The following is a 282,010-nucleotide window of genomic DNA, read 5'->3' on the forward strand; positions in this document are numbered from 1 at the left end:
CATAACATCATTTTTGAAATTGATGAAAAGAATGGTAATGAACCTGTATTTCTCTACAATCTCAAAGTTTAATTGAAATAAACCGGATTTTCTACCATGTACATCAATACATTATAATTAAATTAAATTAAATCAATGACCATATATTATATATCTTACAACGTAAACGTGATGCCTAGTGACTTATTACTGATCAATGTATTTTATAGGAGTGACACGCCTGATTTGGCATGTGGAGCAGGATCTTCTTACCCTTCTGGAGCACTTGAGATAACTTTTGGTTTTTGATGAGTTAGTGTTTTTTTTTATTCATTAGTGTTATTTGTAGTGTTCATAGTTTTTTTTTCTATTTGTCACATTGCCTTCGACTTGTAAGGTATATGCGTCCTTCTTGCAATTTCTTCCTCTTTTGTTAAATGATAAAATGAAAAATTTTCATTAGTTCCACAATATCAATTGTAGTTTATACCCTGTAACATTTCAAACAACAATTACGGATACTTAAAGACCAAAGTAACAGTCCCAAGGCGGATATCTGAAAATAATACAAACAAATATTAATTAATACAAAACTGAAATCTGGAGAATTTTAAAATTAAATGTTCAATGGTTATTTGGCACAAACTATTTACCAATCAAAATACCCGCAAATAATGGGGATAGCATGTTGCTTTACTGTCACATTTAAACATGATTTTGCCATGGGTGTATTTATAAAAAGAACCTCATATACCATCAAAATACAATACCAAACCAAGCGAGATCATTATATAAAAAAAATCATGAGTTTTGCTTTTTTGACGTTTGATACGGTGTTTTTTGTCCGAGATTTGTTTTTTTTTTTGTTTTTTTCCGACGTTGCTTTATGTCAGATAATCGAAAACCCACATTTTACTATATATACCTTGCATATTCCTTAAAGCAATTGTATTACCTCTTTTCAAAAATGGTAAATTATTTATTTCCTGATATTGGCAACATTCAATGTGTTATCCAAGCAAAGAAAAGCAAAATGATTCCTATTTGCAGATGGGGTTATATGGGCAAATGCAAAAGATTCATTAGAAGACATATTCTTGACCAATATTATATTATTTGCTGTTTAAAATCCCTTAACCTATAAACGATAAATTTATTCATTTTTCACATATAGATAGTAATACCTCAGGAATATTCGTTTCTTTAATGTAACAATAAACGCAACAAAACATGTTAAAATAGCTCTATCTAACAAAGTAATGGTACACTCGTGTGACTATGCCTTTAATGCAAGAATTTAACTGAATAATGTTCAAAATGATTACGACTCACAACAATAAAATGCTTCTTCCTTGATAATTTCTATTTAATCATTAAACAAATGCAGTGTACTTTACATGTATTCCCAAATGTTACACTCAAGCTGAGTCATATTGCGTATTTTTGTTAAATTACATGATGAAAAGTGCACAAACAATCAATTCAACGTGTTAAATGTGTTTCATTTGTTTTCAATTAAAAGAATTCGAGATGAAATATTTTACTGAAATATTCTCTCATTTTCATAGCTTAGAAATATATATTCACTTTTGATCATAATCAAAGCACAATAAGCCATTCTAATTGGTTAATAGTGTCTATAAACTATGAGTTGTGTATTATATTTTTTTATTATAACATTTACGTTTTTGTTACGCTAAACACCTTTGATACTAATAGTTAAACGTTCGTTAAAATGCGTATATATCACTATAAATGTATCATGTTTCGCATGGACAGCAACCAGTTTTGTCTGGTTTAGAGTCAGTTTGCATTTTGGCATATGGAAAAAAGTAAAATAACAAAAATACCGAACTCCAAGGAAAATTCCAAACAGAAAGTCCTTTCACAAATGGCAAAATCAAATGCTTAAACAAATCAAACTAATGGAAAAAAACTGTCATATTCCTGACTTATACCTTAGCTGTATTTGGCAAAACAATTTTTGGTCCTCAATGCTCTTCAACTTCGTACTTTATTAGGCCTTTTTAACCTTTTTTGATTCGAGCGTCACTGATGAGTCTTTTGTAGACGAAACGCGCGTCTGGCGTAAATACAAAATTTCAATCCTGGTATCTATGAAGAGTTTATATAAGGCATTTCCTTAGGTAGAAAATAGTGGATTAAAACTGGTTTTATAGCTAGCTAATAAAATTGAGAATGGAAATGGGGAATGTGTCAAAGAGACAACAACCCGATTAAAGAGCAGACAACAGCTGAAGGCCACAAAAATAAACATAGCACAATAATACAATGGCGGAATGAATAAATACCTAGCTACGCCAAAAGTATATACCAAGAATGGACTAAACAGTAAAGGTTTAGATATACAAAGACAAATAAAAAGAACAATATAACACGTAATTAAGATGAAAAACAACGTCAGTACCTAGAATTTATACTTCAATAACATTATGTTTAATTTGTGAAGTTGATACGGAATATTTATCAGCAAGGTCTTGGTATCTTCTGATGAACCTTTTTTGAGAAAAAGGTACGAAACGTTCTTTGACATAACTCTGTTTCATCAACTTTCTGCTCAGGCACTGGTATGGTTTTGTAAAGTCTGAGTAGCAGCTATTAGGTCTTGAATACCGTATGAGTTGGGAGATGTATATCCCATATACAGGTAAAGTTGGTATATTGCTGCTAAGGTGGGTGGGGAAAATTATAATTTCAAAACTAAAATCGTCTCGTTTGTCATAGATTCTAGCACTGATATGACCAATTATGTCAAATTCGAGGTATAAGTCTATAAAGTAGACGGAGGAAGCCGTGTCTGTTGTTTCTTTAATTTCTAGTTCTGGAGGATATATTATTGGAATCCAATCAGAAAATTTTGGATTGTTAATTGAAAGAACATCATCAATATATCTTAATGTAAAATTAAATGATCTGGTTTTTTTATCTTCTACTTTTTCATAAGTGTCTGAAGGAACTCCAACTCATAGAGTATATTTCCTCTTGTATTAGTATGTTGTTTCTAAGAACACTTATGTGATTGAGGTATCCAAAACAGTGAAGAAAGAACCAATTCTTCATGTTTGGGTCATATTACAAAGCAACAAAGAGCAGGTTTATGACTATTCATGATTTTATTTCTTGGTCAGTGTCGAGGGTAATATAGGTTGAGTTTCCAAGTGAAATGTCAATACGTAATTCTTCTATCAAGCAGTTTGTGAAAAAATAACATATCTGTAATGGAGGTAATCAAATTGCAAGATAATCTTTTATTTCCATTGATTCTAAATAAGATATTGTGTGGTTTTTTGAAATACATCTTTCGTAGTGGTTATAGGTGATAAATACCATAAACCGTCATAATAAGTGTAACGTCTTCACGTTGAAAAGCCGTTAAACATAGTTTGTCACTACAATAACGGTAACGGATTGGATAATAAATAAAACACGAAGGTAATGGTACTATCATTCTTTAGAATTAATCAAATAGAAATATATGTATGAGCAAAATATTATTTTTCTGTGTGCTTTTGTTTTGGAGATGTGGTCATTTTCATATAATTTTAAGAACAGTTTCATCCTATTTTTTGTGGTTTGTATACAAATGTACATCTATTTGGAAAGAGTTTTTTTTTCGTTGATAAATGTATATTTCTTTCGACTTTCATTTCAAAGTTAACCTAATGATTTTGCTAGCATAATTTTATAAAAAAAATTATTTGTGACATCATCCATGTACTGTGTCTTGACATTAACATAAGTATCTAGGTACTTGATTTTATCTTAGTGGATACGAATTAAGATATATGGCATTTCTTGTACGTTTGTTTTTTTGCAAATATTGTCCATGTGTTTAATAATAATCAACAATAAATGATGGTAGTATATATGAACATGATGAAGGCGGTCTTTGATTTCTGTCCGCTGAATTATGCTGCAGGTAAGATATAATGCAGGGAGATACTTAAAATTTACCGTTTCAGAATCTAATGGACTATAGGTCATTTTGTTGTTCGTACCCCAGAATGAAAATAACGTCACGTCATTGGTTGAGTTTCAATTGTTTAGGACGTTTTCAACCAATCACGACGCTTTGGTGAACACTTTTAAAAATATTACCCAAAATGCATTAGATTCTGAAACGTCAAATTGGTAAGAACTGTTTCTTTCAGGCATCATTTGCATACATATCTAATTAAATAAAATTGTAGAATTAAGTTGTTATTTAAATTTAAATTATTTAAGTTATTTAAATTGTCTAATTGTGAAATAAATTCAATTTGAGACACAATGGATTAGCTTTAGTATGTTTATAAGATACTATGAGCCACATAATCGTGTATCATGCAAAACGAAAACGGTTTAATACGTTTTTTTATTATTATTATATATATATATATCATGATCTGAAGATTAATCAATGAGACTTTGTACTTGTTTAAACCTTTGTGTATTACAAACAAATACAATGTATGTCTTTTCTCAATACAATTTTTATTAAAAGTCGGACACTTTCTTTGTTTTTGATATACATATTGGATTTAGGTGAAAAATGCTATGGTCAATTTTGAGTTCTTGTCTTTCTTTTTTGCTTATGTACTTTGTCTATATGCCATTTTGTGTGTCTTTGTTGAACAGTTATTTGTGTTATAGTGATTAAGATTATATTGCAATGTTGACTGCTGTACCCCAATTTTTGACGTTTTTACCTATTATGTCTGTTTGTTTTGCTCACACATTGTTGTCAATATGAAGGAATTTATATGAATGTCATGCAAGTGAGAGGTTTAACTAGCTATAAAACCAGGTATCTAGCTAGGTATTTATTCATTCGGCCATTGTATTATTGTGCTATGGTCATTTTTGTATTCTTGTCTTCCGTTTTGCTTATGCACTTTGTCTATATAGTGTCTATATGCCATTTTGTTTTTCTTTGTTAAAATATTTATTTGTGTTATAGTGATTAGGATTATAACACATCGTAAACTGCTGTACCCCGATTTTTGACGTTATTATCTAATATGTCTGTTTGTTTTACTCACACATTGTTGTCAATATAAAGGAATTTTATATGACTGTCATACAAGTGAGAGGTTTAGCTAGCTATAAAACCAGGTTTAATCCAACTATTTTCTACATAAGGAAATGCCTGTATCAAGTCAGGAATATGACAGTTGTTTGCCATTCGTTAGATGTGTTTGAACTTTTGATTTTCCCATTTTATAAGGACTTTCCGTTTTGAATTTCCCCTGGAGTTCGGTATTTTTGTTATTCTACTTTTTATGCCATACACCCGTCGTAATAAGCGTAACGTCGTCACGTTGAAAAAAACATTAAACGTAGTATTTCACTACCAACAGGGTAAAAAGTAAAATAACAAAAATACCGTAATCCAAGGAAAATTCAAATCGGAAAGTCCTTTATAAAATGGCAACATCAAAAGCTCAAACACATCAAACGCATTGGATCGGATAATGCGTCAAATACGAAATTAATGGTCCTATCATTATTTTGAATCAAGGAAATACATGTATAAGCAATATGTTAATTTTGAAGAAAAATCTATGCATCTGTTTTGGAGACGTTATGATTTTAAAATTATTTTAACTACGTTTTGGGGAAAATGTATGTGATTGTCTATCGATTTTGAAAGAGTTAATATACTATTTATAAAAATCACAGAAAATGTATTACATTTTGTATTTTCTTTCATTTTGAGGTTAACATAATATATCTGTATGCATATTTTGACTAAAATTATGTGACCTTAATACATCTAGTTAGGTGCAAAATACGACAGATGGTTTGTACATTCTTTCACAAATAATGTGCATAAGTGCGTAAGTGAAACAGTTATCGACAATAAAGAATGATAGTATATTGGATCTTAGCAGTTTTGATTTGCTATCAGCTTAATTATGCTGAAGGTAAGATTTGGTAGAGGGGGATGCTTAAAATTGCATGGTTAGAATTGTTTGTTTTATAAAATCATTTGCGCTTAAGCGTAACTATTAAAGGCATGTTGCGGTGTTCGTCTCTGAACAATTTTTTGTCGTTTGTCAATTCATCAAATTTTTGAAAGTAAAATCCCTTCAAGTGTTTTTTCTTGGTTTTTCAATTGTATTTAAGAGATTAGAACATCGGAAAAGTACCGATATCTGAGTTTGGATTCACAATCGGGTAATGTATGTAATACAGATGTCGGTCTTGCTCATGTGATTCCTTTAGTGTTTTGTTCTTATCTAGATTTGTATATTGAAATGTATTTACAAATTTTGAACATTGGTGTGTTCTTGTTGCTTAATTATAATCGAATATACACCTAGTTTAGAGTGCATTGGCTTTCCTGTACTCAGTCTAATGTTTTTGGTAATACTATGTTCTTGTATGTACCTTTTGTTAGCCCTGAACGATTTTTAAAAAGGGGAGGCTTCAGAAAGATTAACATGTCCTCGTGGGTGAATGTCATATGTCATAATGTTCTTTTGTAATGATATATTTCTTTTTATTTAAAACAACAATTAATGACGATTTTCCCTTAAATTTTGCAAAGGAGTTTAGAAAAAGAACGATTACATTTCAAACAAATCAGTATACAAAAAATCGTCTCAATAGGCATACCTATGTAATTTCGTACTTGATTAAATAAACGTGTATAACAAACACAATATACATGATATATGTCTTCAGTAGGGTTGTTAGGTGAAACAATATCATAGAACGCCATAATAAGAGTGACGTCGTCACGTATTCGTCTAAAGCCTGTTTTAAGATTACAGATACCTAAATGGATGATCTCACGGAATTTTATGACCTATAACTTTCATTCTCATAAAACAGAAATGTTAGGGGCAATAACATATCAATTTTCAAGATAACAAGAGGGAACGTTATTGAGAAAAGTCAATTTAAAGTCCAACTTTTCAATATTTTTTGTACATCTTTCTACAGAACATTCAAAATGACATTTAATACGAAAATATTAAAGTTACTTATTTATTTTTTTCAATATTCATATGCAGCTCAACATGCTCTAATTGCTTGCAAAATTTCATAAAAAATCCGTGAGATTGCTGATTTACATGTTATCTTAACGCAGTAATATAAAACTTTTTAAAAACTGTCTCTGACCATCAATATGGCACCAGTTTGAATAAAAGAAAACAAAAGTTTATAGATGTTCCAACCTCATAAATCAATTTAGCAGATACACATCAAGATAAAGAGCAAACACTGAGGGAATTGCAGGAACCTCAATTGGAACGAATGCGGATACGTCTACAGGATAAGCGTCGCCTGCTTTAAATACCTTAACCCGTTATGCGAATGTTCACTCTGTTAAAATGTCACTATCAGGAATAGGATACAATTGTTGCATTTACATTTAAGACGACTATTATGGTAAAAAGTAGAAAATCGATGAATATTAATAACCGAACATTTCGAAAATGTGTGCCTAATATGGTGAAGGCAGTCTATACTTTGGGGGTAGAAAACCTTAAGTTTTTGAATATATGGATTTCATGCGATTCAGTTTTTGATTTTTAGCTTGAGTCAGTGCTTATCAACTTCGTACTTTATTTGGCTTTTAAACGTTTTGATTCGAACATCACTGATATTTTTTTGCAGACGAAACGCGTGTCAGGCGTAACGTATTATAAGTCTGGTATAATAAATTATTTTTGAACGACTCCTTTTTATCTACCTAAAGAAATTGACAAATGGGTTTCATGCGATTCCCTCATTTTTATTTTTATCTTCATTTATCTTCCTTTCTTCTTTGTCGATTTCTGAGATTTGAACATCGGTAAACTACTGTTGCCTAAGTTTACTTTAATGGAAGATGCTATTTGTAGGCTTCAATAAAGTAAACGCCAACAGAAGACCACATATTGTACTAGTTGTTTCTGATGATCAAGGTTAGTGAATTAGCGATGTTTCTGGTTTGCATATTCACATATCTGGATTAGGATTGTTAATTCTCTTTTAAGGTTAGATTAATTTATCTCCTTTAATAGTATGTGTTTCTTTACAAATTATTGTGCTCATATTACTAATATGTGTGAGCAAAAGTATGTATTGTTGCAACTAAATTTAGTATTATTATTACCCAATAAGCGGGAACAATGTCCATAACAAGTTCAACCTTTTTAAAAAGGTATCGAGTGCTTCTCATTATAATGAATTACGTCAACATGCAATAACATGCAATAAGTGTTAATTAATTGGTCTTGAAGAACCATACTGCAATTTTATTCCTTACCTACCGTATATTGATATCCAACTGTCAAGATGGCGTGAATATCGAATGAAACTAATAGCTCCACACCGTAATGCAAAGCAAATACAAATTGATCATTTAATTATCCGAATCACTTCAACATTATCAATTAATCAAAATTAACTGCCTGAGCAAAACTATTAATTAATCGGGTATCGCATCGGATCTGGAATACCCATACGTATTTGATGTCTTCTCCTGTCCGGGAAATGTTCCCTATTTCATATCTCATTCTAGCCAAAAGAATCTTTCAAAATCATAAGGTAACCAATGAGAACCGATTTTTGTTACGTAATTTCAAGATTGTGTGAATATCGTATGAAACTAATAGCTTCACACCGTGATGCGAAGCAAATACTAAATCGCAGGTAATGTTCAGATGATATTCTATCTTATACAAAACATGTTTGCTCAACTGTCTCAGATAGTTGCAACAATAGTTTTATTGCTCCTATTTATAAACTGGAATGTTAGTCAGAAAATTTATTATTACAATTAGAAAATATAAGAATATAATAATTAGAAGTACAGCTTTGGACTTTAAAATAGATAAGAGAATAAATTTAAAGAGGCTGCTAAAGAATTGTCATCAACTCAACATTTTCCAAAAGAGAGAATGCAATACTCTGACTTAGAGGGGTATAAAGAGGGGGTCTATAACATTTGTTTCAGCGTGAAATAATGTTGTCCACTATCAAATCTCGCTTTTTTGTGTTTGGTTTTGTTTAACTCTTTTGTTTGAATAAGTTGTGCTGAGAAGAACTTGCGACATTTTGAATCAATTTGAGACGTAATCAATCTGCTTTTGAATAGTTTGGCCACCAGCAACACTAATGAGACATTGATTGTCGAAATGTGTATCTAATGCAGTCAAATTTGTACCGTTTCTGTTATTGCATTCTTTCCGACGAACATCAGCTACTTTTAAATTCTTAGAATAAGATTTATTTTGTTATTGCCATATACGTACCTTTTGCATTGTCACAGTAAAGAGGTAAAAAATAAAATTACAAAAATACCGAACTCTGAGGAAAATTCTAAACGGGAAGTCACTAAGTAAATGGCAATTTCAAAAGCTCAAACACATCAAACGAATGGATAACAACTGTCATATTCCTGAATTGGTACAGGCATTTTCTTATGTAGAAAATGGTGGATTAAACCTGGTTTTGTAGCTAGCTAAACCTCTCACTTGTATGACAGTCGCATAAAATTCCATTATATTGACAACGATGTGTGAACAAAACAAACCGACATAATAGGTAAAAATGTCAAAAATAAACTACACAGCTGGCCTACCAATCTCTTCAATAAATATATTTGTTTTTATGTTACATTTGTATATTGTAATTTTGTTTAACATAATGAAGACAGTCATGATAAGCCTGTTATATTGTTTTTTTAATCATTTAGGATGGAATGATGTCAGTTGGCACAATCCTGAAGTTTTAACTCCAAATATGGACAACCTAGCAAAACGAGGTGTTAGATTAGAAAATCATTATGTTCATCCACAGTGTTCACCGTAAGTATTTACCAATTAAAACTCAAGTAATTAAGTTTGTTTGAACCAAATTGTCAGAAAATACAAATATATTGCATTTTGAAGATATGGTATTCGAATTGGATATGTATTTCGTAATTCTGCCAGCTGAACACAAACATTATATGATTCCTTCATGTGAAAAGTTTCTAGAATATATTTTCAAGCTTGAAACATCCTTTCAATAAGTTTAATGTGATCGTCTTGCAGAACAAAGTAGTGATATATATCGCGCACTTCTTAACTGAAAATATATCTCAGTTAAAGTCATACCGAAAGAAGGTATACATGTACAACCATAGTAAAATATTTAAGGTTTATATTCAATCATTCAGTCGTTGGTTTACATTCTTGATTTTGAAAACATAGAAGAATTGCCGTGTTGATTCTGGTTTAACAGACTACTAGGAAAGCACCAAAAATAGTCCCGTTACATTTGAATCAACTGGAAGACCAATATCAATTCGAAACAGCATCATTTTACAAACAAAATTTTCGATTGCTTTGCACTGTTTGATACTTTGGTTTGGAGAAGATTAAGTTGTTTTTTGTGATTCGTGCCCATCTGATGAGTCATAACTCGTCCGTCAAAGATACCCGGCTTATAATATAATATGATTTCCAACTGACTTTTAAAGTATTTTATAACGTTGTGTTGTTACTAAACCCTATTGTCTCCGATTTTGTCGAGGGTTGGGCACTCATGAACAAATTTAACCTTGCAAAATTCTGAATGTGCCTGTTCCCAGTGAGGAGCAGCCTGTAAGATACGTGCACAGTAATATGTATGAAATCAGTTACTGTGTGTGTTACATTTTAATGTTGTGTTTTTGTTGTGTCGTTGTTCTCCTCTTATATTTGATGCGTTTCCCTCAGTTTTAGTTTGTAACCCGGATTTGTTTTTATCTCTATCGATTTATGAGTTTCGAAAAGCGGTATACTACTGTTGCCTTTATTTACTGTAAACAAAGTACTAGATAGTATATTTGTACGTATTTAAAGGGTAAACGTAAAAATCCTCATTAATACCGCATCACAGCAGCATTAACCTGCAGCCTCTACATCACTTACTTTTACTCTGATCATAAACTAAAATAAAAACTGAAAGATTAGCAATATATCCAGAGAGTGCGAGACCGGATGCGTCGATAGGGATGGCGTTTCCTGCTGTGCTTGCAATTCCAACCATGCAAATCGGCACTGAGATAAAATGTTGCAATCGGTAAAATACAGAAAAAACTACTATACTGTGATCGTAAGACATATAAGACCTAAAAACATGTCGCCAGTGTAGCTTACACTGTTGTTATCAAAAAAATTGGCCTCCGCTCTTTATTTGTCGGCCTTCAACTGGCTTTTATTTCTAGAAAGTTACGTCTTTAACTCTTCAAAACAACGTGACCAGCACAATGTACAAAGTTTTATATAGCTATATAACAGAATACAAATAAAAATTTAGCTAGCTGTATAAAATGAAATATTTACGATCCCAGATCTCCTCTGTGTGATGTCTTATATTCCGGCATTAGATTGTAATCTGTTTCGAGTTTCACTATCAATATTCGGTTGATAAGGTCGCAAAATCCCTCTGTTTGGAGTCACACATTCAGACGATAGGATTTCACATATCTGTTTGGAGTAGCATTTTTCCATATTATGGCAATACGATCTAAGATCGCTTCTGTGTGGATACATCCTATCCACTTTCCAACGATAGGATCTAAAATCTCCTCTGTATGGAGTTACCCTATCCACTTTCCAACGATAGGATCTAAGATTTCCTCTGTGTGGAGTCACCCTATCCACTTTCAACGATAGGATCTAAAATCTCTTCTGTGTGGATACACCCTATCCACTTTCCAACGATAGGATTTAAGATCTCCTCTGTGTGGAGTGACCCTTTCCACTTTCCAACGATAGGATCTAAGATCGCTTCTGTGTGGATACATCCTCTCCACTTTCGAACGATAGGATTTAAGATCTCCTCTGTATGGATTCATCCTATCCACTTTCCAACGATAGGATCTAATATCTCCTCTGTGTGGATTCACCCTATCCACTTTCCAACGATAAGATCTAAGATCTCTTCTGTGTGGATACACCCTATCCATTTTCCAACGATAGGATCTAAGATCTCCTCTGTGTGGATACACCATATCCACTTTCCAACGATAGGATCTAAGATCTCTTCTGTGTGGATACACTCTATCCACTTTCCAACGACCGTATCTAAGATCTCTTCTGTGTGGATACACCCTATCCACCTTCAAACGATATGATCTAAGATCTCTTCTGTGTGGAGTCACCATATCCACTTTCCAACGATAGGATCTAAGATCTCCTCTGCTTGGAGTCACCCTATCCACTTTCCAACGACAGGATCTAAGATCTCCTCTGTGTGGAGTCCCCCTATCCACTTTCCAACAATAGGATCTAAGATCTCTTCTGTGTGGATAAACCCTATCCACTTTCCAACGATAGGATCTAAGATCTCCTCTGCTTGGAGTGACCCTATCCACTTTCCAACGACAGGATCTAAGATTGCCTCTGTGTGGAGTCCCCTTATCCACTTTCCAACAATAGGATCTAAGATCTCTTCTGTGTGGATAAACCCTATCCACTTTCCAACGATAGGATCTAAGATCTCCTCTGCTTGGAGTCACCCTATCCACTTTCCATCGACAGGATCTAAGATTGCCTCTGTGTGGAGTCCCCCTATCCACTTTCCAACGATAGGATCTAAGATCTCCTCTGTATAGAGTTACCCTATCCACTTTCCAACGATAGGATCTAAGATTTCCTCTGTGTGGAGTCACCACATCCACTTTTCAACGATAGGATCTAAGAACGCTTCTGTGTGGATACAACCTATCCACTTTCCAACGATAGGATCTAAGATCTCCTCTGTGTGGAGTGACCGTATCCACTTTCCAACAATAGGATCTAAGATCGCTTCTGTGTGGATACACCCTATCCACTTTCCAACGATAGGATCTAAGATCTCCTCTGTATGGAGTCATCCTATCCACTTTCCAACGATAGAATCTAATATATCCTCTGTGTGGATAAACCCTATCCACTTTCCAACGATAGGATCTAAGATCTCCTCTGTGTGGAGTCACCCTATCCACTTTCCAATGATAGGATCTAAGATTTCTTCTGTGTGAGTACACCATATCTACTTTCCAACGATAGGATCTAAGATCTCCTCTGAGTGGAGTCATCCGATCCACTTTCCAACAATACGATCTAAGATCTCCTTTGTGTGGAGTCACCCTGTCCACTTTCCAACGATATGATCTAAGATTTCCTCTGTGTGGAGTCACCCTATCCACTTTCCAACGATAGGATCTAAGAACTCTTATGTGTGGAGTCAACCTTTCCATTTCCCAACGATAGAATCTAAGACCTCTCCTGTGTGAATACACCCTATCCACTTTCCAACGATTGGATCTAAGTTTTCCTCTGTATGGAGTCACCCTATAGACTTTTCAACGATAGGATCTAAGATCTCCTCTGTGTGGAGTCATCCTATCCACTTTCCAACGATAGATTCTAAGATATCTTCTGTATGGATACACTCTTTCCACTTTCCAACGATAGGATCTAAGATCTCCTCTGTGTGGATTCACCCTATTCACTTTCCAACGATAGGATCTAAGATCACCTCTGTGTGGAGTCACCCTATCAACTTTCCAACGATAGGATCTAAGATTTTTTCTGTGTGGAGTCACCTTATCTACTTTCAAACGATAGGATATAAGATCTCCTCTGTGTGGAGTCACCCTATCCACTTTCTGAATAACCTTTGGTTATTTGGTGTACTTTGTTACTACTGTCATACTATCCACATTCTGATAATGAGATCTAATGGTTTTAAGTGATTTTAAACTTACCCGGTTAATGGTATATTTTTATGGTGTGTCTGTTGTAATATATCCAGTGAAACATATCATATATACCTTGATTATTATTTCATCAATTTATCAAACAGATCCCATGGTGCACTCCTAACAGGGAAGTATTCTCAAAGACTTGGATTACAGGTATTTTAACAAGCTTGTTTTGACGATTTCAAATATGAACATGAAAAATGGTTTTAAGGCTGTTCGCTGATAATGTTTGATTTTTTGTCAGATATTCGGAATCCTCTGGTTTTATCTTGTTGCGCAATAGAAAATTAAATCTAGTATAGCAGTCTTTGTATAGTGGTATACTATTCAATGTAATTTGAATAGACATTAGAGTGTAAAGATTATGCATTTTTATATCTGTAGGTATGTTAAGTCAGTCACAATTTTCGGCAAGTCTGCTTCACTTTATTTTGGAGATATTCTCCTGGTGTGTTTATTTATCTTAACTGATTATAAGATATACTAATCCCGATAGCCAAATATACAGTATTCTTGTTAGATTACAATTGATAACACCATCTTGAAAATCGAATTCATAGGCGCATTTCCTATGTCATCAAGAGCTAATGCTCCACTTGTTCATGTCTAAACAGAAAAGCCAATGATACCGATATCCGTGTTTCTTGAATAACCGTCAGGTACGATCGGGCAACAAATGAAAATACATTATAAATTTCTGCGTCAAAAGCCTTTTCTAACTTTCATTTGGAACACTCAACCTTAACATTTAAACGCCAGGAATGTGTAAATACTATAAATACATAAACAATTAATTGTAAAATTGCAGTAACATTATTTTATGCAATCATGCAAGTGTCCAGAAAAGTCTTCTTAAAGATTTTTGCAAGGAAAATTACAAAATATCAGATGCTTTGTAACAAAAATATTTAGCTGACAAATGCTTCTGATAATGCTGTTGTGATGTAAAGGCTGTGAAATGTATTCAGTAGTCAATGTGAAGGTTTGTGCAAATTAGAGCAGCTACATCTATGATGGTATTGTAATAGTATAAGGTGACTGGAATATGTTCAATATACAATAGATTTAAGATGATACTGTACTGATGTTTGGTGGCTGTGAAATATTCAGCATTCAATAAATCTATGATGATACTGTACTGATGTTCGATGCTGTTTAATATTCAGTGTGCAATTAGTTAATGATGATACTGTACTGATGTAAAGTGGCTGTGACATATTCAGCATTCAATTAGTTTCTGACACTCTAAACGTCCAGCAGCAAAATTCCATTATATTGACAACGATGCGTGAACAAAATGTCACAAATAGGGGTACAACAACAACATGAACCCCATTAAAAACTGGGGGTGATTTCAGGTGCTTCGGAATGGTAAGCAGATCCTGCTCCACATGTGGCACCGGTCGTGTTGTTCATGTTATTACACATTCGTGAAAAGGGAACGGGATTGTAGTTACGACATAATGAATATATCTGAAATCATCTGTATAAAGAATATTCCATAACGGTCAACCAACTCATGATGGCGTTCGTAAAATTTACGAAGTGATAATTTCAACTTCACCATTTGGAACTCTTGGTTTAAAAATGTAAAGGTCACAATTAGGAAGCTGGAATCATCTCTTTTGTCGTAAAATTTTGTTTTTAACCGACCCTCATAGTCAATTTCTAGATATAAGTCCTAATCAAATGGCAAAATCAAACTCAAGACCTCCCGCACTCGAAAAGAACACACTACCACGATACCACCGATGCGTTTACACTCTATGATCATATCATTGTGTTGCCTGGTTACTGTCTCATAGATTTGTACTCCCTATGATTGTATGATTGTATTATTTGGTTACTGTCTCAGATACGTTTAGAACCTACAACCATTGTTTTGTCTTCTTCAGTTTGCTGCAATTCTCCCAAACGAGGCTAAATTCCTGCCAGAATCTGCTACATTGTTACCAGAAAAGTTGAAAAAACTGGGATATGCTACACATATGGCAGGGAAGTATGTTATAAACTTGGAACAAAGTAAACACTAATGCGCATTTAAGCATCCAGACTTATGTCAAACCTCGCGTCCATCAACTAAGAAGCTAATGTTTTTATTTTTTTTCCATTTTGTATTTTAATTTACAGTTCATAAAATTTAACAATCTGGCACTTTAACTTAAAATGCTTTGGATGTTTTGTTTGAAATCTTTTGGGTTATGATTTCTTTAAATATTTTTGTTGTTGTTTTGATTTCCAGAGTTTTGGTCCCGAGTGTAACTAATCAAGTGTATCATAAAAGTATCGATTGCATTTTTTTGCAGCTTTTTTAATGCATAGCTAACCCACATTTCAGCATATAAGTACATCTCATATATCCTAGTGAACTTGAAATTAAGGATACTTCTGATACTAGAAGGACTGCTCCATACCTTGATCTTTTCCTCAATATTGACACAGATAGACGACTTCACACAAAAATCTATGACAAACGAGACGACTTCAACTTTCCAATTATCAATTTCCCATTTCTCAGCAGTAACATATCCTCTGCCCCTTCGTATGGTGTTTACATATCTCAGTTGATACGTTATGCCCGTGCATGTTCACACTATACAGACTTACAGACTTTATATACAGGAGTGTGCTCCTTACGCAGAAACTGCTCAAACAAAGTTATGAGGAGGAAAGATTAAAAATGACACTTCGTAAATTTTATGGACACCATCACGAATTGGTTGATCCATACGATGTGTCTTTGTCCAAACTAACTAAGGACATTTTTACCACGTCTTAGATTGTGGTTTGCCATTACGTCGTCTGATCTTTTAAGTACCGAACGTGACCTATTCCCGATTGTGACTGTTTTGCTGAGTATGAATTCGCATTGCTATAAGACGTGTCACGGTATTTTTCTGTCTAAAATTCTTGTATTTAGTTTCGATGTTATATTTGTTATTGTCAAATGTCTTATCGTTTGTAGTTGTAATTCTTACCTTTTTCTGTTCTATTCGTGTGTGAGGGTAAGGATAATTTATCGCCCAGTTCATTTATAGATTTCAGTTTATGTCAACTATACTTACACTATGTATTTGGTTTTCAGTTTGATTTAGAAGAAATACCGACGTAGCTAGATAATACAATTAATTATGTAATTACTATTATTAAGTATTGTTATTTTCATTGTTATTAAATACATGTAATATCAGTATTACAAACCTAATCTTGAATTCTATCCTATTTTTTGGAATTGTTAAGAAATGTGATGTCACTTTTGTGCGTCGATCAATTCGGCTAACATACAATGCGTTGTTCGGCTTTACTGTTTTTATGTGCTGATCTAGGTTGTTTTACGTATTCGTTTTGATTTAGTTAGTCACCACTTCGGTGTTAACATGTATATCTATTATATGGTCATTTTTATAAATTTACTGTTTGCAAAAATATGAATTATTTCAATACTAAGGATTTTCTTATCGCAGGTAGATAACCGTAGCCATATTTGGCACAACTTTTTGGAATTTTGGGACATCAATGCTCGTCATCTTTGTTTGGCTTTCTTTGCTATTTTGACCTAAGCGTTACTGGTGAGTCTTGTGTAGACGAAACACGCGTCTGGCGTATTTAATTAAGACTGGTACCTTTAATAACTATTAGCTTGTCGTAATGTTCTATCGTATTGTTTATTTGTGTGTTTCTCTGTCCTGTATGTTCTTCCATTTATTTGTATTGTAGTCCTGTCATGTAATGTTGCCATTTTAGTGTTATATTTAACATTGCCATTAAACCGAGAGGTTTGGCTAGCCACAAAGCCAGGTTCAACCCACCATTTTTTCTTAAAATGTCCTGTACCAAGTCAGGAAAATGGCTATTGTTATCTTATAGTTCGTTTCTGTGTGTGTTGCATTTTAGTGTTTCTGTTGTGTCATTTTTCTCCTCTTATAGTTGATGTGTCTCCCTAAGTTTTAGTTTGTAACCCGGATTTGTTTTTTCTCAATCGATTTATGAATTTCGAACAGCGGTATACTACTGTTGCCTTTATTTAATGTAGATTTGTTCCGCACTGAGACAGAATGACTATTTGATTCTCGTTTAGGGTTGCCCTTTCTGATAAAACAATAAATGATGTCATAAGGGAATGTGATGTTAATGAGATATGTTTGATAGCCTCTGTTATATTGATATATTGTATACACATTAATTAATAGTTACCATACGACGACATTGAATTACTATAAGTTTGTGTTGTTGATGTGCTGTCTCATTGCCGTATACCAAATAGATAATTTCATTCATTGCCATATGTGGTTTATTGGTACAGTAGTTAAGCGTTTTATCGTATGTATTGTATGTCAAAGGGGAAATATAATATAAAGTTTGCGGGTGATAATTATATTCCAGTTAATATTTAAAACAATCATATTAAAATAAATATCTGTTTATAGCTGGCATCTTGGAGATTGTAAGAAGAATCTTCTTCCAACCTCTAGAGGGTTTGACTCGTTTACTGGACTTTTAAGAGGAGCTGAAAATTACTTCACAAGACGAGCGCGTAAGCTAACCCACAATTTGATTTAGAGACGTACCTTCCCATTTCTCAGAAGTAATATACTATCCGTTCCATAGTACAGATCTCAATTGACACGTTATCCTCGTGCAAGTTCACACTATACAATCTTTATTAGTTGGGGTGTGATCCTTACACAGAACTCGAATAATAAAAAAATGACACAACATAAGTTATACGGTTAATCTCGCGGATTTCTTGACAGATACGATATTTATGTGTCTCACCTCGCTAGCAAATAGTTTTTGCATTCTCAGATCTTAAGGATGTACTTAGGTGAGATTTAGGAATTTTTGTCAGATGTTCGGACTCATTGTTTTTTTTTCCTACGATACAGGGAAAATATTTTGCACCATAACACCCATTTTTCTTTTCATATAAGACTTCAATAGCTCATAAAAGGCCATCTACCAATATTTAAGCAGATTCTAGATTGCTTTTCTTTCGATTTGAAACCCAAGTAATACCAATGCAAATGTAAGGTAAAAGTCCGAGTCAGCTTTTTCCCACCATTTTTAAAAAATCAAATATTTCGAAAAGGAGCTCCATAACCTATCAATATTTTTAGCTTATTTTGTTTTTTAACTTATGCTCTTCTGACTGACGGTATCAATTTTAAATTCTAGATTCTTTTAATTTCACCTAAGTACAGCCTTACGATACCACAATTGTCGTCTTATCTGTAATTTTATAGGATTGAGTCCTATTTTTGAATGTGACGTTATGACTGACAGTTGACGAAACCTGTCTCGCTCCTTCTGGTATTTAGTCGTTGTTTGCTGCCTTGCTTTGTCCTTTTTATCGAATAATGACAATTGAACATCTGTAACCTACTGTTTTTTTACATTTGAAAACTACTGTTAAAAAAGCAATATAGAAAAGGCGCTATACAGGTTCGTTTGGGTTATTTTAGTCTCGCTTAGGCAGTACTAGTTAACACATATTATAATCATAAAAGAGAGGCGACAGATACATTTGTACCATACGGATATTCAAACTCAGATAATAAGTCTAAATAAACTGACAACACCATGGCTAAAAAGGAAAGAGACAAAGAGACAAACAATAGTACACAAAACACAACATAAAAAGCTAAAGACTGAGCAACACGAACTCCACCAAATACTTGGGGTGATCTCATTTGCACCGGAAGGGTAAGCAGATCCTGCTCCACATATTCACCCGTCGTGTTGCTTATGTTAGTACAAACCCGGTGATAAAACATATATAATTCCATTTCAGTTGGAGCTCATGATTTCTGGGAAAATGAGACAGTTTATACCCCACCAGATGGTTCATATAATACTGTACGTATATTGGAATATTGATAAGATATTTTATCAATTTACTGTACAAGTATATTTCATAAATTGTACTGTACAGGGATATTTCTTCAATTGTGATGCACAGTGATATTTCATCAATTGTACTGTTCAGGTATATTTCATCAATAGTATTGTAAAGTGATTCATCTTCGCTATCCAAGAGTTACGATCCAACCCGCTCCTCTTCGCCTTTGGCAGACGAAAACTCTTTGAAACAAAAGTTCCACGTGTGTTATATATAAGTTTGGTATGGTCAAGACGTTTTGTTAAGTAGCATATGTATAAGAGAGTTTTCTCTCCTCAAACAGTTATTGGGTATTGAGTATTCCGACATACAGATTTCGTTTATATTATATATATAATTGGAAGCAATACACAGTTAGAAAAAAACCTTAAAATTGACATTCATAACTTTAACCACCCTCTTTCCTATGCTTTCTAACAAATTTGGCTTACTGTTTGTGTCATGTATGTGCATATGTATGGAGACATAGATTTGATTTCCAATAGTTAAAATGGTGAAATAAAATCTCATTTTGATGTGACCCTGGCAACAGTCTGCATTAATTTGATATAAAAAGGGAGTGAAAATGTTACAAATCTGCCCAATCTTTGGTCCAAAGTAGAATTTCAATCCATTGGTCGATATCTTTTCTGAAACCATTGACATGTATCTATCAAGAGATCAAATAAAATTAAATTGAAAAGTTCAAGTGTAAATTATTTTTTTGAAATATTGCAAAAACTTCGGTGCCGATGTGAAAATACGGACTGTCAAACAGAAAATGTCCTATAAAACATGCAAAAAACAATCTTGATGTTCATATAAACCAACGTTGAAGGTTATGTTAGTCTTCATGTCTTCAGCTATCTAAAAATTTATTTTATTGCACAATTACTTTAATATTTGAAAAATTCGCCAAAGTAAACGCGAAACCAAATTTCTTACTGTGTATGGCTAACTTTACAGGTTTTTTTCTATCATTGTGACCACAGACATTTACATGTAATTTTGAAATAATCTAAATATTAAACTATTGAAAAGTAGTCATGGTGTTGTCAGTTTATTTTTGACTTATGGGTTTTAATGTCCCTTTGGTATCTTTCGCCTCTTTTGAGATGTAGTTATATATCATTTAATCCAGACTGAAGCATACAATATTTACTAAGAGATCTACCGTTTCGTTGACGAGAAAAATTGTAAAATGCATTCATTCTATTTTGGTTTACAAACTAAATGCGGAACGACACTAGCTCTAAACACGTGGTTATAATTTTACATATTCTCTCGTCGAAGTCATGATAGGATAGTTAGTTCTACGTCTATTCCCGATCAATAGTCATTTAGATGTGATAAATCTACCTTAGTATCGCATAATTTTTATTAACAGCACAGTTATCCAAAATTAAGACAAAGAAATTATATTGATAGCACAGTTAGCCAATGTCGATTCAACTTCATTCGATCACAATCATCGCAAAATTTCCGTTCAGTTAAACACAAAAATAAAAAAATAACCAACAAACCCAGATGTTGACCCAATAAGCCGAAATTTGAGCCTGGAAGCCACAATTTCCTAAGATAGCACGGAACAAAAATATTCCTTTCTAGTCCATCAGTGACGTAACATTTGTATGACAACCACAGAGCTTCTCTGTCACATGTTGGGAGAATAATTATGAACTTAGGAAAAAATTTGATTAAAATATTCAACTTGGGTAAATAAAATTCAAATTCAAGATAATGGTGATGTATATATTTTTTTACGTCCAGCAATTTAAAAAAAAAACAAAGATATTTAAAACTACTGATATAATCATGACAAAAAAAGAACATTTTTAGTTTACAAAATCTTAAATCACTTGTATAGTAATGTATGATTTACTAGCATTTAACTACTAGTTTGTCAGATTTAAGGTTTTGGTTTGTGACCCGGATTTGTTTCAGTTAAATCGATTTATGACTATTGAACAGCGGTATACTACTGTTGCCTTTATTAAGCAGTATCATCATCATACTACATGCATTTCATAATTATATTTTAGGATTTGTTTACACAACGAGCTGTAGAGATAATAGGAAAAAACAACCCCAAAACGTCGCCGTTGTTTTTATACGTGCCGTATACAACTCCACACTCTCCCCTCCAAGTACGTATAGTTTGAAAATGTTATTCACCAAAATTTAGGTTTTTTTCTGATATTCTTTAAAAAAAAAACTAAAGCAATTTGATTATATCGCAATTTTCAAAAGAGCAAGCACATTTTTGTGGATACAACATTATGATGGATGTTTATCTGAATGATATATCCATAATTCATTTATTCATAAAGTCGTCTACATACGTTTAAACCTTTCTAACTATCCGTCTATACATTTAAGAATTATTAAGAAAGTGAGGTGAGGATGCCTGATACAAATATGTGCCGGGAAAAAGGAGCAAAGGTGGTTCCGATAGCAATGCCAACCGGATATAGACAAACAACTCAATCAAACGTAACAAATCTGTTATAAGTTCATAATTTATGCATCTCTTAGAGTGATATATTACATAGTTTGACCTTTACCTCTTTAAAAGAGATATGTGTATCTACGTTTTTCTCCTGAAAAATTGTGATCTCCACAAACACTAACGATTGGGTTGATATCATTTAATGTAGATAAGTAAATATACAGGACATTATTCTTGTAAACTCGTAGCAGATCAAAAAATGAATGAGAATTGACAGCTATTTATGAATATATGTAGGTACCACAAAAGTTTATTGACATGTATCCGAACGTAAACAATCCTGCACGGCGAACATATCTTGGTAGGTAATTATGAAAGAGAAGTGAAAAAACATGTCAATTATGAATTTATCTAGTCTCAAGTTGTTTTAGTAGTAAAGAATAAGACATACAATGAATGATTTTTTTCGGTAAATATTTTTAGTCTAAATTTGTCGAAAAAAATTGTATCAGAAGGTGAGAAATAGTCTGTTTCCGCATGTTCTATTAAAAATTGGGAAAATAAATAAAATGAACATTGAGTTTTACAGAAACATTCTTGTTCCTGGATACTATTGTAAAAAAAAATCTGTATTAAAGTCGAAAAATATTGTTTGTTCCGAATCGGTATCACTAATATTTTTTGCTGTGCATGTACTGATTTTGTGTCATGGATGGATACCCCAAATCCTTGGTTATTTGTATTATAATAACATTATGGATCGATGTAATTGATGATTAACTGTCTGTCATTATGCAATGTTCACTTCCCAGCGCTTCAGTATGAGAAATAAGTTAAATGATAAATTTCTATTGTATTTTATACCAATTTAAGGCATGGTGTCTTCCCTTGACGAAGGTGTAGGTACTTTCGTCGATGCGTTAGAGAAAAGCGGCCATATGGATAACACAGTCTTTATTTTCATGAGTGACGTATGTTTTAACTTAAATCTGGAAATTTTGTTGATATCAAAATAACATAATATACTTATAAGAAGAGTTTTCAAAGTTTGTTATGTACGTAATATTATTTGTTGAATCCACAATTATCACACACAGCACCACTGTGTAAAACAACAAAGCTATGGTGATATTTATAAACAACAGTGGTGCTGTGTGTGATAATTGTGGATTCAACAAATAATATTACGTACATAACAAACTTTGAAAACTCTTCTTATAAGTATATTATGTTATTTTGATATCAACAAAATTTCCAGATTTAAGTTAAAACATACGTCACTCATGAAAATAAAGACTGTGTTATCCATATGGCCGCTTTTCTCTAACGCATCGACGAAAGTACCTTCACCTTCGTCAAGGGAAGACACCATGCCTTAAATTGGTATAAAATACAATAGAAATTTATCATTTAACTTATTTCCCATACTGAAGCGCTGGGAAGTGAACATTGCATAATGACAGACAGTTAATCATCAATTACATCGATCCATAATGTTATTATAATACAAAAAACCAAGGATTTGGGGTATCCATCCATGACACAAAATCAGTACATGCACAGCAAAAAATATTAGTGATACCGATTCGGAACAAACAATATTTTTCGACTTTAATACAGATTTTTTTTTACAATAGTATCCAGGAACAAGAATGTTTCTGTAAAACTCAATGTTCATTTTATTTATTTTCCCAATTTTTAATAGAACATGCGGAAATAGACTATTTCTCACCTTCTGATACAATTTTTTTCGACAAATTTAGACTAAAAATATTTACCGAAAAAAATCATTCATTGTATGTCTTATTCTTTACTACTAAAACAACTTGAGACTAGATAAATTCATAATTGACATGTTTTTTCACTTCTCTTTCATAATTACCTACCAAGATATGTTCGCCGTGCAGGATTGTTTACGTTCGGATACATGTCAATAAACTTTTGTGGTACCTACATATATTCATAAATAGCTGTCAATTCTCATTCATTTTTTGATCTGCTACGAGTTTACAAGAATAATGTCCTGTATATTTACTTATCTACATTAAATGATATCAACCCAATCGTTAGTGTTTGTGGAGATCACAATTTTTCAAGAGAAAAACGTAGATACACATATCTCTTTTAAAGAGGTAAAGGTCAAACTATGTAATATATCACTCTAAGAGATGCATAAATTATGAACTTATAACAGATTTGTTACGTTTGATTGAGTTGTTTGTCTATATCCGGTTGGCATTGCTATCGGAACCACCTTTGCTCCTTTTTCCCGGCACATATTTGTATCAGGCATCCTCACCTCACTTTCTTAATAATTCTTAAATGTATAGACGGATAGTTTAGAAAGGTTTAAACGTATGTAGACGACTTTATGAATAAATGAATTATGGATATATTATTCAGATAAACATCCATCATAATGTTGTATCCACAAAAATGTGCTTGCTCTTTTGAAAATTGCGATATAATCAAATTGCTTTAGTTTTTTTTTTAAAGAATATCAGAAAAAAACCTAAATTTTGGTGAATAACATTTTCAAACTATACGTACTTGGAGGGGAGAGTGTGGAGTTGTATACGGCACGTATAAAAACAACGGCGACGTTTTGGGGTTGTTTTTTCCTATTATCTCTACAGCTCGTTGTGTAAACAAATCCTGAAATATAATTATGAAATGCATGTAGTATGATGATGATACTGCTTAATAAAGGCAACAGTAGTATACCGCTGTTCAATAGTCATAAATCGATTTAACTGAAACAAATCCGGGTCACAAACCAAAACCTTAAATCTGACAAACTAGTAGTTATATGCTAGTAAATCATACATTACTATACAAGTGATTTAAGATTTTGTAAACTAAAAATGTTCTTTTTTTGTCATGTTTATATCAGTAGTTTTAAATATCTTTGTTTTTTTTTAAATTGCTGGACGTAAAAAAATATATACATCACCATTATCTTGAATTTGAATTTTATTTACCCAAGTTGAATATTTTAATCAAATTTTTTCCTAAGTTCATAATTATTCTCCCAACATGTTACAGAGAAGCTCTGTGGTTGTCATACAAATGTTACGTCACTGATGGACTAGAAAGGAATATTTTTGTTCCGTGCTATCTTAGGAAATTGTGGCTTCCAGGCTCAAATTTCGGCTTATTGGGTCAACATCTGGGTTTGTTGGTTATTTTTTTATTTTTGTGTTTAACTGAACGGAAATTGCACCTTTTCACAAAGTGGGGAGAAAAAACGACTCACAGACGATTAGCAAAGGTGCCTTTTTGTGGGGGGGCATATTGGTCACATATGCGTCGGGAAAAGCCCGAGAGTATTCACAGTCTTATAAGGAGTTTTTCTAACAAGTATACAAGTGTTTATGCAAATTAAAAGGGTTGCTATTTCTTTATTTGCATAAATGGAAATGTGGGATATACACAGCAACCGGCCAATTAACGACAATCAAAACCAAAGACATATAGATAACACGTGACTAATGCAGGATGGACAAGTATTTTTTTTACTGCTAATCTGTTACAGTAGTTTTAGTAAAGATTCGTTGGTCTCTTGAATATGAAAGTTAATAAGTATATTTAGTATAGCAAGTATTAAATCTATCAAATTATAACATCACATGTTAACAACAATAGTCAAATTTAAGCTATAACAGCAACATAGTTCAGTCTCCTAGTACGTATTTGTTGGTCTTGAAAAAACTCAAACCATGATGACATAAGGAGATGTGATATGATTGCCAATTAAACAATTTTCCATCAAAGACCAAATGACGTACATGTTAGCTTGCTATATTTGTGATCTCCCAATTACCATCCCACTATGAACTGCTTATACAAAAAGATATTTTGTCACCAAATGATTTATAATAATTTATAAAATAGAACATCATTATATATGCTAATATAAATTGTGTTCCCTTGGCTAAATGGGATCATATTGTTTTACCAGTATCCTTTCGACAGTCCATCCCGCACTTGGTATACTAGTATAGGTTTATACGGCTGGTTTCGTAGGATTATGTACAGTTTTTAAGCTTAAACTTTTAAATGATGTACCTGGTGTTAGTACATACACTAAAGATTCGCATCGTGTCAATTTTTTTCTTTTTTTTTTATGACAGGTTGCTAAATTTGGCATTTTGAAATATATTGCGCCGATTTATTTTTTACCTGTATTGAGGGTGCATATATATTCTCAGGATAATTTTTTCTTTAATAATTTTTCACGAACGACAGAATGTTGAACTTGGTGTATTTGAGTGAAATTTTGCATACAGTTTGCAAGGTTTGTCCGACTAACTACGCACACAACCCACACGTTTACATCATACAGAGTATCCTATATTTAGATTGTGTATTGTATAAGGATGTTGATTTTATTTTTTATTTTCACAACTAACAGAATGTTTAACCTTTCTTGACTGCTGCACCAAATGGGTTTTTCAGACACAACAACTCAAATTGCACTTTATCGTCCTGTAAATGCATGAAATATTTGCCACCGGACGTTGAGCAACCATCAATCAATCAATTCAAATTGTACCTCAATATCACTGTTTACAAAATTGCGTTATTCTGTAATGTCACACGTTTTCTGTCAAATTCTAAGCGTATCGGTCAACTTTGAAGCAATGTATATAAAAAAACAAGGATGATGACATATGTGTTTCGATATATATAAAAATTGCGGTTTTTATCCAACGCAATCATAGGTTTGAACGTTGTTTTCAATTTAGACTTGTTTATATATATACACATATATATATATATATATAAAAGAGGATGTGGTATGATTGCCAATGATTCTTCTCTCCACAAGAGACCAAATGACACTGAAATTTGCATCTATAGGTCACTGTACTGCCTTCAACAATGAGCAAAGTCCATACCGCATAAGCAGATATAAAAGGCCCCGAAATTACATATGTAAAACAATTCAAACGAGAAAACTAACGACCTAATTTATGTACAAAATAATGAACGAAAAACAAATATGTTACATAGCAACAAACTGAGTTACAGGCTACTTGACTCGGGACAGGAACATACAGAATGTGGCGAGGTTAAACTCGTTTAAAGGCGCCAACCCTCCCCCTAACCTGGGACATAAATGGACCCCTGTTGTGTTCACTTATCGCTACACTAACGGTGCTAAGCTTAAGATGGAATGGCGGACCAGTTTAACCTGGGACAGTGGTGTAACAGTACAACATAAGAATAAACTGTAGAAATCAGTTAAAAAAGGCTTAACTCATCAGATGGATATAAATAGAATACATATAACAAAATTAGAGTGGACGTGGAAGTGTACTTATACATCCCAACAACCAAAAGACTTTAAGTACAGATCTTAAAGTACTCGCAGTTACTGACAGCTAGTTGAAAGCTAATAACAACTAATACAAAAATCATGCATCTTAGATGCATGGATTCAGTAAACATCAGAGAAGAGATCAAGAATCGATTTTGTAGACCCGATTTTTTTTATTAAAACGAAATTATTAAAATACATGTATAATAAATGGTATTACCAATATGCCAAAACCAATCCCAAAGCAGCTATATTTGTCATACCATAGCTTGACCAGTAAAGCTATGGCAATATTTGTCCATATGATCTGCACCTTTCAAATATATCAGCAAATTAAAAGCAAATATAACTATTTACCATACATTTCTAGCTGTCTTAAATATCTTTCTTTATAATATCTTTGTATACATATTCAAAGTTACATATGCCCAATATATTTACACATACATTTCTAGCTGTCTGAAATATCTTTCTTTATCATTTCTTTGCATATGTATTCAAAGATACATATGCCCAATATATTTACACATGTCATTGATATTATTATTTGACCACATTTCTTAATTAAACAAATTGTCTGCAAATCTATGTATTTACCATACATTTAGGAATATGTTCAAAGGCTTTTGATATGTTCTGATTTGACATACATTTCAGTCGACTATAAAGACTTACAAATATATTCCTTTACAATACATTTGACAGGTCTCTGCATATTAAAGGAAATGATACTTTACACCCCTCTATAAAGTTCTCGTTTTGAATTGGTTTACATACCAGGCAAATGTAGATGCACCTTACACTTTATAACCCCTATAAAATTATTTGAATGATGATGCTTTGCTTCCTAGACAAAGAAACACATTTGCGGATAAATTTACATCATAGAAAAATACATGACAAAGATTTCCATTTGCAGAGGTATACAAATACATAAGTTTGCGAAAGTTTTGCAAATTCTAAACTTTAAAATGGTTTGATTAGGTGTTAATATATTTTATAAACCGCGGTCTCTCATAACCTCCCATAGGAGGGTATAGCACAAGAAATGTTGATATTTACTACATGTAAAGTCAAGATAAACTAAATGCAGCGGTTTGTAAATATATGTAAATGTCGGTCTCTGAACACATTAACATAACATTTGCATACCTCTTCAAATCCGGTATCTCGTGTAGTGGAAGATGTTGTATTTTACCAGAATTGCATTTTCTCCAGTTACTGAAGTAGTCAAAAGGACGATGTCTACATAACATAATCATGTGTTTTGCATCCCATTATTTCTCACCTAAATCGACAGCGATTTTCATGTTGAATTCTGTTGTTGTCTGCTGTCATCTGTCATTCGTCTGCTTCTCATCTGCTTACTTCCGGTACATAATTTACAAAACTGACCCAGATTTTTGACAACAAATAACGGCGATTTTAATTTTTTTTCGCTGTGGCCGCATTCAAGTTACAGAATGAGACTTCGCCAATATCTTCCAAATAAAATTCGAAAGCTCTCCATCAAATATAATTCTGTAACTTGCATGCGGCCAAATCCAATCCGTTTGAAATCATGGTAAAATTGCACAGGTAACTTCGAGTTATCTCGCTTGGAACAGGTTTGCATATCACGATTCACGCAATTTTTGACGAGAGGAATATTTAATCTAAAACTTTGAAACATTGTTTTTATTCATAACGCTTATTAATTTTGAAGGAATAATCGGGCCTACAGAGCCCTCTAATGACACTTCTCCTTTATAAAATTTTTCAGGAGGAGACCGAACGGAAAACTATAATTTTTTAAAGGACACGAAATTGTTATACCACTTGCGACCTGGTAGTAGATCAAATGGGAGTAGACCAACTGGGTGTTACCATTTTCAGTACCTGCTGATACCTAAAGTTATCTAATCAACATAAAAATAATTTTATGGTACATGTACTGTATTGTACTGAAAACTAAATTGTTTAAAACCGTGGGCTATGAAGTAATAAAAATCTTCAGAAATAGAAGTAGGAGGTAAACAAATAAATTTAATGCTTTTATTAACATAAAATCTCCATAACTGTCTGAACCAAGTATAATGAACAGTACTTGTAGTATAAGCAATATATCACTGTTCCAAAGTTCATCACAGCTTGATTTTTGACCGTATACTTCTGCGTTATCCTTATAAACAACTGATCTGAAGAAAAATCAAACTACAATCGGGTGCAGACCAAGCATAACATGAGGTAAACGCGCGTTAACTCCAATTTTCGCGTTTACTAGTGAACGCGCGTTTACTATAATTACGTGAACATGGTCACAAAAATGTTCGAATCTTATGAATTTAATGCAAGATAAAATCAGTACTTTAGAAATCATTGAAACATTTTGATGATACCGAAATACAATCAATGAATTTATTATAACTTCAGTTTGGATATGCGAGTTTCGTCCCATTTACAATGTTTACGATGTGATCATTTGCAATTAACTACATTAGAAGGCTTTGTATTTGACTTGGAAGGCCAAAATGAAATTTACAGAATTTAAGTCAAAATAAAAATTGATCCAATATTTTGAAATTTGAATTGAATGCAAGACATAAATAGCAGTGCTGTAATTATTCAGTATATCAGATGAAATTAGAGTAATGATACCAAGAATGCCATGAATACATAAAATTGCGTCTGTTTGGGGTTATGAGTTTCGTCCGGTTTACACTGGTTGGAATGTGATTATTTGCAATGGGCATCATCAGTAGGCTTCGCATATGATAAGGTGACTTACCGAAACACTACTCGAATAGAAAAGAGTAAATAGCACTGTTTTATATAGTTATATATATAGGCATACATGTTTAAACAAAGGAAATATAATTGATAAAAAACTAAGAAATCAAATTGTAAAGATAGCTATTGCGGGACCAGCATTTAAAATGTTCCATTTAGGTATAAGCAATTTGATGTAATATATTAATATAACATGCACTTTTGGTTTTAACATTTTGTACTTTCAATTTTGATGATTACTACTCTAAAGTTATAATTGTTGCATACATACTGCATAGTAAAAGCACCAACATAAAAATAATATAAATGAGATTCAATCTAAAAATATGCAAAAACTATGGATGAATAAAAGTAGATGTAAACAAGTAGTATATATTTGTAAAAATGTTATATACATAATGTTGATGAAAGGGTAACTTCACTTAAACAGGTTTGCAGAAAATTATAAGCCAATGAGCTCCCTTTAGAGTGAGTTCCAGGATGTTGACATAGACGGCGTCAACTACTGTTGATCAGCACCAGTGAAGACTTAAAATTGTAATTATCTTTATAAGTCTATACCAAAACAATATCATAATAAATAAACTTAAATACAAATTTAACCATTTACAAATGACAATATACCAGATATATAAGGAAATTCCTTTTTTGACTTAAACTGAATCACTCCCTTTTGGGCCGGTCACCTGTGATGGAAATCAAAATATCTTTATTTGACAAATATGGGAAATAGCAAATTACAGGTATACCTCAAAATTTAAATATATATTACTTGTACTACTTTAACACAGATTTGCAACATTTCCATTGTGATTACTAGGTTCCAAATTTGAGGGCTCTTACGTGTGTAAAAATGCTCAAAATGATCTTAAATTAACAGCATTCCTGTTTCAAAGGATGCTGAATACATTAAAGAAGGAAAATCCTTAGCGACTACATTTTTTCCTATCGAATTCTAAGTGCATACGTTCATATTATAAACTGATATATTTTTAGTTATGAACATTCGGTTTTTCAATCAGTTAAAGGAATGGTCGTACACCTGTCTAGTTTTTAAAGTTTACAAATGTCTTGTAGATTAATATTGGTTATCTATATCGTTAGATTGCTGTCTTTTTGACGTGAATCTAACAGGTTCTATTCCAATATCCATGTATTTTGCGGTAGTTGTGTCTGCTTTTGATTTTAATTTAACATTTAAGCTTCGGATGTTTATCTTATAGTCTACTATTATTATTGTGTCGGGTATGTAAAATTGGCACACCATTCTGTTCTACCATTCCAATACAATACATTTTTTACAGTTGGAATAACTAGTGTATTTCAGAGTAAACATCTCGACCACAGCGGCTTATTGATTAATCTAGTTATGTAACCAACTATGACAAATGCACTTTTTTGTAGAAAGATGCAAACAGACCAATCTCAGTTTGACGACTATTGAGTGAAGAATAATGATACATGTGGTCTTTATTTTTACCATTTTACATTAAAAAAAGAACTGTATTGGTAACTAAAAGCAAATGCGTTTCATTTGCGTATTATGATTGCTGTATTTAAAGCATGCATGACCTGTCATTTCTCTTCTGTCACAAATGCACACTTTGTTTGCAGAGTATAAACATAAAGGATTATTTCAGCTTCAAGGATTATTTCACTGGTCAGGTTATAATTTTTATTTGATTAAGAAGATGTTGTCGTTTGATGCTCCATATACACTGAAAAATGTTTATTTTATATACTTATACATTTACAGCCTGACACTTCACTCGGTTGCACATAATTCAAATAGCAATACTACGCAAATTGTAAATGACCGAATTAAGAGACGTTTTGATAATACTTCACTTATGATCACGAGGAAAAAGACTGATCGCATCATATAACGTAGATTTAAATTTTGAAGTTCATTGTTTGTGTTTTAAACAGAAATATTTTATATCAATTTTTACAACGTGATATGACCCATCCACATTTCATGTTCTTCAATGTAATGAATAAAGGCAACAGTAGTATACCGCTGTTCGAAAACTCATAAATCGATAGAGATAAAAACAAATCCGGGTTACAAACTAAAACTGAGGGAAACGCATCAAATATAAGAGGAGAATAACGACACAACAAAAACACAACATTAAAATGTAACACACACAGAAACGAACTATAATATAACAATGGCCATTTTCCTGACTTGGTACAGGACATTTTAAGAAAAAAATGGTGGGTTGAACCTGGTTTTGTGGCATGCCAAACCTCCCGCTTTTATGGCAACGTCAAACACAACACCAAAACGACAACATCACATGACAGGACCACAATACAAATAAATGGGAGAACATATAGGACAAAGAAACACACGAATAATAGCTAACAAAAGGTACTAGGCTTAAAATTCAATACACTAGACGTGCGTCTCGTCCACACCAGACCAACCAGTGACGCTCAGATGAAAAAAGTTTGAAAGCCAAAACAAGTACAAAGCTGAAGAGCACCGAGGACCAAAACTTCCAAAAAGTTGCGCCTAACACGGCCAGGGTTTTCTGCCTGGGACAAGAACATCCTTATTATTTAGAATAATGACACTTGAAATCAATTACAGACAAATGTCACAAGAAAGAAATTACAAATATAGAGTTAAATAGTTATTGAAATCTTTGTTTGCACATTATCGGTAATATTTGTAATTTTCTACATGTAACAAAATGTATGTTTGTATTTTTTAAGTTACACTAAAAAGAGTATTAAGAAAAACCTTCTGTCTCGTCGCCGTTTCTATTATGTCATTATATTGCCTTTATGATGCTCATTTTTTGGTTCCTACAAGTTATCAGAACTTATCAACGAAACCATGCATATATTTAATGCTCCAGACGTGCGTTTCGTCTACATAGAACTCCTAAGTAGTGCTCAAATCAAATCAGTTGGAAGACAAAATCATTAACGACGTTGAAGACCATTGCAAACCAAACTTTCCAATTTCTCAGCACTAACATACCGACTGCTTCATCGTTTGGCGTTTGCACACATCAGTTATTACGTTAATCTCGTCCATTTTAACACTTTACCTCATTAAAGGGATTGTACTTCTTTCATAAAAACTGAGCGAACAGAGTTGTGAGGAATATTGATTACAATTGACACACTACATACATTTCACGGTCACCATCATCAATTGATCGACCGATGCATGTGTCGGGGTCTCAACTCACTAGCGACATGTTTTTGTGGTCTCGTATCTTCAGATTCATATTGTACCAGAAATGTCGTGTGATCTGTAATTTTCCCGATGGTGCCCAATGCCCGATTGCGACATTTTGAGCAAGTATTGATTTGCATGGCCAGTGATACTTACAAAGCAGGAGACGCTTACCGTGTCGACGCATCCGGCCTCGTTCTTTTTGAAATTCATGCGATTATATCAGTCTTTGCTTGTTCCCTGCTTTTGTGTTTTCTTAATCGGTATATGAGATAATAAGTGTTTTAATAACTAGTTATCTACACGACGTATCTTCTGCCTCGTGTGGTTTTTTTTCTTGATTTAAATAACTTGTTTGCGAGTTAAGCAATTAATCAGTAAGATTTTATCACATATCCTGTACCAAGTCAGGAAAATGGCCATTGTGATATTATAGTTCGTTTCTGTGTGTATTATATTTTTGTTGTGTCGTTGTTCTCCTCTTATATTTGATGCGTTTCCCTCAGGTTTAGTTTGTAACCCGGATTTGTTTTTATCTCTATCGATTTATGAGTTTTTGAACAGCGGTTTACTACTGTTGCCTTTATGGATCATTATGTAAAAAAAAAAAAGAAAAAAAAAGAACAGAACGAAAAAAAAGGAGTTTCATAACGTAATAGCTAATAGAGCATAGTTTATCATAAAATTCTTTCAAACAAGAGGAAAATTCAATTAAAACTGTTTGGCATTTTGCACGACAGATCGTCTACCTCTCCTTTCATAATGGATAATAATTGCAACTAACCTATCAATACACTTACAAATGTAACATAATAAGAACATAATGTCTCTATGAATACTTGGAATCAGGAAAAATACAACATTAAGGTAGATGGGGGGGGGGGGGGGTTCTAAAATAAAATCCATAGGTCTTTTTAATAACTTGTGTCAAAATGTAGTTTATAAAGGCAACAGTAGTATACCGCTGTTCAATAGTCATAAATCGATTTAACTGAAACAAATCCGGGTCACAAACCAAAACCGAGGGAACACATCAATTATAAGAGGAAAACAACGGAACAACAGAAACACATAACTGCTACAAAAACAAACGCCAACATACATAGAAACGGATTTTTTAAAAAAAAGGATCAGCGGGCTTTTTTCACGATATAGGTTGTGCAAAATTGTCAGATTTTGTATAGATTATGCATGGAAAACCCAATTTTGTGTGATAAAAAGAAAACTACACCATATAATTGTGATAAAATATGAGAAGATATCTCTAATAATATGTTTTCAGATAAAAAAAAGAAAAAATGGGGTCACCGGACTCATTTTCTCGCTACATAATAAAATAGGTAAATTCACAACACATTCTATTATAAAAGTAACTCTTATCTGAGTTATCTCCCCTTATGTGGCAAAGTTGAAAAATAATGAATCCAAAAAAAATATTCAGTTTTTTTGTAAAATACAGCCGAAAAATATGATAAAACACATAATTTCTATATTAATATGAAAAGTCTTACACATGAATTACATACTACTCTCGAAATTTGCACATTTCATTAAAGATTTAGACCGATTGTTATCTGCTTTTTCAAAATCCAAGATGGAGGAAGACACCCCAGCTACCTTAAGACGATTCTCAGTATTGAACTTTGTTAAACTTATGAAAGTTAATGATTCAACACTTTTAAGTTTGATAGTGATTTATATTTTTTATTCATTTACAGAAAACTATAAATATATTGTATTGTTAATGCTGTAAAGAGATATGTTTTCGTATATAATCACGCCATCAGTATAATATACTCGTCCTTGGTAATAGTAAATTGCAGGTGTGTTGTATTTAATAACGCACTTGATAAATGTTTCGATCAAAATTTAGAACCTTAGCACAGATAACATATTTTCACATTCAATTTAAAATGGAAATCCCGTGTTCTATTAAGTTGCATCTTTGTTAAATGAAACAGTTAGCTAATATAACCTTCTCAGATTCAGAATGGTGCGGGGTATAACTAAATCACACTTATTTGCAATTCATGCTCTGTTTATGCATACTTAGGAATATGACAGTTGTTTTCCCCCCGTTTGATGTGTTTGAGGTTTTGATTTTGCCATTTGATAAAGGACTTTCCGTTTTTAATATTCATAGGAGTTCGGTATTTTTGTTATTTTACTTTTTTAAACAACATTTCAACACAAAAGAATATCAGACCTACACTAGATTTACGTATCATTGTGATACAGCTGTGTCGATAATCTTCTTTTGTTAAATCAGATTTTATTATTAGGCACGTTTTGAATAGAAACATGATTATGTCTTCATGATAGATACTTTTTTAAAAGCGAAAAAAAACACTTTATATATCCAATGCGTCCTTATCTTTACCAGGAATGCTCAAAGCAGCAAAAACAAAACAACAACGTTACGATCTATATATCCAAAAGGGACCTAACTGCTGTTATTCTGCGGTTTACATGTTGTAACGACTGTTATATTATTCATTTGTGCATTTCTCTGTGATGAGTGTTCTTGGGTTTGTCATGTTTGTTTGTGCTGTATTTCTGTCACGTAGTGTTGTCATTCTAGCGATGTTTTTTAACATTGCCATATAAGCGGGAGGTTTGGCTAGCCATCAAACCAGATTCAACCCACCATTTTTTCTTAAAATGTCCTGTACCAAGTCAGGAATATGGCAGTTGTTATCAAATAGTTCGTTTTTATGTATGTTGGCGAATGTTTTTGTTGCACTTCAGTTCTTGTGTTGTTCCTTTGTTTTCCTCTTATTGTTGATGTGTTTCCCTCGGTTTTAGTTTGTAACCCGGATTTGTTTTCTCTCAATCGATGTATGACTTTTGAACAGCGGTATACTATTGATGCCTTTATCTAACAATAAATAGTCTTTCACACATTGTGTAAAAAGATAAAACTATGTAGTAACTATGAAGACAATTTTAATTAAACGTAAAAGGTGTTTACAGTATTCACTGATGTTTTCATTTGGAGTGTTACATAATATATTTGTTTTTAATTTAAATATCATAAATTTAATATCATATGTTTTAATAAAAGAACGTGTTTCTCGGACATTGTACCTCAGACATGTTAAAGAGCGGGTATTGGAAAGTTAAAAGTGCGAGATTAAACACACTTGGGTAGTTGTCTCATCGGAAATCGTACCGCATCTCTTTGTACACATATTGGATAAATGAAATTTAAAGACTTTGATTTTTTGTTTTTTTTTGTTGTTTTTTTTTTTTTTTTTGGGGGGGGGGGGGGGTGATACAATGCTGATACAGAGCATGAATTGCAAATAAGTGTGATTTTGTTATACCCCTCACTATTCTTAATCTGAGAAAAAATTAACAAAGATGCAACTTAATAGAACACGGGATTTCTATTTTAAATTGAATGTTAAAATATGTCATCTGTGCTAACGTTCTAAATTTTGATCGAAACAATTATCAAATGCGTCATTAAATACAAAATACCTGCAATGAATATTTACCAAGGACGAGTATAGTATACTGATGGCGTGATTATATACAAAAACATAATATCACTTTACAGCATTAACAATACAATACATTTATATTTCTCTTTAAATGGACAAAAAAACATAAATCACCATCAAACTTAAAAGTGTCAAATCATTATTTTTCATTAGTAAAACAAAGTACAATTATGAGAATCGTCTTAATGTTGTATTTTCCCTGATTCCAAGTATTCATAGAGAAAGTCTGTCCTGATTATGTTACATTTGAAAGTGCATTGATAGGTTAGTTGCAATTATTATCCATTGTGAAAGGAGAGGTAGACGATCTGTCGTGCAAAATGCAAGACAGTTTTAATTGAATTTTCCTCTTGTTTGAAAGCATTTTATGATATACTATACTCTATTAGCTATTAAATTATGAAACTCCTTTCTTTCGTCCTGTTTTTTTTATAATTTTTTTTACATAACGATCCATATGTGATAAAATCTTGCTGGTAAATTGCTTAACTCGCATACAAGTTATTTGAATCAAGAAAATCGGATGCGTCGACACGATAAGCGTCTCCTGCTATGTAAGTATCACCGGCCAGGCAAACCAATAGTCGACCAAATTGGCACAATCGGACATAGGGCACCATCGGTAAAAAGTACAGACCACACGACTTTTCTTGTACAATATGTGTCTGAAGATATGAGACCGCAAAAAAATGTCGCTTGTGAGTTGAAACACCAACACATCTCATCGTCAATCAATTGATGTTATTATACTTCATGTCAAAGTTCCAGATTTTCATTGGTTAATACAGGGGAGATAATTTACTCTTTCACCATGGCAAATACTTTATTGCCCTTCACGGAGAAGCTTGATCGAGTGTGTGATTTATTAATTACGAATGGTTGGTATGTACAAGACGACATAGTATATTACTGTGAATTTAAACTTTAATAGACAGTAATAACAGAACATTCAGTATAATAAATTAAATAAAACATATCTAAGAGGGTGATAGAGCAGATTGTTACCCTACGAAAAGACATTGTCAACCTTGGTTTTGCCTCAGTTGACAATGTTTTCCGGGGTAACAATCAGCTCTATCACCCTCTCAGCTATGTGTTATTTATATAATGGTGACCGTGAAACTTATGTAGTGTGTCGATTGTAATCAATATTCCTCATTACTCTGTTCGCGCAGTTTTTGTGAAAGAAGTACAAACTCATTAATGAGGTAAAGTATTGAAATGAATGAGATTAACGTGTTAACTGAGATATGCAAACGCCATACGATGAAGAGGGGCAACAGATACCAGAGGGACATTCAAACTCATATGTCGAAAATAAACAGACAACGCCATGACTAAAAAAGAAAAAAAGACCAATAGACAAACAATAGTACAAAAAACACAAAATAGAAAACTAAAGACTGAGCAACACGAATACTACCAAAATCTGGGGGTGATCTCAGGTGTTCCGGAAGGGTAAGCAGATCCTGCTCCACATGTGTCACCCGTCGTGTTGCTCATGTTATTACAAACCCGGTAATAAGTCTAATTCGGTAGGTCACCTGAGGGAAAAGGTTACGGGATTGTAGTTACGACATTAGGAACATATCCGTTATCATCTGTGAAACGGATATTCCATAACAGTCAACCAACTCGTGATGGCGTCCGTAAAACTTACGAAGGGATGACATCAACTTCATCACTGGGACCTCTTGGTTTAATAGCTTCCTTGTGAGCAGCAACCCTCTATCTAGGAAATCATGATAGGAAATAAAAGCCCTGGAATATCGTATCAACTGGGAGATATATACTCCGTATGCAGGCGCTGCTGGAATGTTGCTACATAGAAATGGAAAGTTCACAATTGGGAAGCTGAAATCATCTCTTTTGTCGTAAAGTTTTGTTTTCAGCTGACCCTCATTGTCAATTTCTAGATGTAAGTCAAGATATGAGGCAGACTTAATTGTATATGTTGTATCCTTTATCTCAAGTTCGATGGGATAGATTCGTTCTACACAGTCACCAAATTTTGAGTTATTTAGTGAGAGAACATGCCTCAATCAAATGTTATGAAACTTATACACAATGCTTATTACCACAAAATACAGATCAAGTTTGAATTTTGGTGGCGTCACTTTTACTGTTCTAGAGTTATGCCTCTTTATAAATGGAAAAATTGCTGAATTTTTCGTTTCCGTTCTCTAACTACAGTTTGCTTCAACCAAATGTTATGAAACTTAAACACAATTCTTATTACCACAAAACTCAAATCAAGTACAAAATTAGGTAGCATCACTTTAACCGTTCTTCAGTTATGCCCCCTTATAACTTTATATGATATGCAAGCGGGGGCATCACCTGTGTCCCATGGACACATTCCCCATTTATTTTATTCATGATAAAGGACTTTCCGTTTTTAATATTCATAGGAGTTTGGTATTTTTGTTATTTTACTTTTTTAAACAACATTTCAACACAAAAGTATATCAGACCTATACTAGATTTACGTATCATTGTGAAACAGCTGTGTCGATAATCTTCTTTTGTTAAATCAGATTTTATTATTAGGCACGTTTTGAATAGAAACATGATTATGTCTTCATGATAGATACTTTTTTAAAAGCGAAAAAAACACTTTATATATCCAATGCGTCCTTATCTTTACCAGGAATGCTCAAAGCAGCAAAAACAAAACAACAACGTTACGATCTATATATCCAAAAGGGACCTAACTGCTGTTATTCTGCGGTTTACATGTTGTAACGACTGTTATATTATTCATTTGTGCATTTCTCTGTGATGAGTGTTCTTGGGTTTGTCATGTTTGTTTGTGCTGTATTTCTGTCAATTAGTGTTGTCATTCTAGCGATGTTTTTTAACATTGCCATATAAGCGGGAGGTTTGGCTAGCCATCAAACCAGATTCAACCCACCATTTTTTCTTAAAATGTCCTGTACCAAGTCAGGAATATGGCAGTTGTTATCAAATAGTTCGTTTTTATGTATGTTGGCGTATGTTTTTGTTGCACTTCAGTGCTTGTGTTGTTCCTTTGTTTTCCTCTTATTGTTGATGTGTTTCCCTCGGTTTTAGTTTGTAACCCGGATTTGTTTTCTCTCAATCGATTTATGACTTTTGAACAGCGGTATACTACTGATGCCTTTATCTAACAATAAATATTCTTTCACACATTGTGTAAAAAGATAAAACTATGTATTAACTATGAAGACAATTTTAATTAAACGTAAAAGGTGTTTACAGTATTCACTGATGTTTTCATTTGGAGTGTTACATAATATATTTGTTTTTAATTTAAATATCATAAATTTAATATCATATGTTTTAATAAAAGAACGTGTTTCTCGGACATTGTACCTTAGACATGTTAAAGAGCGGGTATTGGAAAGTTAAAAGTGCGAGATTAAACACACTTGGGTAGTTGTCTCATCGGCAATCGTACCGCATCTCTTTGTACACATATTGGATAAATGAAATTTAAAGACTTTGATTTTTTGTTTTTTTTGTTTTTTTTTTTTTTGGGGGGGGGGGGGGGGGTGATACAATGCTGATACAGAGCATGAATTGCAAATAAGTGTGATTTTGTTATACCCCTCACTATTCTTAATCTGAGAAAAATTTAACAAAGATGCAACTTAATAGAACACGGGATTTCTATTTTAAATTGAATGTGAAAATATGTCATCTGTGCTAACGTTCTAAATTTTGATCGAAACAATTATCAAATGCGTCATTAAATACAAAATACCTGCAATGAATATTTACCAAGGACGAGTATAGTATACTGATGGCGTGATTATATACGAAAACATAATATCACTTTACAGCATTAACAATACAATACATTTATATTTCTCTTTAAATGGACAAAAAAACATAAATCACCATCAAACTTAAAAGTGTCAAATCAATATTTTTCATAAGTTAAACAAAGTACAATTATGAGAATCGTCTTAATGTTGTATTTTCCCTGATTCCAAGTATTCATAGAGAAAGTCTGTTCTTATTATGTCCCAGCAAACACACAACATTTTAAAAACATTTTTTAAATGTCATATGGACGTCTCTCACAAAATATTTCAATAAGATATCATTTAAACATAAAAAAAATGTTTATTTTATTTTTTATGAAATGTTTTATTTCTAACATTTAAGTAAAATGTTTTTACAACATTAACAAAATATTATTTGCTAATATCTTTTATTCATGTTCTCAAACATTGTTCTAAAATATCCCGTAGATATTTTATAATATAAAAAAAATAATATTTTCTTCAATTGGTATTTTATATTTTAACAACATTTAGAGTAAATATGTTTTCTATCAAATATTCTGACATACACATTACTTAATAGTCTTACTGATATTTTATTCAACATTTTACGGATATGAAAATAACATTTTATTTAAACTTTATTCAAAACCCCACAAACAACGTTTTGTGGAATTAGCTCGTTTTTTCAGGATAAGATATAGTACTACATTTCATCAATATCATGACAAGCAAGATACTATGGATCCTTAATTGATATCTTGAAGATCCTTGAAGTCAGATTTTATTCCTTCTTATATTAAAATTCAAAAGAGTCAACATTAAATTAAGCTATAATGTATTAATAAACAATCACCGTTCTTTAATGTTTATTCATTTCGTTCGTGTATATTTTAGAAATTAAGAAATGAAAACTGTAACTGTACTAAGTTCAATTTTCGTATCGTTTATATGCCTTACGGAAAACCGACCTTTTCCGGAATCGACTTTTGATTTATCACCGGAAATGATTTTGAAATTTGAATTTCGAAACGAAGACAGGATATCAACAAAGAGAGCCAAGAAAATTGTTTGTTACGCGATATATACTCACTTGGTAAGAATGATTAATCTGTTAAGATGAAACTTGTGCATTCATTGTGTGTGTTCAATCATAATCGGAACCAAATTACATCTGTTTCTGGAGGTGCGGATCAAGGTTTTGAAAAAAGGGGGCCCCTGCCCAAGGCAAGCAAACGTTTGGAGTGATACTTGTAAATAGTCTATACATTTATCTTATAAGTAGCTCCATAAGGGGGTCGGGGCCCCTAAATCCGCCACTGTTCAAGCATCTACGTACACCAATTATGAATTTGTTCATTGATATAAAAAAATTATAAGGATATGTGGCTTGTGTGTTTGATTGCCAATACACCTTATCGCTATTTGTCCGCCATTACTGGCCATGGACATCACAAAAGTTCCTGTAAAATGTTGACGTCATATTAGAAAATATTTGACACCACAATTGAAAGTAATACACCTTATCGCTATTTGTCCGCCATTACTGGACATCACACAACTGTCACAAGTTCCCTTAAAATTTTGACATCATCATAAAAAATATCTGATGCCACAATAGAAAAGTGATTGTTGTTTGACGTCAAAAGTTCAAGCAGGATAGATTCTCGGGTCAAGGGGGAATAGCGATAATGTGTATTATTGTATGACGTATGCTGACGTAAAAAGTTCAAGCGGGACAGATTTCCAAATACTGAAATAGCGATAAGGTGTATGAGACAGCTATCCACTAGAATTTAAATGACTTGGATAAAAGAAATTATAAGTCACTGTACGGCTTTCAAAACTGAGAAAACCAATGCCATATAGTCCACTTTGAAGCCTTGACAAACAAATATTAAATTTTTCTCAACACAATTGAAACAAAACAACTAACTGCCTACATTAAATACATACATGTATTATGAAAAAGAAATTTGACAGACTTAAACCAACAACAACTATTGCAATAAGCATGACTCAATACCTTGTTTCCGAGGCACACAAACAAGTTACAATAACACTAATATAAGCACCATTTGAATATGGAGATTTTTTTTCTAGTAAAATCAGTGTATGTATGTATTTGCAAAACAGTAAATTAAATTTCCCTTAACAGCTTAATGAACATTACAAAGACTATGTAAGACTTCAGCACAAGCAAGATAATATAAACTGTTGCTTAAAATTATATTTATTGCTTCATACACACAATGTACATACAATGTATCGTTTATTTTTTAACAGGAGCTAAAAGAAAAGCCACAAAGGACAAGTTCAATATGCAGGTTTACAATTTGGAAGTGGCGCAGGTTCTTTGAAATGTCTACAACCTTTCAGGAGAATTTTTTTTTGAAGTAAGATTTTCATACAGAATTACTGTTATTCCATATTTAATTCAAATATTTAGCATAAACAATGCATTACATTCAAGATTAAGGGCATACAATAAAGCAGTTTATTTAAATCAATCTTTTAGTCCAACAGTGTGCTTTCATAAACATATTTGCTTTCCTTTGACAGTATTTCAAATACATACATGTATAAACAACTCATTTAATGACATCTGTGTGTTTCTCGGAAGTTAAGTTATATTATTATCATCATTGCGAAAACAATGCGTAACACTTCGATAAGTTATTATGTGCCTATACAATGCATTTAATGAAAACTAAAAAAAAACAAGAAAAATAACAGCCTGATTTATACAAAACAATAAAAGAAAAAAAATATGATAGACAACAATCAACGAGTATAATGAAATAAGACTCTGGACTGGACACATATCTAGTCTAAAGTTTTTTATGTGTTTTTTGTTAATAACTAAATGAAGTTCAGCGTGGCATATTGCTCTCTCTTAACACGGTCAGCCATTTATCGTCCCCTTCCGACAGACTATCATCGTTATTTGTTTCAAAACTTTAAAGGGGAGGGGATGTATATCCTTCAGGCAACGTGAATCGTTCTATAATAAAGGAATGTGCAAGAAGTTCATATATGAATGTAAGATTAATTTTTTTTTCAGAAGCATGGCACAGCAAGAAAAAGATATAAGACACTACAAGACATTCCAAGTGATTTTGAATAAGACATTTGATTGACTTTTTCAATGTATTCTTAAATAAATCAAATAGTTGATGTAAAATGGTGTTTTGTTCTCATCTGTTCAGCCAATTATCAATGATTATTGAATTAAGATGTAACCCTATTAGAAGTGTATCGTTTTAGTTTAGAAAGAGAAGTTGTATTGAAAAATCTGAATTTGGGACACAAGTTTTAGTCAATGTAACTTGAACTTAAAAATGTGTATAATGTTTGCATAATGTCCAATGGCATATATGTCATGCATGTTCAGGTTGACATATGCATGATGTGTATAAGATAGGTAATAAAAGTTGAGTGAAAAACTAAACATTATACCATTGTGGTTGGAATGTGGGCTTTCTTGCACTGTCTGTCGTCTGTCCACCTATATTTGTCGGATTTTGTCCAACAAATATTTTCATCAAGTGCTGTTTTTCCCAAAACTGCAGATAAAGATGAGTTCATATTTAATGAGCTGCTTGATAGTGATGAACTGTGATGTGTGAACATTTTTGTATCTGGCACCTGTTTCCTGTTTGCTTATACTTTGTATTTCAAAATGTTGAATGTTCTCAAATTTTTCATTACTTTAATTAGTAATGCTGATGAACAGAATGACTTCATATTTGGTAAGTGGCTTGACCATGATGAGTTGTGTCTGCCATTTTGGATGTGTCAAAATTTGTAGATACTTCTTGTTTTTAGAGACTTTGAATTGTGAATTTCATATGCTTAGGAAAACAACTGATTTATTCTTGTTTGTATATAGAATTAATCACTGTGTATAAATTAATTTAACTAATAATTTGTTATTTAAAAAAGCAGGAAACTCAATTAAAAGTACAGACATTTTTTTATTGATATGATCTAGATATCAACCAAAAACATTTTGAAAACATTTTTTAGGCACAGTCTCGCTTGCAAGAAAACATCCAAAAAACATTTTTATAACATTATTTGATGTTCATGATATTTTTCAAACGTTCAGAAAATATTTCTAGAAAATATTTTTTAAAAGATTATCAAAATGTTTTATACGCCATTGTTTTTCACATTATCATGATATTTCTTTACAACATTTTAATTATATTATGCAAATATTTTAGAAAATATATTAGAAAACGTTTTAGCGATATATATTCTACCATACATTTAATGTTTTTCTCACGTTTTTTTGTGATATTTTCATGACATTAGGCACAACATTTCAAAAACATTTTAAAGATGTTTTTGTGTTTGCTGGGGTTACATTTGAAAGTGCATTGATAGGTTAGTTGCAATTATTATCCATTGTGAAAGGAGAGGAAGACGATCTGTCGTGCAAAATGCAAGACAGTTTTAATTGAATTTTCCTCTTGTTTGAAAGCATTTTATGATATACTATACTCTATTAGCTATTAAATTATGAAACTCCTTTCTTTCGTCCTGTTTTTTTTTTTAAATTTTTACATAACGATCAACATGTGATAAAATCTTGCTGGTAAATTGCTTAACTCGCATACAAGTTATTTGAATCAAGAAAATCGGATGCGTCGACACGATAAGCGTCTCCTGCTATGTAAGTATCACCGGCCAGGCATACCAATAGTCGACCAAATTGGCACAATCGGACATAGGGCACCATCGGTAAAAAGTACAGACCACACGACTTTTCTTGTACAATATGTGTCTAAGAGGGTGATAGAGCAGATTGTTACCCTACGAAAAGACATTGTCAACCTTGGTTTTGCCTCAGTTGACAATGTTTTCCGGGGTAACAATCAGCTCTATCACCCTCTCAGCTATGTGTTATTTATATAATGGTGACCGTGAAACTTATGTAGTGTGTCGATTGTAATCAATATTCCTCATTACTCTGTTCGCGCAGTTTTTGTGAAAGAAGTACAAACTCATTAATGAGGTAAAGCATTAAAATGAATGAGATTAACGTGTTAACTGAGATATGCAAACGCCATACGATGAAGAGGGGCAACAGATACCAGAGGGACATTCAAACTCATATGTCGAAAATAAACAGACAACGCCATGGCTAAAAAAGAAAAAAAGACCAATAGACAAACAATAGTACAAAAAACACAACATAGAAAACTAAAGACTGAGCAACACGAATACTACCAAAATCTGGGGGTGATCTCAGGTGTTCCGGAAGGGTAAGCAGATCCTGCTCCACATGTGTCACCCGTCGTGTTGCTCATGTTATTACAAACCCGGTAATAAGTCTAATTCGGTAGGTCACATGCGGGAAAAGGGTAAGGGATTGTAGTTACGACATTAGGAACATATCCGTTATTATCTGTGAAACGGATATTCCATAACAGTCAACCAACTCGTGATGGCGTCCGTAAAACTTACGAAGGGATGACATCAACTTCATCACTGGGACCTCTTGGTTTAATAGCTTCCTTGTGAGCAGCAACCCTCTATCTAGGAAATCATGATAGAAAATAAAAGCCCTGGAATATCGTATCAACTGGGAGATATATACTCCGTATGCAGGCGCTGCTGGAATGTTGCTACATAGAAATGGAAAGTTCACAATTGGGAAGCTGAAATCATCTCTTTTGTCGTAAAGTTTTGTTTTCAGCTGACCCTCATTGTCAATTTCTAGATGTAAGTCAAGATATGAGATAGACTTAATTGTATATGTTGTATCCTTTATCTCAAGTTCGATGGGATAGATTCGTTCAACACAGTCACCAAATTTTGAATTATTTAGTGAGAGAACATGCCTCAATCAAATGTTATGAAACTTATACACAATGCTTATTACCACAAAATACAGATCAAGTTTGAATTTTGGTGGCGTCACTTTTACTGTTCTAGAGTTATGCCTCTTTATAAATAGAAAAATTGCTGAATTTTTCGTTTCCGTTCTCTAACTACAGTTTGCTTCAACCAAATGTTATGAAACTTATACACAATACTTATTACCACAAAACTCAAATCAAGTACAAAATTAGATAGCATCACTTTTACCGTTCTTCAGTTATGTCCCTTCATAACTTTATATGAAATGCAAGCGGGGGCATCACCTGTGTCCCATGGACACATTCCCCATTTATTTTATTCATGGTATATTTTACACTCAAAAGCTGAAATTGTTGAAGTCAAGGGTCTTAATTTGGGGTGAAATCGGGATAACTGCTGTCGACACCGTCCATCGTGTTAATGTGCAAACCCGAATAACGTAAGTCACACTGTCTGGTACATGTAGCAATATTTTGTATCACCAATTTATCTATTTACGGGACATGAAAAGAAGACTCCAACTCAAGACATGATCTATTTCTGTTGTATGAGGACATCAAAGAACTGAAAGAGCTTATTTTCTATTTAAGTCTGTTTTATTTGGTTTGCTTTATGTTTGCTTTATAATATTTGCTGTAAATCTTTAACAGTTCAGATTAAAACCACATGATCATGAATATGCAAGATTATCAACTCACTTCAAATGTGTCATTTTGTTTATTTTCATGGTCTCCATGAAGGGTGTACAACTTTTCGAACGGAGGGGGGGGAAGGGAATTAACCAAATTAAAGTATACGAGTTAATTTATGGCTATATACAAATAAGAAGATCTGGTATGATTATCTATGAGACAACTATCCACCAAAGTTCAAATAAAGTGGATTTTAGCAATTATAGGCAAACATACGGACTTCAACAATGAGAAAACCCTTACAGTATAGTCGACTACCAAAGGCGCTGAAATATTAATTAAAACAAGAGCTTGTAAGGAAATTATCCCATTTCGTGTACTGTAGCATCTTTATCTGTGTTTTTTTTTAATTTATCAGTGTGAATGGTTTCCTCATTCAATGCTTCCTTTGAAGGATATTTTCTTCCAGCCTATGAACTTATTTTGATTATCATCTCTGTGGGGCTAATTTTCCAGTCTACTGAATACTATTTGGTTGTTATTTTTGTGAGGAAATTTCCCCAGTCTGCGTATTTCTTGTTGGTTATCAACTTTAAGAGAACATTTCCCCATTTTATTGATTTCTTTTTGGTTATCATCTTTTTGGGAAAATTTCAACTTTCTATTGATTTCTTGTTCGTTATCAACTTTGTGGGGAAATTTTCTTATTCTATTGATTTGTTTTTAGTTATCATCTTTTTGGGGAAATTTCCCCATTCTATTGATTTCTTTTTGTCTATCAACTTTGTGGGGGAAATATCCCCATTCTATTGATATCCTTATGGTTATCATCTTTTTGGAGAAATTTTCCCATACTGTTAATTTCTTTTTGGTTATCATCTTTTTTGGGACATTTCTCCCGTCTATTGATTTCTTTTTGGTTATCATCTTTTTGGGGAAATTCCCCAGTCTATTGATTTCTTATTGTTTATCGTCTTTTTTGAGGAAATTTGGTTATCATCTTTTGGGGAAATTTCCCCATTCTATTGATATCTTTTTGGTTATCAACTTTTTGGGGAAATTTCCCAAGTCTATTGATTTCTTTTTGGCTATCATCTTTTTGGGTAAATTTCCCAAGTCTATTGATTTCTTGATGGTTATCATCTTTTTTGGGGACATTTCCCAAGTCTATTGATTTCTTTTTGGTTATCATCTTTTTTGGGGAAATTTCCCCAGTCTATTGATATCTGTTTGTTTATCAACTTTGTGGATAATTTCCCCAATACTTATTAACAAATAATTTTACGTTCTTTTACAGCTAAAGTATAAAGTGTTCATATGTGGAGGATTTTTCTCCAACTTTGTTTTTGATGCCACCATCAAATAAATTTGTTACACTCATGCCAGTAAAATGTTTGATTCAATATATTGGTAACGCAAATGGGAAACATCGAAAAAAGAGAATAAAATAGAAATTCTCTTTTTAAAATAGAATGCGTTATATTAAATACTCATCATTAATAATTACGTCAAAATGGGCATTGTTCTTTTTTAGATGTAAGTCAGAATATGTAGCAAATTTTATTGTATATATTTTTGGTTCGATAAGATAATAACTGTTAACCTCTGTTGAATAATAAAAAGTTAAAGTCAATTTTGATTAAAGGAGTTGCAACATTACTGTACGCAATAAAACATTTAAATGCAAAATGTATCGTGTAATCGATACAAAAGCAGAAGCACTGGCTAGAAGGCAAATTATATTTATGGCGAATGATATGTCACCAGAAGGGATACCATCCCCGTTGTATTATTTCATTCATTGAAATCTACACAACACGAGTTTCGATTAATAACTTAATTAGGTTTGCATCAGACCTACAAATTGCAATTTTGTAACTATAGACAATGCAATTTTTCATAGGAACTCCTTTTATGGTTTAAACTGTAGCACTTTTACTATGAAATTTCGTAAAAAACGAGAATGGAAAGCTCATATGCACTACTATTTTTTTCAATGGTCAAAATATAGGGCTGTGCGGCATATTTTTAACATTTATATGCCCCGAACGTCTGAAAGTTTTAAATTCTACAAACATTCTGTACTACCTTTCCCTTTACTTGGGTCTTTCTCATATTTCAATTTGGCCGCTACTCATGTATATTTATACTGGTAACATTCCCAAGTTATGTCTTTACGAGATGAAACATAGAGATCATATTTGGGAACCAGTAGGTAAACAAAACAAAATTTATATGAATATCATATATCTCCCCAAAAGAGGCGTGATTGTGATTCAGCTGTATTTACAAAGTGCAACCTTCAGTTCTAAAGCCAAAGATATAAATCTTTTGAAAACATAAAAACTGTAAGGAAATAGAAAGATAAACTTTCTATTTAGATAGTGTCAAACACCGAAGATATTTCAAAAGAAAACACAAAATATAAATTGACTTATTAATTGAAAAAAATGTTAACTACATCTGAGAAATTACCAGGCGAAAAGTAAATCAAAAAGATATCAAGGCAAATCTAGTAATAGTCAATATTAGTAAACCCATGTTTAAACTTCGTAAATCCAACTCTAATATACAAATCAAGATGGAAAGTATGAGGATATTGCGTGAACTCTATTCATAACGAAACTGGTGTGTAAGAGTTTATCGGACTTCTTCAGTTATTTCAGAACACTACCGTTGCCGTTGATTTATGTAACTGCATGTAAATCGATTACTAGCTCTTCAGAATAATCAATGTAACTTTGTACTTTATCAAACCTTCTTGTGTTAAATATACAACATATCTCTTTTGTCAATACAATGTTTATTAAAAAGTCAGTCACAAACTTTATTTTTTTTATAAACATTTTAAATAAAGATGGTAAATGAAAAAATACCATACAACTTTATTATGACCATAAAATCGCAACCTTGTTAATCCATTAAACTTCGTCTCTCGCTTCCATTACTCTAACACTAATAAATCATCAAAAATAAAGTCATTGATTCAATGGAACGGAAATGTATGTATACCTTACAGATTTTTTTCTAAATTTAGACATTAATAAAATGCCTGAAATTATTAGTTTGAACGAACATTTGAGAATTGAGCATTTTATAGACTGACTATTTTTTTCAGGCATTTAACAAAATGAAAGGCGTTAAACGAAAAGTTAGTTGGTTCATTTTTTTTTATATTTTAGATCTGGTACATTATTTGTCAAATATAGTGTTAAATCGTTATCGACGAAAAAAGGGTTGTATATATGAAAGATATCTACGCAGTTTTGTTTTGCTATCACTTTTATTATGCTGAAGGTAAGATTTCACAGGGGGGAATACATTTGAAAAGATTGTATGTTTTATAACATTACATGCACTCCTCAGAAGTTGTTAAGAGAACATAGTTGTGCTCTACGTTGAGCAATACCTTGTCGTGTGTCGCTTCATAAGATTCGATTTGTTAAATATGAACGGAAAATCCCTTGAGGTAATTTGTCTTAGTTTGTTTATTCCAAATGGATGTATGAGCTGAAGGCATCGAAAAACTTCTGACATTTTGAGTTTGGATTCACAGTGTGGGTGATGCATGTGTTGTAGGAGACGCTCACCATATACGCATCAGGTCTTGCTCCGTTTGGAATTCAAATTCCTTTTTGTATTTCGATTTTTATCTTGATTTGTTTATTAAAATCGATTTTCAACTTTTGAACATTGCCTCATGCTTATCTCTTAAATTCCTAAGTTAATTGGCGTTCCTATACGTATTTATTTTTACGGATTTTGATAGCCTGTCAGGAATTTTGAAAAGGCCCGCTTGAGAATTAAATACTTAACTCGTCACAATATTTCTTGTTATACTATTTTTCATAAAAAAAAATGGCACTGTGAGACCTCTGTACATATTGAAAACACAGTTTTACAATAAACTCATCTTTACCGTATATGTATTTACATATAAACTAACTCTGTGATAAATGTCATGACAGTGAAAGATCAGGTAAGTGTATCTAACGCAGAGGTTCTTTTCCGTTGATTTTTTTTTATAGTAAAGTGACACTTTAAGTTCCCCGAAAATGAAACTTTTGTTTAGATATCCTTTTGATTGTATTAATATTTATGCCTGGCCTAACTGTAACCCAAATTTTATAGATATTTAAAGATCAAGAAGGTCTCATTGTCATTTGGGCGGTCCCGATTAGTGTTTTACAAATATTTTGAAAATAAAAGCGTTTTCAAAATGTCCATTAATGGTTTTCCATACTAGTAGTTAGATTTTGTTTTCACATGTTCATAAATTGTCAATGTTTTCGTGTATAAATGTCAGGCGTAGTCATGTTATTAAATAATAGGCTTTATTCACTTTTATCGTTTAAGATTGATGAACTATAACGATGGAATTATGTTCTGAATAAGGGGTTATATCTGAGACAACAAGAATTTTTGATTATTTGTAGGACAAAGATTTCTATCTTTCTTTTAACATAATTATCGTTTTAAGAATTCTATTAAATGTCTCGTTTTTATTATTTTTGACTGACAAATTTAAAATTTCGAACCCACTACTGGCGTCCAGATGGATTTGATTGATTGAATTTTGGTGTTTTAACGCCACGTTTAAGCACCGCTTTTGGGCTATTTCGTGGCGGCCAGTTTTTATTAGTGGAGGAAGCCGGAGAAAACCACCGACCTTCGATATGAAAACTGACAATCCTAGTCAATTAAGATTGGAGTCGAGTGCACCCGCACGAGCGGGGTTCGAACTCACAACCTCAGTGTTGACTGGCTAGTGTTACAGTAGTAACTACTAAGACCACTCGGCCACCGAGGCCCCGCGTCCAGTTGGATAATGAATATGTAATAATGAATAACGAACCGGCAACTTACTTCACAAACATGTACATTATACATATATTTTGACAGTTTACCGCATGACATTCTTTTAAGTAAATTATCTGCCTACGGTCTTTCTTCAAAATCAGTGAAATTACTTGAAAATTATCTTACAGATCGTAGGCAACAAATCAAACTTCAGGGAGTACTCAGCAGTTGGGCTGACATCCAGAAAGGGGTACCCCAAGGCTCAATCCTTGGACCTCTATTATTTAATATTTTTATAAATGACATATTCAATATTTTTTTAAACATGGTACCCTGTATAATTATGCTGATGTCGTATGCTGACAACAATTTTGAAAATTTATTATTTACACTTAAAAGAGAAAGTGCTGTTTTAATTGATTGGTTTAGATTAAATTGTATGCAGGCAAATCCTGATAAATTCCAAGCCATTGCAGTTGGAAATTAAACATTTGCAAAAAAGCCTGTTTTTAATATACAGTCAGCAAAAATATCTTGTGATGAGATTGTCAAACGTTTAGGTATTGATATTGACTATCAACTTAATTTTAATCACCACATTGAAAATATTTGTCGTAAAGCATCTCAACAACTGAATGTTTTAAAGCGCATTGACCTTACTAAATTAAATAAATTGACCATTTTCCACTCATTTATTTTATATAATTTTAATTTTTGTCCTTTGGCATGGCATTTTTGCAACAAAAATAATACCACTAAATTAGAAAAAAATCAGGAAAGGGCTTTACGATTTATATATGAAGGCTATACTAGTTCATATGATGAACTACTTTTACGAGCAAAGGTTCCATCACTGAAAATAAGACGTATGCGTAACATAGCTATTGAATGTTTTAAAATTTTATATAAATTGTCACCACCATGTTTACAGGATTTAGTTGTATTGAAAGATAGTAAATATAATTTTAGATATTCTAATATTGTAGATATACCTAGGGTTCGAACATCAACCTATGGTAAGAACTCTTTTAAATATGCAGCTGCTGTTTTTATGGAATGATCTACCTGATGATTTTAGAAAAATTGCTAATTTTAGTCAGTTAAAAAATAACAAAGTCATGGAAATGGAAATGACTGTAAGTGCACAGTTTGTGCAGATTATTAATTAATATATGCAAAATTTTTTACCATTTAGATCATACCCTTTTTTTTAATATTTTATGCTATGCATTTAACCAGCTTTTAATCATAAAATTGAGAATGGAAATGGGGAATGTGTCAAAGAGACAACAACCCGACCATAGAGCAGACAACAGCCGAAGGCCACCAATGGGTCTTCAATGCAGCGAGAAAATCACGCACCCGGAGGCGTCCTTCAGCTGGCCCCTAAACAAATATGTATACTAGTTCAGTGATAATGGACGCCATACTAAACTCCAAATTATACACAAGAAACTAAAATTAAAAATGATACAAGACTAACAAAGTCCAGAGGCTCCTGACTTGGGACAGGCGCAAAAATGCGGCGGGGTTAAACATTTTTTTTTTAGATCTCAACCCTCCCCCTATACCTCTAGCCAATGTAGAAAAAACAAACGTACAACAGTACGCACAGTAAAACTCAGTTTAAGAGAAGTCCGAGTCCGATGTCAGAATAGGAAACAAAAGAAATAAAACAAAATGACAATAATACACAAATAACAACAGACTACTAGCAGCTCCAGACCTCAATTAAACTGATTGAAAGATTATGTCTTCATCATATGAATATCAGGCACAATCCCTCCTGTTAGGGGTTTAGTATTATACCATCATAAAATATATGAGAAGAACATAACCCGTGTCATGCCAACAACTGGTTTTAGAATAAATATGTTTAATTCCGATGCAAAGACCCTATAAGTGAATCAATATTAAAGCCAAAATATGCAATCTTTAATGACCTAGTTAACACTTATATGCTTTTAGCTTTAACACCTAGCTTATCATGCTTATGGTCTGCTTATTACCACCATGCTTTAATCTTCATTTTGTGCTTTGTAATTAATTGCATGTGCATTATGTGTTGTATTGTTATAAATGTCTTGTATGTCGGTTAAAAGCTCATTAGTGCTTATGTTGTCTCTGTTTGTATACTTTGCCGACTCTAAATAAAGCTTATTTATTATTTATTATTATACCAAACAATTGCGTTATAAGCGTAACGTCGTCAAGTTGAAAAGCCGTTTAACGTAGTTTAAACACGAAGTTGGTTGTCCTATTATTATTTTCAATCAATCAAATATTCGTATAAGCAACATATTAATGTCTCAGAAAAATCTATGGTAGTATTTTAGAGATATGATGATTTTCAAATAGTTTTAACAACGTTTTTCGCCTAATTGTGTGCTTTCCGTATTAACTTTACAAATAATACATGATGGTCTTGAAGTATTGATTAAAGGTACTGATTCAAACGTTGTTTATGATCTTAATTACGTGTTATAGTGTTCTTTTTATTTGTCTTTGTATATTTTTAAACTTTACTGTTTAGTAAATTTTTGGTAATATGCTTTTGGCGTTGCTCGGAATTTATACATCCCGCCTTTGTGTTGTTGTGCTATGATCATTTTTTGTATTCTTGTCTTTCATTTTTGTTTATGCGCCCTTGTCTATAGAGTGTATATATGCCATTTTGTTTTCTTTGTTGACATAGTTGTTTGTTTTTATAGTGATTAAGATTATAACACAATGTTGACTGCTGTACCCCATATTTTTTGACATGTTTTCTTATTATTTCTGTTTGGTTTGCTCACACATTATTTTCAACATAATGGAATTTTATGTGACTGTCATACATGTTATAGAGGTTTAGCTACCTATAAAACCTGGTTTAGTCCACCATTTTCTACATAAGGAAATGCTTGTACCAAGTCAGGAATATGACAGTTGTTTTCCATTCGTTTGATGTGTTTGAGTTTTTATTTTGCCATTTTATAAGGGACTTTCCGTTTTGAATTTTCCTTGGAGTTTGGTATTTTTGTTTTTTTACTTTTTTTATATACAAATAAAACATCTATTTTGAGTTTATTCAATAATATTTAAGAAAATAAAAGAAAAAATGTATTATTTTCTTTCGACTTTCCTTTCACAGTAAACTAACTATAATATTGTAAACATGTGTGACATGATTCATGCACACTAGCTTAACTTGTATAACTATTGTTTGGCATTTAATTTAACCTTCTCGGATACAAATTAGGGCAGATAGCATTTCTTGTACGTTTTTTGTCAAATATTGTTCATGTGTCAAATAGTTATCGACGATAAAGGATGGTAGTATATTGGAAAGAAATCTTAGCAGTTTTGGTTTCCTATCAGCTTTATTGTGTTGAAGGTATGACTTGATACAGGGAGATACTTAAAATTTGTTAGAACTGTACTTCTTGGACATCATTTGCATATACGCAAAATCGTTATGGGAATATAGTTGTGCTCGTCTTTGATCATTATTTTGTAATCTGTCCATTCAGCAAAGTAAGTTTGATTGATATGAATGTAAAATCCTCTCAGATGTTTTCTCTTGGTTTGTATATTTCAAATGGATTTATGAGTTTAGAACATCGATAAATACTGCCATTTTGAGTTTAGACTCTTATTTGGAGTAAAATATATATTGCAGCAGGCGCTTACCATTGCAATATACCCGTTCTCGCTCCTCGTGGAGTTCACTGATGAAAATAATGAAATAGTATATTGATTAGTACTGAAACTGAAAATATTATTTCTACTATTTTAAATGCATACGCAAAAAACAGAATTGATAGGAAAACAATTTCTAACAAGTAACAATATCATAAAAAAAACAAGCGCTTAGCGATCTCAACAGTGGATGGTAATGCGAATGGCCTTCTTTAAATAAACGAATAAAAACACAAAAATCTTCTGAATTCCGAAAGATAGGTAAACAATTAAATACAATTTACCTAGGGTATCTAATGAAGATTGGTAGAACAGAATCGTGTGTCAAGAAAACGGATAACGGTATTATACGTTTATTTTGTATTTAATGTAGTCTTCCCATATCTGGGATGCGTCAGCCATGAAGATATCAGACGACTATATCTCATTTACATTGAAGTAATAAATAATTATTTAATCTTTTTCTCTTGTTCAAAAAGAGCAAGTAGTTTTGATAAAACAGGAAATGTGTCATTATCTCAAATTTTTCAGATGCAGTAACATTTTCACGTGATGTTTTGTAGTTATGGATTTGGAATGAAATCTAAATTGCTTCTATATTCCTGCCATCAAATTGATACCTTATCACTGCTTTTGTATGGAAATATGAATCGCTGTATAATCTTGCCGGTTTTTTTTTTGTTTGATTGCCAAAACCTGAACTTTATGCTGATAAATGAAAACACTTCTATGTAGATATAAATACCAATCACTATTCAATGCATGTTGGCAAGTAAATTCAAACGCGATTCAATTTCATGAAAAGAAAAAAAAACACCAAAAAAATATAGATTAAGTAAAATTTCCTCAATACATTACTATCAAAAACATGTTCACCGACTTCGTTTTTGATATGCATCTTACAGAGTTCTATTAGGTGAAACAATAGCACGAGACAGATTGTCACGCTGGCAAGTTCCTCAGAGGAATCAGTCCGTAGCGATTCACTCAAGGAACATCGCTGAAAAGTAGTTCGTATACATCGTGTGTGATAGATTCCTCTAAGGCATCATTGAATAAAAGTAATATATAAAGGTATCATGTCTAAGGTATGACATATTCCACTAATGCAGTTATCATACAATACTACATATCAGAATCCTCAAAGACATCACTGTATAAAGTTATCATACAAGACTATATATATAAGACAGATTCCAATAAGGCCTCATTGTATTAAGGAATATTTATGACAGATTCCCCAAAGGCATCATTATGTAAAGATATATTCCCCAAAGGCATCAGTATGTAAGCAGCATTGTGTAAAGGTATCATGTATTACAGATTTCTCTGAGGCCACACCAAATAAATTACTTGTTCTTTGGAATCGCTCGCCCCTAAAAATTCTGAGAGTAGATGAAAATGATTTCGTCATATTTTAAATGTGTAACTTAGTGGTAGTAACTTACCATTCGTTTGATGTGTTTGAGCTTTTGATTTTGCCATTTGATTAGGACTTTTATCTAGAAATTGACTATGAGGGTTGGTTGAAAACAAAACTTTACGACATAAGAGATGATTTCAGCTTCCCAATTGTGACCTTTTCATTTTTAAACCAAAAGTTCCAAATCGTGAAGTTGATATCATCACTTCGTAAATTTTACGGACGCCATCACGAGTTGGTTGACCGTTATGGAATATCCGTTATACAGATGGTATCGGATATGTTCCTCATGTCGTAACTACAATCCCGTTCCCTTTACACGAATGTGACCTACCGAATTAGACTATTTACCGGCTTTGTAATAATATTAGCAACACGACGGGCGCCACATGTGGAGCAGGGTTTGTGTTGTTGGTGTACCCCTATTTGTGACATTTTGTTCACGCATTGATGTCAATATAATGGAATTTGATGCGACTGTCGTACAAGTGAGAGGTTTAACGCTATAAAACCAGGTTCAATCCACCATTTTCTACATTTGAAAATGCCTGTACCAAGTCAGGACAGTTGTTGTCCATTCATTTGATGTGTTTTATCATTTGATTTTGCCATTTGATAAGGAACTTTCCGTTTTGACTTTTCCTCGGAGTTCGGTATTTTTGTGATTTTACTTTTTACATATGGTTATAAAACAATGATACCAATATAACAACTCTTTACAAATCCACCACTAAATATTAACCAAAGTAAATGGAAAACACCTTTTCTACAATTTTCACGCTATTCTGCAGATTTGACTTGAAATTGAATCGAACGTCTGTATGAATCAAACCCGTTTCAATATCTGTTTCAAACAAAAGATGTTAAAAATTGTCTAAATATGGGACCAGTTTGAAATACAGATGTTCAAATGTCATAAATCAATTAAGAAAATACCAACTTCAATTAGAACGAACCCGGATGCGTCAACAGGGTACGCGTCTTTTGCTACAATTGTATTTAATACATCAACCGACATGCAAATATACAATCAGTCAAAATGTCACAATCAGGAATAGAACACAATCGTTACATTGACAGATTAGACGACTATTTTTGGTATCTAAAGATCTAAGACCGCCAAAACATGTCGCTAGTGAGTTGAGACACCGGCATATCGTAATGGTCCACCGCGTCGTGTTGATGGCCTTAAAACTTAAACAGTGTCAATTTGCTTTATTGTCCGTTTATAAATTAAGAAATTATTAAAACTATGGTTTCAACTCCCTCAGGTAAAGTTGACATTTAATAGATTTGGCTGTTATTTTTAGGTCCTTTTTTGTCATATAGCTCTTCAGCTGTTTCGGTTCCTATGCATTCTAGACTTTCAGATATTTGGCTTTGATCGTTTCTGATGAAGGTATTTCCAGAAAAGTGCTTCGGACGCATAAAATGTTTGTTTTCATTTCTTTCCGTCGTATTTCTTCATAACTCTGTTTGAACAGTTATTAGCCAGTTAATTTAGTCCGTATATAATAAAGATACATGAGCATAAAATCTCAATTGAGATGTGAGAGGGTATGTTACTGCTGGAAAATTGGAATTTTACAATCGGAAAGTTGAAATCATCACTTTTGTCAGAGATTATAGTTTGAAGTCGTCCATTTGTGTCAAAATTAAGATATGAATCGAACCTTCTACTGGGATAAATGAGATAAATGCGCGCACTTAAATATGGGTTATTGAGTGACATGACATGATCAATATATCTAATATTGCAATTAAAGAACTTTGCAGTATTATTTCTTTTTGTCTTTGAGAAGGTTTATGTATGAATTCTGCTTCACTTTAGTACAAATACAAGTCGGCAAGTAGGGTTGAACAATTAGAACCCATTTGAGTACCGACTGTATGTTGAAATATCAATTCACCAAACTCAACAAATATGTGATACAGATACACTGATTCGAATGCAATGCACATGTTACTGCAAAATGACGTAAAACCTAATCAAAGATACCAGGCTTCTAATTTGTTACGCCAGATGCGCGTTTCATCTACATAAGACTTTTCAGTGGCGCTAAAATTAGGTGAAAAGCCAAATAAAAAACGAAATTGATGAGCATTAATAACCGAACATTCCGAAAAGTTCTGCCTAATACGGCGAAGGCAATCTATACCTGGGGATAGAAAAACCTTAGTGTTTTGAATATTTCAACATTTTATAAACAGTCAATTTATGGAAAATGAACATATCAATAATAGTTCATGTCAGCACAAAACTGATGACTAGTGGGCTGGTGATAACCTCGGGGACGAAGCGTTTACCAACAGTGACATAAACCCAGTTGTACAAACTAATCAAAGATACCAGTCTTATAATTTGGTACGCCAGACGCGCTTTTCTTCTACATAAGACTCTTAAGTGGCAAAGCCAAAACAGTCGTAAATCCAAATCAAATACGAAATTGATGAGCATTTATAACCGCAAATTCAAAAGTTATGTTTAATACAGCGAAGGCAATTCATACCTTGGAGGATAGAAAAAGCTCAGTTTATTTTAGAATTCAACATTTTATATATTTTATTTTTCTATTAGAGTTCAGACGATTCGGTTTTTGCTTTTCACCTTGAGTCGATTTTCTTCATCTTTGTACGTTATTTGGCCTTTTTCCTTTTTATATTTGAGCGTCACTGATGAGTCTTTTGTAGACGAAACGTGCGTTTGGCGTACAAAATTATTTGCCTGGTTTCTTTGTTGTTTTCTTTTAAAGACACCTTTTCCTCTTCCTACATAAATGTACTATATGAGTTTACGCGATTCCTCCAGTTTTCGTTTGTTATCTTAATTTGTATTCTTTGTCGATTAATGAGATTATAAACATCTGTAAACTACTGTTGCCAAAATTTATTTACGGATCATATTTTTAGGCTACTGCAAAAGGAAAACCACCAGAAGACCACATATTGTACTTATTGTTTCTGATGATCAAGGTTAGTGAAATAACGATGTATCCGTGTTGCATAGTCACATATCTGGCATATCTGGCATATCTGGCAGAGCCTCGCATTTTTAATATCGTTATTATGTCAAGCCAAAACATTTGTATTGTCTATGTATGTCAGGGTGTAATGAGATTGATCAGTGCTCATATCTTGCTCTTTTTGTGTTTAGTTTTGTTTATCTCGTTCGTTTTTAATTAAGTAGTAAAGAGAAGAACTTAATATACTGTGTTTCTGTGTTACATTTGTATCTTGTAATTTTGTTTTACATAATGGAGACAGTCATGATAAAACCATTGTTTAAAACATTATTTAGGTTGGAATGATGTCAGCTGGCACAATCCTGAGGTTTTAACTCCACATATGGACAAACTTGCAAAACAAGGTGTTAAACTAGAAAATCATTATGCTCATCCAGTGTGTTCACCGTAAGTATTTACCAATTCAAACTTTCGTAATTAGCTTTTTTGGGGACAAAATTCTATGAAAATACAAACATATTGCATTTATTAAATCATAGTATCAGAAGTGGATTTGTATGCTTCATTCTGCCAGCTGAACACAAAGGTATATGATTCCGTCATATGAAACATTTCCAGAAAATAAATTTTCGCTTCAAAAAATTCTTTTAAAAGCTCAATTTGATCTTTTTGCAGAACAAAATAGTGATATATTGTGCATATTTTTGTTTGTTATACTAAAAAGATTCCTCAGTTCGAGGTACATCGAAACAAAGTCTACATGTCATATTAAAACAAGTACCTAATGGTTTACTTTTACAAATTGTGACTTGAATGGAGAGTCGTCTCATTGGCACTCATACCCAATCTTCTTATACCTAAGTACCTATCCGTTGATACTTAAGTCTGGGAGAACTGGATGTATCAATTAGTTTAAAATAGCTTTCAATAACTGCAGGCACTGTTAGATCGGAATATTGTGTTTTTTGTCTTTAAGTAAGTTTTTTTGTGATTCGTGCCCATCTGATGAGTCAAAACTCGTCAAAGATACCAGACTTATACTTTGATATGATTTCAAACTGATTTTTTACATTTTTATACGACCGCAAATTATTTGCGTTCGTATTATGTTATAGCGATGTCTGTGTTGTCGTCCGAAGACATTTGTTGTCCGAAGACATTTGTTGTCCGAAGACATTTGTCGTCTAAAGACATTTTGGTTTCAAGACAATAACTTTCGTATAAGTGTATGGATCTTTATGAAATTGTAGCACAAGGTTTCATACCACAATACGTAGGATAGGATTGATTTTGGGGGTTATTGTTCTAGCTGTTTAGGAATTAAGGGCCAAAAAGGGTAAAAAACAAGCAGGACAATAACTTGTGTATAAGTGTATGGATCTCTTTGAATTTTTAGCACAAGGTTCCGTACCTCAAAAGAAAGGTTGGGACTGATTTTGGGGGTCATGGCCAAAACCGTTTAGTAATAAGGGGTCGAAAAGAGGAAAAAAAAAAGGATTTTCAAGTTTCTGGACAATAACTTAAGTATAAGTCTATGGATCGCTATGAAATTGTTCTTTAAGGTTCCATACCATAAAAGGAAGGTTGGGATTGATTTTGAGGGTTATGACCCCAACGGTGTAGGAAAAAAAAGGCCAAAAACAATACTTTTGTAATACTTTGTATAAATTGCTTATTTCTTGACCAATTTCAATGGGGTTTAGTTCAAAGTCTTGAATTCTTGGGGTTCTTTAATATGCTGAATCTAACCGTGTATTTAGAATTTGGATTTTGGGCCCTGTTTTTGAAGTGGTCCATATTAAGCTCTAAAGGGTTCAAAATAAAACTTTGTTTGATTTCAACAAAAATTGAATTATTGGTGTTCTTTGATATGCCGAATCTAACTGTGTAATTGGATTTTTATTTTGTTGTGCCTGTCTTAAAATTGGTTTACATTAAGGTCCAAAGGGTAAAAAATTAAACGTTGTTTGATTTTTACAAAAATTGTATTCTAGGGGTTCTTTGATATGCTGAAACTAAACATGTATTAAGATTTTTGATTCTGGGCCCAGTTTTCAAGTAGGTCAAGATTGGGGTCCAAAATTTAACTTTGTTTGATTTCAACAAAAATTGAATATATGAGGTTCTTTAATGTCCTGAATCTAACCGTTTAGATTTTGGATTTTGCGCCCAGCTTTCAAGTTGGTCCAAATCGGGGTCCAAAATTGAACTTTTTTTTTTTATTTCAACAAAAAATGTAACATATTGGGTACTTTGATACGCCGAATCTAACCGTGTATTTAGATTTTGTATCTTGGGCTCTGTTATCAAATTGGTCAACATTGAGGTCCGCAGGGTCCAAAATTGAACTTTTTTGATTTCAACAAAAATTAAATTATTGGGGTTCTTTGATAGGCTGATTCTAACCATGTATTTAGATTATGGATATTGGACCATAATGGATAAATGTCCAATTTCAAGTCTTTAAGTTCTTAGACCACATTCATTTTGTGTCAGCAACTATGCTATGTCAAATATATAATCACAATCCACATTCAGAGCTTTATTGCATAGTCATGGTCAAAAAAAGATAAAGCATCAAATCTAATTTCAGAGAACAAATTATGTATAAATATAGTTTGAAATTTACTCTTCATTATTAGATATTTTGAATATAATTAAAGGTAAGTTTTATAGATTTTTTATTCTTTGACTTTGTATTCAATCTTACATCTAAACCGTCAGAATGAAACTTTCATATCTTCTCTCAATTATAAAATGGTTAAGTAGAGCTGTAAATCTGTCATCTCGTGCTGATAAAGGGAGAGATAATATTACTTAACAAACAGATGTTTAAAACAAAAAACTGAGTTTGTTAACATGTAGAGATGATTATGTTCAAAACAATTGAATATATGGGGTTACACTTTCCACACTCAGGTGATCGAATCTCTGATATTTAATTGTTAGTTTTGAATGGTTTAATGTGGCATAAAACGTTTTTGGTCTTCAGTAAATCTTTATGATTTTAATGCTTTAATATAAGCTATTCAACATTTTATTTGTACCTTAATTACTATTTCATCAATTTCTCCAACAGATCCCGTGGTGCAATTCTGACAGGAAAGTACTCTCACAGACTTGGATTACAGGTACTTTGACAAGCTTTTTTCGACAATTTGATTTTCTTTGAAAATAGCACTAGTAACGGGTTTTACTACTGAAACAGTCATTTTAAACTGAACAACTCTTTAATGCCTGAAATTACCGCAAGGAAAAATGTCAAGATCTTTTTCAGTTGTTCAGTACATGCTCAGTACACTCACTATCGCGATCGATTAAGTACCAGTCAGTACTGGTTCAGGTAATTAAGAAAAAACGCCTAGCATTGAATGAAGTACTGTCAAGTACATTTTAGTACACGTCAGTTCATCGATAAAATCGTTGTCCAGTACTTTTCAGTGTATTAAAATTACATGAGGATTGCTTCCCTTTGATTAGCAGAGGAATCGAAATTAAAAAAAAAAAACGCGAGAAAAAAATAATGAATAACAATAATTCTGATGATTATTCTTTAATGGTTACGCAAATATAAAATATTGATGACTGTAAACTGAGACTACTAGTACTATACAGCTGTGTAAATCGATTTCAGGAGTAGTTTATACGTAAAGATTAGAATGGTGAAAAGTCCCGATAGCTTTCGAAAATAATTACGTTATGATTTCGCGCCATTTGTTTGTTGATGTTCGATTGAAGTAACGTAAGTATATATTTTGAAGACATTTTGACTGTTTCGATTGATAAACATATACATTCCGTAATTCACAAAAGTGTTTGTTTGATTTGTGAACTACTTGAATGATCATTAACTGTTGATATCGACGACTTTCATAAAAGGGGGGGATGGTTATACAGCTGTTCATTGAAATTCCCGTTCTTCGACATTTACATTTAAAACAAAATAATCTAAAACGAGCAGCTGATCATGTTATAAAATTTAGCCTTAGCATCAAAATAATCATGGACATCAGGGGTGGATCCAGCCATTTTTAAAAGAGGGGGTCGAAACCCAGGATAAAAGGAGGGGAGCGGGATCTAACCATATGCCCCAATTCAAAAGTATAATATTGATCGTCAAAAAAAGGGAACCCACCCCCTGGATTTGCCACTGGACAGCTCAATAGGGTAACATTATTGACAAGCATGACAAATGAGCTGCCTGTTGGACCAAGACTAATATAATTAGTGTTGAAGTCTTAGACCGGATAGATATAATTTAACATGGTTTTATGGCAGTTAAGCTGCCTTATGCTAGCACCCTAGATTTGTGTTCCTCCCAACGTATGCTGAAAAAAGTACCATTGTTGTTATCTAGCAGGCTAATATGTTATTTATAACTAATTGGACACTTTTTTCATACTTTAAATTCTGGAATACAAAAAATATGAACAGAATAACCTTAAATGATCGTCGAACGACGTAAAATATTTGAAGTTACACATAGGAAATAGTGCTCAATAGAAATCCGTATGTAGTTTATTATCCCCTGTGCTTTTGGCTAAGATGTCAAAGAACAATTGTATGAAATATTTCATCGCCGAAAATCTCTAATTACAAGTTGTTTACATTTCCCAAATGGCAAAAGGCGCGGGAATATTGTTTGGCGTCACGTATAGTAGTCTAAGTTGACGTTAATTTTAACTGTTACAAAATGTGGTAAGTATACATTGATTCTAATGTTATAAAGCCCGGTTAAAAGTAAGTATTGTTAATCATGATATTCTTTTTGTTTAAGAAGATTGTGATTATTTAATTGATTTCAAATAAATGTATGCACATTTAAATTCCTTTCTTTTATTATATTATCCCGTAACACTGACCTTGCCAAATAAAGTTATTGTTATTTTATGAATGAAATAGAACCGGAAATCGACGTTGATTAGTCGATATATTTTAAGGAATGCGGAATGCGGGACAACTCGTCCAAGAGACCGAGTCCACTTCCGCCGCTTTAAAGATGAACTTGTCCGCAGCGGTTCTACAAAACCGCTTGTCAGATTTACTTAGGGTTTCATAAAATGTTAGACTAACATCTCTAGGGGAGCCATCAATCTTTCATTTGTGCATTGTGGTCTATTTAGGGGTATTTTGAGGGGCATAAAGAAGGAAGGGGTTTACTATAGAACCCAATGGGATTTTAATATTTTTAATTTCCAAAGACAATAACTTGAAAACAGTAAGTGATAGACTCACACGGTCTTTAGTAATGATAACAGGACAATAAAACAAATCAAATAAAATATAGGATGAGTTCATGGGTGTCACCCCATCCACCCTTCAATTTGAGAATGTGCTTTTATCTTGTAAACAGTAGCGATCCCCACCCCTTAACCATATATATACTTGTATGGGACAATACAACTAATGAAATGAAAATAATTTGGGGGACTCCACGGCGTCACCCCCACCCCTTCTGTTTGAGAACTTGTAAACGGTCGAGATCCCAACCCCTAAACCATATATATTGATGTATGGGTCAATATAACAAATCAAATGAAATATAGGGGGAGTCCTTGGTAGTCAACCCCACTCCCTCCTGTTTGAGAACTTGTAAACGGTCGAGATCCCCATCCCTGAACCATATATATTTTTGTATGGGACAATAAAACAAATCAAATTAAATATAGGGGGAGTCCCTGGGGGTCACCCCACCCCCTTCTGTTTGAGAACTTGTAAACGGTTGAGATCCCCACCCCTTCACCATATATATTCTTGTATGGGACAATAAAACAAATCAAATGAAATATAGGGGGAGTCCACGGGGGTCACCCCCACCCCTCTTCTTTTTTGAAAACTTGCAAACGGTCGAGATCCCCTACCCAAAACCATATATATTTTTGTATGGGACATTAGAACAAATCCAATGAAATAGAGGGCGAGTCTCCTCGGGATCAACCCCCCCCCCCCCCCCCCACCTTTTGAGAACTTGTAAACAGTCGCGATCCCCACCCCTTAACCATATATATACTTGTATGGGACAATAAAACTAATGAAATTAAAATAATTTGGGGAGTCCTCGGCGTCATCCCCACCCCTTCTGTTTGAGAACTTGTAAACGGTCGAGATCACCACCCCTAAACCATATATATTGATGTATGGGTCAATATAACAAATCAAATGAAATATAGGGGGAGTCCTTGGTGGTCAACCCCACTCCCTCCTGTTTGAGAACTTGTAAACGGTCGAGATCCCCATCTCTGAACCATATATATTTTTGTATGGGACAATGAAACAAATCAAATTAAATATAGGGGGAGTCTCTGGGGGTCACCCCACCCCCCTTCTGTTTGAGAACTTGTAAACGGTTGAGATCCCCACCCCTACACCATATATATTCTTGTATGGGACAATAAAACAAATCAAATGAAATATAGGGGGAGTCAACGGGGGTCACCCCCACCCCTCTTCTTTTTTGAAAACTTGCAAACGGTCGAGATCCCCACCCCAAAACCATATATATTCTTGTATGGGACATTAGAACAAATCAAAAGAAATAGAGGGCGAGTCTCCTCATGATCAACCCCCCCACCTTTTGAGAACTTGTAAACAGTCGCGATCCCCACCCCTTAACCATATATATACTTGTATGGGACAATAAAACTAATGAAATTAAAATAACTTGGGGAGTCTTCGGCGTCATCCCCACCCCTTCTGTTTGAGAACTTGTAAACGGTCGAGATCCCCACCCCTAAACCATATATATTGATGTATGGGTCAATAAAACAAATCAAATAAAATATAGGATGAGTTCATGGGTGTCACCCCATTCACCCTTCAATTTGAGAATGTGCTTTTATCTTGTAAACAGTCGCGATCCCCACCCCTTAACCATATATATACTTGTATGGGACAATACAACTAATGAAATGAAAATAATTTGGGGGACTCCCCGGCGACACCCCCACCCCTTCTGTTTGAGAACTTGTAAACGGTCGAGATCCCCACCCCTAAACCATATATATTGATGTATGGGTCAATATAACAAATCAAATGAAATATAGGGGGAGTCCCTGGGGGTCACCCCCACCCCTTCTGTTTGAGAACTTGTAAACTGTTGAGATCCCCACCCCTACACCATATATATTCTTGTATGGGACAATAAAACAAATCAAATAAAATATAGGGGAGTCCACGGGGGTCACCCCCACCCCTCTTCTTTTTTTAAAACTTGCAAACGGTCGAGATCCCCACCCCGAAACCATATATATTCTTGTATGGGACATAAGAACAAATCAAAAGAAATAGAGGGCGAGTCTCCTCGGGATCACCCCCCCCCCCCTTTTTGAGAACTTGTAAACAGTCTTGATCCCCACCCCTTAACCATATATATACTTGTATGGGACAATAAAACTAATGAAATTAAAATAATTTGGGGAGTCCTCGGCGTCATCCCCACCCCTTCTGTTTGAGAACTTGTAAACGGTCGAGATCTGTATGGGTCAATATAACAAATCAAATGAAATATAGGGGAGTCCTTGGTAGTCAACCCCACACCCTCCTGTTTGAGAACTTGTAAACGGTCGAGATCCCCATCCCTGAACCATATATATTTTTGTATGGGACAATAAACAAATCAAATTAAATATAGGGGGAGTCTCTGGGGGTCACCCCACCCCCTTCTGTTTGAGAACTTGTAAACGGTTGAGATCCCCACCCCTACACCATATATATTCTTGTATGGGACAATAAAACAAATCAAATGAAATATAGGGGGAGTCCACGGGGGTCACCCCCACCCCTCATCTTTTTTGAAAACTTGCAAACGGTCGAGATCCCGAACCCAAAACCATATATATTCTTGTATGGGACATTAGAACAAATCAAATGAAATAGAGGGCGAGTCTCCTCGGGATCAACCCCCCAACCTTTTGAGAACTTGTAAACAGTCGCGATCCCCACCCCTTAACCATATATATACTTGTATGGGACAATAAAACTAATGAAATGAAAATAATTTGGGGAGTCCTCGGCGTCATCCCCACCCCTTCTGTTTGAGAACTTGTAAACGGTCGAGATCTGTATGGGTCAATATAACAAATCAAATGAAATATAGGGGAGTCCTTGGTAGTCAACCCCACACCCTACTGTTTGAGAACTTGTAAACGGTCGAGATCCCCATCCCTGAACCATATATATTTTTGTATGGGACAATAAAACAAATCAAATTAAATATAGGGGGAGTCTCTGGGGGTCACCCCACCCCCTTCTGTTTGAGAACTTGTAAACGGTTGAGATCCCCACCCCTACACCATATATATTCTTGTATGGGACAATAAAACAAATCAAATGAAATATAGGGGGACTCCACGGGGGTCACCCCCACCCCTCTTCTTTTTTGAAAACTTGCAAACGGTCGAGATCCCGAACCCAAAACCATATATATTCTTATATGGGACATTAGAACAAATCAAATGAAATAGAGGGCGAGTCTCCTCGGGATCAACCCCCCCCCCCCCCCCCCACCTTTTGAGAACTTGTAAACAGTCGCGATCCCCACCCCTTAACCATATATATACTTGTATGGGACAATAAAACTAATGAAATGAAAATAATTTGGGGAGTCCTCGGCGTCATCCCCACCCCTTCTGTTTGAGAACTTGTAAACGGTCGAGATCCCCACTCCTAAATCATATATATTGATGTATGGGTCAATATAACAAATCAAATGAAATATAGGGGAAGTTCCTGGGGGTCACCCCCACCCCCTTCTGTTTGAGAACTCGTAAACGGTTGAGATCCCCATCCCTACACCATATATATTCTTGTATGGGACAATAAAACAAATCAAATGAAATATAGGGGGAGTCCACGGGGGTCACCCCACCCCTCTTCTTTTTTGAAAACTTGCAAACGGTCGAGATCCCCACCCCGAAACCATATATATTCTTGTATGGGACATTAGAACAAATCAAAAGAAATAGAGGGCGAGTCTCCTCGGGATCAACCCCCCCCCCCCCCCCCCCACCTTTTGAGAACTTGTATACAGTCGCGATCCCCACCCCTTAACCATATATATACTTGTATGGGACAATAAAACTAATGAAATTAAAATAATTTGGGGAGTCCTTGGCGTCATCTCCACCCCTTCTGTTTGAGAACTTGTAAACGGTCGAGATCCCCACCCCTAAACCATATATATTGATGTATGGGTCAATATAACAAATCAAATGAAATATAGGGGGAGTCATTGGTGGTCAACCCCACTCCCTCCTGTTTGAGAACTTGTAAACGGTCGAGATCCCCATCCCTGAACCATATATATTTTTGTATGGGACAATAAAACAAATCAAATTAAATATATGGGGAGTCCCTGGGGGTCACCCCACCCCCTTCTGTTTGAGAACTTGTAAACGGTTGAGATCCCCATCCCTACACCATATATATTCTTGTATGGGACAATAAAACAAATCAAATGAAATATAGGGGGAGTCCACGGGGATCACCCCCACCCCTCTTCTTTTTTGAAAACTTGCAAACGGTCGAGATTCTCACCCCGAAACCATATATATTCTTGTATGGGACATTAGAACAAATCAAATGAAATAGAGGGCGAGTTTCCTCGGGATCAACCCCCCACCTTTTGAGAACTTGTAAACGGTCGAGATCCCCACCCCTTAACCATATATATTCCTGCTCGTCATTTCAAGAAGATTTTAATGGCATACAGGGTCAATCTCCTAGGCGTCACATATGCATATCACTTTACTAGACCAGACCAATTTGTACTGGACTTTGCCCAATGTCAGGCAACCATGGGAATGACGAATAAAGGGAGCTTTGTTTGGGAGACTTCGTAACAGCATCCTGTTACAATTATTTCTTGTTTATTATAAAATTTAATTGATGCAAAAAATAAGTCTAGGTTGAATTTACTTTAATTATTTTTTTTAGTTATTTCTGGGCCTATAAAAATTTTCATTTATGGCTCATTTTAAAGGAAACATATTTAAAATAAATTAAACAATAACTTTTGAAAATGGTAGGATTGGATAGCGGAAACGTTAAGGTACAAACTTTTTTTGATACTTGAAATAGCTGTGATAAATAATTAAACCAATTCTTACCCAATATTCATCTTAACTTCTGCCACGTTTGCCTTGGTTTTTTTTTTCAATTGACTGCCTATAGCGCTCTTGGTGCTTTGATTATGGAGAAGGTAAAGCATTTGCTTGAAATGGTTTTTCAACATTTCATTTGTACAACCAGAAGTCAAAGTTTTATCTTTATACACCAGTATCAAGTTATATTTTAGGAAGGAGTTATATTACAGAACAGCTGCCCCGCACAATAGCTTCCTACTGTGACATATTTACATAAGCATTGTGACATATGAAATTTACTAGAAAATGCACACAAACTCTAAAGTTGTCTATTTTGAGGTTAAAAAAGGCACTTAGTTATATAAAAGTGTCACATGTGTCTCGTTCGGTTTGAAAATTTCCCATTAAAAGATATGTTTTTCCTATACAGTTTAACTGAATTCAAAGATGAAATGTGGTAGTTAAAAATATAGAAATTTACCATTGGTAAAACATTATTTTGTCATATCCCATGATATTTCTTAACAATTTCTCTTTCTGACAGGTACATGTCTAAAACTGCTAAAACGGGTGTATTACATTTGCATGGATTTGGAGATTAACAGACGTTGCATTTGCGCACACAAAAAATATCACATGTGTGCAACTTAAACCTATATATAGATATACCAGTATATTTAAAATGGTATTAAATACTCCAATCTTAATTGTCTAGGACTGTCAGTTTTACTAGCGAAGCTAGGTTTAGTGGTTCTCTCATCGCACTCCAACTTCCTCCACCAATATACACAGACCTCCAGGAAATAGCACAATTATAGTCATGATAGTGCTGAAAGTGCGTTTAACACCAATCAATCAAAATATATAATGCTTTTCGGAACTTGTTTATCTATTTTCTGGTTAATCTATAAAAAATAAAGTGTTTTCAATACTCATGATACTTTTTTAATTTTTTAATTTGCTTGGGAAAACAACCAACTATGATACACAGAAGAAGAAAAGGCTGTATAGTTTTTTGAAGAATTTAGCGTCACACCTAATTCTTTATATGTTTTTGAATTTATGAATTTTCAGTTAAGTTGTACTTTACATCAATCTGTTGACTAGCTAGTAAATGATCAGTGTAAACGATAGTCTCATGCAAAGGCATACCACATCTCTTTTTTTTTTTTAATAGTGCACCTGAGATAAATTATGATTAATTAAAAAATAATCTTAAAGCTCAAGCTTTGCAATTATCAAAGTTAAAAAGGGGCATAACTCCAAAACGATAAATGACTCGCTGCCTAACATTGATCTCTGTGTGTTGTAGTTCTTAGCATTGTGTATGAATTTCATAAAATTTGGACGAGGAAAACTTTAGTAAGAGTGTGGAAACGAAAATGGGATGGACGGTAGGACATACAAGTGTTACACTTAATGCCCCCATTGCCTATGGCGGTGGCATAGAAATAAATATGCATAAAGGAAGATGTATATGTTTTGACATCTTTTTGGCATATTACTCATACGCTTTATATTTGAGTATATATGAGACTATGCGAAGAATTAAAATTATTTCCTAAAGGATATAGTTTACAGCAAAATGGATATAAAGGCTAAGATATTAAGAAAATAAGACAGTGGAATTTATTTGTATGCCCCTGTCACTAGGCGAAAGGGGTATTAAGTGTTAACATGGTTACCCTTGGTCGTAACATTTGAAGAAAACTGCAATTTTTAAGATTTGCTAAAAACCACAGTTCAACATGTTCGGATTTTTGGATATTTTTTTTTAAAGACAACCCCTGTAAATCAGTGGTGTGTGTTGGTTGATGGCTGTCATGTGTTTTCCCTAAAATAAATTAAAGATAAGGCCTTTAGTTTTCTCATTTAACATATATTTAAACTGTTTCAAATTTTTCATTTTGGACATTTTATAACTGACTATACATTATGGGAGTTTTCATTGTTGAAGGCCAGACGGTGACCTTTTATTGCTTATATTTTTGTCATTTGAACTCTGGTGTATGGTTGTCTCATTGACAATCATGCCACATCTCCCGATTTTCAAATAATTTAGAACATAACTAATGGCATTAGTATTTTCTTATGAAAATGTCAGAATTTTGCATGCTGGGCCTTTTATTCTCACCACCTAATACTGTATGGGTTATGGTCATTGTTGATTATTGTTCAGTGCTTATAGTTTTTAACATCCTCCTCCTTTTGTCTCGGGTGGATAGTTTCTCATTTACAATCATACAACATCTCCTTATCTATATATCCATGTTTATTACCAGAATGCAGGACAGAAAGCCCATAGACAAAAGGGTACAGGAAAAGTGATCGTAAAGTTTTGAGATAAATTTGTCTTTGATTTACAATATTTATATGTTTTAAGTTATATTTCGTATTTTCTTGAACCATTATATGTAAAACAACTTTCATATCAACTTAATTGTCATAAAATTCATAATTATCTGAAAAATAAGCTAATACAACATAAAGTACAATGTCTGTTTCAATAATTAATTTAAAAGTTAATTTGTTCCTCAAAAATATTTTTATTTATAAAACAATAAAATCAATGATAATCATATTTATATATCATTATTTGTATTAATTATTCTGCTCTTCACGGGCGTCGTGATTGAGTCATGACAAATAAAACTATTCTTATTCTTATTCGTATTCTTATTCTTATTCTTATTAATACATGTACACATATACATGATATATTATATATTTACGGAAAATAAATTCATGACCACACAAATGTGAAATTATAATATATATATATATACATGTACATACTATACATGCTATAGGTAATAAACAGATGTCAACAAAACAGTAAATTGCCTTGAGGGGGAATTTCAAAGGGTCATACATGTAGGTATCATGCACGACTTATTGTTAATTGCACCCTTTATCCTGTACCTTTTCTCGTACTCGTAATTTTACTGGATATTCAAAACAATTTGAAAAAGAAGTATGAAGCAACATGCTATATTGTATTCTGTAATTAGGAATTGCATTTCTAAAGGTTATATTGGGTATTTATTGATCAACTTCAACATTGGTAAAAACTGCAAAACATTAATTATTACAAAATGTAATGAGGAAAGAAATTAAAACTCAAATGTCAAATAAAACCCAGGGTTTACTGCTAAATTTTAAAAGGAAATGATAGATATTTTAGTTGGCTGACTTGAGGTAAAGTTTACCTAAACAAGTACTTGTACTAGGCCAAGATCATAAAATTAACCCGTAGTCTAAAGCAGAAGATCAATGAATTTATTGCAAATATGTTGATGTCATATTTATTTTTTGTTTTATTTGCTCCTCATTCTCATAAAAAAGAAAACTGTTTTTTTTTTTGGAAGGAAGCAAGCTAATCTACATCCCTTCTTCATGCAAACACTTTCTTTACGTCAGTAACGCTTTAACAAAATAAAGTTAAATATCTTATGTTTTGTTCTTGTTGCTACATGTATATATGTACGCTTGAAGGTTTTCTCTTACCTTAATAAAAGCTGTTGTAATTGTGATTTTCTTCTTGGAATATAATTCTAGATTATTTACAATATTTGTTACACAATACATATACACTAAAGAAACAAATTCATTATCAATATATACATATATTATTTTTTTTTTTTGTAGATGATTCCAAGCTAGAAAAATGAAGCAGTCAACAAATAATAAATGTGCAGTGGCAGTGCACTTCTGATTTGTAGGAAATATAAATGTCAATCGCTAATAGTTGCAAGTTATGAAAGAGAGGATGAATTCATAATTTTGTGTAAGTTATTCATTGTTTTTGGAAAAATGAATAGCTCAAACAGCATTGTACAGTACCAAGAAGTGATTTTGGGATTACACTGGACAAGAAGCAAATAATGCATTGAATAAATAGCAAATTTGTTATTTGTTAGAACGATCATACAACTGGATGGCTGTTAATAACTTGGATAATTATTCATTTCAAATAGCAACTTGAAATTATTAGAATTCAAAGTCTTAGTGCATATATTTGTAGTGCATAGATTTGTTTGTTACTTCAAACTTATCTAATGTATTGCACTCCCTTTTTGAAGAACGAAAGAAACTCTTAGAAAATATCAATGTAGTTTGAAAAATAGAAATAAAAACATATATATATGTAATAAAATCGATCAGGAGTTGTCTTCCATAGACCAAGGACTATAAAATTATGTAATTTCTCCAGGTCACAGTGGCACCCAAAATAACTTTATGTTTTGTTAATAACATGGTTTATAATCATGTTACTTTGTGTGAATGTGTATTCAAGTTTTTAGTTTAAATATACTTTAATCATTCTAATCCTTCTAATCATTTACTGTACTTTATTTTGTAATTCATTTGATTGTATAGCTCAAATTTTAGCTTCCAAAACGGACCGGTCATATTTTCCGGACAAGTCCGTGAAATTATATAAATGACTTGTTGTGCCAAGGCTGAAACGGTCATTTTAATATAGTTCAGAAAAAAATTGAAGTTTATGCGATCTTTTTGATCTGACCTTTTGCCTTAAACAGCCACACATTTCCGGTCATATAAGTGACATGATTAATAATTACTATCAAAATAAACCCTACTATAATACCCTCTAATTACAATCAAGGTTAATTAGTTCTCTGACAGCTAATTTTACCTGTCCAGGCGACAGGTAAACTATTTTGTACCGGACATTGATCAGTCTAGTATTAAAAGTTATTTTCTTAAATTTCAGCAGTTTGTATCTAATTAATTTAGTCAAAAAGATTCAGATTACCAGAAAACGTATATATGATTTGATGAAAATTTAAAAAGGTAGTAATAAAGGTTTTAAGTGAAAAATCGTCAGAACCACGTTGTTTGAACTAGTATACTAGTGCGCATGTGCGCAGGTGTGAGATTAAATAATGCATCCAAATTTTCAAAAATGCTAAAAATATCATTGATAACTATGTCTAACGTTCTTGTCGGGTCTTTTCCTGTAGAAAAAAACGTGGAAAGAGCTACTTAAACCCAATCGTGCTTTGAAATGTTCACGGATTTTACGTATCCGGCTCTGGTCCGTGTTTTACCATTGTCAAGTCAACATCCGGTAATAGGATAATTTCTTTTTTTAAACGAACGTGAAGTTATTGACAGCGTAATTTTGCACAAATAAAGAGTCTTAGACAGATATAAATACGCTGATGTTGCACACTGCGAATGGTGCACTGTTAATTTAACAGTTAGCGCCAGAAGATCGAATTTATATCAAAAATCAAATCAAATACCATTTTTGTGTCAATCATAATTCATATGATCCCCAACTGATTACTATGGTTGCCTTTTGTAACTAAGTCTTAAGGGATCAAAATCGGGATAAGACAAAAATTTCCGGCTGGCTCAAATATTTTTTGGAAGCCTTGTTCAACTTAATAAAATTATCTTATCTTATCTTATCTTACATGTATCTGAAATTGATTAGTGACTTGGATAAATATTCGTATGAAATAGCAATAAGAATAACAAGATTTCATAGATTCAGTGAATATTTATATTATAGTACACCTTAATTTTCTGGATATGTTGCAACTGTTTACCACCAATTGACTGCTTACTCTGCTTAAAGTCTAAATGTGAACCGATACATGTATTTCTGATAATCCTAATTACAAATGGACTGTTTATAATCAAACTGGCATTTTAATCTGGTCTGAAGCATATTAAACAATACTTCAAAGTATTATTTTATTTATTTGACCATTGATCACAGCTGCTTTTGCAGAACTGAAACCCAACAACCTCGTTTATGTACAATTCTTATGAAAAGCAAATATGATATTGCAACAAACAACCGCTGAAACTTTGCCTACCAATTTTAATATGGGTGATTGTAAGTTAGATTCTTATTCTAGACTAAAAATTAGTATTTGCTACTCCTCAGTATACACGGTATACATGACAAAACACATAGAATTCAGGAAAAGAGTTGAATATCTTTCAGCAAACTCTTTCTTTTTTGAGGCAGCATGTTTAAAATCTAGTTAAACCTAGATCGGTCTACTACAAACTAAAGCAGGTTTCATACATATGTGTATTAAAATGGTGTCGATCATGATATGCATAGCATTTGCCATTGATGTAAAGCTACCTTCATTCATTGTACTAGAAAGAAAGAAAAAAACATGTGAATACCAGTGTTGTCCAAATGTACTATATTGTATAGTTTATTTGCGTAATTCTCTGTCCGTAATGTTGTACTGTATTCATGTCATGTAATGGTGTCATTTTAGTGTTATATTTTACATTGTCATAAAAGTGCGAGGTTTGGCTAGCCACAAAACCAGGTTCAACCCACCTTTTTTTTCTTAAAATGTCCTGTACCAAGTCAGGAAAATGGCCATTGTTATATTATAGTTCGTTTCTCTGTGTGTTACATTTTAATGTTGTGTTTCTGTTGTGTCGTAGTTCTCCTCTTATATTTAATGTGTTTCCCTCAGTTTTAGTTTGTAACCCGGATTTGTTTTTTCTCAATCGATTTATGAATTTCGAACAGCGGTATACTACTGTTGCCTTTATTTAACATGGTTAATAGAGGTCACCAGCTGGGGTCCAAGTCACATTTAAAAACGTTCATTTAAGGCTATGATACAATACCAGCAATTCTGAGATGGTAATAGTATGTCCAAAGCTTTCTTGTAATCTGGATGCAAGGGAGCTTCTTATCATGTTAATTTCTGTATTTATTAAATTTTTACTGAATTTAATTTCTAGCCGTTATTCTTTATACTTTGGCACCCCATTATTTTCTATTCTTTTTTGCCATTATCCTCCATTGATTTAACCCATCCAGACCTACATTACGGTGGATTCTTATGATTTTGCAAATTCACTTCAGGAAAAATTGTCTTCTTGTGGATATTTTATTTATTGGGTTTGTCAAAGTCTAAATACAATTCTTTAGAAAATGTGTACTTCATTGAACATTCAATTTCGTGGTTTATGTATTACCACGAAATCCAAATTGGGGCAATATTAAAATATTAAAATACACCTGTGACGTATTTCTTTTGTTCAAACTCTCCATTATTTTTCAGGAATGGAGAGTTATTTTCTATTGTTCGTCTTCATTCATCCGGACGTTTTGCCCTTTGGATATTTCCATGGGCACTTTCTTAAAAAGTGTTCACCCATGGGAATAATTCTAAAGGATGTAACGCGATATTGAATGAAGATGAAATCTTACTAAAACGACTGATACTGGATTTTTTTTAAATTGGGATCGTAGTAATACAATGAACACTAAATATCTCATTATCAACAAACAGCTTTTATTTGCGAGTCGTAATTTCATCGTGTAAAATAAGTATCGTATTCACTAAAATTCAACAATATAATCAAGAATTTGTTTTCCGATGCAAACCTTGGCTGAATTTTTGTCACGGATAGTATCCAAGTGAGTAAAAACGAATATTTTCCATTGAGTCCCATTCCTCTTCTGTGCATCTACAAAATATCAAATGTGTTAACTGCGTGTGAGTTAGTGAATTGTATTGTCATATTGAACACATTCACATTATTCAATAATGAAAGTAAGAGAAAAATATATTTCACATAAAGATTTGATTTTAATTTTACCGTTTAAGATATCATTTCCTTGAAATATTTTGATTTTGTACAGCAAAAATCGTTTGTTGCATTTTTATATATATATATAAATTAAAAACACAAAAATTACTCGGATAGTTTCTACAATAATATTGTGGTTTAATAGAATAAATAATCCAAGACACTGAAATGGTTAAAATGGCGTATTCGGTATTTTATTTGATTGTACGTTGTTATAATATAAATATAGTACTAATGAATAAAATTTGAGGGGGTATGGATAACATTTGAATAAGGCTTGTGTTAAATATTGCGCGGGGTTATTATTCAATTTTCAACAGAAACGCGTAATATAATAATATAATCGAATTCATTCACTGTTGTTATATGTCCAATGGCAAATATAACAGTTATATCGGGAGTGCAAATAAACGGCGTTAATCTTGAAATAAATGTTTAAATGAAATTAAAAGGTAGTTGTCCACTTAGTTAAATACATACAAAACGGAACTTCCAGAAATGTTTTTTATCATGCGGATTTTTGTTTCTAAAACTTTTTTGCTTCCTTTCTGATAATAGGGAAGAATGAAACATACTTTCAGTTTGCTTGTATTGCTATTTTAAAAATATGCATATAAGTTTTGTTCGTTGTAATTAGCAAAGGGAAAGACAAAATGTTGGGTTGTGCATGAAATACTGTTTTTCTTGTTTCATTTTATTTCATTGAATAAAATGGTTTAAAAAATAGAATCACATTTTGTTTTCGATATGACTTAAAATCGAGCACACCGTTATTAGTTAAATAACCTATACTAGAGTGTAACATACCTGGAAATTCATTATAGTTGTACCATTTCACTTTTCTCAGACGATTCTACATCCAATATTTATCAAACGAAAAACACACATAATTCATTATAATATATGCATAAATACTAGTTTTTTTTTACTCTCCCGAAATACCACTTAAAGACACAAATAAATATCCTTTCAATCCCACTACAAAAAAGACGTGCGTATCCAATGACTTTAAACATAAATCTGAAAAAATGTATTCAAGATGTTTTTATAGTAATTATTCTACTGTTCATATATACTTCGTTAAGTGAGTAGATGGTCAGCTTGATCTTAAATTTTGCCTGCGGATTCTTGGGTACAATACGGGGAAAATAAAAGAAAACCATTACAAAATTGAATAAAATTCTTTAAAATGTTATAATCTGAAGATTCGTTTTTAATACTTAAGGTGTATTTTAAGTTAGCGAAAGTCCAAATAACTGTTCATTCCTGGGAAATAAATGGCGTCGGCCCTACGGGCCTCCGCTCCATTATTTCCCAGGAATGAACAGTTATTTGGACTTTCTCTATAACATAGTGAATCCAAAGTAGCAGACATTTCCAGGCCTTTTACAGCTGACTATGCGGTATTGGCTGTGCTCATTGTTGAAGGCCGTATGCGGTGACCTATAGTTCTTAATTTCTGTGTCATTTTGGTCTATTGTGGAGTGTTGTCTCATTGGCATACCACATCTTCTTGTTTATATCCACCCATCAACCAAAAAATAACATATGTCTTAATGGCAACATCTACTTGGAAAAAGGTTTTCTGGAAATTATCAGTAGAGAAAAAAAGATAAGATGTGGTTAAGTTGCCAATGAGACAAAAACCCACCAGAAACTAGATGACGTAAAAGTTATCAACAGGCAACTCTATATATAGGTCACCGTACGGCCTTCAGCATTGAAAACTTAGAATGTATATATAAATCCTTGGCAGAACCCAAACAGCGTATTATCTCCAAAGAAAATTTGATCACGAAGATTGGACCTCTCCGACTGTGATTTGTTAAAAAGAAAAACAATTTCATCTCGATTATGATTCATTACATGCATGGTGTATCTTATTTTAGTCCAATAGACATTCACACGATACACAGACCTTTCAATATGCATTTGTAGCGAGTGAATAAAATTTCCGTTTTCGCCACTCGCAGAGCATTCTCCCGAGGAGATTGATATAGGCAGTGTCTGCGTGACCCCACATGCGGGCACGCGTAGCCAAATTTGCCTCCGTAGGCTTTGCGCACCCGCATCAGGTTTTATAATTTAATTGATGCGATCGGGAATAAAATGTGGAATAAACGCGGAAATTATCACAATTATTGAATAAATCGATTACTCACAGAGATGAGAAACGTTCCTGGTAGTTTTTAAAAAAGTTTTCCTTAAATATTAACTACAATTATTGATATAATTAAGGATTTCTATAGTCTTACTATACAAATCCTTGATATAATAGAATAAACGATAACAAAAACGAATAAATGATAATCAATGATGTGATTTCCGAGTATTATCACTCAACGGATAATCCAATATTACAAACACAATTATCTATAGCTAATTACTTACCAAATATCCTCTGATATGTCTGGTTAAGTATATCTCGTGCGTTATTACTCCCACCAATCTCCAACTCTCGTTACCTGGTATCTATCAAAGATCTTATCCAGAGCTGGGTAGTTTACAATGGCTGATACCGGTATATCTAACTACATTACTGTATACATAGTTATGTAACGTCCATTATACCATATTACACAACACTCCCCCCTCCCTCCCCCACTTTGATAGGAGTGAGTTTACTTCCTATTCGAATATTCACTATCACTTTTCAGTCCACCCCGTCTGGTCGCACCACGGGGATAAGAAATTTAAATATATCCAAGGTTGACATTTCAACGACACACATATACTTTTCAAAATCCGTCGTCGCTCTGCGGAGTTATTTTAAAACAAGCATATCATTCCTTGATATATATATATTATTCACAATCTGTTCACATCTGATGCATTATTTCCAATCAAAATTTACAACTGATTTGCTTTATTATCTATGTCCACATGAATCTGCTCTATTCACATGTACATTTCTGATTAAACCTGTCTCCTGCAGGCTGCTAAACTAATAAAAATATTGAATCAAATATAGTTCACTCTATCCATAGAGACTTTTGCCATTCTCCATAGTGATGGCAAATATTTCAGCCACAGGTTGGCTCCTAATGCCTGCTAAAATTATGGCTACTTATCCTATTCGACGCGGATTGTTAATCCGAAAATTTGAATTTGTAGTGAAATACGGCGAATCAGACTCTATTAACAACCTATGGTTCGTAACTTGTCGAACTGCTTGGAGCTGGTCCAAATGAAAATCTTTAACTTTTAAAGAAAAACAAAAGAATGTATTTGGAAACGCTCTTCTCCACGAGTCTATCTGCTCTTTACTCCCATGGTAACAATGTAAATGAATTTTTTGCTCTGGTTCACAATGACTCTGTATTATTTCCAATGCCCTAGTGTAAACCTCTCCGGACATCGTTTCATGAACCTGTCCTCTTAAGTAATAGGATTGGTAGTCCTGTCCAACCCAATTTCTCTTAACGTTGATACACGCATATCAGATAGGGATTCCTGCATTGCACCAAACTGCTCATTGGTGAAGTAAGGTGCAGCTTTTGGATGCAATCCAATTGCTACTTTCCACTTTGCCAAGTCTGGCAACACTGTGGGGTAGGTATCAGGGTCACAGTACACAAGTACTCCACCGACTACATCTACCGGAACTTCTGGTGGCGGAATCAGAGGCTGTTGTAGGAATTCCTCTACCGTTAAACTGAATAAGCCTTTCAGAAGAATACTAGCTCTGTCCAGATGGAAATGACTGTCAAAAGCTTGAGATACAAGTGTTACTTTCTGAATACCATGGATAGTATTGTTGTTGTCATCCGATGTAGGAATTACCTGTACGACAGCGTGTACAGGGATGTCGGTCTTTCTAGTTTTGTTTTCGGGTATTAAACGAGAAGAATCCCGAGATTGCCTTTTCCTGTTTAAAATCTCCCTGGCATCCAAGGTATTTGCAGGTCGGCTCCGCAAGTCACTTAAAGTTTTTGACACTGTCGCAGCTGTTGGTCTGACTGGTGTAGGTACACGGGCTTTGCCCGACTGACTTGATGTGTGTGGGATCTGTTGTAGGATTTCGGCCCTGAAGCAGTAACGCTTTGCTCCGCTATTCGTTTCGGAGGTGACGGTTGTCTTCTTGGCAAGACATAATCGGATCCCATATGTTGGTATTAGACAAACGGACTGTTTGTCACCCTGTTGTTGAGTTACTGGCTTAGTGTCCGACAACTTGATAAATCTGTTTCCGGCGCTGTCTGCCGATACTACCATTGTTTCTTTAGTATTTGATGCGTCAACACTACGTTACCTGTCACGTTGAGCTGTCTGGATTTCTACCACTGGTGCAGGCTCTTGAGGAACCTGAATGTCTGTCCAATCAATGTATTTATATCATGTAAGTCCAGAACATCCTCTTCAGGAACATCTGAAGGTTCTGTCTTGATATCACTATCCTGTTGTACGTGATCCTCACGTGCTTCTCCCCGCTGTTACCCCGAGGGGAAAGGCAATGGTGTTCCTTCATAAGCCTCTGAAGGCGTTGGCCAACTATTTTCATCCTCTTTTCTTGGCCTTTTACTCATTTTAACTCCAAATATACACAATCTGAAAACACAATAAACTATTTATAACATATGCTAAAAACTGTATATCATACTATATTGCCTTAAAATAAAAATTTACCTTGCGGTACCAGAGTCCTGGCACCATGGGCATCTGAACTTTACCATGTAGTCAGCCAGCTCTGGAGTCTTATCACATACTCATCTTGTGATTAATTCGTTTTAGCACCAGGTACGCTGTATAATAAATCAACATGCTGGTTGACCTCTCTCCCAAGCATCAACATGTTTGGCGTGAAACCAGTACTTCTGTTAACCGACGATCGAACAGCCCCTGCCAACTGTGCCAAATGTTCATCCCAATTGTCTTGTTGTTTAGAAACGAAGCAACGGACGGCGTCCATTAAGGTTCTGTTACAACGTTCTGCTTGTCCGTTTGATGATGGTCTGTACGGAGTAGTTCTCGCTTTGTGCATTTGCAAGATTTCACAGATGGATTTGAAAAGTTTACTTTCAAATTGCGTCCTTGGTCTGTAAAAACTTGAAATGGAAAACCAAATCGAGAAAAAACTCGTTCACAGCAGCTTTTGCCGTATGTTCTGCAGTCTGCGCTGGTAACGGAATACATTCCATCCATTTGGAAAACTGATCAACCATAACTAGGACATGTGCATTCCCAAATTTCGTCTCTGGCAGTGGTCCCAGAAAATCCAAGTGGACACGCTCCATCGGTGCACTTGCGTGAAACTGCGTTAGTACTGCATGCTTTGACAAAGTCTCTGATTCGTTGTGTCATACCATACCATTGATATTTTTCCTTGATTTTCAATGTGGTCCTATTTATACCTTGGTGACCTGCAGCAGGAATATCATGACATAATGATATCACTTGTTCAAAAAGATCTCTTGGTACAACAAGTCTTGGTTTATTGTCCTTCTTGTCCAAATTTCTCAATATTCCATTATCATCTAAGTAGAACATATCTTTGTTTATCCAATATTTCTTAGCTATCGGACTGCATCTGAATATTGTAGCCTCTGATGGCTCTGTGTTGTCCCTGAACCATACCAGTATTAACTCCAAATCTGGGTCTTTAGACTGGTAATCTCGTAATTGCTCTGGTGAATAAGTACTAGCTTCTATACCTGTCTCAGTAATGGCATTTACATTTGGAAGGTCCAAATATGTCGTGTAAACTGACATACCAAGTGGTGTAGTGACTATTTCAACTGAACTGTGACTAACATTTTGGTTAGGGCTTACTGTTTCTTGGTTGGTACTGTCACATGATTCTTGTCGGTCCTGAGATGTACCTAAATTTTCGGTAACGTGACTTGTCACGTTCTGGTTCCCCTCTTGTGATGTTGAACTATCTGGATCTAAGAATATATCTGGTCTAGCATTGTCCTTTATAATTACATTTGTATGTTGTGCATTGTCCTGTTTCAGTAAACTGTTCTCATAAATCAAAGATCTCGGCAGTACTGTACTGTGTGGTACTGTTTGGTCTGGTTGCACATAAGTTTTACAGTCATGATGTGAAGCCAACGGAATAACGTTATCTACGTCTTCTTGAAAACCAAGCCAACTTTGGTGAGCACGAGCACAATAATCGCATGCTCTACATGGTAGATTGTGTTTTAGCACGTACCCAGCTGCTAATCTATTCTGTGTACAGGGTAAATCTGGCAGACGTGATAATGCGTCCGCATTTTGGTGTCTTTTTCCTGGCCTGTGCTTCACTGTCATGTGATACTGGCTTAGTTCCTCTAACCATCGAGCTAGTTGTCCTTGTGGCTCTTTAAAGTGCAATAACCATGTTAAACTACTATGGTCTGTACGGACTATAAACTCTCTCTCGGAAAGGTAATGTTTATAACGTCTGGTGAATTTCACTACTGCAAGCAATTCTTTTCTTGTCGTGCAATATCGTTTTTGCTCATGGGTTGATGAAAAACTTTCGTAGGCAATGGTACGTTCTACACCATCTTGTACTTGTATTAACTCTGCACCAATTGCGAAATTGGAAGCATCTGTGTCCAAAATAAACGGATCTTTATTGTTGGGTAATGCCAATAATGGAGTTGTTGTCAATGCCTCTACAAGTCTGTCAAAAGCCTCTTGCTCTGAATCTCCCCATTTGTACGGTTTTTTACCGGTCAATTGATACAAAGGGTATGATAGATCCGCAAAATTCTTAATGAGAGTTCTAATTAGCAAAGCCAAGAAATTGTTCAACCTCTCTTGTTGTAGTAGGTTTTTTCCATTTTTTAACAACTTCAACATATTCTGTGCCAAATGCCATACCATCTCTATTGATTGTTCTGCCTAAAAAGTCTATTTCCTGTTTGAAGAAATCACATTTCCTGGGTTTCAATTTTAGCCCATACTCTCGGAAACGGTCAAAAACTGACCTCAAATTCTGTAAATGGTCTTCAAATGTCTTTCCCATTACTAGAATATCATCCAGGAAGGCGAGGACAACATTCCATGTTAAACATCGGAGAACGAGATCCATTACTCGTGAATATGTTCCTGGGGCATTGCAAAGGCCAAAACTCATTCGGACAAAGTGGAATATTCCATATTTAGTGATGAAGGCAGTCTTTTCCTTGTCTGAGTCCTTGACTTTAATCTGATAATATGCACTATTAGCGTCCTTTTTTGAAAACCATTCGTTTTCGGCCAAAGTGTCCAAACATTCGTCTATCAAGGGAAGCGGGTAGACATCTTTTGTCGTCACGGAATTTAATTTCCGGTAATCAATGCACCAGCGCAAGTTGCCATCGCGCTTGCGCACAAGTACTGGGGTAGATGCCAATTCTGATATAGATGGTTCTATTATACCTGTATCTAACATTTTCTTTAAATGGTTTTCTTCTTTGTGTGCAAAACGCATTGGTGTTCGTCATATTCGTTGTTTGATAGGGCGCGCATCACCTCTTTCAATCTCGTGTTCAATGTGGTTAAATGTTCCTAAGTCAAAATCATCTAGTGCAAAAACATTAGCAAATTCATGAAGTAAATTTGCAACTTTTGACTTTTGGTCTTCAGCAAGTGTACTGGATTTATCCAATATGTTCTATAACTGTTCCGGTAGTATATTATTATCTCTGGCTATTCCAGTTGTTGCTACTGACGGGGCGTGCCCAATTTCAACATCATCAGCTTCAATTGCTTCACCTAATAGAGTTCCCTTTTGCAAAATTATCTTGTTGTTCGTTACATTAAGTAAACTGACACATGGCAAAGAACTAGCGTTGTAATAACCACGTGGGATAAACAAATCTATTTTTTTATTTGGTTCAACTAAAAGATCAGTTAACTCGGCTGACAAATCAGACTCTAATTGTACAACTGAATTTGGAGGTATGACTGTTCTATATTGAACGGTAATTTTTGCTACTCTTGCTATCGCATTCACAGGCGGTACCAGTCCAACATGTCTATGTACCATAGGTAGTGCTTCTCCATTGATGAACAAAATTAATTTTCTGCAGTCTAAAATTACTTTTGCTTTGACTAGAAAATCAAGTCCTAATAGCATGTCATTATCAATAAGCGCAACATAAATGTCTTTCACCAATTTGTAATTCTACTGGTCCCACTTCAAACGCATCCATGTGCATATCCCGCCTTGCTGCATGCATTGTTGTTTTTCTTTTCATGGGTGGTTTTTTGCTAAGAGATTCATAAACTTTGTCAGAAATTATTGTTACTTCTGCTGCGGTATCTACTACCGAAATTACAGACTGTCCCTGTACTTTCAAAGTGAATCGAAGCATAGACGCTGAGCCTAACTGGCAAATAGTTCCTCCTAAGTGCACAGGTTCTTGCATCTGAAGGTCAATTACTTTCTGTAAATTATTATCAGGCTCCTTAAAAATATCAGTTGTGTCTACTGGTGGATTAGACAGAGTAGCTGTAGATGTAGACATGTCACATGTTTTCAACGGGGTTATCCCCAAAACAGGTGTCTTGTTTATTTCATTTGAAATAGTGTTTAACGTTAGGCTGTTAGATCAGCGTTCCGCCCCTTAGCCCGACTCTTTCTGGTTTAAAGGATCTGTATAACTATTTCCTGTCGTTGAACGTAATTCAGGACAATCTCGTTGTAAGTGTCCAAACTGATGACAGAAATAGCAGGCCATATTTGCTAATTTTTCAGGCGGAATAGGTCTCCAGCGCCTTCTAAATGGTGATTGTTGTTCACTGTCTTGCGTGTTGTCCCTGTTACGCCATTGTTGGCGATTACCTTGATTTCTGGGATTTTGCTGTCTAAACGGTTGAGCTGCTGGCTGGGCTTCATTTTGTATAGAAAACTGTTTTGCCTGCTGTTGTTTATAAAGCTGCTGTTTCAGGTCTCCAATTTCCTGCTTATGAAAAGCTTCCATAGCAGTCATCTTTTCTAACAATGTTTCCATTTGTTTAGACAATTCAGACTTTGTATCTGTCTTAACAATTGCGTGAACAGCTAGGTCGCTATCATAATCGTAACTTGGCTCATCCTCATTTGGAGTTGGGTCTCGTCTACTGGTTGGTTTACCAAATATTGCTGTGTGATTATGTTGGATCCATTTTATCTGATCGATTTCTGCTTCTACAGATGTTGGTCTGGCTGTGGCTCCATGTTGACCAGCTTCTTTATCTGAGCATCCCTGGCATATTTTCCAGATAGCTTGTGTATACATGTAACTGTCAGGACGATTTCGGAATGCTTTACAGGCTAACGGGAGAACTTGGTCTGCCCAATCTTCCAATTTCTCATTTTTATTTTGACTTGCACTCATAAACTGAACACGTAAATCTTGAAAATTAAACCTTTTCTCTAATCTGTGAAATAAATCAAAATAATCCACACTTTGGTCTCTATCAATTAAATTAGTATAGTAATCACCTGCTTTACCATGTAAACACCAACAACGTTGGTCTTTTCGTTCCGTGGTGGTCCACGATAAACGATTAGCATACCTTTGAAACTTGGTGTAAAAAGTTTTCCAGCTTGATGATCCATCATACCTCAGTCCTTTTTGGTATTTCTAGGTTCTTTGATTTAGGTTTCGCTGTAGGCATTGATTGCAGTGACTCCCCATAACTTAAATATGGTCTTGGAGGGTACACATTTCTGTTTATAGTAGAAGAGTATGTTGGATTCGGTGTCCTCAAGGAATAAACTGGTTCCCTAAATATTTCTGGTGAAGGTTTTCTGTGACGGATTATAGTTGATAGTGTATGTGATTCTAACTGTTGACGACGTCTTGGCACTGGAACCGGCCTTTCTAACCTAGGTTTGTGCTCATTGGTCCCTTGCTGTCATACCAATTGTGATGTCTGCTGTTGTGTATTTTGGTTACGTGAATAATCACGTTTTTCAATGTCCTCCTCAACATTTAATCTGGTACGTGGTTTAGTGTACCGTAATTCATCTGTTCTTTGAATGTTGTCTGGCTTAGACTGTCGATCACTTGGAAAATCTTGAACTTTATCCTGGTCATCATACTTGGTTTGTAGTAATGGTTTTCTTTCATCAGGTCTTGACAATTTTGTTGAATACCGGTGGTCCCCATACTGCGAAGTGTAATCTAATGGCTTGCTCGTTGCTGAACTGGGACGTGATAACTCACGTTTGACTTCCTCAGGCTCAGGTTTAAGCAAACATTCATCAGAAGGTGTGTCAGAATCTGAAAAGTCATTGATTTCTGCTTCTCGTTTTGCATATTCCGAACGAAATCCAGATGTTTAAACTTCACCATAGTCAACATATTCTTGTAAATCATTACTGGACTGTGTCCGTAATTTGTATTCTTGTTGCTGTGCAACTGGTGCAAAATCTATCAAATCCATCAAAGTTTCAGTAAGTCGAAGTCTTGGTATTTCAGAAAGATGCTCAGGCTGAATATTACCATATGTTTCTCTCAAAGACATAATCTTGTCAGCTGTGACATTTCCAACACCAGGTAACAACAATAATTCTTCATAAGAACAGCTATTAATCTTTGAACGCTCCTATTGAAAAGCTAAGTCCGCCATTATGTTAAAATAACAAAAATACAGTGCACTTAAACTACTGGTTGTTGGCCAGAAAAAAAAATTAATGTGAATGCTATGTGGCTAATCCACTGAAAAAAAACGGCTAATTTGCTCTGAAAATGGTTAATTCTGCTAATTTGCACTAACAATGGTAATTTGACTAATTTGCACGTAAAACGGCTACTTTTTCGAGTATTAGCCCAACGTAAACAAATTAGAAAAAGTAAACTTTGTAATAACGCGTTTAATAATGCTTATATTATCTCCGTGTTCAAACACGTCATAATATACCAAATAAAGCAAAATTATAACTTCGCAACTACTCGTGACGTAATCACTTCTGTGTCTCGATAAATTCGTCTTTTTAACACAGGAAACCTTGCTCGCCAAGCGCCAGTGATGTGATTTCCGAGTATTATCACTCAACAGATAATCCAATATTACAAACACAATTATCTATAGCTACTAACATACCAAATATCCTCTGATATGTCTCTGGTTAAGTATATCTCGTGCGTTATTACTCCCGCCAATCTCCAACTCTCGTTACCTGGTATCTATCCGAGATCTAATCCTGAGCTGGGTAGTTTACAATGGCTCATACCGGGAACCGGGCTACGCGGTATATCTAACTACCGTACTGTATACATAGTAATGTCACGTCCATTATACCATATTACACAACATCAAGTTAAAAAGCGTTATAAACAAGTGAGAAAAACAAAACAAAATGAAATCAGTATAAGTTCTTAAAATAAATGGTCATAAATATATAAATCAAATAGATTATCTATACCACAGCGTGGGAATGGAACTGTACGGTTTTTTAATATTTTGATCATTCGGGAGACTGTCAAGCGAGGCTCCGACATTCGAAAAATAACAAGTTGCTATATGTAACCGACTTGACCGGTCTACCGACGAAGAACACCTGCAAAATACAATTTATGTACCACCAAACATTTTTGGTGTTATTTTAGCATGTGAGCATATATTTTCTAATCATATACAAATATGTTGTTAATATCTGTTTCCTTGTCAACACAGGAACATATATATTGACCGGTACGTCTAAACACTTCTAAGGACTCCTTAGTGCACTGAGGACTAAAAGGGGTGCTGTTACATGTACATTGTTTTCATATTATGGTAGAAATTGATATTTAATACATAAATTTCAAATTTTTAGAAAAAGAACCACAAACATATGAGAAATTGAACAATATTTAGGCACGTGCCGGTTTTTTTTATATTGCCGAAAATCAGTGAACCGATTGACACGAGCCAACTTTCATAACAACTGATTAAACAATTATAATCTTTTTTTTATTTCAAATAATTAACAATTGTAAAGACTAGTGCTAAATATGTATAATCAAATGTTTTGTTCTTATTTACAAGGCCATATTTACAGAGAAAAGAAGGACAAATCATTTTGCTTTTGTTTTATTTCTCTTCCGGTAAAGTTTTTGCGGACATGGTTTTGATGTGCGCCAACTAATATGAAATAATCATTGTTACTTCCGAGACTATAGTTGCCGAAATGTATTTAAAGACCAGGACCCGATTTCATATGGAAATTGCAAGAAACAATAATATCGTTTAAATACAAATATGATTTTGATTTTGACACCTTCATAAAATTTCACATTTGTTCTGGTTCAATAATCAAAATTTACATAAATACCGTTACAGATCCGGACACACGCAAAACTGCTCCTTTCAAATTTGATTTTACAACTTCATAAGAGAAGAAAGGCGAAGAATACCAAAGGGGGAATTCAAACTCATACATGTAAGTCGAAAATAAACTGACAACGCCATGGCTATAAAAAAGGAAAAAGACAACACAAATAACAGTACCGAATTTGTGTGACAATTTAAAAGTTTCCAGACAAGGTAAAATTGTCCGTTTGCTGTTGAACAGGATGAATAATATATCGGTATAAGCTGGTTCGGCATTTCTGTGGGTTACACGTCAGTATGACAGCAACCGAACGACAAAAAAAAAGAAAAAAAAAGACATCTTAAGAGCAGTTAGTAGTATTCAACAAAAGACCGGAGTATATAAACAGGATAAAGTATATAGTAAGCTTTAAATCGTCCAAAGTTTATAAAAAAAAATTAAAACAACATGTTAATAATTTCATGTGTGATAATGTCATTATCAAATTGTGAATAAGTTAAATAAAAACAATCAAAAATCTGAGACGACGGTCAATTCTGTCTTTGAAACAGGTTTACGTATTAGATACAATACAAAAGTAACAAAGAAACAGGCCGGTAACAACCGTTGCCGGATAGTTTTTCTGCACGAGTAGTCAGGTAAAGGTCCGAGGCGAAAGCCGAGGACCTTGGCCTGACTTCAAGTGCAGAAGAACTAAACGGCAGTTTGTTTCCGGACTGTTTTTTGTTTCTGACTTGTACGACGTTTCAAAAAAGAAGTAGTACATTTTGCATTTAGAAGAGGTAGCAAAATTAAAACAGATTAGAAACTTAAATGGCCATATACCATTTAATGTAAGTTACAGTTTAAACAAACTTTTTTTCACTTCCCTTCAGCCGAGAGTTTTTTCTCAAGAAATTCAAGAATCTAATAATTTTATAAAAAAGAACCATGTCAAGTAAAAGATAAATGTCGTTCACATTTGAGACTTTTTAAAATGCAACATCGCAAGTAAGTAATGTATGAAAAAGATTTCAGAGGTAAGCAAGCTAACATTTGATTTTTATTTAGGGAAAACGGGAAAAGGGGGGGGGGGGTTAAAATAAATTTAAAATAAACAGGCTTGATCCTTTTTTTGTTGAAAAAATGCAGGATGTGCCATTCCATTCCCCATTCCTCCTTAAAAAATAATAAAAATCGCAAGTTTGCTTTCAAATATATGAATTCAATACATATGAATGCAATAACAATATAAATGTATAAGAATGAATTTCCTATTTTATTAGTGAATGATTAGAAAATGGATTTTGTCTTGTTTTTAGATGTATATAGGCATATATTTTGGATTTGTTTTTAATTATTTTCTTGCTTACAGTTTTTTATATGTCTCTAATAGTGTTTATCAGGATTAAACACGTGTCACAAAATGATCCAATCGCAGCTTATCGTCCAAAATTGGAGCCATAAGTTGAATGATTTTCTTCAAAATGTTATGCCTATTTGAACATGTATTACACGGACACTTTTTATTTATAGGATCAATCGTGCATTGGTGAGTTGATAGGGATTTTATCTTTTGGTTAGATTTTATTTTTTTATATATATTTCCTGTCTTTTTTATTGAAATATAAACGTCGGTACCAGCATTTCTTTACTTTCAGCATTGTCCAGAATACTATTTATGTCCATGTATTGAAAAACAAATACCTTTACGGACTGACCATTTAGCTTCAAAAGGGGGATATGTTTATTCAGAGTAAGTAAATTATTTAGTTTTTTCAACACTATCACCCAAATATTTTTTCGAAATTAGCACTATTATATACGGTATCAGAAAATCAGGATTTTTTTGTCATCTGCTTGACCACAATACATTTTTTCTCATAAAATTGTGGATCAGAATATTGTTTTAGGAAAAATCCATTACCCCCCCCCCCCCACTTTTTGAAGTTAAATGGTCAATCCTTTAGTGTAGTGATATGAATAGTAATATACTGCAATTGTTTGAAAAAAATATAGTTATTGATGCCAAAGTAAATATTTTAAATTTTAATAAAAAAGACAGGAAATGTATCGGTGAAACAAAAAATTCAAATCTAATTGAAATTTAAAGTGCCCATGAACCCACTGATCATGCAGGAGTGATTCTATTCATAAAAAATGACCGTGTATCATCTAAAAAGTGTCCGTGTAACACCCGTTAATGTACTTTTTTCTATAGCTCTGCTGGGGGCAAAGTCGTACAAGTCTATCATAATCACTCACAAGAGTTTTTGTGTCGGACATATATTTGTATCCATCTACGCACGGTATAACATCAAAGTACTGAAGTACTGACATCAGATGGCCGCAAGTTCTGGTGGATAGTCACAGGCAATTGCCTCAGAAAAAAAAACCATCTCTATTCCTGAAAGTTAGGTTAAGGTACATAGATTTATTTTTTTTTTCTGAGACAAGTTCCTGTGTGGATAATGAATAAATGACAGAGAATTCAACCTCGCCGTAATAATTATTATATTGTAGTGATATAATCATGGGACATTAATTTGTTATCAGTATAATCTGGTTTGTTGTTATATATTATATTAATATCTGTACAACAGTTATATATATAGCAGATCATCTTAATAACTCTTTCGGCAAATTTTCATCCATTTATACCATCATTCTATTCTACTATTCTAATGATAGTGCAGTGCAAGTGAATGGTGGACACGCTTCTGTAATAATTCGTTTTTCTAATAGGTTTGATTTGAGTAGGCATTCATATTTCTCCCGCTAATGAATATGTAGTGATGAAAAAAATATATAACAAAAGATAAGAGATATTCATCCGCAAACACAATTTTTCGGTACGTGAGCATAGATATTTATGATATTTTTACTTATATATATATATATATATATATATATATTTCTCACGACAAAACATTTTCATATTATTTTTTTATGTTCTTAAAAAATATTTTCATGAGTATTTATTGAAGAAATGCATTTAAAACAAGCGACAAGGATTGTTATTTTGCACTCGATAATATCCGCGTATTTATACGAAATACTTTCGGTTATCAGCATAAAACGCAAGTCACGTGGGTCGAAATGTCTGCGGCAACATAACACCGGAATGCCCTTAAGGTCATCCGCTGTAAAAATAAGGAGATGTGGTATGATTGCAAATGAGACACCTATCCTTCTAAATTCATTGGAAGTGGATGTAAGCAATTATAGGCAACCGTGTGGCCTTAAACGACGAGAAAAATCCATATAAAAGGCCTCGAAATGAAAAATATGACTGATAATTCAATTGAGAAAACTAACGGCCTAATAATGAACGAAAAACAAAATTGTAACACAGCAACAAACGACAACCACTGAACTACAGGCTCCTCACTTGGGACAGGCACATACAGAATGTGGCGGGGTAAAACATGTTTGAAGGCGCCAGCACCTCCCCCCTTTTTTTACCTGGGACAGTGGTGTAATAGTACAACATAAGTACAAACTATAAAATTCTGTTGAAAAAGGCTTAACTCATCAGATCGGTACAAAGTAGAAAAAACATCTAACAAAAACGCATACTAGACGTGACATGGTATTTATACATCCCCCACAAAGTCTCAGCTACTGACAGCTTGTTCAAAGTCAATACCAACTAATAATAAAAAAACAATGTATATAAGACTAAAATGACCACTCGTGTTAAAATCCTGGACAAGTCTACCTTTTTATTCATAACAAATTCCTTTTTCTATTTGTGTGTTTAAAAAAAAGGGGGTTCATATATTTGATACACTTGATTTTTTGTCAACAGGATAACATGCCCTGATACATTTAACCTGATGCAACAGTCATCTAAATTAAGTGCATGTATGGACACACACAACCCCTTGCAAGAACATTTTTCAGGGGTCCTTATATGATATGTTATGATATGTTGCAGGCACTCACTGCCCACATAATACTTTGACGGGTGACGGTTAAAATATTTGCTCTTCATCACGGTTGACTTACTTTGCAAAACCTCATTTTTATTGTTTTTGATCACTGAAATGTTTATCACTGGACATTCAAAAAACCACAATGATTGAATTCGTTCCAGTTAATTTTTAATATGAATATTGCGGATGGTAAAAATTTAATTCTATCGATTGAAGAAAAATAGTAGACAAAAAAAGCATATGTTAAAATTTACCTTTACTAACCGAACCACAGATTGTGAAAGAAAGTGACGCGTCATAAAGTCGACATTTCAAGTTAAATTCTTTGTTACTGTATTTTCTGATTTTTTCGCACCAGGCTAACATCAAATGTTTTATTTTTTTGTCGCGATTTTTTTTTATGATTTTAAAATTAAAAATTAATGGCAAATACTTTCAACCTGACTAGTTTTTTTTTCTTTCTCCCTGATCAAAATGTTTTTTTTTCAGAAAAAAATAAACATAACCCCCTTTAATGGCCAGTCCCTATGAACAAATTACACGCGAATGGGACCTGTTTCAAATTTGAATGATTAAATTGGTAACAGATATTATAAATACATTTACATGTATATCTAATTATAAAGATTAATAAAGTTGAATAACGACAGCTAACAACCTAAAATACAAATGCATATTAACCAGTAAAATGCAATTTATTGTATAATAAAAACATATAATTCGAGTGTTTCATACCGATTAAACAATCTTTAATTTTAGTGGCCGAATAAGGTTGATTCCATGACCAGGTGTTCAGTGTTCGGTGACCCGTATCGGTTCACTTTATTGCGTGAACCCCTGAGGGTTCACGCATATTTATTAGTTAGACATATAGTCTATGGAGGAATATTCGGAAGCTAATTATTGTTCATTCGGAACACCTATTCATCTTATCTGTATTAGCTTCCTGCAATTAAGAGCACCTCCATACGGTGTATCTAAGATATTTAAAACATGGCAATAAAGAATTTTCACAGATCGCTAATTCACTTATCTGATATATGATAATAAACAATCTATAGATCCTTTTCAAACATGTATATTTATTGTAAAGCTACATTTTATACATTGCAAGGGTTTACTGACTTGAGCAAAGTTGACAGTTGTACCCTTTGATACACAAGTGAAAATTAATTGGTCAAGATTTAATTATAACGACCTATGGTATCAAACATCTGTGTCTAGATATTCACTGAGAGATATTTTAAAATAGTGCTGTGGTTTCTACATAATGAGTTATAGCTAGTGGGCTTTGGGATTTGATTTGTAACAATAAAATCATTATGCACACTTGTCATTTTGACAAATCAAATAAAAAAAATCTGTTTCAAATGAAAATAAAACAATTAATATAAAGACTGTTCGTTAATATACATTTTTACAACTTTTACTGTTTCCTTTTTACAGTATTCTCTATCAATTAAGTTATCTTGTAAGTTAATTAAATGCAGAAAGTCTTGACTCGTTCAAGAGACTACTGCATGCACATTAAATTTCAAGTCCCATGTTTTTATTTGCACCATGTATAAATATTATGTACAGCACAAATTATTTCCTTTCTGTTAAAATCATTTTTGGACTTGTTAAGTATGCAAGCGCACACCAAACAGTGACAGGATAGTCAACCAAATGACGTTGGTCACTTAGTGGTAGAAGTAGAAATTTCTTATATTATTCACACACTGTAATGCTCTTAAATTTATGTGTATTTTAGATGTGCACTAGTGATTGGTAAATATTGATACGTTTCTGTGTTTTTAATATATGTGACTTAACATCAAGAATTCCATTATTATGGAATCATTCACTTTTGTACACTTCGGTATCTAAATAGAGGGTGGTATAAGGGAGGGTCTGAACACGGAAACACGTGAAATAACAAATCGCAAAAATGTTGCACGAAATAAAAACACTCTGGAAAAACGAAGCCAAGGAATAAAATCGTAAATATTAAGGAAAAAAGTACCAAAAGTTATTACTCAGCCATTCTTGGAGATCATGCAGTCATTATAAATGGACATGGCGACCCTGCATGTGGTCACCTTTTAGCGTCCGTTAGTTGCATCCGATTTATCATAGCAATACAATAGGCTATTAATAAATATCTCGGGACCAGTTAATTAGTTTATAATTTAAAACAATATTTGGGCTGACTTTGAATTAGTCCCGGTTTAGTTTTTAATCAAATGAGGGACAAGCACGAGAAAATAAGAATACCGACACGAAACACGGAAAATAATTAAGGGAAAACACGAAGCACGCACATCGAACCAAACACGAGAAAACGAGAAATAAAACGTCGAAACACGGAAACACGTGAAATAAAAAGGCCGAAAACGTTGCACGAAAATAACCCTTTACCACCCTCTAAATAGGACATACTAGATGTCGACACCTCATATCAGGGAGCTGCCATTTGATTTTTAGGGGGCTAGGATGAAAAAAATTTTCCTGCATTTTTTTTAGTTGTAATCTCTATCCTGCTTTTTTATTTTTCATTCTATTCGGTCCTGCCTTTTTTTTTTTTAGTTTATCCTGACTTTTTTTTACATAAATTGTCATCCTGCCTTTTTTTTTTTGCAGAGTGTCTCATCCTGCCTTTTTTTTAACTCAAAACTCCTGTCCTGCCTATTTTTTTTTCAAATTTCATCCATAGATCTGTGCTTAGTGTCTATTTGTTGTTGGGATATACAAGTACCCGGCCACGTCCACTCTGTGTAGTATTTCTGTTGTATCCATCTGATGAGTTAAGCCTTTTTCAACTGATTTTTATAGTTCGTTCTTATGTTGTACTGTTACACCACTGTCCCAGGTTAGAGGAATGTTGGGATCCCGCTAACATGTTTAACCCCGCCACATTCTGTATGTATGTGCCTGTCCCAAGTCAGGAGCCTGTAATTCAGTGGTTGTCGTTTGTTGATGTGCTACATATTTGTTTTTCGTTCATTTTTTGTACATAAATTAGGCCGTTAGTTTTCTCGTTTGAATTGTTTTACATTTGTCATTTCGGGGCCTTTATAGCTGACTATGCGGTATGTGCTTTGCTCATTGTTGAAGGCCGTACGGTGACCTATAGTTGTTAATTTCTGTGTCATTTGGTCTCTTGTGGAGAGTTGTCTCATTGGCAATCATACCACGTCTTCTTTTTTCTATTTATAATTAAATCAAGAAAGTATCTCTCGCGGGAGAGTTACACTAATTGATGATTGGTCGGTAACGAACATTAATGTGTCCTGCTAGCTGATCAGTTCGCAATGCCTCATTACTTATTTCTAGATTAATTTTATGAATTTTTGGAAGAAGGTACATGTGTCCTCCATGTTTTGAATTATTATAATTCTTTAAGAAATTATACGTCTGGGAATCTTTTATTTTCTCTCCTTGCTTTAAATTTAACACTTCTCTCAACATGCCAAAACTGTAATGATTTACAATAAAAAGAAAATATTATCCTCCACACACATGGCCAAGATAGCACTGATATATAATTTCTTATTCAGTTGAATTAATAGTTAGAATAAAAAAGTTCTAAGGTTCATCACGTATTGTCTTTTTTTTTTAAAAAGCAACTTGTACATGTATCAGAAAAATAAACAAAAAAGCTAATTGCCAATCCAATCAACTAGGATGTCCACCTCAGCTTTAAATCACGTTTTTCAATCAGCTGAAAGTTACCCGAGTGTATATTTAATTTCTAACTTTTAAATTTAAAAAAAATCATGTATATGCACAAGCGTTATATGTTTTCACATTTTATTTCTACAAATTACCAAATTATTATAACTCTCTTCTCGAATGTACTTTTTAGGATTATGATACAATGTAATGAAAGGGGGTTGAAATAGTCAGTTTAAAAACGTGCTGTCGTGTTACCATTTAAAATACAAATTACAAGAACTGCTCATAAGTTTCATACATAGGCTTTCCTTAAAAATTATAAAATATTAGATCATAATAACTTGTATGTATACCTACGGAAGATTTGCTCGTACTGTCACGGCAAAGGCTGCATGACTGCATTCTCTTTATACGACACGTTGATGTCATATTTTTTTCAAGTTTGCCAAATTGAAATTATCCCACACCAAATTTACAATTTTTATACATTGAATTTCCTAGATTAATTCATATAATGCACAGTCCTTGCTGAGCGAACATGTTCAAGTTGAGTTAGAGATTATAAATAAACATTATTTTTTTCAAAAAAAAAACAAAAAAAAATAATTTTTTGAAAAAAAATCTTTTCAGCTGTTAAATTAAAAAAATCACAGTATCACAGCTTCACGTGTATATATAGATATATACTAACCTTGAGCTTCAAAACATAATGTCATTTCATGAAAATGATCGATTGATAATTACTTAACGTCCAGTGGCAAATATTACATGCATGTTCAGAACATATTTTTATAAAAAAAAAATTGGCGTTGATGGCAGATCTTTCATTGTTTCCGTTAAATTAATTCTCAACTGTTATACACTATATGGGTAAACCTGTCTGCTGTTATTGACTGTATATTGGTTTTTTTTTCATTTATCATTAAAAAAAAGAAAGAAAAAACACGAGAAAACAAATAGAGAACGAAGCCGATCCCCAAATGATACATGTAATTTAAAAAAACATTAAAAGCTATCATACATGTTCTTTTTTATTGGGGGGGGGGGGGGGGGGGGTGGGGGGGGGGGTGCATTTTTAATTTAATTATTTTGAATATTTGAAATACGCAATACATGGTATCTGTTGCTAAGGTTTAAATATTTACTCACGGATTTGACAACTATTTTTTGACATTTTATTTGAAAATCGTCGTTTTTTAGCGACTTAATATACAGCAACGGATGGAGACTTAAGGAGACTATCATGTTTTAGGCTGTATAAACAATATTCTTTAACTGATATAAATTTCCATGTTATTTATTTGCTAACTAACGAAATACTAACAAAAAATTGTGTGTAGTATTTTTACAGACCTCGAATAAGAATTCATGTCATTACGGAACATATTCTTTATATAAACAAATACATTAGTTTTTTTTTTTTGTAAAAGTTATTTTCGATCATCAATATTTCCTTCCATGCGAAAACTTGCTATATTTTTTATGATTGCAATAGAGTATATTTGATATTAAAACATGAACAAAATACATTGCAAATTGAATGATATGCAATTAACTTTATTCTCATAAAACTACATTTTATAGATAAAATTGATATTTACAATAACAAAGTTTAATTGTCCAATTTAATCAATTGAGTATAAATTGTTCAAAGGTTACAATTTGAAGAATTTGTCAAAAGCCACTTTCGGCCGTTAAAGCTAGGTAAATTTGTACGCAATTCCGAGAACATATTTCATTTTAGTTTTATTTGTGTTCATTCAACTGTCACATATATTTTATTTTTGACAATGAAATAAAGCAAACAAATTTTCACGGAAGGAAATGAATATAATTGAGAAATCAGGGTATTCAAAACAAGCTCGAATAAAGGGAGACAAACCTTGTGAATCTGCACAAACAATTTTATGTCCAAATTGATAGATTTACCTGGAACTGAACGCTACTGAAAATTCCCAAACAACTATTTTATCGATGAACTGACGTGTACTAAAATGTACTTGACAGTACTTGATTCGACTCTAGGCGTTTTTTTTTTTTTTTTTATTATTACCTGAACCAGTACTGACTGGTACTTAATCGATCGCGATAGCTAGTGTACTGAACATGTACTGAACAACTGAAAACGATATTGATATTTTTCCTTGCGGTAATTTCAGGCATTTAAGAGTTGTTCAGTTTAAAATGACCGTTTCAGTAGTAAAACCCGTTACTAGTGTAGATTTCAATAACATATGCATACATACTTTCAAAATTAAAAAACCACTCTCTCACTTTTATTGTAACGTTTATAAAATACTTTTTAGGACACCGATAGTTTGTTATAGATTTTAGAATAGTACCAAACTCGGTAGCCAAAGATACATTATTTTTTTCTAGTTTCGATTGATAAAAGCTTCTTAAAATCGATTGCTTTGAAGCAGGTTCTCTGACAACTACCTTTGATACGTGCTAGACTTTTTAATGCATAAAAAGAAAGCTTATGATATTAATTTTCGCGTTTCTGGAATAACCGTAATGGTACAAACAGGGCCATAAATGAAAAACGTTATGTATTTCCTGCGTCCGAAGCTCTTTTCTTGTCTTCACTGTGAACGCTCAAAAGTAAATATTCAAAAGCAAGGATTTTGTTAATACGTAGAAACGTTTAAAAACCAGAACAGGCAAATTCATCGAAGATTAAATTTGCCCGAGAGACTGAGCTGGTGATACCCTTGCGGACTAACAATTAAAAAGCAGTGATATCAAACCTATGATCATATCCTTGTGTTGTTTCCCTATTGTCTCATAGACGTTTACACCCTATGATCATATCATTGTGTTGTTTGGTTACTGTCTCATAGACGTTTACACACTTTGAACATATCATTGTGTTGTTTCCCTATTGTCTCATAGACGTTTACACCCTATGATCATATCATTGTGTTGTTTGGTTATTGTCTATTAGACGTTTACACCCTATGGTCATATCATCGTGTTGTTTCCCTATTGTCTCATAGACGTTTACACCCTATGATCATATCATTGTGTTGTTTCCCTATTGCCTAAAAGACGTTTACACCCTATGATCATATCATTGTGTTGTTTGGTTACTGTCTCATAGACTATCACCCTGTGATCATATCATTGTGATGTTCGTTTGTTTACTGAGTTATAGACGTTTACACCCTATGATTATACCATTGTGTTGTTTGTTTACTGTCTCAGACTATCACCCTGTGATCATATCATTGTGTTGTTTGTCTACTGTCTCATAGTCTATCAACCAATGATCATATTATTGTGTTGTTTGTTTACTGTAATATAGACTATCACCCTGTGATCAAATCATTGTGTTGTTTGTCTACTGTCTCATAGATTATCACCCTGTGATCATATCATTGTGTTGTTTGTTTATTGTCTCGTAGACTATCACCCTCTGATCATATTATTGTGTTGTTTGTTTACTGTAATATAGACTATCACCCTGTGATCATATCATTGTGTTGTTTGTCTACTGTCTCATAGACTATCACCCTGTGATCATATCATTGTGTTGTTTGTCTACTGTCTCATAGACTATCACCCAATGATCGTATCATTGTGTTGCTGTTAATTGTCTCAAAGACTATCACCCAATGATCATATCATTGTGTTGTTTGCAGGCATGGGGTAATGCAAATTTGTAATTGTAATGCATGGTAATGCATTACATTTTTCCAAGTAATTGCATGTAATGTGTAATGCAGCAATTTTTGCATTACATGTAATTGTAATTTAATGCATTACTTGAGAAAAAAGTTGTGTAATTTCATGCATTACATTGCATTACATGGCATTACTTGTTTCATATACTAATTATCTTTCACAGATTGTTGGAGATTCAGCTTAATCAGAATTTCAGATTTCTGGATTAATTTAGAACATAATCATTTGGATATTGTTTTTTTTTTTCTTATCTGAAAAACATTACTGTAAATGTGTTTTATTGTTGTTAAAACATCAATGGAGACCTTGTCATGATTAAATAACAGAAAATTGACCATTGTCATAAACACTAATTAGTTTATTTGACAATCAATCTTTTCACCATTTTGACACTTGGTCATAAATAAAGCTCTTTCTTTATTATATAATTAGGAAAGAAATTCTCAGTAAATATTTTTGATTGGAATTAATAAAACAAATGTATATTTATAAAATTGAAGTTTACATTAGTTAAAATAAATATTAAACTTCATCTCAGTAATTTCTGTTTAGAGAAAACACAGAGATGTATACCTTCAACCCTTATGATATTAATATGTTATAGTTGTATTGAACAGACTTTTTACTTGTTGCTTAAATTTAATATGTATACAGAACAGTTATGCTAGAATCTTTTGTGACTTCATGTTGTTTTTCAAAATGTTGGATTTTTTTTCACTTTATAATAACATTTCCAAATGTAATGTGTAATTCAATGCATTACTTTGCAAAAGTAATTGTAATATAATGCATTACTTTAATAAATCCATGTAATTGTAATTTAATGCATTCTTTTGTCAAAGTAATTGTAATATAATGCATTACATTGCAATGTAATTCGCCCCATGCCTGGTTGTTTGTTAACCGTCTCATAGACTATCACCCTGTGATCATATCATGGTGTTGTTTGTTAACTGTCTCATAGATTATCACCCTGTGATCATATCATTGTGTTGTTTGTCTACTGTCTCATAGACTATCACCCTGAGATCAAATCATTGATTTGTTTATTTATTGTCTCATAGACTATCACCCTGTGATCATATAATGGTGTTGTTTGTTAACTGTCTCATAGATTATCACCCTGTGATCATATCATTGTGTTGTTTGTCTACTGTCTCATAGACTATCACCCTGTGATCAAATCATTGATTTGTTTGTTTATTGTCTCATAGACTATCACCCTGTGATCATATCATTGTGTTGTTTGTTAACTGTCTCATAGATTATCACCCTGTGATCATATCATTGTGTTGTTTGTTTACTGTCCAATACACTATCACCCTGTGATCATATCATTGTGTTGTTTGTTTGTTGTCTCATAGACTATCACCTTGTGATCATATCATTGTGTTGTTTGTTTACTGTCTAATACACTACCACCCTGTGATAATATCATTGTGTTGTTTGTTAACTGTCTAATACACTATCACCCTGTGATCATATCATTGTGTTGTTTGTTAACTGTCTCATAGATTATCACCCTGTGATCATATCATTAGGTTGTTTGTTAACTGTCTAATACACTATCACCCTGTGATCATATCATTGTGTTGTTTGTTAACTGTCTCATAGATTATCACCCTGTGATCATATCATTAGGTTGTTTGTTAACTGTCTAATACACTATCACCCTGTGATCATATCATTGTGTTGTTTGTTAATTGTCTCATAGATTATCACCTTGTGATCATATCATTGTGTTGTTTGTTTACTGTCTAATACACTATCACCCTGTGATCATAAAATTGTGTTGTTTGTTAACTGTCTAATACACTATCACCCTGTGATCATATCATTGTGTTGTTTGTTTATTGTCTCATAGACTATAACCCTGTGATCATATCATTGTGTTGTTTGTTTACTGTCTCATAGACTATCACCCTGTGATCATATCATTGTGTTGTTTACTTCAGTTTGGTTCAATCATCCCAAATGAGGCTAAATTCCTGCCAGAATCTGCTACATTGCTACCAGAAATGTTAAAGGAAATCGGTTATACTACTCACATGACAGGAAAGTATGTTTTAAGTTAGTTACAAAATAAACACAATTGCCAATGTAAACATCCAGACTTCTGTCAAAGTGCTCATGTACTTAGTAGCTAGTGCTCCAGTATTTTTCATGATTCAAATTTTCTGTTTTTCCTTTAATTTTCATTTCATAAAATTCAACAAGTTTGCACGTTAACTTAAGCTTTAGTTTTGGTTGTTCTGGCTGCACGTTAACTTAAGCTTTAGTTTTGGTTGTTCTGGCTGCACGTTAACTTAAGCTTTAGTTTTGGTTGTTCTGGCTGCACGTTAACTTAAGCTTTAGTTTTGGTTGTTCTGGTTGATTTCTTCAAACAGTTTTTTTTTTTTTTTTTTTTTTTGGTTTGGCTTTCCAGATAATTGCTCTCTAGTGTATCTAGTGAAAGTTATTATAAAAATGCAAGGACATCGTTTGCACTTTGCTTAGTGAATAATTATGGTCGGTCTATTCTGCACTGAGACAGAGTGAGTATTTAAGCATCGTTAAGGGTTGTTTTTTCGTATAAAACAATATATGGCGCCATTTAGAGAATTTAATACTGATGAAATAAGTTTGATAGCTAGCCTGTGTTCAATTACGAAAATTTAAAACTTGACATATTATATCATGTATATATACACTTAGCAATTGTTGGAGAGCATACGATGACCTCTAAATTATTATTATTTTGTGTCGTTTAAGTGCTTTTTCATTGGCGTATACCAAATGTATCATTCCATTCTTGTCATATGCAGTTTATAGGTACAGTAGTTTATTATTCATTGTATGTATCATATGTTATATAGAGGGGAAACAATAAAGCAATAAATCATGATAAAATAAAAATATTTTATAGGTGGCATCTTGGAGATTGTAATAAGAATCTTCTTCCAACCTCTAGAGGGTTCGACTCGTTTACTGGTCTTTTAAGAGGTGCTGGAGATTACTTCACAAGACAACTTTGTATGTGAACCTACACTTCAGTTTAGTATAATTAATAATATGATTACAGGTTTTCCTCATTTTATTGATGTGTTTGCATAATTTTTCTATTTGTGATGTCTGTTACATTTGACTTTTGTGTTTTGCTGAAATAAATGTATACGTACGAACATTTAAAATTATAGTATACAGTTAAATTGATAGATATTTACGCATCTCATTTTAAGAGAAGTTGCTTAAATTCAAATCTGCGGAAAGAACACTGACATCATCAAATCGGTTATGTGAGTTTGAAAGAGTCTTTAAATGATATAACCGATAAAGTGTTGATCGAGGCAAGTTAAGCTATTGCGGATATAACGCCATAGGCAAATGAAGAACTCAGACATGTTGTTATAAAAGATCAAAGAAATTATGCCACTATTTATCATTTGAAAACGACCGTTAAAAATAGAAAAATATTAGTCTTGCTAAAGCAGTATAAGCTAACGTGCATAATAATCATAAAACGTGTATAATTCCATTTCAGTTGGTGTTTACGATTTCTGGGAAAATGAGACAGTTTATAGACCACAAGAGGGCTCATATAATACAGTACGTATATTGGAATATTGATATTATATTCCATCAATTGTACTGTTCAGTGATATTTCATTAATTGTACTGTACAGTGACATTTCATCAATTGTACTGTACAGTGATATTTCATCAATTATACTGCACAGTGATATTTCATCAATTGTACTGTACAGTGGTAGTCATCAATTGTTCTGTACAGTGGTAGTCATCAATTGTACTGTTCAGTGATATTTCATCAATTGTACTGTACGTTGGTAGTCATCAATTGTTCTGTACAGTGGTAGTCATCAATTGTTCTGTACAGTGGTAGTCATCAATTGTACTGTTCAGTGATAGTCATCAATTGTTCTGTACAGTGGTAGTCATCAATTGTTCTGTACAGTGGTAGTCATCAATTGTTCTGTACAGTGGTAGTCATCAATTGTACTGTTCAGTGATATTTCATCAATTGTACTGTACAGTGACATTTCATCAATTGTTCTGTACAGTGGTAGTCATCAATTGTTCTGTACAGTGGTAGTCATCAATTGTTCTGTACAGTGGTAGTCATCAATTGTACTGTACAGTGGTAGTCATCAATTGTTCTGTACAGTGGTAGTCATCAATTGTTCTGTACAGTGGTAGTCATCAATTGTTCTGTTCAGTGATATTTCATCAATTGTACTGTACAGTGACATTTCATCAATTGTACTGTGCAGTGATATTTCATCAAATGTACTGTACAATTTTTGTCTGAATTTGCATGAATTTTTACTCGACATTCTTTCTTTGTCTGAAATATTTTTAAAAAAAAGTGACAAATTCTGAATTTGTCTAATATAGTTCTTGATTTTACTTGACATATGTCTTGACAGTATTAACATTGTCCAAAAATTTCTCGACACTTTCCTTATCATCTGATAAGTCTCTTGATTAGTCTCGACCAATTCTTCACTGTCTTAAATTTGTCTCGATCAGTGTTGACATATTTTTGACATTCTTAATAATGTCTTAATATGTCTTGACACATTCTTGACAGTCTTAAAGATGTCTTGACTCAATCTCATAAGTATAAATTTCGCCTGAATTGTGTATAGACACATTTCTGACAGTTTAAATTTTAAACACTTTCTTTTGCTGTTTTTTACTGTATCGCTAAACTAAACTTAGAAGAATTAGGATACAATAATACATTGCTAATTATAAAAAGCCACATTTTGGTACAATAATTGTTTATTTATCATATTAACATTGAATATTATGCATGAAAAATGAAAGATGTCTACAGTATGATTGGTTTCAATCATTTTAGCAATTATTTATAAGATTTATAAATTACATTTGTAATTATTTACAAACCCACATTTAAATTGGTTTATATCAACATACTCACATTTGTATTTGTTCTTATTTTCATACCCATATTTGTATTTATAAAAATATTTTTATACCAAAATTTTTAATTATAAAAATATTTACATGCCCAACTTTTGTTTATTCTATAAAGAGAATTAAAGATAAAGATATATCATGTATATTGGTCATGATTTGTAAAGCTCAGAATTGTCACGTAAATTTAAAACACAATTCAAAATGTCCAGAATATGTCAAGCCATACTAAGAAAAAAAAAGAATGTCGAGAACATGTCGAGAAATTTCAAGACAGTATTCAAATGTCGAGAATTTGTCAAGAAATTTTAAGACCATATTCAGAATGTCGAGAATTTGTAGAGTAAATTGCATACAAATTTAATATAAATCAGAAATTGTCAAGAAAAATTTAGACACAAGTCATAATTTTGGAGAATGTCGAGTAATTGTTCATGCAAATTGAGACAAAAATTGGTCTTTTTAGACTTTTGTACATTTGTAGTGACTGTACAGTGATATTTCATCAATTGTACTGTACAGTGATATTTCATCAATTTGTAGTGACTGTACAGTGATATTTCATCAATTGTACTGTACAGTGATATTTCATCAAATGTACTGTACAGTAATATTTTATCAATTGTACTGTACAGTGATATTTCATAAATTGACTGTACAGTGATATTTCATCAATTGTACTGTACAGTAATATTTTATCAATTGTACTGTACAGTGATATTTCATCAATTGTACTGTACAGTGATATTTCATCAATTGCACTGTACAGTGATATTTTAATCAATTGTACTGTACAGTGATATTTCATCAATTGTACTGCACAAGTATATTTCATCAATTGTACTGTACAGTGATATTTCATCAATTGTACTGTACAGTGATATTTCATCATTTGTACTGTACAGTGATATTTCATCAATTGACTGTACAGTGATATTTAATAAATTGTACTGTACAGTGATATTTCATAAATTGTACTGTACAGTGATATTTCATAAATTGTACTGTACAGTGATAGTTAATCAATTGTACTGTATAGTAGTGATCGTCATCATTTGTACAGTACAGTGATATTTCTTCAGTTGTACAGTACACTAATATTTCATCAATTGTGCTGGACAGTGATTATACAATATTCGGTTATAACCGTATATAATCGATTGTTCTCTCCTTTTTATGTCTGTAGTCGTTATCTATTTATTTATTTATTTATTTACAAGTTTGATCGTTTATATAAATATACATTGTTAATTTCCATTGTGTAGTGCAATGTAGGCGTACATATAATAATAATTTTGCAGCTGATATAATAGTTTTAGGTAAATAAATTGAAGAAAAACTACGGTTTCTTATTGGTGCATTCTAATAAAATTCGGATCTATCATAACTTTCATTCGTATACACCTCTATGTCTTGCATTGTTCTGGACATAATATTCAATTTCATGTATGATAATATAGTATCAACATATGCTAATCTTACTTCAAGCATACGGATTCATTTCATCTCTATGGGTAGCAGATTCTGCTGAACAAATTTTATTGGTTTTAAAAAATATCGGATGCCTATATAATTCTTTCATTGCCTTTTGTAGTTGAGAGGTTGTTTTATTCAATTAACAACTTTTATTTTTGTATACAGGATATTTTAAAAATGTGTTGGCGGATTATACAAAATAAATGGAGAATGTGTCCCCATGGACACAGATGATGCCCCTGCTTGGATACATTAAAAAGGGACATAACTCAAGAACAATAAAAGTGACGCTACCCAAATTTGTACTTGATCTTAGTTTTGTGGTAATAAGTATTGTGTATAGGTTTCATGTTTGGTTGGGGCAAACTTAAGTTACAGAACGGAAACTAAAAATTTTACAATTTTTCGATTTATAAAGGGGCATCACTCAAAAATGGTTAAAGTGACACTACCCAAATTCAACTTGATCTGTGTTTTATCAGTGGAAGGCAAAATTAAACATTGCATTGTATAAAGCATTGATTGTACTTGATTCAATCATAATCATGGACAAAGGAAGATAACTCCAATTTTAATAAAATGCTCTGCTGGGCGCAGCTTGATACGACCGCAGAGGTCGAACCCTGAACAGTTGGGGCAAGTATGGACACAACATTCAAGCTTGATACAGCACTGAATTTGGATTGTAATTAAATATTTGACACAGCATAGGTTTCTGACACAGAATGAATGTGGTCTAAGAACTTAAAAAATTTTAATTTACCTATTCAAACCATATCATTATTATTTGCTTTTATATATAAATCAGAAGTAACCAATTTAAAATGGAAAATTTTAAAGAAAAAAAAGGAAAAAAAATCCCTCCTCCAAATGTTTTGAACCTCCTTATGATTCATCACCCCTAACTCAATCCCGGCCTTCCCTTTGTGGTATGGTACCTTGCAGTACAATTTTAGAGAGATCCATACACTTGAACACAAGTTATTGTCTGGAAACTAGAAAAATGCTTGTTTTCTGGCCCCTTTTTGGCCCCATTTTACTAAACTTTAGGGCAATTACCCCCAAACTCAAACCCAGCTTTCCCTTTGTGATATGGAACCTTGTAGTACAATATCATAAAGATCCATACACTTACACACAAGTTATTGTCCTGAAACTAGAAAAATGCTTGTTTTTGTGCCCCTTTTTGGCCCCTAATTCCTAAAATTTGGAGGCAATTACCCCCAAAATCAATCCCAGCCTTCCCTTTGTAGTATGGTACCTTGCAGTACAATTTCAGAGAGATCCATACACTAGAACACAAGTAATTGTCTGGAAACTAGAAAAATGCTTATTTTTGGCCCCTTTTTCCTAAACGTTTTGGGCAATTACCCCCAAACTCAATTCCAGCTTTCCCTTTGTGATATGGAACCTTGTAGTACAATTTCATAAAGATCCATACACTTACACACAAGTTATTGTCATGAAACTAGAAAAATGCTTGTTTTTTGCCCCTTTTTTGGCCCCCAATTCCAAAAATTTGGAGGCAATTACCCCCAAAATCAATCCCAGCATTCCCTTTGTGATATGGAACCTTGTGGATCAATGTCAGAGAGATCCATACACTAACACACAAGTTATGTCTGGAAGTTACAAAAATGCTTATTTTTGGCCCCTAATTCCTTAACTGTTGGTACCATAACCCCCAAAATCAATCCCAACCTTCCTTTTGTGGTATTGAACCTTATGGTAAAATTTCATAGAGATTCATTCACTTAAACAAAAGTTAGAGTGCGAAAACCAATGTGTCTTGGGACGATGACGATGACGCCAACGTCATACCAATATACGACAGCAAAATTTTTTTGCGGTCGTATAAAAATTACTTGAACAATAGCATCATTGATATTTTTTGAAAAAAATGAAAAATTGCTATTGTAAAGGGGCATTACTCTAGAACAGTAAAAGTGACGCCACCATAATTCAAACTTGATCTGTGTATTGTGGTGATAAGCATTGTGTATAAGTTTCATAACATTTGGTTGAGGCAAACTTAAGTCAGAGAACGGAAATGAAAATTTTTGCAATTTTTCTTTTATAAAGGGGCATAACTCTAGAAAGGTTAAAGTGACGCCACTAAAATTCAAACTTGATCTGTGTTTTGTGGTAATAAGCATTGTATATAAGTTTGTTTGAGGCAAACTTAAGTTAGAGAACGGAAACCAAATTTGGGACGTACGGACGTATGTACGTACAGACGGACAAGGGTAAAACTAAATGCCCCCTCCGCTTTGGCGGGGGCATAAATATATGGAAATAGCATCTTCACCTTTGCAGGATGCTGATATGGCTTTATAAAGTTCCATATTGAACACACCATCATTTGGATGCTGGCATCTAACATATATATAGACTTTAATATACCTTTTGTTTGGATGCTGGCATCCCAATTACATGTATATGCATGCAGACTCAACTTTCTCTTTGGATGCTGCCATCCCATGAGAAAAATTGGATGTTCATCCTTAATCTCAGGGATGCTGGAATCCCAGTTGTAAGTAAAAGTTGTCTCAACACATTATAAATTGAATGCTGACAGTCATTTCCTTTGGATGCTGGCATCTGTTTCTGTGAAAGCCGGTGGCCGTTTTGTTTAAAGGCTGACATCTTTGCATTATATGTTTCTTTATATATATGACCAGGTGACTTAAGTTTAATCGCTCAATTGAAAAGTCTTTTATCTTTTAAAAAAAAATTCACATATTTTGGTGTTTGTTTATTATTTATGGTACATATAAAAAATATATAGGAAAAGCGCATAAATCTAAAACTGGTGACTTTAATTGTGATGAATTACAAAAATACAAATAAAACGAAACAGAAATATACAATATTATATTGTATTAAAGAGTGTTTGGGGTTACTGAAAGTGAGCTTAACCTCATAGTCTGCTGAAATGATATCATAGACATACACTCTACTATTCAGATTGGTGACTGCACTTTATTAAGGTGCTTCATATGTAAGCCTGCGTTATAATTTTGTGTCTATGACAAACCCCCATTTTTAATTAAACTATATATTGGCATTAAATATATAAGATATCATAAGGAGATTTGTCTTCCCTAGTTGCCTGCATACAATAATACAGTACTGGTTTAATAACAATGCAAAATCTTTTAAATTTTTATTTAAATTATCAGTACTGGTCTCTTTCATCTGTACGTACTGGATATTGTCAATATCACTGGACTTGCTATATGCACATCATGTCATGATCTGTTTCCATTTCACAAGGAGATCTGTTTTCCCCAGTTGCCTACATACAATAATACATGTCATGCATGTACCACTTTGATAACAATGCAAAATCTTTTAAATTTTAATTTTAATTATACGTACTGGATATTGCCAATATCACTGGACTTGCTGTATGCAACTTCCCATGCGTAGGCACATCATGTCATGATCTACTTTCATTTCAATCACAAAACTTACATTTTCAGTATTACGATCATTGTTAAGCTTTTTTCTGTATTCAATATTTATCAATCATCTAATAAAATTGGTTACATGAACTAGAGCTTTCTAACTTTCTTTTATCATTTATTACTTATCTGAAATCAGCTGGAATCGCAAATGATCATAATGATCTGGTGCTGTTTGGATGCTTTGTCGCCTAAATTCAACCTGTCCAGTAACTATAAAGTGTTACGATACATAATACACAACACATGAATAGTAACCGGAAAGGTACAGCCACTGCTTAAAAAACACTGAAACGAAAAATGAAAACAGTATAGTTTTTAATACAGATAAATATTCTGACCAATATAAATGTTTAAAGAAATTGCTTAAAATAAGATTCCTGTTGCTTACGTCTTTCATCCACGACAATTTGGGCACATATTTGTCTCTAAGGCAATTATACCACATCTCCTTAGTTTTACATTCACAGTAAAATATAAACTGGCCTCAAGCAATCAATGATTCTATATTCTTCATATAAAATCTTGCAAATATATGAAAGATTGTCAAAATAAGTTTTTGTTGTAACATCGACACAATACTTTTAAAGTAGATATGCATGTAGAATATAGTGTTAAAAATATATTGCTTTCCTCCCAATGTTCAGAATGACTACTCATGATCATTGAGATGGGAGCCATCTCTGTGGGCCCCGCTGTGAACAATGTGTGGTAAAAAATTTGAATCTTTATCATTGGACATGGGGTTGTCAACTGAAACCGAAGTTTATGACCTTGACCTTTGACCTAGGAAGTTGAACATAAATAATGACACACCCTCTGGTGTTGGTTTATATACATGTCAAGTATATATATATATAAACTTTGAAATCATAACGGTTCTCACGATATAGAGCGGACATGATCTTTACCATAGGACATGGGGTTGTCAACTAAAACCAAAGTTTTTGACCTTGACCTTTGACCTAGGAAGTTGTACATACATTATGACACACCCTCTGGTGTTGGTTAATATACAAGTCAAGTATAAACTTTGAAATCATAACGGTTCTCAAAATATAGAGCGGACACGATCTTTACCATAGGACATGGGGTTGTCAACTAAAACCAAAGTTTTTGACCTTGGCCTTTGACCTAGGAAGTTGTACATACATTATGACACACCCTCTGGTGTTGGTTAATACACATGCCAAGTATAAACTTTGAAATCATAACGGTTCTCAAGATTTTGAGCGGACACGATCTTTACCATAGGACATGGGGTTGTCAACTAAAACCAAAGTTTTTGACCTTGACCTTTGACCAAGGAAGTTGTACATACATTATGACACACCCTCTGGTGTTGGTTAATATACATGTCAAGTATAAACTTTGAAATCATAACGGTTCTCTAGATATAGAGCGGACACAATTTGTTAAGGACGGACGGACAGACTGATCACTATAGGGCGTCCGCCATTCGGCGGGGCCCTAATGAAAAGATGACGCAAAGGCATACATATATATATATATATAGGACTAGCTTGACCCATAAAAACATGTAGCAAATTAATTTCTTCAAGTACAAAAATATATGTATTAGAGTAAATTGTATTTTAAGTCGATAAATCTATATGTGCTCCTTTCTTAAACATTATTTACATAGTATTCATAGTGACATTCACCCTTTAATATTCATACATGACAATGCAGTAAGGGTTTTGCTCATTGTTGAAGACCGTACGCGGTACCCTATAGTTGTTAACTTCAATGACATATGGTCTCGGGCTGGTGGAGAGTTGTCTCATTGGCAATCATACCACATCTTCTTATTATTATATATGCTGTAGCTCTGGTTCCTTAACTGATTTGGGTCCTTTTCAACATTTGTATTAGCTGTGGAGTCGCAGTCGCGGATCCAGGGGGGTGGGTGGAACCCCCCCCCCCCTTTTTTTTTTGACGATCAATGCATTTGAATGGGGACATTTAGTTGGAACCCCCCCTTTATCCAGGGTTGGGAACCCCCCTTTTAAAAATGGCTGGATCCACCCCTGAATCATGACACATATGATTCTTGTGATTTGATTCGACCCTCAGTTTTAATGATATGAACTATTAAATCAACCAACTTGCTAGATGAGCACAGTATTATCAGACTTTAAGGTAAGCCTCTATAGAAACTGGTGAAAATGAATGTTATGTCAGATAAATCCCCCCCCCCCCCTCCCCCACAAAGAATTTCAAATACTTGTTCCCTTCAGACCTGTGCAATTAAGATGCGAACAACATATTCAACTTTCTGGTAAACTGGATAGACCTTATCGCTATTTGTCTGTCATTTCTGGACATCACAAAGGTTCCCGTAAAATTTTGACTTCACAATACAAAATGTGTGACGCCACAAAGGAAAAGTGATTGTTGTATAACGTCAATACTTCAAGTGTAGCAGATTATCAGGTCAAGTGTTCTGATATTCAATTAGCGATATGGTCTATTGTCTCCTGGTACGAGGAAAATTCTCCCTTACAAACCTGAAAACCAGTAATTCATGGAATTTCTTTTGGTTTATATGGCTTTTTTTGGTGAGGCATTTTTTTCAGGGCGAATTCAGTCTTTGAAAAGCTTCTTGACTTTCTAGACCGAAAATCAATCTTAAATCAAATTTCTTATACTTTACATTGCCTGTATTAAAATTGTAACTTGTAAGGCCTCTTACCAGTGATGAAATTTACTGGTGTAGGCTAGGTTATATGGCTAGTGGTGAACAAATTAATTTACCTGACTGATTTTTATATTGGCCATGGCAGTAGGGCTTGTGGTTAATCGTAATTAGAGACATAGTCTTGGTGGGGTGTCATGTGCATCAGATTTTTGTCAAATCTATTTATTTCTCTGCGGAACAGCTTAATCCCGCATTGCATGATACATGTAGGATACATATTTTTAAAATAAATGAAAAAGGAAATGGATGTCCCAGATGCTCACCGCTACTACAAAAGGATCGAAGTGCTATATGCACATATCATTGGCCAAATGAAGGACATGTCCGAATCAGTGTTTTTAAAACTTCTCAGAAAAATATTGACGGAAATGAGGAATGAGTAGTGAAAAATAAATGAAAACGGAACGGCTCTGATTCTAAAAACGGATGTTAGATATACTGCACATGTATATTTGGGTTAAGATGCATACGATGTTATATTTTTGTCCAGTTTCCCCATGTTAAAAAATTAAAATGAGAAGGCATTTACCTTACAGCTTCATTTTCCAGCGATGCTGGAATGTATAAATGATATAAAACAAGGTAAGCGTCTTGGACCTACTTTATCTCTTTATTCGGATACTTGCGGATATCTTCTCAAAGTTCAACAGGAATATTAGAAAAGAACCCGGATAGAACCAAGAAGTTGGGTTTCTATAACCAAACAACCCGGATGTTGAACCAGTTACCATGTCCTAATTTGGTGTAGATAAAACTTCTAGAAAAATATAGACGGAAATAAGGGATGAGTGGTAAAAAATAAATGAAACTGACAGTTTCTTTCCGACTGATTTAAAAAGAAAAGGATGTGCGATATACTGTATATCTAGGTTTATGGAAATATCATAAGATTCTATATTTTTGTCTAGTTTCCAATGTCAAAATAATTTAAATACAAAGATATTTACCTCAAAGCTTCATTTTCCGGCGATGCTGAAATGTTTAATGTTATAAAACTAACACCTCGTTCATATAAGATGTGAATACATGAAAGCTGAACTGATAATCTGTCCTGCTTGAACTATTGATGTCATGCAACAATCATTTTTCAATTGTGGCATCAGATATTTTGTATTGTGACATCAAAATTTTACAGGAGCCTGGGTGATGTCCAGTAATGGCAGACAAATAAAAATAAGGTGTATAGGAAAACATGACCTAATACCTCGTTCATATAAGATGCAAATACATGGAAGCTGAATGAATGAATGTGTTCAATAAGAAAATAATAGTTAAAATGTCAAAATCACAAAACAGCCGTTGGACTTTTGAGCAAATTTGGAGGGAAATGGGGAGTAGAGGGGGTCAAATAGTGTTCAAGGGAAGCAAATGCTCTTTAAATTTTGCGTGTTTCAAAAATTGAGGAAAAATTATAGGGAAGTTGGGTCATCTTTTCAGACTTAAGTTAAATAATGACTAATGTACTTACCTTAATTCTTATTCTATCCGGGATATATAAAAAAATCACAACTCAAAATAGGAACAATAACACTATGTCTACTTTACTTTGACTACTGATCTGCAAACCTACAAACAGACACAAAAATATCATAAAATAGTGAAATATAAGATTGATTGCACTTTGTATGGATAGTTCCCACACGTGTTACATGGGGAGCCGGTTTGTTTACAAATAATAATGTCACGTGATCGCGCACTGACGTCACAATTTTGCATCGCCCTTACAACACACTACACAATTCACACATACATAACCCATTTCAAATAAGTCAAATAATACAAAAATATCGCATGTACAGTTAATGAAGAAATTAGTTCATCAAATAGATAAGATTTTCACTCACGACACAAATCGACTGGGTTAACATTTCTGTCATCGGGGATAATTGATAAATGGGATTAAACTGACCGTCAAGAAGGTCTAGAAAACCACCTCTGGAGAACCTTAACATTAATAAGTAATACTTACCAAAATTACTCTATATTATTAAACGCTATTTAAATGAAATGTCAGACAGATCACGATAGAATACTGATGCAGGCAGTGATGCAGGTTATTTTGGCGCGAAAAAATATTCTTACTCCTATTGCTTGACGTAATAAAATTTGTATAGAATCAAATTTAACTAAAGTTCAGCGTGCACAAAAGTGAATATGCAGAAGCATGACAATATATCAATAATAAAATGTGTATATATTTCTGTAAAAAAAATTGCCAGTATACTTCACTAAGAATTACATTTGAGCGCAAGGAGATCTCTATTTGTCAATTGGTTTGTTAACCCTGGTTGAACCCGGGGTCGAAGTTCAACATGTTAACATAATAACGGAAATTTACCTAATTGCATTCGGAATTCTCATGACTTTTTATACCTTCAACGTATTTTGCATTCAGAATTCTCATGACTTTTTATACCTCAACGTATTTTCCAAATCATTTATTTATTTAGTATATATTAATGGAAATTTACCTAATTGCATTCGGAATTCTCATGACTTTTTATACCTTCAACGTATTTTGCATTCAGAATTCTCATGACTTTTTATACCTTCAACGTATTTTCCAAATCATTTATTTATTTAGTATATTTATATATAATTTACAAGTATGGCAGTTGAAATAAATACACATGTGATTGTCATTTCTTCACATTATCAAAATTAAAATGGTCCCGGTCTTCTGTTTCTGTGCTCTTCAGTAAAAAAACTAATGAACTGAGGTATGATTATCTTCTAGCACATGTCTTTCTAAATTATTTTTGACGAAAACTCTTTGAAACAAAAGCTATGCGTGTACCGAGAGAACTACAACTGGGTCGACGAGATAAAGTGTTGAATACATTATGTTTTGGTATACAAACTAAATGCGGAACGACGCCAGTTCTAAAACCTTGGTGATATTTAGCATATTATGTAATCGAAGTCATCATAGGATAGATCTACCTCTATAATGTATTCCCAATTCAATAATCATCAAAATAAGATAAATTTACCTTAGTGCTCCATTGTCTGGTAACGCTGCAAACTGACACGAGCCAGAGTAACCAGAGTTTAGTCGAAGTTAGTTTATTTATAGCACATTTATCCAAAATCAAACCACGAGTTAGCCAAGGGCGATCCAACTTCATTCGGTCAAAATCATCGCAAAACTCTCCGTTCACTTCATTATTAAAAGTGAGCCCGGATGCTGACACAAGAAGTCGAAATTTAAGTAAATGAGCTCATAAGTTATCCAAAATGTCCTAAGATTGCACAAAAAAAATCCTTTCTAGCCCTTTCATGATGTTCATATTTGTATGACAACTACAGGGCTTCTGTGTGACATGTTGAGAAGAATAAGTTAGTGTATAGGAATCATTTTGATTACAGTTGTTAAATAGGGTACTAAATAAATTTAAAAATTCAAGACATTCGATTTTAGATTTTTTAGGTCCAGACAGTTATATTTATAAATGATTGTTTACACTAGTGCTACAGCATGACAAAAAGTACATTTTTAGTTTACAAAATTTGTAATTTACTTGTATATTAATATATAATATATAAATTTACTTGTATATTAATATATAATATATAAATTTACTATCATAAAACTATTATTTTGTAATTTGATTGTCAGATTTTAACAGTATCAATATTATACAACACGCATTTCATAATTTTGTTTCAGGATTTGTTCACACAACGAGCTGTAGAGATAATAGAAAAAAACAACCCCAAAACGTCGCCGTTGTTTTTATACGTGCCGTACACATCTCCACACTCTCCACTTCAGGTACGTATCGTTTGAAAATTTTATTACCAAAATTGAGATTTTCTTATGACTTTCTTATAGAAAATCTGAAGAATCTGATTATATCGCGATTTTCGACAGTGTATGAATATGTTTTTGTGCCGAATGACGGTAATTCATGGATACAGTTTACAGTTTACGGACGCCAGCTTAATAGGTTCTTAAGATTTTAGTCTTGATTACTTCCATGAGTTTATGGTATATGTGAAACATAGATTTTACTGTCACAAATTAAGTTTACCGAGTTTATGTAGCCAATGTAAGTAAACAGATATTTGCGAACGTAAAACAAAGTTTTTATGGTTTAAGCTTCAAATCCAAGACATTTTTTTTTCTCTATTTTGATGCAAATAAAGATTATAATTTGTATCTGAAATTTTCAAACAACGAGAATTTCTGGAAACAATGTATTATTTTTTTTGGCAACTACACAATGTGACACGTTAAATTGAACGCTTACGTTAAGTTCACGACAAGTTGAACAACCTGGCCCAGGCGTCAAATGTGTACACCAGGCATCTTTGGACGTTGTCAATTCCAGAAGAATGACAACACACAAACAAATAACACAGGGAGGTTAGGATGTCATATCATCAATCTTTTTTTGCATGAGAATAAGTACTTGAACCATTTATTACTAGTCATTCCTTGATAGTTATTGTAGTCATAGTTAAGACCTTTTACCCATGGAAGATTACTGAACATGCAATCTCACTGAAGATGACCAATTGGGAAAAAATATTTGTTCTTTTCCTTTTGTATGTTAACTGTATTGCGGTTGGTTTTTTTTCGGACAGAGTTATTCCTGTCATATAAGTTAACTGTTCGATCCTTTAGTTTTTATCGAACCGAACTATTTCTGTAATGCAAGTGAACTGTCAGCTCCTTTAGATTTTATCTGAATGAGTTATTTCTGTAGTGTTAGTGAACTGTCAGCTCCTTTTAGTTTTATCTGACTGAGTTATTTCTGTAGTGTTAGTGAACTGTCAGCTCCTTTAGATTTTATCAGACTGAGTTATTTATGTCATGTTAATGAACTGTCAGCTCATTTAGATTTTATCAGACTGAGTTATTTATGTCATGTTAGTGAACTGTCAGCTCCTTTTAGTTTTATCTGACTGAGTTATTTCTGTAGTGTTAGTGAACTGTCAGCTCCTTTAGATTTTATCAGACTGAGTTATTTATGTCATGTTAGTGAACTGTCAGCTCCTTTAGATTTTATCAGACTGAGTTATTTATGTCATGTTAGTGAACTGTCAGCTCCTTTTAGTTCTATCTGACTGAGTTATTTCTGTAATGTTAGTGAACTGTCAGCTCCTTTAGATTTTATCAGACTGAGTTATTTCTGTAGTGTTAGTGAACTGTCAGTTCCTTTTAGTTTTATCTGACTGAGTTATTTCTGTAGTGTTAGTGAACTGTCAGCTCCTTTAGATTTTATCAGACTGAGTTATTTATGTCATGTTAGTGAACTGTCAGCTCCTTTAGATTTTATCAGACTGAGTTATTTCTGTAGTGTTAGTGAACTGTCAGTTCCTTTTAGTTTTATCTGACTGAGTTATTTCTGTAGTGTTAGTGAACTGTCAGCTCCTTTAGATTTTATCAGACTGAGTTATTTATGTCATGTTAGTGAACTGTCAGCTCCTTTTAGTTTATCTGACTGAGTTATTTCTGTAGTGTTAGTGAACTGTCAGCTCCTTTAGATTTTATCAGACTGAGTTATTTATGTCATGTTAGTGAACTGTCAGCTCCTTTTAGTTTTATCTGACTGAGTTATTTATGTCATGTTAGTGAACTCTCAGCTCCTTTTAGTTTTATCTGACTGAGTTATTTCTGTAGTGTTAGTGAACTGTCAGCTCCTTTAGATTTTATCAGACTGAGTTATTTATGTCATGTTAGTGAACTGTCAGCTCCTTTTAGTTTTATCTGACTGAGTTATTTCTGTAGTGTTAGTGAAATGTCAGCTCCTTTAGATTTTATCAGACTGAGTTATTTATGTCATGTTAATGAACTGTCAGCTCATTTAGATTTTATCAGACTGAGTTATTTATGTCATGTTAGTGAACTGTCAGCTCCTTTAGATTTTATCAGACTGAGTTATTTCTGTAGTGTTAGTGAACTGTCAGCTCCTTTAGATTTTATTAGACTGAGTTATTTATGTAATGTTAGTGAACTGTCAGCTCCTTTAGATTTTATCAGACTGAGTTATTTCTGTAATGTTAGTGAACTGTCAGCTCCTTTAGATTTTATCAGACTGAGTTATTTATGTCATGTTAGTGAACTGTCAGCTCCTTTAGATTTTATCAGACTGAGTTATTTCTGTAGTGTTAGTGAACTGTCAGCTCCTTTAGATTTTATCAGACTGAGTTATTTATGTAATGTTAGTGAACTGTCAGCTCCTTTAGATTTTATCAGACTGAGTTATTTCTGTAATGTTAGTGAACTGTCAGCTCCTTTAGATTTTATCAGACTGAGTTATTTATGTCATGTTAGTGAACTGTCAGCTCCTTTTAGTTTTATCTGACTGAGTTATTTCTGTAGTGTTAGTGAACTGTCAGCTCCTTTAGATTTTATCAGACTGAGTTATTTCTGTAATGTTAGTGAACTGTCAGCTCCTTTAGATTTTATCAGACTGAGTTATTTTTGTAGTGTTAGTGAACTGTCAGCTCCTTTAGATTTTATCAGACTGAGTTATTTATGTCATGTTAGTGAACTGTCAGCTCCTTTAGATTTTATCAGACTGAGTTATTTATGTCATGTTAGTGAACTGTCAGCTCCTTTTAGTTTTATCTGACTGAGTTATTTCTGTAGTGTTAGTGAACTGTCAGCTCCTTTAGATTTTATCAGACTGAGTTATTTATGTCATGTTAGTGAACTGTCAGCTCCTTTAGATTTTATCAGACTGAGTTATTTATGTCATGTTAGTGAACTGTCAGCTCCTTTTAGTTTTATCAGACTGAGTTATTTCTGTAGTGTTAGTGAACTGTCAGCTCCTTTAGATTTTATCAGACTGAGTTATTTATGTCATGTTAGTGAACTGTCAGCTCCTTTAGATTTTATCAGACTGAGTTATTTCTGTAATGTTAGTGAACTGTCAGCTCCTTTAGATTTTATCAGACTGAGTTATTTCTGTAATGTTAGTGAACTGTCAGCTCCTTTAGATTTTATCAGACTGAGTTATTTATGTCATGTTAGTGAACTGCCAGCTCCTTTAGATTTTATCAGATTGAGTTATTTCTGTAATGTTAGTGAACTGTCAGATCCTTTAGATTTTATCAGACTGAGTTATTTCTGTAATGTTAGTGAACTGTCAGCTCCTTTAGATTTTATCAGACTGAGTTATTTATGTCATGTTAGTGAACTGTCAGCTCCTTTTAGTTTTATCTGACTGAGTTATTTCTGTAGTGTTAGTGAACTGTCAGCTCCTTTAGATTTTATCAGACTGAGTTATTTATGTCATGTTAGTGAACTGTCAGCTCCTTTTAGTTTTATCTGACTGAGTTATTTCTGTAGTGTTAGTGAACTGTCAGCTCCTTTAGATTTTATCAGACTGAGTTATTTATGTCATGTTAGTGAACTGTCAGCTCCTTTATATTTTATCAGACTGAGTTATTTATGTCATGTTAGTGAACTGTCAGCTCCTTTTAGTTTTATCTGACTGAGTTATTTCTGTAGTGTTAGTGAACTGTCAGCTCCTTTAGATTTTATCAGACTGAGTTATTTATGTCATGTTAGTGAACTGTCAGCTCCTTTAGATTTTATCAGACTGAGTTATTTCTGTAGTTTTAGTGAACTGTCAGCTCCTTTAGATTTTATCAGACTGAGTTATTTATGTCATGTTAGTGAACTGTCAGCTCCTTTAGATTTCATCAGACTGAGTTATTTATGTCATGTTAGTGAACTGTCAGCTCCTTTTAGTTTTATCAGACTGAGTTATTTCTGTAATGTTAGTGAACTGTCAGCTCCTTTAGATTTTATCAGACTGAGTTATTTATGTCATGTTAGTGAACTGTCAGCTCCTTTAGATTTTATCAGACTGAGTTATTTCTGTAGTGTTAGTGAACTGTCAGCTCCTTTAGATTTTATCAGACTGAGTTATTTATGTCATGTTAGTGAACTGTCAGCTCCTTTAGATTTTATCAGACTGAGTTATTTATGTCATGTTAGTGAACTGTCAGCTCCTTTTAGTTTTATCTGACTGAGTTATTTCTGTAGTGTTAGTGAACTGTCAGCTCCTTTAGATTTTATCAGACTGAGTTATTTATGTCATGTTAGTGAACTGTCAGCTCCTTTAGATTTTATCAGACTGAGTTATTTATGTCATGTTAGTGAACTGTCAGCTCCTTTAGATTTCATCAGACTGAGTTATTTATGTCATGTTAGTGAACTGTCAGCTCCTTTTAGCTTTATCAGACTGAGTTATTTCTGAAATGTTAGTGAACTGTCAGCTCCTTTAGATGTTATCAGACTGAGTTATTTCTGTAATGTTAGTGAACTGTCAGCTCCTTTAGATTTTATCAGACTGATTTATTTATGTCATGTTAGTGAACTGTCAGCTCCTTTAGATTTTATCAGACTGAGTTATTTCTGTAGTGTTAGTGAACTGTCAGCTCCTTTAGATTTTATCAGACTGAGTTATTTATGTCATGTTAGTGAACTGTCAGCTCCTTTAGATTTTATCAGACTGAGTTATTTATGTCATGTTAGTGAACTGTCAGCTCCTTTTAGTTTTATCTGACTGAGTTATTTCTGTAATGTTAGTGAACTGTCAGCTCCTTTAGATTTTATCAGACTGAGTTATTTATGTCATGTTAGTGAACTGTCAGCTCCTTTAGATTTGATCAGACTGAGTTATTTATGTCATGTTAGTGAACTGTCAGCTCCTTTAGATTTTATCAGACTGAGTTATTTCTGTAGTGTTAGTGAACTGTCAGCTCCTTTAGATTTTATCAGACTGAGTTATTTATGTCATGTTAGTGAACTGTCAGCTCCTTTAGATTTTATCAGACTGAGTTATTTATGTCATGTTAGTCAACTGTCAGCTCCTTTTAGTTTTATCAGACTGAGTTATTTCTGTAATGTTAGTGAAATGTCAGCTCCTTTAGATTTTATCAAACTGAGTTATTTCTGTAATGTTAGTGAACTGTCAGCTCCTTTAGATTTTATCAGACTGAGTTATTTATGTCATGTTAGTGAACTGTCAGCTCCTTTAGATTTTATCAGACTGAGTTATTTATGTCATGTTAGTGAACTGTCAGCTCCTTTAGATTTCATCAGACTGAGTTATTTATGTCATGTTAGTGAACTGTCAGCTCCTTTTAGCTTTATCAGACTGAGTTATTTCTGAAATGTTAGTGAACTGTCAGCTCCTTTAGATGTTATCAGACTGAGTTATTTCTGTAATGTTAGTGAACTGTCAGCTCCTTTAGATTTTATCAGACTGATTTATTTATGTCCTGTTAGTGAACTGTCAGCTCCTTTAGATTTTATCAGACTGAGTTATTTCTGTAGTGTTAGTGAACTGTCAGCTCCTTTAGATTTTATCAGACTGAGTTATTTATGTCATGTTAGTGAACTGTCAGCTCCTTTAGATTTTATCAGACTGAGTTATTTATGTCATGTTAGTGAACTGTCAGCTCCTTTTAGTTTTATCTGACTGAATTATTTCTGTAGTGTTAGTGAACTGTCAGCTCCTTTAGATTTTATCAGACTGAGTTATTTATGTCATGTTAGTGAACTGTCAGCTCCTTTAGATTTTATCAGACTGAGTTATTTCTGTAATGTTAGTGAACTGTCAGCTCCTTTAAAGTTTATCAGACTGAGTTATTTATGTCATGTTAGTGAACTGTCAGCTCCTTTTAGTTTTATCTGACTGTGTTATTTCTGTAGTGTTAGTGAACTGTCAGCTCCTTTAGATTTTATAAGACTGAGTTATTTATGTCATGTTAGTGAACTGTCAGCTCCTTTTAGTTTTATGTGACTGAATTATTTCTGTAGTGTTAGTGAACTGTCAGCTCCTTTAGATTTTATCAGACTGAGTTATTTATGTCATGTTAGTGAACTGTCAGCTCCTTTAGATTTTATCAGACTGAGTTATTTCTGTAATGTTAGTGAACTGTCAGCTCCTTTAGAGTTTATCAGACTGAGTTATTTATGTCATGTTAGTGAACTGTCAGCTCCTTTTAGTGTTTTATCTGACTGAGTTATTTCTGTAGTGTTAGTGAACTGTCAGCTCCTTTAGATTTTATCAGACTGAGTTATTTATGTCATGTTAGTGAACTGTCAGCTCCTTTTAGTTTTATCTGACTGAGTTATTTCTGTAGTGTTAGTGAACTGTCAGCTCCTTTAGATTTTATCAGACTGAGTTATTTATGTCATGTTAGTGAACTGTCAGCTCCTTTTAGTTTTATCTGACTGAGTTATTTCTGTAGTGTTAGTGAATTGTCAGCTCCTTTAGATTTTATCAGACTGAGTTATTTATGTCATGTTAGTGAACTGTCAGCTCCTTTTGATTTTATCAGACTGAGTTATTTCTGTAGTGTTAGTGAACTGTCAGCTCCTTTAGATTTTATCAGACTGAGTTATTTATGTCATGATAGTGAACTGTCACCTCCTTTAGATTTCATCAGACTGAGTTATTTATGTCATGTTAGTGAACTGTCAGCTCCTTTTAGTTTTATCAGACTGAGTTATTTCTGTAATGTTAGTGAACTGTCAGCTCCTTTAGATTTTATCAGACTGAGTTATTTCTGTAATGTTAGTGAACTGTCAGCTCCTTTAGATTTTATCAGACTGAGTTATTTATGTCATGTTTGTTAACTGTCAGCTCCTTTAGATTTTATCAGACTGAGTTATTTCTGTAATGTTAGTGAACTGTCAGCTCCTTTAGATTTTATCAGACTGAGTTATTTATGTCATGTTAGTGAACTGTCAGCTCCTTTTAGTTTTATCTGACTGAGTTATTTCTGTAATGTTAGTGAACTGTCAGCTCCTTTAGGTTTTATCAGACTGAGTTATTTATGTCATGTTAGTGAACTGCCAGCTCCTTTAGATTTTATCAGACTGAGTTATTTCTGTAATGTTAGTGAACTGTCAGCTCCTTTAGATTTTATCAGACTGAGTTATTTCTGTAATGTTAGTGAACTGTCAGCTCCTTTAGATTTTATCAGACTGAGTTATTTATGTCATGTTAGTGAACTGTCAGCTCCTTTTAGTTTTATCTGACTGAGTTATTTCTGTAGTGTTAGTGAACTGTCAGCTCCTTTAGATTTTATCAGACTGAGTTATTTATGTCATGTTAGTGAACTGTCAGCTCCTTTTAGTTTTATGTGACTGAGTTATTTCTGTAGTGTTAGTGAACTGTCAGCTCCTTTAGATTTTATCAGACTGAGTTATTTATGTCATGTTAGTGAACTGTCAGCTCCTTTTAGTTTTATCTGACTGAATTATTTCTGTAGTGTTAATGAACTGTCAGCTCCTTTAGATTTCATCAAACTGAGTTATTTATGTCATGTTAGTGAACTGTCAGCTCCTTTAGATTTTATCAGACTGAGTTATTTCTGTAATGTTAGTGAACTGTCAGCTCCTTTAGAGTTTATCAGACTGAGTTATTTATGTCATGTTAGTGAACTGTCAGCTCCTTTTAGTTTTATCTGACTGAGTTATTTCTGTAGTGTTAGTGAACTGTCAGCTCCTTTAGATTTTATCAGACTGAGTTATTTATGTCATGTTAGTGAACTGTCAGCTCCTTTTAGTTTTATCTGACTGAGTTATTTCTGTAGTGTTAGTGAACTGTCAGCTCCTTTAGATTTTATCAGACTGAGTTATTTATGTCATGTTAGTGAACTGTCAGCTCCTTTTAGTTTTATCTGATTGAATTATTTCTGTAGTGTTAATGAACTGTCAGCTCCTTTAGATTTTATCAGACTGAGTTATTTATGTCATGTTAGTGAACTGTCAGCTCCTTTAGATTTTATCAGACTGAGTTATTTCTGTAATGTTAGTGAACTGTCAGCTCCTTTAGAGTTTATCAGACTGAGTTATTTATGTCATGTTAGTGAACTGTCAGCTCCTTTTAGTTTTATCTGACTGAGTTATTTCTGTAGTGTTAGTGAATTGTCAGCTCCTTTAGATTTTATCAGACTGAGTTATTTATGTCATGTTAGTGAACTGTCAGCTCCTTTTGATTTTATCAGACTGAGTTATTTCTGTAGTGTTAGTGAACTGTCAGCTCCTTTAGATTTTATCAGACTGAGTTATTTATGTCATGATAGTGAACTGTCACCTCCTTTAGATTTCATCAGACTGAGTTATTTATGTCATGTTAGTGAACTGTCAGCTCCTTTAATTTTATCAGACTGAGTTATTTCTGTAATGTTAGTGAACTGTCAGCTCCTTTAGATTTTATCAGACTGAGTTATTTCTGTAATGTTAGTGAACTGTCATCTCCTTTAGATTTTATCAGACTGAGTTATTTATGTCATGTTAGTGAACTGTCAGCTCCTTTAGATTTTATCAGACTGAGTTATTTCTGTAGTATTAGTGAATTGTCAGCTCCTTTAGATTTTATCAGACTGAATTATTTCTGTAGTGTTAGTGAACTGTCAGCTCCTTTAGATTTTATCAGACTGAGTTATTTATGTCATGTTTGTGTACTGTCAGCTCCTTTAGATTTTATCAGACTGAGTTATTTCTGTAATGTTAGTGAACTGTCAGCTCCTTTAGATTTTATCAGACTGAGTTATTTATGTCATGTTAGTGAACTCTCAGCTCCTTTTAGTTTTATCTGACTGAGTTATTTCTGTAGTGTTAGTGAACTGTCAGCTCCTTTAGATTTTATCAGACTGAGTTATTTATGTCATGTTAGTGAACTGTCAGCTCCTTTTAGTTTTATCTGACTGAGTTATTTCTGTAGTGTTAGTGAATTGTCAGCTCCTTTAGATTTTATCAGACTGAGTTATTTATGTCATGTTAGTGAACTGTCAGCTCCTTTTGATTTTATCAGACTGAGTTATTTCTGTAGTGTTAGTGAACTGTCAGCTCCTTTAGATTTTATCAGACTGAGTTATTTATGTCATGATAGTGAACTGTCACCTCCTTTAGATTTCATCAGACTGAGTTATTTATGTCATGTTAGTGAACTGTCAGCTCCTTTTAGTTTTATCTGACTGAGTTATTTCTGTAATGTTAGTGAACTGTCAGCTCCTTTAGGTTTTATCAGACTGAGTTATTTATGTCATGTTAGTGAACTGCCAGCTCCTTTAGATTTTATCAGACTGAGTTATTTCTGTAATGTTAGTGAACTGTCAGCTCCTTTAGATTTTATCAGACTGAGTTATTTCTGTAATGTTAGTGAACTGTCAGCTCCTTTAGATTTTATCAGACTGAGTTATTTATGTCATGTTAGTGAACTGTCAGCTCCTTTTAGTTTTATCTGACTGAGTTATTTCTGTAGTGTTAGTGAACTGTCAGCTCCTTTAGATTTTATCAGACTGAGTTATTCATGTCATGTTAGTGAACTGTCAGCTCCTTTTAGTTTTATGTGACTGAGTTATTTCTGTAGTGTTAGTGAACTGTCAGCTCCTTTAGATTTTATCAGACTGAGTTATTTATGTCATGTTAGTGAACTGTCAGCTCCTTTTAGTTTTATCTGACTGAATTATTTCTGTAGTGTTAATGAACTGTCAGCTCCTTTAGATTTCATCAAACTGAGTTATTTATGTCATGTTAGTGAACTGTCAGCTCCTTTAGATTTTATCAGACTGAGTTATTTCTGTAATGTTAGTGAACTGTCAGCTCCTTTAGAGTTTATCAGACTGAGTTATTTATGTCATGTTAGTGAACTGTCAGCTCCTTTTAGTTTTATCTGACTGAGTTATTTCTGTAGTGTTAGTGAACTGTCAGCTCCTTTAGATTTTATCTGACTGAGTTATTTATGTCATGTTAGTGAACTGTCAGCTCCTTTTAGTTTTATCTGACTGAGTTATTTCTGTAGTGTTAGTGAACTGTCAGCTCCTTTAGATTTTATCAGACTGAGTTATTTATGTCATGTTAGTGAACTGTCAGCTCCTTTTAGTTTTATCTGATTGAATTATTTCTGTAGTGTTAATGAACTGTCAGCTCCTTTAGATTTTATCAGACTGAGTTATTTATGTCATGTTAGTGAACTGTCAGCTCCTTTAGATTTTATCAGACTGAGTTATTTCTGTAATGTTAGTGAACTGTCAGCTCCTTTAGAGTTTATCAGACTGAGTTATTTATGTCATGTTAGTGAACTGTCAGCTCCTTTTAGTTTTATCTGACTGAGTTATTTCTGTAGTGTTAGTGAATTGTCAGCTCCTTTAGATTTTATCAGACTGAGTTATTTATGTCATGTTAGTGAACTGTCAGCTCCTTTTGATTTTATCAGACTGAGTTATTTCTGTAGTGTTAGTGAACTGTCAGCTCCTTTAGATTTTATCAGACTGAGTTATTTATGTCATGATAGTGAACTGTCACCTCCTTTAGATTTCATCAGACTGAGTTATTTATGTCATGTTAGTGAACTGTCAGCTCCTTTAATTTTATCAGACTGAGTTATTTCTGTAATGTTAGTGAACTGTCAGCTCCTTTAGATTTTATCAGACTGAGTTATTTCTGTAATGTTAGTGAACTGTCATCTCCTTTAGATTTTATCAGACTGAGTTATTTATGTCATGTTAGTGAACTGTCAGCTCCTTTAGATTTTATCAGACTGAGTTATTTCTGTAGTATTAGTGAATTGTCAGCTCCTTTAGATTTTATCAGACTGAATTATTTCTGTAGTGTTAGTGAACTGTCAGCTCCTTTAGATTTTATCAGACTGAGTTATTTATGTCATGTTTGTGAACTGTCAGCTCCTTTTGATTTTATCAGACTGAGTTATTTCTGTCATGTTAGTGAACTGTCAGCTCCTTTAGATTTTATCAGACTGAGTTATTTCTGTAATGTTAGTGAACTGTCAGCTCCTTTAAAGTTTATCAGACTGAGTTATTTATGTCATGTTAGTGAACTGTCAGCTCCTTTAGATTTTATCAGACTGAGTTATTTATGTCATGTTAGTGAACTGTCAGCTCCTTTTAGTTTTATCTGACTGAATTATTTCTGTAGTGTTAGTGAACTGTCAGCTCCTTTAGATTTTATCAGACTGAGTTATTTATGTCATGTTAGTGAACTGTCAGCTCCTTTAGATTTTATCAGACTGAGTTATTTCTGTAATGTTAGTGAACTGTCAGCTCCTTTAAAGTTTATCAGACTGAGTTATTTATGTCATGTTAGTGAACTGTCAGCTCCTTTTAGTTTTATCTGACTGTGTTATTTCTGTAGTGTTAGTGAACTGTCAGCTCCTTTAGATTTTATAAGACTGAGTTATTTATGTCATGTTAGTGAACTGTCAGCTCCTTTTAGTTTTATGTGACTGAATTATTTCTGTAGTGTTAGTGAACTGTCAGCTCCTTTAGATTTTATCAGACTGAGTTATTTATGTCATGTTAGTGAACTGTCAGCTCCTTTAGATTTTATCAGACTGAGTTATTTCTGTAATGTTAGTGAACTGTCAGCTCCTTTAGAGTTTATCAGACTGAGTTATTTATGTCATGTTAGTGAACTGTCAGCTCCTTTTAGTGTTTTATCTGACTGAGTTATTTCTGTAGTGTTAGTGAACTGTCAGCTCCTTTAGATTTTATCAGACTGAGTTATTTATGTCATGTTAGTGAACTGTCAGCTCCTTTTAGTTTTATCTGACTGAGTTATTTCTGTAGTGTTAGTGAACTGTCAGCTCCTTTAGATTTTATCAGACTGAGTTATTTATGTCATGTTAGTGAACTGTCAGCTCCTTTTAGTTTTATCTGACTGAGTTATTTCTGTAGTGTTAGTGAATTGTCAGCTCCTTTAGATTTTATCAGACTGAGTTATTTATGTCATGTTAGTGAACTGTCAGCTCCTTTTGATTTTATCAGACTGAGTTATTTCTGTAGTGTTAGTGAACTGTCAGCTCCTTTAGATTTTATCAGACTGAGTTATTTATGTCATGATAGTGAACTGTCACCTCCTTTAGATTTCATCAGACTGAGTTATTTATGTCATGTTAGTGAACTGTCAGCTCCTTTTAGTTTTATCAGACTGAGTTATTTCTGTAATGTTAGTGAACTGTCAGCTCCTTTAGATTTTATCAGACTGAGTTATTTCTGTAATGTTAGTGAACTGTCAGCTCCTTTAGATTTTATCAGACTGAGTTATTTATGTCATGTTTGTTAACTGTCAGCTCCTTTAGATTTTATCAGACTGAGTTATTTCTGTAATGTTAGTGAACTGTCAGCTCCTTTAGATTTTATCAGACTGAGTTATTTATGTCATGTTAGTGAACTGTCAGCTCCTTTTAGTTTTATCTGACTGAGTTATTTCTGTAATGTTAGTGAACTGTCAGCTCCTTTAGGTTTTATCAGACTGAGTTATTTATGTCATGTTAGTGAACTGCCAGCTCCTTTAGATTTTATCAGACTGAGTTATTTCTGTAATGTTAGTGAACTGTCAGCTCCTTTAGATTTTATCAGACTGAGTTATTTCTGTAATGTTAGTGAACTGTCAGCTCCTTTAGATTTTATCAGACTGAGTTATTTATGTCATGTTAGTGAACTGTCAGCTCCTTTTAGTTTTATCTGACTGAGTTATTTCTGTAGTGTTAGTGAACTGTCAGCTCCTTTAGATTTTATCAGACTGAGTTATTTATGTCATGTTAGTGAACTGTCAGCTCCTTTTAGTTTTATGTGACTGAGTTATTTCTGTAGTGTTAGTGAACTGTCAGCTCCTTTAGATTTTATCAGACTGAGTTATTTATGTCATGTTAGTGAACTGTCAGCTCCTTTTAGTTTTATCTGACTGAATTATTTCTGTAGTGTTAATGAACTGTCAGCTCCTTTAGATTTCATCAAACTGAGTTATTTATGTCATGTTAGTGAACTGTCAGCTCCTTTAGATTTTATCAGACTGAGTTATTTCTGTAATGTTAGTGAACTGTCAGCTCCTTTAGAGTTTATCAGACTGAGTTATTTATGTCATGTTAGTGAACTGTCAGCTCCTTTTAGTTTTATCTGACTGAGTTATTTCTGTAGTGTTAGTGAACTGTCAGCTCCTTTAGATTTTATCAGACTGAGTTATTTATGTCATGTTAGTGAACTGTCAGCTCCTTTTAGTTTTATCTGACTGAGTTATTTCTGTAGTGTTAGTGAACTGTCAGCTCCTTTAGATTTTATCAGACTGAGTTATTTATGTCATGTTAGTGAACTGTCAGCTCCTTTTAGTTTTATCTGATTGAATTATTTCTGTAGTGTTAATGAACTGTCAGCTCCTTTAGATTTTATCAGACTGAGTTATTTATGTCATGTTAGTGAACTGTCAGCTCCTTTTGATTTTATCAGACTGAGTTATTTCTGTAGTGTTAGTGAACTGTCAGCTCCTTTAGATTTTATCAGACTGAGTTATTTATGTCATGATAGTGAACTGTCACCTCCTTTAGATTTCATCAGACTGAGTTATTTATGTCATGTTAGTGAACTGTCAGCTCCTTTAATTTTATCAGACTGAGTTATTTCTGTCATGTTAGTGAACTGTCAGCTCCTTTAGATTTTATCAGACTGAGTTATTTCTGTAATGTTAGTGAACTGTCATCTCCTTTAGATTTTATCAGACTGAGTTATTTATGTCATGTTAGTGAACTGTCAGCTCCTTTAGATTTTATCAGACTGAGTTATTTCTGTAGTATTAGTGAATTGTCAGCTCCTTTAGATTTTATCAGACTGAATTATTTCTGTAGTGTTAGTGAACTGTCAGCTCCTTTAGATTTTATCAGACTGAGTTATTTATGTCATGTTTGTGAACTGTCAGCTCCTTTAGATTTTATCAGACTGAGTTATTTCTGTAATGTTAGTGAACTGTCAGCTCCTTTAGATTTTATCAGACTGAGTTATTTATGTCATGTTAGTGAACTCTCAGCTCCTTTTAGTTTTATCTGACTGAGTTATTTCTGTAGTGTTAGTGAACTGTCAGCTCCTTTAGATTTTATCAGACTGAGTTATTTATGTCATGTTAGTGAACTGTCAGCTCCTTTTAGTTTTATCTGACTGAGTTATTTCTGTAGTGTTAGTGAATTGTCAGCTCCTTTAGATTTTATCAGACTGAGTTATTTATGTCATGTTAGTGAACTGTCAGCTCCTTTTGATTTTATCAGACTGAGTTATTTCTGTAGTGTTAGTGAACTGTCAGCTCCTTTAGATTTTATCAGACTGAGTTATTTATGTCATGATAGTGAACTGTCACCTCCTTTAGATTTCATCAGACTGAGTTATTTATGTCATGTTAGTGAACTGTCAGCTCCTTTTAGTTTTATCTGACTGAGTTATTTCTGTAATGTTAGTGAACTGTCAGCTCCTTTAGGTTTTATCAGACTGAGTTATTTATGTCATGTTAGTGAACTGCCAGCTCCTTTAGATTTTATCAGACTGAGTTATTTCTGTAATGTTAGTGAACTGTCAGCTCCTTTAGATTTTATCAGACTGAGTTATTTCTGTAATGTTAGTGAACTGTCAGCTCCTTTAGATTTTATCAGACTGAGTTATTTATGTCATGTTAGTGAACTGTCAGCTCCTTTTAGTTTTATCTGACTGAGTTATTTCTGTAGTGTTAGTGAACTGTCAGCTCCTTTAGATTTTATCAGACTGAGTTATTTATGTCATGTTAGTGAACTGTCAGCTCCTTTTAGTTTTATGTGACTGAGTTATTTCTGTAGTGTTAGTGAACTGTCAGCTCCTTTAGATTTTATCAGACTGAGTTATTTATGTCATGTTAGTGAACTGTCAGCTCCTTTTAGTTTTATCTGACTGAATTATTTCTGTAGTGTTAATGAACTGTCAGCTCCTTTAGATTTCATCAAACTGAGTTATTTATGTCATGTTAGTGAACTGTCAGCTCCTTTAGATTTTATCAGACTGAGTTATTTCTGTAATGTTAGTGAACTGTCAGCTCCTTTAGAGTTTATCAGACTGAGTTATTTATGTCATGTTAGTGAACTGTCAGCTCCTTTTAGTTTTATCTGACTGAGTTATTTCTGTAGTGTTAGTGAACTGTCAGCTCCTTTAGATTTTATCTGACTGAGTTATTTATGTCATGTTAGTGAACTGTCAGCTCCTTTTAGTTTTATCTGACTGAGTTATTTCTGTAGTGTTAGTGAACTGTCAGCTCCTTTAGATTTTATCAGACTGAGTTATTTATGTCATGTTAGTGAACTGTCAGCTCCTTTTAGTTTTATCTGATTGAATTATTTCTGTAGTGTTAATGAACTGTCAGCTCCTTTAGATTTTATCAGACTGAGTTATTTATGTCATGTTAGTGAACTGTCAGCTCCTTTAGATTTTATCAGACTGAGTTATTTCTGTAATGTTAGTGAACTGTCAGCTCCTTTAGAGTTTATCAGACTGAGTTATTTATGTCATGTTAGTGAACTGTCAGCTCCTTTTAGTTTTATCTGACTGAGTTATTTCTGTAGTGTTAGTGAATTGTCAGCTCCTTTAGATTTTATCAGACTGAGTTATTTATGTCATGTTAGTGAACTGTCAGCTCCTTTTGATTTTATCAGACTGAGTTATTTCTGTAGTGTTAGTGAACTGTCAGCTCCTTTAGATTTTATCAGACTGAGTTATTTATGTCATGATAGTGAACTGTCACCTCCTTTAGATTTCATCAGACTGAGTTATTTATGTCATGTTAGTGAACTGTCAGCTCCTTTAATTTTATCAGACTGAGTTATTTCTGTAATGTTAGTGAACTGTCAGCTCCTTTAGATTTTATCAGACTGAGTTATTTCTGTAATGTTAGTGAACTGTCATCTCCTTTAGATTTTATCAGACTGAGTTATTTATGTCATGTTAGTGAACTGTCAGCTCCTTTTAGTTTTATCTGACTGAGTTATTTCTGTAGTGTTAGTGAACTGTCAGCTCCTTTAGATTTTATCAGACTGAGTTATTTATGTCATGTTAGTGAACTGTCAGCTCCTTTTAGTTTTATCTGACTGAATTATTTCTGTAGTGTTAGTGAACTGTCAGCTCCTTTAGATTTTATCAGACTGAGTTATTTATGTCATGTTAGTGAACTGTCAGCTCCTTTAGATTTTATCAGACTGAGTTATTTCTGTAATGTTAGTGAACTGTCAGCTCCTTTAAAGTTTATCAGACTGAGTTATTTATGTCATGTTAGTGAACTGTCAGCTCCTTTTAGTTTTATCTGACTGTGTTATTTCTGTAGTGTTAGTGAACTGTCAGCTCCTTTAGATTTTATAAGACTGAGTTATTTATGTCATGTTAGTGAACTGTCAGCTCCTTTTAGTTTTATGTGACTGAATTATTTCTGTAGTGTTAGTGAACTGTCAGCTCCTTTAGATTTTATCAGACTGAGTTATTTATGTCATGTTAGTGAACTGTCAGCTCCTTTAGATTTTATCAGACTGAGTTATTTCTGTAATGTTAGTGAACTGTCAGCTCCTTTAGAGTTTATCAGACTGAGTTATTTATGTCATGTTAGTGAACTGTCAGCTCCTTTTAGTGTTTTATCTGACTGAGTTATTTCTGTAGTGTTAGTGAACTGTCAGCTCCTTTAGATTTTATCAGACTGAGTTATTTATGTCATGTTAGTGAACTGTCAGCTCCTTTTAGTTTTATCTGACTGAGTTATTTCTGTAGTGTTAGTGAACTGTCAGCTCCTTTAGATTTTATCAGACTGAGTTATTTATGTCATGTTAGTGAACTGTCAGCTCCTTTTAGTTTTATCTGACTGAGTTATTTCTGTAGTGTTAGTGAATTGTCAGCTCCTTTAGATTTTATCAGACTGAGTTATTTATGTCATGTTAGTGAACTGTCAGCTCCTTTTGATTTTATCAGACTGAGTTATTTCTGTAGTGTTAGTGAACTGTCAGCTCCTTTAGATTTTATCAGACTGAGTTATTTATGTCATGATAGTGAACTGTCACCTCCTTTAGATTTCATCAGACTGAGTTATTTATGTCATGTTAGTGAACTGTCAGCTCCTTTTAGTTTTATCAGACTGAGTTATTTCTGTAATGTTAGTGAACTGTCAGCTCCTTTAGATTTTATCAGACTGAGTTATTTCTGTAATGTTAGTGAACTGTCAGCTCCTTTAGATTTTATCAGACTGAGTTATTTATGTCATGTTTGTTAACTGTCAGCTCCTTTAGATTTTATCAGACTGAGTTATTTATGTCATGTTAGTGAACTGTCAGCTCCTTTTAGTTTTATCTGACTGAGTTATTTCTGTAGTGTTAGTGAACTGTCAGCTCCTTTAGATTTTATCAGACTGAGTTATTTATGTCATGTTAGTGAACTGTCAGCTCCTTTTAGTTTTATCTGATTGAATTATTTCTGTAGTGTTAATGAACTGTCAGCTCCTTTAGATTTTATCAGACTGAGTTATTTATGTCATGTTAGTGAACTGTCAGCTCCTTTAGATTTTATCAGACTGAGTTATTTCTGTAATGTTAGTGAACTGTCAGCTCCTTTAGAGTTTATCAGACTGAGTTATTTATGTCATGTTAGTGAACTGTCAGCTCCTTTTAGTTTTATCTGACTGAGTTATTTCTGTAGTGTTAGTGAATTGTCAGCTCCTTTAGATTTTATCAGACTGAGTTATTTATGTCATGTTAGTGAACTGTCAGCTCCTTTTGATTTTATCAGACTGAGTTATTTCTGTAGTGTTAGTGAACTGTCAGCTCCTTTAGATTTTATCAGACTGAGTTATTTATGTCATGATAGTGAACTGTCACCTCCTTTAGATTTCATCAGACTGAGTTATTTATGTCATGTTAGTGAACTGTCAGCTCCTTTAATTTTATCAGACTGAGTTATTTCTGTAATGTTAGTGAACTGTCAGCTCCTTTAGATTTTATCAGACTGAGTTATTTCTGTAATGTTAGTGAACTGTCATCTCCTTTAGATTTTATCAGACTGAGTTATTTATGTCATGTTAGTGAACTGTCAGCTCCTTTAGATTTTATCAGACTGAGTTATTTCTGTAGTATTAGTGAATTGTCAGCTCCTTTAGATTTTATCAGACTGAATTATTTCTGTAGTGTTAGTGAACTGTCAGCTCCTTTAGATTTTATCAGACTGAGTTATTTATGTCATGTTTGTGAACTGTCAGCTCCTTTAGATTTTATCAGACTGAGTTATTTCTGTAATGTTAGTGAACTGTCAGCTCCTTTAGATTTTATCAGACTGAGTTATTTATGTCATGTTAGTGAACTCTCAGCTCCTTTTAGTTTTATCTGACTGAGTTATTTCTGTAGTGTTAGTGAACTGTCAGCTCCTTTAGATTTTATCAGACTGAGTTATTTATGTCATGTTAGTGAACTGTCAGCTCCTTTTAGTTTTATCTGACTGAGTTATTTCTGTAGTGTTAGTGAATTGTCAGCTCCTTTAGATTTTATCAGACTGAGTTATTTATGTCATGTTAGTGAACTGTCAGCTCCTTTTGATTTTATCAGACTGAGTTATTTCTGTAGTGTTAGTGAACTGTCAGCTCCTTTAGATTTTATCAGACTGAGTTATTTATGTCATGATAGTGAACTGTCACCTCCTTTAGATTTCATCAGACTGAGTTATTTATGTCATGTTAGTGAACTGTCAGCTCCTTTTAGTTTTATCTGACTGAGTTATTTCTGTAATGTTAGTGAACTGTCAGCTCCTTTAGGTTTTATCAGACTGAGTTATTTATGTCATGTTAGTGAACTGCCAGCTCCTTTAGATTTTATCAGACTGAGTTATTTCTGTAATGTTAGTGAACTGTCAGCTCCTTTAGATTTTATCAGACTGAGTTATTTCTGTAATGTTAGTGAACTGTCAGCTCCTTTAGATTTTATCAGACTGAGTTATTTATGTCATGTTAGTGAACTGTCAGCTCCTTTTAGTTTTATCTGACTGAGTTATTTCTGTAGTGTTAGTGAACTGTCAGCTCCTTTAGATTTTATCAGACTGAGTTATTTATGTCATGTTAGTGAACTGTCAGCTCCTTTTAGTTTTATGTGACTGAGTTATTTCTGTAGTGTTAGTGAACTGTCAGCTCCTTTAGATTTTATCAGACTGAGTTATTTATGTCATGTTAGTGAACTGTCAGCTCCTTTTAGTTTTATCTGACTGAATTATTTCTGTAGTGTTAATGAACTGTCAGCTCCTTTAGATTTCATCAAACTGAGTTATTTATGTCATGTTAGTGAACTGTCAGCTCCTTTAGATTTTATCAGACTGAGTTATTTCTGTAATGTTAGTGAACTGTCAGCTCCTTTAGAGTTTATCAGACTGAGTTATTTATGTCATGTTAGTGAACTGTCAGCTCCTTTTAGTTTTATCTGACTGAGTTATTTCTGTAGTGTTAGTGAACTGTCAGCTCCTTTAGATTTTATCTGACTGAGTTATTTATGTCATGTTAGTGAACTGTCAGCTCCTTTTAGTTTTATCTGACTGAGTTATTTCTGTAGTGTTAGTGAACTGTCAGCTCCTTTAGATTTTATCAGACTGAGTTATTTATGTCATGTTAGTGAACTGTCAGCTCCTTTTAGTTTTATCTGATTGAATTATTTCTGTAGTGTTAATGAACTGTCAGCTCCTTTAGATTTTATCAGACTGAGTTATTTATGTCATGTTAGTGAACTGTCAGCTCCTTTAGATTTTATCAGACTGAGTTATTTCTGTAATGTTAGTGAACTGTCAGCTCCTTTAGAGTTTATCAGACTGAGTTATTTATGTCATGTTAGTGAACTGTCAGCTCCTTTTAGTTTTATCTGACTGAGTTATTTCTGTAGTGTTAGTGAATTGTCAGCTCCTTTAGATTTTATCAGACTGAGTTATTTATGTCATGTTAGTGAACTGTCAGCTCCTTTTGATTTTATCAGACTGAGTTATTTCTGTAGTGTTAGTGAACTGTCAGCTCCTTTAGATTTTATCAGACTGAGTTATTTATGTCATGATAGTGAACTGTCACCTCCTTTAGATTTCATCAGACTGAGTTATTTATGTCATGTTAGTGAACTGTCAGCTCCTTTAATTTTATCAGACTGAGTTATTTCTGTAATGTTAGTGAACTGTCAGCTACTTTAGATTTTATCAGACTGAGTTATTTCTGTAATGTTAGTGAACTGTCATCTCCTTTAGATTTTATCAGACTTAGTTATTTATGTCATGTTAGTGAACTGTCAGCTCCTTTAGATTTTATCAGACTGAGTTATTTCTGTAGTATTAGTGAATTGTCAGCTCCTTTAGATTTTATCAGACTGAATTATTTCTGTAGTGTTAGTGAACTGTCAGCTCCTTTAGATTTTATCAGACTGAGTTATTTATGTCATGTTTGTGAACTGTCAGCTCCTTTAGATTTTATTAGACTGAGTTATTTCTGTAATGTTAGTGAACTGTCAGCTCCTTTAGATTTTATCAGACTGAGTTATTTATGTCATGTTAGTGAACTCTCAGCTCCTTTTAGTTTTATCTGACTGAGTTATTTCTGTAGTGTTAGTGAACTGTCAGCTCCTTTAGATTTTATCAGACTGAGTTATTTATGTCATGTTAGTGAACTGTCAGCTCCTTTTAGTTTTATCTGACTGAGTTATTTCTGTAGTGTTAGTGAATTGTCAGCTCCTTTAGATTTTATCAGACTGAGTTATTTATGTCATGTTAGTGAACTGTCAGCTCCTTTTGATTTTATCAGACTGAGTTATTTCTGTAGTGTTAGTGAACTGTCAGCTCCTTTAGATTTTATCAGACTGAGTTATTTATGTCATGATAGTGAACTGTCACCTCCTTTAGATTTCATCAGACTGAGTTATTTATGTCATGTTAGTGAACTGTCAGCTCCTTTTAGTTTTATCAGACTGAGTTATTTCTGTAATGTTAGTGAACTGTCAGCTCCTTTAGATTTTATCAGACTGAGTTATTTCTGTAATGTTAGTGAACTGTCATCTCCTTTAGATTTTATCAGACTGAGTTATTTATGTCATGTTAGTGAACTGTCAGCTCCTTTAGATTTTATCAGACTGAGTTATTTCTGTAGTATTAGTGAATTGTCAGTTCCTTTAGATTTTATCAGACTGAATTATTTCTGTAGTGTTAGTGAACTGTCAGCTCCTTTAGATTTTATCAGACTGAGTTATTTATGTCATGTTTGTGAACTGTCAGCTCCTTTAGATTTTATCAGACTGAGTTATTTCTGTAATGTTAGTGAACTGTCAGCTCCTTTAGATTTTATCAGACTGAGTTATTTATGTCATGTTAGTGAACTCTCAGCTCCTTTTAGTTTTATCTGACTGAGTTATTTCTGTAGTGTTAGTGAACTGTCAGCTCCTTTAGATTTTATCAGACTGAGTTATTTATGTCATGTTAGTGAACTGTCAGCTCCTTTTAGTTTTATCTGACTGAGTTATTTCTGTAGTGTTAGTGAACTGTCAGCTCCTTTAGATTTTATCAGACTGAGTTATTTATGTCATGTTAGTGAACTGTCAGCTCCTTTAGATTTTATCAGACTGAGTTATTTATGTCATGTTAGTGAACTGTCAGCTCCTTTTAGTTTTATCAGACTGAGTTATTTATGTCATGTTAGTGATTGTCAGCTCCTTTTAGTTTTATCTGACTGAGTTATTTATGTCATGTTAGTGAACTGTCAGCTCCTTTAGATTTTATCAGACTGAGTTATTTATGTCATGTTAGTGAACTGTCAGCTCCTTTTAGTTTTATCAGACTGAGTTATTTCTGTAATGTTAGTGAACTGTCAGCTCCTTTAGATTTTATCAGACTGAGTTATTTCTGTAATGTTAGTGAACTGTCAGCTCCTTTAGATTTTATCAGACTGAGTTATTTATGTCATGTTTGTGAACTGTCAGCTCCTTTAGATTTTATCAGACTGAGTTATTTCTGTAATGTTAGTGAACTGTCAGCTCCTTTAGATTTTATCACACTGAGTTATTTATGTCATGTTAGTGAACTGTCAGCTCCTTTTAGTTTTATCTGACTGAGTTATTTCTGTAATGTTAGTGAACTGTCAGCTCCTTTAGATTTTATCAGACTGAGTTATTTATGTCATGTTAGTGAACTGTCAGCTCCTTTTAGTTTTATCTGACTGAGTTATTTCTGTAGTGTTAGTGAACTGTCAGCTCCTTTAGATTTTATCAGACTGAGTTATTTATGTCATGTTACTGAACTGTCACTTCCTTTAGATTTTATCAGACTGAGTTATTTCTGTAGTGTTAGTGAACTGTCAGCTCCTTTAGATTTTATCAGACTGAGTTATTTATGTCATGTTAGTGAACTGTCAGCTCCTTTAGATTTTATCAGACTGAGTTATTTATGTAGTGTTAGTGAACTGTCAGCTCCTTTAGATTTCATCAGACTGAGTTATTTATGTCATGTTAGTGAACTGTCAGCTTCTTTTAGTTTTATCAGACTGAGTTATTTCTGTAGTGTTAGTGAACTGTCAGCTCCTTTAGATTTTATTAGAGTGAGTTATTTATGTCATGTTAGTGAACTGTCAGCTCCTTTTAGTTTTATCTGACTGAGTTATTTCTGTAGTGTTAGTGAACTGTCAGCTCCTTTAGATTTTATCAGACTGAGTTATTTCTGTGATGTTAGTGAACTGTCAGCTCCTTTAGATTTTATCAGACTGAGTTATTTATGTCATGTTAGTGAACTGTCAGCTCCTTTTAGTTTTATCTGACTGAGTTATTTCTGTAGTGTTAGTGAACTGTCAGCTCCTTTAGATTTTATCAGACTGAGTTATTTATGTCATGTTTGTGAACTGTCAGCTCCTTTAGATTTTATCAGACTGAGTTATTTCTGTAATGTTAGTGAACTGTCAGCTCCTTTAGATTTTATCAGACTGAGTTATTTATGTCATGTTAGTGAACTCTCAGCTCCTTTTAGTTTTATCTGACTGAGTTATTTCTGTAGTGTTAGTGAACTGTCAGCTCCTTTAGATTTTATCAGACTGAGTTATTTATGTCATGTTAGTGAACTGTCAGCTCCTTTTAGTTTTATCTGACTGAGTTATTTCTGTAGTGTTAGTGAACTGTCAGCTCCTTTAGATTTTATCAGACTGAGTTATTTATGTCATGTTAGTGAACTGTCAGCTCCTTTAGATTTTATCAGACTGAGTTATTTATGTCATGTTAGTGAACTGTCAGCTCCTTTTAGTTTTATCAGACTGAGTTATTTATGTCATGTTAGTGATTGTCAGCTCCTTTTAGTTTTATCTGACTGAGTTATTTATGTCATGTTAGTGAACTGTCAGCTCCTTTAGATTTTATCAGACTGAGTTATTTATGTCATGTTAGTGAACTGTCAGCTCCTTTTAGTTTTATCAGACTGAGTTATTTCTGTAATGTTAGTGAACTGTCAGCTCCTTTAGATTTTATCAGACTGAGTTATTTCTGTAATGTTAGTGAACTGTCAGCTCCTTTAGATTTTATCAGACTGAGTTATTTATGTCATGTTTGTGAACTGTCAGCTCCTTTAGATTTTATCAGACTGAGTTATTTATGTCATGTTACTGAACTGTCACTTCCTTTAGATTTTATCAGACTGAGTTATTTCTGTAGTGTTAGTGAACTGTCAGCTCCTTTAGATTTTATCAGACTGAGTTATTTATGTCATGTTAGTGAACTGTCAGCTCCTTTAGATTTTATCAGACTGAGTTATTTATGTAGTGTTAGTGAACTGTCAGCTCCTTTAGATTTCATCAGACTGAGTTATTTATGTCATGTTAGTGAACTGTCAGCTTCTTTTAGTTTTATCAGACTGAGTTATTTCTGTAGTGTTAGTGAACTGTCAGCTCCTTTAGATTTTATTAGAGTGAGTTATTTATGTCATGTTAGTGAACTGTCAGCTCCTTTTAGTTTTATCTGACTGAGTTATTTCTGTAGTGTTAGTGAACTGTCAGCTCCTTTAGATTTTATCAGACTGAGTTATTTCTGTGATGTTAGTGAACTGTCAGCTCCTTTAGATTTTATCAGACTGAGTTATTTATGTCATGTTAGTGAACTGTCAGCTCCTTTTAGTTTTATCTGACTGAGTTATTTCTGTAGTGTTAGTGAACTGTCAGCTCCTTTAGATTTCATCAGACTGAGTTATTTATGTCATGTTAGTGAACTGTCAGCTCCTTTAGATTTTATCAGACTGAGTTATTTATGTCATGTTAGTGAACTGTCAGCTCCTTTTAGTTTTATCTGACTGAGTTATTTCTGTAGTGTAAGTGAACTGTCAGCTCCTTTAGATTTCATCAGACTGAGTTATTTATGTCATGTTAGTGAACTGTCAGCTCCTTTTAGTTTTCTCAGACTGAGTTATTTCTGTAGTGTTAGTGAACTGTCAGCTCCTTTAGATTTTATTAGACTGAGTTATTTATGTCATGTTAGTGAACTGTCAGCTCCTTTTAGTTTTATCTGACTGAGTTATTTCTGTAGTGTTAGTGAACTGTCAGCTCCTTTAGATTTTATCAGACTGAGTTATTTCTGTGATGTTAGTGAACTGTCAGCTCCTTTAGATTTTATCAGACTGAGTTATTTATGTCATGTTAGTGAACTGTCAGCTCCTTTTAGTTTTATCTGACTGAGTTATTTCTGTAGTGTTAGTGAACTGTCAGCTCCTTTAGATTTTATCTGACTGAGTTATTTCTGTAGTGTTAGTGAACTGTCAGCTCCTTTAGATTTTATCAGACTGAGTTATTTATGTCATGTTAGTGAACTGTCAGCTCCTTTAGATTTTATCAGACTGAGTAATTTATGTCATGTTAGTGAACTCTCAGCTCCTTTTAGGTTTATCAGACTGAGTTATTTATGTCATGTTAGTGAACTGTCAGCTCCTTTAGATTTTATCAGACTGAGTTATTTATGTCATGTTAGTGAACTGTCAGCTCCTTTTAGTTTTATCTGACTGAGTTATTTCTGTAGTGTTAGTGAACTGTCAGCTCCTTTAGATTTTATCTGACTGAGTTATTTCTGTAGTTTAAGTGAACTGTCAGCTCCTTTAGATTTTATCTGACTGAGTTATTTCTGTAGTGTTAGTGAACTGTCAGCTCCTTTAGATTTTATCAGACTGAGTTATTTCTGTAATGTTAGTGAACTGTCAGCTCCTTTAGATTTTATCAGACTGAGTTATTTATGTCATGTTAGTGAACTGTCAGCTCCTTTTAGTTTTATCTGACTGAGTTATTTCTGTAGTGTAAGTGAACTGTCAGCTCCTTTATATTTTATCAGACTGAGTTATTTATGTCATGTTAGTGAACTGTCAGCTCCTTTAGATTTTATCAGACTGAGTTATTTCTGTAGTGTTAGTGAACTGTCAGCTCCTTTAGATTTTACCTGACTGAGTTATTTCTGTAATGTTAGTGAACTGTCAGCTCCTTTAGATTTTATCAGACTGAATTATTTCTGTAGTGTTAGTGAACTGTCAGCTCCTTTAGATTTTATCAGACTGAGTTATTTATGTCATGTTTGTGAACTGTCAGCTCCTTTAGATTTTATCAGACTGAGTTATTTCTGTAATGTTAGTGAACTGTCAGCTCCTTTAGATTTTATCAGACTGAGTTATTTATGTCATGTTAGTGAACTCTCAGCTCCTTTTAGTTTTATCTGACTGAGTTATTTCTGTAGTGTTAGTGAACTGTCAGCTCCTTTAGATTTTATCAGACTGAGTTATTTATGTCATGTTAGTGAACTGTCAGCTCCTTTTAGTTTTATCTGACTGAGTTATTTCTGTAGTGTTAGTGAACTGTCAGCTCCTTTAGATTTTATCAGACTGAGTTATTTATGTCATGTTAGTGAACTGTCAGCTCCTTTAGATTTTATCAGACTGAGTTATTTATGTCATGTTAGTGAACTGTCAGCTCCTTTTAGTTTTATCAGACTGAGTTATTTATGTCATGTTAGTGATTGTCAGCTCCTTTTAGTTTTATCTGACTGAGTTATTTATGTCATGTTAGTGAACTGTCAGCTCCTTTAGATTTTATCAGACTGAGTTATTTATGTCATGTTAGTGAACTGTCAGCTCCTTTTAGTTTTATCAGACTGAGTTATTTCTGTAATGTTAGTGAACTGTCAGCTCCTTTAGATTTTATCAGACTGAGTTATTTCTGTAATGTTAGTGAACTGTCAGCTCCTTTAGATTTTATCAGACTGAGTTATTTATGTCATGTTTGTGAACTGTCAGCTCCTTTAGATTTTATCAGACTGAGTTATTTCTGTAATGTTAGTGAACTGTCAGCTCCTTTAGATTTTATCAGACTGAGTTATTTATGTCATGTTAGTGAACTGTCAGCTCCTTTTAGTTTTATCTGACTGAGTTATTTCTGTAATGTTAGTGAACTGTCAGCTCCTTTAGATTTTATCAGACTGAGTTATTTATGTCATGTTAGTGAACTGTCAGCTCCTTTTAGTTTTATCTGACTGAGTTATTTCTGTAGTGATAGTGAACTGTCAGCTCCTTTAGATTTTATCAGACTGAGTTATTTATGTCATGTTACTGAACTGTCACTTCCTTTAGATTTTATCAGACTGAGTTATTTCTGTAGTGTTAGTGAACTGTCAGCTCCTTTAGATTTTATCAGACTGAGTTATTTATGTCATGTTAGTGAACTGTCAGCTCCTTTAGATTTTATCAGACTGAGTTATTTATGTAGTGTTAGTGAACTGTCAGCTCCTTTAGATTTCATCAGACTGAGTTATTTATGTCATGTTAGTGAACTCTCAGCTTCTTTTAGTTTTATCAGACTGAGTTATTTCTGTAGTGTTAGTGAACTGTCAGCTCCTTTAGATTTTATAAGAGTGAGTTATTTATGTCATGTTAGTGAACTGTCAGCTCCTTTTAGTTTTATCTGACTGAGTTATTTCTGTAGTGTTAGTGAACTGTCAGCTCCTTTAGATTTTATCAGACTGAGTTATTTCTGTGATGTTAGTGAACTGTCAGCTCCTTTAGATTTTATCAGACTGAGTTATTTATGTCATGTTAGTGAACTGTCAGCTCCTTTTAGTTTTATCTGACTGAGTTATTTCTGTAGTGTTAGTGAACTGTCAGCTCCTTTAGATTTTATCTGACTGAGTTATTTATGTCATGTTAGTGAACTGTCAGCTCCTTTAGATTTTATCAGACTGAGTTATTTATGTCATATTAGTGAACTGTCAGCTCCTTTAGATTTTATCAGACTGAGTTATTTATGTCTTGTTAGTGAACTGTCAGCTCCTTTTAGTTTTATCTGACTGAGTTATTTCTGTAGTGTTAGTGAACTGTCAGCTCCTTTAGATTTTATCAGACTGAGTTATTTATGTCATGTTAGTGAACTGTCAGCTCCTTTAGATTTTATCAGACTGAGTTATTTATGTCATGTTAGTGAACTGTCAGCTCCTTTTAGTTTTATCTGACTGAGTTATTTCTGTAGTGTTAGTGAACTGTCAGCTCCAATAGATTTCATCAGACTGAGTTATTTATGTCATGTTAGTGAACTGTCAGCTCCTTTTAGTTTTCTCAGACTGAGTAATTTCTGTAGTGTTAGTGAACTGTCAGCTCCTTTAGATTTTATTAGACTGAGTTATTTATGTCATGTTAGTGAACTGTCAGCTCCTTTTAGTTTTATCTGACTGAGTTATTTCTGTAGTGTTAGTGAACTGTCAGCTCCTTTAGATTTTATCAGACTGAGTTATTTCTGTGATGTTTGTGAACTGTCAGCTCCTTTGGATTTTATCAGACTGAGTTATTTATGTCATGTTAGTGAACTGTCAGCTCCTTTTAGTTTTATCTGACTGAGTTATTTCTGTAGTGTTAGTGAACTGTCAGCTCCTTTAGATTTTATCTGACTGAGTTATTTCTGTAGTGTTAGTGAACTGTCAGCTCCTCTAGATTTTATCAGACTGAGTTATTTATGTCATGTTAGTGAACTGTCAGCTCCTTTAGATTTTATCAGACTGAGTAATTTATGTCATGTTAGTGAACTCTCAGCTCCTTTTAGGTTTATCAGACTGAGTTATTTATGTCATGTTAGTGAACTGTCAGCTCCTTTAGATTTTATCAGACTGAGTTATTTATGTCATGTTAGTGAACTGTCAGCTCCTTTTAGTTTTATCTGACTGAGTTATTTCTGTAGTGTTAGTGAACTGTCAGCTCCTTTAGATTTTATCTGACTGAGTTATTTCTGTAGTGTTAGTGAACTGTCAGCTCCTTTAGATTTTATCAGACTGAGTTATTTCTGTAATGTTAGTGAACTGTCAGCTCCTTTAGATTTTATCAGACTGAGTTATTTATGTCATGTTAGTGAACTGTCAGCTCCTTTTAGTTTTATCTGACTGAGTTATTTCTGTAGTGTAAGTGAACTGTCAGCTCCTTTATATTTTATCAGACTGAGTTATTTATGTCATGTTAGTGAACTGTCAGCTCCTTTAGATTTTATCAGACTGAGTTATTTCTGTAGTGTTAGTGAACTGTCAGTTCCTTTAGATTTTACCTGACTGAGTTATTTCTGTAATGTTAGTGAACTGTCAGCTCCTTTAGATTTTATCAGACTGAGTTATTTCTGTAGTGTTAGTGAACTGTCAGCTCCTTTAGATTTTATCAGACTGAGTTATTTCTGTAATGTTAGTGAACTGTCAGCTCCTTTAGATTTTATCAGACTGAGTTATTTATGTCATGTTAGTGAACTGTCAGCTCCTTTTAGTTTTATCTGACTGAGTTATTTATGTCATGTTAGTGAACTGTCAGGTCCTTTAGATTTTATCAGACTGAGTTATTTATGTCATGTTAGTGAACTGTCTGCTCCTTTTAGTTTTATCTGACTGAGTTATTTCTGTAGTGTTAGTGAACTGTCAGCTCCTTTAGATTTTATCAGACTGAGTTATTTATGTCATGTTAGTGAACTGTCAGCTCCTTTAGATTTTATCAGACTGAGTTATTTCTGTAGTGTTAGTGAACTGTCAGCTCCTTTAGATTTTATCAGACTGAGTTATTTATGTCATGTTAGTGAACTGTTAGCTCCTTTAGATTTTATCAGACTGAGTTATTTCTGTAGTGTTAGTGAACTGTCAGCTCCTTTAGATTTTATCTGACTGAGTTATTTCTGTAGTGTTTGTGAACTGTCAGCTCCTTTAGATTTTATCAGACTGAGTTATTTATGTCATGTTAGTGAACTGTCAGCTCCTTTAGATTTTATCTGACTGAGTTATTTCTGTAGTGTTAGTGAACTGTCAGCTCATTTAGATTTTATCAGACTGAGTTATTTCTGTAATGTTAGTGAACTGTCAGCTCCTTTTAGTTTTATCTGACTGAGTTATTTCTGTAGTGTTAGTGAACTGTCACCTCCTTTAGATTTTATCAGACTGAGTTATTTATGTCATGTTAGTGAACTGTCAGCTCCTTTTAGTTTTATCTGACTGAGTTATTTCTGTAATGTTAGTGAACTGTCAGCTCCTTTAGATTTTATCAGACTGAGTTATTTATGTCATGTTAGTGAACTGTCAGCTCCTTTTAGTTTTATCTGACTGAGTTATTTCTGTAGTGTTAGTGAACTGTCAGCTCCTTTAGATTTTATCAGACTGAGTTATTTATGTCATGTTAGTGAACTGTCAGCTCCTTTAGATTTTATCAGACTGAGTTATTTCTGTAGTGTTAGTGAACTGTCAGCTCCTTGAGATTTTATCTGACTGAGTTATTTCTGTAATGTTAGTGAACTGTCAGCTCCTTTAGATTTTATCAGACTGAGTTATTTCTGTAGTGTAAGTGAACTGTCAGCTCCTTTAGATTTTATCAGACTGAGTTATTTCTGTAATGTAAGTGAACTGTCAGCTCCTTTAGATTTTATCAGACTGAGTTATTTATGTAATGTTAGTGAACTGTCAGCTCCTTTAGATTTTATCAGACTGAGTTATTTATGTCATGTTAGTGAACTGTCAGCTCCTTTTAGTTTTATCTGACTGAGTTATTTCATTAGTGTAAGTGAACTGTCAGCTCCTTTAGATTTTATCAGACTGAGTTATTTATGTCATGTTAGTGAACTGTCAGCTCCTTTAGATTTTATCAGACTGAGTTATTTCTGTAGTGATAGTGAACTGTCAGCTCCCTTAGATTTTACCTGACTGAGTTATTTCTGTAATGTTAGTGAACTGTCAGCTCCTTTAGATTTTATCAGACTGAGTTATTTCTGTAGTGTTAGTGAACTGTCAGCTCCTTTAGATTTTATCAGACTGAGTTTTTTCTGTAATGTTAGTGAACTGTCAGCTCCTTTAGATTTTATCAGACTGAGTTATTTATGTCATGTTAGTGAACTGTCAGCTCCTTTTAGTTTTATCTGACTGAGTTATTTCTGTAATGTTAGTGAACTGTCAGCTCCTTTAGATTTTATCAGACTGAGTTATTTATGTCATGTTAGTGAACTGTCAGCTCCTTTTAGTTTTATCTGACTGAGTTATTTCTGTAGTGTTAGTGAACTGTCAGCTCCTTTAGATTTTATCAGACTGAGTTATTTATGTCATGTTAGTGAACTGTCAGCTCCTTTAGATTTTATCAGACTGAGTTATTTCTGTAGTGTTAGTGAACTGTCAGCTCCTTTAGATTTTACCTGACTGAGTTATTTCTGTAATGTTAGTGAACTGTCAGCTCCTTTAGATTTTATCAGACTGAGTTATTTCTGTAGTGTTAGTGAACTGTCAGCTCCTTTAGATTTTATCAGACTGAGTTATTTCTGTAATGTTAGTGAACTGTCAGCTCCTTTAGATTTTATCAGACTGAGTTATTTATGTCATGTTAGTGAACTGTCAGCTCCTTTTAGTTTTATCTGACTGAGTTATTTCTGTAATGTTAGTGAACTGTCAGCTCCTTTAGATTTTATCAGACTGAGTTATTTATGTCATGTTAGTGAACTGTCTGCTCCTTTTAGTTTTATCTGACTGAGTTATTTCTGTAGTGTTAGTGAACTGTCAGCTCCTTTAGATTTTATCAGACTGAGTTATTTATGTCATGTTAGTGAACTGTCAGCTCCTTTAGATTTTATCAGACTGAGTTATTTCTGTAGTGTTAGTGAACTGTCAGCTCCTTTAGATTTTATCAGACTGAGTTATTTATGTCATGTTAGTGAACTGTTAGCTCCTTTAGATTTTATCAGACTGAGTTATTTCTGTAGTGTTAGTGAACTGTCAGCTCCTTTAGATTTTATCAGACTGAGTTATTTCTGTAGTGTTAGTGAACTGTCAGCTCCTTTAGATTTTATCAGACTGAGTTATTTCTGTAATGTAAGTGAACTGTCAGCTCCTTTAGATTTTATCAGACTGAGTTATTTATGTCATGTTAGTGAACTGTCAGCTCCTTTAGATTTTATCAGACTGAGTTATTTATGTCATGTTAGTGAACTGTCAGCTCCTTTTAGTTTTATCTGACTGAGTTATTTCATTAGTGTAAGTGAACTGTCAGCTCCTTTAGATTTTATCAGACTGAGTTATTTATGTCATGTTAGTGAACTGTCATCTCATTTAGATTTGATCAGACTGAGTTATTTCTGTAGTGTTAGTGAACTGTCAGCTCCTTTAGATTTTACCTGACTGAGTTATTTCTGTAATGTTAGTGAACTGTCAGCTCCTTTAGATTTTATCAGACTGAGTTATTTCTGTAGTGTTAGTGAACTGTCAGCTCCTTTAGATTTTATCAGATTGAGTTATTTCTGTAATGTTAGTGAACTGTCAGCTCCTTTAGATTTTATCAGACTGAGTTATTTATGTCATGTTAGTGAACTGTCAGCTCCTTTTAGTTTTATCTGACTGAGTTATTTCTGTAATGTTAGTGAACTGTCAGCTCCTTTAGATTTTATCAGACTGAGTTATTTATGTCATGTTAGTGAACTGTCAGCTCCTTTTAGTTTTATCTGACTGAGTTATTTCTGTAGTGTTAGTGAACTGTCAGCTCCTTTAGATTTTATCAGACTGAGTTATTTATGTCATGTTAGTGAACTGTCAGCTCCTTTAGATTTTATCAGACTGAGTTATTTCTGTAGTGTTAGTGAACTGTCACCTCCTTGAGATTTTATCTGACTGAGTTATTTCTGTAATGTTAGTGAACTGTCAGCTCCTTTAGATTTTATCAGACTGAGTTATTTCTGTAGTGTTAGTGAACTGTCAGCTCCTTTAGATTTTATCAGACTGAGTTATTTCTGTAATGTAAGTGAACTGTCAGCTCCTTTAGATTTTATCAGACTGAGTTATTTATGTCATGTTAGTGAACTGTCAGCTCCTTTAGATTTTATCAGACTGAGTTATTTATGTCATGTTAGTGAACTGTCAGCTCCTTTTAGTTTTATCTGACTGAGTTATTTCATTAGTGTAAGTGAACTGTCAGCTCCTTTAGATTTTATCAGACTGAGTTATTTATGTCATGTTAGTGAACTGTCAGCTCCTTTAGATTTTATCAGACTGAGTTATTTCTGTAGTGTTAGTGAACTGTCAGCTCCTTTAGATTTTACCTGACTGAGTTATTTCTGTAATGTTAGTGAACTGTCAGCTCCTTTAGATTTTATCAGACTGAGTTATTTCTGTAGTGTTAGTGAACTGTCAGCTCCTTTAGATTTTATCAGACTGAGTTATTTCTGTAATGTTAGTGAACTGTCAGCTCCTTTAGATTTTATCAGACTGAGTTATTTCTGTAGTGTTAGTGAACTGTCAGCTCCTTTAGATTTTATCAGACTGAGTTATTTATGTCATGTTAGTGAACTGTCAGCTCCTTTAGATTTTATCAGACTGAGTTATTTCTGTAGTGTTAGTGAACTGTCAGCTCCTTTAGATTTTATCAGACTGAGTTATTTATGTCATGTTATTGAACTGTCAGCTCCTTTTAGTTTTATCTGACTGAGTTATTTCTGTAGTGTTAGTGAACTGTCAGCTCCTTTAGATTTTATCAGACTGAGTTATTTATGTCATGTTAGTGAACTGTCAGCTCCTTTTAGTTTTATCTGACTGAGTTATTTCTGTAGTGTTAGTGAACTGTCAGCTCCTTTAGATTTTATCAGACTGAGTTATTTCTGTAATGTTAGTGAACTGTCAGCTCCTTTAGATTTTATCAGACTGAGTTATTTCTGTAGTGTTAGTGAACTGTCAGCTCCTTTAGATTTTATCTGACTGAGTTATTTCATTAGTGTAAGTGAACTCTCAGCTCCTTTTAGGTATATCAGACTGAGTTATTTATGTCATGTTAGTGAACTGTCAGTTCCTTTAGATTTTATCAGACTGAGTTATTTATGTCATGTTAGTGAACTGTCAGCTCTTTTTAGTTTTATCTGACTGAGTTATTTCTGTAGTGTTAGTGAACTGTCAGCTCCTTTAGATTTTATCTGACTGAGTTATTTCTGTAGTGTTAGTGAACTGTCAGCTCCTTTAGATTTTATCAGGCTGAGTTATTTCTGTAATGTTAGTGAACTGTCAGCTCCTTTAGATTTTATCAGACTGAGTTATTTATGTCATGTTAGTGAACTGTCAGCTCCTTTTAGTTTTATCTCACTGAGTTATTTCTGTAGTGTAAGTGAACTGTCAGCTCCTTTATATTTTATCAGACTGAGTTATTTATGTCATGTTAGTGAACTGTCAGCTCCTTTAGATTTTATCAGACTGAGTTATTTCTGTAGTGTTAGTGAACTGTCAGCTCCTTTAGATTTTACCTGACTGAGTTATTTCTGTAATGTTAGTGAACTGTCAGCTCCTTTAGATTTTATCAGACTGAGTTATTTCTGTAGTGTTAGTGAACTGTCAGCTCCTTTAGATTTTATCAGACTGAGTTATTTCTGTAATGTTAGTGAACTGTCAGCTCCTTTAGATTTTATCAGACTGAGTTATTTATGTCATGTTAGTGAACTGTCAGCTCCTTTTAGTTTTATCTGACTGAGTTATTTCTGTAGTGTTAGTGAACTGTCAGCTCCTTTAGATTTTACCTGACTGAGTTATTTCTGTAATGTTAGTGAACTGTCAGCTCCTTTAGATTTTATCAGACTGAGTTATTTCTGTAGTGTTAGTGAACTGTCAGCTCCTTTAGATTTTATCAGACTGAGTTATTTCTGTAATGTTAGTGAACTGTCAGCTCCTTTAGATTTTATCAGACTGAGTTATTTATGTAGTGTTAGTGAACTGTCAGCTCCTTTAGATTTTATCAGACTGAGTTATTTATGTCATGTTTTTGAACTGTTAGCTCCTTTAGATTTTATCAGACTGAGTTATTTCTGTAGTGTTAGTGAACTGTCAGCTCCTTTAGATTTTATCTGACTGAGTTATTTCTGTAGTGTTTGTGAACTGTCAGCTCCTTTAGATTTTATCAGACTGAGTTATTTATGTCATGTTAGTGAACTGTCAGCTCCTTTAGATTTTATCTGACTGAGTTATTTCTGTAGTGTTAGTGAACTGTCAGCTCCTTTAGATTTTATCAGACTGAGTTATTTCTGTAATGTTAGTGAACTGTCAGCTCCTTTTAGTTTTATCTGACTGAGTTATTTCTGTAGTGTTAGTGAACTGTCACCTCCTTTAGATTTTATCAGACTGAGTTATTTATGTCATGTTAGTGAACTGTCAGCTCCTTTTAGTTTTATCTGACTGAGTTATTTCTGTAATGTTAGTGAACTGTCAGCTCCTTTAGATTTTATCAGACTGAGTTATTTATGTCATGTTAGTGAACTGTCAGCTCCTTTTAGTTTTATCTGACTGAGTTATTTCTGTAGTGTTAGTGAACTGTCAGCTCCTTTAGATTTTATCAGACTGAGTTATTTATGTCATGTTAGTGAACTGTCAGCTCCTTTAGATTTTATCAGACTGAGTTATTTCTGTAGTGTTAGTGAACTGTCAGCTCCTTGAGATTTTATCTGACTGAGTTATTTCTGTAATGTTAGTGAACTGTCAGCTCCTTTAGATTTTATCAGACTGAGTTATTTCTGTAGTGTAAGTGAACTGTCAGCTCCTTTAGATTTTATCAGACTGAGTTATTTCTGTAATGTAAGTGAACTGTCAGCTCCTTTAGATTTTATCAGACTGAGTTATTTATGTAATGTTAGTGAACTGTCAGCTCCTTTAGATTTTATCAGACTGAGTTATTTATGTCATGTTAGTGAACTGTCAGCTCCTTTTAGTTTTATCTGACTGAGTTATTTCATTAGTGTAAGTGAACTGTCAGCTCCTTTAGATTTTATCAGACTGAGTTATTTATGTCATGTTAGTGAACTGTCAGCTCCTTTAGATTTTATCAGACTGAGTTATTTCTGTAGTGTTAGTGAACTGTCAGCTCCCTTAGATTTTACCTGACTGAGTTATTTCTGTAATGTTAGTGAACTGTCAGCTCCTTTAGATTTTATCAGACTGAGTTATTTCTGTAGTGTTAGTGAACTGTCAGCTCCTTTAGATTTTATCAGACTGAGTTTTTTCTGTAATGTTAGTGAACTGTCAGCTCCTTTAGATTTTATCAGACTGAGTTATTTATGTCATGTTAGTGAACTGTCAGCTCCTTTTAGTTTTATCTGACTGAGTTATTTCTGTAATGTTAGTGAACTGTCAGCTCCTTTAGATTTTATCAGACTGAGTTATTTATGTCATGTTAGTGAACTGTCAGCTCCTTTTAGTTTTATCTGACTGAGTTATTTCTGTAGTGTTAGTGAACTGTCAGCTCCTTTAGATTTTATCAGACTGAGTTATTTATGTCATGTTAGTGAACTGTCAGCTCCTTTAGATTTTATCTGACTGAGTTATTTCTGTAGTGTTAGTGAACTGTCAGCTCCTTTAGATTTTATCAGACTGAGTTATTTCTGTAATGTTAGTGAACTGTCAGCTCCTTTTAGTTTTATCTGACTGAGTTATTTCTGTAGTGTTAGTGAACTGTCACCTCCTTTAGATTTTATCAGACTGAGTTATTTATGTCATGTTAGTGAACTGTCAGATCCTTTTAGTTTTATCTGACTGAGTTATTTCTGTAATGTTAGTGAACTGTCAGCTCCTTTAGATTTTATCAGACTGAGTTATTTATGTCATGTTAGTGAACTGTCAGCTCCTTTTAGTTTTATCTGACTGAGTTATTTCTGTAGTGTTAGTGAACTGTCAGCTCCTTTAGATTTTATCAGACTGAGTTATTTATGTCATGTTAGTGAACTGTCAGCTCCTTTAGATTTTATCAGACTGAGTTATTTCTGTAGTGTTAGTGAACTGTCAGCTCCTTGAGATTTTATCTGACTGAGTTATTTCTGTAATGTTAGTGAACTGTCAGCTCCTTTAGATTTTATCAGACTGAGTTATTTCTGTAGTGTAAGTGAACTGTCAGCTCCTTTAGATTTTATCAGACTGAGTTATTTATGTCATGTTAGTGAACTGTCAGCTCCTTTAGATTTTATCAGACTGAGTTATTTATGTCATGTTAGTGAACTGTCAGCTCCTTTAGATTTTATCAGACTGAGTTATTTCTGTAGTGTTAGTGAACTGTCACCTCCTTGAGATTTTATCTGACTGAGTTATTTCTGTAATGTTAGTGAACTGTCAGCTCCTTTAGATTTTATCAGACTGAGTTATTTCTGTAGTGTTAGTGAACTGTCAGCTCCTTTAGATTTTATCAGACTGAGTTATTTCTGTAATGTAAGTGAACTGTCAGCTCCTTTAGATTTTATCAGACTGAGTTATTTATGTCATGTTAGTGAACTGTCAGCTCCTTTAGATTTTATCAGACTGAGTTATTTATGTCATGTTAGTGAACTGTCAGCTCCTTTTAGTTTTATCTGACTGAGTTATTTCATTAGTGTAAGTGAACTGTCAGCTCCTTTAGATTTTATCAGACTGAGTTATTTATGTCATGTTAGTGAACTGTCAGCTCCTTTAGATTTTATCAGACTGAGTTATTTCTGTAGTGTTAGTGAACTGTCAGCTCCTTTAGATTTTACCTGACTGAGTTATTTCTGTAATGTTAGTGAACTGTCAGCTCCTTTAGATTTTATCAGACTGAGTTATTTCTGTAGTGTTAGTGAACTGTCAGCTCCTTTAGATTTTATCAGACTGAGTTATTTATGTCATGTTAGTGAACTGTCAGCTCCTTTAGATTTTATCAGACTGAGTTATTTCTGTAGTGTTAGTGAACTGTCAGCTCCTTTAGATTTTATCAGACTGAGTTATTTATGTCATGTTAGTGAACTGTCAGCTCCTTTTAGTTTTATCTGACTGAGTTATTTCTGTAGTGTTAGTGAACTGTCAGCTCCTTTAGATTTTATCAGACTGAGTTATTTATGTCATGTTAGTGAACTGTCAGCTCCTTTTAGTTTTATCTGACTGAGTTATTTCTGTAGTGTTAGTGAACTGTCAGCTCCTTTAGATTTTATCAGACTGAGTTATTTCTGTAATGTTAGTGAACTGTCAGCTCCTTTAGATTTTATCAGACTGAGTTATTTCTGTAGTGTTAGTGAACTGTCAGCTCCTTTAGATTTTATCTGACTGAGTTATTTCATTAGTGTAAGTGAACTGTCAGCTCCTTTAGATTTTATCAGACTGAGTTATTTATGTCATGTTATTGAACTGTCAGCTCCTTTTAGTTTTATCTGACTGAGTTATTTCTGTAGTGTTAGTGAACTGTCAACTCCTTTAGATTTTATCAGACTGAGTTATTTATGTCATGTTAGTGAACTGTCAGCTCCTTTTAGTTTTATCTGACTGAGTTATTTCTGTAGTGTTAGTGAACTGTCAGCTCCTTTAGATTTTATCAGACTGAGTTATTTCTGTAATGTTAGTGAACTGTCAGCTCCTTTAGATTTTATCAGACTGAGTTATTTCTGTAGTGTTAGTGAACTGTCAGCTCCTTTAGATTTTATCTGACTGAGTTATTTCATTAGTGTAAGTGAACTCTCAGCTCCTTTTAGGTTTATCAGACTGAGTTATTTATGTCATGTTAGTGAACTGTCAGTTCCTTTAGATTTTATCAGACTGAGTTATTTATGTCATGTTAGTGAACTGTCAGCTCCTTTTAGTTTTATCTGACTGAGTTATTTCTGTAGTGTTAGTGAACTGTCAGCTCCTTTAGATTTTATCTGACTGAGTTATTTCTGTAGTGTTAGTGAACTGTCAGCTCCTTTAGATTTTATCAGGCTGAGTTATTTCTGTAATGTTAGTGAACTGTCAGCTCCTTTAGATTTTATCAGACTGAGTTATTTATGTCATGTTAGTGAACTGTCAGCTCCTTTTAGTTTTATCTGACTGAGTTATTTCTGTAGTGTAAGTGAACTGTCAGCTCCTTTATATTTTATCAGACTGAGTTATTTATGTCATGTTAGTGAACTGTCAGCTCCTTTAGATTTTATCAGACTGAGTTATTTCTGTAGTGTTAGTGAACTGTCAGCTCCTTTAGATTTTACCTGACTGAGTTATTTCTGTAATGTTAGTGAACTGTCAGCTCCTTTAGATTTTATCAGACTGAGTTATTTCTGTAGTGTTAGTGAACTGTCAGCTCCTTTAGATTTTATCAGACTGAGTTATTTCTGTAATGTTAGTGAACTGTCAGCTCCTTTAGATTTTATCAGACTGAGTTATTTATGTCATGTTAGTGAACTGTCAGCTCCTTTTAGTTTTATCTGACTGAGTTATTTCTGTAATGTTAGTGAACTGTCAGGTCCTTTAGATTTTATCAGACTGAGTTATTTATGTCATGTTAGTGAACTGTCTGCTCCTTTTAGTTTTATCTGACTGAGTTATTTCTGTAGTGTTAGTGAACTGTCAGCTCCTTTAGATTTTATCAGACTGAGTTATTTATGTCATGTTAATGAACTGTCAGCTCCTTTAGATTTTATCAGACTGAGTTATTTCTGTAGTGTTAGTGAACTGTCAGCTCCTTTAGATTTTATCAGACTGAGTTATTTATGTCATGTTTTTGAACTGTTAGCTCCTTTAGATTTTATCAGACTGAGTTATTTCTGTAGTGTTAGTGAACTGTCAGCTCCTTTAGATTTTATCTGACTGAGTTATTTCTGTAGTGTTTGTGAACTGTCAGCTCCTTTAGATTTTATCAGACTGAGTTATTTATGTCATGTTAGTGAACTGTCAGCTCCTTTAGATTTTATCTGACTGAGTTATTTCTGTAGTGTTAGTGAACTGTCAGCTCCTTTAGATTTTATCAGACTGAGTTATTTCTGTAATGTTAGTGAACTGTCAGCTCCTTTTAGTTTTATCTGACTGAGTTATTTCTGTAGTGTTAGTGAACTGTCACCTCCTTTAGATTTTATCAGACTGAGTTATTTATGTCATGTTAGTGAACTGTCAGCTCCTTTTAGTTTTATCTGACTGAGTTATTTCTGTAATGTTAGTGAACTGTCAGCTCCTTTAGATTTTATCAGACTGAGTTATTTATGTCATGTTAGTGAACTGTCAGCTCCTTTTAGTTTTATCTGACTGAGTTATTTCTGTAGTGTTAGTGAACTGTCAGCTCCTTTAGATTTTATCAGACTGAGTTATTTATGTCATGTTAGTGAACTGTCAGCTCCTTTAGATTTTATCAGACTGAGTTATTTCTGTAGTGTTAGTGAACTGTCAGCTCCTTGAGATTTTATCTGACTGAGTTATTTCTGTAATGTTAGTGAACTGTCAGCTCCTTTAGATTTTATCAGACTGAGTTATTTCTGTAGTGTAAGTGAACTGTCAGCTCCTTTAGATTTTATCAGACTGAGTTATTTCTGTAATGTAAGTGAACTGTCAGCTCCTTTAGATTTTATCAGACTGAGTTATTTATGTAATGTTAGTGAACTGTCAGCTCCTTTAGATTTTATCAGACTGAGTTATTTATGTCATGTTAGTGAACTGTCAGCTCCTTTTAGTTTTATCTGACTGAGTTATTTCATTAGTGTAAGTGAACTGTCAGCTCCTTTAGATTTTATCAGACTGAGTTATTTATGTCATGTTAGTGAACTGTCAGCTCCTTTAGATTTTATCAGACTGAGTTATTTCTGTAGTGTTAGTGAACTGTCAGCTCCCTTAGATTTTACCTGACTGAGTTATTTCTGTAATGTTAGTGAACTGTCAGCTCCTTTAGATTTTATCAGACTGAGTTATTTCTGTAGTGTTAGTGAACTGTCAGCTCCTTTAGATTTTATCAGACTGAGTTTTTTCTGTAATGTTAGTGAACTGTCAGCTCCTTTAGATTTTATCAGACTGAGTTATTTATGTCATGTTAGTGAACTGTCAGCTCCTTTTAGTTTTATCTGACTGAGTTATTTCTGTAATGTTAGTGAACTGTCAGCTCCTTTAGATTTTATCAGACTGAGTTATTTATGTCATGTTAGTGAACTGTCAGCTCCTTTTAGTTTTATCTGACTGAGTTATTTCTGTAGTGTTAGTGAACTGTCAGCTCCTTTAGATTTTATCAGACTGAGTTATTTATGTCATGTTAGTGAACTGTCAGCTCCTTTAGATTTTATCTGACTGAGTTATTTCTGTAGTGTTAGTGAACTGTCAGCTCCTTTAGATTTTATCAGACTGAGTTATTTCTGTAATGTTAGTGAACTGTCAGCTCCTTTTAGTTTTATCTGACTGAGTTATTTCTGTAGTGTTAGTGAACTGTCACCTCCTTTAGATTTTATCAGACTGAGTTATTTATGTCATGTTAGTGAACTGTCAGATCCTTTTAGTTTTATCTGACTGAGTTATTTCTGTAATGTTAGTGAACTGTCAGCTCCTTTAGATTTTATCAGACTGAGTTATTTATGTCATGTTAGTGAACTGTCAGCTCCTTTTAGTTTTATCTGACTGAGTTATTTCTGTAGTGTTAGTGAACTGTCAGCTCCTTTAGATTTTATCAGACTGAGTTATTTATGTCATGTTAGTGAACTGTCAGCTCCTTTAGATTTTATCAGACTGAGTTATTTCTGTAGTGTTAGTGAACTGTCAGCTCCTTGAGATTTTATCTGACTGAGTTATTTCTGTAATGTTAGTGAACTGTCAGCTCCTTTAGATTTTATCAGACTGAGTTATTTCTGTAGTGTAAGTGAACTGTCAGCTCCTTTAGATTTTATCAGACTGAGTTATTTCTGTAATGTAAGTGAACTGTCAGCTCCTTTAGATTTTATCAGACTGAGTTATTTATGTAATGTTAGTGAACTGTCAGCTCCTTTAGATTTTATCAGACTGAGTTATTTATGTCATGTTAGTGAACTGTCAGCTCCTTTTAGTTTTATCTGACTGAGTTATTTCATTTGTGTAAGTGAACTGTCAGCTCCTTTAGATTTTATCAGACTGAGTTATTTATGTCATGTTAGTGAACTGTCAGCTCCTTTAGATTTTATCAGACTGAGTTATTTCTGTAGTGTTAGTGAACTGTCAGCTCCCTTAGATTTTACCTGACTGAGTTATTTCTGTAATGTTAGTGAACTGTCAGCTCCTTTAGATTTTATCAGACTGAGTTATTTCTGTAGTGTTAGTGAACTGTCAGCTCCTTTAGATTTTATCAGACTGAGTTTTTTCTGTAATGTTAGTGAACTGTCAGCTCCTTTAGATTTTATCAGACTGAGTTATTTATGTCATGTTAGTGAACTGTCAGCTCCTTTTAGTTTTATCTGACTGAGTTATTTCTGTAATGTTAGTGAACTGTCAGCTCCTTTAGATTTTATCAGACTGAGTTATTTATGTCATGTTAGTGAACTGTCAGCTCCTTTTAGTTTTATCTGACTGAGTTATTTCTGTAGTGTTAGTGAACTGTCAGCTCCTTTAGATTTTATCAGACTGAGTTATTTATGTCATGTTAGTGAACTGTCAGCTCCTTTAGATTTTATCAGACTGAGTTATTTCTGTAGTGTTAGTGAACTGTCAGCTCCTTTAGATTTTACCTGACTGAGTTATTTCTGTAATGTTAGTGAACTGTCAGCTCCTTTAGATTTTATCAGACTGAGTTATTTCTGTAGTGTTAGTGAACTGTCAGCTCCTTTAGATTTTATCAGACTGAGTTATTTCTGTAATGTTAGTGAACTGTCAGCTCCTTTAGATTTTATCAGACTGAGTTATTTATGTCATGTTAGTGAACTGTCAGCTCCTTTTAGTTTTATCTGACTGAGTTATTTCTGTAATGTTAGTGAACTGTCAGCTCCTTTAGATTTTATCAGACTGAGTTATTTATGTCATGTTAGTGAACTGTCTGCTCCTTTTAGTTTTATCTGACTGAGTTATTTCTGTAGTGTTAGTGAACTGTCAGCTCCTTTAGATTTTATCAGACTGAGTTATTTATGTCATGTTAGTGAACTGTCAACTCCTTTAGATTTTATCAGACTGAGTTATTTCTGTAGTGTTAGTGAACTGTCAGCTCCTTTAGATTTTATCAGACTGAGTTATTTCTGTAGTGTTAGTGAACTGTCAGCTCCTTTAGATTTTATCAGACTGAGTTATTTCTGTAGTGTTAGTGAACTGTCAGCTCCTTTAGATTTTATCAGACTGAGTTATTTCTGTAGTGTTAGTGAACTGTCAGCTCCTTTAGATTTTATCAGACTGAGTTATTTATGTCATGTTAGTGAACTGTCAGCTCCTTTAGATTTTATCAGACTGAGTTATTTATGTCATGTTAGTGAACTGTCAGCTCCTTTTAGTTTTATCTGACTGAGTTATTTCATTAGTGTAAGTGAACTGTCAGCTCCTTTAGATTTTATCAGACTGAGTTATTTATGTCATGTTAGTGAACTGTCATCTCATTTAGATTTGATCAGACTGAGTTATTTCTGTAGTGTTAGTGAACTGTCAGCTCCTTTAGATTTTACCTGACTGAGTTATTTCTGTAATGTTAGTGAACTGTCAGCTCCTTTAGATTTTATCAGACTGAGTTATTTCTGTAGTGTTAGTGAACTGTCAGCTCCTTTAGATTTTATCAGATTGAGTTATTTCTGTAATGTTAGTGAACTGTCAGCTCCTTTAGATTTTATCAGACTGAGTTATTTATGTCATGTTAGTGAACTGTCAGCTCCTTTTAGTTTTATCTGACTGAGTTATTTCATTAGTGTAAGTGAACTGTCAGCTCCTTTAGATTTTATCAGACTGAGTTATTTATGTCATGTTAGTGAACTGTCAGCTCCTTTTAGTTTTATCTGACTGAGTTATTTCATTAGTGTAAGTGAACTGTCAGCTCCTTTAGATTTTATCAGACTGAGTTATTTATGTCATGTTAGTGAACTGTCAGCTCCTTTAGATTTTATCAGACTGAGTTATTTCTGTAGTGTTAGTGAACTGTCAGCTCCCTTAGATTTTACCTGACTGAGTTATTTCTGTAATGTTAGTGAACTGTCAGCTCCTTTAGATTTTATCAGACTGAGTTATTTCTGTAGTGTTAGTGAACTGTCAGCTCCTTTAGATTTTATCAGACTGAGTTTTTTCTGTAATGTTAGTGAACTGTCAGCTCCTTTAGATTTTATCAGACTGAGTTATTTATGTCATGTTAGTGAACTGTCAGCTCCTTTTAGTTTTATCTGACTGAGTTATTTCTGTAATGTTAGTGAACTGTCAGCTCCTTTAGATTTTATCAGACTGAGTTATTTATGTCATGTTAGTGAACTGTCAGCTCCTTTTAGTTTTATCTGACTGAGTTATTTCTGTAGTGTTAGTGAACTGTCAGCTCCTTTAGATTTTATCAGACTGAGTTATTTATGTCATGTTAGTGAACTGTCAGCTCCTTTAGATTTTATCAGACTGAGTTATTTCTGTAGTGTTAGTGAACTGTCAGCTCCTTTAGATTTTACCTGACTGAGTTATTTCTGTAATGTTAGTGAACTGTCAGCTCCTTTAGATTTTATCAGACTGAGTTATTTCTGTAGTGTTAGTGAACTGTCAGCTCCTTTAGATTTTATCAGACTGAGTTATTTCTGTAATGTTAGTGAACTGTCAGCTCCTTTAGATTTTATCAGACTGAGTTATTTATGTCATGTTAGTGAACTGTCAGCTCCTTTTAGTTTTATCTGACTGAGTTATTTCTGTAATGTTAGTGAACTGTCAGCTCCTTTAGATTTTATCAGACTGAGTTATTTATGTCATGTTAGTGAACTGTCTGCTCCTTTTAGTTTTATCTGACTGAGTTATTTCTGTAGTGTTAGTGAACTGTCAGCTCCTTTAGATTTTATCAGACTGAGTTATTTCTGTAGTGTTAGTGAACTGTCAGCTCCTTTAGATTTTATCAGACTGAGTTATTTCTGTAGTGTTAGTGAACTGTCAGCTCCTTTAGATTTTATCAGACTGAGTTATTTCTGTAGTGTTAGTGAACTGTCAGCTCCTTTAGATTTTATCAGACTGAGTTATTTCTGTAGTGTTAGTGAACTGTCAGCTCCTTTAGATTTTATCAGACTGAGTTATTTCTGTAATGTAAATGAACTGTCAGCTCCTTTAGATTTTATCAGACTGAGTTATTTATGTCATGTTAGTGAACTGTCAGCTCCTTTAGATTTTATCAGACTGAGTTATTTATGTCATGTTAGTGAACTGTCAGCTCCTTTTAGTTTTATCTGACTGAGTTATTTCATTAGTGTAAGTGAACTGTCAGCTCCTTTAGATTTTATCAGACTGAGTTATTTATGTCATGTTAGTGAACTGTCATCTCATTTAGATTTGATCAGACTGAGTTATTTCTGTAGTGTTAGTGAACTGTCAGCTCCTTTAGATTTTACCTGACTGAGTTATTTCTGTAATGTTAGTGAACTGTCAGCTCCTTTAGATTTTATCAGACTGAGTTATTTCTGTAGTGTTAGTGAACTGTCAGCTCCTTTAGATTTTATCAGATTGAGTTATTTCTGTAATGTTAGTGAACTGTCAGCTCCTTTAGATTTTATCAGACTGAGTTATTTATGTCATGTTAGTGAACTGTCAGCTCCTTTTAGTTTTATCTGACTGAGTTATTTCATTAGTGTAAGTGAACTGTCAGCTCCTTTAGATTTTATCAGACTGAGTTATTTATGTCATGTTAGTGAACTGTCAGCTCCTTTTAGTTTTATCTGACTGAGTTATTTCATTAGTGTAAGTGAACTGTCAGCTCCTTTAGATTTTATCAGACTGAGTTATTTATGTCATGTTAGTGAACTGTCAGCTCCTTTAGATTTTATCAGACTGAGTTATTTCTGTAGTGTTAGTGAACTGTCAGCTCCCTTAGATTTTACCTGACTGAGTTATTTCTGTAATGTTAGTGAACTGTCAGCTCCTTTAGATTTTATCAGACTGAGTTATTTCTGTAGTGTTAGTGAACTGTCAGCTCCTTTAGATTTTATCAGACTGAGTTTTTTCTGTAATGTTAGTGAACTGTCAGCTCCTTTAGATTTTATCAGACTGAGTTATTTATGTCATGTTAGTGAACTGTCAGCTCCTTTTAGTTTTATCTGACTGAGTTATTTCTGTAATGTTAGTGAACTGTCAGCTCCTTTAGATTTTATCAGACTGAGTTATTTATGTCATGTTAGTGAACTGTCAGCTCCTTTTAGTTTTATCTGACTGAGTTATTTCTGTAGTGTTAGTGAACTGTCAGCTCCTTTAGATTTTATCAGACTGAGTTATTTATGTCATGTTAGTGAACTGTCAGCTCCTTTAGATTTTATCAGACTGAGTTATTTCTGTAGTGTTAGTGAACTGTCAGCTCCTTTAGATTTTACCTGACTGAGTTATTTCTGTAATGTTAGTGAACTGTCAGCTCCTTTAGATTTTATCAGACTGAGTTATTTCTGTAGTGTTAGTGAACTGTCAGCTCCTTTAGATTTTATCAGACTGAGTTATTTCTGTAATGTTAGTGAACTGTCAGCTCCTTTAGATTTTATCAGACTGAGTTATTTATGTCATGTTAGTGAACTGTCAGCTCCTTTTAGTTTTATCTGACTGAGTTATTTCTGTAATGTTAGTGAACTGTCAGCTCCTTTAGATTTTATCAGACTGAGTTATTTATGTCATGTTAGTGAACTGTCTGCTCCTTTTAGTTTTATCTGACTGAGTTATTTCTGTAGTGTTAGTGAACTGTCAGCTCCTTTAGATTTTATCAGACTGAGTTATTTATGTCATGTTAGTGAACTGTCAGCTCCTTTAGATTTTATCAGACTGAGTTATTTCTGTAGTGTTAGTGAACTGTCAGCTCCTTTAGATTTTATCAGACTGAGTTATTTATGTCATGTTAGTGAACTGTTAGCTCCTTTAGATTTTATCAGACTGAGTTATTTCTGTAGTGTTAGTGAACTGTCAGCTCCTTTAGATTTTATCAGACTGAGTTATTTCTGTAGTGTTAGTGAACTGTCAGCTCCTTTAGATTTTATCAGACTGAGTTATTTCTGTAATGTAAGTGAACTGTCAGCTCCTTTAGATTTTATCAGACTGAGTTATTTATGTCATGTTAGTGAACTGTCAGCTCCTTTAGATTTTATCAGACTGAGTTATTTATGTCATGTTAGTGAACTGTCAGCTCCTTTTAGTTTTATCTGACTGAGTTATTTCATTAGTGTAAGTGAACTGTCAGCTCCTTTAGATTTTATCAGACTGAGTTATTTATGTCATGTTAGTGAACTGTCATCTCATTTAGATTTGATCAGACTGAGTTATTTCTGTAGTGTTAGTGAACTGTCAGCTCCTTTAGATTTTACCTGACTGAGTTATTTCTGTAATGTTAGTGAACTGTCAGCTCCTTTAGATTTTATCAGACTGAGTTATTTCTGTAGTGTTAGTGAACTGTCAGCTCCTTTAGATTTTATCAGATTGAGTTATTTCTGTAATGTTAGTGAACTGTCAGCTCCTTTAGATTTTATCAGACTGAGTTATTTATGTCATGTTAGTGAACTGTCAGCTCCTTTTAGTTTTATCTGACTGAGTTATTTCTGTAATGTTAGTGAACTGTCAGCTCCTTTAGATTTTATCAGACTGAGTTATTTATGTCATGTTAGTGAACTGTCAGCTCCTTTTAGTTTTATCTGACTGAGTTATTTCTGTAGTGTTAGTGAACTGTCAGCTCCTTTAGATTTTATCAGACTGAGTTATTTATGTCATGTTAGTGAACTGTCAGCTCCTTTAGATTTTATCAGACTGAGTTATTTCTGTAGTGTTAGTGAACTGTCACCTCCTTGAGATTTTATCTGACTGAGTTATTTCTGTAATGTTAGTGAACTGTCAGCTCCTTTAGATTTTATCAGACTGAGTTATTTCTGTAGTGTTAGTGAACTGTCAGCTCCTTTAGATTTTATCAGACTGAGTTATTTCTGTAATGTAAGTGAACTGTCAGCTCCTTTAGATTTTATCAGACTGAGTTATTTATGTCATGTTAGTGAACTGTCAGCTCCTTTAGATTTTATCAGACTGAGTTATTTATGTCATGTTAGTGAACTGTCAGCTCCTTTTAGTTTTATCTGACTGAGTTATTTCATTAGTGTAAGTGAACTGTCAGCTCCTTTAGATTTTATCAGACTGAGTTATTTATGTCATGTTAGTGAACTGTCAGCTCCTTTAGATTTTATCAGACTGAGTTATTTCTGTAGTGTTAGTGAACTGTCAGCTCCTTTAGATTTTACCTGACTGAGTTATTTCTGTAATGTTAGTGAACTGTCAGCTCCTTTAGATTTTATCAGACTGAGTTATTTCTGTAGTGTTAGTGAACTGTCAGCTCCTTTTAGTTTTATCTGACTGAGTTATTTCATTAGTGTAAGTGAACTGTCAGCTCCTTTAGATTTTATCAGACTGAGTTATTTATGTCATGTTAGTGAACTGTCAGCTCCTTTAGATTTTATCAGACTGAGTTATTTCTGTAGTGTTAGTGAACTGTCAGCTCCTTTAGATTTTACCTGACTGAGTTATTTCTGTAATGTTAGTGAACTGTCAGCTCCTTTAGATTTTATCAGACTGAGTTATTTCTGTAGTGTTAGTGAACTGTCAGCTCCTTTAGATTTTATCAGACTGAGTTATTTCTGTAATGTTAGTGAACTGTCAGCTCCTTTAGATTTTATCAGACTGAGTTATTTATGTAATGTTAGTGAACTGTCAGCTCCTTTAGATTTTATCAGACTGAGTTATGTATGTCATGTTAGTGAACTGTCAGCTCCTTTAGATTTTATCAGACTGAGTTATTTCTGTAGTGTTAGTGAATTGTCAGCTCCTTTAGATTTTATCAGACTGAGTTATTTATGTCATGTTAGTGAACTGTCAGCTCCTTTAGATTTTATCAGACTGAGTTATTTCTGTAGTGTTAGTGAACTGTCAGCTCCTTTAGATTTTATCAGACTGAGTTATTTATGTCATGTTATTGAACTGTCAGCTCCTTTTAGTTTTATCTGACTGAGTTATTTCTGTAGTGTTAGTGAACTGTCAGCTCCTTTAGATTTTATCAGACTGAGTTATTTATGTCATGTTAGTGAACTGTCAGCTCCTTTTAGTTTTATCTGACTGAGTTATTTCTGTAGTGTTAGTGAACTGTCAGCTCCTTTAGATTTTATCAGACTGAGTTATTTATGTCATGTTAGTGAACTGTCAGCTCCTTTTAGTTTTATCTGACTGAGTTATTTCTGTAGTGTTAGTGAACTGTCAGCTCCTTTAGATTTTATCAGACTGAGTTATTTCTGTAATGTTAGTGAACTGTCAGCTCCTTTAGATTTTATCAGACTGAGTTATTTCTGTAGTGTTAGTGAACTGTCAGCTCCTTTAGATTTTATCTGACTGAGTTATTTCTGTAATGTTAGTGAACTGTCAGCTCCTTTAGATTTTATCAGACTGAGTTATTTCTGTAGTGTTAGTGAACTGTCAGCTCCTTTAGATTTTATCAGACTGAGTTATTTCTGTAATGTTAGTGAACTGTCAGCTCCTTTAGATTTTATCAGACTGAGTTATTTCTGTCATGTTAGTGAACTGTCAGCTCCTTTTAGTTTTATCTGACTGAGTTATTTCTGTAGTGTTAGTGAACTGTCAGCTCCTTTAGATTTTATCAGACTGAGTTATTTATGTCATGTTAGTGAACTGTCAGCTCCTTTTAGTTTTATCTGACTGAGTTATTTCTGTAGTGTTAGTGAACTGTCAGCTCCTTTAGATTTTATCAGACTGAGTTATTTCTGTAATGTTAGTGAACTGTCAGCTCCTTTAGATTTTATCAGACTGAGTTATTTCTGTAGTGTTAGTGAACTGTCAGCTCCTTTAGATTTTATCTGACTGAGTTATTTCTGTAATGTTAGTGAACTGTCAGCTCCTTTAGATTTTATCAGACTGAGTTATTTCTGTAGTGTTAGTGAACTGTCAGCTCCTTTAGATTTTATCAGACTGAGTTATTTATGTCATGTTAGTGAACTGTCAGCTCCTTTAGATTTTATCAGACTGAGTTATTTCTGTAGTGTTAGTGAACTGTCAGCTCCTTTAGATTTTATCAGACTGAGTTATTTATGTCATGTTATTGAACTGTCAGCTCCTTTTAGTTTTATCTGACTGAGTTATTTCTGTAGTGTTAGTGAACTGTCAGCTCCTTTAGATTTTATCAGACTGAGTTATTTATGTCATGTTAGTGAACTGTCAGCTCCTTTTAGTTTTATCTGACTGAGTTATTTCTGTAGTGTTAGTGAACTGTCAGCTCCTTTAGATTTTATCAGACTGAGTTATTTATGTCATGTTAGTGAACTGTCAGCTCCTTTTAGTTTTATCTGACTGAGTTATTTCTGTAGTGTTAGTGAACTGTCAGCTCCTTTAGATTTTATCAGACTGAGTTATTTCTGTAATGTTAGTGAACTGTCAGCTCCTTTAGATTTTATCAGACTGAGTTATTTCTGTAGTGTTAGTGAACTTTCAGCTCCTTTAGATTTTATCTGACTGAGTTATTTCTGTAATGTTAGTGAACTGTCAGCTCCTTTAGATTTTATCAGACTGAGTTATTTCTGTAGTGTTAGTTAACTGTCAGCTCCTTTAGATTTTATCAGACTGAGTTATTTCTGTAATGTTAGTGAACTGTCAGCTCCTTTAGATTTTATCAGACTGAGTTATTTCTGTAATGTTAGTGAACTGTCAGCTCCTTTAGATTTTATCAGACTGAGTTATTTATGTCATGTTAGTGAACTGTCAGCTCCTTTTAGTTTTATCTGACTGAGTTATTTCTGTAGTGTAAGTGAACTGTCAGCTCCTTTAGATTTTATCAGACTGAGTTATTTATGTCATGTTAGTGAACTGTCAGCTCCTTTAGATTTTATCAGACTGAGTTATTTCTGTAGTGTTAGTGAACTGTCAGCTCCTTGAGATTTAATCTGACTGAGTTATTTCTGTAATGTTAGTGAACTGTCAGCTCCTTTAGATTTTATCAGACTGAGTTATTTCTGTAGTGTTAGTGAACTGTCAGCTCCTTTAGATTTTATCAGACTGAGTTATTTCTGTAATGTAAGTGAACTGTCAGCTCCTTTAGATTTTATCAGACTGAGTTATTTATGTCATGTTAGTGAACTGTCAGCTCCTTTTAGTTTTATCTGACTGAGTTATTTCTGTAGTGTTAGTGAACTGTCAGCTCCTTTAGATTTTATCAGACTGAGTTATTTATGTCATGTTAGTGAACTGTCAGCTCCTTTAGATTTTATCAGACTGAGTTATTTCTGTAGTGTTAGTGAACTGTCAGCTCCTTTAGATTTTATCAGACTGAGTTATTTATGTCATGTAAGTGAACTGTCAGCTCCTTTAGATTTTATCAGACTGAGTTATTTCTGTAGTGTTAGTGAACTGTCAGCTCCTTTAGATTTTATCAGACTGAGTTATTTCTGTAATGTTAGTGAACTGTCAGCTCCTTTAGATTTTATCAGACTGAGTTATTTATGTCATGTTAGTGAACTGTCAGCTCCTTTTAGTTTTATCTGACTGAGTTATTTCTGTAATGTTAGTGAACTGTCAGCTCCTTTAGATTTTATCAGACTGAGTTATTTATGTCATGTTAGTGAACTGTCTGCTCCTTTTAGTTTTATCTGACTGAGTTATTTCTGTAGTGTTAGTGAACTGTCAGCTCCTTTAGATTTTATCAGACTGAGTTATTTCTGTAGTGTTAGTGAACTGTCAGCTCCTTTAGATTTTATCAGACTGAGTTATTTCTGTAGTGTTAGTAAACTGTCAGCTCCTTTAGATTTTATCAGACTGAGTTATTTATGTCATGTTAGTGAACTGTTAGCTCCTTTAGATTTTATCAGACTGAGTTATTTCTGTAGTGTTAGTGAACTGTCAGCTCCTTTAGATTTTATCAGACTGAGTTATTTCTGTAGTGTTAGTGAACTGTCAACTCCTTTAGATTTTATCAGACTGAGTTATTTCTGTAATGTAAGTGAACTGTCAGCTCCTTTAGATTTTATCAGACTGAGTTATTTATGTAATGTTAGTGAACTGTCAGCTCCTTTAGATTTTATCAGACTGAGTTATTTATGTCATGTTAGTGAACTGTCAGCTCCTTTTAGTTTTATCTGACTGAGTTATTTCATTAGTGTAAGTGAACTGTCAGCTCCTTTAGATTTTATCAGACTGAGTTATTTATGTCATGTTAGTGAACTGTCATCTCCTTTAGATTTTATCAGACTGAGTTATTTCTGTAGTGTTAGTGAACTGTCAGCTCCTTTAGATTTTACCTGACTGAGTTATTTCTGTAATGTTAGTGAACTGTCAGCTCCTTTAGATTTTATCAGACTGAGTTATTTCTGTAGCGTTAGTGAACTGTCAGCTCCTTTAGATTTTATCAGACTGAGTTATTTCTGTAATGTTAGTGAACTGTCAGCTCCTTTAGATTTTATCAGACTGAGTTATTTATGTCATGTTAGTGAACTGTCAGCTCCTTTTAGTTTTATCTGACTGAGTTATTTCTGTAATGTTAGTGAACTGTCAGCTCCTTTAGATTTTATCAGACTGAGTTATTTATGTCATGTTAGTGAACTGTCAGCTCCTTTTAGTTTTATCTGACTGAGTTATTTCTGTAGTGTTAGTGAACTGTCAGCTCCTTTAGATTTTATCAGACTGAGTTATTTATGTCATGTTAGTGAACTGTCAGCTCCTTTAGATTTTACCTGACTGAGTTATTTCTGTAGTGTTAGTGAACTGTCAGCTCCTTTAGATTTTATCAGACTGAGTTATTTATGTCATGTTAGTGAACTGTCAGCTCCTTTAGATTTTACCTGACTGAGTTATTTCTGTAGTGTTAGTGAACTGTCAGCTCCTTTAGATTTTATCAGACTGAGTTATTTCTGTAATGTTAGTGAACTGTCAGCTCCTTTAGATTTTATCAGACTGAGTTATTTATGTCATGTTAGTGAACTGTCAGCTCCTTTTAGTTTTATCTGACTGAGTTATTTTTGTAGTGTTAGTGAACTGTCAGCTCCTTTAGATTTTATCAGACTGAGTTATTTATGTCATGTTAGTGAACTGTCAGCTCCTTTAGATTTTATCAGACTGAGTTATTTCTGTAGTGTTAGTGAACTGTCAGCTCCTTGAGATTTTATCTGACTGAGTTATTTCTGTAATGTTAGTGAACTGTCAGCTCCTTTAGATTTTATCAGACTGAGTTATTTCTGTAGTGTTAGTGAACTGTCAGCTCCTTTAGATTTTATCAGACTGAGTTATTTCTGTAATGTAAGTGAACTGTCAGCTCCTTTAGATTTTATCAGACTGAGTTATTTATGTAATGTTAGTGAACTGTCAGCTCCTTTAGATTTTATCAGACTGAGTTATTTATGTCATGTTAGTGAACTGTCAGCTCCTTTTAGTTTAATCTGACTGAGTTATTTCATTAGTGTAAGTGAACTGTCAGCTCCTTTAGATTTTATCAGACTGAGTTATTTATGTCATGTTAGTGAACTGTCAGCTCCTTTAGATTTTATCAGACTGAGTTATTTCTGTAGTGTTAGTGAACTGTCAGCTCCTTTAGATTTTACCTGACTGAGTTATTTCTGTAATGTTAGTGAACTGTCAGCTCCTTTAGATTTTATCAGACTGAGTTATTTCTGTAGTGTTAGTGAACTGTCAGCTCCTTTAGATTTTATCAGACTGAGTTTTTTCTGTAATGTTAGTGAACTGTCAGCTCCTTTAGATTTTATCAGACTGAGTTATTTATGTCATGTTAGTGAACTGTCAGCTCCTTTTAGTTTTATCTGACTGAGTTATTTCTGTAGTGTTAGTGAACTGTCAGCTCCTTTAGATTTTATCAGACTGAGTTATTTATGTCATGTTATTGAACTGTCAGCTCCTTTTAGTTTTATCTGACTGAGTTATTTCTGTAGTGTTAGTGAACTGTCAGCTCCTTTAGATTTTATCAGACTGAGTTATTTATGTCATGTTAGTGAACTGTCAGCTCCTTTTAGTTTTATCTGACTGAGTTATTTCTGTAGTGTTAGTGAACTGTCAGCTCCTTTAGATTTTATCAGACTGAGTTATTTATGTCATGTTAGTGAACTGTCAGCTCCTTTTAGTTTTATCTGACTGAGTTATTTCTGTAGTGTTAGTGAACTGTCAGCTCCTTTAGATTTTATCAGACTGAGTTATTTCTGTAATGTTAGTGAACTGTCAGCTCCTTTAGATTTTATCAGACTGAGTTATTTCTGTAGTGTTAGTGAACTGTCAGCTCCTTTAGATTTTATCTGACTGAGTTATTTCTGTAATGTTAGTGAACTGTCAGCTCCTTTAGATTTTATCAGACTGAGTTATTTCTGTAGTGTTAGTGAACTGTCAGCTCCTTTAGATTTTATCAGACTGAGTTATTTCTGTAATGTTAGTGAACTGTCAGCTCCTTTAGATTTTATCAGACTGAGTTATTTCTGTCATGTTAGTGAACTGTCAGCTCCTTTTAGTTTTATCTGACTGAGTTATTTCTGTAGTGTTAGTGAACTGTCAGCTCCTTTAGATTTTATCAGACTGAGTTATTTATGTCATGTTAGTGAACTGTCAGCTCCTTTTAGTTTTATCTGACTGAGTTATTTCTGTAGTGTTAGTGAACTGTCAGCTCCTTTAGATTTTATCAGACTGAGTTATTTCTGTAATGTTAGTGAACTGTCAGCTCCTTTAGATTTTATCAGACTGAGTTATTTCTGTAGTGTTAGTGAACTGTCAGCTCCTTTAGATTTTATCTGACTGAGTTATTTCTGTAATGTTAGTGAACTGTCAGCTCCTTTAGATTTTATCAGACTGAGTTATTTCTGTAGTGTTAGTGAACTGTCAGCTCCTTTAGATTTTATCAGACTGAGTTATTTATGTCATGTTAGTGAACTGTCAGCTCCTTTAGATTTTATCAGACTGAGTTATTTCTGTAGTGTTAGTGAACTGTCAGCTCCTTTAGATTTTATCAGACTGAGTTATTTATGTCATGTTATTGAACTGTCAGCTCCTTTTAGTTTTATCTGACTGAGTTATTTCTGTAGTGTTAGTGAACTGTCAGCTCCTTTAGATTTTATCAGACTGAGTTATTTATGTCATGTTAGTGAACTGTCAGCTCCTTTTAGTTTTATCTGACTGAGTTATTTCTGTAGTGTTAGTGAACTGTCAGCTCCTTTAGATTTTATCAGACTGAGTTATTTATGTCATGTTAGTGAACTGTCAGCTCCTTTTAGTTTTATCTGACTGAGTTATTTCTGTAGTGTTAGTGAACTGTCAGCTCCTTTAGATGTTATCAGACTGAGTTATTTCTGTAATGTTAGTGAACTGTCAGCTCCTTTAGATTTTATCAGACTGAGTTATTTCTGTAGTGTTAGTGAACTTTCAGCTCCTTTAGATTTTATCTGACTGAGTTATTTCTGTAATGTTAGTGAACTGTCAGCTCCTTTAGATTTTATCAGACTGAGTTATTTCTGTAGTGTTAGTTAACTGTCAGCTCCTTTAGATTTTATCAGACTGAGTTATTTCTGTAATGTTAGTGAACTGTCAGCTCCTTTAGATTTTATCAGACTGAGTTATTTCTGTAATGTTAGTGAACTGTCAGCTCCTTTAGATTTTATCAGACTGAGTTATTTATGTCATGTTAGTGAACTGTCAGCTCCTTTTAGTTTTATCTGACTGAGTTATTTCTGTAGTGTAAGTGAACTGTCAGCTCCTTTAGATTTTATCAGACTGAGTTATTTATGTCATGTTAGTGAACTGTCAGCTCCTTTAGATTTTATCAGACTGAGTTATTTCTGTAGTGTTAGTGAACTGTCAGCTCCTTGAGATTTAATCTGACTGAGTTATTTCTGTAATGTTAGTGAACTGTCAGCTCCTTTAGATTTTATCAGACTGAGTTATTTCTGTAGTGTTAGTGAACTGTCAGCTCCTTTAGATTTTATCAGACTGAGTTATTTCTGTAATGTAAGTGAACTGTCAGCTCCTTTAGATTTTATCAGACTGAGTTATTTATGTCATGTTAGTGAACTGTCAGCTCCTTTTAGTTTTATCTGACTGAGTTATTTCTGTAGTGTTAGTGAACTGTCAGCTCCTTTAGATTTTATCAGACTGAGTTATTTATGTCATGTTAGTGAACTGTCAGCTCCTTTAGATTTTATCAGACTGAGTTATTTCTGTAGTGTTAGTGAACTGTCAGCTCCTTTAGATTTTATCAGACTGAGTTATTTATGTCATGTAAGTGAACTGTCAGCTCCTTTAGATTTTATCAGACTGAGTTATTTCTGTAGTGTTAGTGAACTGTCAGCTCCTTTAGATTTTATCAGACTGAGTTATTTCTGTAATGTTAGTGAACTGTCAGCTCCTTTAGATTTTATCAGACTGAGTTATTTATGTCATGTTAGTGAACTGTCAGCTCCTTTTAGTTTTATCTGACTGAGTTATTTCTGTAATGTTAGTGAACTGTCAGCTCCTTTAGATTTTATCAGACTGAGTTATTTATGTCATGTTAGTGAACTGTCTGCTCCTTTTAGTTTTATCTGACTGAGTTATTTCTGTAGTGTTAGTGAACTGTCAGCTCCTTTAGATTTTATCAGACTGAGTTATTTCTGTAGTGTTAGTGAACTGTCAGCTCCTTTAGATTTTATCAGACTGAGTTATTTCTGTAGTGTTAGTAAACTGTCAGCTCCTTTAGATTTTATCAGACTGAGTTATTTATGTCATGTTAGTGAACTGTTAGCTCCTTTAGATTTTATCAGACTGAGTTATTTCTGTAGTGTTAGTGAACTGTCAGCTCCTTTAGATTTTATCAGACTGAGTTATTTCTGTAGTGTTAGTGAACTGTCAACTCCTTTAGATTTTATCAGACTGAGTTATTTCTGTAATGTAAGTGAACTGTCAGCTCCTTTAGATTTTATCAGACTGAGTTATTTATGTAATGTTAGTGAACTGTCAGCTCCTTTAGATTTTATCAGACTGAGTTATTTATGTCATGTTAGTGAACTGTCAGCTCCTTTTAGTTTTATCTGACTGAGTTATTTCATTAGTGTAAGTGAACTGTCAGCTCCTTTAGATTTTATCAGACTGAGTTATTTATGTCATGTTAGTGAACTGTCATCTCCTTTAGATTTTATCAGACTGAGTTATTTCTGTAGTGTTAGTGAACTGTCAGCTCCTTTAGATTTTACCTGACTGAGTTATTTCTGTAATGTTAGTGAACTGTCAGCTCCTTTAGATTTTATCAGACTGAGTTATTTCTGTAGCGTTAGTGAACTGTCAGCTCCTTTAGATTTTATCAGACTGAGTTATTTCTGTAATGTTAGTGAACTGTCAGCTCCTTTAGATTTTATCAGACTGAGTTATTTATGTCATGTTAGTGAACTGTCAGCTCCTTTTAGTTTTATCTGACTGAGTTATTTCTGTAATGTTAGTGAACTGTCAGCTCCTTTAGATTTTATCAGACTGAGTTATTTATGTCATGTTAGTGAACTGTCAGCTCCTTTTAGTTTTATCTGACTGAGTTATTTCTGTAGTGTTAGTGAACTGTCAGCTCCTTTAGATTTTATCAGACTGAGTTATTTATGTCATGTTAGTGAACTGTCAGCTCCTTTAGATTTTACCTGACTGAGTTATTTCTGTAGTGTTAGTGAACTGTCAGCTCCTTTAGATTTTATCAGACTGAGTTATTTATGTCATGTTAGTGAACTGTCAGCTCCTTTAGATTTTACCTGACTGAGTTATTTCTGTAGTGTTAGTGAACTGTCAGCTCCTTTAGATTTTATCAGACTGAGTTATTTCTGTAATGTTAGTGAACTGTCAGCTCCTTTAGATTTTATCAGACTGAGTTATTTATGTCATGTTAGTGAACTGTCAGCTCCTTTTAGTTTTATCTGACTGAGTTATTTTTGTAGTGTTAGTGAACTGTCAGCTCCTTTAGATTTTATCAGACTGAGTTATTTATGTCATGTTAGTGAACTGTCAGCTCCTTTAGATTTTATCAGACTGAGTTATTTCTGTAGTGTTAGTGAACTGTCAGCTCCTTGAGATTTTATCTGACTGAGTTATTTCTGTAATGTTAGTGAACTGTCAGCTCCTTTAGATTTTATCAGACTGAGTTATTTCTGTAGTGTTAGTGAACTGTCAGCTCCTTTAGATTTTATCAGACTGAGTTATTTCTGTAATGTAAGTGAACTGTCAGCTCCTTTAGATTTTATCAGACTGAGTTATTTATGTAATGTTAGTGAACTGTCAGCTCCTTTAGATTTTATCAGACTGAGTTATTTATGTCATGTTAGTGAACTGTCAGCTCCTTTTAGTTTAATCTGACTGAGTTATTTCATTAGTGTAAGTGAACTGTCAGCTCCTTTAGATTTTATCAGACTGAGTTATTTATGTCATGTTAGTGAACTGTCAGCTCCTTTAGATTTTATCAGACTGAGTTATTTCTGTAGTGTTAGTGAACTGTCAGCTCCTTTAGATTTTACCTGACTGAGTTATTTCTGTAATGTTAGTGAACTGTCAGCTCCTTTAGATTTTATCAGACTGAGTTATTTCTGTAGTGTTAGTGAACTGTCAGCTCCTTTAGATTTTATCAGACTGAGTTTTTTCTGTAATGTTAGTGAACTGTCAGCTCCTTTAGATTTTATCAGACTGAGTTATTTATGTCATGTTAGTGAACTGTCAGCTCCTTTTAGTTTTATCTGACTGAGTTATTTCTGTAATGTTAGTGAACTGTCAGCTCCTTTAGATTTTATCAGACTGAGTTATTTATGTCATGTTAGTGAACTGTCAGCTCCTTTTAGTTTTATCTGACTGAGTTATTTCTGTAGTGTTAGTGAACTGTCAGCTCCTTTAGATTTTATCAGACTGAGTTATTTATGTCATGTTAGTGAACTGTCACCTCCTTTAGATTTTATCAGACTGAGTTATTTCTGTAGTGTTAGTGAACTGTCAGCTCCTTTAGATTTTATCAGACTGAGTTATTTATGTCATGTTAGTGAACTGTCAGCTCCTTTAGATTTTATCAGACTGAGTTATTTCTGTAGTGTTAGTGAACTGTCAGCTCCTTTAGATTTTATCAGACTGAGTTATTTATGTCATGTTATTGAACTGTCAGCTCCTTTTAGTTTTATCTGACTGAGTTATTTCTGTAGTGTTAGTGAACTGTCAGCTCCTTTAGATTTTATCAGACTGAGTTATTTATGTCATGTTAGTGAACTGTCAGCTCCTTTTAGTTTTATCTGACTGAGTTATTTCTGTAGTGTTAGTGAACTGTCAGCTCCTTTAGATTTTATCAGACTGAGTTATTTATGTCATGTTAGTGAACTGTCAGCTCCTTTTAGTTTTATCTGACTGAGTTATTTCTGTAGTGTTAGTGAACTGTCAGCTCCTTTAGATTTTATCAGACTGGGTTATTTCTGTAATGTTAGTGAACTGTCAGCTCCTTTAGATTTTATCAGACTGAGTTATTTCTGTAGTGTTAGTGAACTGTCAGCTCCTTTAGATTTTATCTGACTGAGTTATTTCTGTAATGTTAGTGAACTGTCAGCTCCTTTAGATTTTATCAGACTGAGTTATTTCTGTAGTGTTAGTTAACTGTCAGCTCCTTTAGATTTTATCAGACTGAGTTATTTCTGTAATGTTAATGAACTGTCAGCTCCTTTAGATTTTATCAGACTGAGTTATTTCTGTCATGTTAGTGAACTGTCAGCTCCTTTTAGTTTTATCTGACTGAGTTATTTCTGTAGTGTTAGTGAACTGTCAGCTCCTTTAGATTTTATCAGACTGAGTTATTTATGTCATGTTAGTGAACTGTCAGCTCCTTTAGATTTTATCAGACTGAGTTATTTCTGTAGTGTTAGTGAACTGTCAGCTCCTTTAGATTTTATCAGACTGAGTTATTTATGTCATGTTAGTGAACTGTAAGCTCCTTTAGATTTTATCAGACTGAGTTATTTCTGTAGTGTTAGTGAACTGTCAGCTCCTTTAGATTTTATCAGACTGAGTTATTTATGTCATGTTATTGAACTGTCAGCTCCTTTTAGTTTTATCTGACTGAGTTATTTCTGTAGTGTTAGTGAACTGTCAGCTCCTTTAGATTTTATCAGACTGAGTTATTTATGTCATGTTAGTGAACTGTCAGCTCCTTTTTGTTTTATCTGACTGAGTTATTTCTGTAGTGTTAGTGAACTGTCAGCTCCTTTAGATTTTATCAGACTGAGTTATTTATGTCATGTTAGTGAACTGTCAGCTCCTTTTAGTTTTATCTGACTGAGTTATTTCTGTAGTGTTAGTGAACTGTCAGCTCCTTTAGATTTTATCAGACTGAGTTATTTCTGTAATGTTAGTGAACTGTCAGCTCCTTTAGATTTTATCAGACTGAGTTATTTCTGTAATGTTAGTGAACTGTCAGCTCCTTTAGATTTTATCAGACTGAGTTATTTCTGTAATGTTAGTGAACTGTCAGCTCTTTTAGATTTTATCAGACTGAGTTATTTATGTCATGTAAGTGAACTGTCAGTGAGTTATTGCTTGGTGCTAGTGAACTGCCAGGTCTTTTAGTCTTTATCGGATTTAGTTATGTTTGTAATGTTATTCTATTCGGTCCTTTAGGTTTTATCGGACTGAGTTATTTCTGTTATGTAAGTGAACTGTCAGGTCCTTTAGATTTTATCAGACTGAATTATTTTTGTCGTGTTAGTGAACTGTTAGGTCCTTTGGGTTTTATCGGACTGAGTTATTTCTGTCATGTTAGTAAACCGTTCGGTCCTGTAGGTTTTATCGGACTGAGTTATTCCTGTCATGTTTGTGTACTGTCAGCTCTTTCATATTGTATCTGACTGAGTTATGTCTGTAATGTTTGCGAACTGTTCGGACATTTGGTTTTATCAGACTGAGTTATTTCTGTCATGTAAGTGAACTGTTCGGTCCTTTAGGTTTTATCGGACTGAGTTATCTTAGTCATGTTAGTGAACTGTCCGGTCCTTTAGGTTTTATCAGACTGAGTTATTTCTGTCATATAAGTGAACTGTTCAGTCCTTTAGGTTTTATCGGGCTGAGTTATTTTAGTCATGTAAATGTACTGTCCGGTCCTTTGGGTTTAATCGGACTGAGTTATTTTTATCATGTTAGTGATATGTCAAGTCCTTAAGGCTATATCGGACTGAGTTATGTCTGTAATGTAAGCGAACTGTTCGGTCCTTTAGGTTTTATCCGACTGAATTATTTCTGTTATGTTAGTGAGCTGTCAGGTCTGTTAGATTTTATCGGACTGAGTTATCACTGTCATGTTAGTGAACTGTTTGGTCCTTTAGGTTTTATCGTACTGAGTTAAATCTGTCATGTCAATGAACTGTCAGTTCCTTTTGGTTTTATCGGACTGAGTTATTTCTTGATGTCAATGAACTGTCAGGTTCTTTATGTTTTATCGGACTGACTACCCCCTGTCATATTAGTGCACTGTCAGGTCCTTTAGGTTTTATCGGACTGAGTTATGTATGTCATGTTAGCGAACTGTTCGGTTCTTTAGATTTTATCGGACTGAGTTTTTTTGTAATGTTGTAAACTGTTCGGTCCTTTAGGTTTTATCGGACTGAGTTATTCCTGTAAAGTTAGTGAACTGTTCGATCCTTTATGTTTTATCGGACTGAGTAATCACTGTCATGTAATTGAACTGTTCGGTCGTTTAAGTTTTATCGGACTGAGTTGTATCTGTCATGTCAGTGAACTGTCAGGTCTTTTTGGTTTTATCGGACTGAGTTATTTCTTGATGTCAGCGAACTCTCAGGTTCTTTATGTTTTATCGGACTGACTAACCCCTGTCATGTTACTGAAATGTTTGGTCCTTCAGGTTTTATCGGACTGAGATATTTCTGTCATCTTAGTGAACTGTCAGGTCCTTCAGGCTTTATGAGTAATGTCTGTCATGTTAGCAAACTGTTCGGTTCTTTAGATTTTATCGGACTGAGTTTTTTCTGTCATGTTGTGAACTTTTCGGTCCTTTAGGTTTTATCGGACTGAGTTATTCCTGTCAAGTTAGTGAACTGTTCGGTCCTTTATGTTTTATCGGACTGAGTAATCACTGTCATGTAAGTGAAATGTCAGGTTTTTCGGGTTTCATCGGACTGAGTTATTACTGTCATGTTAGTGAACTCTCTGCTCATTTGAGTTTTATTGGACTGAGTTATGTCTGTCATGTTAACGAACTGTTCGGTTCTTTAGATTTTATCGGACTGATTCTTTTCTGTCATGGTGTGAACTGTTCGGTCCTTTAGGTTTTATCGGACTGAGTTATTTCTGTCATGTTGTGAACTGTTCGGTCCTTTAGGTTTAATCGAATTGAGTTATTCCTGTAATGTTAGTGAAATGTCAGGTTTTTCGGGTTTAATCAGACTGAGTTATTTCTGTCATGTTAATGAACTCTCTGATCATTTGGGTTTTATTGGACTGAGTTATTTCTGTCATAAAGGTGAACTGTCATGTTCTTCGTGTTTCATCGGACTGAGTGATTTCTGTAATGTTAGTGAACTGTCCGCTCCTTTAGGTTTTTATTTCTGTCATGTTAAACTACAAAAGTAAAAAAATCAGAAAAGACCAATTTTTGTCTGCATTTTCATGAATTTTTACTCGACATTTTTTCTTTGTCTGAAATATTTTTGAAAATTCTTCACAAAATCTGAATTTGTCTAAAATAAATTCTTGATTTTTCTTGACATATGTCTTGACAGTATTAACATTGTCTAAAAATTTCTCGACACTGTCTTTATCATCTGATAAGTGTCTTGATTAGTCTCGACCAATTCTCGACTGTCTTAAATTTGTCTCGATCAGTCTTGATACATTCTTGACTGTCTTAAAGCTGTCTGAATATATCTCGACACATTCTTGACAGTCTTAAAGATGTCTTGACACTATCTCAACAGTATAAATTTCGCCTGAATTGTGTATAGACACATTCCTGACAGTTTAAACGCTTTCTTTTGCTGTTTTATACTCATTTCTATTATCGCTAAACTAAACTTAAAAGAATTAGGATACAATAATACATTATTAATTATAAAAAGCCACATTTTGGTACAATAATGTTTTATTTACCATATTAACTTTGAATATTATGCTTGAAAAATGAAATATGTCTACAGTATGATTGGTTTCAATCATTTAGCAATCATTTATAAGATTAATAAATCAACATGTGTAATTATTTACAAACCCACATTTATACTGGTTCATATCAACATACTCACATTTGTATTTGTTAATATTTTCATACCCATATTTGTATTTGTAAAAATATTTATATACCAAAATTTTTAATTATAAAAATATTTACATGCCCAACTTTTGTTTTTGTTGTATTTCGTGTAACTTGAAATGACAGTATATTCTATAAAGAGAAATAAAGATAAAGATATATCATGTATATTGGTCATGATTTGTAAAGCTCAGAATTGTAACGTAAATTTAAAACACAATTCAAAATGTCCAGAATATGTCAAGCCATACTAAGAAAAAAAAAAGAATGTCGAGAACCTGTCGAGAAATTTCAAGACAGTATTCAAATGTCGAGAATTTGTCAAGAAATTTTAAGACCATATTCAGAATGTCGAGAATTTGTCGAGTAAATTTCATACAAATTTAATATAAATCAGAAATTGTCAAGAAAAATTAAGACATAAGTCATAATTTTGGAGAATGTCGAGTAATTGTTCATGCAAACTGAGACAAAAATTGGTCTTTTCAGACCTTTGGACATTTGTAGTGTTAGTGAACTGTAAAATCCTTTAGGTTTTATCGGATTGGGTTATTTTTGTCATGTCAGTGAATTGTCCGGTCCTTAAGGTTTTATCGGACTGAGTTATTTCTGTCATGTTAGTGTAAAGTCGTGTAAGTGATCATGTCAGCTCCTTTAGGTTTCATCGGACTGAGTTATTTCTGTCATGTTAAATAATTGTCAGCTCATTTAGACTTTATCGGGCGGAGTTATTTATGTCATGTTAGTGAACTGTCAGCTCTTTTAGGTTTTATCGGACTGAGTTATTTTCTGTCATGTTAATGAACTGTCAGCTCCTTACGGTTTTATCAGTCTTAGTTATTCATGTCATTTAAGTGTACTAACAGGTTCTTCACGTTTTATTGGACTGAGTTATTTCTGTCATGTAAGTCATCGGTCTCAACCACTAAACCACGAACCCACACAGTTCTTAAATTGAATAGATTTTGGTATTTATAATTTATAATTTATCGAAAAAGACAAATATTAATAAACAGAATTTATTTATCTTGTTTTGAAAAGTTTAAAAAATTGAATTACCAATATTAGAACCTTTGAAATTTATATGTGGTATTTGCACTACTTTACTAAATTTACAGATCTAACATTGTTGGGCTGTTAATTAGATGAATTATATATATATATATATATATATATATTAAGGGTATGGATAGAGATAAGTCGACAAGGAATTAGTGTCAAACATGTTAAATCAATAATACATTTGGCGAATAGTTGGAAATTTTTTTCATCGACAAATCCACAACTTGAACTGCCATTTCCAAACAAGACAACAACATGAGCTCGAACCTTAAAAAAACGTAACTAAGTACGTACACAAAGTAAATCAAAAGCTCTCCCCTAAAAACATTTTGAATTGGGTTGATATTTTTTAATATAGATAAAGTGTAAAATCTCTGATATAATCCTTGTTAATAACTCTTATTAGATAAGAAAATGAGAATTGAAAGTTTTTTTTCAATATATGTAGGTACCACAAAAGTTTATGGACATGTATCCAAACGTAATCAATCCTGCACGGCGAAGATATCTAGGTGGGTATTGCTGTAACAAAAGTGAGGAGCCGGTCCAATATGAATTTTGACAAGACTGACGCTTTTTAATAATAGTAAGGAATAAGACATACATTTAAGGGGTTTTTTTGGGTAAATTATTTGATTCTAAATTTCTCGAAAAAAATTTATTGTATCAAAAGGTAAATGCAAGAAGTAGTCTGTTTCCATATTCTCCACTAAAAATTGGGAAAATAAATAAATTCAACGTTGAGTTTCCAAAAAAAAGTTATGGATATTATTATTTTTTTTTTAATTAAAGTCGAAACAAATCGTTTTTCTCGGGAAAAAGTATCATCTTGTTTGGGTTTCTTTTTTATTTTGATGTAATAACACGTTTTTTTTTGTTTAATAGATTTAAACAATTTTAGTAGGACTTGATTCCCTATAGTCTGATACTGTGAATATTCCGTTTTATAACATTGGTTGCAATCAAATCGCAATTTCCCAGTCAAATAAACCATAGATTACCCATACATACGTCGATATCTTGAAAATTTGACAACTTATTTTAAATAATAAGCTGTATATATCTCATTTTTCTCGCATATGCAAATAAAAAATGTATCATACCTGTATATTTAAGTTTTTTCTTGGGCTGTTGATTGTCTTTTGTCATTCTTATTTTGAATAAAGTATTTTCCTTCTATAAAACACGGATTGTGATAACCGTATTATGTCTTTTGGTAGATGCAATTTATTGCTATAATGTATTCAATTTCAGGCATGGTGTCTTCCCTTGACGAAGGTGTAGGTACTATCGCCGATGCCTTAGAGAAAAGTGGCCACATGGATAACACAGTCTTTATTTTCTTGAGTGATGTATGTTTTAACTTAAATTTTGAATAGTTGTTAATATCAAAACAATAATATATACTTATAGGAAGAGTTTCTAAAGTTTGTTATTTCCGTAATATTAGTTATTGAAGTGTAAATTATCTACGGCATCAAGACTGTAGTTTATAGTTAACTCTTTAGCTTTGTTGTATTAACATATATGGTACCGTTTCATTATAATGATTTATATTTTCTACAATATTTTGTTATCAGATAATTATTAATACTTAATTCAATTGTTATATGCAACCATAACGCGCTTTAAAAAGGAATAATTACAAATAATCCGATAAAAAAATTTAAACCATTGTCGTCTGCTTGGAATATAAATGTCTGATCGAATCCTTTGGGTCTTACGATATGTCTTTGACCATGGATATTATTTTTATATAATTAATGCTAAACACGAACTTGTGCTTTAAAAATGTAATGCACGTGTATAAAACAACTTGTTTTAAATATATAACTCGAATAGAACATTTCAATAGTAAAATCGAATAATAGTTCTATTTATATAAAAAAAATATTCCTACAAATTGTGTGTTAGCCAAATACTAATTCTAGCGATAGAAAAGATAAATGAATAAAGTTAGATTGAAAGAGATGAAACTTTTCCTGGATAAAATACATAGTAGAGATTCTGAATTTGTTTTTATTTGGTAATAATCAAAATTATCATTCCAACATCAAGTACATTGTTTTAACAGAACGGAGGCAACACTGACGCTGGTGCAAGTAACATACCCCTCAGAGGAATCAAAGGACAGTTATGGGAAGGAGGATCAAAGTCAGCGGGATTTGTATATAGTCCAAGATTTTTTAAGCAGGAAGGTTGTGTACACGAAGGGTAAGAATCTATGGAAAGCACTTATAAAAACACCGTATTGCACAATGTAATTTTACAGACATACGTCCCAAAATTGGTTTCCGTTCTCTAACTTGAGTTTGTCTCAACCAAATGTAATGAAACTTATACACAATGCTTATTACTACATAATACAGATCAAGTATGAATTTTGGTAGCGTCACTCTAACCGTTCAAGAGTTATGCCCCTTTATAAATGAAAAAATTACAAAATTTTTAGTTTCCGTTCTCTAACTTAAGTTTGCCTCTACTAAATGTTATGAAACTTATACACAATGCTTATTACGACAAAACAAAGAATTTTGGTGGGGTCACTTTAACCATTCTAGAGTTATGCCCCTTTATGAATTGAAAAAAAAATGCAAAATTTTTAGTTTCGGTTATCTAACTTAAGTTGCCTTAACCAAATATTATGAAACATATACACAATGCTCATTTCCACAAAACACAGATCAAGTTGAATTTTGGTGGGGTCACTTTTACCATTATCGAGTTATGCCCCTTTATAAATCGAAAAATTGCAAAATTTTTAGTTTCCGTTCTGTAACTTAAGTTTGCCCCAACCAAACATTATGAAACCTATACACAATACTTATTACCACAAAACTCAGATCAAGTACAAATTTTGGTAGCGTCACTTTTATTGTTTTTGAGTTATGTCCCTTTATAATGTTGTATGCAAGCGGGGGCATCATCAGTGTCCATGGGGACACATTTTCCATTTATTTCTGATCTCATTTTTTAATTTAAAAAAATTATACAAGCTCTTGTAACATATTTAGAGACAACCATCACATATGAAAAAACGTGATTTTTGATAATTGCTGAAGAGACAATGGTGTAGTAAAAAACATCAAAGCTGTGATTAAAGGGGCATAACTATAGAATGGTAAAAATGACGCCACCAAAATTCAATTTTGACCTGTGATTTGTGGTAATAAGCATTGTGTATAAGTTTCATACAATTTGGTTGAGGCAAACTAAAGTTAGAGAACAGAAACCAATTTTAGGATGTACGGACGTATGTACAAGTACAGGACGTACATACTTACAGAAGAACAAGGGTAAAACTTAATACGGTGGGGGCATAACAATGGCAGTATGACGACAGGAATAAAAAGTTTATATACACTAGATTCATACAGGTGCTTATAACCCTGTAACACATTTTAGTTGCTGCTGTGAAATTCAGCATTGAGGCAATAACATTTTGAGATTTTTGGTTTTCAGCCATTCATTTGATATACTAGTAAGCATTGCCTCTGTGTTGAATTGACACGTTGTTAATTATAGGTCAATCTTACAGAATCATACTGACTCAGGAATAAAGTGTGAGAATAAAAAGTTCTGGATCCGCCACTGCATGATTAAGCACTTAGAAAGTCATTTTGCTAGTACATGGACAAATGTTATTTAATCATATAAATAATTTCTGCAGCACTTGTCTTGATACACTGAGTTATTCTAAAAAGTAGAAGCTGACTGGGCTGCTTTAAATACACTTGACTGAACTTTAGCCTTATCTTTGTAACCATTTGTGTAGTTATTAATCGTAACACTGAGGAGGCTGTGATACGAACTGTCGTTGAGTCAATGTTTTTCTGTTGTCAGTTTGGATCCACTTGAGCATGCTGAACGAGTGAAGGTCCTTATATCCGCATTGGAATGTGAAACAGCTAGTATTTAATTAGCGGAATTAAAAGTTTTCAAATGTTTTTTGGCATCAAAACCTTCCGATCGATGTTTTGACAAAAACAATGCACTTTTCTATCAAAGCCGGTATTTACCTTTACTCATACTTGGCGTGTGACATAAGCCATATGATTATCGAGTATTTAATATTCTGTCACCTGTGTATAATTGTTCAATCAAACTATTATCACTTGTCAATTATCCGACGGCTTGGTCAAAATATAAACATGTTGCATTTCAGTAATGTCAGTCATACCGGATTCTTTCAATACACTCAGGCTTTTGCTTATTTAATGATAAACATTTGTAAATATAGTTGGTAGTAAAAATGGCGCGGGAAAATGTTCATTCATGAAATATTGTATACACGGGATGTTTATTCTCTTCAACCGTAGGACGGGAGGAGACCCCAGAAACCGGGATTATTGTACTCCCGTCGAAAGGGTTCATATGTGAGGATCTCACGCATGTCTGGGGAATCCCGTAGGAATGCATACAGGCAACATAAACATACAAAAGTCAAAATGGCTGACAGTTCATTTATAGAGGTCAAACCTAATACCATTTACAAATATAAAAATTGAAAAGATTACGATATTCTTAACAATAAGAATTCTTTTATTTCATGAATAAATGTAAAAAAAAACAACAACACCCACCTCGAAATAAATATCAGGCCCTCTAAATTTTTCTATTCATGAATTAAACGTAGAAACCGTAGATTTCTTTTGATTTTATCTTCAGCGCATTGCAGATCCGCGAAGTAGTGTTTGTGATACTCATTTTCAAAATGAAATTTAATTCATTGTCGGTGAACATTCAGTCCTTTTTTATTCAAGCTATAATCTTATCAAAAGAGTAGTAACTCAAAATTTCAGAAGCATCTTCCTAGATTTAGTTTTCAAACACTAGTACTACATTATCTAGGAGTAGAACACTAAGATAGTCTGTCCACTTCCGGTTTGAGGCCGATGCCATAGGAAAGTATTGCTATAGCAAGCTATATCAAACTTTCCAAAAATTGTATTCAATTTCCCAAAGATTGAGAATTTCTCAATTTTGATACAAATTCTTTTTATGTTTCAATGTTTAGAAGGGGCAATGATTACTATATTATTTTTATTTTCAATTAAATAATTTTGGCTTGATTGGAAAAATCTTCAAAGGAAGGTGCAGTATATTTTTTATTATAGTTTGACTTAATAGTTTCAGAAAAGAGGCATTGAAAATGTACTTTTTCAACAACAAAAATCAAATAACCAATTTTTATCTAAATTGGTGTTCATTCTTCATTGAGAAAATATATTCTTGTATTCAAATATACATGTACAATACCTTACACTGTTAAATAGCCGTATAGTGGGTTAATTGGGAATAAACGAATAAATTTCATTGCAGAAAATCCCGAGGTTAGAGATATGCAATTTGGTTTATTGTTTCAAGTTAATAAATGATAATTGTAATTTAAATTAACATTAACTATTGACTAATACCAGATGATTATAATACTGATCTTATATATATATATATATATATAAGATCAAATGCGTTTTGTTAAAATATACTTTTTCACTTTATTGGTCTTTTGGAAAATGTTGTTTGTGCTGTATTTAGACCCCTCTACCAAGAAATTTGTTTTGCATACACACGTATAACAATTGCGGTTTTTATCCAACGCAATCATAGGTTTGAACGTTGTTTTCAATTTAGACTTGTTTATTTTTTTTTCGTTTGGGCTTGTATTATATTTGCCTTCGGGTTAATATGATCCGTTCATCCTATTTTGACTCTTTCAAAATTCAAGAGTCTATCCTAAATTGAGGTAAATTATATGGCCTTCCAAATACCGTTTCGATTCCTAACTTCACTGAAGAGACATTAATTGTCGAAATCCGGATATGGTGTACAAACTTTTGCACCTCATGTTTGCGGTATACCTTCTTTTCCGCAAGTTTATTGTTTTCTGTTTGGTAATAAATTAATAATAAGATCCATTTCTACATCTGGTGATCCGTTTATTTGGCAATCGCCAATGGCAGTCAGCAGGGTTTAAGAACATCAGTTGTTCGACCTGCTAGTCAAATGCGTTTTGTTAAAATATACTTTTTCACTTTTTTGGTCTTTTGGAAAATGTTGTTTGTTTGTTTGTGCTGTATTTAGACCCCTCTACCAAGAAATTTGTTTTGCATGCACACGTATAACAATTGCGGTTTTTATCCAACGCAATCATAAGTTTGAACGTTGTTTTCAATTTAGACTTGTTTATATTTTTACGTTTGGGCTTGTATTATATTTGCCTTCGGGTTTATATGATCCGTTCATCCTATTTTGACTCTTTCAAAATTCAAGAGTCTATCGTAAATTGAGGTAAATTATATGACCTTCCAAATACTGTTTCGATTCCTAACATCACTGAAGAGACATTAGTTGTCGAAATCCGGATATGGTGTACAAATATTTGCACCTCATGTTTGCGGTATACCATCTTTTCCGCAAGTTTATTGTTTTCTGTTTGGTAATAAATTAATAATAAGATCCATTTTTACATCTGGTGATAGTTTTATTTGGCAATCGCCAATGACAGTCAGCAGGGTTAAAGAACATCAGTTGCTCGACCTGCTAGTCAAATGCGTTTTGTTAAAATATACTTTTTCACTTTTTTGGTCTTTTGGAAAATGTTGTTTGTGCTGTATTTAGAAGGGGCAATGATTACTATATTATTTTTATTTTCAATTAAATAATTTTGGCTTGATTGGAAAAATCTTCAAAGGAAGGTGCAGTATATATTTTATTATAGTTTGACTTAATAGTTTCAGAAAAGAGGCATTAAAAATGTACTTTTTCAACAACAAAAATCAAATAACCAATTTTTATCTAAATTGGTGTTCATTCTTCATTGAGAAAATATATTCTTGTATTCAAATATACATGTACAATACCTTACACTGTTAAATAGCCGTATAGTGGGTTAATTGGGAATAAACGAATAAATTTCATTGCAGAAAATCCCGAGGTTAGAGATATGCAATTTGGTTTATTGTTTCAAGTTAATAAATGATAATTGTAATTTAAATTAACATTAACTATTGACTAATACCAGATGATTATAATACTGATCTTATATATATATATATATATATAAGATCAAATGCGTTTTGTTAAAATATACTTTTTAACTTTATTGGTCTTTTGGAAAATGTTGTTAGTGCTGTATTTAGACCCCTCTACCAAGAAATTTGTTTTGCATGCACACGTATAAAAATTGCGGTTTTTATCCAACGCAATCATAGATTTGAACGTTGTTTTCAATTTAAACTTGTATAAATATATATATATATATATATATTTATTCTCAATTAACCATCATTTTGACAAGGTATAGAGAAATACATATATACAATATATACAATATTTAATAAATACAATTAGTACAAGACATTTTATCAACAATAACAGTGGTGGCTTCACACTAGATTAAGCCTGGAATACACACATATTTATTTTTGATTTTGGTAAATTTGCAATTTTATTAAGCTTTGCTTTCTTTTTTGATGACATTAATAATTTATACGTTAAGATATTTGGTTTGGTGTAACAATATTTTTGTATGTTATTTTTCCTCTCCTGTTAAAAAAATGGACATTCCAAAATAAAGTGAAATTCATCCCAGATTTCATTTTTTTTTACACAGTGTACAGTTTCTATTTTGTCTGTTGGTGTTATACCATCTACCAGCTTCAATAGGTAATTTATGATTTGTCGTTCTAAATCTGCAAAATTCTACAAGATTTTTGTTATCTAAAATATCTAAATAAACTTCCGAACTAAAATTATCTTTAAATACTTTGTAATTTACAGCTTTGGGTGATTCTTCTACCATTAAGTGCCAATTCTGTTCAAATTGATCTTTAAAGTAAAGATAAAAGTAAAATAGACCTTGCTTGCATTTTTTCATACATATTTTGTTTATTTTTTTTGTCTTTTCTTTGAAGACACATGCATCGTTTATCCTTAATCATTCATCTCTGATAAATAATTTACAGAATAATGTTATGTAGTGTAGATCAGAAGTGATTATAGGTCTACTATCTAGGTCAATATTATTGTGCATTCAATTATGCAAATAATGAAAGTATAACTACTGTATTATATCAGCACTCTTATTTGCCTAAGAAAAGAATTGGAATAATAGCATTTCAAAAAATTGTTGGAATCAACTTTGATATCAATACACATCTTGTACCATTGTTATTCAATTACTTACACAAGCATAAGATACTGATAAAATACTTTCATAATTATTATCAACTGATTAAATTTGATATATTACTTTTTCAAATTATTTCATAAATAGTAATTCATTACAAATGTTGTTTTACAACCGAACTATATGCAAGTGCATATATAAAATAAAGGAGCTGTTCGTCCAATATTTTCTTAATTTAAGGGCAAATAACAAGTCAAAAGTTGGCAAAAGATGTTTACAATGGTGTATAAAGTTTCTGCAAGTCATAAAAACACAGAATTAGTTTCATGATTTATAATCAACAAAGAATTCTGCAACATCTCCAAATCCAGAGTGATCGCATAGATCCAGCATGGCTGAATCAAAAACGGAGATGTAGAAAGATTTAAAATTAAACACCTATTTTAAAAAAACGAATGATTAGTATGTAACAAATTATAGGTCACCGTACGGTCTTCAATAATGAGCAAAAGCCATACCGTAAATTGAGCTAGAAAAGACCCCTGGAATAAACGTGAAACAATTCAACAAGAAAATAATAACTGATAACAGTAAACGTAAAACAATTAAGGCGGACAGAAGAATTATCACGATCGGAAACAAGATTTTGAATTGTTGACGCCCCTTGAAAGTGAAACCTGTGCGTGAAAACATTTTGTCATACGTTTCATGTTTTTTTGTTGTAATATTGTCTATTTAAGAGGTTAATCCCTCAGGCTGCATCCACCCTATTTAATTAGTCTTCATATAAAAGAGTGAGACATCGGTCACTACAGTTAATTTATTTTTACAGAATGATTCATGCTGTAGATTGGTTTCCAACTATTTTAGACATGGCAGATTTTAATAAAGGTATGCTCTTGATGTGTTATTGGTTATTAGTGTTCTTCGGTTGCAATGTCATTGACGTTTACCAAACCTCCTTCTCCCTTAATGCATCTACATCTTAAAATTGCCTCCTTAATTACATCCATTGAAATAATATAGGTCGTACAAACAACAAAAAACTATAATTTTAACAATAACAACTGCAATATTAGTTCTAACAAGGTACAAAGTACTTCGCAGTATCATCAACATTACGTCACATGAAACAGTATCATCAACATCACGTCAACATGAAACCGTATCATCAACATTACGTCAACATGAAACCGTATCATCAACATTACGTCAACATGAAGCAGTATCATCAACATTACGTAAACATGAAGCAGTATCATCAACGTTACGTCAACATGAAGCAGTATCATAAATTACGTCAATATGAAGCAGTATCATAAATAACGTCAACATGAAGCAAGAATTGTTGATCAGGTCTTGAATACACATACCTTAATTTTTCAGTATTAAATATCTTCTCCTTTTCGGGATATATTTCTAATTCTGTATCTCATTCTAACCAATATAATCATAGCAACATCATAAGTAAACCAATCAGAACCTATATTTGTTAAGTTATAACTCAAGATGGCAAGAATATTGAGTGAAACAAAAATGTTCACATCATGGTGCGAATGTGGAGCGTATCAACTACAACACTTTTGATATTAGCAAAATGAAATTAACAGCAAAAATACCAAGTCTAACAACAACAAACAATAAACTACGATAGTAAAAATATTATGTATAATTTGGAATCATTTAAGCATTATAATGCAGCAAAATATTATATGTAATGAATTTCTGAAGAAGAAAAAAATATTGTTTGGGGATAAAATTTTCTCTAAATTTTGTCTTATACCATATCCTGTTATATTGGGGGGCGGTTTCAGACAACAAGAGAAATATGTGTGATAAAATTGATGGTGTCAGTCAGTGGAAATATATACAGACGTGTCAAGGATCAGGTAGAGAAGAATTCGTGTACCAAATAGATGATTATGTGGCCAAATCTGCAGCAATAAGGTATGCAATCAGTTTTTTTTTTTTTTTTTTTTTTTTTTTTTGCTGTAAGGAAATGTGTTCTTAAATCTTTTCTACTGTAGACGTCATTATTTTACGAACTTTTTTTATTTAATTATTTTTTAATATTCGTTATAAATGAAAACGAAATACATTGCTACGACTCACGGAATAAAACATACACCGTCTCATAAAATGTATAACAAATTCATGAGTTAACGACACCTTCTCCTCCAAATCATAAACTAAAAAACAAATCATACGTTTACTTAGGATTGAATAACTAGCATTTTTGTTGGGCAAAACAAAACAAATTAATATGCATGGGTGGGTGCGCATACCTTGCTGCACAATAAAAAATTAAAAGGGTCAGCTTAAAAAAAAGACATGAAAGGAAATTGTATAATTTAAAATGCAATTTACAGGAGAAAATATAATTTTGATAATGCACTATTTGGATCTATCCCTTTTTGTAGAGTTGGAGACTACAAAATGATTGTCGGGGATCCACGTGTTGTCGATTTCTCATTCGGTCCTAGTGGAAACATTTCATTAAAACTAGTTGATCCAAACAACAAGGACATACGCTTATTTAATTTAAAGAGTAAGTATGCACAAAAAGAAAACGATAGTCTACAGTGTTAATAAAAGGTGCAGCTCACCAAACAAAAAAATTTTAAAATGCAGAATTACACGCCTACAAATCGCCCTTCAACAAACAGAAGATTCGTTTATGAAGTAAGGGTAGCAAAAATAAAAATTGGTACTACGTCTTCAAGTTGTATATTGCCTTGACCACTGTGACATGGTCTGGTTAAGTTTCTAGGTAGCTTTACACGATAGAAAATGTTTTAGTATATAAGTTAGTTGTCTGACATTTGCCCTTGACCTCATTTTCAAGATTAGGTGTGATCCTCAGTAGTTATACATAACAGTTCTACTAAACGTATTTAATGTGGTAAATATATACATACGTCGTACGGCCTTGACCTTATGGTAAGTATATGTCAATAAGACATATGTCGTATGACATTGACCTTATGGTAAGAATATGTTCATCAGACATATGTCGTATGGCCTTGACCTTATGGTAAGTATATGTCCATCAGACATACGCCATATGGCCTTGATCTTATGATAAGTATATGTCCATCAGACATGCGTCATATGGCCTTGATCTTATGGTAAGTATATGTCCATCAGACATACGTCATATGGCCTTGATCTTAAGGTATGTACATGTCCATCAGACATACGTCATATGGCCTTGATCTTATGGTAAGTATATGTCCATCAGACATACGTCATATGGCCTTGATCTTATGGTAAGTATATGTCCATCAGACATATTTCATATGGCCTTGACCTTAAGGTATGTATATGTCCATCAGACATACGTCATATGACCTTGACCTTATGGTAAGTATATGTCTATCAGACATATTTCATGTGGCCTTAACCTTATGGTATGTTATATAGATACAATGGATAAGCGTGGATTCTTGATAAAGAAACCATGAGCCCGGAGGGCGAATGGTTTGTTTTTCATGAATCTACGCTTATCCATTGTATCTATAACTTAAACTATTGTGTTAATTTCTTTTCAAAATTAAAGCCTTTTCTTAATTAGAAGGTATTGTAAGTGACTTTAAATAACCATGTTATCGTGTCCAACGATGCATTGATAAATCTCAGATCACAATTAATTGGTTAACAACATACAAATATAACACTTCTACCTTTAAAGATCTTTATATTACCAGGCATATGAATATTATCTGTTTATACAAAATAAGACATATTCGAAATTATTTCTAATAAAATTGAAAATGGGAAATGGGGAACTTGTCAAAGAGACAACAACCCGAACAAAAAGCATATATAAAGTATATATAATAAGTATGTTATCGAAATTTGTCTACCACTCTAGGCACATCACGATTTTCTCGCATAGGAATTTGCGAACAAACTTTTTTAAAATTATGTAGTAAAACAGATGAAATCATAATATATTTATAAAACAAAAATTGACAAATAGAATGTAATCATTTTTGTTTCAAACATGTAGCCAATACTAATAAAAAAAACGGTAAAACTCGCTATTATTACAAAAATATCCACTATAACATGCAAATTTAGAAAAAAACAGGATAACTTAAGAATTCGAACAACAGAGAGAATACAGGGATTCGAACCTAAACCGACAAATCCCTATCTTTAACTCATTGATTTTAACCATGCTAACCTCGCGGCTACCAACTCATACTATACGACTGCCTATTTTGTCTATATAAAGGTACAAGCCCTGTGTGTCCGATGAACCAATGTATATCAGATGTTCATTTAAATATATAAAATAGACATCTATAGTGTAACCCATTGGTAGCCGAGAGGTTTCGTCGATGTGTTGATGTCAGTCACACATAATAGATTTCAAGGAAGGGTTCGATTCCCAGTGAAGGCATATAAAAATTACAAAAACTAAAGGTAAGTTTTTAAATTAATTCCATTAGTGAACAGAAATCAGTAAATTAGCCAATTCAAACTTAATGAAATTAGGCACACAAAGGAAACAATTGAATATAATTTAGTGAGTCAGTTTCAGAGGCAGATTTAGGACGCGTTGATTCTAGAAAAAGAATCCACGGTAAATGAATAGGCTGACGTCACCACAATGGTTTAAGTATATATAAGATAAGATGTTGTATAATTGCCAATGAGACAACTATCCACTAAAGTTCAAATGAAGTGGATGTAAACAATTATAGGCAACCGTACGGCCATTTGTCAGACATATGTCACATGGTTATGTTCGAATAGTTATAAGTTTTCAGGATTGGGTCTGTTCCTTGGTAACTAGGCAGTACAAGACTGTTCCTCGGTACCTATAAGGAAAAGTTAACAATAATATAAATGTGTATTCTTTATTATACCCCACGCAACGAGTTGCGGAGGGTATAATGTTTTTGACCCGTCCGTTCGTCTGTCCGTCCGTCTGTCTGTCCGTCCGTCAGTCCGTCAGTCCTGTTTCTTGTCATCGCAACTCCTCTCAAACTACACAACAGAATTTTACGAAACCTTTTTAGATAATAAGGACATATTATGTAGTTGTGCATATTGACAGGAAATTACGATTCAATTCTTTTTCTAGGAGTTACGCCCCTTTGAACTTATTTACTTTAATGTACTACTGCAACAGTTTGTCATCGCAACTTCTCTCAAACCACACAACAGAATTTAATGAATCCTTTTCAGATAATAAGGACATACTACGTATATGTGCATATCGACAGGAAATTACGATTCAATTTTTTTTCCAGGAGTTACGCCCCTTTGAACTTATTTGCCCAATATACTACTGCAACCTTTTGTCATCGCAACTCCTCTCAAACCACACAACAGAATTTCATGAAATCTTTTCAGATAATAAGGACATACTACGTAGATGTGCATATCGACAGGACATTACGATTCAATTTTTTTTTCCAGGAGTTACGCCCCTTTGAACTTATTTGCCCAATATACTACTGCAACCTTTTGTCATTGCAACTCCTCTCAAACCACACAACAGAATTTCATGAAACCTTTTCAGATAATAAGGACATACTACTTACATGTGCATATCGACAGGAAATTACGATTCAATTTTTTTTCCAGGAGTTACGCCCCTTTGAAATTATTTGCCCAATATACTACTGCAACCTTTTGTCATCGCAACTCCTCTCAAACCACACAACAGAATTACATGAAACTTTGTAGATAATAAGGACATACTATGTAGATGTGCATATTGACAGGAAATTATGATTCAATTTTTTTTTCTGATACAATTTTTTTTTCTTACACTTATTTTATTTCTCCAATGACAATGTGGGGACGTGGGGTATGTGAGCGTGCTCACTAAGGTTCTTTCATTACGAATGTTAGGTCCATCCTATATGATAGTATTGGCCCTAATTTCACGCTCCAGTGATTAACTTGGGCAAAATAATGTTGGGCTTCAAGGATTAGGTATGTCAGTATTGCATAACAGGTGATCAATACTTGAAATGTGGATTGAAATTCTAATTCTAACATTCTGTATGAGAAACATTATGTCCGTCAGACAAATATCATTTGAACTTGATCTCATTTTTTAGCTCACCTGGCCCAGAGGGTCTAGTATAAAAATCTTTCCGATGACCCCGTCCATCAACCAAGATGGCCGCCATGGCTAAAAATAGAACATGGGGGGGGGGGTAAAATGCAGTTTGGCTTATATCTCTGAAACTAAAGAATTTAGAGCAAATCTGACTCGGGAAAAAATTGTTCATCAGGTCAAGATCTATCTGCCCTGAAATTTTCAGACAAATCAGACAAATTTGTTAAGCAAAGTAAGTTCTACAAATAAGTCTAAACATGACCAAAATTGTCAATTGACCCTTTAAGGAGTTATTGCCAATTTTTCACAATTTTTTGTAAATTTTTGTAATCTTTTACAAAAAAATATTCTCCTGAAATTACTGGGCCAAGTTAAACCATACTTGGTCTAAATCATCCTTAGGGTATCTAGTTTAAAAAATGTATCCAATGACCGCGCCCACCTACTAAGATGACCGCCATGGCTAAAATTTAAACATAGAGGTAAAATGCAGTATGCAGTTTTTGGCTTATATCTCTGAAACTAAAGTATTTAAAGCAAATTTAACGGGGTTCAATTGTTTATCAGGTCAACATGACCAAAATTGTCAATTGACCCCTTAAGGAGTTATTGCCCTTTAAAGTCAATTCTTCACTATTTTTCGTAATTTTTTTTTTTAATCTTTTACAAAAATCTTCTCCTCTTAATCTACTTGGCCAAATGGAATTAAACTTAGCCATAATTTTTATTAGTGTATCTTGATTTAAAAATGTATCCGATGACCCTGTCCTACAACCAACATGGTCCCCATTTGTAAAAATAGAACATAGGGGTTCACTATAGAAGTCTATGGGGAAAATGTAAAAAAACAATTTCAAATGGTCACAACTTGAAAACTCATTTAAATGTTTACTTATTTGCACATTTTGTTTTGCTAATCATTTTGGCTTTTTAAAGTTTCTATCTATCTTTTATAGTTTTTAAGACATTAAATAAAAACTGGAAAAAAAATGATAAAAAGCGGCATTAAAGGGCAATAACTCCGATAAGGACTTATTGTCAAAAACTTTCATAAACATTAATGAAAGTGAAATAGTGAAATAATAACTCGCTTTTAGCAGCCAGTTTGGTTCAATTTTGTCAAAATAAGCTAAGAAACATCGCTGATAAATTATTCACTTGCAAGTAAGTAAATAATTCGACCTCACTGCATCCGTATTCATGTGACCTTCAATTTAACCCCTTAGCTAGAGATTGGTTACGCATGAATTAATCGTGTTCTGTTATTAGACCTTTTCAACAATTGTCTACACCTACAGTTGAGAACGACTACGACAGGTCAGATATGAGGGGTCGTCTCAAAAAATAAAATTGAAAAATTATTATTGATCGCATATGATTATTTTGATTGCAAATGAGACTACTATCCAACATGACGTGTATAAAAGCAATTGTTGTGTACCGTACCTTATTTTGTTTTTTAAGTATTTACTTATTAAGATTAAACTTATTTGTGAATTGACTGTGAAGAAAAGGAAGGACTTCGATATTTCATTTCTTTTAGACGTAGAGTTGGAAAATAAAAAAACAAACTGAAAACAAACTGAAAACAAACCTGTATGTTTGTATTAGATGTGTTATTAATCAACGTTTTATGTCTGTTGACTAGGGCGGTACATGTTTTCTACAATGTCTGTTATTTTTGGCTTCGAATGCCTCAATGATACTCATTACTTTATATCTATTTAATTCATCAATTTGAGTTCAACTTGAAATCGATATTCAGCGACAATGCAATTTAAATTTCGACTATTTCTCTTTAAATTATCCGGTTTACTGTGCCGTCGATGGACCTGCTCCTCGGCAACTAGATGCCGTAGCTGACCAGAGAAAGGAGGAAGCTGATGAATTGCCTCGCCCTAATGTTGTACGACCAAAACAAACTTAAAGCAAAATAGCGCCCACAAATGAACCTCATTCGCGAGAATCAGCCGGAGTACAATAAATTCATAACAAAATAGGTACCAAGATTTTTTAAGGCCCTTGGTGTCTCTTCTGATTAAGATTCAGATTCAAATCGTAAGCTTTTTTTCGTTTTCTTGTTATTTTTATGACTTCCGAAATAGGAAAAAAATAAAACAATGCAACATATAAAACAGACATTCAGAATTACAGCATGGTCTCAATTTGCTTAAAGACCACCATCCCCAACCCCAAAAAAGAAAAAAAGGAAACAAAGTTACTATCTTTGATCGAATAAAAAGGAAATAAATATAAGAGCATTGAAGAGCGAAGCATAATGTCAAAATATAAAATTGTCAACTAAAAATTCTATTGGGACAAAAACTTACCAATTGCAATGACCAAATTGTTCAGGTATTGCTTCAGGCGCATAAAACCTCCTCTATATATGGTCAGAGATGAAATTTTAAAGCCATTATGCATGAAAAAAAAATTGAAAAAAGTAGAATACCAAAGCAATGTCCTGAAAAGAGTAAGGGTAAGCAGTTCTCGCTTCTTGCAAGACACACGAAGGTCATTTTTCGGAAACAAGGAAAGGAATCTACGACAAAGTGACAAGGTATGTTGTCTTGCGGGACACGGACAACCTATAACGGTCAATCAGCTCGGCACTGTCCAAAAGACATTGCAATGACAACAAGTTCTGTTGAGATATGAATACCATACGCATCACTGAAGAGACATTAATTGTCAAAATGTGCATGTGGCGCAGACAAAATGGTGCCGTTAATGTTTCCAGTTCATTAAGGAAACATCACAACAATAACATGGTATCTTCAAGCGAAGTAGTCCCTCGTAACAAAATTATCGATGAGGCCTTTTCCTTTGACCTTTAAACCAATAGGCTTTTACCCCTCCCAAAATTGAATGTGTTCAACAAGTGACGTGAAGATCGGTTGAGAAACACAAACTCTAGCGGACGGACGGCAGTCCTGTTACAATGTTCCTTCCGCAAATTTCATAAACAGTATTACAAAAACGAATTAATCGCTATTGGTATGTGGAACAATCTGCGTTGACAGACTCGCTTATCTAAACACTCACATAATCATAAAATATAAGAAGAAAAAAAGGCAGATTACGATGTGAATTGATTGCAGTAATTATTTACTTGAAGGTTTAATAAATTCAACGTAAAATGTCGTTTGAATACAAGTAATTAGAATGTAATACAAAAAAGAGATAGAGATATAATTCATATTTGTTTAAAATGTTCTTTCGTCAAAATAGTGTAAAACGATGAATCAAAGGTGTAAACGTAATACTATTCATGAATGGTTGTTAATTTTGAGAAGACCCCTTCATTTTACCTGTAAACTGTAGGTGTCATTAGTCGGTAACGAGAGTTGTTGAAAAGGTCTATTAAAAGGAAAAGAATGTCAACATTGAAAGTGAAACAAGCGTAAACCATTTGATTGACTAATTAGATAAAAAAAAAACTCATTCTCATACAGGTAAACACGATGATGCGTTGCGTCGGAGACAAAAAAAATAAGTATCATCAGAAAAATCCAAATAAAGTCCTTTGGATCCAGATCAATCGACTGATAGTAATTTTAATGTAAAATAGAAAGAGAAATGTTTTTAAAAATTGAATTATAACATTAGATAGTTTATATTTTTGTTTACTCCATTTGGGCCCAGTATAGCATCTTCTTATGATTTCAGATGATCCTACCGAGAGTAACAATCTTGCTTCTAGATTACCCGACAAAGTGAAAAAGATGAAGATTAGACTGGATGAATTGAGAAAAGACAGTTTGCCAATAGAATTTCCTGTGTGGGAATCGAATGAAATAGGAAGTCCTAATAATATTGTCAGTACCGAATGGTGCTCTGTTTGAGTTAAATAAAATATGAAAGTATTCATTAGTATAATTAATGGCTGTTAGCATGCATCACTAGGTACCACATAATAGATTCCAATCCAAAAATCAAAATCCAAAGACATTACATTAATAATCAAATGTAAGAAGAGATATATTTGAGAAATAAAGAAAGACTTGTTTGAAAAAAAAAGACATTGTTGGATATGTGCTAACCTCTAGATGTCATGTGGGTCGCTTTTGGTTGCTGGGTTGCTGTGTAATTGCTGTCCGTCCCATACCTTTCTAATATCATTTTCAAATCAAAAGACTATCTCAAAAGTCGACAGGTATGGCATATGTTGGAACCTCAAGAGTTGGCAAAAAACCACGCCCTCTGCATATAAATGAACTTTTGTAACAACTCACTGAGGGATCAATAGGTGGTGTGTTGCCAGTTTAAATTTCTGTACCTATCCAACATGGCCTCATTTTCCAGTGACAATCCAACTTTCCTGCTCCTCTTCATCTCGGTCAAACATTGCAGAACCTAGCTATTGTATAAATTAATAATTTGCTCTTATTCCGACCATGCATGAAGTATTTGCCACAGGACATTAAGGGAAACAAATATCAATCAATCATCCATATCTGTTAGCTTATTATAGATAATATTATGAAAACCTTAATTAAAAACAGATCTTGAAGTAACAGTTACCTGAAAATGATCTTGTTGATCTTAGGCATACCTGATTTGGAGAATTTGGTAATGTTTGCAGATCTCCGATGTCTCTGTTTAATTTATTCACAAAAAAGTTTAATTGGGTGATTCAGAGCATGACTATGCGGTATGGACTTTGCACATTGTTGAAGGTCGTACTGTGACCTATAGTTGTTAATTTCTGTGTCATTTAGTCTTTTGTAGAGAGTTGTCTTATCGGCAATCATACCACATTTTTTTAATTTTTATATGACGAATTGTACAGACATCCGTCTATTGTTGACCTCAAGAGATCTTTTGGTTTTTTAGTCTTTTTACTGCTACCTCACTGCAATAGCCCCGCATATCATCTTATGTATATACTTGCACTGAAGTTTGGTTCATCCAATTTAACTTTTCAAATGTCTAATATCTGGTCTATGAATATAAAACCCTGTTCCTGGTACAAAGAAGTCTTAGAACATTGAGCAGAAAGAAATAGGGTAGGTTAGGGGAGGGTTGGACACCAGTATACCTGTAACGTTAGTTTGGATTGTTTTACATTTGTCATTTCAAGGCTTTTAAATATTGCTATGTGGTAAATATTCAACTCATGGTTGAAGGCCCTACAGTGTCCTCTATTTGATAACTTCCAGGTCATTTGGTCTCTGGATTTGAGTTGTCCCATTGGCAATCATACTACATTTTGTTATCTTTATGAAGGTAGGTAAAATGAAAAGTTATTTGCATAGACCGTAGTAGTTGTGTTATAGGCATACTTGCACAGAATTAGCAATATTAGCAATACAATGTGAGGAATGTTTATAGTCAAGAGGACTGTAGCAATAATGGTGGAGGAATGTACAACGTTGCGCACAATGATAGAAGAATACAGCAGTACAAAAGAAAAGAAATAATTTTCTACTTATTATATTTGCAACAACTCCCAAGCTAAGCATATGACTAGTTTGAATGCAAAGTATATAGACATGATTCCAAGAATATACTCCGTTGAAGATATTGATTCAATAAGGGGGCATAGTATTGCAGGCATTACGTTTAGAACTTCAAGACTGAAGTCTAGTTTAAGTTCTCTGTATGCAAATTATGACTTTCACTTAGACATGGTGAACGTGTTGGTAATTATCGTCCTCCCTTCAGTGAAAAGTGTAACACTAGCCATTACTAACTATCTATATGTTTGTGAATCAAATAAGACACAAAGTGCTACAGATTGTATTAGATTAACCAACCACCCAGTAGATAATAAAAACAATACAATTCATCCATATGCGACTATATTCAACAATTTGAACTTCCACAGGATTATAATGCGACTGTGTGTCTGTTTCAGAGTGAAGTATGGGTTGATCTTAGACAATTTATTAGTGGACACCCAACAATCAAAGGACCTTATTTCAATACAAGACAATGGCAATACTTTAAGAGACTGAAACCATACATTGATAGTTCTATCTCTAATGCACTTATTTAGAGCAATCCATCAGATTTGTGATTTCTTTCATCAATTCAGTTCAGTGAATAATCACTGGGTTTTAAATTGTCAGTCCAGCAAACCTTCTCTTGGTTTTAAATGGCTAGTTAAAGGTCACAAGTTTGTCCATTCAATATGCTAAAATCGAGGTGTAGAAGACTTTCTCCTGATGTTTTTAAACAGAAACAAACTTATGAACAAATTATTTCTAGATTTTTTAAGATAATGAAAAGATTCTTTTCAAATAACAATTTTAAAATCATAATATCAAATCAGCTAACTGCTGTATATATACATACAAACACATCATTCAACATTATCAGCAGAAAATATTCATTGTAAAAATATATAAAAGTTATCCTGATACAATTAAAGTATCTAAGTGGTTAATTGAAATCATATTCCAAAATAATATTTACTGAGACATTTCAAAATTACTAGGATTTTAGAAATATTGTGTTTACCACATATAACATACAGAGGGAACAAACATTTTCCGTTAAAAATTAATAATACTGAATTCTTAAAAAGATGGAAAAACATGTGTATATCAATCAAGAAAATGACATAATATTTCTCATAAAATATAAAACAACAATACCATTAATCAAATAACAATTTAGTAACAAATCAGCTAACTGATGAATATGTTTATATCACCAACACAACCATTAGAAAATATTTATTGAAAACATATGGAAATGTGGCCGGAATATAAAAATACATTTAATGGGACACAAACCTGAGCAAAAAACAAAGTTATAATGATTCATTTTAATTAAAGAATTACGATTGGATGGAAAATACTTTGAACTTAATGTGGTAGATAACAAGGAATAAAAAAGTGAACATACTGTTTAATGCATCTGCAAAGACTTCTACACATAAATGTTCTTATAACATAGCCATTGTTCTAACAGGTGACAATAATATAAACTATCTAAATACCTAATTAATAACTATACACATACATATAAAGAAAGAACCAAATTAGATTTGAAAATGTCAAGTTCAACATTCAAATATGAGTATGATTGATTATGCTATAGATGCAAATATAACTTGACTTTAATATATCAAAATGAAAACAATATTTGCCTGAGCGATTTTTTAAATGTCAACATTGGATAATGAAAAGCACCATGATTTTTGTAAATATAATAATAAGAGCAATGAAAAACAAAATGGTTTTGGAAATATAATAAAAAGAGCAATGAAAAGCACCATTATCTTTGTAAATAAAATAGAAAAACTCTTGTTAACTTGCTATATTCAAAACGACAATGAAAAGTCTGTCATTTAAATCTTTCGGTGAATGTTCACTGAGCTTGATTTTAGTATAAATACTCTACCCCTCCCCTGAGCAGATCACATTCTTGTTTTCATAAAAAGGAACTGTACTTCAACTGTAAAAATGGATCTTGCTATTGAAATTGCCAAGGAATTGGAATAAATGTCAAAAATCAAATGGGTAGACTGCAGACAAATACCGCGCTCGGTCTGCACAGAACATTCAGAGTGTAGAAAGGAAATGGGGACTATTTCAAGCTTTACAGATTCAGTAAAATATTAGTCGGAATATACCATGACATTTTGCATGGAGAATTGCAAAAGTCAGAGTCATCGTTGTACTATGCTGACAATTCCATAGTACTTGGACTTTTAGTGCTAGCTGATAAAGTTGCAAATGTCAGCATTTTGCAAATGTGTCACAAGATACAACATACAAGGTGAGCATTTTTTTTTTTTATATTTGATCATGATAATGGTCCGGCTTATTTCTCCTCCTGTTTGAACGCATTAGTGGTGCTGAAGGGGGAGGTGCTGGTGGTCAATTTATTGTCGAAGGTTGAGGTGCTGGTGGTTTATTTACGGCCGGGGGGGAAGGTGCTGGTGCTCCTTTAATTACAGGTTTGAGTGGTGCCGATGGTTCATTACTAACAGGCGGGAGTTGTGCGGGTGGTCCATTAATTACAGGTGGGGGTGGTACCGGTGCTCCATTAATTACAGGTGGTAGTGGTACCGGTGGTCCGTTGATAACAGTTGGGAGTACCGGTGGTCCATTAATAACAGGTTGGAGTGGTACCGGTGCTCCGTTAATTACAGGTGGCAGTGGTACTGGTGGTCTATTAATAACAGTTGGGAGTGGTGCCGGTGGTCCATTAATAACAGCTGGGAGTGGTGCCGATGGTCCATTAATTACAGGTGGGAGTGGTGCCGATGGTCCATTAATAACAGGTGGGAGTGGTGCCGGTGGTCCATTAATTATAGGTGGGATTTGTACCGGTGGTCCATTAATAACAGGTAGGAGTGGTGCCGCTGGTCCATTAATAACAGGCGGGAGTGGTACCAGTGCTCCATTAATAACAGGTGGGAGTGGTATCGATGGTCTATTAAAAACAGGAGTGGGGTTTTGCATTTCAGCATACATATGTCTAAGTCTTTGGTAAAATTGAATACTTAGCCCCACTCCTATTATTATCAGCACAAATATAGCCTGCATCCAGTGTACAATATTTAATTTACTTATATTAAAGAGGCATTAATCAAATAATTGTTGGTGATGTTTCTTATTATGATTGCTTTGATGAAAATAGAACACATTCAATGAGCTCACTATGACGAATTCAGCTCAATCTCGTTAATCCTCTTTCTGCTCTTCATCCACTCAGAAAAGGCACGCTGCCTTACAGTTCGTCGCAAAGATTGTCTTCTACGCCTTTTCATAATTAACTTGGCAACTTGCCAAGTTATGAATCCCACTGTACCTAAATAAGAAAATAAGTATTTCAAAATTTTTTTTTAAAAATACCCAAGACACATACAATCAATCATTTGAGGTATAGACTTGGTTAATGTCTAAGTATTTAGAACAGTAAAAGAAAAATTCGTAAGGGTTCCGCGGAACCCAGTGTCTCGCCTACTTTTGCTGTTAGTCGCAGGCTCAACAAAAATGGGAAAAAATATTAAGAATTTTCCTCTAGATACTATCTTTTGACTGTAAGAAGATTCTGTCCAAGTTTGGTAAAAATCCAGGATAGTTTATGAATCTAATAAATGTTTTCAAAACTTGAACTGCAGACTGTATGTAATGTTAACTTGAAGAAAAACTAAATCCATTTATAATATACGGAAAAACAGGAAATAATTTTTTACAAAATTTCCTTCTAGATACTAGCTTTTGATCATAAACAAGCTTCTCCCCAAGTTTGGTACAAATCCAGGATAGTTTAAGAAGGTTATTAAAATTTGAAAAACTTTAACCACAGAGTGAATGTAATGTTAACTGGCAGAAAAACGAAGTCCATTTATAAGTAAAATAAGGATAAACCGGATTTCTTCTTTTACAAAATTTACTTCTGGATACTATCTTGTGATCATAAACAAGCTTCTGTCCAAGTTTGGTAGAAATCCAGGATAGTTTAAGAAAGTTATTAAAATTTCAAAAACTTTTATCACATTGTGAATATTAGTGGACGCCGCCGCCGACGACGACGACGACGACGGAATATAGGATCGCTATGTCTGGCTTTTGCGACAAACGTCGCAGGCTCGACAAAAAAGATATTAAACATCACCCTAGTGTTGCGTCCATAATGAATTAGTAAATATACATACACACCGGTGACTACATTTCTTTTTTGCATGTTGATCAAACTTGCATGTATTACATATTAGAGGTGCCAGGCTTATAATTTATATTACACCAGACGTATGTTTCGCCTATAAATGACTCATCAGTGACACTCAAATCAAAATAATTGAAAAGTCAAATAAAGTAGAAAGTTGAGGAGCATTGAGAACCAAAAATTCCAAAAGGTTATGTCAAATACGGCTAAGGTAATCTGTGTCTGGAGTTGTAAAGTCCTTAGTATTTCAAATAATTTATACCTGTACAATGGCAGAAATAACAGCAAATCCCCAACTTACCAATGGACTCAACCACGAATCCAACCACCCATCCAAGTGTGCTCTGTTCTGCTTCCTAGAATAAAAATAAAATATTAATATTCTTGGTTTTCTTTCTTCAGAAATGATATGGCCTCATCCAATCTGATCCAACCACCATGGCACCAGGATGATGAAATCAGTTAGGAGGAGGAGGAGGAGGAGGAGGAGGAGATGTAACAGAATAAAAGAAAAGAACCTTAGTGAGCGCGCTCACATACCCCACGTCCCCATATTGTCATTGGAGAAATAAAATAAGTGTAAGAAAACAAAATTGTATCAGAAAAAAAAATTGAATCATAATTTCTGGTCAATATGCACATCTACATAGTATGTCCTTATTATCTACACAGTTTCATGAAATTATGTTGTGTGGTTTGAGAGGAGTTGCGATGACAAAAGGTTGCAGTACTATATTGGGCAAATAAGTTCAAAGGGGCGTAACTCCTGGAAAAAAAATTGAATCGTAATTTCCTGTCGATATGCACATCTACGTAGTATTTCCTTATTATCTGAAAAGGTTTCATGAAATTCTGTTGTGTGGTTTGAGAGGAGTTGCGATGACAAAAGGTTGCAGTAGTATATTGGGCAAATAAGTTCAAAGGGGCGTAACTCCTGGAAAAAAATTGAATCGTAATTTCCTGTCGATATGCACATCTACGTAGTATGTCCTTATTATCTGAAAATGTTTCATGAAATTCTGTTGTGTGGTTTGAGAGGAGTTGCGATGACAAACTGTTGCAGTAGTACATTAAAGTAAATAAGTTCAAAGGAGCGTAACTCCTAGAAAAAGAATTGAATCGTTATTTCCTGTCGATATGCACAACTACATAGTATGTCTTTATTATCTAAAAAGGTTTCGTGAAATTCTGTTGTGTGGTTTGAGAGGAGTTGAGATGACAAGAAACAGGACTGACGGACTGACGGACTGACGGACGGACAGACGGACAGACGGACGGACGGGTCAAAAACGTTATACCCTCCGCAACTCGTTGCGTGGGGTATAACAAGATGAGGCGCAATCGCCATGCGCCTCAATTAAAGATGCACAATAGTTTCATACATTGTACATATTCAACATGTATTCAACTATTTTGATTTGAGTGTCACTGATGTCAGAGTCTTTTATAGACGAAACACACGTCTGGTGTAATATAAATTATAAGCCAGGCACCTTTAATATATAATACATGCAAGTTTGATCAACATGCAAAAAAGGAATGTAGTCAATGGTGTGTATGTATACTTACTATTCAATTATGGACGCAACACTAGGGTGATGTTTAATATCATTTTTCTTTAACTGTTCTTAATACTTAGACATTAACCAAGTGGATACCTCAAATGATTGATTTTATGTGTCTGGTGTATTTTTAATTCACATTTTTGAAATACTGATTTTATTATTGATGTACAGTGGGACTTACCACGTTAATCATATAAAGGCGTAGGAGACAATCTTGGCGACGAACTGTAAGGCAGCGTGCCTTTTCTAAGCGGATGAGGAGCAGAGGGGGAGGGGGGGGGATTGAGGAGATTTAGCTCACTTCGGCATAGTGAGATAATTTAATGTGTTCTATTTTCACCAAAGCAATCGTAATAAGAAACATCACCTAAAATTATTTAATTAATGCCTCTTTAATTAAAGTTAATTAATTATTGTGCATTGGATGCAGGCAATATTTGTGCTGATAATAACAGGAGTAGGGCTAAGGATTCAATTTTACCAAAGACTTAGACATATGTATGCTGAAATGCAAAATCCCACCTGTAATTAATGGACCACCGGCACAACTCCCGCCTGTAATTAATGAGGCACCTCCCCCTCCAGCCCCACTAAGGCGTTCAAACAGGTTGAGAAATAAGCCGGACCATTATCATGACCAAATGTAAAAATAAAATGTTCACCTGTTATGTAGTATCTTGTGATACATTTGCAAAATGCTGACATTTGCAACTTTATCAGCTAGCACTTTAAGTCAAAGTACTATGGAATTGTCAGCATAGTACAACGATGACTCTGACATTAACAAGTTTCCATGCAAAATGTCATGGTAGATTCCAACTAACATTTTGCTGAAGTTAGAGTTATCTGTAATGCTTGAAAGTCCCCATTTCCTTTCTACACTCTGAATCGACTGTGCATGGTATTTGTCTACAGTCTACCAATTTGATTTTTGGCATTTTTTCCAATTCCTTGGCAATTTCAATAGCAAGATCCATTTTTAAAGTTGAAGTATAGTTCCCTTTTGTGATCTGTAAAGGGGAGGGGTAGGGTATTTATACCAAAATCAAGCTCAGTGAACATTCACTGAAAGATTTAAATGAAATGTAGAAATTAGAAAGTTAAAATTGATTATTTTAGATCTTTTTTTGAAAATGTTTTAAACTGTGATGTTAAATTCCATATGAAAATGAAAAGTTGGTCTATATGTTTGGTTTTAATACATAGGTGATGTTTGTTTTTTATATATACTTATATTAATTTTGATTCTTTTAATAAAAAAAGAACACATTAACTGAACTATTTCATGCATATAATTTGTTGATGTTTGTGAACATTTAAATGACAGACTTTTTTAATATAGCATGTTAATAGGAGTCTTTCTACTTTATTTACAAAGATAATGGTGCTTTTCATTGCTCTTTTTATTTCATTTACAAAAATCATGGTGCTTTTCATTATCCAATATTGACATTTTAAAAATCGCTCAGGCAAATAGTTTTTTTTCATTTTGATATATTAAAGTCAAGTTATATTTGCATCTATAGCAGATGTATTAAACAGTGTATTCACTTTATTTTAATTCGATTGTTATTTATCACATTAACTTCACATATATAAAGTATTTTCCATCCAATCTTAATTCTTTAATCAAACTGAATCGATATAACGTTGTCTTTTGCTCAGGTTTGTGTCCCGTTAAATTTATTTGAAATTCCGTCCACAATTCCATTTACCTTTACAATTAGCTTTGTTGTTTCATATTTTTCATGATGTAAATTTTCTTGATAAAATAATGTTTTTAATTTTCGGTCTGTGCGTCTGCCCCGCTTCAGGTTTAAGGTTTTGAACAAGATAGTTTTTGATGAAGTTGAAGTCCAATCAAATTGACACTTAGTACACATGTTCCCTATGATATGATCTTTCTAATTTTAATGCCCAATTAGAGTTTTGATCCCAATTTCACGGTCCACTGAACATAGAAACTGATAGTGCGAGTGGGGCATCCGTGTACTATAGACACATTCTTGTTTAGTTTATTTCAAAATATCATCATTAACCTTTTTCAATGTTTTTCATCTCATTGTTTTATGTTTTATGCTCCTTTTAAGTTTTATGTGTTATACTCCTTTTAAAATTTGACTTAAATCAACATTCCAATCTTGGTTGTAATTTCATGTTCTAAATAAAATCAGTATTGCTTAGATAAGTTTTATATATTTTTACAATAAATATTTTCTAATGGTTGTGTTAGTGATATATATATTCAGCAGTTAGCTGATTTGTTAATTTTATGTAAAATTGTTATTGAAATGCTATTGTTGTTTCATATTTTTATGGGTAATGCCATGTCAATTTTCTTGATTGATATATATAAGTTTTTCTTTTTTTTTCTATTTTCTTTAATCAGTATTATAACTTTGATTACAACATCTGTTTTTTTTGTTGTTTTTTTTCTCACACTGTGTCTTGTGAGTTTTTTTCCTGTCTTTTTTAATAAAACTATATTCGTTTAACCGGCACCAGTTTGGTTTGGTTTTGTTTTGTTTTTTTTCATCCTAATTTTTTTTTACTTAAATCATTATTCCAATCATGGTTGTACTTTCTAGTCAATGTAATTTAAAATAAGTATCACTCAGATAAGTTTTATATATTTTTACAATTAATATTTTCTAATGATTGTGTTTGATATATATATATATTCATCAGTTAGCTGATTTGTTACTAAATTGTTATTTGATTTAATGTTATTGTTGTTTTATATTTTGATGAGAAATATTATGTCAATTTTCTTGTTCCCTCTATATGTTATATATGGTAAACACAATATTTCTAAAATCCTAGTAATTTTAAAATGTCTCAGTAAATGTTATTTTGGAATATGATTTCAATTAACCACTTAAATACTTTAATTGTATCAGGATATATTTTTACATGAATATTTTCTGCTGATAATGTTGAATGATGTGTTTGTATGTATATATACAGCAGTTAGCTGATTTGATATTATGATATTAAAGTTGTTATTTGAAAAGAATCTTTTTATTATCTTAAAAAATCTAGAAATAATTTGTTCATAAGTTTGTTTCTGTTTAAAAACATCAGGAGAAAATCTTCTACACCTCGATTTTATCATATTGAATGGACAACCTTGTGACCTTTAGCTAGCCATTTAAAACCAAGAGAAGGTTTACTGGACTGACCATTTAAAACCCAATGGTTATTCACTGAACTGATAAAATCACAAGCAATCCATTTGTGTAAATGGACAATAAACAGACACTATACAATGCTAATACAACACAGCGTTATTGATGAAAGAAATCACAAATCTGATGGATTGCTCTAAATAAGTGCTTTAGAGATAGAACTATCAATGTGTGGTATGAGTTTCTTAAGGTATTGCCATTGTCTTGTATTGAAATAATGTCCTTTGATTGTTCGTTGTCTACTGATAAATTGTCTATAATCAACCCGTACTTCTCTCTGATACAGACACACTGTCGCCTTATTGTTGAATATAGTCGCATATGGATGAATTGTATTTTTTTATATAGTATCTACTGGGTGGTTGGTTAATCTAATACAATCCGTAGAATGTTGTATCTTATTTGATCCACAAACATGTAGATTGTTAGTAATGGCTAGTGTTACACTTGTCATTGAAGGGATGACGATAATCCCCAACACGTTCATCATGTCTAAGTGAAAGTCATAATTCGCATACAGAGAACTTAAACTAGACCTCAGTCTTGAAGTTCTAAATGTTATGCCTGCAACATTATGGCCCCTTAGTGAATCAATATCTTCAACAGAGTCTATTCTTGGAATCATGTCTATATACTTTGCATTCAAACTAGTCATATGCTTAGCTTGGGAGTTGTTGCAAATATAATAAGTGGAAAATTATTTCTTTTCTTTTGTATTGCTACATTCTACTATCATTTTGCTCATACCTAACAACCACATTCTCGCGACATTGTACATTCACCAAAACATTACAAAATGTACAAGTTATCAGTCCAGGAAGAGATTTTCAAGACAATTGTTTTAAGATAATATTTTATTCAATGCCGAAAGTAACAAATAGAGAAAGTATTTTATATAATTTTTTTTATATAAGTGATAAATACTTTATATATGAATACATGTACAACACTCTGTAAAAAATAAATTATAGTAAAAAAAATATCAAAGTATGATGGTTTTCACAATAATCATACTGGATGATTATGCTTTCGTGTAAACAAGATCTGATATGTTGCATTCCGTGGTTGTTGTTGGTTGCTGTCTTTCATATTTAAATCAGGGCATAAGTTTTCTCCATAGAATTGTTCCACATATTGTCATGCTAGAGGTATTTTTGTAGCATTAGTTGCCTAACAATCAGCCGCATTTGTGATCAATAAAAAAAAAACCTAAATGCAGCAAATATGGTGTGGAGGTCTTTTACCAGGCATCAGAAAAAGATATGATAGCAAACCACAAGGTTATATGAATGTAAGACTCCTCTGGTTACCTCTTTAAGGACAGGGATACAGTTTCAAATCAATATGGATTATAAGATATATATATTTAATCTCAATCAGCTGATTAGTTTTAACAGTTGCTCTGGTGACATCACAGGTAGAGAACAAGTATAATTTTCACATACATACGCTGTAGCTTTACCGTCTTTTTTAGTTAGAGTTTGTAGAATGTCTAGTTTTGATTTTAGAAAACTATCATTTTGTCCATCACTTATTATCAGTACTTTGTTAGGAATAAACTGACTGTTTAAACAGTCAATCAAGGCTGTCAGATCTTCAGAACCAGGATCACCAACAAGTATTATCTGAAATTGAATAATTAGAAAATCAAAATGGAATCTTCTATCCAGAATTATCCAAGTCTAATCTTAAATTTTTTATAAAATCAATTTCATATTGTATAAAAATCAGAACTAAGATTTCTAACTAGCCTTATTTGAATATCTATAATAAAATGTCATATAAAAAATATCTGGTCAAAAACTGTTAAGATTATTTATAATTAAAACATCTAAATAGTGAAGACATTTTATCTGGCTAGTCTTAGAACCATTATCTAACACAATCTGATTTTATCATAAAAACAAATAATATATCTGTAAATATATAAATGATCAAAACAAACAGAAGACAATTTCTACTTTGTTTAGCTTATTTATACTGTTCCTGACTTGTTTTAAAGGGGGGTAACTTCATATGAGCGGCTGAAACATCTGGTACCGGACTTTTTTCCTATATTTAGAATATCAAAAATACATAACCTATATATATTTTTGTATAAAAGATATATCTATAGCTATCATGTTTATACTATTTCAGGGACAGATAAAAAGGTTTGACAAATATCAGAAGCATATACGAAAGTGGTTTTAATCGCATTTGTGCAAAACATGGACATTTGATTAGTTCTAGAAACTAGTTTCATTAGCAACCTTGTCATACATTTCATCTTGATTTCTCCACCTTAACATATATCTTAATTTTTGTAAATAGTTCTTGAAAAGGCAAATTACACCTCATACTTCAAGTTTTGTAAACTGCTCTGAGAAATGCATACTATATACCAATTCAACATAGTTAAACTACATTCTAATTTCTCAACCTTTCCTGATCACAAAAGACAAACTAACCTGTTTTGTTGTTGACAGAGAAAATAACAGTCCAGAAACCATCTCTGGTACAGCAAGAGGAATTTTCATCAAACGTTCATTAAATACAGTCAATATCTTATTAGCTTTCTCTACGTATTCTGGTTTATCAATGAAGTTTGAAAGTCTGAGTAAGTTACTCACAGCTACTGAGTTTGAACAAGGCTCTGCTCCATCTTGATCTGTGAATATATGCAATTAGAATTCAATTTAGTTTAATTTAATTAATAATAATAGTAATTACCCCCAGCCCTAACTCATAGTGTGTGTGATATATTAGAACAATCCCCTTGTCTGTCTGTCTGTCTGTTTGTACATCCCTAACTGCCATAACATTTCATTCAGCTTCTGTTTTATGGAATGATTTGATATTTGATAGGAACTTTATAATATCTTGTTGTATCCTGTAGGTTATTTTCAGGTCTGCTAGGCAGTAACTTTCTGTTTGACTGACATTTTATTGTACCACCTTGCACAACACCACTTGCAACTTCTTGTTGTTTTTAGATGTCAATTTTATTTCACTTGAGTTTTTGGGTTGCTTTATCAAAGGCCTTTTGTCATACATCTCTATTAATTCATATCTCATTGTAAACAATGACAATGTTTACTCTGTATGTAACTTGTTTGGTTGCTGTCTAATTGACTAACACCTCATAACTTCTTTCATTCATACCAAGATCCTGTATCACTTAACTAGGAAGATAATATAAAAATCAAACGTTTTTAAAGAACTGTCATCTAAAAGCAAAATCATTATTTAATTAATCTCTTGATAGTTCAATATTTTTAGAACATTTATATGTTTAAAGCATGCCTCCTTATCAAGATTATGAACTTGTAATGTTTGTCACTGGACAAGTCGTTTATCATAAGTTGTGCCATGCATTTTCAATTCTTTTATGTGTTTGAACTTTATACCACATTTTCATGTACTTAGTCTGTAAATTTAACCACTATATAAAGGTCACCAGGTGAGAAAGTGCAAATATTTTCAAAAGAGAAATTACTTTGTTTTTCACATACCTTCTTTAAGTCTGAGTACAAGGGATGAATCATTACTGACACTGTTAAAATATCCTCCATCTTCTGTATCCCAGAATAACTGGTCTTGTTTTTGTTGTAGTGAATCTGCCCAGGAAATCCATTTGTCATTAAAACTGGCTTCAAATAAATCTAACAGACCTCGAATCATAAAGGTGTAGTCATCAACAAAACCATGTATCACTGTCTGCCTGAACAAAAAGGGGGGTTTATGATTAGGGTGTGTAGCTGTATGCACACTATCTGTCAATGTCTGACCAAAAACAGGACTATGTAAATAATCAAAGCATCTTCGCTGATCCAGCCAAACTGCTTGAACATGAACACATGTAAATTTTCACATTAAATTATTTTATTCTGTTTTAAACTGTTTTATTCAAAGCAGCAGTTGTTGGAAGATCTGTTTTAATTGAAAGGGATAAATAAATTATTGGAAACGAATAAACATGCAACTTGGTTAAAATGACTTACTAAAGTAGATCCAATTCTAGCAGAGTTGTGTTGTTTGAAATGTAGAGCTTCATTTGTATTACTTTTAAGTCACTTTCTTTATTACTACACTATAAAACAAGAATATGTGTCCATATAGGACACCATGCCCCTATAGCACTATCTTATGTCTATTTTCAGTAAACCCTGAAATCAGGGTCAAAATCATAATTTGTTACATAGTCATTGAATCTATAAAGGTTAACTAAAATATTGTACTATAAAGTTTCAATAAACCAAAACTTGTTGGTAGACTACCTTAACCAAAAACTTTAATCTGAGAATCTACTTATTTCACACTATCACATTTGTATGTTCAGTGAAACACACTATCACATTTGTATGTTCAGTGAAACACACTATCACATTTGTATGTTCAGTGAAACACACTATCACATTTGTATAGTGAAACACACTATCACATTTGTATGTTCAGTGAAACACACTGTCACATTTGTATGTTCAGTGAAACACACTGTCACATTTGTATGTTCAGTGAAACACACTATCACATTTGTATGTTCAGTGAACTTCTCAATGGGGGTCAAAACCAAAATTTGGTATGTAATTTCAAAAATAAAAATCAATAGAAGATGTGTATTTAGTTTCAAGTTAATGTAACAACACCTTCATGGTCAACTACCTTAACCAAAAGCTTTAACCTGATATGGACAGGTGAACATACACAGTAAAAACTATAGGACTCCTGCACTCTGATTGCAGTACCCTAATAATAAACATTTATCATTTTAAATTCAATGAGGTAAACGTTTTTATTAACAGATATTCATTGCATTTCTTCAGTAAAGAATGCATAAATTTTAAAACAAATTTAAATCAATGAATTTAATCAATGCTATTGAATTAATTAACACTGGTTACTTAGTACAAAATGTCTATGTATGGATTTTAAATGCATCTTTTTTGCTTTAGGGCCATTAATCATCTGTCAGCTAGGGCGTGCATTTCATCCTCAGAATACAGTTTCTGGTCATTGTATACAAACAGGCAAAATAAAGTACAAAAACTCAACCATAAAGACAACGACCTTTAACAAGGTTTCAGACTTGGGACAGGACACTTGCATGAGGCAAGTCCAAAAAGTGTCTAACTACTCAATCTTCATATTCAAATTTCTCTTCTGACTTAATTAGCTTGGGACAGGAACATTAACATGAGAAAGGTTAAATTAGATTTGGGAGTACAAGGCCCTTAGAACAAAATTTTTCTTCCATGACTAACTCCTTAAGGTTAATTTTCTTTAGTGTTCCAAGAATAAATTTGTAAGTTATATGGAGAATGGCTTGGTGTGATATTTCTTAAAATGGTCCTTGAGTGACTGTAATCCTATAGCTCCCAGTATAATAACTATTAACACTAACCCTTAAAAGACCAACTGCCATTATGTATATGTGTACTAAATATCTTTATATGAATATAGATACTAGTACGGTACCAGTTACTGTCAGAAATTCGTAGTTTTTTCAAATATTTTTTTTACAGGAACTCTTGTTGAAAATATTCTTTTACCATAAAAAGGGTCACCAAAAGTTAGGTTGAATGCCATGCACTATATCTTTAAATCATCTAATAAAGGACGAAAATAGGTATACTAGTGTGCCGATTTGGCCTTGAAATTTTATGGTTACAAAGACCAGTTCCCATCATTTAAGAATTTACTCATTAAATGATAGATATTTACCACTGTTTATGAGTATTTATGTCATATAATGCTTTTCTGTAGTAAGAGGAGAAGGTTCTTTGCTTAATTAACCAAGCACATAGTCATTTGGTCTGTATATTGTTAATCTTTTCTTCCTTTTGCAAAGTCTGAACTGATCATAAATTATGTCACTTGAGATCAACAAAATATATTGTATTGACAGAGAGCAAAAAAATATGATTTTCAAAAATTTTTAAATCTGTACTTATTCTTATGAAAGAAATTTGTGTTCTTAAGCAAGCTTTGATAGATTATGTAATTGAAAACAGTAACTTTTCTAACATCGTGGACACCATTAAGTAATGATGTCATGTCCCCGCACCTGTATCTTTCCATAATGTGTTATAAAAATTGAAAAACTCAGAATTTCATTATCTTAATGGGATCAAACAAAACAAAATTTTTAAATATGAAGCAAAAATATGTGTCTGCCGATAATTCATGCAACGCATCCGTTATAACAAAAAATGTCTTGTGACGTTAACTGGTAACTGACGGTAACTGGTCTCCTACCAGTACCATTCAAAGACAAATAGTCTTCTGTATATCAGCTATATAAACTGTTTGTATAAGTATACCTACCCTTGGACGACATCCTTCCCTTCTGTGTAACAGCTACGTAATAAGACATTGGTATCTGCTTTGTATAAGTATACCTACCCTTGGACGACATCCTTCCCTTCTGTGTAACAGCTACGTAATAAGACATTGGTATCTGCTTTGTATAAGTATACCTACCCTTGGACGACATCCTTCCCTTCTGTGTAACAGCTACGTAATAAGACATTGGTATCTGCTTTGTATCAGTATACCTACCCTTGGACGACATCCTTCCCTTCTGTGTAACAGCTACGTAATAAGACATTGGTATCTGCTTTGTATAAATATACCTACCCTTGGACGACATCCTTCCCTTCTGTGTAACAGCTACGTAATAAGACATTGGTATCTGCTTTGTATAAGTATACCTACCCTTGGACGACATCCTTCCCTTCTGTGTAACAGCTACGTAATAAGACATTGGTATCTGCTTTGTATAAATATACCTACCCTTGGACGACATCCTTCCCTTCTGTGTAACAGCTACGTAATAAGACATTGGTATCTGCTTTGTATAAGTATACCTACCCTTGGACGACATCCTTCCCTTCTGTGTAACAGCTACGTAATAAGACATTGGTATCTGCTTTGTATAAATATACCTACCCTTGGACGACATCCTTCCCTTCTGTGTAACAGCTACGTAATAAGACATTGGTATCTGCTTTGTATAAATATACCTACCCTTGGACGACATCCTTCCCTTCTGTGTAACAGCTACGTAATAAGACATTGGTATCTGCTTTGTATAAGTATACCTACCCTTGGACGACATCCTTCCCTTCTGTGTAACAGCTACGTAATAAGACATTGGTATCTGCTTTGTATAAATATACCTACCCTTGGACGACATCCTTCCCTTCTGTGTAACAGCTACGTAATAAGACATTGGTATCTGCTTTGTATAAATATACCTACCCTTGGACGACATCCTTCCCTTCTGTGTAACAGCTACGTAATAAGACATTGGTATCTGCTTTGTATCAGTATACCTACCCTTGGACGACATCCTTCCCTTCTGTGTAACAGCTACGTAATAAGACATTGGTATCTGCTTTGTATCAGTATACCTACCCTTGGACGACATCCTTCCCTTCTGTGTAACAGCTACGTAATAAGACATTGGTATCTGCTTTGTATAAATATACCTACCCTTGGACGACATCCTTCCCTTCTGTGTAACAGCTACGTAATAAGACATTGGTATCTGCTTTGTATAAGTATACCTACCCTTGGACGACATCCTTCCCTTCTGTGTAACAGCTACGTAATAAGACATTGGTATCTGCTTTGTATAAGTATACCTACCCTTGGACGACATCCTTCCCTTCTGTGTAACAGCTACGTAATAAGACATTGGTATCTGCTTTGTATAAGTATACCTACCCTTGGACGACATCCTTCCCTTCTGTGTAACAGCTACGTAATAAGACATTGGTATCTGCTTTGTATAAGTATACCTACCCTTGGACGACATCCTTCCCTTCTGTGTAACAGCTACGTAATAAGACATTGGTATCTGCTTTGTATAAGTATACCTACCCTTGGACGACATCCTTCCCTTCTGTGTAACAGCTACGTAATAAGACATTGGTATCTGCTTTGTATAAATATACCTACCCTTGGACGACATCCTTCCCTTCTGTGTAACAGCTACGTAATAAGACATTGGTATCTGCTTTGTATAAGTATACCTACCCTTGGACGACATCCTTCCCTTCTGTGTAACAGCTACGTAATAAGACATTGGTATCTGCTTTGTATCAGTATACCTACCCTTGGACGACATCCTTCCCTTCTGTGTAACAGCTACGTAATAAGACATTGGTATCTGCTTTGTATAAATATACCTACCCTTGGACGACATCCTTCCCTTCTGTGTAACAGCTACGTAATAAGACATTGGTATCTGCTTTGTATAAGTATACCTACCCTTGGACGACATCCTTCCCTTCTGTGTAACAGCTACGTAATAAGACATTGGTATCTGCTTTGTATAAGTATACCTACCCTTGGACGACATCCTTCCCTTCTGTGTAACAGCTACGTAATAAGACATTGGTATCTGCTTTGTATAAGTATACCTACCCTTGGACGACATCCTTCCCTTCTGTGTAACAGCTACGTAATAAGACATTGGTATCTGCTTTGTATAAGTATACCTACCCTTGGACGACATCCTTCTCTTCTGTGTAACAGCTACGTAATAAGACATTGGTATCTGCTTTGTATAAGTATACCTACCCTTGGACGACATCCTTCCCTTCTGTGTAACAGCTACGTAATAAGACATTGGTATCTGCTTTGTATAAGTATACCTACCCTTGGACGACATCCTTCCCTTCTGTGTAACAGCTACGTAATAAGACATTGGTATCTGCTTTGTATAAGTATACCTACCCTTGGACGACATCCTTCCCTTCTGTGTAACAGCTACGTAATAAGACATTGGTATCTGCTTTGTATAAATATACCTACCCTTGGACGACATCCTTCCCTTCTGTGTAACAGCTGCGTAATAAGACATTGGTATCTGCTTTGTATAAGTATACCTACCCTTGGACGACATCCTTCCCTTCTGTGTAACAGCTACGTAATAAGACATTGGTATCTGCTTTGTATAAATATACCTACCCTTGGACGACATCCTTCCCTTCTGTGTAACAGCTACGTAATAAGACATTGGTATCTGCTTTGTATAAGTATACCTACCCTTGGACGACATCCTTCCCTTCTGTGTAACAGCTACGTAATAAGACATTGGTATCTGCTTTGTATAAATATACCTACCCTTGGACGACATCCTTCCCTTCTGTGTAACAGCTACGTAATAAGACATTGGTATCTGCTTTGTATAAGTATTTCTGTATAAAAGAAGCAGCAACTTCTGCTTTGGCCACAAAATCTGTGTTAGGCAACACAGACCCTGCCTTTGCTAAACCAGAGATTACTAATCCTAGAAAATAAAAAGTTAAATATTTAAGTTTCTGGACAATATTGACTCTGCTTAGAAAAATAAAGTATAAATTTTCTCTCTAATTGATGTATTCTTTGAAAAGGATGTAATAATGTTAACAAGAATAAAACTTCAAAAAGGGCAGCAAGGTACTATCTGCTGCATATCCTTTAAAAATCCAACCTGCCCCATATTTTAACGACTTTTGAAGATGAAATTTGAAAATAGAATAAAATAATGTAAATATTTACTGCTTTATTATCATATACAGAAGGACACATGGATGTAATTAGCTCAAAAGTTTAAACTTTAAACTTATGAAGAACAACAGGAGTTAACAAAAATGTTAGACAGTACAACTGACAACGTCAACCACCAAAATCTGACAACATCAACCACCAACACCTGACACCAACCACCAAAACCTGACTACATTGGATATATTAATGTACAAACACTGCTCAAAAACTAACTTAACACATGGTCTAGATAGTCTGACGGACTTTTATAGTTTGTTCTTATGTTGTGGTCTTACACCAGATACCAAGAGGATGGCCACTTATTTGAACAAGGAATATAAAGATAAATAGTACAAAAGAAATATTTATATTTATTACAAAATTGAACATACCATTCCATGCAGATAGGATCTTAGTATCAAGATGTGGTTTTGGTCGCTTTAGTCTGACTTCATATAAAATTTGACGGCACTGCTCCAATATCTGCTTAGTCTTATCAACTCCCATTGTAAACTTCTCTGCAGTTTTTCCTACTGAACCTTTAACAATCAAAACATTCTGATTCTTCAGTTCATCATGAGGATCCTGAAATAAACATAGAGATAATATGAACATCATCTAAAATTTATAAATCAAAGTATGGCTATTCTTTCTTTATTTCATTTAATGATAAGGATACTGAATCAAAGTGCTAATGCACTGAAAAGGCAGTTATTACCTACAGGATTAATGATTTTATAGCCCGGATTGATTATAATCAAACATATTACTTTTCAGGAAAGGCTAACAACATCAGATATTTAGACATTTGTCAATTATTATGGCATGGAAATGATAATTCTACATTGCATTTCCAAAGAACATATTATTCATGTTATTGTATGAGTATATTAATGCACAAATATCTTTTAATATAAAATTTTACAGTCTACAGAGCAACTTAGGATTGTCTTTTTCTACAAACAAATTGATTTTTTTTAATTTATATTCAACAAAGTGCAATTGAATTTTTAGGGTCAATTTTGGTTTTCGTCATTTGTGGTTATTCACATCTCGAGTTTAAAAAAAAAACATCATTCCAGTTCATCATGATCGTTAGGTGTGAATTTATCTCAAAAACATTGAGTTATATGATGTATCTCTAAGTGTCCACTCTTTCCCAGAAAATAGTTATTCTTCACAAAATTATTCCAAGCAAAAAAGTAAATAATTCCAAGTATGATTCCAAGAAATGACCATGCCAGGTCACCAATTATTGTTTGCAATTGTCTACCTTCAACTCTGAGAAAGCCTAACACTACCATATTTTTGTTACGTCATGTATGTAATATAAAAATAAGGAGATGTGGTATGATTGCCAATGAGACAACTATCCACCCAAGTTCAAATGAAGTGGATGTAAGCAATTATAGGCAACCGTACGGCCTTCAACAATGAGAAAAACCAATACCGTATAGTCAGCTATAAAAGGCCCTGACATGAATATATGAAACAATCCAACTGAGATAACTAACGGCCTAATTTAAAACAAAACAATTTACGAAAAACAGTTATGACAGACATGAACCAAGGACAACCATGGGGTTAAACATGTTCTTGGGCGCTCAACCCTCCCCTACCCTGCGACTGTGGTGTAACAGCATAAGAACAAACTACAAAAATCAGTTGAAAATAGTTTAACCCATTTATGAGGATCCTCCCCAACCAGCTAAAGTAATCCTGATCCTTTTAACAGTTTGTGGGGTTGATATAAAGGTAATCTAAACACTGGGGAGGATGTGAATTGTCTTTGAGTCATTGTTGACCATGCTGTCAGTTCGGAACTTCTCGATCATGCTGAAGGTCCTTTAATGTTCGCATTGGAGTGTGAAATAGTGAGTATTTCTTTGCCGAGTTGAAAGTTTATTAAATGTTTTTTCGGCATCAAAAGACAAAACTTCTGATCGATTCCACTTTTCTATTAATGCTGGTATGTACCTTTAATCATCCCTGGCATGTGCCATAAACAGAAGCCGTATCGATTATTTAATATTCGATCACCTGTTGATTGTTCTATCAAACTATTATCACTTGTTAATTAGCATTGGACATGTTGGGCCATTAAATCAAATAAGTTCGATACACTCTGGTTTTTACATTTTCAATCTATAGTGGTAGAAACCAGAGTGTATCGAATTTTTCACATGTCAATTTTGGCACTGTTAGTTTAGGATTTAAAAAAACAACTTTTATTGGACCTAATTGATCAAAATTGTCTACCTGACAATGGGTCTGACATGATAATTATGTCGGAAGGTCAGATGATTTTACAACAGCTTTGGTTTTCGATTAATTCCTGATGGACATTGATAGTTTAGGCGGATTTAGGCAATATTCAACGAACCAAATGTTCTGATGAGAAAAAGAAAAAATAATCAGATACCCGAGAAAACTGAGTTATTATTGACATGTGGCGACTAAGCATAGATCAGTCGACTTTTCATTGTTATATCAACGACTGAAACAATCTTAAAAGCAGCTAAAGATTAAAATACCACTTGAAATAAACCCGAACTATTTCACACGGATTTTAAGTAATATCAGTATGTCAATCAGTTGACTGCTCATAATGCAAAATGCAACAGTCTATCGTAAATTTTGAAAACTTACAAAAAACACCGTTCAATTCTTTACTTCACAATGTCAATGAATTACAATAAAAACACAGAATATCACAAATAGAAGGAGAAAGAATTCCACTTTTCGGAATTTCAATGGTGACATATTTACCCCCCACATAGAAACAAAATGGCTATTGTCTGATACCATTAAAGGCATTAAGGCACTGCCTTTATAAAAGGAGAGAAAAAATACAGTGCATAAGATACACATGTAACATGTCAAAAATTACATTATTTATTTTTGAGTTATCTTTTTTTGTGTGGAGTTCAGTAAATGAAGTGAAATTTGGAAATTAAATAAAGTTGAAAAAAAAGAAAAGATAATTTTTATAATAGCATTTATACATTTTATCAAATCATATTTATGATACAGTTTGATCATTTTGCCCAAATATTAGTTAAAGGTATTTCAAAATATTATTTACTTCATTCTAGTAATTAGTGTACAGGTAATAAAATGCTTCGCTGAGCGCAGCCTGATATACGACCACAGAGGTCGAACCCTGAACAGTTGGTGCAAGTTTGGACACAATATTCATACTTGATACTGTCTGAATTTGGATTGTGATCAAATTTTTTACATAATATAGGTTTCTGACACAAAATAAATGTGGTGAATTATCTCTTGCCTTATCATTATTACTTGCTTTTATATATAAATCAGAAATTTAATAATAAAGTTTTTGGCAAATTTCCAATATACATAATTTAAAAGCAGTTTAGGTGAGATAAACAAAAAAGCTTCATCAGCAACATTTTATATTGGCAAATTTCCAATGAAGTTCATTAAACTAAAGTTATTGGCAAATTTCCAATGGAATTTATTAATAATAAAGTTTTTGGCAAATTTCCAATATTCATAATTTAAAAGCAATTTAGGTGAGATATTCAAATGAGTTTCAATTACCAACCTTACACTGCATTTTAAATTATGTTTTGTACTTAAGTAATTGTCCATTAACCTGGAAACCCTTTTCCTCCCTTTTTTGCACCTTATTCCTAAACGGTTTGAGCCATAATTCCCAAAGACAATTCTTACCATCCCTTTGTGGTATTCCAATATCCAAAATCTAAATACATGGTTAGATTCAGCATATCAAAGAACCCCAAGAATTCATTTTTTGATGAAATCAAATAAAGTTCAATTCTGGACCATTTAAACCTCAATGTGGACCAATTTGATAACCGGGCCCAAATATCAATAAACAGCTGTGCCATGAGCGCATGATATGCCCGTCGTCTTGTGTGTGAATTTTTATGCAATAAGCATAAACAGTTTCTAACATACGGCATGACATGCGAAAACCCCCCTTTTTTTTTACAAAAAACTCAATATCTCTAAAATAAAATTTTGAATCAAAACCAAAAAGTATACAGATCTTTAGATTAATATAACTAAGAAGTGTGTAAAATTTTAAGCAATAATCATAAATAGTTTTTGAGATACGGCGTGACATGTGAAAAACCCCTCCCCCTTTTTTAACAAAATACTCAATATCTCTAAAATAAAATTTTAATTCATCACCAAAAAGTATACGGATCTTAAGATTAATACAACTAAGAAGTGTGTAAAGTTTTAAGCAATAATCATAAATTGTTTTTGAGATACGGCGCGACATGTGAAATAAACAGCTGCGCCATGAGCGCATGATACGCCCTTCGTCTTGTGTGTGAATTTTTATGCAATAAGCATAAATAGTTTCTGACATACGGCGTGACATGTGAAAACCCCCTTTTTTTTTTACAAAAAACTCAATATCTCAAAAATAAAATTTTGAATCAAAACCAAAAAGTATACAGATCTTAAGATTAATATAACTAAGAAGTGTGTAAAATTTTAAGCAATAATCATAAATCGATTTTGAGATATGGCGCAACATGTGAAAACCCCCCGTTTAAAAAAAAAAAATCAATATCTCAAAAATAAAATTTTGAATCAAAACCAAAAAGTATACAGATCTTTAGATTAATATAACTAAGAAGTGTGTAAAATTTTAAGCAATAATCATGAATCGTTTTTGAGATACGGCGCGACATGTGAAAACCCCCCGTTTAAAAAAAAAAAAATCAATATCTCAAAAATAAAATTTTGAATCAAAACCAAAAAGTATACAGATCTTTAGATTAATATAACTAAGAAGTGTGTAAAACTTTAAGCAATAATCATAAATCGTTTTTGAGATACGGCGCGACATGTGAAAAAACCCTCCCCCTTTTTTTACAAAATACTCAATAACTCAAAAATAAAATTTTGAATCATCACCAAAAAGTATACAGATCTTAAGGTTAATATAAATAAGAAGTGTGTAAAGTTTTAAGCAATAATCATAAACTGTTTTTGAGATACGGCGCGACATGTGAAAAACCCCTCCCCCTTTTTTAACAAAATACTCAATATCTCTAAAATAAAATTTCGAATCATCACCAAAAAGTATACAGATCTTAAGATTAATATAACTAAGAAGTGTGTAAAGTTTTAAGCAATAATCATAAATTGTTTTTGAGATACGGCACGACATGTGAAACAAAACACACACCTGTTTTAGTAACTAAGTCCCGTAACTCAAAAAGTTTTAATCTTATTTTCACCAAAAAGTATACAGATCGTTTGACCATCATAAGAAACAACTATGTTAAGTTTCATGAAATTTGGATAAGTCATTCTCAAGTTACGGTGCGACATGTTTACGCCGGACAGACAGACAGACGGACAGACAGACGGACGGACATACACCGGACATTTGTATAACATAATACGTCCGTCAAAAATTGACGGGCGTATAAAAAAACACACACCTGTTTTAGTTACTAAGTCCTGTAACTCAAAAAGTTTTAATCTTATTTTCACCAAAAAGTATACAGATCGTTTGACCATCATTAGAAACAACTATGTTAAGTTTCATGAAATTTGGATAAGTCATTCTCATGTTACGGTGCAACATGTTTACGCCGGACAGACAGACGGATGGACGCCGGACATTTGTATACCATAATACGTCCCGTCAAAAATTTGACGGGCGTATAAAAATCTAAATACAAGGTTAGATTCAGCATATCGAAGAACCCCATATATTCAATTTTTGTTGAAATCAAACAAAGTTTAATTTTGGACCCCGATTTGGACCAACTTGAAAAATGGGCCCATAATCAAAAAACTAAGTACATGTTTAGATTCAGCATATCAAAGAACCCCAAGAATTCAATTTTTGATAAAATCAAACTAAGTTTAATTTTGGACCCTTTGGACCTTAATGTAGACCAATTTGAAAAGGGGACCAAAAATTAAGAATCTAAATACACGGTTAGATTCGGCATATCAAAGAACCCCAATAGTTCAATTTTTGATCAAATCAAACAAAGTTTAATTTTGGACCCTTTTGGCCCCTAATTCCTAAACTGTTGTGACCAAAACTCCCAAAATCAATCCCAACCTTCCTTTTGTAATCATAAACCTTGTGTTCAAATTTCATAGATTTCTATTTACTTATACTAAAGTTATTGTGCAAAAACCAAGAAAAATGCTTATTTGGGCTCTTTTTTTAGCCCCTAATTCCTAAACTGTTGGGACAAAAACTCCCAAAATCAATCCCAACCTTCCTTTTGTGGTCATAAACCTTGTGTTAAAATTTCATAGATTTCTATTAACTTATACTAGAGTTAATGTGCGAAAACCAAGAAAAATGCTGATTGGGCCCTTTTTTGGCCCCTAATTCTTAAACTGTTTCGACAAAAACTCCCAAAATCAATCCCAACCTTCCTTTTGTGGTCATAAACCTTGTGTTTAAATTTCATAGATTTCTAATAATTTATACTAAAGTTATAGTGCGAAAACCAAATGTCTTCGGACGACAACGACGACAACAACAACGACGCCAACGTCATACCAATATACGACCGCAAAAATTTTGCGGTCGTGTAAAAACTGTTCACTACATTATATTTCACTATTGATATATTACTGATCGACAGGTGTAGTTGTGTCTCAGTTTTGTGAACAAGAATATTTGAATATTTAAGGTTGGTGTATTTTGTAAATATTTATTATGATTTGGAATATGATATGTGCATGTAAATAACATTCTATATTTTTATCTGAAGTTTTGCAAATGTAAACATGATTTTGAAAATTTGGTACCATTATTTGAATTTGAAGTATAGTTTTATTGTGCCAGTTGATAGGCATTTTGAAAGACATATATACTATGAAAGATGTGTTTTATATTTTAATTATAAAAGGTTCTGATAAAGTCAGTATTGTTCACAGGTAGATCTATGTGTTTTTCCTACTAGAGGATGATATTTTGCTGTGAAATTGTCTGCCATTTCCTTATTTAGGGTATGTATATTGAATTGTAATTGTGTGCCCTTGATTGATATTATGATTATGTTTAGTTAATTTTTGACATGTTACACACAAATCAATATACAATCATCTACATAACTAATCATGTATATCTTTTGAAAGTTTCTCTTTATGAATTTAGTTTTATAGACCCTCTCAACAGCAAAAGCAATATTGAAATAAATGGGGAATGTGTCCATGGGACATAGATGATGCCCCCTGCTTGCATATAATGTTATAAAGGGGCATAACTCAAGAACGGTAAAAGTGACGTTATCCAAATTCGTACTTGATCAGAGTTTTGTGGTAATGAGCATTGTGTATAAGTTTCATAAGATTTGGTTGAAGATAACCTAAATTAGAGAACAGAAATGAAAAATTCAACAATTTTTCCATTTGTAAAGGGGCATAACTCTAGAACTGCAAAAGTGACGCAACCAAAATTCAAACATGATCTGTGTTTTGTGGTAATAAGCATTGTGTATAAGATTCATAACATTTGGTTTAGGTAAACTTAAGATAGAGAACGGAAACGAAAAATTAAGCAATTTTTCCATTTGTAAATGGGCATAACTCTAGTAAGGTAAAAGTGATGCCACCCAAATTCAAAAGTGAGCTGTGTTATGTGGTAATAAGCATTGTGTATAAGTTTCAAACATTTGGTTGAGGAAAACTAAAGTTAGAGAAGGGAAACCAATTTCGGGACGTATGGACGGACGTATAGACGGACATGGGTAAAACTTAATGCCCCCTCCACTACAGCGGGGGCATAAAAAAAAATAAGACCATGCACCTGTCTTCAAGCAACTTGAAATTTTGTTCTTTATAATTCTGTCAAAGAAAAAAAGCTGTTCCTCAATATATCTAACACCTCTCGAATGGGGATATAATAATATGGATTTTCATCTTATTAGATCATGTGACTAAGTACAGTTGCAATCAGGTATAAAGTATTTGATTCAGTGTACAGAAACCACTGAAACACTGATGGACTGACTGACTAACAACTGGAAGGACAGGTATAAAGTATTTGATTTAGCATACAGAACCACTGAAACACTGATGGACTGACTGACTGACAACCAGAAGGACAGGTATAAAGTACCGTAAATTGGGTTTATATTTTGGTTGTAGTTTTATTTTGGTTTATTTGGTGCCTCCAATGAAAGTGCCAAAATTAAACACACGAAAATAAAGCGAACACTAAAAATTGAAATGCCAATATTGCGTACTGGTACGACAATATCATAATATTAATTGTTGGGGAAAATATTTTATGTTATTATATCTTCCGTATATTTCCTACAATTCTATACATAGCCAAATCTGCAAATAAATACCTGGTATCATTTGACAACAACACTATATAATTTTTACTTAATTGTCAATTTTCTGAAATTGCTAAGAAAACACAACATGAATTTTTATTCACACATGTCATAAATATGCCAGGCTATTGCTGATTAGACGCTGTTATTGGTAATTAGAATATCAAAACTCCTTGTAATCATTTATCTTCAATTAACATGTACTGCCTGAGGTATAAGGATTAAAATTTAAATCCTTGATCGTCAATAGATTAACATGTACTGCTATAGAGATGATTAAAATTTATTTCATATGATATTTGTAAAAAATAATCTATTTAAAAAGTGATTTTAATGTTTAAGATTTTATTTCATATTTTCTTTCAGCTTTGAACCACAATACACGGACATATTTGCAATTGCATCCGTTATCCGATTCCATTATTAAGTTAACTTTGTCATGTTTCTAGTTTGAGAAATTAAATGATATTTTGTCAATAAACGGGTAAATAAAGGCAAATATGAATGAGCTTGCTCACTACTGTTGTTTCAAAATTAAACATATCAATTGGACGAAGCACCAAAATTACACACACCAAAATAAAATACATGCCTTTCAAGAAAAAAATGCCAAAATATCCCGACGCCAAAATTTCCCAATTTACGGTATTTGATTTAGCATACAGAACCACTGAAACACTGATGGACTGACTGACTGACAACTGGAAGGTAAGAAAATAAATACCCAGCCCTGCTACTTTGTAGTGATTTGTAGTATTGGATATAAATATATATGTGTAAATCATTAAAGATTCAGTGTACCTGATATAAAAATAAGGAGATGTGGTATGATTGCCAATGAGACAACGATCCACCAAAGTATACCTACCTGCATTGGATCAACATTTCCATCGTTTTTTATATCATAATGAAAACAAAATATATCAGCCATTTTAGTGTCTGGTTTATCATCTACTGGTTCTTTCAGAAGAGACTGTATCTCCTCATAGGTCCAAACACAAAATGCACCTTCTTTTTTCTCTGAAGCGCCATCTATTGGATAGGAATCAGCATCTTCTGCACTATAAAACCCACCTTCCTGTAAAGAAAAGAATTTGTTTGTATGACAAAAACATCCTGCTAACACCAAAATAGGAAATTTTTTTCTATTTTTGAAAGGTATTATTCCATATGTAATTCTACAAAATTAAAAATATTAAATATTTAAAATTTTACAAAGATCTCAAGGTTCAATTTTCATTAACTGGGAAATAATATCCATCATAGGACCATCAATATTAACATTTATTTTTCATCACCAAATTTGTCAACAAAACCAAAACAAATTAAGAAAATCATTATTATTCAAAAGAAGAAAATTTTTATTATTCAAAATACAACAAATTACACATCTTATTTCAATCAGTTCATTGATTTTTTTTTAATAAATAAAATTCGCAAGGGGTTCCGCTGAACTCAGTGTCTCGCCTGCTATTGCTGCTGTCAGTGTAAAAGTGATTTATTGAAGATTAGCTTCTGTCCAAGTTTAATAACAATCGATGAAGGTTTACAAACTTATCATGTCAAACAAATTTAATCCCAGACTGTCTGTAAATGTTAACTGTAAAAAACTAATACCCCGTTCACACTATGTCTTTTTAAACTGAGTTCGACCCAAATTAGTTAATCCAGGTTAAATTTAGGTAGTGTGAACACTTTAACCCGGGGCGAACCTGGATTAAAATTACCCTTCATTTTAGGTGGAGTTAATGTGGGGTGAACCCGGGTTAATTACCTCGCCTTCTATATGTGAACGCAAAGTGAAGTTAATGTGAGGTTGTTGCTATGGTGACATATGACGTTTGCTTAAATAGGTTTTCAATGTAACGTAATTATTGTGTGACATCACATATCGAATGACGTCATATAATGATATGTGACGTCACAGATGTCCAGCTACCGTATTTAGTGGGTCACGAATTATAACCATATTAAATTAGCGACAGCAAGAGGGATATAAGTGTATTCAGCTATGTTGAAAGACCTGCATAATGACAAATGACGAAACCAATAAGATTTCCGTCGCAAAATGGTGCAATTTGGATAAAGTGACGTTATTTGAAAACACGGAAAGTGGTTGATGTGGAACTCCTCCAAAGCGGTCAGTAGTGCGGTAAAAAATTTCAGACTTTAAAATATTGCATCCGTGATGAGAAAAAAAATGTAAATATGTACATTGGACAGATGCGGGTTACATATTTGGCGCTTACATTTCTATTTTTGTTGAGAGGGAAAATCCTAAACTGGTTTAATTTTTTATTAAGTGTGAACTGGGGTAATTCAATCTGATTAATTATCCCCGGTTCGACCCAGAGCAGATTTCATAGTGTAAACACGGTATAAGTCTATCTATCTGAAAAAAACTGAAAATGAAAAAAAATATATTTTCAAAAGTTTGCTTCAGACATTATCTCTTAATCATAAAAAAGCTTCTGCCAAAGCTTCATAAAATTCTATGAAGCTTTGACAAAGTAATTGACTTGTTTAACCCCAGACTGTATCAACTTAGTAACTATAAAAAAACTAAGTCCATTTATCAGTAAAATAAAGGAAAATGAAAATAAATATTTTCAAAATTTTGTTCTGGATACTCTATTTTGGTCATTATCAAGCTTCTGTCCAACTTCATAAAATTCCTTGACAGTTGACTGAAAAACTTTAACCTCAGACTGAATCTGAATGCTTATTTGTAAAAAAATGAAGTCCATTTATCAGTAAAATACGGAAAAATGAAAATAAATATCTTCAAAATTTTGCTTTGATTCTGTATTTTGGTTATAAACAAGCTTCTGTCCAAATTTCATAAAATTCCTTGAAGGTTTGACAAAGTTATTGATGATTGAAAAACTTTAACCTCAGACTGAATCTGAATGTTTATTTGTAAAAAAAAGTCCATTTATCAGTAAAATACGTAAGGGTTCTGCGGAACCCAGTGTCTTGCCTACTTTTGCAACAAAAGTCGCTGGCTCAACAAAAATGGGGAAAAAATTATTAAAATTTTCCTCTAGATACTATCTTTTGATTGTAAGAAGCTTCTGTCCAAGTTTGGTAAAAATCCAGGATGGTTAATGAATCTAATAAATGTTTTAAAAACTTTAACTGCAGACTGTATGTAATGTTAACTGGAAGAAAAACTAAGTCCATTTATAAGTAAAATACTGAAAAACAGGAAATAAATTTTTACAAAATTTCCTTCTAGATACTAGCTTTTGATCATAAACAAGCTTCTGTCAAAGTTTGGTACAAATCCAGGATAGTTTAAGAAAGTTGTTAAAATTTAAAAAACTTTAACCACAGAGTGAATTTAATTTTAACTGGCAGAAAAAATAAATACATTTACAAGTAAAATATGGATAAACAGGATTTTTTGTTTTTACAAAATTTACTTCTGGATACTATCTTATGATCATAAACAAGCTTCTGTCCAAGTTTGGTAGAAATCCAGGAGAGTTTAAGAAAGTTATTAAAATTTCAAAAACTTAACCACAGAGTGAATATTTGTGGACGCCGCCGACGATGACAGAATGTAGGATCACTATGTCTTGCTTTTGAAGTCGCAGGCTCGACAAAAATACGAAATAATGAAAATAAATACATTCAGTGTTTTTTTCCCTCCCATTATTAAACTATTGTTTACATAATTAAAAAAATGTCTTACAATTTGTAAATTGTAAATTTTTGTTTCAAGCATTACCATCAAATGTTGGCTGAGATCTAAGGCTGTATAAATACTGCTTTTTTATTTCAAAACATACTTGGTTATAAGTAGCACAAAAAAGTTTGACACTGCCACATTCGTGTGTGCCTGTCGGTAGCCTTATTTCAGTGGCTGTCCTTTGTTGCTGTCTCTCATATATGTTTTTTGTTTATTGTTGTGTCATAAATCAGGTCGTTGAATTTCTCTGTTCAATTGTTTCACATTTTGTCATGTCAGAGCCTTTTATAGCTAACTATACAGTATGGGTTTTGCTAATTGTTGAAGGATGAACCTTGACCAATACATACTTACATCCAGGTCATTTGGACTCTGGGGGATAGTTGTCTCATTGGCAATCATTTCACATCTCCTTATTTTTATATCTACAGGATATTTTACATTAAATCCTGATTGTTAACTTACAGGACTTTGTAAATCTCTAGTCACATATTCCACTATATCTCTGGCAACATCAGCAAACATTTCATCTTTTGTTATCTGTAATCAAATTCATCTTTCTGTTTTAAATTACAAAAGCATTCAAACTAAATAGATCCCTCTAAAATATCTAAAAGATTTATCTGCCATTCAAAAATATAAATAAAAAAAGATGGCACATACCAAAAAAAAATACATTTGTGATCATCATGAATTCAATTAAGAATTCCAGTGTTTTAAATTAAAACAAGAAATGATTGTAACAGGATGCTGTTACGAAGTCTCCCAAATGAAGCTCCCATAATTCGTAATTCCAAGGGTCGCCTGACATTGGGCAAAGTCCAGTGAAAATTGGTTTGGTCCAGTAAAGTTATATGCATTAGTGATGCCTGGGGACTAACCCTGTATATCATTCAAATCATCTTGGCATGACAAACCAGAATATATATGGTTTAGGGGTGGGGATCTCGACCATTTTCAAGATACTAGAACATTGGAGGTGGGGTGAACCCCTGGGGACTGACCCTATACGTCATTCAAATGTTCGAGACATGACGAACAGGAATATATATGGTTTAGGGGTGGGGATCTCAACCATTTACAAGATATTAGAACTTTCTCAAATGGCAGGGGGTCGGGATGACCCCTCGGGACTAACCCTGTATATCATTCAAACTATCTTCGCATGACAAACCAGAATATATATGGTTTAGGGGTAGGGATCTTGACCATTTACCACATACTAGAACATTTGGGGGTGGGGGAACCCATGGGGACTGACCCTATACGTCATTCAAATGTTTGAGACATGACGAACAGGAATATATATGGTTTAGGGGTGGGGATCTCGACCATTTACAAGATATTAGAACATTGGGGGTGGGGGAAACCCCTGGGGACGGACCCGATATGTCATTCAAATTTTCGAGACATGACCAACAGGAATATATATGGTTTAGGGGTGGGGATCTCGACCATTTACAAGATATTAGAACTTTCTCAAATGGCAGGGGGTCGGGATGACCGCTGGGGACTAACCCTGTATATCATTCAAACCATCTTAGCATGACAAACCAGAATATATATGGTTTAGGGGTGGGGATCTTGACCACTTACATGATATTAGAACTTTCTTAAATGGCAGGGGGTGGGGATGACCCCTGGGGACTTACCCTGTAATTCATTTAATGTGCTTTATTATTTAGAACATTTTCAATAAAAAAGATTGTGTCTATCACAAACGGTTTTCAATTTATAATCATTTGAAAATTTAAAAAAATAAAATCCCATAGGGTTCTATAGTAAAACCCTCCTTTCTTTTTGCCCCTCAAAGTACCACTTTATAAACCCCATTGCACAAACAAAACCCTGATTGCACCACTAGACATGTTAGTCTAACATATTGTGAAACCCTAAGTTAATCTGACAAGTGGTTTTGGAGAACGGGTGCGGACAAGTTCAAATTTAAAAGCGGCGGAAGAGGAAGAAGAAGAAGAATAATAACTAGATTTGCCATTGCAAGCAATAGCGGATGGCAATCTTCCCCCATTGCCAGGCGAGCGGCAGCCATTTAGAAAATTCCAAAGTCAAAGAGGGCACCTACACATGCAAATTATCAATTTTGTAAAGTTTCAATAAGTTTGGAGCATTTTGAAATTTTGGACATTTTTGCTGTTTCCATGGTTACGGCGGCCATTTTGAAAATTCCAACTGCAAAATGCAATTCTGCCTATGCCAATTACCATTTCTGTAAAGTTTCATCCAGTTTGCAGCATTTTTGGACATTTTTGCTGTTTCCATGGTTACAGTGGATAATTCCAAAATTCTAAAAGCAGACATCTCATTGCCACATTTCATGTTATATATCAATACAGTTTCACTGACTTTGGTGAAATACTCTTTAAGAAAATGCTGATTTTATGCATTTTCCCATAGGGTCAATGTAAAACTTGCCCCATGTTTCCATGACAACGGCGGCCATTTTGGACTATCCAAATATTGTCTTGACATCTTAGCATACTTGGTAACATTTTCATAAAGTTTCATCCAGTTGGGTCTTATAACGAAATAGTTAGAATTTTTGATTTTTTAGCTGTTTCCATGGTAACGGTAGCCATTTTGAAAATTCCAAAGTCAAACTGCAAATCAGACATGCCAGTTAACATTCCTGTGGAGTTTCTTCCAATTTGGAACACTTTGATTTTTTTCGCATTTTTGCTGTTTCCATGGAAACGGCGGCCATTTTTTACCATTCCATAGCAAGGTGCACAACTTTACATGGGGGTCCTCATTATAGTAGAGTTCCATCAACATCGGTCCATTGGATTCCAAGAACTCGCGCAGACAAAATGTGTGGAAGAAAAATAAGAAAAAAAAGAAACGTAGAATAACAGTATGTCACCCCAACTCCGTTGAGGGTGCCATAATAATTAAAAACCAATTGTTCAGAGAACAATGGAAGGTCTTTCAACAAAAAAACATGTATTTTAATATGAAAATAGTAAAATTCGTTTTAAAATGTCATTTCCAGCTTCAAATGATAGCTTATTGTACACTGATTCCAAAAATATATGGTTTCTATACAATATTTTTTAAATAAGGGAGATAATTTGTTACTTCCGGTTTGAAAAATGTTACTTCCGGTATTATTCAAACTTTTAATTGACACTGATACCAAATATATCTGGTTCTATAAACTTTTACATTAATTAAGTACAAAAAATCTAGAATGTCAATTTAACCTATGACCTTGTGCTCAATTTCAAGGTCATCAACCAAGGACCTAAAATCAAAAGACCCTAGGACTTAATTATATTTGGTTCATGAGTTATATCACCATATGCATATTTTTAAATAAAAGAGGGGAGAAAACTCAAATTTGATGTAAGCATACCCTTTAAACCGATATGTATGTGTTACAACATGTCGCAACTAACAATAAAGTAAAAATATGTTGTCGATATCTTATATCGTGTTTGAAAAGAGGTGAAAATAAGCCAAAATCCAAATTTAAATATGACCTTGACCTTTGACCTTGACCCTATTTTCTTTTTTTTTGGACCAAGGACCTCAAATCAAAAGACCCTAGGTCCCTATCACTTATGCTTTACCAATTACAATTGCATTTTACTTATTTTAAATACAGAAGGGGAAATAACTCTCATATGGAGTTTCTGGCCATGGACCGCTTCGGTCTAAATTACTTTTAAGATCCTGAGGATATAACGAACAAACTGGAGACATAAATTTGTCATAATCTTTTACGGTTGCGAAGGAGATGCGTACACAAGAAAAACAGTGTTTGGGGAGATAACTCTTACAATAAAAAGTATTCGGCTAAACAGGGTCAGTTTCAAAATCGCAATAACTGTTCAATATCATACACAAAAAATCTAAGCGACATCTTGCGAAACAAAAAAGCACCGTCAGAAAAAAGTGGTCGAGGAAGAAAAAAATAATAATAATAATTAGAAGAAGAAAACCAATAGGTCTTTCCACAGAAAAGTGGAAAGACCTAATAAGAACTGAGCAAAAACAATAAGTCTTCCCAAACTTCGTTTTGGAGACTTAATTAACAATATAAGAAATTTATGGACCATGACCAATGGTTTATACTATAAATACAGAAACTATTGCATGCATTTATTATTGAGATTTTTAAAGAATGGACAAAAATGCTAAATCAGTTTGTATTAGATATCAGAATGTGAGTTCATATAATTGCGATATTCACCAAGTCGCAGTATTCGCATTAATAAAAACCTCGCAATAATTTCTGAAATAACAGTACAACAAAATAAGAATACATTCAAAATTAGTACAAAACAATATACATAGTATAAAATAAAATGCTCCTCTGGGGCGCAGCTTGATACGACCGCAGAGGTCGAAACCTGAACAGTTGGCGCAAGTATGGACACAACATTCAAGCTTGATACAGCACTGAATTTGGATTGTAATTAAATATTTGACACAGCATAGGTTTCTGACACAGAATGAAAGTGGTCTAAGAACTTAAAAAATTTCAATTTACCTATTCAAACCATATCATTATTATTTGCTTTTATATATAAATCAGAAATAACCAATTTAAAATGGTAAATTTTAAACAAAAAAAAGGAAACCCCCCCCCCAATTTTTTGAACCCCCTTATGATTCATCACCCCCAAACTCAATCCCAGCCTTCCCTTTGTGGTATGGTACCTTGCAGCACAATTTCAGAGAGATCCATACACTTGAACACAAGTTATTGTCTGGAAACTAGAAAAATGCTTATTTTTGGCCCCTTTTTGGCCCCTAATTCCTACAATTTTTGGGCAATTACCCCAAAACTCAATTCCAGCTTTCCCTGTGTGATATGGAACATTGTAGTACAATTTCATAAAGATCCATACACTTACACACAAGTTATTGTCATGAAACTAGAAAAATGCTTGTTTTTTTCCCCTTTTTGGCCCTTAATTCCTAAAATTTGGAGGCAATTACCCCCAAAATCAATCCCAGCATTCCCTTTGTGATATGGAACCTTGTGATACAATTTCAGAGAGATCCATAGACTTACACACAAGTTATTGTAATGAAACTAGAAAAATGCTTGTTTTTTGCCCCTTTTTGGCCCCTAATTCCTAAAATTTGGAGGCAATTACCCCCAAAATCAATCCCAGCATTCCCTTTGTGATATGGAACCTTGTGGTACAATGTCAGAGAGATCCATACACTTACACACAAGTTATGTCTGGAAGTTACAAAAATGCTTATTTTTGGCCCCTTTTTGGCCCCTAATTCCTTAACTGTTGGTACCATAACCCCCAAAATCAATCCCAACCTTCCTTTTGTGGTATAGAACCTTATGGTAAAATTTCATTGAGATCCATTCACTTAAACTAAAGTTAGAGTGCGAAAACTAATGTGTCTTCGGACGACGACGACGTCGCCGACGCCAACGTCATACCAATATACGACCACAAAAATTTGTTTGCGGTCGTATAAAAAACAGTACCCATAAAACTGATATATCACTAAATGCATATGGAAACAGGTATCACTTACTACATTTGTTTATTTTTAACCCAGATTTTTAGGTCTTTCCAGTATACATACCTGATAAGCTGTGGCATAAGCTACCAACAACTGTCCTTGATCATACAACATTTTCTCAAAGTGTGGCACATGCCAATTTGTGTCTGTAGAGTATCTATGAAAGCCCTGTCAATAAACTCATCATCAATATCAAATAAAAAATGAAAACAACACGTTATACATTTCATGCGTCCGAAGCGCTTTTCTGGATTTACCTTCATCAAGAACGCTCAATGCCAAATATTTGAAAGCCAAGGATGTATAAGAACCGAAATAGTTGAAGAGCTATATGATAAAAAAGAACCCCAAAAATAGCCAAATCCATCTAAGGTCAACTTTGCCTGAGGAGTTGAAAACTTATTTTCAAAATAATTTCAAAATTTGTAAACGGACACATAATAATAATGGGATTTTGTGACCAATTATTTTTTTTCACATTCCCTCTAAAGCTTTTTTAAAAATACTGATTTTAAAAGCTTGAAAAAATTTATATTCCCATTGTATACTTTTTATCATTGTGTTATTATCATGGTAATTGTTTAACAGGATATTCAATTTATTTAACCTTAATGACAGGCTTAATTGAAAACATGTGCAAATTCTATTCAAGGAAAAGGTCTGATATAAAGGCCAATTTTTGTCATCTGAAAAATGTACAATGTATAAGGATTGAAAGAAAAGATGCACAAATTTTATAGAACTCACTCACAACAAGTCCTGAAAAAAACTATCATTAAATTATCGTTACCTCAAGGAGCTCATTTCTATGTACAACATGTGGTCTAGAAAACTAACCACATTTTGTGCCTGTACCAAGTCAGGCTATAGATCTGAACCACAAGTTGGTTATTGTTTGTGTTTTGTTTGTACATTTATTTTCTCGGTGGAGTTGGCAGTAGGTGGTTGGGGTGGTCTGTTGCATTGTCTAAAATGTTTTAGACAGATGAACTAAAAATATCATATAACGATTTTTTCCTTTTAAAATTATAGATACTGCTTCCAAAATTGCTTTAAAAACAAAGGAAAATCTTACATTAGAAAAATGATCATTATATTTCCCCCTTTGAAATATCAGTGTGGAAATGTAAGTTATTATTATCTGAGTAATAAATTGTTTTTATTATGAATTAAAAAATGCTTTAGAAACATAACCATTAATTCCTATGTTTCAATGTTGATGAGTGGCCTTGATGGCCAAGTGGTGTAACTAGTTCAAATACTGTTATCACTAGCCTGTCAACACTAAGGTTGTGAGTTTGAACCCTGTATGTGACAGGTGTGTTCAACTCCAATCTTAATTGACTAGGATTGTCAGTTTTTCTCCCCAAGATTGGTGGTTCTCTCTGGGCACTCTGGCTTCCTCCATCGATAAAAACTAGTCACCACAAAATAATTTTGAAAGTGGCATTAAACACCAAAAATCTATCAATGTTTATGAAGGAAATTTTTATCACAAATTTCTGCTTTGAAAATTGCTTCATAACCAAATGAAAAACTTACTTTTGAAACATGATCATTAATTCCACCTCTAGCCATAAACCTAAGTGTCTGCAGACTCATCTCTAATGCTGTTTTACCAACTTCACTGTTAGGGTCTGTGGCATACAAATGGAACAGGAAATTCAAATTCACTGAAACAAAAACATACTTATATTAATTATTAACAAATATATATTTTTTTATTATTGTCAATTTGATTACTAACCCCATTACTACTCCTATTTTATAGGCAAACTTCGTCCAGGTGACTTGCTAAATACCTGCTCTCGCCAGACATTAAATCAAGTATGTTTAAAACTGATATGTGTACCTAGAAGTTCAAAACTCTACCTTTTAGGAGGTCAAAAAAGAATGTAAGACGCAGGCAAACAAAGAAAAACAAAAAAGACATTGGCCAAAGGAAAAAAAACAAACTGAGCTATGAATCTTATGTTTTGTTAGACCTGCTCCATCACTTAAGGATAGTTTTTTATATATATAGAATACCTGGCTGGGGAAATTTGGGTGCTTTACCGAACCCTCCTAGTTCTTCATCATATGACTTTTGTAACATTTGATAACATTTAGAGGCACTTTCTCTTCCAGGATGTCCTAAATCAGCTGTCCCCGCTATTAATGTACCATTCATCAATGCATCCAATATAGCTGTTCCTTGATGATCTATCAGCTCTCTCTTCTCCTTCCACTAACAAAAATATACCATCAATTAGAACTCAAAACTCAGAATTGTCTCCCTTAAAAGAGTTGAATTTTTTGTTGGCTAATCTTTATATTTCATGAATACTATTAAAGATTTATAATAATTAACAAAATAAAGATACACATTAATATAATATAATACTCTCAAAATTTTAAATGCATTTTTTTATTTTTGCATATCCTATCCAGTTGCAATTTTTTGCAATAACATAATCAAAACATTGCAAAAATTTCTGAATTTAAAGTTACCTAAAAGTTTCTAGTTGTCAACTTGTTTTTGTCAGTATTTTTCAAATCTGACATGAAATAACCATATTGAAAATTTTTCAAAAATATTATTAACTAATAATCATGTTAATTATGTAGTGAAACAAAAATAAAATATCCGCTTATAAACATATAAGATGTAGTGTTACCTGTTCTGCAATCTTTTTCAGAATACTCTTAAACCCTGGTCTGCCATAATATCTATCATCAGGAGGGAAATATGTTCCTCCAACAATAGGCTTCAAATCTGGTGTCAACCAAACACTCATAGGCCATCCCCCACCCCCACTTGTGGCCTAAAAACAAACACAATATAATGTTACCAAACACTTATAGGCCATCCTCCACCTCCATTGGTGGCATGAAAACAGACACCATATAATGTAACCAAATACTTGTAGGCCATCCCCCATTCCCACTTGTGGCCTAAAAACAGACACAATATAATGTTACCAAACACTTATAGGCCATCCCCACCCCCACTTGTGGCCTAAAAACAGACACAATATAATGTAACCAAATACTTGTAGGTCATCCCCCATTCCCACTTGTGGCCTGAAAACAGACACAATATAATGTTACCAAACACTCATAGGACATGTAGGCCATCCCCTATTCCCACTTGTGGCCTAAAAACAGACACAATATAATGTTACCAAACACTTATAGGCCATCCCCACCCTCACTTGTGGCCTAAAAACAGACACAATATAATGTTACCAAACACTCATAAGCCATCCTCCATTCCCATTTGTGGCCTAAAAACAGACACAATATAATGTTACCAAACACTTATAGGCCATCCTCCAACCCACTTGTGGCCTAAAAACAGACACCATATAATGTTACCAAACACTCATAGCCCATCCTCGAACCCACTTGTGGCCTAAAAACAGACACCATATAATGTTACCAAACACTCATAAGCCATCCTCCACTTGTGGCCTAAAAACAGACAACATATAATGTTACCAAACACTCATAAGCCATCCTCCACCCCCACTTGTGGCCTAAAAACAGACACCATATAATGTTACCAAACACTCATAAGCCATCCTCCACCCCCACTTGAAAGTCAGTAACTTGTTGTTATGTACCTTTTTCTGTGTTTTTCAATGTACAATTGTAGTGTTATCAACATCTCACAAAAAATAAACCTAAACCTGTACTTTTGACTGTTTTGAACAAGTTGCATAAAGTTTGGACCTTTGCTCGGTGTTGAAGGCCTCACTGTAACTTTGAGGTGAAGAACAACAATAAAGCACTGTTTCTTTGCTTTGAATTTTGTCAGTTGGGTGTAGAGATTCAATGTTTGGAATTAGTACTTGTCCTTTCTTGTTTAATAACAATGCAATGCATGGGAAACCTTGAATCTATAAATATCTCAAGTGCATTCAGGAATTAAAACTTCTAAAAAATCTCATAAATTAGAATGTTGAACCTTCAAAACATTTTCACTGCACTATAGTTGAAGAGATGCTGACATCAATTCCGAGTTTTACAATCACAAATGCAGTTTTACTGGCTACTGGTCTCCTAAACAGATAATTGTGACTTTGCAGCCCCAATTGATGCTGCAATTCTTTTAAACTGCAGTACTTTTATTCCTACTCTAATGCAGAACAAATAGTTATAATACATTAGACCTTGAAAAAATGTATAAATTCAAATAAAATAACATTCCATGAAACTTCATGAATGATTTTGCCACATAAATGTAATGAAAAAATGTATTCTATAAAAATGAACACTTTCAAACTATTCAAATTTAGATATCAAGAGTTCATTAAAACAGAGAATTACCCACACAAAGATTGTATAGTTATTTCATGCACAGCTACCTGTACAGATGTCATATACACTTTATAGACATTTACATGTAATCACCCACACAAAGATTGTATAGTTATTTCATGCACAGCTAGCTGTACAGATGTCATATACACTTCATACACATTTACATGTAATTTCCCAAACTAACCTTGTAAAGCTAATTCAAAATGTTCAATACAGTAAACAATTACCTGTACAAAGGTCATGTACACTTTATCCACATCTGGTCTTTCTTCTCTGTCCACCTTTATACAAACAAAATCATCATTGAGAATCTTGCCAACTTCTTCATTTTCAAATGATTCCCTTTCCATAACATGGCACCAATGACATGTAGAGTAACCAACAGATAAAAATATCGGTTTGTTTTCTGTTTTGGCTTTGGTAAAAGCTTCTTGTCCCCATGGATACCTTAAATAATATTGAAAAAAAAGAATTCACAACAGTTTCATATCAAGGTGTCATACCACCAAATTCAAAACGCCTATATATTCACCACATTTTTCAGTTTTTCAAAGCTCTTTTAATTTTTTTACCTTAATTTCAACATCATGAGAACCATATTTATCCTGATTTGTACATCTATCACCTGTAGTGACACATGATGTTCCATATGTTACCTACCACAGTTCATCTACACATATAACTGGACAAAGTTTTGTGGATGTATCTGATCCAGAATGGTTGGTAAATCCAGAGAAATGACATTGAAAAGAAAACATATTTATCCTGTTTATCTTGATTTAACATTGAAAACATTAGGATTCTAGTGATTCCATCATGTCCATCATCATTAACAATAACTCAGAGCCTGAGGTGCATCATATTAGTCAACAACACTAACATATCTGCCCACTTTTCAAAATCTACATGGGGGATTTTAAGCGCAAGAGGACCTTATGCTCCTCTTATATTGTCATAAGTGTTCTTAATCTACTACTTTATTGTTTGAATGTGTATATATGTGCTTAAATACCCTGATAACTCATTTGAATACCTGTTCTGATGTGTTCTGTTTATATAATAAAGAATTTCAAAATTCAGGTCACACTTCTCATGGGGATATCCCCCATAAATCGGGATAGTTGGCAGGTCTGCACTAAACATGTAATCTTATTGTTATTTTCTAATATTTTCCTTTAATTTTTCATACCATGCTACTCCAGTGATATGGGTTTTATCTCAGTGGAGTAGAAAGAGAATGTATGACTTTATGAGCCTACGTCATTGATGTTGCCAAGGAAAACGGTAATAAACAGGAAATAAATGGTCTCTAAAACTTGAGGATGTTCTTGGCAGATGGCTACATTTCATCTCAGGGCTATCGCCCTTTGCTGTGATTGTAGCTGAGAAACACCCTCTCTTTTGAAATACCATCAATGATCTATATTTATATCTAATACCATCAATGATCTATATTTATATCTAATACCATCAATGATCTATATTTATATCTAATACCATCAATGATCTATATTTATGTCTAATACCATCAATGATCTATATTTATATCTAATACCATCAATGATCTATATTTATATCTAATACCATCAATGATCTATATTTATATCTAATACCATCAATGATCTATATTTATATCTAATACCTTACCAGTTAACAGGATTAGAAGCATGTTGTAACAAGTAAGGAGATTTCTCTTTGGCAAGACGATTTCTAAACTTTCCACTATCAGAAGATGCCATTCTGGTAAAGGTTTGGAAATAAGTCCCTCTCCTGTAATAAATAAAAATATTACATTAAGGACAGCACAAATTATAGATTTACTTATTGTTGTAAAAATAGAATTAATTACATTTATCACTAATAAATAAGAAAACATATAAATTGTCAGGCTATGCATCTCATGCTATGCTAATACTTAAACCTTGTTTATATACATGCAGTCTTTTCCACAAAACATCAGCCATGTTGACCAAGTTGGCTCATCAGAATTAAGAATTGTTTCTTTACCTATATTAAATCCCAATTAAAAGGATTTCTATCTCTGTAAAAGGGCCTCCACTAATGCCTGCAAAATTAAAGTTTCTCTTCAGAGATGATAAAAATCAGATATTGGTAATTGGTTCAGACCGTGTAACGTTGTCTTAATCAGGTTACATGATACACTAGTTGTATGGTAAAACTAAGATACATGATACACTAGTTGTATAGTAAAACCAAGATACACGATACACTAGTTGTATAGTAAAACCATTACATGAAACCATGATACATGATACACTAGTTGTATAGTAAAACCAAGATACATGATACACTAGTTGTATGGTAAAACCAAGACCCATGATACACTAGTTGTATAGTAAAACCAAGATACATGATACACTAGTTGTATGGTAAAACCAAGATACATGACACACAAGTTGTATGGTAAAACCATGATGCATGATACACTAGTTGTATGGTAAAACCAAGATACATGATACACTAGTCATGCTAGTTGTATGGTAAAACCAAGATACATGATACACTAGTTGTATAGTAAAACCAAGATACATGATACACTAGTTGTATAGTAAAACTAAGATACATGATACACTAGTTGTATAGTAAAAATCCAGAATATTTTCAGCGTATTAAACAATTATTAAAAAGGGGTCTTTTTCTTTTGACTAATCTAATGAGACTACCTGATGAATAAAAAACTATCATCGATGATTTCAAGTTTGTTATGCTTGCAAGTTCGTGACATTTGGGGATTTCCACTTTATTTGTGACATCATGCATAAGTATTTATCATCGGCAACATGCTACTTCAAAAAAACTTAACCAGATATTTTGCAATGCATTTTTACTAATATCAGCTTGAAAAAGAGAAATTGTGTATGTTCTTGCATATTATTTGTTTAAACATCTATTTCCACAATGACTGTTTTACTCCTATCCTAGAATTTTGTGGAATTCTTGGGAAAATCCTTTCAGCAATGTTATTGACATCATCTATTTTTAGGTTATGTGGTGCTCTTTTTCTTTTTTTAAGGCCAAGAGTATTATTTTTTAAAGTTTGTATGTGAGCAGATTTTTTAAGACCAGAAAATGATTAGATATATTTTGATAAAACAAAACCTACGGAATATTGGCTCATAAAATAAATTTAATCCTATGGCATTGAATGCAAATTAAATTAAAAAATACTTTGATGCATTAATGACATTGTGACATCGTTGTAGTTAGCTTGAACGTGTTTAAATCTATAACTCTAGACTTTCCAATTGACCATTGAAAGTCACATTTTAAGATTAGAATAATTGTCATGATTGTTGTAGGGAGAATAAACTAGAGGCTCTCAAGAGCCTGTGTCGCTCTACTTTGGTTTTAGAAATCATGTAAAGATAGATAAAAATCATAACAGATACCCAAATAATGATTGAGGCCAAATTTTGATTAATATTGGTCCCGTTATTTAATAAAATATCCTGGTGGCCATCTTGAACAGTAAATCGGCAACAAAGTAGCAACACTTGGTCAGCACTTCATAAGGAACATTCATGCCATGTTTGGTTTCATTCCATTCAGTGGTACTCTAAAAGAAGACATTTGTATGTATTTCCCATAGGGTCCTATGTTAAACTAAGCCCCCCCCCCCCTAGCGGCCATCTTGGATGATGGATCGACTGCAAAGTAACAACACTTGGTCAGCAACTCATAAGGAACATTCATGCCATGTTTGGTTCAATTCCATTCAGTGGTTCTCTAAAAGAAGACAATTGTATGTATTTCCCATAGGGTCCTATGTTAAACTAAGTCCCCCGCTGTCGGCCATCTTGGATGATGGATCGGCTACAAAGTAACAACACTTGGTCAGCATCTCATAAGGAAGATTCATGCCATGTTTGGTTTCATTCCATTCAGCGGTTCTCTAAAAGAAGACATTTGTATGTATTTCCCATAGGGTCCTATGTTAAACTAAGTCCCCCACTGGCGGCCATCTTGGATGATGGATCGGCTACAATGTAACAACACTTGGTCAGAACCTCATAAGGGACATTCATGCCATGTTTGGTTTCATTCCATTCAGTGGTTCTCTAAAAGAAGACATTTGTATGTATTTCCCATAGGGTCCTATGTTAAACTAAGTCCCCTGCTGGCGGCCATCTTGGATGATGGACCGACTGCAAAGTAACAACACTTGGTCAGCATCTCATAAGGAACATTCATGCCATGTTTGGTTCCATTCCATTCAGTGGTTCTCTAAAAGAAGACATTTTTATGTATTTCCCATAGGGTCCTATGTTAAACTAAGTCCCCCGCTGGCGGCCATCTTGGATGATGGATCGGCTACAAAGTAACAACACTTGGTCAGCACCTCATAAGGAACATTCATGCCATGTTTGGTTTCATTCCATTCAGTGGTTCTCTAGAAGAAGTTCAAAATGTAAAAAGTTAACGCCGACGACGACGGACGACGCCGGACGACGGACGATGGACGCCAAGTGATGAGAAAAGCTCACTTGGCCCTTCGGGCCAGGTGAGCTAAAAAGTTAGTATGCCCCAATTTCTCTTTTTTCGAGATATTCATTTGTTACTTGATCTCAAATTTATTCTGTAATGTTCAAATACATAATACAATAGACCTGACCTATACATTGTTGCACATGTGCAAAAGCCAACGTCCAAGCCAAAGGTCACAAACTTATAAGCATGTCGACTTATTTTATGGAATCGGGTCTCAATACGAAACATAGACAGATTGACCATGTTTCTGAAGCTATTCATCGATAAAGTGTATCAGACTGTTTGCAAATAAGAAAAGAATATTTACATTCACAGTGAATAATAGCTGCTCCAAGGTTGTGATTTTTTGTGTCCGTTTGGAGTTAGGGTAACGAACTTCCAATCATTGAGGATATAACAATGTATGGCATCCTAATAATACATGCATAAGCAATATCAAAATTCTGGAATATAGTTACATGTGATGATATCATCATCTAGGCTAGGCAGGTGTTACCTGTGAAAGAAGACAAAGTCCTATTATTATTTTCAGATAACCAAATTTTCTGGTAATTGTATGCTTCACAACAGTGCAGCCTCCATCACCAGGGTAATAAGCAAATTGTTCATAAATGTCATATGAACATGACGAAAACAGCATCACTCTAAAATCAATACTGAAGATAATATAATGGCTTTGGACAAGGTACGTGTATCCATACATACAGATTTCCTGTGGCAGGGGTCACCACACTTCAAAGCTTTAGAGGGAAGTGACATGTCCCTGTAATATGACTGTCGTCGTACAATTCTATAAATTTGAGCTTTCTATTTGCACACGTCTTTTATATTACCTATATAAATGTGTAAGTAAAAACTTATTCATTGGGATTCATTTCTGACAGCTGACAGCGAAGAAGATGGAATGGGGAAAGAAACGACATTTCGACATCTGGTAAAAACTGTTCCCGTAATATGAAAGTATCGCCTTTAATGGAGTACCTAAATCTCTTCATTAATCATCAAGGCGTATATTTCACATGTACCGGTATGTGAAGTTAGCGACCGGTTCTTTATTCGATTTTAGATATTCAATATCATACTAGGCTCCAGCATCCGGTTCAATTTTTTTTTTTTTTTTTTTAGTAAAACGTAATGAAAACTTGATATTTACAAGAATTCTTAAAATCATAACCATCATTAAAAAAAGTAGATATGAAGGGGGAAAACTATTAGAAATTTTATATCTGATTCCATATTTTTATTACAAGAAAGTGTATGTAATCAAGAACCGTGAAGCTGCATTGATTGTTCTACAGAGCTACAATCATGAATCGATTTGCATGCACCAACATAAATCAAAGGCAACTGTAGTATACCAATGTCCAATTCTTATCATGACATTGTTACTGATTTGCATTACTGATAATACTTGAATGGCAGTACTGAGACACCTATCAACACATCTGTTTCATTCCGTATGGATTTCATGCAATTCCCTCGCGAATCTCTTGTATTATATGTCTCTGCCTCAATTATATATCTTAATATGTATGTAAAAATTGGTTTTAAGAGTTTTTAACATCGGGTTTCTACTAACGGTTTATCTAAGACTCCTATTAAATTCTCCTTGATATCTTTTAGATTTAATTTTCACATGCATGGATTCTTCTTAGACATACTTTATATTTTTCAATGAATAAGTCAGTTTTTTCCTTCTTTTGAAAATCGTGTATCTTAGATATTTGACACAATTCAATTATACAGTTTGCCTATGTATTTCCTTTGGTTTTGATGTTCTCAAAAGATTTATATCTATGGCTTATCAAACTTAGGTCACGTGCGAATCTAATGAAGTTAATAACAGAGACGCGTGTTGTTTAGATTGAAATTAACTGTTTAACTGTTGAACTGATTTACTACAACGGGGTAGGTACCGCATCTGGTGTACTATCAATCGCTATATGGATATAATCCGCTTTGTAGCCAGTTCTTTGGTTTTGTAATCAATTAAACGATACATTTTGTTTTATTTATAGTAATGATGCAACTTCTTTATTCAAAATTGACATTAAACTATAAACTTCTTATCTAACAAAGTTTGTCAATTTCTATCCCATCGAACCTGAAATAAAGGATACAATATATCTAGAACAGTCAATGAGGGTTGGTTGAGAACAAAACATTACGACAACAGAGATGAGTTCAGCTTTCCAATTGTGAACTTTCCATTTTTTATGTAGCAACATTCCAACAGCGTCTTGATATGAAGTTTATATCTTCCAGGTGATACGATATACCAGAGCTTGCATTTCCCATCATGATTTCCTTGATAGAGGGTTTCTGTTTAAAAGGAAGCTTTTAAACCAAGAGTTCCAAGTGTAGAAGTGAAATCCACCCCTTCGAAAATTTTACGGACGCCATCGGATATGTTTCAATTGGCGCCAGTCGTCCTTTCCTCAAAAATGATCTACCGATTTAGATAATCACCGGGATTGTACTTATACGAGCAACACGACGGGTGCCACATGTGGAGTAGGATCTGCTAACCTTTACGGAGGAACTGAGATCGCCCCGGCTTTTGATGGGGTTCATGTTACTCAGTCTTTAGTTTCTTTGTTGTGTTGTATACTGTTATTTGTCCTTTGGTCGTTTTTCAGATTTTTGACATTGCGTTGTCAGTTAGTTTTTGAATTATGAGTTTGACTATCCGCTTGGTATCGTTCGCCTTCTATAAAGTTTTAGTTTGATCTTTGAATTTTGTCTGTGTAGGTAATAACACCTACACCCTGTCGATAATTATATATTGGCATTGAAAAGGAAATACTTTTCTCAGACTGCTCATGACGTCTTCACACTGAACCAGCTTTCAGTAACTGCGAGAACCCAAAGATCGGTATTTTGTGTCTTTCGCCATTTATAGTTATTAAATTTCCTGCTTAGTAACGATCTATACGTTGAGCCTCTTCCAACTGATTTTGATATGTGTTATTCTATGTTGGAATGTTACACATCTGTCCAAGTAAGCAGGATGGAGATGCTGGGAGCTTACGAAAATGTTTTATATCGCTTCATTTTATATTTGCCTGTAATCTATTTGTAATTGTTTTTGTAACGAATGTAACGAACGAACGAACGAACGATTGAATGTATAAAATGAATGAATTTATCAAATTGTAATGAACAAATTATGTATAATAGTGAATAAAAAAGATCGAAAGGACAGACAAGGAATAAAATAAAAACAAAAAAAGAACAATAAACTAGTAAATCAACCAATGTTAAAACATGATAAAAATTGACTATCATGGTTAGCAAAAATATATCTGCGTTGAAATAAAGAAGCCACGATTTCAATTTATCGATCAAACCAAATGTGTTACTGCTTCCGTTCTTGTTTTACTGCAAAAGACCCAAAAATAGTTTTTAAAAGTATATACACGGTTTTCAAGATCATATTAATATATTTTTTGGTAAAATAATCCCTTCATTCAATGGTTGTGAATTGTTGCAGTTCGGCATAGAGAAGAAATGTTCGAAATGAGTTGTCCATGCACATTTTGATGCAGTGGCAGATCCAGGGGGGGGGGGGGGGGGGGGGGGGGGGTTCTGGTGGTTGAACCCCCCCCCCCTTTTTTTTTAACGATCAATGCATTTGAATGGGGACATATAGTTGGAACCCCCCCCCCCCCCCCCTTTATCCTGGGTTAGGACCCCCTTTTATAAATGGCTGGATCCGCCCCTGTGATGATTATTTTCTCTATCTGCTGAATAACCATCTCTTTCTCTTTTCAAATCTTTGTCAAATTTATCTACCAAGAAATCAATAGTAATATTAAAACCGATAGGTGGAGGTTTGTCAACCCAGAAATAAATAGTAATAAGACCGGCAAGGTAGGGATTTATGTACCCAGAAATCAATAGTAATAGGACCGGTAAGGTATTGGTTTATCTACCTAGAAATCAATAGTTATAAAACCGGTAAGGTAGAGGAAATGAATAGAAAGAGGACCGTTAAGGTAGATGTTTATCTACCCAGAAATAAATAGTAATAGGACCGGTAAAGTATAGGTTTATCTACCCAGAAATCAATAGTTATCAAACCGGTAAGTTAGAGGAAATCAATGATAAGAGGACCGGTAAGGTAGATGTTTATCTACCCAGAAATCAATAGTAATAAGACCGGTAAGGTAGAGGTTTATCTACCGAGAAATCAATAGTAAGAGGACCGGTAAGGTAGAGGTTTATCTACCCAGAAATCAATAGTAATAAGACCGGTAAGGTAGAGGTTTATCTACCCAGAAATCAATAGTAAGAAGACCGGTAAGGTAGAGGTTTATCTACCCAGAAATCAATAGTAGTATATATAAGACCGATAAGATAGAGATTTATTTACACAGAAATTAATAGTTATAAAACCGGTTAGTTAGAGGTTTATCAACCCAGAAATCAATATAGTAATAAGACTGGTAAGGTAGAGGTATTTCTACCCAGAAATTAATAGTTATATAAGACCGGTAATGTAAAGGTGTATCTTTTCAGAATTAAATGATTTGGTTTAGATAAGTCCGCTGCAATCTTGAGAACACAGAAATTAATGGTATTGGCAGGTGTAACAAAATGTGTGAAAGAACAATATTTACCAAGGTGTATTCAAATGTAACTTAATTGATACAAGTACATGTATCCTGCAGACACTTAATAACAATGTGCACGAATATTATAGTACATATACCCTGCAGACAATTAATGACAATGTCACGGCTTAATTAACATGTATCCTGCAGATGTTAATTGCATTGTCCGATGCTTGACCTAGTACCTGTATTATTTAACAGCTAGACTACTTTATAAACTATACCGACAGTTATGGGCTATTGTTGAAAGCTGATTGATTACCCCTCTGAACTATATAAGATCCAGCTTTGGACTAGAACGGCAGATTCCGCCAGGTCATCCCCTTGTGGGTCGGCTGGAATTAATTCTCTTACCATCCGAGTTACTCAGTTAAGAACGATACAATTCGCCAACATCAGAATTAGTCACGATCACGACCAGAGTTATAGTGCCAGCCAATTTATTGAACTTTCGAACAGTGAACTTTAGAAACATTTTTGACTTTGTAAATTACGTAATAAATTCTAATTATTCTTAGACTTCGTTATATAAGTCTATTTTTGGTGCCGAGACGCAAGATCGACCGGGAATTCCAACCACTGCAAAGATACAAAGGAACCACGTAAGTTGCAATTACCATAGCTTTCATTCTTTCTTATGGATAACCAAGATGCTTCTATGTCAGCGCAAAAAGTAGAAATAGCTTCCAGGGCGTAGCACATGAAATCCATGGGTTAAGGGAGGTTGTTAATTTGCTCGGCGATGTAGCCGCCGATTTAAAAGGCTTGAAATCAGCCGTTGGTTCACAAGATGTGGTTCACACGATGTTTTTTATAAGGTATTTTAAGGTCAATTTAAGCATTATGAATTCACATTTTTTTTATTAGAATAAAAGTTTTAATTTTTGGGGGGTATTTTTATATGTTGTTATTAAATAGATAGGATAAGTTATATATATGATACTTAATAAAATCATTTTTTGAAAGTTTGAAGAAGCTAGTGTTTCGTTTAAGATTAAATATGGTAAAAACTTGAATATCTGATACTATAGCATTTTTCCCCGTTAATGGTTGTTTTGGTTCATATTCTGGGTTGTTTTTTGAAAATACATTCAATTATTCTAGAAAATATATATCTAACGTAAAATTAGTAGAGTACCGGTATAAATAAAGGTTGATTTAGAACCTTTGGTATATGAAGTTAAGGGTACATTGAGGATACATATGTTTACGTGTTATAGCCATTGACGATTATGGTTTACGCAGTTGGGTAGTGTGTATGCACATTTGTTTAGAGAAAACAAAAAGTCTATAATTTTGGATTCCAACCCCTTCTTCGGATGATTAACATAAGTGATGTTTTAAAAAAAGTAATTAAAATGGTGCAAGTGTTTGTATGATTTTAAATTACACCTTTATTACATAATGTTTAATGACTATGAGAGAAGTATCTTCATAAAATAGCACATAAATGATAGAAAAATTGATATTTTTGCTCCTAAGGTTTTTGAGTATTTTTTGTATTAGATTGATATACGTAACAAATGAGAGACATAGTTGAACTTTATGTATAATGACAAAATGTAATTGAAATGAATAGTTGATTATAAAATGAAAACTAGAATTAAAGTTAAAATGGAATTTTTTGTCACAAACACTTGTTAGGATTATCAACAGAGATTAAAATAATATGGAGAAAATAAATAATTTTGGAGTTAAGAAAAGTCGTCTTAACAATGTGTATTGTTTATAAACGAGCATAACAAAAACTTTGAATTTTTTTTTAGATGCTAGATAAGGTCTTAACAATGTGTTTTGTTCATAAATAAGCATAAAAAAACTTTGGATTGTTTATTTTTTTTTAAGATGTAAGTTAAGTTTTTAACGAATTAGAATAAATAAAATCTCAACATATACATTCAGTCATATTGAAATGTATAAAAATGATAGGCAATAGGTTGCTGAAGTTTTAAAGCAAATAAAAAAAAATATATATATATATATATAAAAGAAAGAGAACATTATGATGATTTGATTTGATTTTTTGGTGTTTTAACGCCACTTTTAAGCACCGCTTTTGGGCTATTTCGTGGCGGCCAGTTTTTATTGGTGGAGGAAGCCGGAGTGCCCGAAGAAAACCACCGACCTTCGATAGGAAAACTGACAATCCTAGTCAATTAAGATTGGAGTCGAGTGCACCCGCACGAGCGGGGTTCGAACTCACAACCTCAGTGTTGACTGGCTAGTGATTACAGTAGTAACTACTTAGACCACTCGGCCACCGAGGCCCCAGAACATTATGATGAGGAAAATGATAAACTATTTATCAAAATAATTTAAGAGATTAAAAGGAAAGACGGGTTTTTTGGTTTTTTTTCTCAACAAAATGTTGATGCAAATAGTGAAATATAAGAGTCATGAACAATTTGCGAGAGACATAGTTAAATTTCAATTAATGGAATCTGAAGTTTTTGATAATATTTCTGTTAATAGTGTTAAAATTAAGTAACAAGAAACGAAAAGTTTAAGAAGTACAAGTATTACAAATGGTAACAAAGTAACACATATATGTTTTAGAAAATTTTTGTATAGGTATAATGTAGGTGTAGGGTTACAAAAAAGGATTGCATTAACTTATTTGATTGTACATTTATATATAAATGTATATATTAAGTCTTGTATAAAAAAAACATTTCTTGTTTTTAATATGTAGGATTCTCAAAATTGTAGAAGTATTTTCCCTCTTTGTTTTTTTGTTTTAACCAGATAATTCGATATTTAAGAGAACGTATTGGTTATACCTAGAAATTGTTTTATTAAATTTTGCTAGGCTTGAATTACCCAGTGAACTAAAGGCGATTAAACAAACCATCGTAATACTTTAATTAATAAATTAAAGAAATTTAAGGTGAATTGAAAACGATATTGAATTTCCAAATTGGGGAGTATGTTTATCCGTGGGCTTAAGTGTGATCATCATTGTGATAGCCATATTGTGTACTGTTAAATTATTAAGAATATATATTGGTTAGCTAAAAAGAAAGGTGTATGTTCAGGTTCTAATGCCATGAACGATGGGTACCAATTGGTGTCAACGCAATTGGTTGGGACAGAAGTAACTGATTCCAGAGAGAAGGTTCCCTCTGCACCATTATTCAAAGACGATGCAAAACCAAAGACCGATGATACCAGTCTCTTGAGAAAGATGTACCAAGAGCTAGATACGTCAACTACTTCGTAATGGGACTCGAGTGTAAACCTTACAACGTTGATGACCGAATTCACTCGCAGATGATGACCGACACTTGTACAAAGAATTGCGCACTTTCCAGTAGTTGAGAAACAATATGCTATGATGGTGACGGGAAAAATATGAACAATATATACCCAAATATTGAACTTTATGAATCATATAAACTATATATATATATATATATATCCAGATATTGAACTTTATGAATTTTATGAACTCTATGTATCCAGATGTTGGGCTTGCGAATTTTATTGAACTATATATGTGGTGACGGTTACCGAAAACTTAACAAGGAACTACAGAATTTATAATAGCATCAATAAAGAAGGACTATCGTATTTTGCCGAACTTTCGTTCTTATTGCGATGGGAGGAATTATTATGTAACTCAATGTGTGAAAGAACAATAATTACCAAGGTGTATTCAAATGTAACTTAATTGATACAAGTACTAGTACAAGTATCCTGCAGACACTTAATAACAATGTGCACGAATATTATAGTACATATACCCTGCAGACAATTAATGACAATGTCCACGGCTTAATTAACATGTATCCTGCAGATGTTAATTGCATTGACCTAGTACCTGTTTTATTCAACAGCTAGACTACTTTATAAACTATACCGACAGTTATGGGCTATTGTTGAAAGCTGATTGATGACCCCTCTGAACTATATAAGATCCAGCTTTGGACTAGAACTGCAGATTCCGACAGGAGATTCCATCAAGTCTCCCCCCTCGTGGGTAGGCTGGAACTAATTCACTTAATATCCGAATGTACTCCATTAGAACTGAACAGTTATACCACTATACGATCACGTGTTCATGTAACTATTCGCTAACACCAGAATTCGTCAGATCACGGCCAGTGTCACAGTGCAAAACAATTATTGAACTTTCGAACTTAATAAATTATAATTCTGTCTTAGACTTCAATACATAAGTAATAACTAAGAAATAAGACACAGGCTTGAGTATAAAATTTTCAACGGTCTAGATATGTAAGCCAGAGGTTTGGGGACCCACATATCAATGATCCACACAGTTCAGGTAAGTCGGAAGTTTGAGAAGTCTATTAGTTTAAAGCATAATATACTTCAGTACCCAAAAAACAACGGTTGAAACGGAAGCTGTTGTACCCTGCAGAAACATGAGTTGAACCCGATCTGATCAAAATTCAGATCTATTGTAGCGATTCACAGATCTTGTCTTAATAAGATTGAATTTAACCCCGCCATTTTGTCTGTGTGTAGATTTTAAAGAGATCAAAATCCTTTAATAATATAAGCCAGGATTGTTACGTCGCTAAAAAATTAAAATATTTCTGCCTGATTGATTGATTGATTGAGTGATTGATTGATTGGTGTTTAACGCCACTTTCAGTATTATAGGGTATTTCGTTGTGTTCAGTTTTTATTGGTGAAGAAAACCGAAATGAATGGAGAGAACCAACGACCTTTGGTACGAAAAGTGACACTCCTTGTCAAAGAGATTATAGTCGTATGCACCTGCCACGTGCGGGATTCGAACTCACAACCTCAGTGTTAGCAGCTTAATGAGACAGTAGTTGGACTACCTAGACCACTCGGCTACCGAGGTCTTTAATTATATAGGTATGGATAAAATTTAATCCAAAAGTATAAACAATAACATACACAATCAATTACATCAGGACAATGTGCACACAGTCATAATGCCATCATAAATAATGTTGAAAAAACTGTTACATTAAAAAATCCAGTGCACTAAACACACACACAATTTAAAAAACTATTCAATGGAAAAAAAAAAATAAAGCAAAAATATATAAATTAAAAAGCAAAAACAATAATAAAACAAATAATGAAAGACAATTTCAAATGATATTAACATGGTAAACTTTCAATTAGTTTATGAAAGATTACATTTTACGTACAGCGTTCTTCTTATTTTACTCGAAGTCAAGTTTTGCTCTTTTTGAATTTTATATTTTGCATTTGAATAACAGCGAGTAATAAAAGGGGCAGTCCCGATATTCCAACACCCCATTAGGACATCACCCCAATAGTCCCGACACCCCATCAAGTCCATTTCATCACTACCGTAACTAAAAGCACAAATTACTTTGTAAAGGTTTGTCGAATTACTAAGATATCTCTGGATACACCATTTCTCAAGTAAAAGGGGACGCAGTAAGAAAATAAAGGAACCAAGCAAGCTTTGGTGCTTACATGTGCTAGTATGGCTTGAGTGAATAAGACGGACACGTTTTTCTGGTATAACTGTAAAATGTAATAACTTTTAATTTAATTGAATGTTTTGAAAGGGGAGCTAAAATGTAACAGTCATGCTATTATTTGAAGAACACTCGTCTAGTTTGTCTATAAGTGCACCAATATTTGAAATAGAGTGAAATTAGGGCAGAGCAGTTGTCTTGTTCTCCTTTTCAAACAGTGGGTAAATTGGATCAATGATTAACTCCTTTCCAAGTAATACTCTATAGTGTTCGCTTAAAGTTACGGAATCTACAATAGTTTGTCATATGGACTTATGCATAACAATTACAGTATTAATTAGATTTCTAAACTTTAAGATGTAGCAAAAGCATAGAGACGTACGTTTTACATAAATATGGTATGATTATCATTTAGACAACTATCCATCAAGACCAAAGGACAAATATGTGAATAATAAAATTGAGAATGGAAATGGGGAATGTGTCAAAGAGACAACAACCCGACCATAGAACAGACAACAGCAGAAGGTCACCAACAGGTCTTCAATGCAGCGAGAAATTCCCGCACCCGGAGGCGTCCCTCATCTGGCCCCTAAACAAATATATATACTAGTTCAGTGATAATGAACGCCATACTAAACTCCAAATTGAACACAATAAACTACAATTAAAAATAATACAAGACTAACAAAGGCTAGAGGCTCCTGACTTGGGACAGGCGCAAAAATGCGGCGGGGTTAAACACGCTCGTTTCAAACATAAATGTCATCTAGAAAACATGCATTTTAAACGGGGGTTTTACAGACACCAAACCGCTTTTTAAACGGGGGTTTTACAGACACCAAACCGCTTTTTAAACGGGGGTTTTACAGACACCAAACCGCTTTTTAAACGGGGGTTTTACAGACAACCGCTTTTTAAACGGGGGTTTTACAGACACCAAACCGCTTTTTAAACGGGGGTTTTACAGACACCAAACCGCTTTTTAAACGGGGGTTTTACAGACACCAAACCGCTTTTTAAACGGGGGTTTTACAGACACCAAACCGCTTTTTAAACGGGGGTTTTACAGACACCAAACCGCTTTTTAAACGGGGGTTTTACAGACAACCGCTTTTTAAACGGGGGTTTTACAGACACCAAACCGCTTTTTAAACGGGGGTTTTACAGACACCAAACCGCTTTTTAAACGAATGATCTACGGACAAAAAGTTCGGAAAACAATAATATGATAAATACCTGTACTCTTACTAAATCAGACATCCGATAAACTTTAAGCTTGAAACATTATATCTCATTGAAACATCAAGTGGGTTATGCGTAAGTTTTACACATTTTTTTTCGAATGGTAAAAACATCGATCATCTTACAACATACTTTTTTCTTCTGTTATTTAACCTGTGTACAACCTTGTGTAGAACACTTCGAAAAGATGGAATCTGCAAAGGGTAATCTGGGAGACATGCAACCATACGTAAAAATGAGACAAATAAATCAACATGATAATTCATTTGACCAATTAATAATGTTATATCACAAAACATTTAGTATTCAATTTTGTTTCCGTCGCCACACTATGTTATAACGTTCAATGATGATGATTAGCCGATTTAGAAAAATCGACAAATTTATACAAATAATTATAGACAAAAAGTACATAACACATATAGCATAACAAATTCCACCATCATGATGGTCGTTCCAACAACATGCTATTGTAAAGGTAGATAATAAGTTTTACCTTTATCCTCATTTATATATATATGTCGTGTACAAGTTGCGATTTTGTACATGTTATAACATGTACAAAAATATTGTACATGTTATAAATTGTACACTGCAAACATACAAGTTATAACATGTACAAAAGTACCTCGTACATATTATAACATGTACAAAATATTGCTTAAAAATGGTTTTAACTTGTACAAATTTTGAAAATAAAGATATGTTTCTATTATTGCAACAGATGTTATTAAGCTCAATAATGTTTTCATAATTTTTTATTTTTCATTCATGTTAGTGTGTTTTGTCCCTTTTGATACAGTTAAAGACCAGATGAAAAGTTTTTATAACTTCTGAATACCTTTTGAAATACACATGCAGTCAACAAACACAATTCAGTATTCTAATCTGATCAATCATAATTTTGAGTGTCCACTTCGAAGGCAAAAGTAAAATACGTTCATACTAGTTGACACTTAAGATGCAAGAGGATAGCCAGGATAGATTTTATAATGAAATCCTTGATATGTCGAGAAAATTTCTCTACAAACAATACCCTGTTTTCAAAGTAGAGGATAGATATTTAAAACATCAAAATGACATTCGCCTCATGCAATGATCTTATTAGTTATCAAAAAAATAATAATTTGAAGTATAATATTTACATCAGTTATGCTGAAGGCCAAACATTTTGAAGAGTAGATTCAATAACTCTTAATATATTTATAATTAAGCGTGGTCCAATGATAACCATTTCCTCTCATAGGAGACATTGCTTTAATTTTTGCATGCTAAACAAAGCGGGGAGGGGTATTACCCAAACTTTTAAGGCATGTTCTTAAAAATTTCAGATGAACCAGTTATCTACTTTGTTGTCATTGAGGAAATGTATGCAATTATACAACAGCGTCACACTACTGTAGGCCGTGGTGGACTGCATAAAACATACAATTACATGAAAAAGCATTATGCCAGCATAAGACATGAAGCAATAAAATCATTTCTGAAACTTTGTGATCACTGTACTCTAAAGAAAAAACATTCAAAGCTTTTGTTTATTGTTCTTAATTATTCAATAAATTCCAAATGTATATTCAGCTTTATTTAAATTTATTTTATAAATTTTGTACAAGTTAAAACAATATTTAAGCAATATTTTGTACATGTTATAACATGTACGAGGTATTTTTGTACATGTTATAACTTGTATTTTTGCATAATACAAGTTATAACATGTACAATATTTTTGTACATGTTATAACAGGTACAAAATCGCAACGTGTACACGACATATATTTAATATATATATATATATATGAATATATAAGTCTAAAAGATTCGCACAACGGTACTAATATAAGATGGTAATATTCGTATAAAACCATCTTATATTAGTACCGTTGTGCAAATCATTAGACTTGTATATTTTTTTCCATATCTGCGCAGTATCGTCTACGATCCGGTACTGATTAAATTTGCTGGTTGGTCCTTTTTATAGACTTATTATATAATTGTATAATTGTAAATTGTATAAGTCTAAATTGAAAACAACGTTCAAACCTATGATTGCGTTGGATATATAAAAACTATATATATATGTACGTCTGAACCAGTGACGACTCTACAACAGATTTTATCCATCGGATCACCAGCAGTGATGGTGATACAAGGCTGAAAATACATTCTGTATATATAAGTCGTCTAAACAACAGCCCAACAATGTCTAACATTGTTTGGCTGTTGTTAAGACGAATTATATATATATATGTATATCCTCATATATTCCATACCTTGTCCTCTTTATAGCACGACTGTGGAAAAAGAAATACATACCCAATCCTAACAAAATCTTCAATACTACATGTTCCAATTTTAATGAAAATGTAAATTCATAACACATTCTATTGTAAAAGTTACTTATCTATGTTATCTCCCATTATGTGGCAAAGTTGAAAAAAAAATTGATTAAAAAAAGTAATAATCTGTTTTTTGTAAAATACGGTCGTAAATATGATAAAACACATAATTTTCTATATTAACATGAAAAGTCTCACACATGAATTACATACTACTCTCGAAATTTGCACATTTCATTAAAAATCTAGACCTATTGTTATCTGCTATTTCAAAATCCAAGATGGAGGAAGACACCCCAGATACTTTAAAAATGGAACTTCGAATTATAAGGACTCACTGTAATATTGTTTTTGTCTATTCGAAATTATCTTAAAAATGTGGTGCACACTATTAAATAACCCGCTACGCATGTTATTCGGTGTGCACCACATTTTTGAAGTTATTTCTTCCTAGACAGAAAAAAAATATTACAGTTATTTCCTTAAAGATTTTCAATTTTGCATGAAATGAAAGAAAATAAAACAAAAAGAAGAAAACACGTAAGAACAATTCAAAATCTGACAGACTAATGGCTTGTAAATTTCTGAATTATGTTCTCTAACAGATTAATAGTACTTTTAGATTTTTTATTTCCAGGGACCAAACAAGTGACCTTATCATTTCGACCAATACAGAAATTAAAATCCCCTTTCTTTTTATCGTAGCTTAACTGGAAATTTACAATAAAAAGAATACAATACACGTAACGTATAAAACTGGGACATTATATCATCTGAATGTTGTAATTTCGATTAAGTGCTCAGCAAACAACTGACCATTCGTTAATATGGTACTAAAATCTCTGATTAACGTAAATAGTTTGTCCAATTTTTTCTTCCGCTCGATCATAAGTATTATTCATATGTGACGGAAGTGGCGTTTTCCTTAATTTTGTCTGACTTGTGTTTGGGTTTGGTAACGGACGAGTTGAAGGATTATAAATAGGAATATTATGTGGTGCTATATATGATGGTCGAATTTCTTCATATATGTCGTCACCATCACGATGTCTGTCAATACATTCGTCTACAACGGGTTTTGGTTTTCCCCTGAAAGAAAGAAAGGTTCATTTTGTTAGGCCGTATCACCAGCATTGTAATTGTGATTTCTAATGCAATAAGGCAAGTAACGCCAATCTTGATTGGATAACGTCTGCCGTCAATTTCACGGTTGACGGTATTAATCATTGGTAACAACATTGCTCAATCGCAGTGAACGTTTACGGGATATTTGAAATGTTTAAATTTAAACATTTAATCATGTTAATAGCACTGCATTAGAACAGGAATAACAGTTCTGTATTCCTTATATTTTTTTTTCATAGACTTTCTGCTTGTATCACAAAGTGTTGAACAATGTTTTAATTCGTTATTTTTTTTTGTTTATTCTGGTATCTTTTGCTGGACTTTTAAGTCTGCAAGACTAAAATTGTTAACACGAACAAACTGTTTACCTTTGAACCAAGTCTTATATAGGATGAATCTTAGCGAAAGTCCCACTTGCCAAATGTGTTAATGTAAATCTAACGAGTCTGTTGAACTCTTCCTACTTGAGTGTCCTGAATTTTCTTTTATACGAAATAAATACATTACTGAATCTAAATGAATGTCTAAGTTCTACTTTTCCGGGCCTCTGCTTTACATAGTTATCGTCCTACGATAAGAAACAAATACTGATTGGTGATTATTTTTATCAGATTTATCCCTATATTAGTAAAAGTTTAAATGTTATTTGTTTATGTAATATTATTTACGTAACTCTTAGGTTAATTTATATTTTTAAGTTGTACATAATATGTATTTCTTTTATGTAAGCTGTCTTATTTTATAATGTACCAATTGTTAACCCTGAAAATGACATATGAATATTTTTTACTTGTCTGTATATATTCATTGCATATGCTGTTAGACGCATTTGTGGATACCCCGTCCGCAAGTGCCCCCGTTGTAAAGGGGTAGTTTCTAAATATATATATATATATATAAATAATAATATATAATTTGTATAACGATCAAGATCATTATTGCAGTTTGACTACCACATGTCAAGATAAGAATCATTTGACATCTTACTGATGAAGGATATTAGTTATCTAAATATTTAACATTTGTTCATGATTTTAGTTTGTTTTGTTTTTTTTTGGCGATGTTGTACCCTTTTAGACTTGCTTGTTATATATATATATATATAAACAAGTCTAAATTGAAAACAACGTTCAAACCTATGATTGCGTTGGATAAAAATATATATATATATATAGATTTGTATGCTTTTGATTTAATTTTACATATCGAATATTCTGTTTTGAAGTCTGAATGGTTTTCCGGTAGTTTCAAACATTCGATCTGAACCATGACTCCAGAACTAAGATGGAATAATAGAGGTTAGTATATTTCTAGTATTTCGATTGGCTAATGACACGTCGTTAAATAACCCATAGCCCTGAGTGTTGCTAACCCATATACCGGAGTTGCAACCAATTAACCCGGAGAACTTGGTGCGCGTTTCCCTTAGTTCCGTGCATTGTTGTTCCAGTGAAAAATTGAATTCTGTAAATTATCCATGATGTCTGTAATTAAATATGTAATCGACTAACGATTTTATCCTATTATGCCGATTATTGGCTTTCTTTTTTTAGTAAATGCATCACTTGGCCACCCAACTTTCAAGCAAGGACCGAAGCTCATAAACTCGGCAATCAAACTGTGTGCCCGAATTTCCCTAAAGACCGGCGGTACTTCAGGGTGTTAAAATACCCATATCTATATGGTATAAGTATAGATAACTTATAATAATATAATGTATTTGGTAAAACCTTTTGGAATTTGGGTCTCAATGCTCTTCAACTTCGTACTTTATTTGGCCTTTTATTTTGTTTTAAATTCGATCGTCACTAATGAGTCTTTTGTAGACGAAATGTGCGTCTGGTGTACAAAATTTACTGGTATCTATGATGAGTTTATATACCCTGTCAAGGTAACCAATCAAACTGCAGGATTAGCCAGGATGGTTCACTGCAGTTTAATAAATGGTGATATTCTTACCTTCTTATGATATATATGGTTATGGCAACACTGTATATCAAACACACTCCAAATAAAGACGCCAAGACAACCACTGAAAGATGTACAAAATACATGTAGTTTATGATTATCATGCTTTTAAATAATGCAAGGAAATGACATAGAAGGCTAGGCGGACGTTGAGGAAAAAAACGGATAACGGAAATTTTTCTAAGAAAGATATGTTAGATCTTCCGGTGATAAGTTTAATGCTTCCGTGTTTCGGTTATACAATGTTTAAGGAGAATATGATAACATTTAATTTATGTCTCAATGTTAACTTTAATGAAATGTGTCTTTAGGTAAGAAAGAAGTCACCTAAAATTTTCAGATGCAATTTCAATGTCACGTTATATTCCCTTTTGCATATTACCAGCGTCTGTGATCAGCTGAAGTGTTCAGTTTTATTTTGTTTGTTTTTAAAAAGATACTCATTTGATATCACCATAATTTTCTGCCATTATGTGAAGGTCTAGTGAACAAACTAAATAGACAAATGGAATGGATATGTATTTTCTAATATATTACCGACCACTACAACAACAACTATTATTAGAATTATAACTGTGTATTTCATTGGTCCTCTGTGGGGAGTTATGAAATGACTCGGGGGGGGGGGGGGGGCACTTCAATACTTTATTGATAGGGGTGTCGCTGGGGTTCTGTTACCCCACCCTTTTAATATAATTTAGATCTTAAAAATATATACCTTTTCATATATTGCGTAGGTAAAAGTGTAACCTTTTCCCATATTGTTTGGGCTTAGTGTGGCGTGTTGGAAAAGTGGAATGTTAAGGCTAAGATTCTGTATGTAATGTTCACTTACGGCGAGACTTTCGGCTGTGAAAAAATGACAGGGCTTTTCATATGCAAGTAATTGGAACTCTTATTGACCTTTTCATATATTTCTGATAGTTTTCCCCACCTATTCACATATTTTTAAGCTGGAAAATTGTGACCTATTCAAGCGGCACGTCTTATCACCTTGTATATAGGAAGTATCCCCCCCCCCCCTCCCCCCGAGTGAAATGACATCTCACCTGTTGTCTGTTGTTGACAATTCTCGTTTAACATATCTTGATTATGCCTGTATGCCGTGGTATTATCGGAAGTGTTATATTCTAACGACCCAGTTGTTAGTTTGTTCTCTGTCGTGGTCACGGTGGTTGTGGTAGTTGTTGTGGATGTTGTATGCTTCTGACAACTAACCTGGATGGAAGGGGATTTGGTTCCAGCTGAAATATAATCAATATTGATTCTAAAAACTATCATATAAAAATGCAAGATAGAAAAACTACCATTTAACCCGATAATCTATACATCCGATAAGCAATATATCGATATACCCAACTCCATATCGATAAACCATAAGCTCATAAACCAATGTCTTTGATACACCGTACCGATAAACCATCCTCTTAAATACCACATGACGACATTCCACCCTCTGATGAATAGCTCTAGATATAATCTTCTACATATATAGTGTGCTAGTGACCTCATACGATATATATGGGGTCAGTAAATTCCATATGGGCTGAGAACGAAGCTCGAATCGCCAAATGGAATTTACTGACCTCATATAGAAGAAGAAGAAGAAGAAGAAGAAGAAGAAGATGCTTTATTTCCATCAAATGGGCTCACAAGGAGCATAATATAATATCATGATAATATTATTTTTACAAATTTAATGAACAATACAGTATACATAGTTACAAACACAAATAAGAAACAACAGTTTTCACATATTCGTACATATATAGGAGTATATATAAAAACCTTCGTCTCAGGCACACCACTAGAAAGTAACAAAAAAAAAAAGAATTCTGTGAGTAGGCTAAATATATCTAGCTTAAATGCAGGAGGCACCAAGGGACGGTGCTATATGGCATGGTGGGTGCATATTAAAATGTGTATCGGGACATTAACATGATTAATGATATGGTAAGATATTGTAAGAAGTTGCACATATATGTCGTATTAGGTCACTAGCACACTATGTAACGAATTTATCTTACCGACTATCTTAACATGTGGTATATATAGACTAGTGGCCTATCAAAGTGATCAAGTCTTCAATACCGTTAGTATTAAGAACCTACTTCCATTGGTCTATACAAAAACAAATGCCAACAATAACAACTTGTTAACTTTAAATGTGTTTTATGAATTTATTTCAATCGTTCATCATCAATTTCTTCGTCTGTTGAAACCTTTAAGATTTTTCCCAAACATTGTGTTGTTTTTATAAAGGAACGTAACACCACTACTAACCGTGTATTGAAATAAGCCCCGCATACTAACCCAATATGGAATATACACGGTCTCCACGCGGTTGCTTTTAACCAATCATATTCCTAGAAATGTATAGGAGGTAAGATAAAACACATTTTCAACATTACCACCCTCTAATTTACCACATGCCGATAAACAACCCCTTTATATAGCCCTTACCAATATACCACCCTCTGATATTCCCTATTACGGTAAACCACCCTCTGTGGTATGTATCAAAAAGCGGTACACCGATTTATTAAATAATGGTATACAACCGTCGGATATCCCCTATACCGGTACTCCACCCTCTGTGGTATATCAAATACCGGTACACCTCCCTCTGTGATAATTCAAATAATGGTATACCACCCTCGAATATCCCCTATACCGGTACGCCAACTTCTGTGATATATAAAATAATGGTATACCACCCTCGTATATCCCCTATACCGGAACACCACCCTCTGTGATATATAAAATAATGGTACACCACCCGATGATATCCCCTATCCCTATACACCACCCTCTGTGATATATAAAATAATGGTATACCACCATCTGATAACCACATACTGATACACCCCCTCTGATACATAACATGCAGAAAACCCCGCACACTGTGATATATACTTCATGTCTTAATACCACCCTCCGATTTACAACATATCATTGGCGTATTGCATCATCATTTAGTTATTTTTTAAACATTGAATAAAAGTATCACTCACAGATATCCAATCGATAGCAGTATTTGGCGTCAGCATCATTGAAATGACGCTTTAGTATGACTTCGATAGTATCACCTTTTTTTAAGTTGTTTACCATTGTCTGTCCTGAACAGTTCACAATATAACGTATGTCTCCAGTGTTATCTTTTATAGTAATAGAAGTTCCACACTGAATGTAGCCTGGGGCGTATATCTGGCTAAAAGACAGAGTATTTCCACCATTAATGATCACGTCACACGCACATGTAGGGAAGTTATATAAATCTGCATCCGTAAAATCCATCAATATTGATTGACCAATAGCTGCTCCACCCATACACATTCGAATAACTATATATAAAAAATAAACATTTAATATTATTTCTCATTGTTTTCATTTGTTTTGGCCAGTCAAGGTCTATGATTCTGAGTTAATTAAATCTGGTATTTAAGAATAGAATACAGCTAGAAATATAAATGGTTAACTGGTTTGAATTCATGAATGATGGGTGAATAAATGACTGAGGTGGTCAATTTTCGTCTAAAACATCGATTAATTATCGATTGTCTATTACAACAGAGGGCGTTGGAATAAACCAAAGGTTTCTCTACTTTTTATTTCACAATTTTGAAGACATTGAGTCAGCAATGCATTAAGACTTAGCAGTTAAAATATTTCTTTCTTCGACAACGCTCTGGAGCAAACCAAAGAATTTATCTTACAAAGATAAGAATAATGTTTGTAACTGTTTATTCATATATAAAACATAATTCAATTTACCATAAAAGTTCTGAAAAATCAATCTGATTAAAATTAATTCTCTGCACTTGCTCCTCATTTTCGTTCGGTCCCACACGCGACATATAAACAACTGAAGGAAAATGAGGAGCAAGTGCGGAGAACTAATTTTTATTAGATTGCTTCAAATTCATTTGATTATCTTGTAATCTGTGCTGTTCTATAGGAAAGTTCAAAGTCTGAAACAACTGCGATATTCATCTTTTATTTCAGGCAATCTTTTCACGAAAAAAAATATTTGCATAAATAAGATCGTAAGAATTTTCGTGAAAAAAAGCTTTTTGATGATTATAGCGTTAAACTTATTATTTCTTTATGTATATCTGTCGTTAGGTCGCTGTCTCATTGGCGTATACCCCACATACTTTTTTATTTAAGAAAAAAATATGTAAGAAATATATATATATAATATAAATAATAAAATCAAAATGCATTACCTGGTAAAGTATCTGAAGTACAGGTGCCTACAAATAGAATTATGTTGTTGTTATTTATGTTGTTTTTTCATTAAAAATGTTTACACTACAAACTTAGGAGTACTTAATGTCGCTTTTCCGACAATTAGAGCAAAGTTATTAATATTTCTCGGTGAACCCCTGAAGCTAACATGACCAGTGAAGTTATTTATCCTCACGTTTTATTTTTCAATTGTGATTATCCGAGAACGTTTGTTTTCAATGATTTCTTAATGTAATTCAATTCGGATATATATATATTACAGACTTATTCTAAATTTTGGCATTTTGTAAAATGACTGAATTTTTAGACATTTTCTAAATTGCCTAAAGTTGACAGGCGTTTTATAAAACGCCTAAAAAACCTAGTCATTTTCTAAAAAGCCTGAAATTTCTAATGAAAATTCAACAAATTGCCTGTTCAGTTTCAGGCAAATTGTATAAATATGAAATACATGAAATAGATGATAAAAATATCTTGTAAAGCAAAGAAATGTTGAGTAAAATAAAGATTATCCATAAAAAAAATGTAGCCTGCAGGTAAATGTTGAGGTTTTGATAGTTTTAATGTCTATAACTAGAACTTCATATAGAAAAACTACTTTGCTCTGTATTTCAGAGGGTCATTTAATGACCTTCTCTTTACAATGTTGTTTTACAGTTTTCATAACAAACATTAGTAAATAAAAAATTAGAGGCTCCTAGGAATCTGAATCGCTCACCTGGAAAAATATGCAAAATAAAAATCTGATGCACTCAATGAATATTTTGAAGAAAAGGTCAAGTCAAATAAGGACAATATCTTATATGATGAATTAGTTGACTATTTCTGTAAGATCTTGTATAGCGAATCTCTTATTATTATGTCCTTGCAAAAACCGCTCTGAATATGCATGAAATATTTGCCACTGGACGTTTAGCATGCAACAATCAATCGACGACGCATTTAGACTTATTGTTTTTGTTCTGTTTTTTTTCTTCTGATTGTTATTTTTAAGTCCCCTAATCGGAAAAAAATCTGGACAATTGTGTAACAGTTGTTGTTATCCAAACATTGCATGTAGTAACAAATAATTGTCAACTTCAGTGCTTGTGTTCGTTGTAAATCATTCAATTTAAGCAACTTCAATTGTTAAAAATTGCATGCTATTCAATAATTAAATAAACTGGTCTGTTTGATATTTCCAGTCGTTCTATTTTTCTGTACATTTCATTCTGTTTTATTCCTTCAGGAATTTTGTAAAATGCCTTACAATTTTTTCAGGCATTTTATAGATTGCCTGAAAAAAATAGTCAATTTATAAAATGCCTGAATCGCACAGGCATTTTAGAAAATGCCTTAAAATTTCAGTCATTTTACAAAATGCCTTAATTTAGAAAATGCCTGTAACACATATATATATATATATATATATATTGCCACTCCACTGGGTCTGTGTACACTATATTTTGTAATGTAACTTGCAAAACACAGAATGTTGTATACCTTCTTCAGTGTCGATGTGGCATGCAGTATATTGGCGAGACAGAACAGCCATTCAACAAACGCATGAATGGTCATCGAAGTGACTACACCTGCAAGCCCGACCTCCCCGTAAGTCGTCATTTGAGATCACCTGTGCACGCCCAAGCTGATCTCAAAAACCTTACAATCACAATCATAGACCACAACGAGGGTTGGTCAAGGGCCGAAAGACTTGCTCGGGAAAGGTTTTGGATAAGAAAGCTAAGGACAGTTTCCCCAGAGGGCATAAATGAAAAAACATAGTCACTCATTTTCCCTACCATCACTCATTTTCCTTACATCATTTGTTTCCAGTTACTCCGGCTTCCTTACTTGAATCTTACAGTTTTAAGGATTCTTTTGGAATTTTTTGAATTTTACTAGTTTAAATACCAGGGTTCTTTTCATTTGGTAGGGATGTACAAGTACGCATCCACGTCCAATTTTTTAACCTTAGCCCAAATTTACTATTATTTTTTCTTTTCATTATAAAACTGCTATTTATTTGGGATGATAAATACGCAGCCTCTGTTAGACATATTTTACCAGCTTATATCGATCAGTGCTGTTTTTTGGGGGAATGTATTTACACGCAGTTGTTGTAACATCTTAACTGACGTCAGTTTGGAATTTTAGAGTTGTGCCAGTTCATATCTCTAATTACTATTTTCATTTTAGGCATGTCTTTGAGTCGTTTTTTGGAAATTTAAAAAAATTATTAGCGTCTCTACATATGATGTTCGGGTGAAACTGTTTCACTTTTTTTATTGTATAGAATTCAAGATTGCTATAGTTTAATAATCAGAATAGATTGATCTGATTCATTTTACATCCTGCTCATACTGATGAAGGATATCTGTTATCCGAAATATTTATAGTTACATTTGTTCGTTTATTGTCATTTTTTGGTGATGTTGTACCCTTTTAGACTGGTTATATATTATATTTTGTAGTGTAGTGTATCATATTAATATGATCCATCGCCCCGTAAGATTTATCGTTGGCTATTATTCAGTCATTTTATATATATATATATGTATCATACTGATGACCGACACCTGTTATCCGAAATATTTATAGATAATTACATTTATTGTCTACTTTTTTTAATATTGGTGTTGTTTTGTACACTTTTTAGGCGTTTATATAATTCATTTATTGTGTACATGCATCGTTACTCGTATCGATCCAGCGCCCTCGTAAGAAAGATCGTTGCTTCATATCTAGACGTTTTATATATATATATATATATATACAAGTCTAAATTGAAAACAACGTTCAAACCTATAATTGCGTTGGATAAAAACCGCAATTTTTATACGTGTGCATGCAAAAATATTTCTTGGTAGAGGGGTCTAAATACAGCACAAACAACATTTTCCAAAAGACAAAAAAAGTGAAAAAGCATATTTTTTCAAAACGCATTTGACTAGCAGGTCGAACAACATATGTTCTTAAACTCTACTGACTGCCATGGCGATTGCCAAATAAACGGACCACCAGATGTAACAAAATGGATCTTAATTATTAATTTAATACCAAACAGAAAACAATAAACTTGCGGAAAAGATGGTATACCGCAAACATTAGGCGCAAAAATTTGTACACCATATCCGGATTTCGACAATTAATGTCTCTTCAGTGATGTTAGGAATCGAAACGGTATTTGGAAGGCCATATAATTTACCTCAATTTAGGATTGACTCTTGAATTTTGAAGAGTCGAAATAGGATGAACGGATTATATAAACTCGAAGGCAAATATAAAACAAGCCCAAACGAATAATTATAAAATATAAACAAGTCTAAATTGAAAACAACGTTCAAACCTATGATTGCGTTCGATAAAAACCGCAATTTTTATACGTGTGCATGCAAAACATATTTCTTGGTAGAGGGGTCTAAATACAGCACAAGCAATATTTTCCAAAAGACCAAAAAAGTGAAAAAAAGTATATTTTAACAAAACGCATTTGACTAGCAGGTCGAACATATATATATGTCAATACGACCGTTTCCTATGTAAGAACATGGCATGTTAAAATAGGATTACAACCAACAACATATCCAAACAAACACGCTACATAAAGAACCTAAATAACAAAAGATAAAAAAAAAGAGTCCATGACAAAGAAAAAAAGCTTTCTTGACGAAAATGGTCGAAACCTTTCATCATTAGTACTCCGACCTCGCAAGACCATCGTGGGTTGTAAAGTTCGTTAAACACCACCATTGGTTGTAGAGGTCGTTTGACAGCCACGTTAGCATTAGTAATAGCTACATCTATCTGATCAGTTTCCAAAATGATTATGATAAAAGCATCATAATTCAATCCACATAGCTGCCATTTCACGAATATGCCTGATTTTTGTCGAGCCTTCGACTTTTGTCGAAAAAGCGAGACATAGCGATCCTACATTCCGTCGGCGTCGTCGTCGGCGGCGTCCACAAATATTCACTCTGTGGTTAAAGTTTTTGAAATTTTAATAACTTTCTTAAACTATCCTGGATTTCTACCAAACTTGGAAAGAAGCTTGTTTATGATCATAAAATAGTATCCAGTCAACATTACATACAGTCTGCAGTTTAAGTTTTTAAAACATTTATTAGATTCATAAATTATCCTGGATTTTTACTAAACTTGGACAGAAGCTACATACAATCAAAAGATAGTATAGAGAGAAATATTTTTATTTTTTTTTTCCTCATTTTTGTTGAGCCTGCGATTAACAGCAAAAGTAGGCGAGACACTGGGTTCCGCGGAACCCGTACGAATTTTTAAAACAAAATTTACTGAAACTGATATCATCAAAATTCTAGATTTGTTGTTGACAAAATATTTTTTACGTTTGAATGACGTTTTTTTCAACAGACAGTCGACATTCATATGGGTAACAACTGTGCCCCTTTTCTTGTTGACTTGTTCCTTATTCTTATGAGGTTGACTTTAAAACAGAGAGCTTTTTAAAATTTTAAGAAGCTGGCACTATCCTTTGACTTCACTTTCCGGTATATAGATTATGTCTTTTTACTGAATATTTCAAAGTTTGGTGACTGTGTTGACTGCATCTGTTTTCAAGAACTTGCAATAAAGGATACCACAGATACAGTTAAGTCTAGAAAGTGACATGGAGATTTTGTTGAGAACTAATCTTACGACAAAAGATACAGTCGATACAATATTTCCGGACTTGCGGTTTCTATCATGATTTCCTTAAGAAAGGATTACTGCTTATAAAGAAGCTATAGCATCAAGGGTTTCAAGTGGTGACATTGAAGTCATCCCTTCTAATATATCTGCATTGCAGATGACATCCCACGTGGTGTATCATATGATCACAACATCCATCCGATTGACATTCATTGAAATGCAAATGGTGAACCAATCTAGTTAAAATAAAATATGTGACAGCAATCGATTCAAGAAAGATCGAAATGCTTGAAATAGTATAATGCTTGAGTCTGCATCCACTCACTTATACTCATTCCTGGACTCGTTAAAAGCAACTGATTTGAGTCTTCATCCACTCACTTATACTCATGCCTGGACTCGTCAATAGCAACTGACTATTTCATGGCAATAGTCTCATATCTTGATAAGGGTATTTCAATGGCCTAATAGGTAAAATTTGAGCTCTGTACTACAAAACGTTTTAAGATGCAATAGGCTTTAGCTTATTTTATCCATAACTAGCTAGCCAAAGTGCTATGTCTTTGCAATGGTTTTAAAGGAATTAACGGTATCATTATTATTTCACAAACAGATAACTTCTTCAAATTAAAATATTTATTTTAATATGAGTCTTCATATAACAAAATATACTCTTTCTTAGATATTTACAGACTTACCTGTGCTATCCGATTCCTGCAGAAAATACAGAAAGATTAAAGAAGAGAAATAAATTGTATTCATAGTTTTCCTGTCTATAACAGCACTGACATCTTTGTCATCTAGCTGACTAACCTATATCTATTAACTTGATTGTCATTATAACCAGGTACATCAAATAACGAAGAATTGAAATCGTTACCTGGGAAACCAATCAGGTGAGTTAAAGAATCGATGAACATTTTCTAATAAGTAAAGATATAGATACTGGAATTGCTAACTAATCATATCTGTCTTTAAATGTCATTACGAACATAACTATTGGAAAAATTATGGTAGATCACGGGTTTTTGTTATTATTATTTTTATTTTGGTAGCATACCGTTTTCGTATTTTAACATGCTATTTGTTGTTCTTTATATACACTGCACAAAATAATTTAAGGATCACGATCATTTAAAATTTTCATCTCACAAAAATAGAGAAATACTAGTATTTTCAAGGTATTCGTTTAATTAAATCTGAACCAATTTTTTTCAAAAAAATATTATCAACAGTTTTAGAGTTTAAAAAAATCGAGAATTTTTCACTTAAAGATATTTCATCAGTTTCAAAGACTTCTTTTACGAATTTCCTATACATATACCGTGAAGTGTTTTGTAGGTTAGCTGTTGCTTGGCTTTTCGTCTTTTTTTCAAAAGTATTGCTTTTTCTCTTCGTCATTTTAAATGTCCTTTTGGTGTCTTCTGCCAGTTTTACAGTGACGACAAAATATACTTTAAACAGCGGATTAAAAATTATAGCAATAATTTACTGTTACATTTCTTCACCCTTTCTTTTTAAGAGCTTGCATGAAAAAAAAACCTTCGTATTAGAAACAATGGAATATATGTCCCGATAATCATTCACTTTTTTGTTCTCCATCAATTTCTATACGATTACACCCCAGTTCTATTGTTATACTTCATAGTTTCTATTTCTGAAACAAGTGTAAATCGAATAGATCTATTGTTACGAATAACAATGGATTTTGACCACAGGGTGTGACGAGCGGGGTTTCTGGAAACCCCTGCTTCTACATCCCGCAAACAAAATCCATTGTTATTCGTAACAATAGAAATTGATTATTTTTTAAATAGCATGAACATAAGAAATTACTAATAGTGTTCACTACAAATTGTTTCATGATATTTAAAAAAACATATTTTAGGAAATTCCAATAAGCATCTATATGGAATACAAAAATAATCCTTTAAATACTCTTTTGCTTGAAGGTATTTTTTTTTATCCCAGTCATATGTCTCTATTCTAAAGTATTGATCTTTTAAAACAATGGGGATTCTAACTCTTAGAGTTGAGAACCCCCGGGATCAGCCCCTGATTGCCCCCAAAAAGGGAGTTCCTCTATATTAAATATTGTATGTTGAGCGTGTCTGGTAGTCGGGTTTTTAATGCAGACACACCTATCCCTTAGTATGTTCGAATATGAATGTTTGTTTGTTCTCGAGAAGGGGGGGCTTTTGTTTTTGATAAAATCGTAAGATATAAAATACAGTTATGATTACCTTTATTAAACTGATACAGGTAAGTACTTTGGATTACAATATTGCCTTTATCTTTAGTCTCTTCTACCAAATCCAACGCTTGCCACAAAATGTCGTCCGTCTTATACCCGTCCATATTGACAACTGTATACCAGGAGCATGATGTATTTTTTGTTTGTAATAAGAATACACGAAACAGTCAACCTTGACCTGTTGATCCATATTACTACATGGATATAACGGGAATATGCAAAACAACTTTGACATTTGTAAAATATGCTTACTTGTCAAAGTTTGAACGAAGATAACCAAGGAAAGGTTACTATAGTGGGGTTTCATGTAATAAAAAAAATAATCTTATAAATCATGGTTTGGTATTGTCAATAAATATGCTATAATTTTTTTTTTCATTTAATAATCAATGTTAACAAATATAGGGTTTATAATGGGGTGTAAGTTAGTTATACACCTCGGGATACGGCGTGTCTGGATAAGAAACCCCTCCGGCCTCCGGCCGACGGGGTTTCTTATCCAGACACACCTATCCCTCGGTGTATAACTATTACATAACATGACTTGATAAACGTTCAAATATACGTAGTAGATCATTGATAATACAAAGGAGGACAAAATAGTTAAAACAATTAAAGAATAAGTGGCATATTTTCCACTGTGTAAGAACATTGAAAGAGATCGTATGATATAAAATAAGAGGGTCTGAATGAGATGTAAATCTTCTTTGTTCATTTTTCAAATTTACAATATAAATTTTGTATTTACTTTTAATGCAAAATTGTGTATTTCTTTTTAGGAGTTTTTACCTGTTTAGCGTGATTTTTAGACGACAATATTGTTATATTTTATTAATTTGTTTTAATATGTATTTCCGTATTGACAATTTTATGCTAGGCTTTATTGTTGTATTTCCGTATCGACAATTTTATGGTAGGCTTTATTGTTGTATTTCAGTATTTGCATCTGATATATTGTATTTTTTGTGTTTTTTCTCCTTGATTTGGTTGAATTACCATGATGTATGTACAGCGTCTTAGAGTAATCTTTTTTATACAGGCCACTTAATAAATTTTCATCATTATTATCAAATTTCAATTTTGTGCCGACTTAATGCTATAAAAAAAAACTTAGCTATAGATTACATGGTTGTGTTTCATTAATATTTAATAATTGAATGCTTCTTTCCGGAATTTTATTGGAGTGTAAAAGAGTTGACCGAAGCACATTTTGTATGAAGAGCAAAAGCGCTTCGTACTGAAAATATGCGCACGATCAATGCGTTTACAACTCTACGAAATTACAAAAAAAATTTCAAATCTTATAATTACATGCATATGCTCCCACCATGAAATTACGAGTTTCCGTTTGTTCCTTAAGCATTGTTGTGACGTTGTGAAACAATCATATAAAGTAATTATTTAAAAACTTTCTGCTTCTTTTTGTGATTTTATTGAGATGTTTTATATTTAATTGACCAAAGCCCAATTTGTATGAAGCAAGGAAGCGCTTCCTACTGAAATATGCACACGATCAACGCTTTTGCAATCCTATAATATTACAAAAGACAACATTGAATTCTTATAATCAAATTATATGCTCCCACCATGAAATTACGAGTTATATTCATGTAATGTTATTGTATATATTTAAAAGGCAATCCAAAGCAGTCACAATATATTGAAACCTAATGTCTAATGCCGAGACAAAAACTCTGATATGAAGAACATTCCATGGATAAAATTCTTGAGGCATCCAACAGTAACTGTTTATAGAACTCGTTAGTGAGTTATCACCTTCTTTTACATGAAATTCATTTTGTGTATCAATTTTTTTCACTGAACAAAGAATTATGGTTTGATATCCTTAAAATTAGACTTAGTATTAAACAGAGGTTTCATATATATTCCAAAAATTAGAATAAGTAGAATAAGTAGAATACATATGTTTGATATTTCATATACAAACTAAACAAACTATATTCTTATGCATTTTACGCTACGCGTCGCCAGTAAATCTGCATTTGCGACCGTTAACCCCAAAATTGACGGCGGCAAGTCTTCAACTATAGTACTGTTATTCCTACAGTACAAAGGTTCGATATTTCCAAAATCTAGACTATGCTATTTGGGTTATGTCAACGACGAAAACAAAACTGGCCCATTTGGCAATTATTTCCGTTGGCCTAGTCAAAGCATTCAATATTTGTCTGGAAATTTTTTATCTCGAGACAGACGAGATGCTCAGAAGGTCACCTATTGAATCTAAGAAGAGTTGTATTATATTCTGTTTGATTGATTGATTGTTGCATATTCAGGACGAGAAGAAATTTACAATTTACACAATAGGTTGGTTCTAGATATGCCGACTGGGATAACGGGCGGTAAATTTGGACTGTAACTGGAAGATGAGGGTATATTGGATATGGGTAGGAACTTCACCTTGCTATATGACATGCACCTAGGGTTAGTTTAGTATAGACCCATATGGACTGTGTCTCCTTAAGTTAATGAAGCCCGGGCCATACATGTTAAGTAACTATACAACGAACATTAATGATACTATTGAGACTGTGGCAGCTAGAATGGGGTAAATAAATACATCCCCTAGAAATATTCTAGAATATGATTTCCACTAAAAGAAATATTACAGTACTAGTATTTGTTCCTGGCGGAATATAGGGCATATAATACTCTTTTTTTCTAAAAAGAACAGATATTATAGCATTGTTTATAGCAAAATTCCCAGAGGAACTTCAATAAGGAAAACAACTATACGTTGACAATATCAGCTATACTGGCTTCACTTATCTATTTCCCATTTAATTATTGTTTTCATACGAATTTTTGTAATAGAACAACTGATTTCGAGGTTTTTCGGGACACTATCTATTTGACAACTACATATATCACATGATTTCGAGGTTTTTCGGGACACAATCTATTTGACAACTCCATATATCACATGATTTCGAGGTTTTTCGGGACACAATCTATTTGACAACTCCATATATCACATGATTTCGAGGTTTTCGGGACACCATCTATTTGACAACTCCATATATCAAATGAGTTCTATGTTTTTCGGGACACCATCTATTTGACAACTCCATATATCAAATGATTTCTATGTTTTTCGGGACACCATCTATTTGACAACTCCATATATCACATGATTTTGAGGTTTTTCGGGACACAATCTATTTGACAACTCCATATATCACATGATTTCGAGGTTTTTCGGGACACAATCTATATGACTACTCCATATATCACATGATTTCGAGGTTTTTCGGGACACCATCTATTTGATTACTCCATATACCACATGATTTCTGTAATAGTTACATGTATACACCGAGTGATAGGTGTGTCTGGATAAGAAACCCCGACGGCCGGAGTCCGGAGGCGCTTCTTATCCAGACACGCCGTATTCCGAGGTGTAAAACTAACTTACACCCAATGCTTAACCCTATATTTGTTAACATTGATTATTAAATGAAAAAGAACGGATAGCATATTTATTAACAAAATCGAACCATGATTTATAAGAAAAACATTTTTTTTTTTACATGAAACCCCACTAGTAACCTTACTTTGGCTATGTTCTTTCAAACTTTGACAAGTGAGTAGATATTACAAATGTCAAAGTTGCTGTTTTGCATATTCCCGTTAAATCCATGTGCTAATATGGATCAGCAGTTCAAGGTTGACCGTTTCGTACATTCTTATTACAAAAAAAAATACATCATGCTCCTTGTATGCAGTTGTTAATATGGACAGGTATAAGACGGACGACATTTTGAGTCAAGCTTTGGATTTGGTAGTAAAGGCAATATTATAACCCAAAGTACTTACCTGTATCAGTTTAATGAAGGTAATCATAAATGTATTTTTTATGTAACGGTTTTATAAAAAAAAAAAAAGCCCCCCCCCCCCCCTTTCTCGAGAATAAACAAACATTCATATTCGGACACACTGAGGAATAGGTGTGTCTGGATTAGAAACCCGACGACCGGGATCCAAGGGGGGGGGGGGGGGGGGAGGTCCGGGAGTTAGAATCCCTGTTTTTTTTTAAAGATTAATGCTTAAGAATAGAGACATATGACTGGGATCAAAAAATTTACCTTCAAACAAAGGAGTATTTAGGGAGCAACCATTTTAACTTCAAAAACGGGGTGGGGGTTATGGTTTTTTGTCGGTGTCAGAAATTTTTTTTTCTCGCAAATCGCGAACAACTTTATTTAGTTTTTCAACGCTATCAATCAAATTATTGTTCCCTTAAAGGATTTTTTTTTATTAAAAATAGATGCTTAATATTTTTTTCGCTATTGGAATTTCCTAAAATGTGTTTTTTAATATCTTGAAACAACTTGTAGTGAACCTATTAGTAATTTCTTATTTTCATGCTATTTAAAAAATAATCAATTTCTATTGTAATGAATAACAATGGACTGTGTTTTCAGGATGTAGAAACAGGGGTTTCCAGAAACACCCCTCGTCACACCCTGAGGTCAAAATCCATTGTTATTCGTAACAATAGATCTATTCAATTTACACTTGTTTCAGAAATAGAAACTATGAAGTATAACAATAGAACTGGGGTGTAAATGTTTTTCGGGACACCATCTATTTGACAACTCCATATATCACACGATTTCGAGGTTTTTCGGGACACCATCTATTTGACTACTCCATATATCACATGATTTCGAGGTTTTTCCGGGACACCATCTACTTGACAACTCCATATATCACATGATTTCGAGGTTTTTCCAGGATACCATCTACTTGATTACTCCATATATCACATGATTTCAAGTCAATTCGCAAATTATTTTAAAAATATATATATATATATATTATTGACAAATTTGGAAATAAACAATCAAACTCATATAATTCTTTGTTAGAACTCATCTAAGTCCTCTTTAAGTGCTTCACACCGACGTACGCACGAGGATCCGTATGTTATATGATCTCGGAAGCTTTGTATTAATCACCGGATACCAAAATAAAACATCTTTATATTTATATTCATTTTATAAACTAAACGCTTTGTGTTCGCCCATTGCTTTTAATTATTTTACTCTAGTGTTTCAAACCTTTTCCAAGTATTTCATACAATAAGAATTGAAAAAAGATGTTTGATTGGTTGAAAGTACATTTTCTTAAAACATTAAACTCGAGCACTTATCATTTGGAAATTTTGTTTTCGTGTTGTGTCATGTCATGTTTAAATAAGCCTATTCATTGAATTTGTGAAAGGATGAAGCTGTTATTTTTTATTGGTTTCGTCATACATTTTATTCCAGTTGTGAAAGGTAAGTTTCTTAATTTCACACTGTGTGTAGTATACAATTTATAGAATAGTTAAACGTGTATGATCAAATGATAATGTGTCATTTGCTGTAACTGTTTTCCATCCCTGAAGATTGAGATTATCTGCTTAATTATTAATGCGGGGGGGGGGGGGGGTCGTCTTTCTCTATTTGTACTGTTTTGTGCACTTTTTTGTTTACGCACTTTTCCTCGTTGACTGTCCTTTTGAAAAAAATCCCTCCCCCTCTTTCTTCACTTCTTCAAAACATTTAGTCATCATCATCATCATCATCATCATCATCATCATCATCATCATTGACAAAATGAAACACATCACATTTGAAGAATTAAGTGAGCTAGTACTTTTAAAATCAAAGATATCATAGGCAGTTTGTTTAATATCTAGATTTTTCCTAAAAATTTATCCTGATGAACAATCATACTAGGATCAATGATAAACGCTATATCAGTTTCTTTTGTCTGAAATGAATTATTATAAAGATGAATTTAATATGGTGTAGCTGAATTCATATCCCATAGTTTGCTTGTTGTTATACGAAGTCTTAAATTTTGGCCACAATGTTTTGTCATTACATAAAAAAGTTGCTTTTTAGCATGTTTATGACACCATTGTCAACATCTAACAATCCAACCTAAAAAGATAGGTACAGTTTATGACAACAACAGCCATTCTATTTTCCTTAGCAGTACCATGCACTCAAATACAAAAGAATGACTCTGATCAATATGAACTCCATTCATATTTAAATTGTTGTGTGAAATCATGAACTTAACACCCGTTTAGTTGCTTTCACGGTCATTTATATCCACTCCGTTACCTTTATAACATTGTTAAGAAATGTCTAACAGTAGACATAATAAACAACTTTTAAAAAGTTTATGCCTTTATTTCGCATGAACATGATGAAACTAATTGTCAGAATTCGTTTACTACAAAGATAAATATTCAGTACTAAATTGGCAACTTATGGACCGGTCATTATTTATCTCCAGGGGGCGGCAAAAAAGTAGACTGGTCAGAAAAAAATTAGAACATGTCAAAAGGGGGAGGTCAGAAGTTTTTTTTTATAAGAAGAAGGAGGAGTCATAATAATAATAAGGAAAAAAATTAAAGAGAAGACAATAGAGAGCGAGAACCAACTATAAAAACTGAATTTATCCTCTGAGGTAGCTTCTTTGAACAAGACCTTTGTCATTTTACTCATCTTATAAAATTCATATACCTTTTGCATCATAAAAAGCTAAATTGTAATAATAGTAACCCATATAATTTCAGCTATGCCCTTACATTACTCCAGTATTAGGTTTGAATTATCAGTATAGGAGAACCAGCAATGAAAATTGTAATTCCTCGTCTGAGATAACTACTTTTGAAAAAATCTTATTTTTTTTTGCTCTCCTTATTTATTTTATTTACTTTTCTCAGCTTAAAAGACCTAATTACAGTAAAAGTTGCCAATATAATTTCAGTTCTGTCCTTCCGTAACTCTAATATAATGGCTTGAATCATTTATCGATATGAGAGAACCAAGTATAAAAATGGGAATTTCTCATCTGAGGTAACATTTTTGAACCAGATCTGTTTTATTTTACTCATCTTATATATTTCATTTACTTTTAACAACTTGAAAGACCAAATTAAAGTAAAAGGTGCCCATATAATAACATTACTCTAATATTTGATATTAAACATTATCAGTATATTAGGCCCAACTATAAAAAATGGATTCTCTCCTCTGAAGAGAAAAATCTTTATTGTTTTACTCACCTGACATATTTCACTTAATTTTTATATACTCATATAAATGTATATGAAATGGATTGTTACCCTATTTTTTTCTTATTATTGCTGTAACAGATAAAATTGGGACTGATAATTTATTTAGTTTTCTTCAATAATAATATTTATAATTTTTTTCTTTTTTGATATTCATTGAAAAAAAATCTTGTCCTACATATAAGAAATTTTACAAACTTGATATCCAACAACTAATAAACTTGAGAAAAGTATTTGTCCCATAATATTTTGCAGCGTTTTCATTCCCTTATGACAAATAAAGCATAATAAGGAAAGGAAGGAGGGGGTCAACGTTTCTTAACACTTTCAGGAGGGGGGTCACACATGTTCTGCAGCAGTTGAATGTGGGGGTCATTAAATTTTTCTGGTCATTGAAAACATTTTCCCGCCGGCCCCCTGTGATATACTATAACAGTCAAACATACATTTGTACTTGACAAAGGTGGAAAGCAAGCATGCTATCCAAGAACAATCAGACATACTTGACATAGGTGGAAAGCAAGCATGCTATCCATGAACAGTCAGACATACTTGACATAGGTAGAAAGAAAGCATGCTACCCATGAACAATCAGACATACTTGACATAGGTGGAAAGCAAGCATGCTACCCATGAATAGTCAGACATATTTGACATAGGTAGAAAGCAAGCATGCTACCCATGAACAGTCAGACATACTTGACAAAGATGGAAAGCAAGCATGCTACCCATGAACAGTCAGACATACTTGACAAAGGTAGAAAGAAAGCATGCTATCCATGAACAGTCAGACATACTTGACATAGTTGGAAAGCAAGCATGCTATCCATGAACAGTCAGACATACTTGACAAAGGTGGAAAGCAAGCATGCAGCTGCATGCTAACCATGAACAGTCAGACATACTTGACATAGGTAGAAATTAAGCATGCTATTCATGAACAGTCAGACATACTTGACATAGGTGGAAAGTAAGCATGCTACCCATGAACAGTCAGACATACTTGACATAGGTAGAAAGTAAGCATGCTATCGATGAACAGTCAGACATACTTGACATAGGTGGAAAGTAAGCATGCTATCCAAGAACATTCAGACATACTTGACAAAGATGGAAAGCAAGCATGCTACCCATGAATAGTCAGACATACTTGACAAAGAAAAAAAGTAAGCATGCTATCCATGAACAGTCAGACATACTTGACATAGGTGGAAAGCAAGCATGCTATCCATGAACAGTCAGACATACTTGACAAAGGTGGAACGCAAGCATGTCATACGGTATCATTCTACATTCTAGTTCAGTCCAATCTACTTTCGAGACATAGGAAATAATCAATCATGTTATATGGTATACTTCTAATGTACCTTTTACATGAAACACGGAAATGACT

General features: G+C 33.4%; 5 protein-coding genes and 1 long non-coding RNA gene across 8 annotated transcripts in view; 4 read left to right on the forward strand and 2 right to left on the reverse strand.

Moving 5' to 3' along the window:
* Nucleotides 1-41,348: 41,348 nt before the first annotated feature.
* LOC127709208 (uncharacterized) lies at nt 41,349-44,022 on the forward strand. Its single transcript, XR_007985549.1, has 3 exons — nt 41,349-41,683; nt 42,874-42,983; nt 43,652-44,022. It is a non-coding gene; the product is annotated as an uncharacterized LOC127709208 (long non-coding RNA).
* Nucleotides 44,023-55,101: 11,079 nt separating this feature from the next.
* LOC127709207 (arylsulfatase B-like) lies at nt 55,102-199,234 on the forward strand. Of its 3 annotated transcripts, none has more exons than XM_052214606.1 (15): nt 55,102-55,266; nt 59,905-59,967; nt 60,293-60,404; nt 63,037-63,088; nt 103,090-103,193; nt 104,040-104,146; nt 104,655-104,719; nt 117,387-117,491; nt 181,599-181,662; nt 182,405-182,502; nt 183,225-183,364; nt 190,114-190,172; nt 191,096-191,228; nt 191,702-191,829; nt 199,036-199,234. In XM_052214606.1, exons 1-15 carry the CDS (start codon nt 55,203-55,205, stop codon nt 199,209-199,211), a joined length of 1,470 nt encoding a protein of 489 aa, XP_052070566.1. In that variant the 5' UTR covers nt 55,102-55,202; the 3' UTR covers nt 199,212-199,234. The 3 variants fall into 3 exon arrangements, with proteins under 3 accessions (XP_052070566.1, XP_052070568.1, XP_052070567.1); XM_052214607.1 differs by having other exon boundaries at nt 55,260-55,406; XM_052214608.1 differs by lacking the exons at nt 103,090-103,193; nt 104,040-104,146; nt 104,655-104,719.
* Nucleotides 199,235-203,054: 3,820 nt separating this feature from the next.
* On the forward strand, nt 203,055-206,667 carry LOC127709641 (S-antigen protein-like). Its single transcript, XM_052215247.1, has 3 exons — nt 203,055-203,097; nt 203,312-203,737; nt 206,636-206,667. Exons 1-3 carry the CDS (start codon nt 203,055-203,057, stop codon nt 206,665-206,667), a joined length of 501 nt encoding a protein of 166 aa, XP_052071207.1.
* Nucleotides 206,668-210,585: 3,918 nt separating this feature from the next.
* On the reverse strand, nt 210,586-246,550 carry LOC127709206 (spermatogenesis-associated protein 20-like). Its single transcript, XM_052214605.1, has 14 exons — nt 246,457-246,550; nt 242,762-242,884; nt 241,342-241,561; nt 239,467-239,613; nt 238,838-239,036; nt 238,352-238,482; nt 236,873-236,977; nt 231,758-231,832; nt 228,467-228,676; nt 219,661-219,853; nt 218,864-219,029; nt 213,244-213,452; nt 212,200-212,399; nt 210,586-211,374 (listed from the first exon to the last, which is right to left on the reverse strand). The coding sequence occupies exons 1-14, from the start codon at nt 246,486-246,488 to the stop codon at nt 211,126-211,128; spliced, it is 2,259 nt and encodes a 752-aa protein (XP_052070565.1). The 5' UTR covers nt 246,489-246,550; the 3' UTR covers nt 210,586-211,125.
* A 12,722-nt stretch (nt 246,551-259,272) lies between these two features.
* On the reverse strand, nt 259,273-265,690 carry LOC127708804 (uncharacterized). Its single transcript, XM_052213928.1, has 4 exons — nt 265,378-265,690; nt 263,413-263,607; nt 262,355-262,427; nt 259,273-260,359 (listed from the first exon to the last, which is right to left on the reverse strand). The coding sequence occupies exons 1-4, from the start codon at nt 265,658-265,660 to the stop codon at nt 260,104-260,106; spliced, it is 807 nt and encodes a 268-aa protein (XP_052069888.1). The 5' UTR covers nt 265,661-265,690; the 3' UTR covers nt 259,273-260,103.
* A 12,823-nt stretch (nt 265,691-278,513) lies between these two features.
* The window catches only part of LOC127708300 (uncharacterized), a 14,549-nt gene continuing 11,052 nt past the window's right edge, over nt 278,514-282,010 (forward strand). Inside the window, exon 1 of the mRNA XM_052213149.1 lies at nt 278,514-278,821. Coding sequence (XP_052069109.1) covers nt 278,767-278,821 — 55 coding nt within the window. The 5' untranslated portion in view covers nt 278,514-278,766. The remainder of the gene's footprint in view (nt 278,822-282,010) is intronic.

This window comes from Mytilus californianus, unplaced genomic scaffold (genome assembly GCF_021869535.1).
Source record: "Mytilus californianus isolate M0D057914Y unplaced genomic scaffold, xbMytCali1.0.p SCAF_7, whole genome shotgun sequence".
NCBI lineage: Eukaryota > Metazoa > Mollusca > Bivalvia > Mytilida > Mytilidae > Mytilus > Mytilus californianus.

Excerpts from the sequence above, each read along its gene's own strand:
- LOC127709206 (XM_052214605.1), bottom strand. The coding sequence starts at position 246,488 with ATGAATAAGTTTTTACTTACACATTTATATAG. Across the intron at positions 231,833-236,872 it reads CTTATGCCACAGCTTATCAG|ATAACAAAAGATGAAATGTT; the intron begins GTATGTATACTG and ends ATTTGATTACAG. Across the intron at positions 212,400-213,243 it reads TGTACTCAGACTTAAAGAAG|ATCAAGATGGAGCAGAGCCT; the intron begins GTATGTGAAAAA and ends ATATATTCACAG.
- LOC127709207 (XM_052214606.1), top strand. The coding sequence starts at position 55,203 with ATGGTAGTATATTGGAAAGAAATCTTAGCAGTTTTGGTTTCCTATCAG. Across the intron at positions 60,405-63,036 it reads GCTCATCCAGTGTGTTCACC|ATCCCGTGGTGCAATTCTGA; the intron begins GTAAGTATTTAC and ends TTTCTCCAACAG. Across the intron at positions 190,173-191,095 it reads CATGGCAGATTTTAATAAAG|ACAACAAGAGAAATATGTGT; the intron begins GTATGCTCTTGA and ends GGGCGGTTTCAG.
- LOC127709641 (XM_052215247.1), top strand. The coding sequence starts at position 203,055 with ATGTCAGCATTTTGCAAATGTGTCACAAGATACAACATACAAG. Across the intron at positions 203,098-203,311 it reads CACAAGATACAACATACAAG|GCGGGAGTTGTGCGGGTGGT; the intron begins GTGAGCATTTTT and ends CATTACTAACAG. Across the intron at positions 203,738-206,635 it reads CAGTGCTCCATTAATAACAG|ACATTAACCAAGTGGATACC; the intron begins GTGGGAGTGGTA and ends CTTAATACTTAG.
- LOC127708804 (XM_052213928.1), bottom strand. The coding sequence starts at position 265,660 with ATGGATTTTACGGATGCAGATTTATATAACTTCCCTACATGTGCGTGT. Across the intron at positions 262,428-263,412 it reads TTGTCAACAACAGACAACAG|TGGTTGTCTTGGCGTCTTTA; the intron begins GTGAGATGTCAT and ends TACATCTTTCAG. Across the intron at positions 260,360-262,354 it reads ACCATATATATCATAAGAAG|GGGAAAACCAAAACCCGTTG; the intron begins GTAAGAATATCA and ends TCTTTCTTTCAG.